We start from the raw sequence: 288,358 nt of genomic DNA, 5'->3' as shown, positions 1-288,358 counted from the left end.
AACAGATTTTTAAAATGACTACACACAGGATTTAAGAAATAAATTATTCAAACAAATTAATCAAATAAAAATTAAATCTGCTGAGTTTGTCCATAATTAACAAGGCCATAAGAACCGGGTTTCTAGTGTCCAACACAAACTTTCATTTTCAGATTAATGTCAATCCAGCCAGACAGACAGACCACCCTTGGGTCTGCCTGGTAATGAGGGAGTTACTGGACAGGAATAACATATGAAACCAGGATAGGAAGAGTTAATGATTTCCCAAGTTTCCTGTAATATAACAAAGTCATATCTAGTAATTAAATGTACCCAGGATGTATCATTAACCTTAGCCTTTAATCCAGCAATATTCCAGCTCAGCAATCTGAAGGAGCCCCCCGAGCTGGCGACCTGAGGACTCTTTGGGAGTAATCTTTCATCCGAGGAGTTCACAGTGCTGTAGGATGTATGCACAAATATATGATCAGCAGCTTGGGTATCCTTTGGGAGCCAATCCACATTTGAGAGAACAGAAAAGGAGTATAGGACCAGGATCCATCAAAGGGAACTGGGGGACAGATGTCCGCACGGTTGAGGATACTGCATTAAGAGGCGCACAAAGGCCCCCCTGCACACCCTCATTTTTCTTATTAAACATGTTAGCGAGTAGATGGTTGCTGGGGCAGTGCAGAGGGTCTGTAGAACAAAAACCTAGCAGTACCATATTGATGTTGCTCCCCATAGTCTCATTGCTGAAACAACCAACCAGAAGGCTCTGAACTAGGGATGGAGAGTTAAAGTTTATAATAACGTATTCCTCCCTGAAACAGCAGTACCAGGTCCAATCCATCCAACTCGGTCTCATCAAAATATCCTTCGCTCGCGTGAAAGTGAATCCTCTGTTGCTGCAAGCCTGTCTAGAACTTTAATGCAGAGCTCTTCACTAGTCTCTACCTGTCCACTTTGCACATGAAGGGACTCCAATGAGAATGGCTACATATGGGCATGCAGCAGGGGGGGGGATTAATTGTAGGCTGAGTCAGACGCGACTCACAGCGGAATAGCCTCTCCACGCGATGATTTATTAATAGTCCGCCCTTATTAGCGTATGAGTTGGCCAGAGGAAGGCTCCTCAGTCACTCCTACAGTATCTAAAGTTGAAGCAAGGCAAAGGGAGAGTTAGAGGTTTGACCCAGAGCTAACCGAGTCAACTTGGCAAAGTTGCCCGGAGAATGTCTCAATCAACCGTTCCATATTAGTGAGCTGCTCCATAAGCAAGAAAAGTTCAGCACAAAGCTATTCCCTAATTTTGCCGCATTAAATTTCCAAGAAATGATCTATTCTGAGTTGATCCAGTGATGTGGTCCCTGGGGCCCCTACTAAAAGAGTAGTAAGTGGGGAGAAGCCGAAGTAGCAGAAGAAACTGTTTCCTGCAGGCAAAATGTGAGTTGCCTAAGTTTTCTTCTTTGATAGGGCTTTATATCTGTTACGTGAGCCTCGCTTTGGCTTCGTGGAAACCGGAGACAGTTCATGCACCAGACTGGGCTCGGTGATGGATACACCAGGAATTTCAGTGGTCTCCCAAGCGGCATTTTGAAAAGGACTATGTGCCAGGGACGGAATTTGCAAATTTCTCATGATTCAGAAGTGGAGCAGCCGTGCCCACACTCAACCAAAGCCTCCTCTCAGTGAGGGTGATTTCTGTGTTGACCTGAAGCCTGCTGGTTAGGGCCATGTAACCAGCAGGCTTCAACAGAACTGCTTTTTGTTTGGTGGGTTGGGGGGGGAGAGGGGGGTGACAGAACTACCCCCAAGCAATTTTCTTCTTCCCCGTAATAGCTTATGAAGGGCGACATTGGGAGAGCAGATCAAAGCACCTGCTCTAAGTTAGAGCGATTTAATTGAAAGTACAAAAGTAACAGGGGTCTAACAAAACGAACACACAGAGTACCTTGATGACAGTGGTGGCGGGTGACATTTTAAAGTATTGGGGCGTAAAAGTTTGGGATGAGTGCCCTATAGCGAGCAAGCCTGACTGCTGTAAGAGGATCAAGAGGATTCTCTCCTCGGGAACTTTTTTGGGGAAAAGTGAGCAAATGGTGCATTTTCAAGCAAATTTGTCACCAGGCACGCCCTGTGTTTGGAGTTTATGTCCTGACAAATAGCTTGAATTTTACTGCTTGCATTAGACAGGGCCTGCTTCGAGCAAACCAGTGAGTGTTATAAAGGCTGCATCCAAGCCATTTGTCAGGCCATAAAGACAGCACACAGGGCTGAGGCCAGGGCTCAGGAGGAGTCACACAGAATGATACAACAGCCCAAGTCCATTGTGAAAAAACTGTGAAACAGCTTGCAGTGTCCCCTCTCGCCCGCATGTAAATCAAAATTTCACAATAATGGTACTAAGCTAGGAGGTCAGAGTACTGAGCAATGAGTGCAAACGAGTGGAAACATCAGCCAAAGTGTAACCCTCATGCCGCATAACTATTGGTTTCCCAATCACAGGCACAGCAAGTTTATGAAGTTGCACACAAGAAAGATTTCAGTGCTCACAATGACAAACTATGAAAATGTTTTGTTTCGATCAGTGTTATATAGCGCCAATTCGCACCGAAGGCATCGAAGCGCTTTACATGAGCCCCAGTTACCTTACAAAAAGGAAAGGTCATATTTTTGTTTTTGTGAGCCTCAGAATCACAGGATGTTGTGGTGACATCGAACCTCGAACCAGGCACCCCAGTTCTCAAGTCGGGACCTCTGCTTCGTAACATTTTGGACCCCCGGCTAGGGGGCCCCCGGCTCTACTGTAAGATGGACGCTCCCCACCGCTTCTCATGAATCCCACCTTTCTGCCGAGTTGTTATAGTCACCATCTGTCATTTCGCATCAAACCTCAATGCTAGTTTTCATTGAAAGAAAGGCATCTTTGTTCTGAGGTCGATTTAATCAGCACGATGGTCTGTGCACCCTCAGCCCCGGAATTTGTTTTACTATCACCCTCCAACTTAATGGTAGCGTATGCCCCGACCCCTCAGGGTTGGAAGGCTGACATGGCCTTGCGGAACCGACTTCGTGATCTGAGAGTGACGGTGGGTGTCAGTGGCGAGCGGTAAACTCCGCAAGCCATCTTGCCCGCTTGTTAGGTGGCAGTGGGGGGTATTTTTGAGCCCCCTACCCTTTGCCCGTCCATCTGACAGTGGACTACGAACGCTAACAAGCAGAGCTTTAATCTGGTCTTGCTAATCCGCGCTTCCTGTGTAGGGGCCTGTACTGTGTTTGAGACATTCTGCAATGATTTTTTCAATCAAACTGCCCCACTGGGTGTTGTATATACCGTGTTGCCTGTCAATATCCGTTAGTTTTACTAGTATCGAAGCACAGCCACACAGGGAGCAAGGTTGCCATATCTTGCTTCGCCCAGTTGAGTGAAATGCACCTGTTTGTTTCAGAATAGCGACAGAGCTATTAACTTGTCTCAACTGAAGGGAACAACTCTTCTAAAGCCATAGACACACTTTTAAGTTGTCATACACGTGGTTTGTAAAGCATTATTAATGGGGCATGGGAAGGAAAAACTACATATAGCCGAATGTAACAAGGAAACTGGGCACTATAGCTTTGCCACGATATAACACTTGGTTTGTATTTCCTTTTGCACTCTTTATAATGTGACTGCCTGAGTTGCATACAAAAGGACTCTTTTGCATTTAACAGACAGAATCAGAGTTGGGCTGGCAGTTGTCCGAGTTGTAGCCGTGAGAGGCAGGCAATCAGACCCGAAGATAAGACCACTGTCCATTTCCCTGAACTCATCCCGACCGGCGGGGTTTTAAATCAGCCCCTGCGGTGTATGAGGAGCTCATACTTCATTGCTTTAATGTGCACATTGATATATTCTGACTGAGCCGGGCCCCAGTCGTGGCCGGCATGAATTGGGGGAGGTGGTCCCGGTCCCGCACTCCTGCGTCACGTCTCCTGCTTTCTCTGCTCACAGAAAGCAGAAGCAGGCAGCCTCCCTCTCCTAAGCCAATCACAACGCTTCAATGGACAGGCGTTTATGGGGAGGCCGTTTTCTCCATGTAGGCTGCACATCAGCCTACATGGAGAAAATGGAGAGTGCTACGACTGGTTTGGTCGGCCCTGAGGCGACCAAACAGTCAGCGCCCATAACATTGGGCTGGCCACTCCTCCCAGACTCTCCCGCCCGCCCCCAACCAAGCATACCCTTCTGCTGCTTTCTCGCAGAGCGAGAAGCAGAAATGTAAAATGGTATTGATGCCATTTTACGTTCTGATTATTTCACTGCGAGAAGGCAGCGGGCAGACACTCCGACGCCAATGTGGAGGAGCCACCCCTGCGTTGATGGGGCCAAGAGGGGTGGACCAGCCCAGCCTCCTCGGCGCTCTGATGGGCATGGACAGGCCCACCCTTGGCCCGTGGGCAGCCTGCACTGCGGTCATTAAAGTCACGTGTTATAGCGACAAGGGGCTTCTCTGGTCACAGAGATAGCAGTCTCCTGGGACAGGTAGTCCCTTTAAAGTGGTGTGAGTCCCACACAGCAATGGTGAAAGTTGTGCTTTATAGGTGCCAAGGGACTTCTCTGGCCACACCCCTCCTCTACTAGCAGTCTCCTGGGACAGGTAGTCCCTTCAAAGTGGTGTGCATGTCACACACAACAATGGTGAAAGTTGTGCTTTATAGGTGCCAAGGGACTTCTCTGGCCACACCCCTCCTCTACTAGCAGTCTCCTGGGACAGGTAGTCCGTTCAAAGTGGTGTGCATGTCACACACAACAATGGTGAAAGTTGTGCTTTATAGGTGCCAAGGGACTTCTCTGGCCACACCCCTCCTCTACTAGCAGTCTCCTGGGACAGGTAGTCCGTTCAAAGTGGTGTGCATGTCACACACAACAATGGTGCAAGTTGTGCTTTATAGGTGCCAAAGGGCTTCTCACGCCACATCCCCTCCCAGGCTGTGACACAGTTTCTGAAATTACTAGTACCATAGATAAAATCAAATGATTTTTTAGGTCTCGGGACCATCCGGTCTGCCGAAGGCAGAACCGGAAGTCGAGAGATTTAATGACTTGGAGAAGAGGGGCTTGAACCAGCCCCTCTTCTCCTCTGTTCTCCATTGGCTGGCCTCTTGAATGCTGGCCAGCCACTGGAGAAGAGGTCAGTCACTCAGATCAGGCCCCGTCCTTTTCGGATCGGGGGGCGTGTTTTTTGCAAGAAGTCTCATTCTCTCCTCCAGCCAATGGCTGGAGGAGAGAATAGACAAACACGCCCCCGAATCGGAAAAGGACACTGCGTTTCTCCGAGGCATTTCTGCTCTGCCTCGGAGAAAGGCGGTGGTGTCTTTCGGTGCCCTCGGCTCGTTTTTGGAGGGGGGGTTAGTATATACAAATGCGCGGAGTCTCTATAGTCGCAATAGCTCGTTTTTCTAGCAAAAGGTGTAAAATGGTTAAAATGCAAATGACCTGCTTAGTTAAACTCAATTGCGATGTTCTAAGATGCCGACTTCTGCTTTCTCATTTGATTTGAATCTGCCGGCTCTCCGCCAGCCTTGGCTGCTTCTCTTGAGTCGGCGGTCTCGGGGCGCTTCGCAGTCAGGGTATGCGAGCCTGTAAAATATGAAGTGCTGGAGTCCTATGGAAGGGATCTTGCGCGCACTGTTTCTGTCTATAAACCCATAAGCTCTGGTTGCATGCAGCCGTTGTGTGGGGCAGGGTGGGCGTGAGGGAGAGTGCTTGTTGTGTTGTCAGAACTAATGCTGCCCTCAGTCCCACTATCCCTCGCCCTCACGCACCTGTGCACTGAGGTTGGCCTCAAAAGCGACCGGCTTCCCTGGGGCTGCAGTAGAACACGTGCACCGGAATGGTAAAATTCACAACGTACTTGTGAAAAAGAGGGGAGGGGATGTGGCCTCACGGCCAGAGATGCCGACTTTGGAGTTGGGGACCTCCGTTCGAGCCTCGGCCCAACATGCGGTGATTCTGGGAAATAATCTCCCAGCGCCTACCAAAATATGAATGTGTCCTTGTGTAACGTAACGGGTGCTCGGGTGAGGCGCCCCGATACCTTCGGGTCGAGTTCGCGCTATATAAATCGGCAAAAAAAGAACCATCTGTTGAGAGAGCTCAGAAAGTTACAGAGTGTCGTAATTCAAATATATCGAGAAGATTTTACATATTAGCAACAAAAACCGTCATAAAAGAAGTCAGCCTTGTGTGAGTGGCAGCTATGTTCCTCATTCAAAACAGATACTTGCTGCGTCTGTGTGGAACAGCGGGGTGCCGTCCCCCGTCTCCGGTCCTGTAAAACCCTTCTCGGGGTTTTCGTCATTCCAGAGACAACTGTGAACCAATGAAAACCTTACAAATCCACTTCTACGTGCAATACACCAAACCAGGAAGCGGTGCCCTCGCCTTCCAAGGCAGTTCTGACAGTCTACGGCGCGGGCGAAGCGAGAGGCCAAACAGTGCCTTGGAAACGTTACTAGAACCGCCAGATAGCATTAACGTGTGCCATGTATGTATCATCGGTACTACATTGTCCATATTGTAATCAAGGTTCGCTTTACCATGACGAATAAATAGTAATTTCTATTTGAATAGCGCCCACTCTGCCCTTTGCAGGTCCTCGTGGCGCTGGGCGGTGCTCCAGGGATCAGATATCGCTTTCTGTTCATGTCCATCCCAGACCAGAGTCAGGTTGGTGTTTGTGGAGACAAGGGTCAGAGCAGTGTATTTGTCAGTTTTAATGAGGTGTGAGGTGTTTTCTGTGGATCATGCTAGCACAATTATTTATTTGGCAGTAGTGAAAGGAAATTCGCTAATATGATTCAGCGCAGCGTGTAGATTTTTAAAATGAAATCTCACTGACCGGCGTGCACTGGTTACACAGAGTGAACTCTGCAAAATAATCACAGAAATACTGTGCCTTTCGGCCCTCTGCTCCTGTCGTTTTTGGTGCCCTTCTGCCCTCTGCCACTTGTTTTTGTGTCCTGCCCTCTGTCCCTCTCGTTTTTTGTGCCTCTCTGCGCCACTCGTTTTTCTCTCTGTCTGTGCCTTTCTGCCCTCTGCTCCTGTCGTTTTTGGTGCCCTTCTGTGCCATTCGTTTCTGTGCCTTTCTGCCCTCTGTGCCTTTGACCGGCATTAATCTCCAATCATTTTCAAAGCTGCTAGTTGCCGTTCGCTTTGGTCTGAACTTTTTTTCCCCCTGCATGCATGCCTTGTTTTTCTCAGATCAGTTTGCCGGTGGGCTGGGCCTCGAACCAGGTCCAGGAGATTTGTCTGTCTTTTTGTTACATTCTCCGATCTAATAAAGATTGTTGTTGTATAATGGACACCGGCTCCCCTTCAACCAACCTTGTGACATCTGCCCTCCTCCAGGTCGTTTAGGCCAATCAGCAAATGGATTGTTGTGGTCAATCCTGCAGGCAGGTTACGCGCCCTCTGGTCTTTGTTCCACTTCCAGGTCATGTTGTTCAATCCGAGGGACATGCAGAGGCTTCGAGCAGAGCGTTTTGGTGTTATCCTTAGGGAATAAATATATCTCTAGCTGTATCTGTTTTTGCTGCGATTAAATTGGCAAAGGTGTAGGATGTTAAACCGGCAGGAAGGGATTGCGTGTAGTGAGATAAGTAGGGAGAAACCTAGACTAACGAGGCACCCTCCCCATCCCCCAAGGTGAGAGCTTTGAAACGTTTCCTATTTTTTAAACAAGAGGGCACAGGGATACCTTTCGCTCTGAGCCATATTCGAATACATTTGGTATTTTTCTATCCACATCTACAATCTACCCTGTTCTTTTCCTTCCACGCTTTTTTAAAACTAAACAGTGCAAATTCGACCCGAAGGTTTTGGAGCGCCTTATCACAGCATCATTTATATTACACAGGATCGGTTCATTTTTTAGACACAAAGCAATTACGTGATTTACCAAGAATCACAGGATATTGAGCGATGCTGGGACTCGAACATGGCTCCTCAGTTCTAAACTGCATTCATAAAGCCACATCCTCCCCCCATACGCTACAGGTAATGTATCCGCTTTCTGCCCTAATCCACACATTTCTCCACGATTTCCATCAGTTCTCTGCATCCTCACTTAACCTCTCCGCATTTGATCTTGACTCTCCTCATGTTGCCTTTCCAACTTCTATGCATGCTCTATCATCTGCACCCTGCACTCTACATGCTCAGTACCTACGCTATCACATTTATTCTAAAAACGGTAATTCTGCTGTTTACTTGGGCTTATCCTTCTTAAGGGCTGTCCACTCACCACATGCAGTCCTGACGCTTCATATGTGTTCTCGACTCTCCACTTACACACTCTACACTCTGAACATTCATTCACCACTGTGTAAATTCACCCTCTGTCCTACACAGCTGCTTTTCACCCCCACATGGACTTTTCATACAGTCTCACACATTCTCTCTACTATCCACATACTCTTACATTTTTTCTCCATGATCAACACCACTGTGCCCACACTGTTAATATTTACATCACTTTCCAGTGAACTTCCACTGTTTACCATGTACATCAATTGCCACCCAGGTGTATGCTCTACACTCCACTTTTGTACCCCATCCTGCACTTGTACACTACACCCTGTTCATCTGCTCTTAAGACTGCACATTTTCTTTATCCAGCATTTGCTCTCTCCATACTGTGCAGTAGCCATTCTCTACACCACTTCACCACATCTACGGTGTAGAATGTATATCTTTTCTCTCACCATGAACATCAGCCCTCCATGGTCCACACCCACTCTCCATTTTTGCTGTCACACTGGGAATTTGGTATTCATTCTGTTCATCCCCTTTCCATTGTCTCCACTGCACAATAGTCTCCCCCCCCCCCCATCTAGATGCATTGTCCACCCATGCTCTCCACTATGTACATCGGCTGTCCACCCTCCACTCGAGATCCTTCCTCAAGTCTACACACATGCTCCTTCAACCTTCATGTACACTCTCCACACAACAGATCGAACCATCAATAATGCAGCAGGTGCAGTGGCAAGGGAGTCCAGACGGGGTGAGGGGCATCTGCACCCTAATCATGGCACTGTTTCACTGCCTAAACAGGGCAGTAGGCCTTTTTCCGTTTCTGCATTGGGAGCCATGGTACTCTAGCACATGCTCTGTCTGTTGCGAGACATTTTGGTAGCTTACAGTAGGCTTAGAGTCCACCTATTGCTTACCCTGGTTGCCTTCATTATGCCTCTTATTTATTTTCTCATTAGTCAGCTTATGTAGGCTTTCTTTAAACTTTTTATGTTTTTTCCTACCCTGGAGCATGGACGTGTTACTCACGTTTCAGACAATACTTTTTTTTGGTTTTGTTGAAGCACCCTGAGAGTACCTGTGCTTTCCAGCTGTCTCTTTTGTACGTCTCTCCCTGCTGTATTCCTCTTTTTCACCATCTCTAAGTTGCTGTTGTTGGTTCCTCCTCACCCACCTTACCTTGCTCTTCTTGCTCCCCACCACCCCTTTGTCCATGTACTTCCCCCATTCACTCCCTCCATTGTCCATTTGCTAGCCAGAGCTGATTCCCCACCTTGAGTTGTCAGCTTACGGCCCCATCTCCTCCTTGCTTCTCTAGCCATGTCTGTCTACCCTCTGGGTGGGAGGGGCAGGGACAGCAAGCTGACAATGGAGAGTGGGCGAAAGGGACTGTGGCTCGGCATTGTTAAAGTTAGAGCTATTGGCATTGCTCATGACAATGCCGTTTCTTTAAATGTTTTAAAAACAAAAACATAAACAAAAATAATGTCATTAGCAATGCCAATAGCTCTAACTTTACCAATGCCGAGACCATTGCATTGTAAATGCTTGTCTATCTTTGCTGGGATCCAGACAGCAGTGAACGGATTATCCAAGTTTAACTAAAGTGGTCACTGAGCGGTCTAATTTTCCCCCTGAGATTCACAAACCCAATTATATTCTTTATGGACTCTCCTTTCCCCTTGGGTTTGGTATGACACTCCTTTACCGTGTGTCCCTTTTTACTACAATATAGGCATAAACCAATAGACCGTTTAGTTCTATTTCTTCCTTAGAAACCAGAGTTCTTATGCTACTAGTCAATTGGGTCCACTGTGGAATCTAAACTCACTGCATTTGTAGGCTTAGAAGGGGCGACCAGAAAAAGACAGACAAGACTCCAGGTAGATTACACTGAGATTGGACTTTTATCACTCCGTGATCTAGTCTTAAATTAAGGATAATCAGGTTTTGCAATCCGTGAGTTGTGGCCATCTCTGAGGCCACAGAAGAAAAACGCTCTTTTTCCTCCAACCAAGCTGTTACAGCTTTCAACCAGTAGAACTGTGATAAATATACATGGAGCTTGCAATTGCCCCATTTTAATTCTTGAAGTTCTTATCTGCCAATAAGATGGCTGCTCTTCTGTCAAAACGTTAATAAAATTCTGCTTGAAGGGTGGACCAGCTGTGACGCTGCGAGGTTTGTAGCCGTGGCGGACACCGGGACCCGCATCCGGACACGGACGACAAAAGAGGTGCCGAGCAGACTGACGGGCGGCCTGGGGGAAGTCCTCATGCAAGTCCGAGGATGCGTCCCCGCCCAGTAGGTCAAGCAACATGGCGATGGGTGGCGCAAGACTAAATTAAACCCCTGCTGGCGGCTGACGAGGCTTGGAAGAGAATAAAGATGGCGGTCCCATCACTACGAAAGCATTGGCACACGACATCAATGTGCATGTGAGAAACCCACGGAGACCACTACCATCCCGTAGCCCAAAAGGACTTCAAACTTTTTTGCTCTGAGCCCCCCTAAGCAAAATGTTTTAATGTCAAGCCCCCCTCCAAAACTTTACGGCAAGGAATGGGTGAGCGGGAGGGAAAGGGCTAAGCGTTGGGGGCATGGATTATGAGATCATTTCAGGAGTTCTTTCTTCTATAGCTCATAATCCACACTAAATATGAGACTTTTAAAACAGCAAATGAATCAAACAAAAACAGTTACTGACCCCAAAATATTGCCCCCTATAATTGAGGTGTTGTGAGCCCCTCACACTACTGGTCCTCAACGCAACTACACTTACTGCACAAATGATACCTTCAGTCCTGAGTATCAGGCTAGCTCCTCTGTCTCTTATACCCCTTCGACACCATGCTGGACCCTCACTCTAATCTTAAAACAGGCCCTTTCACAAAAAAGGGCTCCCACATGTTGTCTTCCTTTATCTGCGATGGTGTCCTTGGTCCTAATGTTAGAAAATAAGCTCCCATGCACCTTTTTTAAAGTGAGACTGTCATAATTTTGATGCAATGGGTCCCTCTGACCCCTGGGCCCCAGTGCTGCTGAACCTGTTTCACTAATGTTAGCTACTGCCTTGAAAAGGGGGCAGTCTCCTCTGCCCCTTGTTAAAAACATGGACTCCCATCTACACAAAAACCCTTCTCTGCTATCTCTCTGAGGCCAAACAAAGGGGTCTCCACTGCATACATTTTTCCCCTCCCATGGGCTATTGCTCTAAGGCCCAAATCAACACTGGCAAGTGCACAGTGGGCCCGAATGCTAAGAAGGAAAGATAGTAAACAGCCATAATTAAGGTTTAACGGGCTCCTCATACCTCTGGCTCCTGGTGCCACTGTACCTGCAGCGCCAATGATTCTTTCTTCCCCTTTATGTTAAAAAGCAGTAGGGGTAACCTGAGCTCTAAGGCTAGCAAGGAAAATGGGCACCCACTCCACTTCATGGTAAGATGGCCATAATTGAGCACCCGTGGCCACTTACACACTTTACAGTGTTACCTGCGGCACCAATGGATGCCCTTTTTTATATATAAAAAAGGCTCCCTTATATCATCCTCTTCCTTGGGGTATCTCTCGGAGGAAGCAGTCTCTGGCCATTTGTAACCATAAAAATTAAGCAAGCCCCCATACAGTGCTTTCTCTTCTGTGCCATCTCGTTGACTATATTTATGAATCTCACTCTTTTCCTCTTTTTCCTGGACCAATACGCTGAGGTCCTCGGGGTCAAGAGGACCAGAGCTCTGCATCTGAATGGAACCCTGCTGACTTCCTCCCTGCTACCCCCTGGACTCACCTTTTACAAAAACAACAGCCCCTGAATGGTTAGTGCTGACTTTGAGGTGCCTCTGCTTGAAAGCAAGGGTGGGGTGGTAGTGCAAACAGTTAAAGAGGAAACAAGGCTTTTCTTTTTTTTGTTGCATTTTTATCTAGTGCATACTCGACCCAAAGGTATCAGAGCACTTTACATGAGCACCAGTTCCATTACAGATGGACACATTAAGTTTTTTCAGGTGCAGGGACATTAAGTGATTTGCCCAGAATCACAGGATGCTTGAGCCTTCCGTCAAGACTCGAACCTAGTTCCCCTGCTTAAAGGTCAGTCACTATGGCCCTTACACTACATCCTCTTACCAGCCATTAATTGATTAGTCACTTAAAGCCAGGGCCACTGGAATTATGTGTTCCGGAGGCAGAAGCATTTTCTGCATGGTTATGGATTTACCACATTTGCGACATAATCCATCATCTGTTGCATAATCTGCAGATTTTGGTAAAAATTGTCATTCTAGTTACTTAAAACGTGGCTGGTGACGTGTTCCAGAGCAGGTAAAGGCCCTTCATAAAGGTTGATTGGTCATCTTGGATTGCTTATTGATGTAGTTGGGTGTTAAATTGGTACTAATGAGGTATAATAGTTCACCTGACTGTTACCATGACTAAAAATTAAAAGAAACTGAAATAAAGCTAACCACAAAATGTCAGATTATGCTGCATAATTTACCTTTTCTTCTTGCATAATTTAATCAACCTTGTTGCATATTTTGATCCTCTCTTACCACATAATTCCAGTGGCCCTGCTTTTGCGTCAAAGTGACAAAGATTTTATTTAGTGGTCATATAGGGGTGTTATCTTGTACTTAAAAAAAAAGCTTACAATAGGTACAGTCTGATCACTTATAACTAAAGGCTATATTTTGTAGGAATGTGTTTTTTATTTCAAACACTGCATCATTTTCAGCAGGCTATGTTAGACTGTGTGTAATGCAACTTGATTTAATTTTTCAGTGAATCTGTTTGCTTATTATTTTATAAGCAGTTGGCTGACAGTGAAAACAAAATACTCAGACTAGTTAGTTCTTTTCTTTTAGCCAACGTCCTGACACTCCGGGCTGCGCGTAAATGAAGACAGCCAGGAAATGCAGCAAATAAATAAGGCCGCATTTCCAGGCCATCGTCATTTAAATGTAATTAGAGAGGCATCTGCGCCCCCCTTGGAAACCATCCACGGACCCCCAGGGGGGCATGCCCCCACAGTTTGAAGACCTCTGCCGTAGCCTGATGCATTTCTACTATGGGAGTCCTGGACCCAGTAGCGCCTGGGAGGCAGCGCCGGAAATAAATTGAAATCGGGCATGTACAGTGACACTGGCAACTGCAGAGACCACTGGTGACCATGTCCAGACTTGAGCAGCGGCAGTATCCCCGGATGGGAACATAGAAGGCTTAGGCAGTGCCTACATGTAAGGCTGTGGACAGACGCCACCCAATACATTGAGGCACAGAGTGGCAAGTGGCGCAGGACTATTTTAAACCCCAGCGGACTACTACTGAGGCCAGAGAAGAGCCGGGAACCACCAGGGCGTGGCAGCACAGATGCGAAAACCCCACACCACATACCATGGCCAGCATAGACCACAGCGCTCCCCCTCTGAGGATAGAGCAGAGATAGAGGAGCGCAGGCGGTAGTATCGGGGGCAAACCCGGTCCAGACGAAAGCCTGAAAACGGGTGAGCGGCGCTGGGCACGTATTAGCAGCTGTTCACTGGCAAGTAACTGGGGGGCTTGTCAGATACTGAACAGCTGGAACGAAACCTGGGGTCCGGTGAAGATATTCCAAACACGCCCAGGCCGCTGTAGCATGCGGGACTATTACTTGGTAGTAGCAGCTGGATGGGCTTGGATATAACTTGGGGGCCACAGCTGAACTGAAGCCCTTCGTAGGGAACTACAGTGTGCACAGAATATAAACAGATGGGCATAACTGAGCTCGCTGCCGCCGCCTTGATGTGTATTTGAACGCTAATTCTGGCTTCTGGGCGCTTTGGGGCGTGTCGCACCCCTGTGGCAAATCGAGTACCTGCGTGGGCCATTGACTCACTCTGGGTGGCCATACTGTGGAAACCATCCCTACCCACCCTACTTTGGATCCATGTTGCATGGCGGCAGAACGAGAACCAGTGCTCCACTGACCCAACACCCCTCGACCAGCACCCAGTCCGACAAGATGCCCGAAGAGGGGGACAACCGACCCGATGTCTAGTAAATTGGATGCTGTATTGGCAGCGGTGGAAAATTTGGGCGAAGCCATGAATCAAACCCACACCTCTCTAGGCTCCTCCCTCTTTATCTCTCTGATTAATATAAGATCTTGGCTCTCTGGTAATCATAAGCGCGGAGATACCCTCTCGGGGGTTGAGTTCCTGCGCTATACAAGAATATAAAATAAATAAATAAATAAATAAATAAATAAATAAATAGAGGGCAAGATAGATAAAGTGGCCATCGACTTAAACCTTTCACATGCGGACCACTGCAAACTTAGAACATCCGCAATATGGCCACCATCACAGAGATCTCTCCACAGATTAGGGCAGAGAAGCACCAGACCCCCAGGATATAGCGGCATAGATTAGCAAATTTAGCGGCACAAATATGGAAATTTAGCGGCAATTTTGCGGCGTTTTATTTGGCAGTTTATCCTACAACAAACACAGATCTCTTTGTTTTTTGAGTTATTTAACACCATGAAGCTATGCATACATAACTGCATAAGCACATAAATATATAAACATGTTTTATTATGAATATAGGAAAGAGCAAAACTATTCATCATTTGAAATGTTCTAAAAAGAGGTTGCATCTCATCTCACCTACGGCCCAAATTACACTATCCCCTCCACCCACAACCAAACTGCTATTTTTCCCATAAACTAGACATTCCCATCATTGCTCCCAAACCCCTAAACCCATTCCCAAAACCCTAGAACACCCCAAATTACCATACCAAAAACGTGCATTACCGCGACCTCGCACAAGGCCTAAAGTCGCTTCAAAAATGCACTTTGAAACTAGGCCCAAAACACCCCTTCCCCTCCATAGATTTCCTTCAAAACACTTGCAAACAAAATTAGACATTCCCACCTCTGATCCAAGCTAAGTACATCCACTCGGAACCACCTGGAACACCCTGCAATCGAACCCCAAAAACATGTAAACACTCACATTTAACATGGGCTCCTATGGCAGCTCCTTTCTTCCTCGACTTTGACTAAAAACACCCTTCCCATCGATCGATTCCTCCCAATCTTCCTGCACACCCATGAATTCCCCCTCCCTACCACCCACAGCAGCCCCGTTCCTCTCGAGCAAGTGGAACACCCTTAAAACCACTTCTCCACCATCCCAAAAACGCCCGTTGGATAACATGGCATTTCGACCCTTTAAAAAAAGAAATTCTTTTTGCACTTCCCCTACTTCGATACTCTTGAAACTCACTGGGACAGTAGTTCCAGCGATTACGAAGAATCTCAGCAAAAATTACACAAATCCATTCAGTGGAAGGGGTACGACTTTTGCGTCAAACACGCGCCCCCCGCAAACACGCAAAATCGCCCCAAAATCAGCCAAATCTGGATCGATTTTTGCCAAACCACTGGCAAACCTTCCCAACACCAAACCACACAAATCCAAACCAAATCCAGCCAGCTCACAGCAGCTTACCTGGGCCTCTGGGCCTCCTGAGACGACGATCCACCACCAGCACCAGCCACAACGATACGATGTCGATCCAGACCGCCGCTCCAGACCAGGTGAGTCGAGTCGTCAGCACTGCCTGCTGTGAGGACCCCCCCTACCCCCCTTCTATTGGTCTATTGGACCCGTGGCAAGAGCCACTGGCCCAATAGAACAATAGAAGAGGAAGAGGGGCGGGTGGTCTGCTGTCTGCTGCTGGATGGGGGTGGGATGCCGCCAGGATTTCGCGGGCACTTTTGTAAAAATCGCGGCATTTTTACAAAAGTACCGATTTCGCGATTTTTTTGCAAATCGCGAAATCCTGGAGGGTCTGATTAAAGATCTCATGAACAGAGTGGAGTTCCTGGAGAGCAAGGCAGAGGATGCCGAAGGGAGAGCGAGGCGCAACAATGTACGCGTAATGGGCCTCCTGTAAGGTACAGAAGACAGAGACCCTGTAACTTAAGCTGAATCCTGGCTTCGTGCATTGCTGCCTGGGGAGGCGCACTCCCCCCACTTTGCCATTGAAAGAGCACAAGGAACTGCCTCAGCGACAGGAGCCACACTGACAAACCTCTTAGATGCCGGTGGAGGGGGAAGAAGCGCGTGAAAATCCAAACATCTCAAAACCTCAGACCCGATCCAGAACAGATGCAACAAGACCAACGCAAGGCCCTCCAAGCAGCAGCAGACATTGGAGGGGCGCACTGAGAGACCGCCTCGGTATCCAGCCTCCAGGGATAGGACAGTGAGGAGGAGCTATCGGATGAAATCTTAAACTCACAGGACTCGTGTGAACTGCCAGAGGTCACCCCTCAGGCTGCAGATCTTGCCTAGTTCACGTTGTAGAATCCCAGGCAGACATCAACCGAAACATGTTACTGTATACGCAAGTATAATAAGTCACTATTATTGCTTTCTCATAATACTGATTTGCTGCATTTACGTGTATATTGACATGGAGTAGAGTCTATGGGTGGGAACTGATGATGGAGCTTAGGAAACGAATAGACTCACGCAGTATGCTATGAGGCACACACCCCGGTGACACAGGCCTGTAACCTTTATTATGAGGCCCTGGCCTGCACTTTCTTGTTCGGGGAGCCACCGCGGTACCACATCTACTGCCTTGTAAAACACACACTGCTTGCGTAGAGAACCCCCCCTCCCCGTCATTGCCTGAATGTAGTTTTCATTTCCTGTTTGGACGATTGCTTGTTGCATTCTCGCCCTTTTGGTATTTTTAGTTTTAGTTTGTAATAGTTATGCCATCACTCACACACTGGTCGAAACATTCTGGGAAGTAGACATGTAACGATACAGCAACAGTGCCCAATCCCGACACACGTCTTCCTGATTAATATAGCCACTAGACTACTAATGGCTCACATGCAATTATTCACTCGATGTTATGGCGCCGATTAAAATATGCACATGGAATGAGAGGGGCTTTCATAGCCCGTCCCGCAGATACCTCATACACTCATATCTTAAGAGACATGTTCAGATTGCACTCCTACAAGAGACGCACTTGCCAAGACCTGAAGTGACAACTACAGAGGAGATGTAGGGGGCAGGTACATGCTACGGGCTACTCCGCATACGCTAGGGGAGCCCTAATCTGGGTTAGACCAGGGACCCCATTTCGTATAGAAGAATAACTCATTAACGTAGAGGGCTGTTATGTTATAGTGAAGGGGACACTAGATGGTAGACCCGTAGTCATTGCGTCCATATATGCACTGAACTCCAACCAAGCTACTTTCCTAGAAGTTTTGTCGAGCAAATTGGTCACCTTGCATGGGGTTCCGATCATATTGGGAGGAGTTTATAATAGTGTTCTTGATGTTTCCCTAGACCACTCCATCCCCTCCCCCCCTTCCCGGTACACCTATACACACTGCCATGAAGACGTTGACTAGCTGGGCTGCACAATGGTGTCTAAAAGACGCGTGGCGACATAGAAACCCACACGATAGGATGTATTCATTCTACTCAGGGCGCATGGCCTGCATGTTCGCCTAGACCTCATAATGGTATCAGATGACCTTCTAACAGCTGTCTCCGAACCACAATACCTTGGTAGGACACATTCGGACCATAACCCACGTACGTTAAACCTAGAATGGATATGTAACACCACCAGTTCTGAGATGGAGCTTACAACCAGACACATTGTTAGATGCTACATTTAAGGAGTCATTGGAAGCAACTGTAACAGTATTTCGAGGACAATGAAGGCACTGCCTCGTAACCATTGATAGAATGGGATGTCTTTAAGGTGGTTGCTAGAGGACATTGCCTGGACACACAAGCTGGCATGCGGAAACAGGTGGAGACAGAACTCACAGATATAGAAAGAAAGCTAGCGTCTAATGAAAGGGAGGCGGTTGAGGGCTCCAACAGACGGTTAACTCAACAGGAAGGATCATGCTTGCTTGCAAAAAAGACTTAAATGCCTTAACTATGCAGCGCATTCAGCTCGTACACACCACACAGTTGATAAGGCCGGCAGATTACTAACCTGGCTGATACGTCAAGATGAAGCAACATCGCCCGCCGTACCTATACGCTCCACACAGGGCACTACAGTGTATTCACAACAGAAAATACACTGAGTATACAACACACTATACCTATACGCACTATATAATGTGGGGAGCGAGGGACAGGTCAGAGCTCTAGTCATTAGTCAAACGCCTACTTATGGCGCACGCAGCGCGGACACACTAAGGAGAAACTGACACAGGTCAGCCACACGGTACCAGAGAGTACCAACGGAGAAACTGCGTGTTTGCAAGCCAAAGAGTTTTGAACTAATGAATTGTATTGATTTTAAAACTACTCGGAACGCTTTTAAGACAATCGCTTATTAAATACAAAGCTTTTAAAAACAACTGTTTAAAAAATTGAATTGAATTTGAATGTTTACTCACTGTGGGGAATCCTGATTTACGCCGAACAGTAGAACGGTTAGCTGGGCGGGGCAGGACTAGTGAGCACAGCTGAGAGGACCCGCCCTCGTGGGGAGCGAGGGACAGGGCAGCGCTCTAGTCGTTAGTCAAATGCCTACTTATGGCACCCGCAGTGCAGATGTGCATCGGGCGCGCCTAAGGCAAGTCAGTCTGCGCCCGTCCACGTCCGGACACGGCCAATGGCCAGGAACTATGCCGTAATTGTCCCAGAAAACTATAAACCCATTACATATGATCGAGCAGAACTACTCTCATTGAGATACTCTGGTGGAGCCCATTGTGAGATGACTATCTCCAACAAGCTTGATAGGTAAGGATGTGTCATGTCCACTTTCCCTGACTAAGTTTAACTCGGGAAAGGTTGAAGGGCCTCTACAACCAGACAGACCACAAAGAGTAAGCAGTGGAAAATAGGACTTATTAACAGTAGATCCTTGCCAGCACACACCACAGAAATCTTCATTTTCTATTAAGATTCTGAACTCGACATTCTCTTCGTGATTGAAACATGGTTGAAAGACTGTTCATCCCCTGACATAGTCCAAACACTATCCCCAGACTTCCTCATCCGAAGACAAGATAGGAAGGAAAAAACTGGAGGCGGTGTAGCAATCATACAAAAACGATTTTGAATGCATGATCTCTCCCGTTACTACCACCAACAGTGAGGCAGTACAATTCAGCCTTAAACTTTCTTCTAAGAACTCTTTTTCAGGCACACTGCTCTATAGACCGCCAGGACCCTCCACCCCATTCCTAGAGGAACTTCCTGGTTTAATAGTAGACATGGTGGCCAGCAAGAGCTCCATTACGCTACTGGGGGAATGTAACTTCCATATGGATAAACCAGATAATACCACAGCGATAAGATTAATTCATGACATGGAGGCCATGCAATTGAAACAATTGATAAAAATAAGCACCCATGTAAAGGGTCACATAATGGATGCCATTTCCTTGAACAACCGTAATCTAAAGGTAGGGACTCCAATACCAATGCCATGGTCGGATCACTACTTCATCCCGATTACACTTTTAAATCCACAGGCATGTCACACTAGTCACAAATTAACCGGGATTAGGAATAAATGGCCAAAATCTCTACCTGACAACATGAGGAATGAATTGGAGGCCCAGGCCCCAGGCCCCAGGCCCCAGGCCTGACAGATGATGTAGAAGAGGCCGATAAGATCTGGGCCAACTGGCTCAACAAAGTAGCAGCTCAACACCCACAGAAAAACAGACAAAGTAAGCTCCATGTGAGGAATAAAGCCCCATGGTTCAATGAGCAATTAATTCTGATAAAAACATCTTGTAAAAAAAAAAGGAAAGGCTGTGGAGAAAAAACTACGATCCCACCATCAAAAGCCAGTATAAGGTGGCTATCAGACAATATCATAGGGAGATGATTCAGGCTCAGGCCAAATTCTTTTAAGAAAAAATCAATACGGCGCATAATTGCTCAAAAGAACTATTCAAAGTAGTGCGCTCCTTAACTCCACCAATCAAGAAACAAACCTCCAATGCTCTTCCAAAAAAAGGTGTAATCAGATGGCGAAATGTTTTAAAAACAAGGTGGAAATACTGTATGAGAACCTGCAACAAAGCAGAAACATCATGAAAGTTCATTCCTACCCCCACACTTACAAAAATCTGAGAATTAAAACAGGAGGGGTACTAGATCATTTTGCGAATTTGCAGGGTTGAGGTCAGGTCCTCTACCTGTAAAGGATTAAATCTGGCTCGCCTCAAGATCCAATTACACCAGACATTTTGCTACATGCTGGCACAAGAAAAAAATCAACCACTGCAGCCTTGGTGTCGCTCTCTCTGTCCTAAGGCCTGATCCTAAAATCATGGAAACATGCAATCATACGGCCATTGTTGAAGAAACCACAGCTGGATACAGCTGAACCTGAAAACTACCGACCCATTTCACTCTTACCATTGCCAGGCAAAATTGCCCAGAAAAATGTGAATCAGACCCGGTCCCAATATATAGAAGAAAATCAAAAGTTACACAATACACAAATGGGATTCTGTCCCCAACATAGCACAGAGTCAGCTCTGTTGATGGTAAGCGAGGAATTAAAGAGTGCTAGGCCATGGGTGCACAGCGGCTATCCTGCTCCTAGATCCGAGTGCCGCATTTGACACGGTGGACCATTGCACATTGATCAATAGGTAAAGGAAGCAGGTATCACAGGTACAGCGATAAAGTGGCTGACTTCATTTTTGAAAGACAGGTCCTTCCAACTGTTGGAGGGGGATTATCTATCTGATACCCTCCAACTATCGTGCGGAGTCCCACAGGGTTTGTACTAAGCCTCACACTTTTTAATTTTTGCATGCAACAATTGGCAAGGATAGTACAAGAATTCGGTCTATCCATAGTATCATACGCTGACGATACACAACTTGTATTATCAGTGATGAACGACCCCCACTCCTTGCACAACAACCTGGGTACACGAATAGCTGATTGGATGTGTAAGTGCTCCCTGAAACTGAATGGGGATAATGGGGAACTTATGTTCCTGGGCAACAAAACAGTCCCTAGGAATCTTATCAGCTGGCCTACTCAGTTGGGAGAACCCCCAACTCCCAAGACTGCCATCAAAAACCTGGGAATCTGGCTAGATGAAAATTTAAGTATGGAGACCCAAGCAAAGAATCTCTCAGGCAAATGTTTTGGTTTACTCCATATGCTTCGAAAAATTCTCCCTATCTTACCTGAACATTCTTGCAGAACTGTGGTCCAAGCATTTATTATGTCACAGCTGGATTACGGGAATTCTTTGTATCTGGGCGCACCCAAATATGTCATTAACCGGCTGCAGGTAGTACAGAATGCCGCAGCAAGGACCTTGCTCCAAATCCCGAGACAGCAGTCAACCAGGGCAGCCCTGAAGACACTTCACTGACTTCCAGTTCAGGCTAGGATCAAATTTAAGGCAGTCTGTATCGCCCACAGAGCCATGAATGATAGAGGACCTACCTGTTAAATGGTAGCGGCAATTTCAGTCGATAACCCTTCAAGTATTGCCCGGCGGTAATCGCCTCTTATACCATTCGATGTTAAACCAATAAAGAGGCAGGCGCCGGACACTGGAAGGCAGGAAACAAAAGTTTTATTCCGTCGGAGCAGAACACATCAGATCAGACAGCAAGGTATCGTCACGAGGTGCTCTAACTGCATCTCTGAGGCCTGGCCTCTTATACACAGGTTTATGACTTTATTGCAGGGTTATCGTACATGGCACATTCTTGAGATTGTCTTGGAACATGAAAGAACATCCTCGGAATCCCCACTTCGAGCTCGTTCCCAAACATATCTACAGTAGGAGATGGCTATCACACAGCTGGACATTCCGCCAATTCCCGGGGGTGTGTGCGACCGGCCGGGTCTCAGGGGGTAGGGGCTTTGATCTACTGTAATCCCTTTGATGTGGGGTGTTTCCCTTACAGTAGGGGCAATAAACTGCATCCGCAGGGCTAGGTGATGGCCTGGGATCGATTCGGACAATGGGGCGCAGAGGAAGGGGGTTATCAAAAGAGATGCATCACCATGTATGGGATGTCGGTCAGGCGTGGGATGTGGTTCCATGGCAGGGTCGCGCAGAAGGAGAGGGTTTATGGCCCGTGAATGAGAGAGCGGGGGTGGCCGGCGCGCGGGGGATGCTTGCAGCGCCAGGGGAACGCGCTGGCGATCGACAATGAGCAGGGGAGAGAGTGGGATGCCTAAAATGGCGGCCGTGCGTTCGCTGTGCGTGGCGCTGGGGAGAGGCAAGATGGCGCAGATAATGTTCAGTTACAAGCTAAATTTCCACAGTCCTCCCTTTTAACATATCTCGCCAGCTTGCCTGGCCGACATTCACCTTCGTTAACCCTTCAGCTATAATATCGTTAATGTTTTTCATACATTCCTTAAAGATACAGAGTTTTTAGGGCAGGCAGGAGTAATCTGACACATTTGTACATAGTTACATACAGTTGATAAAGTAGGCGAGGAGGTAGTACATACAAAATGACATCAGCTGCGCCGCATTGTCAGGCCCAGGGATAGGAGGAGGGGAGCTTGTTTGAGCACAAATAGGATACTGTAAAGCAAAAAAAATGTTTCTGGCAAAACAAGGGATATTTCGTACATTACTTAAGGCCCAGACTTCGTGTGGATCAAAAATAGTCAGCATAGACGTGTGCATGGCTGGTGTTGTATGAATGTCATTATACAAAGTTAGATTTTCTTAACTTCTCAGTGTACAGTCGGAAGTGACTGATGCAACATCATGAAAACTCGATAGGAAGATAGTTAATATAAAAGGGTGGTTGGGAGAGGATTTCAACTTAACATGGGTTCTTCTTTCCAGTGTCCTATTATAAAGAGCCATCACTGGTAAGCTCTTATTGTTGTTCTTCTTTTGTTGGCGCTGTTGAGCACCGGCGGTGGAGCTAAGGTCCAGCTCAAATCCAATTTCTCACGTGGCAGGGTGTGACCATTCGCTGTTCTCCGATCACAGTCCTGTTCCCTTAGCACAGTTCATCATAGGTACTTTGAGACAGGGTACCCGCTTTTTGTTCTTCTGTAGTTAAGTCAAATTCATAATCCATAAAAAAAGAGAGAGAGAGAGAGAGAGAAGGGGTGTGGCGTGCTTCGGGATGCCGGGGGAAGAGGGGGTGGAGTGGGATCGGATCAAAATGCGGACCAAGGAGAGCAGAATCTTCCAGCACTGGGCCCATCAATCGGGCCCGACGGGTTGGGACTTCAGGCACGCTGGTCAGTGAGCAGGGGGCCTCGATATAGCCCTTCGTTCTATCGCTTATCATCCTGATAATGGTGCCTTGTCCTACGCCCTTTTTGCTTCGTCGCTTCCCCCTTGGTCGATGCCATAGATGTTCCATGGTCCGCAGCCAGGCTGTGCGTCACGTCCGACCCCTCTCTTCCGATGGCAGCACGTTATCTTTAAATGAGTACAAGAAACAAAATCTTAGAGAGTTGGCAGGGAAGACATTTACACACTTCATCCTCTCTCCCAACCACCGAGTAGTTGCGGAAATGCTTTTATCGGTTGCTGTATGATTGATGTCTATTAACTCTGATGTTAGTGTGCGTGTTACTAATCTATTAATCATTGCTGTGGTGCAGGTTTCTGTGGGTGTCCCTGTCCATCGTCTGGCCTTCTAGGTGTCGATTCCTGTGCCCTATAATCATTGCAGGAAGCCTGACATCTGTCAACCTTCTGGTCTATTAAAGAAATTCGAACCGGCTTCTCCGGTAGAGATTCGTTCATCTCAACACAAGTTCTGTTAATACACATTTTCCTCCGAGGACTGCTAAGTTTATGAAAAAGTGCGAGGTGCTACTGTCATGGGTTCACGAGTATCCATTTCGGGGAGGAACATAAGCTAAACATTATTCTTGCTGGAGACAATAGGTAACCCTTATCAGTTTAGGCGATGTATTTTTCAGAGAATAAGGTCATCAGCTGTTTCGTTCGAAATACTCTGAGACGGCTAGTATAGGGCTGGGGTTATTTTGGGAGAACGGGGTGCTTTGGACATTCTATTTCGGGGTAATTGGGCGGGGGCAATTCTGGGCGGTGGAGATGGTGTTGTTAAAGCTCTAAAAACGAAAACCACTGACATATAGTCCCCGTGATGAGGGCCAAATTGGGAGACATCAGTCGTCTTACCTGTCCTTTCTTTCTCAGCCAATTAAGCTCAACATTTGCAGAAAGGAGAGGTAGTAACGTGGTAAAGTATGGTCGTTTTGTTTCTGTCAATTTGTTCGAACACCACCGTGTTTCAGGCCAATTATACACTTACCGAAGAGGTATGTGTCGTTAATTTACTCAAAAAGAAAGAGGGCAAGAAAGCCTTTAGTGAGGGAGGGAGAGTGAGAGAGAGTGAGAGAGATTGAGAGAGAGTGAGAGAGTGAGTGAGTGAGTGAGAGAGAGAGAGAGTGAGAGAGAGAGAGAGTGAGAGAGAGAGTGAGAGAGTGAGAGAGTGAGAGAGTGAGAGAGAGTGAGAGAGAGTGAGAGAGAGAGAGAGAGAGAGAGAGAGAGAGAGAGAGAGAGAGCGAGAGAGACAGACGTGTGCATCAAGTAGGCTATTTGGCATATGTACGACATAAAACGAGAGAGAGAGACATGTGTACGATAATAGGCCACTTGGTGCACACACAACATGGAGTAGCATGGGTCTGTTCTATGTAAGAAAACACAAGTGGGGGAAAGACATAAATTCGGTGATCACGTACACACAAATACCGGATAGGGTGTGACAGTACATGCATCAAGCGCAGAAACTTAAGACGGAGACTCAGGGCTACGTTGAGTATGGGGACCTCTCCTTTCCTGTCCTCTTTCCTATGCATGCTGCGTATTTTCAGTATTTTGTAGTTTATCTTGGGGGGGGGGGGGTGTCGGACCTTTTACTCTCCTCCCTTTGATCGATGGACGAGCACTTCAATCATACGGTGACGCTCTCTTCAAGTGACCCAAGCATGAAATGCATACACATTCATACCGTATAATCGTAGCACACACGCACAATCATACCATACAGTTTTTCATGTTCCCAATGGTGGTCTGCACTTTACGCACTATCCCACAACGTTTGTCTATGTTTTTCCTGATATTGAACACGGTGCAGTCCATGTCCACTCCATTCTTCAGTCGGAACTTCGTCGTGACCTATAGAGGGGAAAAAGAGGGGAGGGGATGTGCAGTATTCAAAGTACCTTAGCGCGCGTAGACACGAAAAAGTTCTACTTACCACGTACCAGGCTAGCCGCAGGAGTGGGTAATACCACAGACCTATTATTCTTTTTGTCCGAGACAAAGATGCTCTATTTCATTCATCTCCTAAATTCGGGTTCCCTGGTCGTACATGCATTTCTCAATCGGTCGTGTATTATGGTGCAAGATACCATACCTTGCGTTCGGCATATACCTTAAGCTATAGTTGACCATTGTTTGACAACTCTTGGAAAAAGACAGGTGTGATGGGTACAAATTCCGTTAATCAAAAAGATTCAGGCAAATGGGGTCTGCATTATCTGTTTTCTATTGCTTGGGAGTAACAATCATTTATTCAAAAGGAAAAAAAGAAAAAAACCTTTACCAACCTAGATGATTTGTCATGACACTGATTCCGTAATTCCTTTTAAGAAGCCCTTTATTTAAAACAATGTCAGTATACAAATACGGGCCTACAACCGCTATAGGCCGGCCACGGCGTGAGAGGCGTCGAGTATCATGAGCAACACTACTTTAGCATAAAATCGGTTCCCTCCCCCCCCCCCCCCGACCATCATGTGTGGAAACATCGCATACATATCTCTTTTTAACACAAATGCCACGTGACTGGAACGCCACAAGGAGTTGTAGGCCTCTCCTACATCGGCGCCATTTTGGGGCGAGGTCGGGCCAGTGTACAGTCTAAGTCTTTCCATGAATTAGCTGTTGGACCAGAATTCCTTTCGGTAGTTCGAGAACTTTCGTTAGCGTCAGCATGGCGTCACCGCGATCTTGTAGCAATGCCGTGGTCCGTTCTTGGGGCGGGGCAGCAGGCGGGTTCTTCCGCCGACGCCTTGAATCAGTCTTTCTCACTGCACCAAGCGGAGGCAAGGTGGCTGCCGCCCGGGGCAAAGAACAATGGCGGCGGTTTGTCCTTACCGGAAGTCCGCGGGAGTCGAGTGCCAATGACTCTCGCAGACTCTGCAAAGCTGAGGGGGCGTTTTGTCAAGGGTGGGGCCCACGCCCAAGCAGACAAGCTTTCGAGTCCAGAATCGTCTCACGGTGGGCTAGGCCTGGATCCGAAGAACCGACCGCCGGAGTCAAAAGGCAGCAGCAGCAGCAGCTCTTCGGTACAGCCACCGGGGTGGGTCCAGTAGCAGCGACAGCAGCAGTTCGGATGGTATCGCCACCGGGGTGGGTCCAGTAGCAGCGACAGCAGCAGTTCGGATGGTATCGCCACCGGGGTGGGTCCCCGATTACTCGGCTGCGGGGGCCCACTCCTCGCGTCGGGCGCTAGTGGCAATCCTGGTGAACCCGTGCTTGGGTGGTTGTCCGGCGGTCGAGTGCAGGGGCGCCAACTCAGCTGAACGGCGAATGAAGTGGCAGGGCGCAACTCGGTTGGCCGGTGAAAGACGGTTGGGGTGCCCTCGTCTGCTGGCGAGCCTCCACCTGGGGAGGTGGGGGAGGTCCGTCCGCGTCGCTTCCCTCCGCCAGGGCACCCTCCGTTATTGAAGGAAGAAGAAGAGAATGGGAAGATCCGCACGTCGTGGCAGACCCACCTCGGCGTTGCCAGGGTCTTGGCGCCGCGTGTGGCTTCCGGACTATTCGCACAGTTGTCCGCCACTGATGTCAATGGATTTTTGCATGGCTTTTATAGCCCAAGGCCGACTAAGAGGACCGCCCAAAACAGGCCAATGTTGCAACTTCAAGGAAGGAGAGGCGAGGACGGTGTCACGTGGACGTAAATGCTTTGGGATGCAGGCCGCAGCAGACTGTCATGTAAATAGTTGTTTAAAACGTGTTTTAACCTGTTCACCTTGTCGGAATGTTGTTATACCTATAAGTTATTAAAATGTTTAATCATACTACTTTGTTGGAGTGTTGTACATATTTGCAATCTAGTTAGTGTAATCGGAAAATGGCATTGTCCAATTGCGCGTGATCCTAGTCAAGTTCGGTGACGTTGATGGTGGGTATCAACAGACTTCCGGTTGTGTCTACTGGGCGGGGTGGGTGGTAGGGCAGACATGTTTAGGCAGCGAGAGCGATGGAGCCGGGCTACCTCGTGGCCGTCTTGACCGTGAGCTTGGTTCCTTCCCCTAGTTCCATATATCCCACAAAGGGCTATTTCCTAGCGTTTCTTTAGTTTTGTAGGGTCAAAAAGGATCCTACCAGTGGCCACTGACTCTCGGGGTCCCCCTTTGTATATTTTATGCCATAGCTTGCTATAAACTACGGCGATTAGTTCGTATTTTAGTGAACATGTCCTTATTAGGGGTGCCTTCCAGAGGAGCCGGATGGTTCACCTCTAATAAGCGGTCCGGGCAGAACCAACTACCAATCAGTGGGGAGAAGATAGGCATGACGGGTTTCAACGGGGAAAAAAGTCAGCACTACCTATCTTTTCACTGCTTGCAAAGACTAGACAGAATATCTCTATTCCTCGTTATTTGTAAGCAGAGAATACCTCCAAAGAACCAATATCGAACAACTAGTGTTCGGACAATCAATCAATCAATCAATGGGGAGATAAAGATAGGCACGACGGGTTACAACGGGGACAAAAGTCTGCGTTACCTACCCTTCACTATTTGCAAAGACTAGACAGAATATTTCTATTCTACGTTATTTGCAAACAGAGAATATCTCAAAGAGCACTATTCTTCAAAACAATCAATGTTCGGACAATCAATCAGTGGGGAGATAAAGATAGGCACGACGGGTTACAACGGGGACAAAAGTCTGCGTTACCTACCCTTCACTATCTGCAAAGGGAGAGAGAGAGAGAGTATTTCTACTCTTCCCCGTTTGTAGACAGCGAATATCTCAAAGAGAACAATCAATGAGCAATACTAGTATTTCAAACAATCAATAAATCAATTATTTCGCAATTTGTCGTGTTTCACGACCTTACCCGGACCGCGTGACCAGTTTCTCGTCTTCCGCCTCCAGCGCCCGATCGTCCTCTACTCTCCGTATTTGCTGCAGCACTCCTGATGGTTCCCAGTCAAGACCGTAGATCACTCGAGAGAGGTCTGCTCGGAACCAGTGAAGTTCGGATGATCGGCTGCCAGACGAGGGTCTATCGGGCAGGAGCTCTCCCGATCGTTGCAGTCGTTCACTCTGTCGTCAGGACCTCTCCCACTGGATCTACGTGTCGCTGATGGGCCCCACGCTTGGGACGCCAATTGTTAAATGGTAGCGGCAATTTCAGTCGATAACCCTTCAAGTATTGCCCGGCGGTAATCGCCTCTTATACCATTCGATGTTAAACCAATAAAGAGGCAGGCGCCGGAGACTGGAAGGCAGGAAACAAAAGTTTTATTCCGTCGGAGCAGAACACATCAGATCAGACAGCAAGGTATCGTCACGAGGTGCTCTAACTGCATCTCTGAGGCCTGGCCTCTTATACACAGGTTTATGACTTTATTGCAGGGTTATCGTACATGGCACATTCTTGAGATTGTCTTGGAACATGAAAGAACATCCTCGGAATCCTCACTTCGAGCTCGTTCCCACACATATCTACAGTAGGAGATGGCTATCACACAGCTGGACATTCCGCCAATTCCCGGGGGTGTGTGCGACCGGCCGGGTCTCAGGGGGTAGGGGCTTTGATCTACTGTAATCCCTTTGATGTGGGGTGTTTCCCTTACAGTAGGGGCAATAAACTGCATCCGCAGGGCTAGGTGATGGCCTGGGATCGATTCGGACAATGGGGCGCAGAGGATGGGGGTTATCAAAAGAGATGCATGACCATGTATGGGATGTCGGTCAGGCGTGGGATGTGGTTCCATGGCAGGGTCGCGCAGAAGGAGAGGGTTTATGGCCCGTGTATGAGAGAGCGGGGGTGGCCGGCGCGCGGGGGATGCTTGCAGCGCCAGGGGAACGCGCTGGCGATCGACAATGAGCAGGGGAGAGAGTGGGGTGCCTAAAATGGCGGCCGTGCGTTCGCTGTGCGTGGCGCTGGGGAGAGGCAAGATGGCGCAGATAATGTTCAGTTACAAGCTAAATTTCCACATACCTTAATAATAAAAAAAACTGGTCGCTCACTATACCCCAAGCAGGGCCCTACGACCTACGATCCTCAGCGGATCTTCTTATGCAACAGGGCAGAATACAAAGAGCAAGATGGGGAGGAAGATCTTTCATGCACCTGGTTCCCAAAATGTGGAACTCACTACCCAAGGATATGTGCATGTTAACCAACGAATTAGCTTTCAGGAAGAGACTCAAAACATTGCTCTTTCCCTAAAACTCCCGCCTTCAGGCGGCCTGACCTAGTCCACCGTTGGTATGTTTTCTCCTAGCGCTTTACAAATCCATAAACAAACATACCTCATTATACAAATCCCACACTTTAGCTACTCTAACAGATATTTGCAGGTAAAAAACACTGCGTCTTGGCACTCTAAATGTCCATATTCCAGTCTTTGATAATAAACAAAACACTCTTAGCACTATTCATAACGATACTTTTCACCTTTCCTGGACCGGACTGGAGGCAGGAGCGCTCGGCGGAAAAGCAGAAGATTAGGGGCATATCATTGCCCTGGTGCACTCAACCCTTATTGCAAAGTCGACGTGTATCACGGAAACTTATCTATTTTTGGGACTGGTTTTATTAAGAACAACATTCAGTGGATTCACCAAACATCGGGGTCTTATTGTAACCCTGGCCCTTGTCGACACTGTTCTAGGGTGAATTTCTATTCTTATTGTTTCCAAATGTTCTAATTGTCTGAAATACGCGATACACTTATCTACGTAAAAACGGGACCGATTATCACGCACGGCAGAGATTGTCCTATACGAAATTACGTATTGGTCTGGACGTATTTTCCCAGGAATTGCGGGGAGAACCACTGAACAAGGACTCCGCTTAGATACATAGCCCCTTGGAATATTATTTGATACTTCCAAAATAAGGAACTTCTTGAACATTTTCACGTGCTTTAAATTTGATACTACTCTTTTCTTAGAGTAGCAGAAGGACCCAGTGTTTTAAGCCTTGAAAAAGTTACAATGTGTAACGAAACACGTGTCGGCTGCCATCATCTCAAAACATCGAGGAAATATCCGGAATACGCTTAAAATCGATTCAAACATCACTTTTTTCTTACTATGCTCTATGAAACATGATCTTTGTTTTGTCTAGTGAAGCACTATCATTAGATAACTAAAATTAAAACTTTTGCAAATGCTCTAAGAAAATTACTTGCAATGATTTATTGAAAGTATTACTTGGTTGTGGGCAGTCTCATGAATAGTGCTAGCCTGTTTTGTTTATTATCAAAGACTGGAATATGGACATTTAGAGTGCCGATGCGCAGTGTTTTTTGCTTTAGGAACACTGAAGCTCTTAGGAATTACCGTGCAGTGGCATCTTTGGGTAGTGGGATGTCTGTGTTCTCGAGAGGCACCAAAAGCTGGTTATGAATAGAAACTTATTTGTCTATTGATAGGACTGATGTGCTACTGTACATGCCACCACAGCCTTCTTGTTGTGTTTATAGAAGATATTTGCTGGTATCTGGAAGACATCTTGCCACAAATCACACCTGAGCAAAAACCTTAACTGAACGACCCCATTCTATTAGATGAAATCAGGGCAAGTATACACTCACTGGCAAACAGCAAGACTCCGTGCCCAGATGGCTTGACGGCAGAGTTTTACAAGGCTAATGTGGAGTTGCTGGCACCCCAACTCCAGACAGTCTATGAGACCGCATTAGACAAATCCACCCTCTCCGATACACAGAATGAAGCGTTACTGATTTGTCTCCCTAAGCCTGGCAGAGATCCGGAATCTTTGGGTTCATACAGACCACTGGCGCTTCTTAAAACTGACTATAAGGTCCTTGTATCCATTGTAGCTGCACGCTTGGCCCCGCTGGTGCGGAACCTAGTGAATGACCAGAACGGGTTTGTCCCCAATAGAAATACATCGCTCAATATACATAGACTCTTCAGGTTGCAATATTATGCAATAGGCAGATGGCTCCCGTTCAGGATGCTTGGTCTTCGACTTGGAGAAGGCCTTTGATTCCCTGGAGTGGCCATACCTCATCGAAGTATTGCGGGGATATGGGTTGGGCGACTACTATTTGCGAATGGTTCAGTTATTGTACCGACGCCCCTCCGTCGGAGTCCGGACGTGCCGGCTTGTATCAGATACTATACAGGTAAACAGAGGAACCAGACAAGGTTGGCCCTTATCCCCACTTCTCTTCTCTCTCGCCATGGAACCACTAGCGATGCGACTCTGTAGAGGAAGGGAGGACTGGGGAATTCGCCTGGGAGACGGAATGCATGCTGTTTCACTGTATGCAGACGATTTACTATTGTACCTGCAGGACCTGCATGATATCCCTATCACAATAGCGAATACACTCCAAGACTTTTAACAGGTATCGGGTCTCTGAGTGAACTGGACAAAATCAAGTCTGTACCTATTTAGCAACAAAACTACAGAAATAAATGTGCTTATGAACAACTCTACTCTTAGATGGTACCCCTCTACGTTCCAATATCGTGGCATTTTCATATACTGGAATCCCACTGATGTGTTGGAAGGAAACCTAATTAGGGCTGTACCTGCTGTCAGAGCTCAAATTCAGTTCTGAAGTCATTTCCACTGAGCGGAATGGGCAGAATCACACTGACAAAGATGATAATTCTACCAAAACTGCTCCGAGACCTAGTTTGGAACAATCTGGCGGCACAGTTGCAGTGGGTGATGAGATGGCTAGTAGGCATACGATTGGAAGATACAGCCACTATGCAGTCACCATGATCCCAATCTCAGATGTATAATCTATTCCACCCTATTGCACGACTGCCACGTCCATCACAGACCTATCTGGCTCTGGTACACCGGTGCTACAAGAGGAGTCTATACCTTACCAAAAGCACAATTCCTCATGCCCCGTCACTGCCACTTGTAGGGACACCTAGATGTAGGACGGGCACCCCTGATGGGGCACTCGCATCCTGGCATGAAGTGGAATTAGATACATTGGGCGATCTTTTTGCAGAGGGTGCCCGGATACCATTTGACCCTAGAGAAACAGGGATAGAGACACATAGATGAATATAGACCCAATAAGTACTATATTGCTTGGTCTAATATTTAATTTTAACAGCTCATAGAAATTAGCACAAACGAGAATACAAGGAGTGGGACACAAGCCTGCATCTTACTACAAGAAAAGGAACAAAACAATTAGGAAACATACATAAAGGCTCAGGCAAAGCTTACGGTTTGTTACAGAAAATAATTCGCAATGTGTTAATTTAACACGTAAAGGTGTTCCTTGCGATTTGTTTGAGTGAACTTTTAGTAATGCTTAAGGTGTTTTAAGGTGTCAACGGCATTTCGATCCATGTGGAAAATGCGTGAATTGTAATTAAACCTGCAGACAAGGGCGGGGGCATAGTGCTCCAGGAGATCAACACATACAGAAATGAAAACAACAGACAACCGGCCAATACAGACCATTATTGTAAATTACCTACTAATCCCACCAAAGAATTACAGACATTGATTCTACAAATTACCAATGAGGGTCTCGAACAAGGCTTCCTCAGTAAACCCGAGCACCAATTTCTAAACACCAAATCTCCATGGACACCAGTTATTTACACCTTCCCAATGTGCACAAAAATCAGGAAAATCCTCCTGGCCGTCCAATCATCCCTGGCTCAATTTTAGAACCACTGGGACAGTATGTGGACTACGTTATCAGAGACTTTGTCCCGCTTACCAAATGCTATATTCGTGACAGCATGTCCATGATTAACATCATTGAAAACCATCCCTTTAACCCTGGATCTGACACTTTATGTACTTTGGACGTGGAGTCCTTGTACACAAATATCCCACAAAGAGACTCCCTGCTGGTGATGGAAAATATTCTCAATACAAGACCACAACCCCACTCTGTCCCCACCAATTTCATACTCCAACTCCTTGAGATTTGTTTGACTAGGAACTTCTTTCTATTCGAAGATCAGTTCTATCAACAAGTGAAGGGTACTTCTATGGGGGCCGTTTTTGCCCCCAACTTGGCCATATTGTAAATGGACTCGCTTGAGATGAACCATATTTTGTCCCCGACCAATCCCTTCCATACTGGCATTAACAAATGAAAGCGGTACATAAATGACATTTTTATGATCTGGCAGGACTCAGACACCGCCTTAGAGTCATTTCTCCACTGGTTAAACGACAACTGTGGTGGACTTAGATTCACACTGACACATGACAAGATGTCCATCCCATTTCTTGATCTTAATATCATTCACAAAGACAGGATACTTTTCACCAGTTTATTCCGCAAACCAACTGAGCGCAACACACTACTTAGTTATGACAGCCACCACCCCCGCGCGCTCCGAGATGCTCTACCATACTCCCAGTTCCTCCGTATTAGGAGGAACTGTTCCCTGAAGGAGAATTATTTTCATGAGGCCAAAATATTGCGCAACAAACTGACCAGCAGAGGATACCCCCGCAGACTTGTTCGCAATGCCATGAAAAGAGCATAGTACTGCTCTCGAGAGGTCCTTTTGGAACCCAAAATTAAACCCTACCAGAACAGCCTGGTATGCGTGACCACTTTGTCCCCAGTCTCCAATGCTATACGCAAAACCATCTTAAAGAACTGGGACGTCCTGAATGCCGGCACCCTCAATCTTGAGTGGCCGATGTTCGCTTTCAAAAAGAATAAAAATATCAAAGACCATCTTGTACGGGCAGCCTTACCCAGTCATAAACCACCAAGTACTTTGAACGACCACTGGGAGCTATCATCTCTCACTGGGCATGCAAAGTGAGCAAATTGTATTGTATGTGATCTCACCATAGAATGAAAATAATTCAGCTTTGATAACAAAAATTGAATGCAAATCATTCACGAACTGGAATACATGCAATGTTTATGCCATTTTTTGTCCTTGCAATAGAATATATATTGGACACACCACTCAAAAAATGTGCATTCGCATTTGCCAACACCGGAGCAGGATAAGATGCAAGCCACCCAATGCTCCTTTGGTGGAACATTTTCTAGAGAACGGACATTCTGAGAACAACATCGGTTGGCCTGTCATAAGTGTGGTCAAACTCCCTCCGAGAAGGGGTGACATTTCAAAATTATTGAACAAGGAAGAACTCAAGTGGATTTTGAAAACCAACAGTCTACATACAGGATTAAATCGTCTAGAGGACTGGACCACTCATCTAGAGTCCATTCTCTTTCTGCATTCTAATGTATCCTTATTTCTTTATTAATAGTCAGCCCTATGGTGGTACCCCTGTCAGGTTATTACCATATGTCACCTATTTCTGAACTCTGAATACATGGTTGATTTTAACCTCTTAAATTGGATGGTTCCATCCCTTGTCACTCGTTACTCTATCAGTCACCTGCCATGAGCACTCACTCACCTACCGTCGCAATACGTTTTAATTCCCTTTACTCTATTCTGACCTACCTAGTATGGCTGCCACTCTTTCTATACTCTTGCACCTGCTATTGTATTTTCCGAACCCACTCAAGTATGGCCGCCAACTTCACTTCCTGGTCCCCTTTCTCTTTCCACTCCCAATCACGTGACTGGCCAGACTACACTTAGATTGAGCCACCACTCAGCTCTTCCTCCCGCATTGACGGAAGTCGACCTCCTGCGTAGTTCCCCGGAGACTCCGTACTCAGGTTAAAACTCCCCCAGGTTACTTACATCCGTGGCTGTACCTTAGTACCTATCCATTGTAGTGACCCCTGATTCTCTTTTAGGTGACCCAGCCGACCGATCCTTTTGAGCACACGTCGGTGGCTCCAAACCCGCCCTTTATTCCCGCATTTAACTTAATAACTGGGAACCCTTACTCAACAGTGTCCTCGCACGAAGGTGAGTATTATCAGCTTTAAGCCGATACATCTCCCATGCTGTCAGAGTCTTCATGCGCATTCGACCCACATATCTATTCCTTACAGGTGTTCCTGCGAGCACACGCCTGTTGCTCCTACAGTGCCAGCCTTCCACTCTCCAAAACCACCGGTGCCACCATTTGGGTACATCCGTGCCCTTCGGTAAACACACTTGATTTCTTGCCATGGGCCAATTCAATACCTCCATACAGTGACCACTGGTTCTTAGCTTCTCCTCTTTCATTCTAGGACCTTAATATGAACAAGCGCTGCCCGTACTTCGGACCCGACATTTCACGTTGGTAGTCTATACTGTACTACTTAAGTATGTGTCTTTTTCACTACCATAGTCACACCTATTTTACTCGCACTATAATTTTTTATAAACACGCCACCTAGCTACACCGGTCACATCTACGTCAGCACAAGCTACCGTGCATACGACCTTAATATCGATATTTACTCTACAGTATGTACCACATCTATCATGCGCCACCTTTTATCATTTTCCTCTAGGAGCCCTGATTGCTCTTCATTCTTGATCACCAATTTGCATGCGGCAAATCAATCCATTGTTCCTCTTATGCAGCAACATGCCACTCCACACTTGGATCTTCTCCTTCACACGCTTAGAGATTTAAATTATGCATGGTGCGTCAAAAAGTTTTTATGACTAGCTTGAGTTTGTTGTGAAGGTTGTACAATCCTTATGATAATTCTTTTAATCCTATATTTCTGCATCCCCCCCCCCGTTTTTCCTCTGCCCAATTGTGACTTACTTTTCAAGTTAATTAAGGCAAAATTCATACAGGCATGCTTATTTAAGTCCTGATGATGATCCACGCATTTACCACATGGATCGAAACGCCATCGACACCTTAAAATACCTTATGCATTACTAGAAGTTCACTCAATTTAACATGTAAAGGCTTGTGTCCCACTCCTTGTATTCTCGTTTGTGCTTATTTCTATGAACTGTTAAAATTAAATATTAGACCTCTATCCGGCTGGACGAGTCCAAGCAATATAGCACTGATTGGGTCTATATTCATCTATGTGTCTCTATCCCTATTTCTCTAGGGGCCACTGTTTACAATAATTGAATCCCGAGGTCCCTGGTTGACTGTATTTTGGTACCCTTGTTGCTTTAAAATCTGATACCATTTGAGACATCGGGGACGGACTATGACCTGCCCACAGGATAATTCCTATTAGATAATTCAATGACGCGGTCCCCGTCAGCGGCATGGGAAGACATCACCAGAGATGCATCTCTTAATCAATACCTACATTTTATGGGTAGAGGATCACAAATTGTACATTGGTTAGTTGAGACATTACTTATTGACACAATGAAACCCATGACGGGCCACCGAGCAAGGTGGGAAGCAGATAGGGGACAGCCATGGATGGATGGATCAAGAATGGGACGCATTGCTAGCTAGCTCCACATATATACCGAGAAGCTTGACATTTAAACTTATACAAACATATATAAACGCAGAGGGCATACCTTTCACCGGACAAAACAAAAATACTTTCATATTACCACTTTGGCATGTCCACGCTGCCTACAGGTAGATGCAGACCTCTTGCATTTGCTGTGGTCTTGCGCCTCCCTACACACATATTGGCAGTCGCCACAACACTTGCAACATGTACTGACAAGTCGCTAACACACACGGGATGTCTGGATATTAGGTCTTTATCCCAGATCTAAGAAAAATAAGGTCATCTCCAAGTTTATTGATTAAGGATGAATTGTAGCTAAGCGGCTAATAACCAAGAGATGGAAGCACACTGACCCCCCTGTTGTCAGTTGGAAAAAGTCACTTATAATGTGGGCACAAGCAGAAAGTACATCACAACACAGAAAGGAAATTGCTGGGCCACGCAAATATCCAATAGCACAGTACTGGGACACCATACTCACGGGATTAACGCATATGGACAGGGAAGAAAGGAACAATCCCTCACAGGGAAATGATATGGGAGTTAAGGATACAGATACATAATACTCCGAACTCAGGATAAGATCGATGTCTAACACTGGAGCACAACACGCATCTACAGAATGAGAGGAATGCCACGGGAGATGCCAAATTATCTGTCAAGATGAGTCTCTTATGGCATGGAAGGAATAGCAAATCTGCAAGGGAGGCACTGGGAACTTAACACGTATGCTGTACACACATTGATCCAGGCGTGGTGGGTTGATGATGGCACATTTAGTTAGTTTGTTTAGAAATTATATCTTGTTTTGCGTTCTCCCTTGGCACCAATGACATGTTCAGAAGTAGACATTCAGGAGTACCCCTCATAGGGTGCAATGGTAAAGGATAACACAGAAGCAAACGAGATAAGCATCATGATATGCTAAAAGACACAGATGCAATCATTTGGACATTGATTTGCGACAGAGCACAGTGGACATTTTGTATTGCTGTTTCTCCTGATATATAAAACCAACATCGGATTCAATATGACATGTGTATGCTGTGTAAAATATAAATCATTCTCATGTAGTGTGAAGTGAAATGTCCCCCAACATATGTACATGCAGTTCACAATGACACTGGGAAAAGTTTGAAAAACGCAATAAAGATATTTAAAAAAATAAAAATAATAAAAAGGGTGGATCAGCTGTGGGAGTAGCATAGCGGCGGGCTGATGCCGGATATGGGAGCTCGGAATTCGAGGGGAGGAGGTGCACGCGGTCGGAGCGTTATGGCAAGGTTTTCCCCCCATTATACGCACACTGAGTGGAAGGAACAGCTTCTTTGCTGTTGCGGAGACATCGGGATCGACAGATGGGTCGGAACATCAGGTGGGTGGAGAGTTTCGGCGGTGCGCAGTGTCAGCTTTGTTGCGGGGCACTTGTGCTGCTGCGGCTCGGGCAGGCTTCCGGGTTAGCCCCGGCAGAGTCAGCACAGTTATGGGTAAAGCTGGGAAAAGTCAGCTCTGTGGAAGACTGGGAGCTGGGAACGGCAGCGCAAGAGAGAAGGATCCCAGGATCCAGTTGGCAGAAACTGGTTTCCAAAAGAAGGTTAAGAGTGTGGGCTGTGAGGGGACGCAGCAAATGTCGGTTGAACAATTAATAGGTACCCTTACGTTTTTTGGGGGGGCAGTTAGGACTGAGGGGGAGGGGGGAAATGGTAACTGCATAGGTGCTACTCTGCAAATCTCGGCAAGCACTTCAGAAAGGGTTTCACTTTCAGGGGAGCGCCCTCAACTACCAGTAAAAAACATAACAGCGGAGGTCGGGCCACATAAAAAGGTAAGGAGCCCAAAAGCCAAAAATCTGCCTTGGGAGATAAAGGGGGGGGGGGGGGGGGGCAAGCCGACACGAGACCAACTTATTGTGTGTGAAAAAGGCCGCTTTATTGAAACAGGTGCATATCACAATTTCATCCCTTGGCCACTGCCTTACAAAACTAAAACCTCACTATACAAGAATTTCCTGACCCCTTATTCCTCCCCCCACCCCTACGATCCCCACATCAGATCCCCCACCCCACAAAATACAACATAACATTCCATAACCATAATATAACCCGCTCCTACACAATCTAGCCTTTCCAAATCCTAACCTTCCCTGACCCTAATCCCTACCTGCCTTTGTGCTACTGTAACTAACCAACCTCTAATCTAAACTTATCCTACCTGGTTACCCTTGCCCTGCTCCTGCTCACAAACTACCAACATATAACAAAAAACTACAGCCAATCCCAGCCAACTGTCAACCACCCTGCTTCCACCTGTTCCAAGCGACAGATACAACATAAGCCACCCCTATGTACCTGTTCCAACAAATGCCGCCACAAAAAACCCCCAAACAAAAAAATGTAACGCCAGCAAAAAACGCCCCCCCAAAAAACCTAAAACTAGGGAGGGAGGGGACAAAAAACCTGCCCGACACTGCGCTCCCAGCCACCAGGTCACCAAACCTAAAATGGTGGCTGGGAGAGCGCGAAAAACAGTTAAATAACCCTTGGGCTACATCCTGAACATTGGGCTACAATTGGGCTAGTCCCAATGTAGCCCAAAATATACAAAATGGCCGCACGCCGGCCAATTCATCCCCCCTCCCAATCTGCCCGGGGGGCAGACCTCGCTGTGCTTGGCTGCCCCCCAAGCCTCCATTGGGAGATAAAGGGGTGGGGGGGGGGCAAGCCGACACGATACCAACTTATTGTGGGTGAAAAAGGCGCTTTATTGAAACAGGTGCATATCACAATTTCATCCCTTGGCCACTGCCTTACAAAACTAAAACCACACTATACAAGAATTTCCTGACCCCTTGTTCCTCCCCCCACCCCTACGATCCCCACATCAGATCCCCCACCCCACAAAATACAACATAACATTCCATAACCATTATATAATCCGCTCCTACACAATCTATCCTTTCCAAATCCTAACCTCCCCAGACCCTAATCCCTACCTGCCTTTGTGCTACTGTAACTAACCAACCTCTAATCTAAACTGATCCTACCTGGTTACCCTTTCCCTGCTCCTGCTCACAAACTACCAACATATAACAAAAAACTACAGCCAATCCCGGTCAACTGTCATCCACCCCGCCACCCAGAAAAAGGCGGGAGTGTAGGCGGAGACGCCGCCTCCCCCTTTTTCTGCCCCCCCCCCCCCAACCCAACAGCCCCACCCCCACTCCCCTCTCAATGCCGGTATATGCCCAACAACCGGGCCAATTCCAAAAGATACAAATCTATACCGAGCCGGGACAAGTGGACCCCATCATCTCTGTAAAAATCTGGCGTGTCATACCGAATATCCTTATGCGCAATCCTGCAAATCCCCGACTGCCGACAAAATCTCACCATCTCAGTGTTCAACTTACACCTGGCCTTGTCCACCGCACCAGGATTGACCGCCCCTCTCCAAACCCTGCGAGGAACAAACTCAGTCTATACAATGGAACACCCTGCCCACTGAGCTTTGATCAAAGACAAGTCCCTTTTCATGGAACGCATAAGTGCCAAGCCCGTCTCCCTGACGATGTCGTTCTCCCCCAAGTGTAGTACCAAAACATCCGGGCACCTACCAGCCACAAAAAGCCCGTTGAGAACCTGTAATAGCTCGTTCCACCGCATACAGCCCCTACCCCGCCAACCAACCGAGAATAAATCTTTATTAAACCCCAATCTTTCCTCAAAGTAGCTTGAGCGGGCCTGTAATTTCGCACGTTTCACAAAAGAATGGCCAACAATCCAAATGGACATCTCCCTGGTGAGGGGAGCCATCACCTAACCTGCAACAAGAAACCGGAATGAACAACAGGAATTTTTTTTTTTTTTTTAAACAAACGCGCTATAACCCCCCAGGAACGCTGCGCACATTACGCTGATAGCTATCCGAAGACCACCTGCCCAACCTCATAATGTCCCCTTGGTCCCAGCCTCTAGAGTGAGCCTCTGAAGCTGCCCCAATCCGAAAAGAATGCGTCCCAAAATCCCTCCCGTCGATCCCCAGCCTCCCCAGCACTTTCCGCAGTACCGCTAAAAGCTGTGAAGCCTTGACGCACCGCCAGTCCCCATGTCCAAAGACTAAACCTCCCAAAGCCCCCGAAAAAGACGTCCACCGCAAACCCCACTGAAAAGGACAAACTTGCTAAGTTAGCCCCTTTTGCAAAGATACCCATTTTCCCCTGTCCCTCTGATCTGTTTTTGCCTTCCTCAGCCATATTGTGAAGCAGATTAATCTCTAACCTGCTGGTGCAGGGCTCACCACTTCGCCACAGGTTCTTTATCAAATAAGGAGGAATCAACAGTGGAGCGAAGTACAAACCATATGTAATTTATTAAGCATTCAGAATGGGTCCCCATCCAATGAGCACCATGGAGTTACTCAAGAAAAGGAGCACACTGAACAATGGTTACATGGGTTTATATAGGGAAAATCACAGACTAGGAACGCCCAGAGGTAAATCGAGCTTTGGGAAGAATACACAAATGAGACCATCGGTAAGAATCAAAAATATTGGTGTCTTGTGTAACGGTCGCTTCTTGAAGCTGCATAACAAGATAGGCTTATCTGAACAAACTTTGTCTAAGGCTTTATCATTGTTTAAAATACACACAAAACCCACAGTGTAGACATCAGCTGTTCTTTTGTGCCGACTTTACATGTTTACGCAGCCTACAATGTCTCAACTTAGATTCGTGACAATGTTTATGCAAGTGTGGTGTCAAGGATAGAGTCAGGCTGAAAACAGGTCAAAGGTGGGCATGAATGAAGCACAGCTAAATTAGAAAACGAGAGATTCAGATTTTAAGGTTTCACACTGAAGCGAACACACACACACACACACACACACACACACACACACACACACACACACACACACACACACACACACACACACACACACACACACACACACACCACCCCCCCCCCCCCCCCCCCACCACCCACCCATCCATCTAGCTGGGTGAACCATTAAGAGCATATGGTACTAGGAGTTTGTCATTAAGAACTCCACAGCACCATAATGGCTTTACTGGGAAGTTTGGTATCAAACTCCTCAGCACATTAAACCCACACTGATGCCAGTGTGGGGTTTAATGCAAAATGCACTCAGAGGACATCTTAGAGATGCCCCTGAAAAACGACCTAACTAGTATCCAGGCTGAGTGGATGCTTGTCAGCTGCCATCACCAGAGATGTGTCTGGATCACTGGGCCGAGAGCCTGCTGCACACGGGGGTCTGAAACAATCATATCATGGGAGGAGGTGCCAAGCCTCCTACCCATGATGGGCAGGGTCCACAAAGGGGAAGCTTCAAAGGCTTGCCGCCCTTGTGAGCTATCCCACCCCTTTGCTGCTTCTAGCAACTGCCCAACCAGATCTGCCTCCCACTTTGGGCAGGAGGATCGGCGGGAAAGCCAAGTGAGGAAAGGTGTGCCCACTTTTGCCAACCCCCATCCCTCAGGTGGGGGAGGCGAGGTGAAGCACAACTCTCAGTCCCCGCCATCTTGCGGATGGGGGCGGGGACTCAGCCAAGCAGAGAGGCAGATGCCCCCCTTCCACTGGAGGGTGGCATAATAGGGGGTGTACCCACCCCAAGGAAGGGACCCATTGATCCCGACCTGTACCTACCTGTAACGTCCCTAAATCTAGAAATTTAGGGGCAACCCGAATCTTGCCGCCTCAGACAAGAAGAGAGAAGGACCGATGAAGCTATGCTGAAAGATGAAGGAGGACACCAACTGACTTGGCACCAGCCCTACCGGCCTGTCCAACCACAAACCTGCTCCAGTGCAACCTCAGTCTGTCCTGCAGACAACAGCTCCCAAGAACCCGGAGGACCAGCCCTGCCTTCCCAAACCAAGACTGTCTCCCATGAGCACCAGATTTGCTTACCCACAGACTCTGGTTCCAGCCAAATCCATGAGTCTGCACCACTCTTCACCCAACACCCACGGCCCATGTGGCCCAACATCACAAGGTCTCACCGGTTATCCTGACCTTGGATCTGGTGATCCCTGACCTGCCTCAATTCTCCAACCAACGCCTGCAGCCCCTTTCTGGAAGATCCCTCAACCGGAGCTGTTAAGAAAAACCTGATGTCAAGACACCACTGCACCCAACGTCCCAATGCCTTGGGTGGTCCAACCGATGGGGTCCCAGCATCCCCAGGCATCCCAACATACCTCTCCAACTGGTCGTCCCCGAGCCTGCAGTGTTTGTTACAACCAGAGAATCCCCATTGAAATAAACAGGGCACCCAATGCCAAAACAGCACCCTGCACCCAGCAGCCCCTGTGCCACAGCGGGTGCACTTTGTTTGCTAACTCAGATCCTCCTTTGCCCACAACCAGGAGCTTTGCTCCCACAACCTTGTGGCCTGCTCTCGTGAGCAGCCACCAACCGGAGCCCCCCTATCCCCTATTAGATAACAGCACTCTGCACCCAGCCACCCTAGTGACGCTGGAGGTGCTTTGAGAGTACATCCTCGACCCTGGGGGAACCCTGGTTTTAACCCCAGAAAAACAACTCCCACGACCAAGTTCTTACCTGTAAACCAATAACTTCATTTCTTCCCATAGGATTGCACTGACTGCTTTTCTTTGAAAATTGTTCCAAGTGTATTGTTGGTTTGTATGGAACTCTAATAAACTGCAAGTATACAAAAACTGCTTTACTTACATTTTCTCTAGGAAATGTACCAGTGTGATATCCAGGCATATCACACTAAGTAGAAAAAGTAATCCATAAAATAATTTAACCGTAATTTCAACTGTATTCAAAGTATTTACAAACCTGTAACAAAGTAATTTTCATTCAGCGTGCTTGTATTGGTCAACCTGCCTTGAAAAGTACCATTTACACTTACCTGTGCCAGGCTTGCTTGGTTCTAGACAATAAATATAACTAATCTTTGTATACAAACAAATTGGTCTGAGTTCAGTCTTTGAATGTGTGATATCATTTCTTACCTGAGAGTGTACAATAAATGCTTAGCTACCCTCTGATAAAGCCTTATTGCTCGCCCACACTACCACAAGTATAGAGTAAGGTATTATCTACTTTTACCTCTGCCTACCTTTGGGGATCCACTGGACTCTGTGCACACTATACCTTACTTTGTATAGTATAGACAGAGCCAGCTTCCTATAACCTGTGATTCCCCATTTCCCCAGTGGAAATACTATATTGATTGGCAAATACAAAGGCTGTCCGAAGATTAAGCCACGCCTGCTGCGTTTGTGAGCCTGGGAACAGCGATAATCTTTTGTGGGTGGAACCTGTGCTAGCAAGACCGAGGTAGCTCAATGAGGACAAAAAAAAAAGAAAAAGAAAAAAAAAGAAAAAGTGTGGACCAGCTGTAAAGAATTGGGACGGCCCATTGGGCGGCATCACCTGCTAGAAGGATATTAAAAAGGCTACTCTAGACTGGGCATCAGGGAATTCTGTGGCCCACATATGAAATGCAACTGCACCTGGGTAAGTAACTTTTTTATTTTACTGGGATCTCCTTTAAACCTCTCTGGGGTTGGCAACAGAACCGGGGTAGGAATTGTTACTGAGATGTTTGGCGAAGCAGGTGAAGATTTTAAAGGTAAGGGATTCACATCTCCTCTTGGGGTTTGAAATTGAATAGGTGTGGAGGAGAGAGTTTGCATCTGTGCAACATTATTGGCTAAAGCTGCAGGTTCAGAATGAGTGGCGGTAACATCCTGTTGCAGGCCAGGCAGCACTTTTAATGCTTCATCTAGTGAGGTCATATTGAGCTTGCACTGTTAATCATAATAGTAAACTTGTTCTCTCAAGTTTTTCAAGATGTCTGCTGTAATTTCTTAGGAGTAGCACGATGCTCAATGGGGTGCCATCTCGAAGCAACAGCAATGCCCCGAGTTTTATCAAGAAGGAACAGGGCATTGGAGAGGGGCCAGGTGAGGGATAGCAGTTTTGGGGATAGGGAAAAGACAGGATGGAGATCTACAAAGACAAAAGTATATTCTGATTAGTGATATATTCTGTCCTTACTAGCATGAGTTCTATTAGTTTTTGCAAGTGTTTACCTTTTCACGTGACCACTATAGAACCCTCTGTGCAAACGTGCTACCTTTTTCTTCAAAACCACGTTCTGTTATACATGAAAATAAACAATATTGTATAACATTCCCCATAGTTATGTAAATACAGTTTGGTCTCAAGTATTTTCGTATTCATGTGTTTACTTGAGTTCAGTTTCTTTGCTTTTCAATATAGTTTGTTGTAAACATGTTTTTCTACAGGTCTTCTTACTTTTGTTTATAATTGTTCACTCTTTCTTTTGACCATAAATTCTTTGTTTACACCAGCTCCGGTCCGAGGGTATGAGTAAATGGGCCCCTGGTCGAACGTGATCATCAGCCAAAAGTTATACCCTGTGCCACGCATGGGTCACTGCTGCGTGCTGTGAGGGCCGCACACGTACCTGTCCCAGCACGTTACACTGGCAACGAGGGGGGAAGGGCTCTCGCGTGTCCCCCATCGACGAGCGCTGCACCGGTGAGCTGCTTATCACCGTGCTGGCTCCATGTCATCCAATCCTGCCTGGGATGTCTATGGCTGCTTGTCACCCTCGTGACCGCAACAACAAGGGCGGTGCACGTCACGTGTTTGCCTGCTGGTGCCCCCGGCTGCGTGTCTGAGAGCTGTGTAAGAGCTCTCAGAGGCGATCCTGTCTGCTCGACGGCCCGCCTGCATGTGCGTTTCAGCGCAGGGGTAGGGGGCTTGTGGGGGGGGGGGGGGGTGTTCTTGGGAAGCCTGAAGGCCTGCACATTGGCCCGTAAAACGACAGGCGATCACCCAGGAGGGGTGGCGGAGCCCCAGGAGCTGGTGAGAAGTCTGCCAGACAGCGTTAAAGAAAGATAAGTTAAGAAAAAAAGAAAGAAAACGAAAAGTAACGGTAAAGGAGAGGCATTTCCTTGCACACAGTGGAAAGGAAAATAAAATAGACAGCAAGGAAGCACAAGGGTTGACCAGCAAAGGACAATCCCCAGCCCAGGACTGGTGCTGGAGAGGGAAAGGCACGACAGGCCCCCAAGGGACACTCCGGGCACATGGGAGGTAGAGCGGCGAGTCACCACACGCTCCAAGAACGCCAGCGCAGGCTTCCAAGGAGAAGACCAATCCCCACACACCATGGGAGACCCACTGCCGCCACAGGTCCCAGCGCCAACTGCGCCAAACTCGTATGCCTCTGTGACGCCCATCACCCTGTTCAGCCAGCTCGCGGACCCTGCCACAGCGGCGCCCAGATGGAAGCTCTGGGTGGGTCGACACAATCATTTCACAGGGACCCGAGAAACGGATGAAACGGTGAAGCACTCCCTGCTGATGCACTTCGGAGAGGACAAGCTCTACAAGCTGTTCAAAACTCTGCCCAACACGGGAGCAGCCCACGAGTACGATGCCGCCATCGCTCCCCTCGATAGGTACTTTGACCCACAGATGAACCCGGACTAGGAGCGTATCAAGCTACGCCAAGCCCGGGTAAACAGAGGCAGAGAGTGTGGACATGTTCTACTTACGGCTCCGGAAGTTGGCACGTTCATGCACAAGCATCGACCAAAATGAAGAGATCAGGGCGCAAATCATCCAGGGATGCAAGTCTGTCGCGCTGCGGCGCCAAGTGCTCCGACAACCAGGGATATCCCTGGACGAAATCCTGGGCCTTGCCTGTTCACACGAGCTGTCAGACAAGCAGGACAATGAGATGGAGGCTGTCCGAGTGAGGAACACGCCGGCCGCGACAACGCAGAAGGTAGTCCAGGAGAAGGAAGAGACGGTAGAGGTCATGCAGAGGCGACCCGGCCCATGCCAGAGGCAAGGTACCTGAAATCGGCAAGTGTGGGCAGTGTGGGTACGACCACAAGGAGCAAGACAGGTGTCCGGCGAGAGGGCAAACCTGTTCAAAGTGTGGCAAGGCCAATGACCATGCCAGTGTCTGCCGGAGTAGAGCAGGGCGTACAGGCTGAGGTGCGTCCAGAGAGCACTAGACAACCCTAAGGAACCTCACGTTGGAAGACCACAGCAACCCAGGGGCACCCCCAGGACAAGGCGTGACAGCCTACTACGAAGACTATGGTGACTCATTCGTCATATCGTTTGCAGGAAGGCCAGGACAGAGGAGACGTCCAAAGGAGAGGCTTTTCCTTGCGCACAGTGGAAAGGAAAATAAAATGAACAGACAGCAAGGAAGCACAAGGGTTGACCAGCAAAGGACAATCCCCAGCCCAGGACTGGTGCTGTAGAGGGAAAGGCACGACAGGTCAGTCATCTGGCCCCCAAGGGACACTCAGGGCACAAGGGAGGTAGAACGGCGAGTCACCACATGCTCCAAGAACGCCAGCGCAGGCTTCCAAGGAGAAGACCAATCCCCACACACCATGGGAGACCCACTGTCGCCCAAAATGAAGAGATCAGGGCGCAAATCATCCAGGGATGCAAGTCTGTCGCGCTGCGGCGCTAGATGCTCCGACAACCAGGGATATCCCTGGACGAAATCCTGGTCCTTGCCGGCTCACATTAGCTGTCAGACAAGTGGGCAGATGAGATGGAGGCTGTCCGAGTGAGGAACACGCCGGCCGCGACGACGCAGAAGGTAGTCCAGGTGAAGGAAGAGACTGTAGAGGTCATGCAGAGGCGACCCGGCCCAGGCCAGAGGCGAGGTACCTGAAATCGGCAAGTGTGGGTACGACCACAAGGAGAAAGACAGGTGTCTGGCGAGAGGGCAAACCTGTTTGAAGTGTGGCAAGGCCAATGACAATGCCAGTGTCTGCCGGAGCAGGGAAGGACTCCAGGGTCCAGGAGTCTGTATTTTGGGGAGGGGGCGCATTTAGCCCCAGCGCCTAAAGCACGTATTTTCTTCCTGCAGTGCTGGAGCTCCTGGGCAAAGACCAGGCAAGAGCAGCCTGTCTGTCCTGGAGAAAGCTTTGCCCACTCTAACATCTAATACTAGGTACCGGGTTCCTTAGAAAGTGCTTCTTCACTTGTGGTGGTTTGCCTTCTAATAGTACGGGGTACAGAAAAACGACAAGCAGTGACCCTTGCAAAGGAATAACGATTGACAAAATGTTGGAGAGGGCTGTGGGGATCATTACAAATGAAACTGCGCTGAACGAGCGGAAATGCTCACTTGAACCGAGATCAGGGAGGCAAACACTGGGAGGGGGCTTTTTGAGGGTAGCCAACCAGAGGGAGGTCTCCCCTTCCCCGCCCACCCCCCGGGTCATTTGGGAGGGGCGGGGGCAGGCTTCATGCCCTCCTTTTTGTTTTGGGCTATGTTTGTTTGTAGCCCAAACATAGCCCAATTATAAATTCTTTGAGCCCTTGCTCCCAGCCACCATTTTAGGTTTGGTGACCTTGTGGCTGGGAGCGTTTGACATAGAATAGTTTTTGAGGTAGCCTGGGTTTGTGGTCAGGAGCTATTATATAGGCTTTGTCAGTGTTGGTTTGTTACTTTTTGGGCTTACCGGAACGATGGAGGACCACCGCGGGCTTGAAGCTCTGAGGCTGCTCAGCGAGGCTGGCAGGATGGACCTAGTCATGGGTGAGGCAGCGCGCCCGGCCTCCGTGTGGGTAGCGGCGGCTGTGGCTGCCTGTACGTCACCCAAACGTCGGATGTCCCCGGTGAGTGAGAGGGGCCGCCCGCATGGCAAAAGGGCGGCCCACCGGGTCGAGTGCGTGGCGCACGGGGCCGTGAGTGTGTCTGCCAGGACCCCTGGCGGGCCCCAGCACATGGACGCAAAGCCCATTGGGAGGAGGGTGACTATCTCTGAAGAGCCCCGGAAGCTGTTTTCGGCCTCGGGACTGACAAAGGGCGGGCTCAGCACCTGCAGTTTGTAAGAGGAGTGGCGGGGGGGGGGGGGGGGTGCGGGGCGGCCGAGCAGGCAAGCGGCAGAAGGCCTGCGTGATTGCAGGGCCTGGGTCCCAGAGTGTCGAGGTGGGCTGCCAGTGTTAACTCCCACAGATAGCTTGTTTGGGATGTATCAGCAGGGCCATTGTGCCAGGCGAGGCAGCTCTCTGGGCTGGTGGAAACTGGTTCTTTGGAGGAGAGTTCGAAGGCAGACTGCAAGTGGGTCCAATTAGGAGGGAGGGAGGGTACCCCGGGGGTGCCTATTATCTGGGGGGACTCTGAGGCACCCTCCAGCACTGACCCTCCAGTCAGGTGGTCTGGGGCAGGGGGCTCTAGAGCGGGAGGTGTGGGAGATGGACTGGGATGACGTGGAAGGGCCGGGGCAGCAGGTTAGAATCCGAGAATTATATGCAGGGCGCGCTAGATCCGGCTGGGGGTAAAGAGGGGGCGGTGGGGGCAGGCCTGTGAGGGTTTGGACATTTTTCCAGTTTGGTTGGAGGAGGGGAGGGGTCTTGGCAGGGTGGGTCAATTAGATGCGTGTTTGGCACGGGGGACAGCCTGGGAACAGGCTGGAGGGGATTCACAGGAGTGGAGCTGGGGGAGGGCTCAGAGGTAGGGGGGCAGGTGGGGGAGTGGGTCGGGGTGGGCCCCTGCTTTGGCCAAGGTGTCTGCCATGCTGGAGCGGAGAGGAGGAAGGGGGATATTCCCCCCCAGGGGCGGGTAGAGGGGTCAGGGCAGGTTAGTCAGATCAGGTGGAGCGGTGGGGGGGGTCTGGCCAGGGCATCTTCGCAGGGGATGCAGGGTAGGGGTGCAGAGGTCAGAGGGGAGGAACCCAGCACATCAGTTCAAACGTTTTTGTTACAGGGCAAGGAGCATCGCAGCTCAGCTGACTCGGCAGGGCTGGGAGCGGCCCACAGGCTCAGAGGCAAAGGGAGGGTGGAGCCTTGTTGTGAGAAGTTGGCCTGGTATATGCTGTTCACTAGTTCTAGTGACCACCTTGTACCATGCCAAGCAACCCTTATGGTGTGGTTGTAAGTCAACCTTTTCGGACTAGCTGCCCTAGTGGTAGCGTAGGCTAAGCAGTCTTTGAGGCTAAACTCGTGAAGCGTGTTAAGCAAGCTGTTTTACCAAATGCAACCCCCTTTTATACCAATGAAAGGACACCACACAGATATATATTCAAAATATATATGTATTTATTTCTCAAAGTATCCCCTAGTCTCTTTATGAGCACAGGAGCACAAATCGTCAAACAAGATTACAGTAGAATACACAGAAGTTGCACTTTATATGGATAGGCCCTGGTGGCCGCTCAAACCATATACTAAAATAGTGGTATAAGTACCACGAACAGAAAAGGGAAAAGGCCTAGGGCCTCTAGAATCGCTGGGCCTACAAGGAGCTAACTTCAGTTAGTGACCAGGAGGTCCACGGGTTGCGTGTGCAGAGCAAATAGTCACACGCGAGCTCCCATAGGTTTTCAATGGGTGCGTAAAAAGTACAAAGTTACTGCAAAGAGGATCTTCCGGATGGACTAGGAACTCAAGATTTGGAACACAGGCCCTAGAGATGTAATACTACACTTGGGCACAGGAGTGCCAGCTTTACCTCACCCACAGGAAGCGGGTGCATAGGCCTCGAAGTGCGTCGGGTTTCTTCTATCTGTTCCGTGGAGCCTGAAGACAAAGATGCTGCAGGAGACCGGTCCGGAGGAGATGCAGTGGATCCAAGGGTGGATCGGAGATGTTGAAGACCTGTAAGCAGAGGGGACAGTGTTCACAGTCACTAGCCAGTGACCAGCGTGGCACCAGGTGGGTACCAGGCGATGTCAGGTGCAAACAGGAAGAAAGGTGTAGCTTGTCTCTGCAGCCACGTGGTCCCTGAAGGTCGACGACGTCCAGGAGTCGAGTCACGAGCTGTCCCACGCAGGCTCTCGCTGTCGGCGACTTGATCGAAGCAAACAAGCCTTGGCAAAAGCAATTGTTGTAGGAGATGAAATAAGCTGATGGTTCTGACCAGCAAGGTCAGAGGGATTGCTCCTTTGGAGGGGAGCAAGGGCCAGTCTGGAGCAACCAGACCAGCGGTGTATTTCGTGAAGTTCGTCGCCAAGATGGCCACTAGCCAGCGGGCCAGCAACCGGTTAGGCGCGTCGAGTGGCAAAATGCAGAAGGGCCCCACGCAGATCGTGGAGATGCTGGAGGGCTCACCTTTGGTGCAGATGCTGCTCGGGTGTTGGGCTTCTCAGATCCCAAAGCACAACTTGGAGGGAGCCTCGGTTGTTGCACTTGTCAGCTTGTCGTGGTCGTTTCAAGATGGCTGGCTCCACGTGTCTCGGTGCCTCCACGGGTCTCCTCTTTTCAGGGACTGTGGATCGGGCGGTGAGAGGTCTGGAGGTCCAGGTCTTTTCAGTCTCTGGGCTCGGGCTCCTGCGGGAGGCGGCGGCAAAGCAGACGTTGATTCGCTGGATGGTGCTTGCGTTAGCAAGGTGGTCACTCCCTGACCACAGGGGAGATTGGCTTCAGTCCTCTGTGCGGCAGAGCGTCGAAGTTCCCGTCTTCTTCTTAGTTTCAAGTTGATTCCAGGATGTCTGAAGTCTTAGGACACAGCTCCTACCTTTAAGCGGATTCTAGGGGCCGGACTACCTGCTAGGTCCCTCCCTAAGGGTGGGACCAGAAAGGGGGGTGGTTACACCCCCAATCCTTTGTCCAGCTCGCCCCAGGCCCGGGACTGGTGTGCCCCAGGACCGGTTTGAACTGGCATATGCACCGAGGCTCCTTGTGAGCCTCAGGCATGTCTGGTTTCTTTCAAGCCCTACCTGACCAATACACAAAATCCTGTCTGGGGTGGTGCATGCACCTCCCCTGGCAGGAAACCCTTTGTCCACACCTCCCAAGCTGGAAGGACTCCCAGCAGCAGGAGGGAAGACTTGTGTCTGTGGTGGCAGCATCCATTTTGTGGAGCTGAGGCTATGTCTGATTTTACCCGGGTTTCAGGTACTGTACATGTCGTGTCCCTCTAGAAGGGTGGAATGCTAACCCCGTCGCCAGAATTGGCGAGGGGTTAGTATTCCAATTCGTATGACACCTTACTCGACATGTTTTGATAAAGCCAAACCAAAGTTAGCATTTAACCGCGAGGTTCATAATGCACTTAAGAGTATATGGTATGACGATATCTGGAAACAGTAGAAGGAAGTTGTTCCGACCACTGCAGACAGGCTCAGCTCATGCCAGAGCACCATCTCACATGGAACCAAGCACTCTGCCTTCAGGATTGTTAAGGCCTGCCATAGGAGTGACTTATAGGTTACCAGGTGTCCCATTTAAGGTTAGGTATAGGTATACTACACCTAAGTAAGAGGTGGTTACACCAACTTACCCCATCTGAGTGATCAGCCAGTTGTGTCAAATTTGTTAGGCCAAGCCTGGGGTGGCATAATACATGCTTCAGCCCCTGGCAGGCCTTAGATACACCAATGCCCTGGGTACCTAGTGTACACTGGTACAGGGGCTGACAGGGTGATCCACTTCCAATTGGTTATGCACCTAGGGTGTATAGTTTTAATTTAGTAGAGAGAACAGCAGGCTGGGGGTCTGATTGGCAGGCCCACAGCCTCAATATGTCAAAAACCAGTGAAGCAAAAAGCAAAAATTTGGGGTGACCATAGGATAGCAGACCCTACTCTCCTACACTTGTGCAGCGCACCCGATACAGGCGGGGGAAAACCGATGCGGCCAGCACACGAAGGCCCAGAACGACCTCGCTGGCCCCAACAAAAGGCAGGTCACAGTGGACCGCCGCACCGTCGAGGAACGTCTTGGAGAGGGCAGAATGCTCAGGGGAGTACCGGCGTGTACAGTCGGCTCCCCCGCAAGGAGTGCATGCTGGGTCCAGAAGGGCCGCCAGGGAAGAGTGGTCTCACGACTGGCTCCAGGTGGAGGAGCCAATAGTTTTGGATTACGATGAGGAGTCTTGAGGAAGGGGAATTGCTGGAAGATGTGGGTGAGGGGGGGCAATCTCACGTGTTACCTAGTGTTTTACACGCACCGCCGGTGAAACCATAAAGAGAGCACAGTCACCCGGTGAGGGCTCTGCGGGTTGCAGAAGGGAGAGAGCCAGTGACAAGGCGGACCACAACTGTACGTGCACCCTCCTTAGAGCTAGGTAAGGCTGTTCGAGCGCAGGACAGGCCTATAATGGAGTCTGTGGGGACAGGGGAGGAGGGGGACGGGTCAGGGTGAGGGCAAAGGGCACTTACAGAAACGTAAATACGTGGTGGATATTGGGGTAGGAACCCGGTATTGGGTGGGGGGGGGGTCACAAGTGGTACCAAGGTTGAAAGCGGGACTAACACAGACAGCTGCGGGAGATGGCAAAGAGGTCCTTCAAAGTAAGGAATTGAAAGTTAAAAAAACTTCCTTATATGGGAGTGACAAAACCCCTGGGGGCTCGTTTAATGTTGACAACCACAGGGCGCATTTGAAAAGGGGAATATGTTGACATGTTAAAGCTTTTACACAGGGAGGTAAGGTCAAAGGAGGGCTCCAAAGAAGAGCAATTCGAGCTGGCCAAGAGGCCTAAGGTGCCATTGACCATAGAGAATTGGACAGCGGCATTTTTGATTTACACCAGCGTTTACTGTGAAACGTTCACGGAGCGCTGCGTAGCACTATTTAAGTACATGGATGTGATCAGAAAGGCCCGGACTGGACAAGGATCTGTGGCAACATACTATGGCGGGCAGCGAAATGGGGTAAAACTATATTTACGGCTAGTGGCTTTCCTATAGCGTACCGGCCCTTTCAGGGGAAGCCCACCCGGGGAGTGGTGGGGGCACAGCCACAATGCAGTCTGGGGCAGGAGGTGCATGCTGGGACTTTAATAACTTGCTGTGTACGCGAGAGTATTGCAGGTTCTGACACGAGTGTTCTAAGTGTGGCAGCCGCCATGCCTTGGTTAACTGCTGGGGCAGACGGCCTCGGGGAGGCCAGCAGTGGCAGCAGTCAGGCAATAGCGTGGCAGGACAATCACAGCAATTCCAGAACAGCAGAGGGGGCAAGGGGCCACAGGGTCCTGGGTCCAAAGGCTCATATGCCAGTTAAGTCAGAGAAGTTGGAAGAGGGCCTGCGAGGGTATGAGGATTTGAGGGCGAAGCAGGTCCTATGGGAAGGGTTGCGATGGGGGTTTTGTTTGGGTTACCTGGGACCATGACCGAGGCGGTGGGCAGATAATCTAGATTCAGTGGCAGAACACAGACAAGTTGTGCAAGACAAATTGAATGAGGTGCTTGAAGGGAGGATGGCAGGCCCTTTTGATGAACAGAGAACTGAATTGTCTCATCAATCTGGGTCGTGCTCAAAAAAGAAGAGGGGCAATACAGATTGATTCAACATTTGTCATGGCCGGAAGGGGCTTCGGTCAATGATTTTATTGATGAGGAGGCGGCCTCAGTGTCATACTCTTCAGTTGACGTGGCCATGTCACTGGTAGTGACCGCGAGCGCAACTGCAGCAATGGCAAATTATGTCAAAGTTGGCATTCCGGTTGCTTCCAGTCCATCCGGATGATTGGGATCTTCTGGGTATCCATTTCGAAAGGCAGTGGTACGTGGACAAAGCTTTACTGATGGGTTGCTCTATGTTGTGCGCATTGTTTGAATGTTTTAGCACTTTTTTTGAGGTGGTTATTCACGCAGCGCATGGGTCACAATTTGGTGACACACTACTTGGATGACTTTCTTTGTCGATTCACCGGGCTCCAGGAAATGCCAGGCAGCACTGGACACTTTCCATGAGCTCATGGATAAACTTGGGGTGCCGTTGGCACGAGAAAAGACAATGGGACCCAGTACAGCTCTGTCTTTTGAGTATAGAAATTGACTCTGTGGCTTTGTGGGCTCGCTTGCCAGCAGACAAAAAGGTGAAAATGTTGGAACTATTGGAGAGCATGCTGTCAAAACAGAAAGTGACGATGAAGGACATTCAGGTGCTCCTGGGTCATCTCAATTTTGCGTGCAGGGTGGTCAGGGCTGGGAGGACCTTTTGTAGGAGGATGGGGCAGGCACTGGCAGGACATCATCTACCTCACCACCATGTATGCCTTTCGGCAGGTGTGAAGGAGGATTTACGCACGTGGACTGTTTTTCTGCAATCTTTTAACTAAGTGCCATTGACAAGGGAGGAGGACTTCAATTGGGACGTCCACATTTTTTCTGGTGCGGCAGGCAGCAAAGGCTTTGGCCTGTTTTGACGGGGTAGATGGTGTGCTGAGCAGTGGCCGCAACAGTGGAAAGATGAGGGAAGGAGCATAGCCTTTTTGGAGCTCTTCCCGTTAGTGGTGGCATTAACACTTTGGGGAGAGGAGCTGGTACACAAGAAAGTTTTGTTTCGAGTTAATGGCAGTGGTTGAGATTGTGAATAGACAGTCAGTGAGGGATTAACAAAACCTGAAGTTGTTGCGAGATTTTGTATTGGGGTGCCTCAGGCACGACATTGCTTTCAGGGCATTACACGTACCTTCTGTGGACAAAATATAGCCGATGCTTTGTCTCGTTCACAGTGGGGGTAGGATTCCGTGGGCTGGCAAAGGAGGCGGACAGTACACCGATGCCAATGCCCACTCATCTGCGGTACGTAGGATACTACAATTGGTAGTAGGCTCATTGTCGGCAGCCATGGGGTCAGTATATAAACTGGCTTGGAAGGATTTCTTGCATTAGGTGCTCGGCGGCGCGCGGAGGTCTGAAAATGTAATTAATTTTATTATAGACCTCATTGATCGGGGTCTTTCTAGGGTTACCATCGCCGGGAAGTTGGCGGGCATTGCCTTCATGGGAAAACTTATGTGGGGTTACCCCCGTCGGCCGGTGAATTGGGGAGGAGGATTCTGGAGGGGTGGGCCAGGGAGAGAATGGGGGAGCGGATGGTGCAGAGTCCTCTGTCCTGGCAGACGTTAGCCCAAGTACTTGAGGCTTTACCGGCGGTCTGCAGAGATGGGTTTGAGACCAGTTTGTTCTCTACACTTATGGTGTGGATGATTTTTGGGGCTTCTCGTGTCGCGGAACTTCTGGGCAAAAAGGAAGGGGTGGGGTGTTCTGTGGCAGGATGTGACTTTATTGGAGTCGGGTATAAAAATTTGGCTGGCCAGATCTAAAACAGACCAGAGGGGGTGAGGAAAAGAGGTCAAGTTAGAAGCGGCAATGCCACTGGCGACGTGCCCGTTGCAATGGGCTCGACAATGGCGATCTTTGTCAGGAGGTTCCCGGGAGGAGGCAGTGTTTAACCCCTTCAGCGCGGCGCGGATTTTCGCGCTTTGCTGTGGGTTCTATTGAGCAGGCGGGGCCATGAAGGAGCGGTTCCGTCATGCGCACAGCCCAACCGACGCTCATGACAGAACCACTCCGTCATGAGCGAAGGGGTTAAACACGAAAATGGGCAGAGAGTGACGGAATATCAGTTACGCATGGTTTTGAGGAAGGCCTTACACAGCCTTGGTTTGGATGGGGCTAGTCACAGGACTCATTCTTTCCGGATTGGGGCGGCAACTGAAGCAAGCAACAGGGGATGGACCCGGAACGACTACATGCGGATGGGGCGCTGGTCAGCAAAACGTTTTTGGCGCTATGTTAGATGGGATGCGGGGGAGGTGCATGCATCATCCCCCAGTTTGTGAATCTCATTCTATTTTTCTCATTTCAGGTTCGGTGGCCGGCCCCCCAAGCGGAAGAATTTACCATCTGGATATTGGGGCACTTGTTTGTCAAATGGACTTATGTCCAGGCGTGCTGGAGTTATTTTGGTGCACATTTGGGTTTTAATGACCGTATGTTCGAAATTGCATGAAAGGGGAAAGGAGGCATGCTTTGGAAGGAATGAATACCTTGTTTGAACAGGTGGAAGGTAAGGGGCCGGTGTCTGTATGTTTCGTTGACTCACTTAGGTCCCCCCCCACCCAGCAGTTTGGGAGGGGCGGGCTCCATGCCCTCCATTTTGTTTTGGGCTATGTTTGCTTGTAGCTCAAACAGAGCCCAATTATAAATTCTTTGGGCCCCTGCTCCCAGCCACCATTTTAGGTTTGGTGACCTGGTAGCTGGGAGCGTTTGGCGTAGAATAGTTTTTGCCCTCCCCCACCCTAATTTTCAGTTTTTTTGGGGTGTAGGATTTTTCTTCCCCTTTTTTGTTTGGCGGCTTTTTGTTGGGACAAGTGAGCAGGGGTTTTGGTTATGTATTGTCACTTGAAACAGGTGCAGTGCGGGGGTTATTGGAAGTTTGCCAGGGTTGGCAGAAGTTTTTTGGTCATTGTTGAAGTTGGGTTATCGACAGGGAAAGGGTAGGCGGGTTATTTTTAAGTTTGGTTAGACATGTTGGGTGATTTACAGTTGCAAAGAGGCAGGCAGGGGAGGTTTGCGAAGTGTAACATTAAAGGGGTTATAGTTCAATGCAATGCTTTGTATTGTCTTGTAATATTGTAATGTCTGGGTGGGGGCAGGTTCAAGGAAATCGTAGGAGCGGGGTCAGGTTTGTGGTTGTATTAGTGAGGTTTTTAGTATTGTAAGGCAGTTGCCCGGGAATGTTGCATGTTATGTGCACCTCTCAATAAAACAGCCTTTTATACACAATCCTTTGGTTTGTGGTCTGCTCCCCCCCTCCCTCCATGGCAGAGGAAACAGGGCCACAGCAGGCTGTGGCTGGTATTACGTCTAACACTGCAGTTACTATTGAGCAGGAGACACATGGGGAAATCTCTGCCCCCTCTCCCCGCAATCTCCATTCGCCCCTGTGTCTAGAAGGAATAGAGGGGGTGGTCAGGGGTTTGATAGGGACCCCCCTCCCCAATATACTGAAGGAGGGAGGGATGGTTTTTGGTGTGAACCTTTTGCAAAAGTCCTCTATGAACTCACTGGAAGCCATCCAGCGAGTTCATAGAGGACTTTAGCAAAGTGTTCACAAGTATCCTTCAGATGGAATTGCAACCCAGAGTGCGCCTTACCCGGACAGCATCACAGCTCTGGCCATGCACCAGCTTCAGTTCCTCGTGCTTCTGCCTACACCTGTGCAAGAACCACCACTACCTGTGAGCCCCTCAATTAACCAGACTCGGTAGTCGCTGCCTATTTGTTGCTCATCTGTTGTTTTGGACGTAACTTTGCCGTATACCCACTCTGAAGTAAAACAAACAGATTTGAGTGATGGATAACCCGTTTTCAGGTCACTGGATTGAACAGATCAAACAAAACAAAAAATAAGGGTCTACTGTAAATATTACAGTATTTAAGCAGTGTCATCCTAGCTTAAGAGGATTTTTAATGGTCTTTCCTGTTTTAAGAGAATCTTTGTCATATGACCCTTGCAGCGCTATTCTACAGTAATGATAAAAAGTGTAGATTCAAAAAAAAAAAAAATTATATGCCTTGTTTATATTTATTAAACAAAATGTTGTGAAAAAGAATGTTCATTAGATATTAAAAACAGATGTACATTTCACTTTTCCTCAACAGGAGTACAGTAAGTATAATTTGCTTAATTGCTGGAAAAACAAAGTATTTTTTTCTTTTATTTCAAATCTTAATTAAGGGAAATATATAAAAGGACACATCAAAACCCAATTTAGGACAGAAAAGGAATTTACAAAGAAAAACAGACAGTAAATTGAATCCAGAAGTATTAGTGGTTTCATCATAGGAGACCGCCTGCCATCATGAGAGGTTTCTGTGGATTTTATCAAGCCTATTTGAAACGCACAGCCAACACAATTAACGTTGTTCATGTAAGTAAATAGCTGAGAGGGGACGTGGGCAGCAGCTCAACATGGCAGTCGCACCTTAGGGGAGCTCCGGGCCCGCACTACCTTCCTCATGAAAATCCCTCATCATCCGTTCAACGCTAGAGTGGGGGTGCATCTCTATGCCCTGTGGTGGCTAGACAGTCGTGGCGGGGCTCCTCCTCCAGCCTGAGGCGCGATCGCAGAGGCCACCCTGGTGAGGCTGAGGAGCCGGGGCTGCACACGTGCGACAGCTTTCCCCTGAAGGGCCGAAACTTTCATAGGGACAGCTGGACTAGGAGGCGAATTGCATGGTGGCCTGTTTCACCTCCTCCCCATCTCCAGTTTGGTGGAGTGACCTGCCTGATTAGGGTGTGGTGGCTGGAGGGTGAGAGGGGAGGGGGTAGTGTAGTGTTCACATTGTAGAATGTTATGAGTCTTCTGGGTAATCTCTGTGAACCGTCTGGAAGTGGTTGTTTAAGCTGTTCTCTCCAGACCCAATAAATATACATGACACCTGCAACTTGTTCTTCTACATGTTTACTTCATGTTGGCGACGAGCGGGAGTCAAGGAGAGGACAGCGCTCACTTTGATGAAATAGTCTGAAGGTATTTCTGCTCTAATTTATGTGTCTAAGTGCGTGAATGCACCGGCGGCTGCATGAAAGATTGTGTTTTGATTGCACCCGTGGCTGAGCCAAGTGTTTGTTCTGTGTAGCTGCACACCAGTGGCGGAGCCCGAGGAAGCAGCGTGGCGGTGGGCAGAAGAAATAGTGAATGCGGGTTTGTAATTTTGGATTGCGATAAGGATCGCCCCTTTCGCCGTTTTTGAGGTGCCGCGCCCACGGCAACTTTAACAACTTGCTTTTTGATCCGAGTGATTACTGCATTCTTTGCTGTCGGATCGTGTATTGCAGTACTTTGACAAAATATTTGAAAGGAAACAAGAATTTACTTTACCCGCATCAGAATTCGATCTCAACGTTCGCGCACCCTCACACAAGTGGAAGACGGGAATTGGAATGTTATAGTGCATGCTGGGAGCGTGATGACATCACCCGCTCCCGGCGGCCATCTTAGGTGTTAGTGAAACTTTATCGGTGGCATTATCTCCTTCGTTATTTTAGGAGCATTTTCTCGTTTTTTTTTTATTGCTTCCCTTGCATTTAAAAAAAAAAAAAAAGTGCGAACATTATTTCGGTGATTCGCACACCTCTCAAGTAAGGAAAAATTATTTTTTCTTCTCTTTCTTCAAGGAACTATTTACTAGTTGTATTATTTCTGTAAATAGGATTCTGTTATATGTAATTTACATCAGAAATGTAATGTAACCTATACACCACATGTACTAAATAGGGCAAGGAAAGTTGTGGGTATTTAAAACCTTAGATTACATATGAACAGTATAGTATATAGATAATTCTGATATTGCTGTTGAATTGGTCTTATTTGTATATTCACAATGTCCAACATTTCAGCACCCCCACATTTTTTACCCTCTGCTGGTGAACCTAAGATGGAATGGGATTTGTGGTACCCCATGTTTCTAGCTTACGTGGAAGTTTTAGAGGAGGATGGTTGTTCTCCCAAAAGAAAATTGGATCTTTTGAGATATTGTTTAAGTGGTCAAGGCATTAAGAAATTCGATAATTTACCTCCCCTTGAGAGTACAGAAGGAGTAAATGTTTTTGATGTCGCTGTCAAGAAAATGAGTATCAGATTTGGGAAGAGAATAAATGTGGTAATGGAAGGATTCAAATTCTACTCTCGTGCTCAGAGAGAAGATGAATCAATCGAGAATTATGTATCTGCTCTACTTTCTTTAGCGGGTTCATGTGCATTTGATACCATTAATTATGAGCAGGTACTAAGAGACCAAATAATGATGAAGACAAAGAGTAAGAAGATACAAGAAAGGTTGTGGTTAGGCACGGAATCGTCATTAAGCGCTGTAGTTCATATTGCCTATCAGATCACCAATGGTTTGGGGGACACTGTTTCAGACCCAGAGGGTATAGCTGATTTATTTGGGGGTCTATTATGAACACCTCTACTCCAACAAAAAGCACTGTACCCGCTCAGACATGCAGCCCAGTATAAGGTGTGCATGTTTTATGGTAAGGAAGGGAGAGAATGTATATGGGGAAATTATATCCTTGAGCCAGCGTTCAAGAAAGGCCACTGCGTCCTGGCCTTCCACACCTTCTGGCAGCCCAATCAGATGGATGTTGATCCTCTGGAGCAGCCCTCTGCACCCTCCACTCATTCCTCCGATTGAAGTCTTCCGGTCAAATCCTTCATTTGACAGACATTTTGCATTTGGCTCGGCTGAGTGATTACTACGCTTGGCTTGACAAGTATAAACACGAGCACTGTGGACGTCTTATCGGTTATATTCATGCATCCTTGATTATCAACAAAAACCTCGTTTATTCTTTCCGCTTGAACAATCATTACCTGTTTTCCATCTTTATTCTAAGTGAGCGACTCCATACCAGACGATACAATATTTTTCAATTTGCCTGTCATTTATATGCGGTGTTGTTGCTCTTCCCTCAGCAACCAGTAGAATCTATTTCTGCCTTTGAGGTCTCACCCAGGAATTTAAGATTTAACTAGTTGCCTGGTCATAATGTTTTTTCACGATTTCCTGACTAAGGCGGCACGTTTGCGAACCACGTGTCGATATTCTGAAGACTCAGCGCCACATTTATGCATTTGTTTATATATTTCATTCTTTTTAGAAGAGGCTTCTCTTCTGACTATGTATGTATCATATTAAACAACCTTTTCTGTGTACAGTGTGCAATGACAAGTTTTGCTTTAAAACAAGACACCTCACATGCACCTATGCACTCACCCTTCATGTCCCAAGACACAGCTCAGTTTTTGGTCCATCCGCAGCGCCCCGGAGCCCATAAGCTTGTGTGTGTGCTCTCTTTATGGTTCAAGCTTCTATACCTCCATAACGACGGGAGACTAGCCCCACTTGTAGCTTCCAGTATCTCCTTTGGTCTGCCCGTGGCTATGCCAGGTCACCCGCACGTCTACTCGAGCAACCCTTTGAGGTTCCTTTAGGGACGTGTTGTGTCCCAGGATCTCTCCCTGGACACTTCTCCTCGCCACTTCTGCTCTATTTCCAGTACTGGTACGCCACCAGCGCATCGCAGCTGCAACTGAGGGCAGTCTCAGCCCCTGGCTCCCAGACTGTGCGGCTCTGCTATTACAGCAATCAGGCAATGCAGGACCCAACTGACTCCATTCCACGCCTCTCCCAGAGCAAGTCCTTATGCAGTCACCACCACCTCGCCACAGTTGATCTCTCCTGCAATGTAGTTTCTCTCCTCAGCCTGTCTCAGGGCAACTCCGCAGCCTTTCTTCTCTCTCCAGTCTGCTCCAGGGGAAGAAAGGGCTCCACCACTATCCCCAATCATGTGCGGCAGCAGAGTCCCGGCGCAGCAGCCTCAGAGTCCCGGCGCAGTGTTCAGTTGAAGTTCAGCTTGCCACATATACTCCTCCCAAAACTGATGCGAGGGGTGTACGACAGAGGGATCGGCCTCCCAGATTTTAGAAAATACTACAGGGCTACACAACTAATGGTGGCCAGCAATTGGGACGATACCACGTTCAGACTCAAGAGGTTCTCAATGGGAGACTGGCTACCCAGGGGCGCACTATGGCTCAGTCAACACTAAAAGGCTTCTGCCCCAGACGCTCCTAGTGGCACAAGTGTGGAAGACAGCACTCCATGCAGATCCCCAGGCATACCCGGGATCAGGAGTCCTCACCATTGGAGGACAGAGTCCTCCTTTCTGAAGCACTGCCTAAAAAAACTGTCTCCCTCATATATAAGAAACTAATCAGCAATTCACCAGACATCTTTGCCACTCTGAAGGCTACGTGTGAGTGAGATGTCAGAGAGGTGAGGGTGGGAAGAAGCTTTGGGGGCTTTTCAAGAGGTGGCAATCAATGGAGGGTTACGCTTGATCCAATCGCACATCCTGCACCGTTCACACCACTCCCGCACCGCCGTCCGGGCAATGCGTCGATGCCCCACAGACCTCTGCCTCTGGGGTTGCGGTTAAAAGGGTACATTCTTTCACATCCTGTGGTCCAGCCCTGTCATACGGTCCTACTGGTTGGCACTACATAAGCTTACTGGGGAGGTCATGAGGGTAAAAATCCCAGACTCAGCAAAAACGGGTCTTTTGCATATAAAGGGGGGGGGGGGGGGGGGAGGAGGAGGAGGAGGATCAACCTCTGAGATATGAAAAAATATGGCTATCTTTGGGGCTTGAAGAGGTCACATGCAATATAGCATGCTTGTGGGGCGCAAGAGCAGTTCAAATTGTGGTGGGATGGCAACGAGACATGGACTGGTAAATGTCAAATGAAAACAACCTGTCTGGGCAGGGAGTGTCCACGCATAGGAGGAAAAATATGGTTGGGGTGGCGCTCCAACAGCGGAATGGGTGAGGAGTAAAGTGAAGGTCCTGATGGTGATAAAGGGGTGGGGGGGCGGGAAGAGAGGTTCTCTGATACTGTGATAACTGGTTTCCATGTAGTGCTAGTTGTATTGGGTTTAGAGTCAAAGGGTTGTACATGTGTTAAGCAACTGGACCCCAACCCAGTAATGACACATGAAAATAAATACACATGGTCTACATGCGGTTTATTTATAAAACTCAATAAAAAGATTTTGAAAAAAAAAGTAAATAGTCAGGTGAGTAGTTCTAGGCATCAAGCTCAATATTTACGAGCACCTAGATAGATCATTTTGTTTTCCCTATTCATATCCTCAGCCAGAAACCTTGGGGCATCCCCGCAGCATGCGATTAACGAGATCCCACCAATTGTTGGGACCTAATACATTGAATACTGTAGCCACTGGATATATCTTGTAGAAGTGCTCTGGCCTAAAAATAGACTAATGTATTTGAGATACAAGTTGGCAGCAAGGTGATACATAACCAAATGTAATTCCTTCCACACCTCAGTGATGGGATTCAGTTTTTAGTATGATTAGGAATGATAAATGAGATTAAGGTTTTTATAATAAATGGGAGCCTGCAATCCCTGTATAAAAGCCCATCTAATTACAGTTGAGTTTCGATGTCACTAGTTACTTCTAATAAAGACATGGTTTAGCTGTTCATTAGTAATACGTTATTACAGTTGACTTCTGACATCACAATACTCGCTGGCAGCAGCCGCGATGAAAGGCACGTTACAGATCATAATTGCAGCTGCAGTTTAAACAAGGAAAGTAGGAATTGGCTTTTCCTTCTTAAGTGATTTTCTAAAAAGAAAACGAGACCAGCAGCACGATGTTTATGGAAACGTTCATTTTTTTCCACACTATGTCATTACAGGAAAGAGACTGCATGTTTCTACACAATCTGAGCCACAACATTCTGTAACCTAAATTACATTAACTACTTCTAACATTTTTTTGCAAAAAATTACTAATAACTTTTTGGTGCGTTTAATTTCAAAGTACGGACTCTGGTGTTTATTGCAGATCAGAAGAATAAAAACAGAGCGCAACATCAAGGCTTTAAGGGGTTTGCTGGGAGGGGGATGGTGTGGTCATAGAGCCTTGGCTTGGACTTCCATGACCTTATAAAGGAACTTACTGGCACATGCATCAACAAAGACTTTTGCGATTCCTTAATTGCGATTTTTAAGGAATCGCAATTAAGGAATTGCAAAAGCCTATGCATGTAGGAATCGCTATAAAAATAGCGATTCCTACAAATTCCTTAATTGCGACTCACAAATTGCAAGTCGCAATTAAGGAATGCCGTCCCATTCATTCCTATGGGCCTCCAGGCCCATAGGAATGAATTGGAGATTGCATGAGCAAATTGAGAGTACCAGTAGGTACTCGCAAATTGCTCATGCAATTTCAAGGGTGTCAAAATGACACCCTATTGCACCCCTGAAATTGATCTGTGCACATATGTTGCACACACACACATGCTCTAAGGGCATGTGTGTGCGCAACATGAAACTTTGAAAAATGCACAAAAGTGCATTTTTCAAAGTTTTTGCAAATTACCATGAAGTTCAACTTGGTAATTTGCTCCCCCCTTTTTTTTTTTAACTTTAATGCATTGCATTTAAGGAATCTCAATTTGGGATTCCTTAAATGCAATCTCAATTTAAGGAATCGCAATTTAGAGGTTCCTTAAATTGCGATTTTTGCATTTGCGATGATGCATCCCAAATACAAAAATGCTGGTCGCAAAGGGGCAGATTCTGCCCTTTTGCGACCGGTTTTTGGTTTGATGCATAGGGCCCTTAGCCTTCACAGCCTCATTCCTCTTTGTAAAGATCTTTTTAGCCACTGAAGAGTTCTGTGATCAAACAATGACACACACACACACACACACACACACACACACGTACGTACGTACTCCCTTTATTTCTTTATTTGCAACAGCCTTTTTCAAAGTGTACACTACTGAGCCGATCATTAACCACGTTTGAAAATTAATAAATTATACTGAATTAAATTGCTGATTTTGTTATGCTGGAGCTAAGAAAAGGGCCATCTCGCGTTCATATATATTTTTTAGCTCCATTTACATTGCGCTATTTACTTGCTCACCGTTTGAGGGAAATCTCACCAGGAATTCAATAAAATGGCAAATAGTAAAGGTGATAAAAGATATCCCTGGAGAGTAAATCTTCCTAATGGGATATTTTACCAGCTTTACTCCTTCCCAATATTAAACCTGCCATTGCGTCTCAGCAAAAGTTCTTATGTACTTTAATGAACTGGATAAAGTGTATTCATTTTTTCTAATATCTTAAATAGGAAACTCAAGGCCACCAGTTCAAGGCTTCTCTGTATCTAAAAACATAGTGCCATGGTGATCTTTATGCATTTCAGCAAAGCCTGCAGGCTCCCAGAAATAGTGAATGCTTGCAGTTAAAAAGTTTACTTTAATAATTCTCATCCGACTGGACCTTACCAGCAGATCAATCCGAGATACCTATATAGAAAACAAGGCAGGACTCATGCAGCAGGGAAGCCCTCTGGTATGCACGGCACTCCATCGGAAGTCTTCTGCAGGTCCAGGAGTGAACTGAAGCGTTGGTCTTAAGGTCCTCTATTTATACTTGGTGCTAGCTTTGAGGTGGAAGAACCTTCTGGAATTCCCCCCTCCCAGCCCCGATGGTTCTGGAATTTCCTTCCTCCCTGTCCAGGGTCCAAGATATCCGAGGAGTCAAAAGCCTGGTGTCAAGTTCTTGGAGTGTGCGGAGGCAGCTCTTTTGAAATGTAAGTGGGGTAGCAACAGCTCGGCTCCTCCCATGCTGGCAGGTTAGCCCTTCCCTGGTTACACCCAGGTCCTATTATTCACTCTCTGGGCCCAATACACATTCCTGATGGGGGAGCAATTAACAGGCCCAGGCAGGTGGACTCCTAGAAGGTCTCAGAAAGTTTACAACAGGGAAATGCCAACTTTCTAAAAGTGGCCTTTTCAACATTGTAATCTGAAATCAGACTTTACCATTAAAGGAGATTATAAAATTTCAATTCATTTGAGTCCAAACAGGACACTATCACCTTCAACCAATTAAACGTTTGTGTAATAGGGAGCCCAATGTTATCCTGTGGAGGGGAAGGCCTCACAGTAGTGAAAAAACAGTTTAGGAGTTGTTCACTACCAGGACATGTAAAACTTAAAACTTTAGGGGTAACTTGCAGGTATTAAAAAGGTAGTGATAGGCCTGGCAAAATATTTATTTTGCCAATTCGTATCGCACTACCGGCTGCAATGACATGTCTGACATAGTGTAACAAGATGCTTTAGTAGGTGCAACAGACCCTCTAGTAGCATTTAATATACAGGCTCTGGATACATGTAGTACAATATACTAGAGACTTAGAATTAAATTAAATGAGCCAAATCAGGTGGAAGACCATTTTACCATGTTTTGGGAAGAGAGCACAAGCACTTTACCACTCCTAATCAGTGCAATTACAAAATTCAGAAAACAGGAGTGAAGGCAAAAGGTTTGAAGAAAGACCACACCACGGATGTCAGGACCTACAGTTTACTTTACAACTCTGCTCGTTTCTGAAAGCTGGGAAGATGGTAGGTAATCTCATTTCAGCAAACATGTTGATATACGTTTTAGGGCAAAAGAAATGCCTTCTACTCTTTTTCCCTATGTTTGTCAATAGGCACTAGAAGTTTGCTATATCTTGGCTATTTTCTTGGTTCTATTTAAGGGAACCTTTATAATCCCCAAAATGTGGAGGGGAAAAAGAGCACATTTGACCTAAATACCTTTTTCGAAAAGTGTATGAAGGTGTAAGAATGAAACCGCTTAAACATCAAAAAGGACATCGCTCCTGAGGCTTCTTCAGCCCTAGTACTAAAGAGTTACGATTGATGACATGGAACCTTAAAAGAGATGCAATATATTTGTGGTTACTCTACCATCCAAATTGTCATTGGAAATAAGTGAAAGTTTGAAAAGTATATGATGTGAACACAAAAAACAAAAACCCCACAAAGGAATCATTCCATCCAGTGTGTTTGAAGTACTTTCAAACACACTTGGCTTTCTTTCTCGCTACAGACAAACCCCTCGGAGAAAGGCTTGTAGTTTAAGAGGGTCCTCTCTGTGCTCTACCATCTTTAAATAAAGCAGTCTCTGCCTTTGGAACAAGAATATTGAAGTGTAGCTTGGCATAAATAGCCTCCACAGCCTTCATGTGATGCATCATAAATGATGGTTATGTTAATTGGAGGGCTTTACTTCATATTGTTGATCCTTTACAGAGTCTTGGACCTCCTCAATTTTTTTATTTTTAAACAGACTTTATTAGGGCACAGAACAAAATGCAGTCAATCCCCTTCCCCAGTACTCCGCCCTCCAGTCAAATCAGGACGTAGTGCAGTGATCACCCCACCAAACTTATCACAACTGTACAACAGTCACCCCAACAGTATCAGTGCTAAGAGGTAGTTCATCCACAGGAGTAATCCACAGTGGGCGTGCGATAAAACCAATATACCCCCCGCCCCATCCCCCAGCAACCCCCCCCAACAAACCCCCCTACCCTACCCACCCACCCAAGCATGTCGCCAGTATCCATCAGAATTACATGTACATCAAAGCCTCACCCACCACTCGTCGGATCCACCTCCCAGCTATCCCAACAGAGTGCCTCAGGAGCATAGGGGAAGCCTGTCACAGGGAGCTCAAGGAACCGGGGTCCCATCATCCCCCACCGGATCTCCACCATCTCCCACAACCGAGCGTTTGAACAAGTCCAGGAGTGCCAACCAGGCCCGGGCCCATTCGTGCGATCTTTCATTTTCACTACGTCGAGCCAGACACAATCTATAAGTCCCCTCACTTCCCGCCCATTTCTCCATTTCCCTCGCCCACCGTAAAAAATTAGGTCCCTGCCGCGCCTTCCAATGGGAAGTAATCTCCCGCTTGGCCAGGACCAGCCCCAAGTCAATAAACCTACTGGTGACCTTAGTCTTTGCAGTATGGAGAAACCCATGTAGCAAACAGACCCCCGGGCCTACCTCCAAGTCCCTCTCTGTCACCGTCAGGAGTAACGTCACCACTTCCTCCCAAAATCCTGTCACCTGTGGACAGTCCCAGAGCATGTGAAGAAAAGTCACCCCACCATGACCACAGCGGGGGCAAGCATCCGGCCCCCAAAGTACTCAGCTATTTTGCTAGGGGTAAGGTATGCCCTATGAAAAACATAAAACGGTATGTGCTGGAGTGTGCATTTCGTGTACACTTCCAAGAGCGCTCCATGATTTCCTCCCAGTTTTTGTCCGCAATAGGCGCTCCCAGGTCCGCTTCCCACTTGACGCGCAGGGCAGCCAGGGGTTGCCACATATCCCCAGTAATCCGCCTGTAGAGACAAGTCACCGCCTTAAAGTTACCCGCCGCCATCACTACATACTGACAGGCAAGAGAGGTGTCCGGCTCTACCATCCCCTTCCGCCAGTGCCTCCGGACAGCCGCAGTCAAGGCTGCATGTAATAGGAAGTCCCCCCCGCGGGAGATCATGCCGCTCCCTAAAGTCGTCAAAGGGGAGCAGATTACCATCTTGGACCTCCTCAATGATCTGCCTCAACTCCCACAGGCTCAAGGATACGGACCATTGAAGCATTCTTGCAGAGATTTCATGTTACGTCTGGCATTGGTGGGCAGGGGAGGGGACCGGACCGACGAAGCAAGCGAATGTACTCAATGACTGCACTGATCTCGCTTCGCAAGCCTTGGAGAAAATGTCTCAACTGAAAAATAGAAACATCAGAAAGAACGTTTTTTCCTGCCTCTGTGTTTTGAATCACTGAGTTGAGAAAAGTAATTGCTAAATCGATTCGACAAAGAAAAGCTTAGCTAATTTTAAGTGTCAAGCACCTATAAAGGAGCACAGACTTATAACAATCAGTTGTCCAGCAAAAGATGCCTCTTTTATTGACATAGCTACAATTTTAATACACTTGGAAAATCGTCTTCGGTTAGACTTTAGGCTGAACAGAATGGCATGCAATTGTCCTAGCATGCCATAGTCTGGACTTAGAATTTTAAATACACATGATGGTCGCTTTGAAGCATCTGTAATTGATAATAGCGATGTAGAGGGTCTTGTGATGGTACAGTTTTATGTTGTAGCGCGTATGTTTGGCTTGAAATTGTAGAGTATTTTAGTTTTGATTAACAGTTGGCACGCAACAACATACAAGGAAAGCCTCCTATCTCCCCAATCCGTTGAGCTCTAGCGGCGGAGACAGCCAATGGAATCAGAATGGGCATGTCTTCTCACAGGTGCAACTTTTCCGCTTACTGATGCGCATCTAGCTCTCAGATAATAGTTCTATTACTGGTTACCATAATCCTCTGATAGAAGCTCTTTTGTGTTGGGATCCTGATTCGAAGCAAAGTTTAGAGTGAGATTTTCTTTTATTTTGATAGCGCCAGAAACTAGAATTGTAACAGTTTTAAGCCGTAGGATTTCTTTACTTGTGAACTAAAGTATTTTTGTCTGTTCCAGTCTGTGAAGTCTCATTAGATGGAACAGAAAGAAACGATAAGCAAAGCCTGTCTGATCAGAACACCAGCTTGGTATGCTGAATTGAAGAGGATTGTAGACAACGTATCCCTCTGTAAATTGCTCTGCTATTTTTATTCAGTTGATAGAATATATTTTAATCAGTAGTGAGATTTCAGAAAGAAAAGTGGACTCCTTTTCTAGAAGTTTTATCTGGTTTAAAAATGGTTTTGTTTTAAACTTTAAAAAATGTATCAATCAGAAACTATAACTTGGATAGTGAGGTAGGCAAATGAGAGGTGGAGGACTTAGTGCTTTGTTTAGTCTGTTTATGCAAGCGCTTTAAAAATTATTTCCAAGTTTTTTTTTCTTCACACAATTTTAATTAAACACAATTTTAAAATGTTAGGACCCACCGTTTAAGAATATTAAGATGTAATAAACTAAGTTTACCGCAATCCTGCCAACAGCTTTCAAGCACCAGCCTACAAACGGTCCCTACGGTCCAGAAACATTGTTAAAAAAAAAACTAAACATTCAATTTTTGATACAAAATATTTTATTCATAAATATTCAATCACAAAAAGTATAGATTAACAAACAAATATAGATCTTAATGTGCCCACCATCTTTAGGATTGAATCTGTATGTGGCTTTACAAACCGGTCGTATCAGGTATCTAATAAATTCACCTCTGGGAAAACCCAGGTAGTCACTTACTGACCAGGGTTCCTCAGGATGGATTCACTGAGCATGATCAGGGGTGGTGCCTCTAATGGGAGCTGCACAACGGCAGAGAATAAATGAAGGGGGAAGTTTGAAAGATTCCAGCCTTCAACGTCTTATCTGTGGCTCGAACTGTGGGCAGGAAGGTTGAAGTTTCAAAGGCGGCATTGATGCCCTCAGAACACCACAACAGCCTCCCGGGTCGAAGACAATGAGTGTAAGAGGTGGAAAGAGAAACTGCCCTCACCACATGTATAGGAGTCAACATGCACAGCAGGGAAATACCTCCACAGTGTAGCCAACATGGAGAAAAATAGCAGTAGTGAAGTTCCACTATGGGATTTGCTAGTGTCATTAGAACACACTAGGGAAATCAGTAAATCTGGGTATGTGAATGGGAAAGTAAAGCCACTCTGAAACACCTATTTTCCTTTATTTATGTGGTAGCTGCGCTAAGATTTGTACCTTTTCTGAACAAATGTTCTAGGCAATTCTGCTAAATCAAAAGGTGCAGTTTCAAGATAGCTATCTAAAGCTTTCACATTAATGCCCATCTATCCAACATATTGCATCGACTGTATTAGCTAGGTACATTTGAGGGCTATTAACTACATTATTCTGCCAACGTGAGGGGAAACTGTAGTATGACAAATCTGGATACAAATGAGGTATAAATCTGTTATGTAAACATGAAATGAAATACCTACTTATTCTAGGGTGAGGAACTTGCCCTCATAAGGTACCAGCAGCTATTGCTGAGCAACCATTGGATCTAAATGTTCTTGACCATATAATCTCCTAACCATTAGGTGATAGTTAAACAATGCAATTAGGGCAAGTATAACCACCTTGTCCCCTTCAGAGGCAAGGGTAATCAGGGCACATCACATTCTGATCCGACTCCAAAGGGTAGGAAACCTAGAAGGCCAGAGTCTGGGATTTCCAGTAATCACTTCCCTTCTATAAAAAAACAGCAATAAATGGAGACTCATCGCATGTCCCAACCCTCAAGAAACACACAGGCACATGTGAATCTGGAAGTAAGAAATGATCGTCCTAGACCACAAGCACCATCATTGTCCACAAGACCTAGAACCTTCTTCTTTGACTGTGACCAGGCAGGTCGCTCCCCCCATCCGCCATGCAGCCCCCTGTGGGTTGAACCTCCGTTGCCGATTTTGCTGCCTGACTGCTTTTTTATTCTGTACTCCTGCGCTTGGCTTTCTGTGCCACTTTGTTTTTTCATTCTGTGCCCCTGTGTTTTGCTTTCTGTACCCCTGTGCTCTGTTGTCCCTCTCCCGCCGTCTTTTCCCGCCGTTTTTTTCCCGGGTTTTCCCCGCTGCTGAGCAACTGCGGCCCGCCCCCTTCACTCCCATTGGTCGCCCCGCTCCCACCTCCCAGCTGCTCCTCCCCCCACAACGCCAGGCTGCACTACAACGCAAGCACCCTCCACGCACTCAAAACCAGACGAGACCACCCCTGCTACCGGGCCACCCCGAAACGCACCCAGGGGCCTTTCACCTGCCGGAACTGCAGATTCACCAGCATCCAACCCTCCACACCACCAGCCAGAGAACCCAACCACCTCCGCTGCATCCTCCTCAACACCCGCTCCGCTCGCAAGCACGCCATCAAACACTGGGACCTCCAAGACTCCACTGCCCCCGACGTCGCCTTCCTGACCGAGACCTGGCTGAACGCCACCTCAGCACCAGACATCGCCATAGCCATCCCACAGGGCTACAAGATCTCCCGCAGAGACCGCACCAACGGAGTGGGAGGAGGAATCGCCATCATCCACAAGGACTCCATCAAAATCTCAACGAACACCGATGACATCCTCACCACCGCCGAGCACATGCACTTCCAGATCCACACCGACCCCAACACCACCCTCAGAGGAACTCTCATCTACAGACCTCCCGGACCCCACCCACAGTTCAGTGACACCATCGCCGACCTCATCAGCACCCACGCCCTCGCTTCCACGGACTACATCCTCCTCAGGGACCTGAAATTCCACCTCGAGAACAACAACAACGCCAACTCCACCGCCCTGATCGACAACCTCGCCAACCTCGGACTCAAACAGCTCGTAACGACACCTACTCATGCCGCTGGACACACGCTCGACCCCATCTTCTCCGCAAGCCCCCACGTCTCCTTCAACCACACCACCGAACCACACTGGACCGACCACAGATGCGTCCACTTCACCTTCAGAAAACCCACCACACACCACCGCACCCAACAGCTACCACGCCGCTGCTGGGGCAAGGTCACCGAGGACCAACTGACTACCGCCCTCGTCCTGAGACCACCCACCGACCCAGACACCACCGCGACCAACCTCACACAGTGGATCAACAACTGCGCCAACACCCTCGCCCCTCTCAAGACCTCTACAACCAACCACACCAACAAGAAAGCCGCCTGGTTCACAGAGGACCTCCGGATCTCCAAGCACACCTGTCGGAAGCTGGAGATGAAATGGCTCCACGACCGAACACCAGACAACCACACAGCCCTCAAGAGCGCCACCCGCAGACACCACCAACTCATCAGGACCGCCAAGAAGACCGCCTTCAAGGACCGCCTAGACAACAACGCACACAACACCAAAGAGCTCTTCAGCATCGTGAAAGAACTCTCCAACCCCAGCTCCAACACCAACGACATCCCGCCATCTCAAGACCTGTGCGACTCCCTGGCCACCTTCTTCCACCGCAAGATCACAGACATCTACGACAGCTTCAACCCCGACCCCCCCGCACCCACCACTGAGTCCACCACCCCTGCGACTACCACTCGCACCAGTCGCCTGACCGTCTGGTCCAGCGTCAGTGACGAAGACCCAATCAAAACCATGAACTCCATCCACTCCGGATTCCCATCGGACCCCTGCCCTCACCACGTCTTCAACAAAGCCAGCGCAACCATCGCGCCCCACCTTCGGAAAACAATCAACTGTTCCTTCGAGACAGCAACCTTCCCAGAAAGCTGGAAGCACGCCGAGATAAACGCCCTTCTGAAGAAGCCCAAGGCGGACCCCAAGGACCTCAAGAACATCCGGCCCATCTCCCTGCTCCCTTTCCCGGCAAAAGTGACCGAGAAGATTGTCAACAAACAGCTGACCCGCTACCTCGAAGTTAACAACATCCTGGACCCTTCCCAATCCGGTTTTCGCAGCAACCACAGCACCGAGACACTGCCCTCATCGCCGCCACTGACGACATCCGGACCCTGATGGACAAAGGAGTAACAGCCGCCCTCATCCTCCTGGACCTATCAGCAGCCTTTGACGCGGTCTGCCACCGCACCCTATCAGCACGCCTCCATGACGCCGGTATCCAAGAGAAGGCCCTGGCCTGGACCACATCCTTCCTCTCTGGCAGAACCCAGAGCGTCCGCCTCCCACCCTTCCGCTCCAAAACCACCGAGATAATCTGCGGCGACCGACAGGGATCCTCCCTCAGCCCAACGCTGTTCAATATCTACATAGCCCTCCTCGCCCACATCGCACGACAACACAACCTCATCATCATCATCATCTCCTACGCCGACGACACCCAGCTAATCATATCCCTCACCAAAGATCCCCACACCGCCAAAGCTAACCTCCACAGAGGAATGAAGGCCGTAGCTGACTGGATGAAGGACAGCAGACTGAAGCTGAACTCAGACAAGACGGAGGTCCTCATTCTCGGACCCACCCCATCAGCCTGGGATGACTCTTGGTGGCCCACGTCACGAGGCACAGCCCCGGAACCCACGGACCACGCACGCAACCTGGGGGGTCATCCTCGACTCCACTGTCTCCATGACCAGGTAAGTCAACGCCGTCTCCGCGTCCTGCTTCAACACCCTCCGTATGCTCCGCAAATGGATCCCCCTCGACACGAGAAAAAACATTACCCAGGCCCTCATCACCAACAGACTCGACTACGGGAACGCCCTCTACTCAGGAACTACAAACAAGCTTCTGAGACGACTCCAACGCATCCAGAATGCCTCGGCCCGACTCATCCTTGACGTCCCCCGCCGCAGCCACATCACACTCCACCTGAGAGGCCCGCACTGGCTCCCCGTCAACAAAAGGATCACCTTCAAGCTCCTGATCCACGCACACAAAGCACTGCACAACACCGGACACCTACCTCAACAACCGACTCAGCTTCCACACCCCCACCCGAAGCCTCCGCTCAGCCAACCTCGCCCTCGCCACAGTTCCCCGCTATCCGAAAAACCACCGCCGGCGGCAGATCCTTCTACCTCGCCGCCAAGACCTGGAACACTCTCCCCACCATCCTACGACAGACCCAGGACCTGCTGGCCTTCAGAAGACTCAAGACCTGGCTCTTCGACTAGTAGTACCCCCCTCCCCCCCCCCCTCCCTCGAGACCCTCGCGGGTATGTAGCGCGCTTTACAAATGCAGTGATTGATTGATTCTAGGTTGAGGTCTTTCAGTATGGCAAAAGCTGAAGCACGAACCGTTCAGAACTGGTTTCTTTTTTTCTGTGCATCAATTCTCGGAGGTTTTTTGATTTAGTGGTCTCCATGTACAGAAAGACAGAACTGCTGAAAAAAACAAAAAAAAAAACAAAGAAACTGGCAGGAAAAGAGAACTCATTTTCACAGTCTAGTTTGTCAACAAGAACATGTTTACACTGCATTTGAAAGACAGCATTATCACTAGTCGGTCCTTTCTTCAGAGTGCCTCTCCTGTTGGGGTGAGTACCAGAACAGCATCACCTACATTCTAGCTCCGGTGATGTTAGTACACTCTTGACTTGGAGTGGTCCCAACGGAGTGGTCAATCAACATCTTCTAAGTCCATGACCGAAAAGGCCTTTTCCTGAAAGGGTGAGAATATGGCAGAGATTAATAGACAGAAGAAACCGAGGCACAGCTATCATCCGCTTACTCACATTCCGCTGGAAAAGTCCTGGCACGAGACATCCTCCTCCAATTTATTTTTTAATTGACTGTTCATCAGTCTTGGCAGGAGAAAGAGGGCTCTAACTAGATAAATGTATAAATGCTAAGATGCCTACTGCTGAGGCTCCTCAAGGGACATAGAGACTTGCATCCATGACACCTTGAAATCTACCATGGAGGATTAGAGTAAGTTACTAAGAGGAACAATAAAACATGCCACCTGTGGTCTCTACAGATCTCTGCTCTTTGTAAGGATTGAAATAATAAATCTACATATATAAATAAAGGAACCTGCTCAACATTCAGTAAAGTAAGTGGTATGACGCCAGTTAAATGTCAGCATAACCCTTTCAACAGTTTCCAGTTTCAGTTCTTCCAAATGTCTTCTACAAGAGGATCAGAACTAGGAGACAATTCAGGTCTCCCAAAGGTGCTCAGAGAAGGAGAGAATTCGTGGGGAAGTGGGAAACACAGGAGTTATCAGGAACAGAGCATAAAGTACCGTAAGTCAGGATTAAGGGAGGTAGTCGGAGCCCAAATACAAGAAGCAAGCATTTGGGTAATTTATAAACTAAAAGCTGTCCAATCAAAAGGGGGTGGGAGGGACAATAGAGTATTATTTTAGTTTTTTTCAATATTGAGGGGAGAGCCATCATTTTACCGATGGACATTTAGACCAATGTCTCTCAATTCTTTAATTAGCTTTCACTTTGTTTTTTATTAGAGGTTTTGTAGTGTTATAAACATGCAACTTTTCGGCAGACATTCCCACCTTTTACCACATCCTGTAACCTCCTCTTAACAATATGAATTCTTCAACCCGGCAGCCAGTGAAAACATCACACCCTCACAGGAGCTGTGCAACAGCCAAACTGACCTCTTCCATGTCAAGATCGCAACCATATACAGTAACTTTGAACCCCAACCCACACCTATGACTTCAACAGATAGCCACAACAGACACGAACCACAGATTGACCACCTGGAACCTCTTCACCCCGGACACCACCTCCACCATGAAATCCATCCAGTTGCGAGCTCCCACAGACCCATGCACGCACCACGTTCAGCCTCAGAAATCAAAGGATCGGCCAGGAACTCACCACCCTGCTCCACACCTATCACCACTGCAACATTTCCTGATGCCTGTTAACACTCCTAGTAAGACCACTACTCAAAAATCCCTCCGCTGACCCCATTGAACTCAACCTACCAGTCAATCTCCCTACTCCCATTCCCAGAGAAGTTACTGGAAAAGATAATCAACAAGCAACTCAGGACACCTAGAACAGAACCAGCTACTTCATGCCTCCCAATTTGGCTTCTGTAGTAATCACAGCAGCAAAACTGCCCTGTTCGCAGCTACTGACGGCATTCGAACATTCCTTGACTGAGGATAAACAGCAGCTCTGAGCTTTCGACCTCTTGGTAGCCTTCGACACCATATCCCATCACACACTGATTGAAAGACACCACCACGTTGGCATCCAAGGGGACACGCTCAGATGGATCACCTCTTTCCACACCAGAAGAACCCAGAGGATCCATTGCCCACCTTTTACCTCTGGACCAAAGGAGATCACCTGCGGTGTCCCCCAGGGCTGATCCCTCAGCCCCAACTCTTCAACGCATACGACCCCACTGGCCAACATCATCAGATCGCACGGTCTCAACATAATTTCCTATGCAGACGACACCAAACTCATCCTCTCACTCATCTACGACCCCACCAACAGAACCAGCTTCCAGACACATAGCAAGTGTTGCCGACTGGATGGGAAATAACTGCCTGCAGGGGAACACAGTTAAAACTGAAGTACTGATTTTCAGCAACACATGGAATGACTCCTGGTGGCCATCAGACCTAGGACCCGCACCCACTCCCTCCGACCATGCCAGAAAACTCTGAATAATCATGGACAACAAGCTCACCATAAAATCATAGATCAACGCCATCTCCTCTGCCTACTATCTTACTCTGCACATGCCACGCAAGATGGATTAGTTACTTACCTGTAATCCTAGTTCTCTTCCAGGGGTATCTTCATCAAAGTCATAAGCATTAGAATATTCCCGCCCATGCACGGGACCCCGGAAACACTATATTATGTGCCCCACATATATATAACACTATCTATATATCTAGTATCTATATCTATATATCTAGTATCTATATCTATATATCTAGTATCTATATCTTTATATCTAGTATCTATATCTATATCTATATCTGCAATATCCCAGAGACCAACGGAAGTAACGGTCGAGATGCAGTCTTCTGGTGAAGAGTCTCGAAAATTACTGTCGTCGTGACTTGAGGGACAGACATCTCAATATTCAGGCTAATAAACACCAAAGCTGAATCTTCTTTTTCTTCGTCGACGGAGTGGGCGTCGACGAGCTCGACGACGTCTTCGTCGACGACACAATCTTCGTCGACGGAACCTTTACCTTCTTCGTCGATGATGAAGTAATGGGCAAAATAGAAGTCACCGCCCTCGAGGTACTGATGGTAATCGTCGACGAGGATAACGTCGACAGAACGCTCGTCGACGACGAAGCAGCTGATGTCGTCGTCAGAGTCACCGTCGACGAGCTAGAAACAGCAGATCTCGTCGTCGGGAGGATCGTCGACGAGGCGGACAATCTTTTCCCAGAGGAGTGGGAAGTAGACGCCTCAGCAGCCTGAGAACAGTGTCCCTTAGGCGACAAAGCAGTAGGTGAGACAGCAGAAGTGGCAGCTGTCAGAGTCAAAGATAGTTTCTTTTTCTTGAGGAAAGGAGATAGTAACTCCTGCACACTACTGCGCTTAGAGGCTGGTTGAGAACGGCCAGAAAAAAGACTTTCAACATCAGAGAGTGGGTTATCCTTATCCTTCAGTCTCTGTAGCCATAATAACAGGCGGCCTTCTCTGTCCTTTAAAGTTTTTGTAGAAAAGATTCTACAAAATTTACATTTTGCCACTTCATGGTCTGGGTATAAACAGTAAATACACTTACTGTGTGGGTCCTCAGAAAATAAACGCAGCTTTCCACACGAAGAACATGGTCTAAACAAAGATTTCTTACTAGAAGACATCCTGACTGACAAAAACTGAGCAGAGCTCAGGGAGACTCCCTGTCACACGACGTGCGGTAGAAAATCTGAGGTGAGAAGCTCTGAGGAGAAGGTTCTAGAGAGGGGCTGACGCCTGATTGGCTGGAGTTCGGACTTACATAATGACAGAGATAGACTACAAAAGTCTTTTGTCTCTCTCCATTGTATTCCTATGGAGTTTCTCATATAAGTACACTATGGGTGTTTTTTTACACCTGTATAAGCTAATTATGTGATTTATGTATATATTTTGCTATATATATTGCTATTTTATTTACCGTGGGACTCCCACTCCGACGACGGGGAATATTCAAGCATGTGAATCTATGAAAGACACCCTAATACTGGAGAACATGCATTAGAAACAGGAGAAACAATAAAAATTGTTTGGAAAACTGTTTTAATGCTCAGCAAACAGTAGAAATTCTCATAAACTACTGAAAGCATAGGAAGCTCCCAGGCTGCATTGCAAATACCCAGTCCAACAAGACTGAAAAGCTAACCTGTAGCTGCATAGCAATAAACTGACACCGTGCCTTTAAGGCACACCTGACCCCCCCAGCTTCCCATCATGCCTCAGGGGTGACAGTTAGGTCAGTTCTTTGTGGAGACTGAAAAAGCCATGGTACAAAGAGTTAACAATATGTTCAAAATATAACAATCCTTTGCCCGGGGAGGCGGGAGGGTTGCTTATGACTTTGATGAGGATACCCCTGGAAGAGAACTAGGATTACAGGCAAGTAACTAATCCTTCTCTTCCAGGGGATCCTCATCAATAGTCATAAGCATTAGAATAGAATAGCGAGCCTCACCTCATCTCCCTGCAGGCAAAGGGGAAAACAGAAAAGTGATCAGTAAGCTTAAAGAAACCAAGTTCGGATAGAGCAAAAACTATCCAAACAGATTCCTCAAGGAGGCTTGGCCTACTTGAGCATCAGCCCTGGAATCAGATTCTAGGCAGTAGTGCCTCGTAAAGGTATGAACCGATTTCCAGACTTGCAGATCTCTGACATTGGGACGTCATGTAAGAAAGCAACTGTGGCCGCTTCCCCCCCTAGTGGAATGAGACTTAGGAGGCAACGGTAAGGGTCTTTTCGCCAGCTGGTAAGCTAAGGTAATGCAGGATACAATCCATCTGGAAATGGATCTCTTAGCGGCTGGGAAGCCTGTTCTCATAGCGCCATAGTTGACAAATAACTGATCTGTCTTCCTTATACCCTTGGTACTTTCTAAGTAGATTTTAAGCACCCTCTTGAGGTCTAAGGAGTGAAGAGACCACTCGGCTGGGGTCGCTGGATTTGGGAAAAAAGATGGAAGGGAAATGGACTGATTGATGTGAAAATCAGACACCACTTTAGGGAGAAAAGAAGGATGCGCCCTTAACACTACTCTGTTATGGTGGAAAACAGTGTAAGGCTCATTGGAACACAGCGCTTGGATCTCGCTTACTCTGCGCGCTGATGTAATGGCTACCAGAAAAGCGGCCTTCCAAGACAAATGCTGCAAGGAAGCTCTGTGGATTGGCTCAAAAGGTGGGCCCATCAATTTAGATAACACCAGGTTCAACTCCCACGGAGGAGAAGGGTTTCGAACAGGGGGGTACACTTTCTTCAACCCCTGTAAGAAGTCCTTGACCACCTGCATCTGGAAAAAGGAGGGCTGACTAGGAGACTTCCTGTACGCCGTAATGGCAGATAAATGCACCCTGATAGAAGCATACTTTAAACCTGATCTTGCTAAGTACAGAACGCATACGACGCTCTTGTGGAGGGTCTTTTCGCCGATTTCAAAATATGCATACAATCCGGAGGCAGATTTAAATGTCCGTATTGCAGGACCTCAGGAGCCATGCTGCCAAGTTCAGTGAGGGAAGGTTGGGATGAAGAATCCTCCGGCCCATCTTGGTCAGCAGGTCCTGCCTGCAAGGTAGTCTCCTGTGTGGAAGTACCGACAGATGAAGAAGGTCCGGGTACCAGCACTGCCGTGGCCAGTCTGGAGCTATCAGAATCATCGTCATGCTGGATCTGAGTAGCTTGGACACCACCTTCGGGATCAGGGGCAGAGGAGGAAAGGCGTAGGCAAATGTCCCTGACCAGTCCATCAAAAGCGCATTCCCTGGTCCCTGGACGGTGGAATCTGGACGCGAAGGTGTGGCATTTTGCGTTTGTCGTCTGCGAATAGATCTATCTCCGGACGACTCCAACGATGGAAAAGGTCCGCCACCACCTCGTCGTGTAGCACCCAGCCTGGCTGACCTTCGAAATGCCTGCTGAGTGCATCTGCCTTGACATTTAGTTCCCCTGGAAGGTGTACTGCCACCACCGAGAGGTTCCGGGCGAGAAGCCAGTGCCAGATTGCCTGTGACTCCAGGGAAAGAGGACGCGACTGTGTTCCACCCTGTTTGTTTAGGTAGAACATGGTCGTCGTGTTGTCGGTCTGAACCAGGACCGAATCGGACTCGATTGCTGGTAGGAAGGCTTTCAGAGCAAGGTGGACTGCTCGCAGCTCCAGCATATTGATGTGGAAGTCTGTTCCTTCGCCGACCAACGTCCTTGTATCTGAAGGCACCCCATGTGTGCCCCCCAGCCTTGCAGAGACGCATCTGTCACCACGGATTGCATTGGAAGTGGTTGGTGAAAAGGGACTCCAACCATCAGATTCCGCTGCTGAGTCCACCATGTGAGAGGATCTCGCCTCCTGGGAGAGACATAGCCGATCTTCCCAGCGACCTGTTGCCTGATCCCACTGATCCTTCAGAGTCTGCTGCAAAGGCCGCATCCTCAAGCTGGCGTTGGGGATGAGAAAAATGCAGGACGCCATGGATCCTAGCAGGGATGCCACCTGTCTGACTGTCGGATTCCGCACCTGGAGCAGAAGCCTGCACTTCTGTATCATCGAAGACAGTCTCTCCGCCGAAGGATACGCTCTTCCCACGCTTGTGTCCAGAACGGAGCCAAGGTAGTAGATGGACTGAGTGGGATGCTGCACTGACTTCTCCATGTTGACATGAAGGCCGAGATTGTGCAACTGTTGCAGGCAGATCTGGAAGTTCTGTCTCACCTGCAGCGGAGATGGACCTTTCAGCAGCCAGTCGTCTAGGTATGGATAGACGAAGAGACCTTTTCTGTGAAGAAAAGCTGCCACCACTGCCATGCATTTGGTGAAGACTTGAGGAGCCGACTTGATTCCGAAGGTCATGACCTTGTATTGATAATGTTTGTGGCCGACCACAAACCGCAGGTACTTGCGATGACGTTTTGTAATGGAAATGTGGAAGTACGCATCTTGGAGGTCCACCGAACACATCCAATCCCCCACTTGCAGATGTGGACATATTTGGTGAAGGGCCAACATGCAAAACTTTTCCTTGACTATGACCTTGTTCAGAAGTCGCAGGTCCAGGATCGGTCGAAATTTGTGCTCCTGATCTTTTTTGGGGACAAGAAAGTACCTGGAGTACACTCCTTTTCCTCTTTGAGAAGGTGAAACCTCTTCTATAGCTTGCTTTTGAAGAAGAGACCTCACCTCCTTTCGAAGCAGCTTTAACTGGTGCGGACGAGACTTTTTCGGGGGCATGTCCTTTGGAAGCGCACGGAAACATAGCGCATATCCATTGCGCAGTATATTCAGCACCCAGCGATCTTTTGTGATGCTGTCCCACTCTGCCAGATGTTGTGAAGCACTTCCTCCCACTGGAGTGGGCAACGGCGGCAGAGGAAGCCACTGCTCATGACTTCCCTCCTGCTCTCGCCGTGGTAGAGGACTGCTGCTGGTGACCCCCTCTACCTCTGTTGGACTTTCCTCCCAGAAACTGTGACTTTCCCTGGGTCTTATTCTGGGACCACTGAGGGGTTTGAACCCTCTGTTGAGGCCCCTTGCGCTGGTTGGGTCTGTAGCGGCGTCTGAATTCCTTCTTTTTCTCCAACCCAACCGCCTTGAGGGAGTCCAACTCGGTCTTCATCCTATTCATCTCTTCATCTGCGTGTGTGCCGAAGAGAGAAGAGCCAGAGAATGGAAGGTTCAAGATTCTCTGCTGCGCATCTGGCTTTAGTCCTGTTAGTCTTAACCAGGACGATCTTCTGGCGCATACTCCATGCGCGTAAGAGTGCGCTGATGGCACCGCTCCATCTGCCGCTGTGCTAATCGTTTGATTTGCCACCAAAGATCCCTCAGTGACTATCTCCTCAAAATCCTTTTGTCCTCCTTTGGGAGCTTGGATTTGAACCACTCCAACGAGTCCCAGAGCGCTCGGTCATAACGGCCTAGCAACGCAGCCGCGCTGGAGTCCTTAAGGGATGCAGCCGCAGAAGTGCAGGCTTTGCGACCCCACGAGTCCTGAGATCTCTCTTTATCTGGTGGGACAGAAGAAGAAGACGATACAGCATGAGTCTTTCTTGCTGCCGCTACGATGACCGAGTCTGCAGGAGGGTCCATCTTAACGAAGACCGGATCAGAGGTAGCCGGCTTATATTTCTTTAGGATGCGAGCCGGCACCGCTTTGATGGTTGCTGGAGTTAAGGTGTCCACGACAGGGTCAAGGATCCCAGAGACCAACGGAAGTAACGGTCGAGATGCAGTCTTCTGGTGAAGAGTCTCGAAAATTACTGTCGTCGTGACTTGAGGGACAGACATCTCAATATTCAGTTTCTGAGCACCCCTCTGCAGAACCTCATAGTATGTGTTGTCGTCGTCTATGAGCGAGACCCTGGAGACCGGCCTGTCCGATAGTGTGGGGGGGGGGGGGGGCACGCTCTCCTCGCCTGGGGGAGCGCGATCTAGAGCACTGTCTCGCAGGTGACTTCTCGTGTGCATGTCTGGGGGGACTCACTCTGTCCACTTCGTCCACCAATCTTTGAAGAGGAGATCTATGCACCAGACTGGTATACACTTGCAATCTCCTTGTCGCCCCTGAGTCCCGCCATTGACGCTCAGGCAGCAGCCATCTCGGTGACAACTGAACCGCAGAAGGGGTCTCGCGTTGTCTTGATGGAGACCTGCGGACATGGCTAGCAGCTTCTCCATGTGAGACCCTGCGGGGTGGCTGACCTTGAAGAAGCCCCTTTGGAAGAGTGATAGGACGAATGGCGCGAAGCTGACTCAGTCACTAGGACCACAGATCCATCCCCAGACCTCACCGAGGCCTGTCTCGACGTCGAGCGTGCCCTCAACGTCGTTCGTGGCTCCTGCCCTTCCACTTGTTGGGCCTCCCGTCTGCTCGACGACGAACGTAGTCTCGACGGCGACAGGTGCCGATGAGAAGCAGGCGAAGAATGCTGCCTCGACGTCGAAGTGAAGCCGACGACGGAGGGACTCTCGACGCTGAACGTAGTCTAGATGACGGCGGAGCTGTGTCCAATCTCGACGTCGACTGCCTGCGCGACGACGGCTGAGGGGTATCTCTCGCCCTCGAACCCGAACGTTGTCGAGACGACGACGGAGACCTCATTCTCTACGCCGATCGTCGCCTGGTTGACGACGGCGGAGGGTCTCTGTTCCTCGATGCCGATCGTCGCCGGGTTGACGACGGCGGAGAGGTCTTGTCTCTAGACGCCGAGTTGACGACGGCTGAGGGGTCTTGTTCCTCGACGCCGATCGTCGCCGGGTTGACGACGGCGGAGGATCTCGAGTCTTCGATGACGTACCTTTTCTCGACGGCAAGCCCGCTGTCGAAGGTAGTTTCTTAGAAATATGACCCACCTGAAGATTTTTTCAGCGCCGAGCCCGACGCTGAAGTAGAAGGACGCGAGGACTTTCTTCTAGAAGGCGTTCTAGACCTCCTGGAGCCCTTCCTTACCGGAGATCTTCCTCTAGATGATTTATCTGCCGGGCCATACAGGCGAATTCTTTCACTGTCCTTCGAAGTTCCTCTGGACAGGTTCTGGCAGTGAGTGCAGCTCTTAGGATCATGATCCTCCGGTAGACAAAGAATACAGACCCTGTGAGAGTCAGTCTTGGCCTTTTTGCCACAAGAAGGGCAAGAGTCAAAAAGAGATGGCATTTTAAGAAATTAAAAACTGCCCAAACCTGTCAGAAAAGACAGCTTCTTACTTCAAAAGGTGAAACACGTCGAAGTAAGGAATAAAAGTTGTAAAAAGTGAAAAGATTTTCTGACAAAAATCAGAAAAGAGTGGAGCTGTGTTGCCAGGATCCTTCCTGTAGGAGCCGGAAAGAACAACTGACCTGTCACCCCTGAGGCATGATGGGAAGCTGGGGGTCAGGTGTGCCTTAAAGGCACGGTGTCAGTTTATTGCTATGCAGCTACAGGTTAGCTTTTCAGTCTTGTTAGACTGGGTATGTGCAATGCAGCCTGAGAGTTTCCTATGCTTTCAGTGGTTTATGCGAATTTCTACTGTTTGCGGAGCATTAAAACAATTCCTTACAGCAGGATTCAGCTCCGGTGTTCATTAGGCTGCAAAATATATATATATATATATATATATATATATATATATATATATATATATATGGCACATATAATGTAGTGTTTCCGGGGTCCCGCGCATGGGTGAAAATAGATTAATGCTTATGACTATTGATGAGGATCCCCTGGAAGAGAACTTCAAGTGGCTACCCCTACACACACGACACAGGCCCTTATCACCAGTCACCTGGACTACGGCAGTGCCCTCTGTTTGAATTGCCACACACCACCTACAGTGACTTCAGACCATACAGAACACCGCAGCCAGACTCTTCCTCGGCCTTCTCCGACAAACCATTATCACACCCCAACTCAGACAACTCCACTGGCTCCGTGTACAGAAGAAATATCAATTGAAGTCGCTGACCCAATCACACAAGGCTCTACACAATCAAGGACCCACCCATGTTAACCACCGCCTGAACTGCCACCAACCGTCGAGAAGACTAGGCGCCACCTCCCTTTCACTTGCCCATACTCCCCACATCTACCAAAGAAGCAGTGGAGGATGCTTCTCCCATAGCGCAGCATAGTCTTTGAACACCCTCTCCACACAACTCCAGACCATAACCTCACTTCCAGAATGCTGCATGGCACTCGAGCTGCCTGTTCAAATAAACCTTGCGGACCTGCAAAGTGCCTGGATACCCTACCGGGTGACTAGCCGTGCTTTATAAATCCTGATTGACTTCACCGAAGATGGCCATAAACTGTAATTCTAAATTAAGACATTCCACGTAAAGGTTGTAAAGTGTGTGGGGGCTAGAATAAAACCTTGCAGAACACCAAAGGGAGAGATGAAAGGTTCGCGATCTTAACTATATTATACCCACTCTATAAGTAGGATTGAAACCAGTTTAAGACAGTGCTGTCAATCCGCATTCTGTTGCGTAGAGTTTTAATAAAGGTAGCAAGGAAGATCACATGGCCCGGAAGGACTAGGATGCAGTGGCTTCCTTTGTACATGGTTTTCAGGGCACTGGGGGTGAGGGGTGTATGGCGAGTGGTGAGCGTGGGGGGGCATGTTTAGTCAATGTGATCCTGTAATTGCAGAGCTCTAGCCGGAGCTGGTAATTTGCACTCACCCAGTAAATACACAATCCGAGTGGCATGAGTGACATGCAGTGAGAGGAAGGACTGAGACGGAGTAGTACACGGAGAATTGTGAAGCACAGGTGTATTGTGGGCTGTCTTCCACTCCCAATGCTACATGTAGTTCAGCCGTGGTGGCGACGGGCCAGTAGTGAGTCGGAGGCTGTACTTCACCCACTATTATGGTTAAGAGCAGTGGGTGGCTGTGACTGGTGGGGAGTGCTCATGGCCACCACCCCTTTGATTACCATAGCTGCCTGTGGAGTTGAGGGGGGGCCAAAGGCCATGCAGAAGTCCATGAGGCCCCACAGCTTACTTCACTTCTTGCTCTACATAACCACTCATGCAAATGATGGTATAGGCCTGTGCAGGTTTCTGTTTAACAATAGCCAGGTACAGTGGCAGCTTCGGCTTGGTGAGTAAGAAACTGTCAGTGCTTGTGAACACCACCCCAGTAATGAGATAATGCACAATACAGAGAATGGGTGAAGCTGAACCAAAACAGAACCAGCTAACTTCTGACCAGTGGAAGACCAATTAGCACTGAGCCATGGCTAAACGCTAACCCAACGGTGCAGTTGGTGGAGAGTTAAACCTGATAGCAATCCACCACAATCCTGCAGAACCTCAATGCAGATCAAGACAATCAATGTTGCAGACTCGACCATACTTTATCATCTCACTGAGCAGTTGAGAGCCAAAACAAAGGACTAGATGGAGTGGAGCAGCAAATCTCTGATCCAACAAGAAGTTGCTAAAAATGTAGAAACCTTTTATTGTCATCGCCGCCAAAAATGAAGACCTGGAGGCAAGGTCATGTCGCATTGCAGGCCTGTGTCCACCAATTTTGGTTTGCTAAAAACCTTTTGTTTGGGTCCTTTAAATTGCTCAAATTTCAAACCTTGAAAGTGGAGCAGATGAATCAATATCTTGCTCTTAGACACCCCCTCACCCCCTCCTGGGTACTATTCTGCACCCACTAATTGCACACTCAGTTTTCAAGATTGGGACACCACATTATGCATGTCCAGAGAAAAGGCACACTACAATATCAAGGGTCAACCACTTTCATATACTCAGGCTTTATCCTCAAAGTCCTGGCCCAAATCTAATGGCATGAAAGAACTGCTTTGTTCAAACAGTATCATTTACCCAATGCAATGCCTGGCCAAGCTAGGGGTCAAAATCAATAGCATGATGCACTCATTGATTCTGGCAAGCTTGCAAAATTCAGCAATACCCATGTCCGTTTGCAGAGTGTTGGCCAGCATCCCCCACACCATTGATGGATAGCCAATTGACCTGAACCAAAGTTTTCTGAAGAGGGAACAAGTGACATTGACAAAGTATTTGTATTCCTAGTCCTGCTGTGGATTGGGGAATGGGGCCAGAGGGCCACACACAATTGAAATGGAGGTGGGATTGGTTTAAAGATGCTTTTGAGTGCAGCGTATCAAGGCTTCCAATTTGAGAATATGCATGGTAGGGTAAACAGTCACAGCTAGTTATTCGTTTGACTGAATAAAGCGATGGACTACTTTTGCTCTTTGTCTCTAGGTCTGGATCCAGACGAGCTGCCCACACCCACACATTCTCATCACTAGTTATGGTAGAACCTTATAGTTACATGGCACTCAGGAAGGGTCACTGATAGTTGGAGGTATCGGTATATGTCTATGCTACGTGAAACAGGAAATTGGTGGAGCGTCAGATGGCTGGATTTTAGAAGCCCACTTCCCACAGTAGAGACATGAATTGGAGAGAGTTAATCAGGTTGATACTTATGCTTCACTGTAACCAGTTACTTTTAAAATTTAGGATTTTAGGGGCTCATTAAGATCTTGACAAGATAAGTCCATAGTAATCTCAGGAACATAGTAGCCGGGAGGAGGTGCAGTTCAGTCTTGTGCCCCAATGGGCCCACACACCTCACAGACAATTGCCCATCGTTTATTGCCCAGAGACTGGTTGTCATCAGGCGGAAGCAGAGGTGCTTTTATGCTCTGTATCCTGCAAGGGTGACCAGACCAGGAATGGCTAGCTAATCTATACCAGGTTTGTTTAGAGCATTTCTCTCTTTAAAAAAAAAAAAAACCTCTATATACAAACATGTCCACAAGCATTTGGAGACTGTTTTAATTGCTTTCCTTTTTGCTTTTGTTTGTTTTCCGTTATGTACCAAAGGGCAAATTCACTGCTGTTTGTTCATTGTTCAGGACATGTGTCTATTCACACATCGTGAAGCTTCACTGTAGGTATCAAATGGCTTGATAGAGCCCTTGGTTTAAGTAAATAAAAAAACATTTCCAGGGCATCCCCCAGCACAGTTCGTGCAGCAGTTTCCTTACCCAAGGTCTGATTTAACTCTAAAAGGTCTTTGTTTGGATATGCTCCTTCAGGTGAATGTGTTTTATATTAGTATTTAGCTTATTCATGGTAGCATGGTCAATGGTTTGCAGTTATTTAATCTATGTAAGAAGACCGTTTCTTTAACAAGGCTTGACCTGTCCTTTTTCCTCCAGACACTCTGGGAATGATCCGGTCTGAAGAGAACAATCAATGACCTATTGCCAAAATAGATTGAGAGTCACTAAAGGTTGGATTAGGGAGGAAGAAATGGGCTATTCAGAATGTGAGTACAGGCACAGCTTTCTCATGGTTTTCTTTAGAGAGAACCAAGATATGCGGTCAAATGTTTACGATTTGTTAGAGAATTTCCCTAGTAATTCTTTGTTAGAATACAGGACCTTTTCAATCGCTCCTTCGCCGTTAGTATTTTATGATAAAAGAACTTGCCAAAAACTTCACACTTCTCATTTGAGATCTCATAATCTGTGGTGTTTTAGGTATTTTGTGGAATTGCTTCTTTGGCATATTCTTTTCCTTCCTTAAGACATTAAGGATATTTTTTGTGATTTAATTTAAATAAAATTGTAAAGCGCACTGTGTCGTGGCGCTAGAACTAGGGTTAACCTGAGGGATTGCTATCAACAGGGGCATACTAGAGTATGCAGCCAGAGCGTAAGGCTCTTTTCTCAATTCCATGAAGTCAGGAAAAGCCTTTAAAGCAACCAAGAGTGAATTTCAAAGCTTTGTAACCTAAACAGAGAAGGAACAACCTCCTCGTTTTGAACGACAAAACATGGCTACCACCAACAAGAGAGCATATCCAGACCTCCAGGACTGTCGTGGGACATAATGAACTATAATGCAGAGTGACTTAAACATAATCAGTTTCTTAATGGAGAGCCAGTTAAGAGCGCCCAATGCTGCTGAGGCAGATGCACTACACGGCCAGTGCAGTGCCAATTAAGCGGACGCGGTCTGATCACGTTCCAACATCCTTAGCGTAGTAGCTGCGCAAAGGAAAACTTCACAATAATCCAGGTGCTTAAGAATTGTAGCATGGATAACTCTTGGGTGAAAAGTCTTGGGGTACCAGGGCCAGTAATTTCAGCAACATCAAGGCAAAACAGGTCAAGGAAAGACGATTAACTTGGCCAAACAGTGAAGGAAAGGAATCAAACTGAAAGCCTGTGTTCTTCACAGAAGAGACTGGGTTTGGCATTGATACCAGAGCGGCAGGTCAGAGGTCTAGCAGAGATGCCAGAGCTAAATATAATCTTGATATGACTATAATCTGTTTTTAGCACTGAATTTGGGAGAGTTATCTGAGAGCCAAGGGCCAATGCTAGTTTACAGTCCTGAAACTTCGTGGCTGTGAAGTTGTAGAGTGTTCAATAGACATGACCAATTATGTATCGTCCATGTAACACATGAAAGAAAAATCAAATTGGTCACTGGGTGTACACACACATTACAGCAATCAAATGATGGACGGAAGGCTGACCATGCAAACATTCTCCCCCAGTCAAAAGATCTGGGTTAAATCCATTGTTCTTTTGCCCACTACACCACCCCAGTTTGGACCCAGCCATATGCAAATCAGTCTTGACCCTGTGCCCCATGGGAACAGTCCAGACTGAACTGCCAGGCCAGGTCCTCCCTGGACCGGAAACAAGCATCCTGGGACCGGTTTCAGGGTATGTCACCCTTCTTCAGCCAGGCTAGCTTGAATCCAGTGACACAGTAAGCAAGGGACCCATGCCTGGGCACAGGGTCAAGACTGATTTGCATATGGCTGGGTCCAAACTGGAATAGTGAGCAATAAAAACGATGGATTTAGGCCCATATCGGTGTACTGGGGTGAATGTATGACATTGTTCTGCATTCTGTCCATCAATGGTTCTTTTTGCATTTGTCACCCCGAGTGGGACGGGTATGTTCAGACACGAGTCCCGTGCTCTCCATGCCACTGGAGTCAAGCTATCCTGGCTAAAGAACGGTGAAGGGATTAGTTACTTACCTGTAATCCTAGTTCTCATCCAGGGGTATACTCAAAGTCATAATCTATGAATAATCCCCGCCCACGTAAGGGATCCCGGAGCATATAGAAAATACATATATATGCATATGTGAAAACATATACATGCAGCCTAGAATGTCTCAAACATGGCAAAATGCTGAAAATTACTTATGTTTGCATTGTAGTACCCCTAACCCATAAGGAAAAAAGGAAGCACTAAGCCAATTGTCAAACAATGCTTTATTGCCATAAAGCAAACTTGTAATTGCAGGCGTTTGCCTGTAGGCTGCAGTAGAGTATCAAGAAAACAAAGAAAACTGACACCTTGCCTTTAAGGCATTAGAGTAGGGGTACCGTGCCTTTAAGACCTGCAGGAGACCCCTTGCTCCCATGATGCACCACAGGTGACAGTTAGGTCAGTTCTTTTTGACGGTGCACACGCACCTGAGTAGATCTGCAATCAATAAACAGTAACTTGAGGAGAATGCTCATCCGGGGAGGTGGGTGGGTCGCTTATGACTTTGATGAGTATACCCCTGGATGAGAACTAGGATTACAGGTAAGTAACTAATCCTTCTCATCCAGGGAATACTCATCAATAGTCAATCTATGAATAGATTAGCAAGCCCATACCCAAAACCTCGCGGATGAGCAATAAAGCATCTAGAACATGCAGTAACATCACATTCACATAGCAGTTATGCATACAAATTCCTTAAAGAGGCCTGTCCCACCTGGGCGTCGGCCTGTGCGTCTGAATCTAGGCAATAATGGCGTGTAAAGGTATGTATAGAGCGCCATGTAGCTGCTTTGCAAATTTCAGAAATGGGAACGTTGCGAAGGAGAGCTACAGTAGAAGCTTACCCTCTAGTAGAGTGTGCTCTTGGTGTAACCTGTAGAACCTTGTGGGCCAGTTGATAAGACAAGGCTATGCAGGAAACAATCCATCTAGAAATAGACCTTTTGGAAGCAGCCAGCCCAGTATTTGTTGGACCGTAATTGACGAAGAGCCTGTCAGACTTTCTAAGCGAAAGGGTTTTAGCAAGATAAAATGTCACCACCCTCCGGAGGTCTAGAGAATGTAAAGCTCTCTCCGGGGGGGGGGCTTGGGGAGTGGTTGGCTGAGGAAAGAAAGTGGGCAGCGTGATAACCTGATTAATGTGGCAATCCGAGACCACCTTGGGCAGGAAGCTCAGATGAGTACGTAGTACCACTCTATTGGCGTGGAAAACAATGTAAGGTTCCTTGCAGCACAGTGCCTGAATCTCACTTACCCTGCGGGCAGAAGTGATGGCTACTAAGAAGGCAGCCTTCCAGGTCAGATGCTGCAAGGACGCCTTATGAATAGGTTCGAAAGGAGCCCCAATCAACTTAGAGAGAACTATGTTGAGCTCCCAGGGAGAAGGAGACCTCACTGGTGGAAATACTTTAAGCCCTTCTAGGAAATCTTTGACTACCGGCATCTGGAAGAATGAGGCCTGGGTAGGAGATTTTCTATAAACTGTGATAGCAGCTAAGTGGACTGATAGAAGTCTACTTTAAACCAGACTTTGCCAAGTGCAATAAGTAGGGGAGAATAACCTGTTCTGGACCCTGGATTGGATCAAGAGCGTTCTCTACACCAAATGTAGCACCTCTTCCACTTGAAGGCATAAGACTTCCTAGAGGAGGGCCTTTTTGCTTATCGAAGAATGTTCATACAGTCCGCCGGAAGATCTAAATGTCCGTACTGGATGGCTTCAGGAGCCATGCCGTCAAGCGAAGGGAGGGGAGGTTGGGATGGAACACTCTCCCCTGGTTCTTGGTTAGTAAGTACGGCAGGCAAGGCAATCTCCGGTGTGGCACCTCTGACAGCTGGAGGAGATCCGGATACCACCACTGGCGGGGCCACTCCGGAGCTATTAGGATCATCCTTGCTCTGGTCCTGTAGAATGTCTGTATGACCGCTGGGATGAGAGGGAGAGGAGGAAAAGCGTACAGCAATGTCTGCGACCAGTTGATCAAAAGTGCTTTCCTTTGTGATCCCTTTTGGGGAAACCTGGAGGCGAAGACGGGGCATTTTTTGTTTGCTGCGTCTGCGAAAAGGTCGATGTCCGGTACTCCCCATTGCCGGAAGATCTCTTGGGCGACGTCTTTGTCTACGAAGTCTCTGCTGAGACAGTCTGTCTGCACGTTCAGGGTTCCTGGCAGGTGTACTGCGATGAATGAAAGACCTTTCGCCAGTAGCCACCGCCAAACGGACTGAGCTTCCAGAGACAGGACTCGTGACTTAGTGCCTCCATGCTTGTTCAGATAGAACATAGTTGTGTTGTCTGTCTGAATCTGAACGTGGCTGGTCTGGATCGAAGGATACAGGGATTGGAGAGCCAGATGGACTGCTCGTAGCTCCAAAAAATGTGTGTTAACTTCTTTCGGTATTGGACCAGAGACCTTGTACCTGAAGCTGGTCCATATGAGCACCCCAGCCCTGCATTGGGGCATCTGTGACCACTGTCTGTTTCGGAGGCGTCTGATGGAAGGGGACGCCTTGAAGCAGATGGGAGCGTTTCCTCCACCATCTGATGGAGTCTCGGACGTCTTGATGGAGAAAAACAAGATCTTCCCAGGGACCTGACCTCTGCGACCACTGATCTTCTAGCGCTTGTTGTACAGGTCGCATGTGAAGGTGTGCATTGGGTACAATTTAAATGCACGAAGCCATCGACCCCAGAAGTGAAGACACTTGCCTGGCTGTGGGAAATGGTGTCGAGAAGTGTGTGGCATTTCTGAAGCATGGATAATAACCTCTCCTCCGAAGGACACACGCTTGCCTTTGCAGAGTCCAGAGAGGCGCCCAGATAGTGTATCCGCTGAGTGGGATTGAGGACCGACTTTTTGTAGTTGACTTGTAATCCCAACGACTGTAGTAGACTGAGGCAGAACGAGAGATGGCTCTGGAGTAGAAGAGGAGTGGAACTCTTCAGGAGCCAGTCGTCTAGATGGGGATAGACCAAGATCTTCCGCTTGTGGAGGAAGGCAGCTACCACCGCCATACACTTGGAGAATGTCCGTGGGGCAGATTTGAGGCCAAACGGCAGAACTCTGTACTGGTAGTGCTGGCGAGAGATCTGACACCTGAGGAATTTGAGGTTTCACTGAGACAGGAATATGAAAATAGGCGTCCTGCAGGTCGATGGCACACATCCAGTCTCCCTGGTGGAGGTGCGGGAAGATTTGATGCAGGGCTAGCATTCTGAAGTTTTCCTTCTTCACAACTCCGTTGAGGAGACGCAGGTCGAGGATGGGTCTGTACTCTTTGACTACTCCTCGCTTTTGAACTAGAAAATAGCAGGAGTATACTCCTTTATTTCTTTGGAGAAGAGGTACTTCCTCTATGGCGTTCTTGGAGCGGAGCGTAGCTACTTCGTCCACGACCCCTTTGTTGGAATTGGTCTCTGTTGGTTCTGAGAGGACCATTAAGGTGTTTGAACACGCTGATGAAAGGAACGCTTGTCGCCCTGACGAAAGCGCTTCCGATACTCCTTGCGCTTCTCCAGCCCAACAGCCTTGACGGTGTCCATCTCTGCTTTCATTTTGTTCATCTGGTCATCAGCGTGAGCACCAAATAAGGATGAACCGTTAAAATGCAAGTTAAGAATTTTCTTTTGAGCATCGGGCTGGGAGTATCCATGGGCGACGAGGTCTGAAGCATCTGCAGCCGCACTTATGATCTGATTGGCTACAAGCCCACCCTCAAGGAGAATTTTGTTGAAATCCTGTCTGTCTTCCCTTGGAAGCTTTTCAGCGAATCTGGAGAGTGAATTCCAAAGTGAACGATCATAACGCCCCAGAAGGGCTGAAGCACTCGCCACTTTCATGTATGAAGCAGATGTGTTGCATATCTTCCCGCCATAGGAATCCATCTGCTTACTGTCTTTCTCTGGGGGGGCGGAAGAGGAAACAGACACAGAGTGCGACTTCATGCCAGCCGCCACAATAACTGAGTCCGCTGGCGGGTCCGCTCTTAGAAATAAGGGATCCTCGGCTCAAGCCTTATACTTTTGGCTATCCTTGAAGGCACAGAGCCCACCGTAGCAGGAGTGAGAAATGTGGCCATAGCTGGCTCCAACAGTCCTGGCACCAACGGAAGCAAAGGTCTGGGCGCTGATCGATGATGTAAAGTATCAAATATAATCGATGTGGGAACCACAGGGGTGTGCAACATGATGTTCAATTTCTGCGCACCTCTACCCAGGGCCTCAGAGAAAGTAGCAATGTCATCAATAGGAGATACTCGTGGAGGAGGAGTGGAGGAAAAGGTCGGAGAATAGTCCCAGACCGAGGACCTCGTGGAGAAAGACCATGTGGGTGATCTTGTGCGTTGCCTCTTGTGGGAGCGGTCACTGATGAGCCCTGGACCGTGACCTGTGTCTAGGAGATCTTGGCCTTCTGTGATGAGAAGAATGATCCCTGGATTGTGACCGGCGTGTAGAAGTTGACCTTGGCCTACCAGGAGGAGACTTGCTCCTACGCGGAGAAAACCTTGAGGGTGAATACGTGCGTGAATAGTCCGAGCCTGGACTTCGGCAGCCACCTGTACCCACATTCTCCAACCAGCGAGGTGAAAGTCTAAACTTCTGTCACCTTGGGTGATTTCTTCGGAGAAATGGATTAGTTACTTACCTGTAATCCTAGTTCTCTTCCAGGGGTATCCTCATCAAAGTCATAAGCATTAGAATATTCCCGCCCATGTGCGGGATCCCGGAAACAGTATATTATATGTGCCCCACATATATATATCCATACATATATACCTATATGTATACACAAGCAATTGCAGCCCCTAACACCCTAGAGCTGAACCATGCTGTAAGGAATTTCCACTACATATAAGAAAATAGCATTATAAACATGAGAAACAACATTATAACTTGTTTGGAAACTGTTTTAATGCTTAGAAAACAGCAGAAATTCTTAGAAAACACTGAAAGCATAGGAAGCTCCCAGGCTGCATTGCAAATACCCAGTCTAAAAAGACTGAAAAGCTAACTCATAGCTACATAGCAAAAACTGACACCGTGCCTTTAAGGCACACCTGACCCCCACCTTCCCATCATGCCTCAGGGGTGGCAGTTAGGTCAGTTGTTCTTTGCGGAGACTGAAAAGTCATGGCACAAAGAAAAATAACAACCTCTGAAAATTATTACACCTTTGCCCGGGGAGGCGGGAGGGTTGCTTATGACTTTGATGAGGATACCCCTGGAAGAGAACTAGGATTACAGGTAAGTAACTAATCCTTCTCTTCCAGGGGATCCTCATCAATAGTCATAAGCATTAGAATAGAATAGCGAGCCTCACCTCATCCCCCTGCGGGCAAAGGAAAGAGAATAAACAGAGAAGGAACAGTATGCTCAGATAGCTCAGCTACCCAAACAGGTTCCTCAAGGAGGCTTGGCCTACTTGGGCATCCGCCCTGGAATCGGATTCGAGGCAGTAGTGCCTGGTAAAGGTATGGACCGATTTCCAAGTGGCCGCCTTGCAGATCTCTGCCATTGGAACGTCATGCAAGAAAGCTACTGTGGCCGCTTTCCCCCTAGTAGAATGAGCCTTAGGGGCCAAAGGTAAGGGCCTTTTCGCCAGCTGGTAGGCTAGGGTAATGCAGGAAACAATCCATCTGGAAATGGATCGTTTAGCCGCTGGGAAGCCTGTTCTCATGGAGCCATAGTTGACAAACAGCTGGTCCGTCTTCCTAATGCCTCTGGTACTTGCCAGGTAGAATTTAAGTACCCTCCTGAGGTCTAAGGAGTGGAGCGACCGCTCAGCCGGGGTCGCTGGATTCGGGAAGAAGGATGGCAGAGAAATGGACTGATTAATATGAAAATCAGACACTACCTTAGGGAGAAAGGATGGATGTGCCCTTAAGACCACTTTGTGCTGGTGAAAAACTGTGTACGGTTCTTTAGTACACAGAGCCTGGATTTCGCTTACTCTGCGTGCCGATGTAATGGCTACCAGAAAAGCGGCCTTCCACGACAGATGCTGTAAAGAAGCTTTGTGGATCGGCTCAAAAGGTGGGCCCATCAACTTGGATAACACTAAGTTCAACTCCCACGGAGGCGAAGGGTTTCGAACAGGGGGGTAAACTTTTTTCAACCCCTGCAAGAAGTCCTTGACCACCTGCATCTGGAAAAAAGAAGGTTGACTGGGAGACCTCCTGTAAGCTGTAATGGCAGACAAATGGACCCTGATGGATGCATACTTCAAGCCTGATCTAGCTAAGTGAAGGAGGTACGGAAGGATGACGTCCTCCTGCCCCTTTGTAGGATCATGGTGATTCTCCCTACACCAAATGAAGAACCTCTTCCACTTAAACGCATAAGACGCTCTTGTGGAGGGTCGCTTCGCTTCCTTGAGAATATGCATGCAGTCAGGTGGTAGACCTAAATGTCCGTATTGCAGGACCTCAGGAGCCATGCTGTTAAGTTCAGTGAGGGAAGGTTGGGATGCAGAATCCTCCCGCCCATCTTGGACAGCAAGTCCGGCCTGCAAGGCAGCCGCCTGTGAGGTTGAACTGAGAGATGAAGAAGGTCCGGGTACCACCACTGGCGCGGCCAGTCCGGAGCTATGAGGATCATCTTCATGTCGGATCTGAGCAGCTTGGATACCACCTTCGGAATCAGAGGCAGGGGCGGAAAGGCGTAGGCAAATGTCCCTGACCAGTCCATCAAAAGAGCATTCCCCCTGGTCCCTGGACGGTGGAATCTGGACGCGAAGGCGTGGCATTTTGAATTTTCGTCGTCTGCAAACAGACCGATGTCTGGATGACCCCACCAACGGAACAGGTCCGCCACCACGTCGTCGTGCAGCACCCAGTCGGGCTGATCTTCGAAGTGCCTGCTGAGTGCGTCTGCCTTGATATTCAACTCCCCTGGAAGGTGTACTGCCACCACCGAGAGGTTCCGGGCGAGCAGCCAATGCCAGATCGCCTGCGCCTCCAGGGAGAGGGGGCGTGACCGAGTCCCGCCCTGTTTGTTCAGGTAAAACATGGTCGTGGTGTTGTCGGTCTGCACCAGGACTGAGTCGGTCTCGATTGCTGGGAGGAACGCCTTTAGAGCAAGATGGACTGCTCGAAGCTCTAGCATATTTATGTGGTAGCCCTGTTCTTTTGCAGACCACTGACCTTGTATCTGGAGGCACCCCATGTGGGCCCCCCATCCTTGTAGCGACGCGTCTGTTACCACTGTTTGCACCGGAAGTGGCTGGTGAAACGGGACTCCCACCAACAGATTGTTCTGACGAGTCCACCATGCTAGGGAAGATTTCGCTACCTGGGAGAGAGAGATTCGATCTCCCCAACGGCCTGTGGACTGATCCCATTGGTCCTCCAGAGCTTGCTGCAAAGGTCTCATTCGCAGCCTGGCGTGGGGAATTAGAAAAATGCAGGACGCCATGGAACCCAGCAGAGATGCTACCTGCCGAACTGACGGCCTCCGCATCTGCTGCATAAGCCTGCATTTTCTCTTCATTGAAGACAGTCTCTCCTCCGAAGGATACGCTCTTCCCACGCTTGTGTCCAGAACGGAGCCAAGATAGTGGATGGACTGAGTGGGCTGCTGCACGGACTTCGCCATGTTGACGTGAAGGCCGAGAGCGTGCAACTGTCTCAGACAGATTTGGAAGTCTTTCTTCACCTGCTGCTGGGTTGGAGCCTTCAGTAACCAGTCGTCCAGGTACGGGTAGATGAAGAGACCCTGCTTGTGTAGGCAGGCCGCCACCACTGTCATACATTTGGTGAAGACTCGCGGGGCCGACTTGAGTCCGAATGGGAGCACTTTGTACTGGTAGTGCTTGCCTCCAACCACAAACCGTAGGTACCTGCGGTGATGTTTCGCTATTGGAATGTGAAAGTACGCATCTTGGAGGTCCACCGAACACATCCAATCTCCGACTTGTAGATGTGGACATATTTGGTGAAGCGCCAACATACGGAACTTCTCCTTGACGATGACTTTGTTTAGGAGACGAAGGTCCAGAATCGGCCGAAACTTGTGCTCTTGATCTTTCTTGGGCACCAGGAAGTACCGGGAGTACACTCCTTTTCCGACCTGCGAAGGAGGAACCCTTTCTATGGCTTGCTTTTTCAGAAGGGACCTCACCTCCTGCTTGAGCAGGTTGAGGTGGTGAGGACGGGACCTCTTTGGCGGGATGTCTCTGGGACGCGCTCGAAAACGTAGCGCATATCCATGACGCAGTATATTCAGCACCCAGCGATCTTTTGTGATGCTGTCCCACTCTGCTAGATGTTGTGATGCACTTCCTCCCACTGGAGTGGGCAACGGCCGTAGAGGAAGCCACAGCTCATGACTTTCCTCCTCTTGTGGTAGTGGAGGACTGTTGCTGGTGTCCACCTCTGCCCCTGCCAGACTTTCCGCCTCGAAACTGGGTTTTCCCTTGGGGTTTGCTCTGAGACCACTGAGGGGTTTGAACCCTCTGTTGAGGCCCCTTGCGTTGGGTGGGTCGAAAACGGCGCTTGAATTCCTTTTTCTTCTCCAAGCCCACGGCTTTGAGGGTGTCCAGCTCCGTTTTCATGCGCCCCATCTCCTCAGCCGTGTGAGTGCCGAAGAGGGAGTTGCCAGAGAACGGGAGGTTTAAAATCCGTTGCTGTGCGTCTGGCTTGAGCCCTGTCAGACGTAACCAGGACGACCTCCTGGCGCAGACGCCGTGTGTGTAAGAGTGGGCTGAGATTAGCGCACCATCCGCCGCTGTGCTAATCGACTGATTAGCCACCAGTGCCCCTTCCGTAACAATCTCCTCAAAGTCCTTTTGGTCCTCCTTGGGGAGCTTGGATTTAAAACGCTCCATCGAGTCCCAGAGGGCCCTGTCGTACCTGCCCAGAAGCGCCGCCGCGCTGGAGATCTTGAGGGCCGCTGCCGCAGAAGAGCAGGCCCTGCGTCCCCATGAGTCCTGGGTTCTGCTCTCCTTATCTGGAGGGACGGAAGATGAGGCCGACGCCGTCTGACCCTTCCTTGCCGCTGCCACTATGACAGAGTCCGCAGGTGGGTCTATCTTCACAAAGACGGGGTCAGAGGTAGCTGGCTTGTATTTTTTCAGGATACGAGCCGGAACGGCTTTGACAGTCGCCGGGGTGAGAAAAGTGTCCATGACTGGTTCCATGATTCCTGGGACCAAAGGCAGCAGCGGATGAGAGGCAGACTTTTGGTGAAGTGTTTCAAAAATCACCGAGGTGGTGACTTGGGGGACTGACATCTCAATCCCCAGCTTCTGTGCTCCCCGCTGCAACACCTCCTGGTAGGTGTTGATGTCGTCTACGGGCGAGACCCTGGACACTGGGCTGCCCGAGAGCGTGGGAGAATAGTCCCTGATGGAGGACCTGGAGGACGAGGAAGAGGACGATGATGGAGTCCTTCTGCGCTTCCGGCGCTGATCACGAGCCCGTGAACCAGGTGAACGCTCCTCCCGTCTGGGGGAGCGCGATCTGCGTCGCCTGTCGTCCGGAGACCTCTGACGTGCTGGCCTGGGGGGACTAGCTCTGTCCACAGCCGCCACCAGCCGTTGCAGCGGAGAATCATGCACTGGACTGATGTATTCCCGCATCCTCTTTGTAGGCCCTGAGTCCTGCCAATGATGTGCTGGCAGTAGCCATCTGGGCGACAGATTAATGGTCTGAGTCTGAGGAGAAGACCTACGGGGTTGAACCGCAGGTTCTCGTGGATTTGCCGGTCGTGGAGAGGCCCCTGAGTGGGAGGAGGAATGGCGAGACGCCGACTCTGTCACCAGGACCACCGACCTGTCCGAGGCCTGTCTCGACGTCGAGCGCGGTCTTGACGTCGATCCGTGGTGTCGTCTCTTTTCTCGCCGGGACTCTCTCGACGTCGAACGCCGTCTCGATGTAGACCGGCGGCCATGTTCGGTGGGCGAAGCCTGCCGCCTCGACGTCGAGCGGCGATGTGAAGCCGACGACGGAGGCCTTCTCTCCCTCGACGCCGAACGCCGCGGGGACGCCGGCGGAGATGCTGCCACTCTCGACGTCGAGACGGATGCCAACCTCGACGCCGAACGTCGCTTGGATGACGACGGCGGAGGATCCTGTTGCCTCGACGTCGAACGCCGATGGAGCCTCGACGACGGAGGGGATGGAGCCCTCGACGACGGAGGGGTGACACTCCTCGACGCCGGTCGTCGCCTGGTTGACGACGGCGGAGGGTCCATGCTCCTCGACGCCGATCGACGTTGAGATGTCGACGGCGGAGGGTCCCTGCTCCTCGACGCCGAACGCCGCTGGGTTGGCGACGGCGGAGGCTCTCTGCTCCTCGACGCCGATCGTCGCCTGGTTGACAACGGCGGAGGTTCCCTGCTCCTCGACGCCGATCGCCGCCGGGTTGACGACGGCGGAGGGGTGGTGTCTCTCGACGCCGAACGTCGCCGGGTTGACGACGGCGGAGAGGCTCTGGATCTCGACGCCGATCGTCGCCGAGTTGACGATGGCGGTCTGGACTTCGACGTCGTACCTGCTCTCGACGGCGAGCCCGCTGTCGAGAACCTCTTTTTCGAAACACGACCTACCGGAACATCTTTTCTCAGCGCCGAGCCCGACGCTGAGGCGGAAGGACGAGAGGACTTGCTTCTAGATGAATCTTTATGCCTCTTGGAGCCCTTCCTCACCGGAGATCGGCCTCTGGATGGTTGTGCCAGGCCATAAGCGCGACTTCGCTCTCTGTCCTTCAAAGTTCTTTTGGACAGTCCCTGGCAGTGAGGACATGTGCTGGAATCATGATCCTCCGGTAGACACAGGATACAGACCCTATGAGAGTCAGTCCTGGCCTTTTTCTTGCCACATGCAGGGCAAGAATCGAAAAGAGAGGGCATTTTAAGATGGAAAAAATGCCCAAAAATGCCTAAAAAAGGCAGCCTCTTACTGACTTAGATGAAAAACGTCGAAGTAAGGGAAAAAACAGTTGAAAAACAGATAATATTTTCTGAGAAACTCAGAAAAAAGTGGAGCTCTGTTGCCAGGATCCTTCCAGAAGGAGCCGGAAAGAACAACTGACCTAACTGCCACCCCTGAGGCATGATGGGAAGGTGGGGGTCAGGTGTGCCTTAAAGGCACGGTGTCAGTTTTTGCTATGTAGCTATGAGTTAGCTTTTCAGTCTTTTTAGACTGGGTATTTGCAATGCAGCCTGGGAGCTTCCTATGCTTTCAGTGTTTTCTAAGAATTTCTGCTGTTTTCTAAGCATTAAAACAGTTTCCAAACAAGTTATAATGTTGTTTCTCATGTTTATAATGCTATTTTCTTATATGTAGTGGAAATTCCTTACAGCATGGTTCAGCTCTAGGGTGTTAGGGGCTGCAATTGCTTGTGTATACATATAGGTATATATGTATGGATATATATATATGTGGGGCACATATAATATACTGTTTCCGGGATCCCGCACATGGGCGGGAATATTCTAATGCTTATGACTATTGATGAGGATCCCCTGGAAGAGAACTGTACGATATGCAGACCTGGAGATGATGATCGATCCCCTGATGATTATCTAGATCTGATACTAATCTCCTTCGTGGCCGCTGCAGTCCTATCCCGCGACGTCGAAAGTCGATGATGTTTGCGTCACCATCGGTGCCGATTGCTGGGAATGCCGCTCCGCTTTCGACGGTGGTCTTGACGCCGATCGCCTATGGCGATGCGGAGACCTAGACGTCGACCTTCGCCGGCGGTCTGGTGACTTTGACGTCGACCTTCCATGACGTCGAGTTGAGGCAGACAACCTTGACGTCGAATGATGGGCCTTTGACGAGGACCTTGACGTCGATAAGACGCACTTGCGGCGAGATATATGTCGTCGCAGCTCTCGACGCGGACCCCTTCCAGATGGTCGGCGGAGAGTGTCTCGACATCGGCGGAAGCCTCGACGTCGACGGAGACTGTCCGGATCTCATCGGACTAACAGCCTTCGAGCCTGAAGTGCCGTGCCTCGACGCCGACTTACTTGTATGCAGCGGAGAATCTCGACGTCGAGATGGATGTCTTGAAGCAGAAGCAGCACTGGGTCTTTTAGACGGTGACTTTGACGGCGATCTCCTGGAACCTTGGTCTTCCTGGGATCAGGAGAGGTGGTATGTCGCCGTTTCTGAAGTAGTCTAGCTGAAGGTGGTTTGAAGGATGTATGGTCGCCTTCATGACGGCTTCTTTCCTTCTCCAGCTGGGCATGCAGCTTTATGCGCTATCGCGCAGAGTGCGCCTGGAAAATTTCTGGCAATGGGGCACTGGTCAGGATTGTGTGAAGTTGGAAGACACACAATACACATGTGGATCTGCCAGTGCCATCTTATTGCCACAGGAAGGGCATTTCCTGAATAAAGCAGGCATTCTGACTGGAAAAAAAATAGAATATACTAAGGAAACCGATACCAAAGGGGATGATGGACGGAGCGTTAGAGCAAATCAAACACTCACCAGATCAGTTGACTGGGGGCGAGTATTAGCTCAAACGCTCCGTCCATCATCCCCTTTGGTATCGCTTTGTTCGCCCTAAGTTGGCAGGGTATGTCCAGACGTGGGTCCCTTGCTCACTTTGCCACTGGAATCAAGATAGCCTGGCTGACTACGGTTATGAACCCGAAACCGGTCCCAGGATGCTTGTTTCCGGTCCAGGGAAGACATGGCTTGGCAGTTCGGGCTGGACTGTTTCCATGAGGCATAGGGTCAGACTGATTTGCATATGGCCATGTCTGAACTGGGGTGGTGGAGTGAGCTAAAGAATGATGATGGATTAAACCCAGATCAGTTGACTTAGGGGGAGGGGAGGAGGGGGTTTGGGGGAGTGTTTGATTAGCTCAAACGCTCCGTCCATCATCCCCTTTGGTATCGCTTTATACTAAGAAAACCAGCAGAATAAGCTTTCAGGAGCCAGAAAACGTCGAATTTTCTGAGAAAATCTGAAGAGAAAAACTTTCAGACAAAAAACTGAAGAGCTCAAGCTCCAGGATCCTCAGAAGGAGCCGGAAAAAAGAACTGACCTGTCACCTGTGGTGCATCATGGGAGCAAGGGGTCACCTTCAGGTCTTAAAGGCACGGTACCCCTACTCTAATGCCTTAAAGGCAAGGTGTCAGTTTTCTTGATACTCTACTGCAGCCTACAGGCAAATGCCTGCAATTACAAGTTTGCTTTATGCCAAAGCATTGTTGTGCGACAATTGGCTTAGTGCTTCCTTTTTTCCTTATGGGTTAGGGGTACTACAATGCAAACATATGTAATTCAGCATTTTTGAAATGTTTGAGACATTCTAGGCTGCATGTATATGTTTTCACATATGCATATATATGTATTTTCTATATGCTCCAGGATCCCGCACGTGGGCGGGTATTATTCATAGATTATGACTATTGATGAGTATCCCCTGGATGAGAACCCCGAAACCAGTCCTAGGATGCTTGTTTCCAGTCCAGGGAGGACCTTGCCTGGCAGTTCCAGCTGGACTGTTCCCATTGGGCACAGGGTCAAGACTGATATATGGCTGGGTCCAAACTGGAATGGCATGGTGAGCAAAAAAAACGATGGATTTAGGCCCAGATCTCTGTACTGGGGTGAATGTATGACATTGTTCTGCATTCTGTCCATCAATGGTACTTTTTGCATTTGTACACACACTAAACAGGGATGAGCGATAAGGAACTCCCTGCAGAGTGGCTGGACAAAACAGAAGGCAAATCGACTGCTTGCTGCCTTGATTGGAGAGATCACTGAATCCAATTTAGAGCAGGCCCAATGTCCCCCCACTTCTTGTAAACTCACAATTAGGCAGTCACGAGATGGTTTTCAATGCTGCAAAGAGGTCTGAAAGAAGCAGTCAGAGGAACTGCCTTGGTTGACAAACGCAGTTTATCCAGAATGGCCACCAATGTGGTCTTTATCAAGCCCACGGGGGAAACCTTATTGAGCAGTGTCAAACAGCTTCCTTCTCTTGAGAAAACAGAGGAGTTTAGTGCTTTCTCCAGAAGTTTGACTGGAAAAGGCAACAGAGATAGGCAGATAGTGTCTAGTGGCCAGCTAAGGGCTTCATAAGCACAGGTATCCAAAGTAGGTTACTTCAATGCCCAAGGGACTGTCTTCAGTTTGAGTGATAAATTGCAGACCTCCAGCAATGATGGAAGAAGGGACATAGAGGCCAATTTCCAAATTGCTACGGGTGCAGGATCCATCAGAGAACCAGAATCCGTACTTCTTCAAGTTTTCTAGCCTTTTGTATTCCTGCATTCAATTAAATGTCACTTGGGGTGTGTGTCCTCGTAAAACTGTTTTGGCGACGTCTTCAAAGGAAGCCATTGATGGACAGAATAATCCACAATTAAAAGCTCCTTAACAATTACTTGGCTCCATTTTGTTCTAATGAGGTTCCTCTATTATGTGGGAATCTAAAAATCAGACTGCTGTCATGAAGAAATGTTGCCAGGGATTTTGAGACTGTGTTGGAGTGGTCACCATAGAGGATGCTGAAATCTCCAAGTGCAATATACCATTTAAGTCTCCCAGATTCCTAGAGAGGAACATTCTAAGAGTTCTCCTAAAAAGAGAAGAACAGTGAAAATTGTACACATTGCCTTTAATGTGTAGTCCCAACCATCACCTTTGGAGTATTTTGCGACCAGCCAATGAATGAAAGGCTGCATAGAGCATGACCGCCTGTAGTCAAGGAAGACTATACACCTCTGGAGGGGTTACTTCAACGGAGTCTGTTTCTCCGGATAGGAGGGTCACGTTTGAATCTAGGATAGCTCTGCTGTACAACTAAAAGTAAAGGCAAGTTGTCATGGATTCACATGCTCTTTCTGAATAGACTAAAGAGGACCTTAGCCATTAGTTACTAAAGAAGATAGGAAACTAAGCTGACCTTTCATGTGATCAGGATACAGAGCTGCTTGGGCCACCTCTTCCTCATCATGCACAATTGTCCATGCTAGGAGGATGATTGTATTTTCAGAAAGCTACCTTGCAAATGTCTTGCCAGGACAGCAACAGTTGTTGTAGCCATAAGGAAATTCGCTTTAACCCTGCACTTCTGGTAGACTTCAACAATCAACTTGCTTTCGAATGTCATCTTGAGTGACGAGTTGAATGCTCGACCAGATTTTGTTCAATTGCCTTAACTGTTGGACCTGTCCTAAACAGATGGCTAACTGAATCTTTATCAACCTTCCATTTCTATCAACTGTCATTTGAAATCAGGTTTAATATATACATTAAGACAGTGCACCAATTTGATCTAAAGTATACTTGATATATTAAACTCTGTTTCAGGGAGACCACAGCAGCTGCATCCGAGGACCTCCCCTTGTGAATAATAAATTCGCAAATGTAAGAGTTAGTTCTCTGTTAGTCTATTAAACCAATCATGCAAAGTTCAGTTGGATTCACCTTAAACGCCGAGGGAGAGGAAAAAAAAAAAAAAAAAAAAAGTACAGGAGAGGTTGTGAAAGGAGTCAGTAATTTAGTCCCCCGAGCGAAGGCAAACAAAATCTACCCTAACAGCCCAAATTAAAGAAGTAAGAAACTGATTCGGCGGAGACTCCCCCCACCCCCCACCCCCTTTCTTCAAACCATAAAGGCATACCTCGCCATGCACTGCGTATGACCTCAAAAATTACATCTCTTGACATGTTCCGTAACATCATTGATAACATTTGAAAATAACATCATTGATGAGAACACTGTGCATGGCAAGGGAGCAAGCAATAGTTACTTCAGTTAAAACGGAAATTCACCAGTTATAGTCAACTGATGTTTTACGCCACTAAAACCTTTGGTTATTTCAGTGAAAATGTTTTTTAGAATATGCAGGGTGCAGATGAGTCTTACTGGAATAACCAAACACTCAACAATACCAGATTAACATCCTTTGTGCCAAACCAAAATTATAAGGTGTCTTAATTGGGCTGGTACAAGAATTGTCCATGGCAGATATGTATGCAGTTGCCTAAAAATGTATCTGGATCCTTGCACTCAACACTGAAGCTAGAATAGACTAGAATAGAATGACCCTTAAAAGGACAGACAGACAATTACTTTTCTGAGCATTTATCACATCATCTTCTGGTCAATTTATATTCTGCCTTACCCATCCTCCATGCTCTTTGATCCAGGGGCTGAACTTCTCCTTAAGGTACTTAACCCCAAATCCCAGTACTTTGTTCATGGGGTGGTGGTCAATGGCAGTGAGCTTGGTAGTGATGTCCATAGCAAACGCAATTTTCACACTCTGCTGCTGGATTTCCACCTCTTCCTCGATCACCTGATCTCCCACATACAGGTCAGACACTTTCTTGAAGTAACTATAAGATGTAAAGAGTTCGCAGATGCCCTGGTACAAGATTTTGTCCGATTTAATCTGCAAAAATTGACAGAAATTGTTCAGTCCCCAGTAGCAAACCCACCTTCTTTGAACCAAAATAAATGGGCCAATGTCAGTTATTAGAACATTGGAATGTTGAGCACTCCATTGAAGACAACTGGCTGGTAGAAGCCCGGAAAGCAACATTCCAATGTTTTTTTCATTTCACAGCTGTTGTGAACAAAGGCCTCACGAAGCCAGAGGAGAGTTGAACCCTTTCGGGCTTCCAGAGGCCTTTGTTTTTAATAGTTAGTAGAGGGCAGAAAGTTCTAATAGCCTTAGAGTCCCCCGTAGCGGGCTAAACCGGTTATTAAAGGCCCAAGTCGAAGGCGAGGCCCTTTAACAAAGGAGTAGGACTTGAATGGCGGTATAGCCCTGTTACGGCTAGATATAAGGCTAATAGAACATTCCGCCACTAGAGGGCACAATGGTCCAACAAATAAAAAAGGCCTCATGGAGCCAGAGGGGATTGGAATTCCCCTCGGGCTCCGTGAGGTCTTTGTTCACAGAAACAGCTATGAAGGACAACATTGGAATGTTGGAGCTCCCGGCTTCTACCAGCCATTAGAAGCGTGGAGCACTCTGCTGATTTTTAAAGGTCCTCGCCTTCGGCTTGGGCCTTGAACGCTGGGGCCTCGCCTTCGGCTTGGGCCTTGAACGCTGGGGCGGGGCTTTAATGGCTGGTATAGCCCGCTAGGTTGGGCTATAAGGCTATATTAAACTACCATATGTGAAACCACCAGGCATATCAAACATTCATGTGGGTATCATGGTTCCATGTATCCATTACACCCATAGCTAAACAAGAAACATTGGGGGCAACAGATTTTTAAGCACCGGAGGTAAATGATCCATTGAGAGCATATTATATACATTTTTAGTTTAAGTAATTCATAAAAACTCACTACAAAGTACATTATATCTAGTATATATGTATTCAAATTTATTTTACTGCTTAGAGGTGCAATCCTATCCGAAAATGCCATTTATACAAATGTCTTACACTTAAATATTTTACAAGTAATTTTAATATCACGATTAGAACACGGACAACTAAAGCAACTTTTTTCTTACAAAATGCCTTGCGATATCAAAAACACTGAATGTGGACAAGGTATTGGCGGAGCGGCTGGCCCCAACGGTATCGGCGTTGGTGCATAAAGACCAAAACGGTTTTGTGCCGAAGCGCAGCACCTCTCTTAATCTGCGGCGGTTTTTTCGGGTGGCTACTGACGGGGCGCAGCACTGGCCTAGGGCGGGCTGTTTGGTCTTCGAGCTCGAAAAGGCCTTCGACTATCTTGAGTGGGGGTACCTGGTGGCGACGCCGTCACATTATGGGCTGGGCCTTGCGTTCCTCCAGATGGCGGCACTACTCTATAAGAACCCTGTGGTGAGGGTGAGAACTGGGCCATACATCTCGGCCGCCATCCCGGTCGGCCGCGGTACAAGGCAGGGGTGTCCTCTCACCCCATCCTTTTCACGCTTGCAATAGAGCCTTCGGCTGCTACGCTTCGTAGAGTACTGACGGACGGCATCCCCCTGGGCGAAGCGACCCACCGGGTATCACTATACGCGGACGACCTTCTGGTCTTTGTCAGAGATGTGACGCCCATCCCGGGGGAATTGGAGCGCGCCCTGTCCGACTTCGCCGAGCTTTCAGGTCTCCGGGTGAATGCCGCCAAGTCGTGTCTCTATGCGTTCCGAGCAGAGACTCGGTGTAGGAGAGTAGGGTCTGCTTTCTATGTTCACCCCCACTTTTTGCTTTTGCTTTACTGGTTTTCGACTTAGATGTGGCTGTGGGCCTGCTAATCAGACCCACAGCCCTGCTGTTCTCTCTCTAAATTAATACTATGTACTTTAGGTGCATAACCCAATTGGATAGGATCACCTTATTGGCCCCTGTACAGTGTACCCTAGGTACCCAGGGCATAGGTGTACCCTAGGCCTACCAGGGGCTGCAGCATGTATTATGCAAACCCTGGCCTTCCATTATGACACAACTGGCTGATCACTCAGCTGGGGCAAGGTCGTGTAATCACCCCTTGCTTAGGTGTAGTATTCCTATACCTACCTTATATATAGACACATGTGTACCTATCAGCCACTCCTATGGCAGGCCTTAACAATCCTGGAGGCAGAGTGCTTGGTAACATGTGAGATAGTGCTCTAGCATGAGCTGAGCCTGTCTGCAGCTTTCGGAACCATGTCCTTATAGCTGTTCTATGATATAGCCTACCATATACTCTTAAAGTGCCTTATAATCTTAGACGATTATGGTAACTATGGTTTGGCTTTATCAAAACATGTCGTGTAAGGTGTCTAACACTTTGGAATAATACCCCCATCCCATTTCTGGTGATGAGGATATTATCCCTCCCTTCTAGAGGGAGAAGACATGTTGAAACCTACTTACCCGGTTAAAGTTAACCAGAGCCCCAGCATCACAAAATGGATGCTGCTGCCACGACACAAGTCTGACCTCCTGCTGCTGGGAGTGATCCCGGCACAGAAGGCTTGGACAATAGGTTTCCTGCCTTGGGAGGTGCGAGCACCACCCCAGACAGGCCTTAGTGTATTGGGGCAGGGAGGGATGAAAGAAACTAGACACTGCCTGGGGCACACAAGGTGTCCCATGCATAGTCCAGTTCAAACCGGTGCTGGGGCACTCCAGCCCCAGTCCTGGCGCGAAACTGGACAAAGGGAAGGGGGTGTAACCACCCCCCTCCCAGGTCCCACCCATAAGGCGTGACCTAGCAGGAAACCCAGCTCCCCAAATTAGTATAAGTGTGGTAGCTGGGCCCCAGGAAATTAGATTATCCTGAACCTGCAACTTGAACAGAAACTCTGGACCTTCGACATAAGAAGAAGACTGAAGAATCTCCCTAGTGGCCAAGGAGTGGCTACCCTGTGCGAACAGGCACCATCAAGACTTACCCTTTGCTTTGCTGAAGTTCTACGAGGGACCGACTGCAGAGCCTGACCAGAGTCTTGACTTCCAGACTTCTCCGACCCTGATCCACATGCACAGCCGAGCTGAGATCCGTGGAGGCGACGAGAGACGTGGGACCGGCTACCTGGGAAAAGTGGAGAGTATCTTCCAGCGCAGCTTCAGAGGCACCCTCGAAGTTGTGCACCGGGGATTGAGAAGCCCCAACCCCAAGCACCATCTGCACCGAAGATCAGCCCCCCACACTCCACGAGCCCTGCGTGGGGCCCTTCTGCATTTTCTTGCTTGCCGCGTCTGTCCGGTTGCTTTCCCGTTGGCTAGCAACCTTTGCGACGACACACCTTTGATTTTCCACTGCTGGTTTGGCTCCTCCAGACTGGCTCATGCTCCTCTGCAAAAGAGAAGCACCCCAGACCTTCCTGGTCTGCACCAGAAGCTTGTCCTCCATTCTTCGTGGGTTCCGCTTGCCAAGGCTTGGTGAGTCCTAGTTCGACTTCGACGCCGCCAGCAAGAGCCTTCGTGGGACAGCTCGCCTCCCGGTCCTGGTCGTCCGACGTCTCCTGGTACCCGTGGCTGCTGCGACAAGCTTCACCTCTTCACCTGCATCTTCACGGCATCGCCTGGTTCCTTCCTGGTTCCTTGTGGTCACTGGCCAGTGACCCAGACTCTGTCCCTTCTGCTTGCAGGTATCCTTCCTTCTTGATCCCGGCCTTGGGATCCACCGGACACTCTTCACTGACTGCCTGTCAGCAACTTTCCTTCAGGCATCCATAGAAGTCCATGACGAAACCCGACGCAAGTTCACACCTATGCACCCGCAGCCCGTGGGCTAGGTAACTTGGGTACTTCGGTGCTCACAAGGGTATTGACTATCCTAGGGTCTAGTTTCCGAGTCTCGACTTTCTAGCTATACCAGAAGTGTCCTAAAACTGCTTATTTCTATCGATTATACGCATTACGCGTGAGTGTTTCCACTCTGCACCTGAATCCCGTGGGCCTCCCACTTCCAAACCTTGGGTAGTATAGTGTAGCCCCAGCGATTCCCTAGGCCTAGGCCTATCCTATTTCCGTGACAGTGGTCCTTATACCACTTACTTAGTATATGGTTTGCGTGGCCCCTAGGGCCTAAGGAGTAGTTTCTTACCTGTAACTCCAGTTCTGTAGTAGGGGTATCTCTGTTATAGTCATAATCTATGAATAGTCCCGCCCATGTGCGGGGACCCCGGAGCAATCAAAATATCTCAAGCTGTCCTGCATTTGCAAACCTGCAAAGACACTTAAGAGACAGACAAAAATAATACAGCCTAATAACAACACGGCTGCACTGGCCAGCACTTCCTCTGAAGTGAACACAAAAGCCAAAATAAAGTTTAAATGTCATTTTAATTCACATCTGACATGTTCCTTTATTGTATCACACTCCCTTCACCAAAATCCCTTTAAACAATAGAGAGGAAGGGGTGGACAGACAAGCCCTATAGGCTGTCATTATGTGTCTGCTAAAGGGATACCGTGCCTTTAAGAAACTCTCCAGAGACCCCCGGTATCCCAGGATACACAGCCCAAGCAAGTTACTTTCAGTTCTTTTTGAAGGTGTATAACATGCCTGATACTGTCAGAATTACTCCACCGGGGAGGAGGGAGGGTCGCTTATGACTAACAGATACCCCTACTACAGAACTGGAGTTACAGGTAAGAAACTACTCCTTCTGTAGTAGGGGATCTCTGTGTATAGTCATAATCTATGAATAGAATGGCAAGCCCATCCCCAACCAACAAACAGCGGTGGAGTAAGAACCAAACACCAACAAATCACTGTGCAAACAAATTCCTCAGCGAAGCCTGTCCAACCTGCGCATCTGCCCTAGCATCAGAGTCCAGGCAGTAATGCTTTGTAAACGTATGGACCGACTTCCAGGTGGCAGCCTTACAAATGTCAGCAATTGGAACATTCCTAAGCAAAGCTGTAGTAGCTGCTTTGCCCCTAGTCGAATGCGCTGTAGGCTTACCCCCTAACGTCTTATTAGCTTTCTGATAACAAAGCTGAATACAGGACACAATCCATCTAGAGATGGACTGTTTCGAGGTAGCTAGACCAGTTCTTACTGAACCATAATTTACTAACAGTTGATCCGACCTGCGGATGTCTTTTGTCTTATCTAGATAGAATTTCAACACCCTACGCACATCTAGTGAATGCAGAGACCTCTCCGCCGGAGAGGAGGGATGCTGAAAAAATGTAGGCAAAGTTATCATTTGATTTACATGGAAATCAGATATCACCTTAGGCAAAAATTTAGGATGAGTACGCATCACTACTTTAGAGGCATGGAACACAGTATACGGCTCTTGACAACACAGAGCCTGAATCTCACTTACCCTCCTGGCCGATGTAATGGCCACAAGGAAGGCAGCCTTCCAGGACAAATGCTGCAAAGAAGCCTTATGAATAGGCTCAAAAGGCTCCCTCATCAATCTGGACAACACCACGTTCAATTCCCATGGTGGAGAAGGTTGTCTAACAGGGGGAAACACCTTACGCAAACCCTCCAAAAAATCTTTAATCACAGGTGTAGGAGAGTAGGGTCTGCTTTCTATGTTCACCCCCACTTTTTGCTTTTGCTTTACTGGTTTTCGACTTAGATGTGGCTGTGGGCCTGCTAATCAGACCCACAGCCCTGCTGTTCTCTCTAAATTACTACTATGTACTTTAGGTGCATAACCCATTTGGATAGGATCACCTTATTGGCCCCTGTACAGTGTACCCTAGGTACCCAGGGCATAGGTGTACCCTAGGCCTACCAGGGGCTGCAGCATGTATTGTGCCACCCCTGGCCTGGCCTTCCATTTTGACACAACTGGCTGATCACTCAGCTGGGGCAAGGTCGTGTAATCACCCCTTGCTTAGGTGTAGTATTCCTATGCCTAACTTACATATAGACACATGTGTACCTATCAGTCACTCCTATGGCAGGCCTTGACAATCCTGGAGGCAGAGTGCTTGGTAACATGTGAGATGGTGCTCTAGCATGAGCTGAGCCTGTCTGCAGCTTTCGGAACCATGTCCTTATAGCTGTTCTATGATATAGCCTACCATATACTCTTAAAGTGCCTTATAATCTTAGACGGTTATGGTAACTATGGTTTGGCTTTATCAAAACATGTCGTGTAAGGTGTCTAACACTCGGGAATAATACCCCCATGCCATTTCTGGACATGAGAATATTATTCCCCCCTTCTAGAGGGAAAGACATGTTAAAATCATACTTCAACTGTTAGCCTCTGACCAAAGCCTCAGCATCACAAAATGGATGCTGCTGCCACGACACAAGTCTGACCTCCTGCAGCTGGGAGTGATCCCAGCCAGGGAGGCCTGGACAATAGGTTTCCTGCTTGGGGAGGTGCTAGCACCTCCCCAGACAGCCTTTAGTGTATTGGGGCAGGGTGGGCTGAAAGGAATGAGACATGCCTGGGGCACACAAGGTGTTCCTTGCATAGTCCAGTTCAAACCGGCGCTGGGGCACTCCAGCCCCAGCTCTGGCGCGAAACTGGACAAAGGGAAGTGGGTGTAACCACCCCCTCCCAGGTCCCACCCATAAGGCGTGACCTAGCAGGTATCCCAGCCCCCCAGATTAGTATAAGAGTGGGAGTTGGGCCTCAAGACTTTAGATTATCCTGAACCTGCAAAACTGAACAGAAACTCTGGACCTTCGACATTCGACGAAAGAAGAAGACTGAAGAATCTCCCTTGTAGCCAAGGAGTGGCTACCCTGTGCAAACAGGCACCATCAAGTGACTACCCTTTGCTTTGTGAAACGTTCGACGAGGAACCGACTGCAGAGCCCGACCAGAGCCTTGATTTCCAGACTTCTCCGACCCTCATCCACATCTGCAGCAGAGCTGAGATCCGTGGAGGCGACGAGCGACGTGGGACCGGCTACCTGGGAAAAGTGGCTAGTAACTTACAGCGCAGCTTCTGAGGTACCCTCGAAGTTGTGCACCGGGGATTGAGAAGCCCCAACCCCAAGCACCATCTGCACCGAAGACCAGCCCCCCACACTCCACGAGTCCTGCGTGGGGCCCTTCAGCATTTTCCTGCTTGCCGCGTCTGTCCGGTTGCTTGCCCGCTGGCTAGTGGCCTCTGTGACGACGCTCCCTGAAATCTTCTGCGCTGGTTTGGCTCCTCCAGACTGGCTCCCGCTTCTCTGCAAAGGAGAAGCACCCCAGACCTTCCTGGTCTGCACCAGAAGCAAGTCCCTTGTTCTTCGTGGGTTCCGCTTGCCAAGGCTTGGTGAGTCCTAGTCCAACTTCGACGCCGCCGACAGCAAGAGCCTTCGTGGGACAGCTCGCCTCCTGGTCCTGGTCGTCCTCGACGCTTCCTGGTCCTCCTGGCTGCAGCGACAAGCTTCACCTTCACCTGCAACTCTTCACGACATCGCCTGGTTCCTTCCTGGTTCCACGTGGTCACTGGCTAGTGACCTTGACTCTGTCCCCTCTGCTTGCAGGTTTCTCCTCTTCTTGATCCCAGGCTTGGGATCCACCGGACACTCTCTCCTGACTGCCTGTCAGCATCTTTCTTCAGGCATCCATAGGAGTCGACGACGAAAACAACGCATCTTCACCCCTATGCACCCGCAGCCTGTGGGCTAGGTAACTTGGGTACTCCGGTGCTCATCAGGATAGTGACTATCCTAGTGTCTAGTTTTCAAGTCTCAACTTCCTAGCTACTCCGGAAGTGTCCTAAATCTATCTAATTCTAAACTATAACATTGCTATTGACTTTTACGCATTACGCGTGAGTGTTTCCACTCTGCACACGAATCCCGTGGGCCTCCCACTTCCTAACTAACGCTAGTGTAGTGTAGCCCCAGCGATTCCCTAGGCCTAGGCCTATTCTATTTCCGTGACAGTGGTTCTTATACCACTTACTTAGTATATGGTTTGCGTGGCCCCTAGGGCCTAACTGTATTACTTACCTGTGTGACTTACTGTATGCATTAATAAGACTGTGTTGTACTTACCTCTAAACTCATAAAGAGTGCTGAGGGTTTGCTTAGAATAAATACACTTTATTTTATATATATATCTGTTGTGGTGTCCTTTCATTTGGTATTCAAGGGATTATATATGGTATCACAGCTGGCTTCACATGCCATTCAGAGTTTAGCCTAAGACTGCTCTTGTCCATGCTACCACTAGGATAGCTGGTCTATAAGGTTGACTTTACAACCAATCACCATAAGGGTATTTGGACTGATATAAGGTGTACACTATAACTAGTGACATCATACATCAGGCCAACTTCTCACATTGGTGAGCAGCGGTTGGGATCTGAGCTTGCTGTTGTAATACCATTGTAATCTTGAGATACTAAATTGAAAGATCACACAGATATTGTCTAGGTACATATAACATAGATTATTATACTTAAGTCCTACTGGACTTTGTAGTTGTAGGTTGAAGGGAATAACACACCCTGACTACAACTACTAGAAAGGTTTAGTAGATACAACTAGTGTAGGTAGGTGCACACACCACACCCTCACTAGATCATGCCTCTGGGAGGAGATCAAGTAGATGCTCTCTCAGGAGGGGCAGGTCTGCAGAAGACCCCCTCTAGGTATGATACCTTAACATTCCAGGAGATGAGACAATTGTGTACCTCCAGAGGAATAAAACAGGGTGCAAACCCTACCCTCCTTCAGTTAAGACAACTCCTAGAGGAGTATGATGCTCAGAGGGCATCACAGGAAGGTGCCCTAGGCACAGAGGAGGGTCTACCCACCACAGAGGAGTCAGATGGGGCTTCAGATGGGGAGGTAGACAGCCAGAGCCAAGTAAGGAGACTTAGCCAGGCTAACTTAAGTTTACATGGGAGTTTGCATGGGGTCCCCCCATACAGACCCACAAGTAGACATTCACAGAGAAACAGGAAGGACAGATCCCCTTCAGGGGAATCCATCCACTCCCATGTCTCTAACATCTCTAATGCTTCCTCTCACAGGGGAATGACTTCACCTGAGAGAAAGGAGCATGCAGCCAGAATGAGGGAGGCTAATCTGAGGATTCAGAGGGAAGAACTTGCCCTTGCCAAAGAAAAGCTTGCTCTGGCTAGAGAACAAAAGTTAAGTGGGTTAGAACCCACTGGTGGCAGCAACATTCCTAGAGATAGAGACAGGCACTATGATAATAGAAACCTGAGCAAGATTGTCCCTCCCTACAAGTGTGGGGATGACATCCACAAATGGATAACTGCTTTGGAGAGAGCTTGCAAAGTACAGCAGGTACCCCAAAGTCAGTGGGCAGCTATCTTGTGGCTCTCCTTCTCTGAGAAAGGAAGAGACAAGCTCCTCACAGTTAGTGATGAGGATGCAGATAATTACACTGTCCTGAAGAGTGCTCTGATTGATGGGTTTGGCATAACCACTGAACAATACAGGTTGTTGTTCAGGGATACCCAGAAGACACAGACTCAGGACTGGACTGACTTTGTAGATTGTGCCACTAAGGCTCTGGAAGGCTGGCTATTGGGAAGTAAGGTTAAGGACTATACAGGATTGTATAATTTGATCATGAGAGAACAAATACTTAACAACTGTCAAAACCAGCTATTGCATCAACACCTGATTGATTCCGATCTGACTTCTCCCCAAGAATTGGGAAAGAAGGCAGATAGATGGGTCAGGACTAGAGTTAAGCAGAAAAACCAGAACCAGGGCGGTGATCAGAAAAAGGCAGACCAGAAGGGTAATGAGCAGAAACAAGACCAGAAGTCTTCACCAGGCCCCCAAAAGGCTCAGGGGGAGGGTGGTTCCAAAAAGGATAAGAAGAAAGAAGGCCAAAAGAAACCATGGTGCAACTATTGTAAGTCTACCTCACATTGGTTTAGTGAGTGCACCAAAAAGGATAAGCCCCCAGCCACCATTGCCCCTAAGGCAACTGTACCCCCTAGTTCAGCTGTAAGTGGTGGTTCCCAGCAAAAGGGTGTAGTAGGGTTAACCCTGGGAACTGAGGAGGATTCTGGCCTAGTCAGAGTACCTACTCAGGCTGTCCTGATCTGTGATGGGGACTTAGCTTTGTCCTCTACTGTAGGCCCCAGTAACCTGGGCAAGTACAGACAGACACCTTTTATCAACCAAAGAATGGCTCAGGCCTACAGGGACACTGGGGCTAGTGTCACAATGGTGACACCTGCTTTTGTGGACCCTGGACAGATCATACTAGGTGAGAATTACCTAGTGACCAACGCTAGCAATGCCACTACCTCCCATAGTGTGGCTATTGTTAACTTCTCCTGGGGAGGGGTAACTGGCCTCAAGAAAGTTGTTGTTAGTTCAGACCTTCCTGTAGAGTGTTTACTGGGCAATGATCTTGAAACTGCAGTTTGGTCTGAAGTGGAGTATAGGACCCATGCAGAAATGCTGGGGATAGGTGCACATGTCCTTGCTGTGACCAGGTCACAGGCCAAAAAGTGCAACACTGAACAAGTGCTGGATCCTGAAACTATGGACCAGTCACAATCCAAGAGAAAGAGCAGTAGGGTTAAGGCTGTGCCTTCCCCCCTGCCTCAGGTGGTGGATCAGCCCTCCCAGGAGGATGATTCTGAGAGCCCTGAAGGAACTGTCCTAGAAGAACTTGAACCTGATCAGGTTGAGTTTCTTGGGACAGGGGGACCTTCAAGGGCAGATCTGAGGCAGGCTCAAGTAGACTGCCCCTCTCTTGAACCCCTCAGACAGCTGGCTGCTGCTGAGGCTGCAGGGAATGCTCAAGGTACCCATAGAGTGTATTGGGATGAAGGGCTACTGTACTCAGAGGCTAGAGACCCCAAGCCTGGTGCATCCAGGAGGTTGGTCATAACACTGAAGTTCAGAGGCTTCCTTCTAACCTTGGCCCATGATATTCCCCTTGCAGGACATTTAGGCCAGAACAAGACTTGGGACAGGCTTGTCCCTCACTTTCACTGGCCCCATATGTCAGAAGATACTAAGGAGTTTTGTCGCTCCTGTGTCACCTGCCAAGCCAGTGGCAAATCAGGTGGCACTACAAAGGCCCCCCTCATACCACTACCTGTGGTGGGGGTCCCCTTTGAAAGAGTGGGCATAGATATTGTAGGACCAATGGACCCACAAACAGCATCTGGGCACAGATTCATACTGGTGATAGTGGACCATGCCACCAGGTACCCAGAAGCAATTCCCCTGAGGACCACAACAGCTCCTGTTGTGGCAAGGGCCCTGCTTGGAGTATTCTCCAGAGTGGGCTTTCCAAAGGAGGTCATTTCTGACAGAGGTGCCAACTTTATGTCAGGATACTTGACTGCAATGTGGAAGGAGTGTGGTGTTAACTATAAGTTCACCACACCCTATCACCCACAGTGCAATGGGCTTGTTGAGAGATTCAACAAGACCCTAAAGGGAATGATAAAAGGATTACCAGACAAGCTTAGGCGAAGATGGGACATCCTTTTACCCTGCCTTCTGTTTGCTTACAGAGAGGTCCCACAAAAGGGGGTTGGCTACAGCCCTTTTGAGCTTTTGTTTGGGCATCCTGTAAGAGGACCCCTGTGTTTGGTGAAGGAAGGATGGGAGAGACCTCTCAGACAACCCAAACTAGACATAGTGGATTATGTACTTGGTCTCCGCTCCAGGATGGCAGAGTATATGAAGAAGGCTTCTAAAAACCTTGAGGCAAGCCAAGAACTCCAAAAAGCTTGGCATGACCAAAAGGCTGTGCTGACTGTTTACCAGCCAGGGCAGAAAGTGTGGGTGTTGGAGCCAGTGGCCCCAGCAGCACTCCAAGACAAATGGTCTGGACCCCACACTATTGTTGAGAAAAAGGGAGAAGTCACCTACTTGGTGGACCTTGGGACTCCCAGAAGCCCCCACAGGGTGCTTCATGTCAACAGATTGAAGGCATATGTTGACAGGGCAGACATGGGGCTACTCATGGCTACAGATGAGGGGCAGGAGGAAGAGAGTGACCCTCTCCCAGACCTGTTGACTCAGAACCCTGATGATGGCTCAGTTGATGGTGTGGTCTTTTCTGACAGCCTCACTGTCCATCAGCAACAGGACTGCAGACAAGTTCTGCAGGCCTACAGACATATGTTCTCTCTGACCCCAAGTCAGACAAACTGGTGCACCCATGAGGTGGACACTGGGGACAGTCTGCCTGTGAAGAGTAAGATCTACAGGCAACCTGACCATGCCAGGGACTGCATAAAAGTTGAGGTACAAAAGATGTTGGAGCTGGGAGTCATTGAACCTTCAGAGAGCCCTTGGGCTAGTCCTGTAGTCCTTGTGCCAAAACCTCACACCCAAGATGGTAAGAGAGAGATGAGGTTTTGCGTGGATTACAGAGGTCTCAATGCTGTCACTAGGACAGATGCCCACCCAATACCTAGGGCAGATGAGCTCATTGACAGACTGGCAGCTGCTAAGTTTTTGAGCACATTTGACCTAACAGCAGGCTACTGGCAAATCAGACTAGCTGAGAGTGCAAAGGCCAAAACTGCTTTCTCGACCCCAGGAGGACATTATCAATTTGTGGTAATGCCCTTTGGTTTGAAGAATGCACCTGCCACTTTCCAAAGGCTGGTGAATCAAGTCCTTACTGGGTTGGATGATTATTGTGCAGCTTATCTTGATGATATTGCTGTCTTTAGCTCCACCTGGGAGGATCACCTGGTCCACCTGAGGAATGTTTTAGAGGCCCTGCAAAAGGCAGGCCTCACTATCAAGGCCACTAAGTGCCAGATAGGGCAGAGCAAGGTTGTATACCTGGGCCACCTAGTTGGTGGGGGTCAGGTTCAACCACTGGAGAGCAAGATCCAGACCATAAAGGACTGGGCTCCTCCAACTACCCAGACTCAGGTCAGAGCTTTCTTGGGCCTGTCTGGGTACTACAGAAAGTTTGTTAAGAACTATGGGTCCATAGTGACACCACTTAATGACTTGACCTCCAAGAAGATGCCAAAGAAAGTTCAGTGGACAGCAAGCTGTCAAAAAGCATTTGATGACCTGAAGCAGGCCATGTGCAGTGCACCTATTCTGAAAAGTCCAGACTACTCCAAAGAGTTCATTGTCCAGACAGATGCTTCTGAGTTAGGTGTGGGAGCTGTTCTTTCACAACTGAATGTAGATGGTCAAGACCAGCCCATTGCTTTTATAAGTAGAAGGCTGACCCCTAGAGAGAAACGTTGGTCAGCTATTGAGAGGGAGGCCTTTGCTGTGGTTTGGGCCCTGAAGAAGCTGAGGCCATACTTGTTTGGCACTCACTTCAAGATTCAGACAGACCATAAGCCCCTCTTGTGGCTAAATCAGATGAAGGGTGAAAATCCCAAACTTCTTAGGTGGTCCATTTCCCTACAGGGGATGGACTTCACAGTGGAACATAGACCTGGGACTGACCATGCCAATGCAGATGGACTCTCCAGATATTTCCACTTAGAACATGAAGACTCAACTGGTCAAGGTTAGTTTAATGTCCCTAAGTTTGGGGGGGGGTTGTGTAGGAGAGTAGGGTCTGCTTTCTATGTTCACCCCCACTTTTTGCTTTTGCTTTACTGGTTTTCGACTTAGATGTGGCTGTGGGCCTGCTAATCAGACCCACAGCCCTGCTGTTCTCTCTCTAAATTACTACTATGTACTTTAGGTGCATAACCCATTTGGATAGGATCACCTTATTGGCCCCTGTACAGTGTACCCTAGGTACCCAGGGCATAGGTGTACCCTAGGCCTACCAGGGGCTGCAGCATGTATTGTGCCACCCCTGGCCTGGCCTTCCATTTTGACACAACTGGCTGATCACTCAGCTGGGGCAAGGTCGTGTAATCACCCCTTGCTTAGGTGTAGTATTCCTATGCCTAACTTACATATAGACACATGTGTACCTATCAGTCACTCCTATGGCAGGCCTTGACAATCCTGGAGGCAGAGTGCTTGGTAACATGTGAGATAGTGCTCTAGCATGAGCTGAGCCTGTCTGCAGCTTTCGGAACCATGTCCTTATAGCTGTTCTATGATATAGCCTACCATATACTCTTAAAGTGCCTTATAATCTTAGACGGTTATGGTAACTATGGTTTGGCTTTATCAAAACATGTCGTGTAAGGTGTCTAACACTCGGGAATAATACCCCCATGCCATTTCTGGACATGAGAATATTATTCCCCCCTTCTAGAGGGAAAGACATGTTAAAATCATACTTCAACTGTTAGCCTCTGACCAAAGCCTCAGCATCACAAAATGGATGCTGCTGCCACGACACAAGTCTGACCTCCTGCAGCTGGGAGTGATCCCAGCCAGGGAGGCCTGGACAATAGGTTTCCTGCTTGGGGAGGTGCTAGCACCTCCCCAGACAGCCTTTAGTGTATTGGGGCAGGGTGGGCTGAAAGGAATGAGACATTCCTGGGGCACACAAGGTGTTCCTTGCATAGTCCAGTTCAAACCGGCGCTGGGGCACTCCAGCCCCAGCTCTGGCGCGAAACTGGACAAAGGGAAGTGGGTGTAACCACCCCCTCCCAGGTCCCACCCATAAGGCGTGACCTAGCAGGTATCCCAGCCCCCCAGATTAGTATAAGAGTGGGAGTTGGGCCTCAAGACTTTAGATTATCCTGAACCTGCAAAACTGAACAGAAACTCTGGACCTTCGACATTCGACGAAAGAAGAAGACTGAAGAATCTCCCTTGTAGCCAAGGAGTAGCTACCCTGTGCAAACAGGCACCATCAAGTGACTACCCTTTGCTTTGTGAAACGTTCGACGAGGAACCGACTGCAGAGCCCGACCAGAGCCTTGATTTCCAGACTTCTCCGACCCTCATTCACATCTGCAGCAGAGCTGAGATCCGTGGAGGCGACGAGCGACGTGGGACCGGCTACCTGGGAAAAGTGGCTAGTAACTTACAGCGCAGCTTCTGAGGTACCCTCGAAGTTGTGCACCGGGGATTGAGAAGCCCCAACCCCAAGCACCATCTGCACCGAAGACCAGCCCCCCACACTCCACGAGTCCTGCGTGGGGCCCTTCAGCATTTTCCTGCTTGCCGCGTCTGTCCGGTTGCTTGCCCGCTGGCTAGTGGCCTCTGTGACGACGCTCCCTGAAATCTTCTGCGCTGGTTTGGCTCCTCCAGACTGGCTCCCGCTTCTCTGCAAAGAAGAAGCACCCCAGACCTTCCTGGTCTGCACCAGAAGCAAGTCCCTTGTTCTTCGTGGGTTCCGCTTGCCAAGGCTTGGTGAGTCCTAGTCCAACTTCGACGCCGCCGACAGCAAGAGCCTTCGTGGGACAGCTCGCCTCCTGGTCCTGGTCGTCCTCGACGCTTCCTGGTCCTCCTGGCTGCAGCGACAAGCTTCACCTTCACCTGCAACTCTTCACGACATCGCCTGGTTCCTTCCTGGTTCCACGTGGTCACTGGCTAGTGACCTTGACTCTGTCCCCTCTGCTTGCAGGTTTCTTCTCTTCTTGATCCCAGGCTTGGGATCCACCGGACACTCTCTCCTGACTGCCTGTCAGCATCTTTCTTCAGGCATCCATAGGCGTCGACGACGAAAACGACGCATCTTCACCCCTATGCACCCGCAGCCTGTGGGCTAGGTAACTTGGGTACTCCGGTGCTCATCAGGATAGTGACTATCCTAGTGTCTAGTTTTCAAGTCTCAACTTCCTAGCTACTCCGGAAGTGTCCTAAATCTATCTAATTCTAAACTATAACATTGCTATTGACTTTTACGCATTACGCGTGAGTGTTTCCACTCTGCACACGAATCCCGTGGGCCTCCCACTTCCTAACTAACGCTAGTGTAGTGTAGCCCCAGCGATTCCCTAGGCCTAGGCCTATTCTATTTCCGTGACAGTGGTTCTTATACCACTTACTTAGTATATGGTTTGCGTGGCCCCTAGGGCCTAACTGTATTACTTACCTGTGTGACTTACTGTATGCATTAATAAGACTGTGTTGTACTTACCTCTAAACTCATAAAGAGTGCTGAGGGTTTGCTTAGAATAAATACACTTTATTTTATATATATATCTGTTGTGGTGTCCTTTCATTTGGTATTCAAGGGATTATATATGGTATCACAGCTGGCTTCACATGCCATTCAGAGTTTAGCCTAAGACTGCTCTTGTCCATGCTACCACTAGGATAGCTGGTCTAGAAGGTTGACTTTACAACCAATCACCATAAGGGTATTTGGACTGATATAAGGTGTACACTATAACTAGTGACATCATACATCAGGCCAACTTCTCACAACAGGGATTTGAAAAAATGAGGTTTGGGAAGGGCCCTTACTGTACGCAGTCAAAGCTGCGAGATGAACTTTAATAGACTGAAAATTAAGCCCAGATTGAGCTAACTGCAGCAGATAAGGCAAAATAACATCTTCTTTACAGGATGTAGGGTCAATGTCCTTTACCTTGCACCACAAGCAGAACCTCTTCCACTTATAGGCGTAAGAAGTCCTCGTAGACGGTCTCTTCGCCTCTTTCAAGATCTCCATACAGTCCTGAGGTAGGTTCAAGTGTCCATACTGTACTAGCTCAGGAGCCATGCTGCCAAACTCAAGGACGAGAGATTGGGGTGGACCATCTGTCCTCCGAACTTTGTGAGAAGGCCCGGCCGACACGGCAGGCGCCGGTGTGGCAGAACAGACCGGTGAAGAAGGTCGGTGAACCACCATTGCCTCGGCCACTCCGGAGCAATCAGGATCATCCTGGCTCTGGATTGCGACAGCTTGATCAGCACCGCCGGAATCAGGGGAATGGGTGGAAAGGCGTAGAGAAAGCTGTTGGACCAGCTGATCCATAGGGCATTCCCCAGTGTCCCTGGTTGGTAGTACCTGGACGCGAAGTCGCGGCATTTGCTGTTTTCTGCCGTAGCGAACAGATCGATATCCCGAGTGCCCCACTCTGCGAAGACGTCTCTGAGCACGTCGTCGTTTAGCACCCACTCGTGATTTTCTTGAACGAGCCTGCTGAGTGCATCGGCTTGGGCATTCTGCACTCCCGGCAGATGGGTTGCCGTGATCGTCAGGTTCCTGGCACCAGCCAATTCCAGATCGTCTGTGCCTCCCGAGACAGCATGCGTGACCGGGAGCCCCCCTGCTTGTTGAGGTAGTACATGGTAGTAGTATTGTCCGTCTGAACAAGCAGGGAGTTCGTCGTGAAGGCGGGATGGAACGCCTTCAGGGCCAAGTGTACTGCTCTGAGTTCCAAAAAGTTGATGTGGTAAGTCATCTCCGTCTGCGACCATATCCCCTGAATCTGAAGAGGGCCCGAATGCGCTCCCCAGCCCTGGAGAGACGCATCGGTCACTATGGTCTGGACCGGAATATCCTTGTGGAAAGGAGTCCCCTTGCAAACATTCTCTGAGGAGCACCACCATGTCAGAGATTGGAGAGCGTGTTGGGACAGATGAATCTTGTCCTCCCAACGCCCCCGCCTCTGGTCCCATTGATCCTCCAGACATTCCTGCAGAGGCCTCATATGCAGACGTACATTGGGGGTGAGAAAGATGCAGGAAGCCATCGACCCCAGTAAGGAAGACACCGTCCTCACTGTAGGAGAGTGGGCTGAGAGGAGGTGCAGGGCCTTCCCACGGATCGATAAGCGTCTCTCCTCCGAAGGACACACGCTTGCGTTCAAGGTATTGACTGAGGCCCCCCCAAGTACTGGAGACACTGCACAGGAACCGGCACTGACTTTGACATGTTGATGTGCAGCCCAGACGATGCAGCAAGGCAGCCGTCCTGTTGAAGTGACACTGGGCTTCCTGGTACGTGGAAGCTTTGATCAGCCAATCGTCCAGGTATGGATACACAAACACTTTGGTCTTCCGCAAGTGTGCTGCCACCACTGCCATGCACTTGGAGAACGTCCGTGGGGGAAAGTTCAGACCAAACGGGAGTACTGTATACTGGTAATGGTTGTTGCCTACCAGAAACCTCAGGAACTTGCGATGCTTTGGTGCGATCGGCACATGAAAGTAAGCATCCTGCAGATCTATGGCGCACAGCAAATCTCCTCGATGCAACTGAGGGTAAATCTGATGCAGGGACAACATACGGAACTTTTCTCTGCGGATCCACTTGTTTGCTTGACGCAGATCTAGAATAGGCCTCTACTCGTTTTTGTCCTTTTTTCTGACGAGAAAGAACCGGGAGTAAAGGCCTGTTCCTCTTTGCCTCAAAGGAACAGCTTCTATCGCCTTCTTCCTTAACAGGACGTCCGCCTACCCCTGGAGCTCCCGTACCATGAAGGGAGAGCGCACTGGTGGAATCTGTGGAGGCGGGCTGGTGAAACGAAGACTGTATCCATTGCAAACAATATTCAGCACCCACTTGTCCTGAGTTATTGTCCTCCACTCTGCCAGGTAGTGTTGAATACTTCCCCCCCCCCCACCGGAGCGGGTAACGGATGAGGGGGAAGTGATCCTTCAGGGCTTCGACCCGGCCGGGCCTTTGTTCCCCGACGAGGATTGATGCTGTCCTCTGCCCCTCTGGCGCTTTTGAAAGGACTGCCTGGGGAACTGTTGTTGCGGTTGCTGGTGCTGTTGCTGGTGACCAGACTTGACGCCCTTGACCTCGTTGTTTCGAATAGCGCCTGCCATAGGAGCGGAACGACCTCTTCTGCTCCTTGGGTCTTTCCAACTCCACGGCTTTCAGGGTTTCCGCTTCGGCCTTCATGCGGGCCATCTCGTCATCCGCATGAGACCCGAACAGCGTAGTGCCGGAGAAAGGCAAATTGGCAATCTTCTGCTGCGCCTCAGGCTTCAGAGAGGTGAGCCTCAGCCAGGAATGCCTCCTCATGTGTACCCCGTGACAGTACCCATGGGCTGCCAGCAACGACACATCCCCCGCCGCACTGATGATCGGGTTGGAGACCATCATGCCCTCGTTCAGAACCTCCTGGAAGTCCTCCCTTTTATCCCTAGGCAGGGAGGCAGCAAACTGTTGCAAGGAGTCCCAGAGTGACCGGTCATATCGACCCAACAGAGCGGAGGCGCTAGCAGCCTTCATCGTGGTGGCCGACGTGGAGCACACTCTCCTCCCCAAAGAGTCCATCTTGCGACTCTCCTTATCCGGAGGAGCCGTGGAAGAGGGCGTCGTGGAGTGCTGTTTACGAGCCGCAAACACAATGACAGAGTCCGGGGGAGGGTCCACCCTGAGGAACGCCGGGTCAGAATCAGGGGCCCTATACTTTTTCTGCAACCTTGAGGGAGCAGACTTCACCACGGCTGGCGTCAAGAAGACCTCCATGGCTGGCTCCTCCAACCCAGGGACCAAAGGAAGGAGGGGGCGTGACAGATGAGCCTTGTGCAAGGTCTCAAAGATCACCGAGGTAGTGGGAACCGGGACTGCTACCGAGATCCCCAATTTCGCTGCCCCTCTCATTAACACCTCCTGGAACGTGGCAACATCATCCACCGGCGAGATTCGGGTAGGCGGTGTCTCCGACAGCGAGGGAGAGAAACGTCCAGTGCCAGAAGAGCCCGTTCTCGTGCCTCTGGAACGAGATCTATATCTCCGCCGTCCGTGTCTGGTGCGAGTGGACGATCTGCGCCTACTCCGTGACCTCCGTCGAGAGCGAGACCTCGGTCTTCGTGGAGCCTTAGGAGTCGCCGGTCGCCGAGGAGACGGCGGGAGCTGCGGCATCGGCGGCGTAGGTCTCTTAGGAGGAGGAGGCGGCGGAGGAGGAGGAGGAGGAGGCGGTGGAGGAGGCGGCGGTGGTGGTGTAGGAGGACGCTGAGGCAGCGGCTTAGAGAGAGGCTGCGGAGCTTCATCACTCCGTGCAGGAGAACCCGGGCCAGCACTGTCCGGACTCTCGTCCACCCTTCTCCTCTTGGCGGGCCTGTCCCGTGGCGAAACCCACGAGGGGGAGCGCCGTCTTCTCCTAGATCCACGACTGGAGATCATGATCACCGAAGACGTGTTACCAGTTGTCCGCGACGTGGAACTGAACGTCGACCTCGTACGGTGTCTCTTCGCCGATCGCCGTCCCCCCCCTCGACGAACGGCCTCTCGACGTCGACCGCCTTCGCCTCGACGTCGACCGCCTTCGCCTCGACGTCGACCGCCTTCGCCTCGACGTCGACCGCCTTCGCCTCGACCGCCTTCGCCTCCACGTCGACCGCCTTCGCCTCCACGTCGACCTCCTTCGCCTCCACGTCGACCTCCTTCGCCTCCACGTCGACCTCCTTCGCCTCCACGTCGACCTCCTTCGCCTCCACGTCGACCTCCTTCGCCTCCACGTCGATCTCCTTCGCCTCCACGTCGATCTCCTTCGCCTCCACGTCGATCTCCTTCGCCTCGACAGCGATCTGTGCCTCGACAGCGATCTGTGCCTCGACAGCGATCTGTGCCTCGACAGCGATCTGTGCCTCGACAGCGATCTGTGCCTCGACAGCGATCTGTGCCTCGACAGCGATCTGTGCCTCGACGGCAGTCGCCGATGTCTCGGCGTCGATGTCGTCAGCGTCGAGCCAAGAGTCGATGGCTGGCCAGGGGGCTCGGTACGACGTCGATGGTGTGTCGAAGTCGACTGCGGAATCTTCGACGGCGACCCGGTCCCAGGTCCCGCCGGCCCCTCTCTCGACGTCGAACGCCGAGAATGCCGAGATCCAGAGCCCTGGATCGACGGCGAACATACCGTAGCTTTATCCCTCGCCGTCGACGAACGCGACCTACCAGCCGGTAGGCGCCGTTTCTGCCCCTTTTTCTGCCCGGAGGTCCCTCCAGTGGCTGAAGCATGGGAAGAGAAAGGGGGGGGGGGATATCCTCCGTGCCCCGAAGCCCCACCTGTCCTCCGCTCCTCTTGTCCCTGGAGGCGAATCTTCTCCCTGTCCCTCAGGGTCCTCCTGGAGAAGGTCTTGCAGATGGCACACGCAGCAGGGACATGAGAGGATGACAAGCAGAGGATGCAGACATCATGTGGGTCCGTCTTGGCCTTCTTCCTCCCACATTCAGGGCACTTATCAAATAAAGCCATGTTAAAAATGGCCAAACTGCCCCAAATTGCAGGATGCAGTAGAGGAAGGCACTAGACGTCGAGTGAGTAAAGTATTTATCCAAAAATATCAAATTTTAACCAACTATCCACCCAAAAGGGTAGAGCTCAAGCTCCAGGGTCCTGCAAGCAGGAGCCGGAAAAAAGAACTGAAAGTAAATTGCTTGGGCTGTGCATCCTGGGATACCGGGGGTCTCTGGAGGGTTTCTTAAAGGCACGGTATCCCTTTAGCAGACACATAATGACAGCCTATAGGGCTTGTCTGTCCACCCCTTCCTCTCTATTGTTTAAAGGGATTTTGGTGAAGGGAGTGTGATACAATAAAGGAACATGTCAGATGTGAATAAAATTGACATTTAAACTTTATTTTGGCTTTTGTGTTCACTTCAGAGGAAGTGCTGGCCAGTGCAGCCGTGTTGTTATTAGGCTGTATTATTTTTGTCTGTCTCTTAAGTGTCTTTGCAGGTTTGCAAATGCAGGACAGCTTAAGAGATATTTTGATTGCTCCGGGGTCCCCGCACATGGGCGGGACTATTCATAGATTATGACTATACACAGAGATCCCCTACTACAGAACTGTATTACTTACCTGTGTGACTTAATGTATGCTTAAATAAGACTGTGTTGTACTTACCTCGAATCTCATAAAGAGTGCTGATTGCTGGTCTATAAGGTTGACTTTACAACCAATCACCATAAGGGTTGTTTGGACTGATACAAGGTGTACACTAGAACTAGTGACATCATATATCAGGCCAACTTCTCACACTCGGGACCCGCAATACCATCTCGGTGGCGTGCTGGTCAAGTGGCAGCCGGACACCTTCCATTATTTGGGTATCCAAATATATCGGCAACCGGCGGATCTTGTGGAGGGCAATCTGGGCAAGGCGGTAACAACGATCAGGGCTCAGATGCGGTTCTGGGGCACCCTCCCCCTCACGGTTACGGGGCGAATCGCCTTAATCAAAATGAGGATTCTACCCAGGCTTCTATACTATTTCGCTAATTTGCCCGTTTACATACCAGCATCCTTCTTTGCAGCCCTAGAGCGATCACTTCGAGACTTTGTATGGGGTAATGCACGCCAGAGTTGCGTTACCCAAGCTATACCTCCCCTCTGGCCAGGGGGGACTCGCGATGCCGTGCTTTGCACATTACTATCTAGCGGCACAGCTACAGTGGGTGGCTCGGTGGTTGGCGGACAGAGAGCGAGACGACACGGCGACCATAGCGCCCCCTATCTCCTTGGCTGATATCACCGAGTCGTTCCATCCGGCCGCAAAGGTGTTAAATCCGGTACCCCTCCTCGCAAGGTGGCCTACCAATGTTATCGTCGTGCTCGCTACCCAACTCGGAATTGTACCCCATATGCCCCAGCCATACCGATAGAGGGTTCTCCTAGTGCACGGAAGGTGCTGTGTTCTGCTGCGCTCACAGACTGGCATACGGCGAACATCCACACATTGGGGGACCTTTACCGGGACGATGTTCTCCTTTCATTTGCCTCGTTGGTGGAGGAGACAGGGTTACCGCCTGGCCACTTTCTTCGTCACTGCTCATTGATAGCGACGCTGACGAGCCGGTGGGGTGATCTCAGAGAGGAACCAGAGCAGCACCTCACGTTGCAATACCTCAATGTCATGGGGCGTGGGAGGCACATGATCCGGTGGTTCGCAGCCTCTCTGCGTACACACGCAGCAATTAGTCTGGCCCCACTGCGCCATAAGTGGGAAATGGACTTGGCCCGGCCCATGGCTGACAAGGAGTGGGACAGAGCGCTGCAGGGCCTGACGAAGATCCCCAGGAACATGCGATTTTGCCAAATACAATACTTTATTCTACATAGGGCGTATCTCACACCCGACTCAGTCAATCGGTATTTCCATTGTGCGGATGCGAGCTGTCCTCGCTGCGGGGAGCTGGATGCTGGGCCACATGTTGTGGAGCCGCCCCGCGCTGGATTCGTACTGGCGGACGATTCATGGAGCGCTCAGTGCATGTACGGGCCGTCGACTCCCGTTTGAATGGCCGGTCTACTTGTTGCACCTTTTTCACAGAACCCCCTCCACGAGGGTCGCCTCCAGGTTTCTCGACCTGGGACTGGTGGTGGCGAAGCAACTGCTCACCAAGCATTGGAAGGCGGCGGAACCGCCCCATGCGCGAGCATGGCGGGGTTCGCTGCTGGTGTGGGCAATGGCGGAGGGCACGGCCCTTTTGCGGGAGGAAACACTAGGCCTCAGGCAGACACCAACAGCGAGTCAATGGGAGGCAGTCTTACAAGCCATGATGCGACTCGACGGGGACACCATGGGGTTCTGCGGGGAGCGAGATGGGTGCGCCCTTCGTGTGGGGCGGGGCAACAGTCAGTCTGGGGATGAGGCATGAAGTGTTGTACTAGGGGCCTGGTTGCTCAGGTGGGGCACAAGGGAAAGGCAATGATGTTGATCAAACAGCCTGTATAAAGGGCGCGGGGATGGTCGGAGGGGTCGGAGCAGGGGACAGAATAAGGGGTTGCTAGAGCGAAGGCCGGAATCTGCTGTTGTTTTACTTGGGCATGTTGTTCTGCCCCATTTCCTCATGGTTAGTTAACCGTTTATGGGAGCGCGAAGGGGGTGAGCGGGCGAAATACTAGCGGCTTGCCTTGGTGAGGCCCCTCAGCGACGCGATTTCGAAGGGGACGTTGTGTTAGTAATTTCAGTTGAGAGGCCCGCAATGTTCTGCTTTTTTAGAGATTAGGTGACGAGCCCGCTCCCATTAATTGATGTACACATGGCTAGAGATGTACCAGTGAGTCTATTTTAAATGTCAGTCATCCGGATCTTAAAATGTACTGTGTATTTTGTTTAAAACTAAGAAATGCCAATAAACAGATTTCATAATAAAAAAAGACACTGAATGTGGACGCCACCTTTTTCCATTACAAGATTTCCTTTTCGAAATTCGTTTTCAATCAATAAACGTAGGGGATATGCTATGTAGTTTCATATGCATGGGAGAAGAGAAAATAAATAATTTGTATGAAGTGACTTCGAGCACCAATTCTACCTTAACATGTCATGTATTAAGAACACCAAATTCATAATGTTGCTGAGGGCCCTGACTATATTAATGGCAACATTTTCTTTAACAGTGCTTACCAAAATAATTCCCAGGGATTTTATTACTCAAACCACTTCATGAAATTAACTGCACAAAATGCACCACTGACAAAGAATTTCCGAGAACTGTGCTGCAGTGATTAATTTATAATCTAGTTACCAATAAGCAATAAATAGTTAAAATATCTTTCGAACTAGTTTTCGGATGATAGCTGGATTAGTTTTGATTTGTTAGGTAGGTGCCACTTAATACATTTGTGAAATTTCTGAATAAGTTTATTAAAATAGCAATTCTAAGCAGCAGCCTCTGTACTCTGTTCTGGGCCTGCAATCTACATTCTTCGTCTTAATTTGACTTTTAAGCATTCAAATCCACATATTTGATTTATGATGCAAGGTCAAATTACCAACTTTTTTTTAAAACTTAGAATATATAGGGTCTGGTGGTGCAGAGAGGGTTGAGAGCTGGCCCGGAAGAAGAGTGGATTGTTTTTTGCTGAGGTTTAGAAAAGGTAATAGTGAACGATATGACAAGTGTAAGAAAAAGTCTCCAGTAACCTGCACATACAAATCAATAGAAATAGTTTCCACTTCAATCATAAAATCGTTGCCCTTTCTACCAAAGCCCAAACACACTAGAATCTGGGGTTTTCGTTTCCTCTCAATGAACTACAGTAATGCCATAATTTCTGCTTCCCCATACATGTTGACTGATGCAACACCTGCAAAATGTGGCAGGGCGAATAGCCGCAAACACAAAGGCCAATCCATTAACCACCTGATGGGTTACTCATCCTTCAGCGCAATAACTTCAAAACATTTTGCTTAGTTCACAAGGCTCTTGCAGACATTGGCCTAATCCGATAGACGAGGGTTCTCCCAAGTCATTCTAGAGGGCCGGATCCATGCCAGAATTTTTTGCATATCCCATTTAGATAAATGTTGGCCTGAACTGGTTACTTTGTCACCCCGATCCAGCATGACCAGATAACCGCAGCGGTCACTTTGTGATTCTAGGTTTGTGGAAACAATGGTTCATTTTTTATTCCCTACATTTTTATTGGCATTTCAAGGTCACATTGACAAAGTACACTTGAATACAGAAAATTGGATTGTACTATTCTCAGTTTACCAAATATTACAACTTTAGTCGTACTCTGAGTAGTCCATTGTTAAGGCAACCGTGGGGCGCCAAGATCCGTGATTGCCATCTAAAACTAGTGTACCGAACTGGGAAGGTGGGTGTGGAATTCTGGGTACTGTTGTCAGATAATGGTTCGGGGCGAGGCATACACATTGATCAGAGCAGCTGTACATTATTCGGGAGCATGGGAGACAGCTAGACTGAGGCAGTCTGACTTCTGCCCGACCGGTGTGGGGAATGGTGCCATGCTCTAGCGATTCTGCGGAGACGCCATGTGGGGAGATCTGGAGTGTGTACTGGGAGGCTGGTCTGACGGTTGCAGGATTATGGATACGTCTGAGCCTTGATCCGAGTCGTCGGGGGCGGGGACTGTTTAAATTGGTGCAATAATAGGGCCCATTCCATGGAGATAGGAAGTTTGCGTAACCCTTTCACTTCCTCCTCACGCAGTGTTTCCTCCTCCGCTGCCGCCCATTTAAGTCCTCTTTCCACCCATGCCGCAAGCGGGAGGCCGGTGGGGGAAATCGCCAGTGCACAGCTATACCACGTTTGGCTAATACGGCCAATGAGGCAAACCTAGTGGGCACTTTGTGTTGCTTTTGTTTACGGAAAATACCCAGTGCACAGGATTCCCAGGTGGTCAAATGTGCAAGCCCGGTGAGCTCCGAGTGATTTGTGAATATAGTGCCAGTATGCTCGTATAAGAGGACAGCTCCAAAACATATGATAAAAGTCTGCTTCCGGTGAGTGACATCTGGGGCATGGAAATTGAGTATCAGGATAGAATCTATAGAGGCGGGCCGGCGTCAGGTATGCCCTGTATAAGATATAGAATTGTATATTTTTAAAGCGTGCGTTTCGGGATACTTTATTGGGGAATTCTAGAGCCCTCCCATTCTTTTTCCATGTAGGGGGCGGCCTATTTCCAACTCCCAAGTGGTCCGTAGAGACTCGGATCTAGATGTAAGCTCCCTTATGGCTTTATACAGCCATGTGGTTAGGTGTCGTCTTGCCCCCATATATAGGACTGGGTGGATGACCGGATGTGTGGGTGGTTCCCCCGTCGATAAATCAGGATATCGACGATAACTCAAGTAGTTGGCGAAGAAGTAAAAACTGGCCGGGAGGGGAAGGGGGGGGCGAGATCGTGATAGTCTATGAGGCTTTGGAAGGGCCTTAGTTGTCCATCCTCGAACAGCAACTCTGCTTCGGTAATACCGCAGGCCCGTCCATGTGTGTAGCATGTTGGGTGTGTAATAGTGTTCGTGTTTGGGCCACCCAATCAGTGGTTATATCGTAGATTTATCCCAATTCACTCGCAGCCCTGAGACGTCAGCAAATTCTGTGAGCGTCGCCCAAATGGGGGTGAGGTCTGCAGTGATGTCACAAACGTATAAAAGGTCGTCGGCGTACATAGATACGCTGTACGGCGTCCGCTATGGGAATGCCCCAGTGTTGTCCCTCCTGACGCAGCCGTACAGCCAAAGGTTCTACCACGAGGGCAAAGAGCAGAGGCGAATGTAAGCAGCCCTGCTTCGTGCCTCTGTGCACCTCGAATGCCGGCGAGATGTACCGCCCGATGCGAAGGCACGAGGTGAGTTTGGTGCAGAGGAGTCGTGTGTACGCCAGAAGGGTGGGACCCAGTCCCATTTGTTGTAGGACCGAGAACAGAAACTGCCATGTGAGGGTATCTAAGGCCTTCTCCAGGTCAAGGATGAGGCAGGCCGCTCGAGGATATGAGTCACCGACTTGATCCTGAACATGGAACAGCTGGCGTATATTTTGGGATGTGTTCCTGCCCGGGCGAAACCGCATTGGTCCGGATGCACCAGCGAATGTATAATTTGTGAGTACCTGTCCGCCAGTATCTTTCCCAGAATCTTACAGTCGGCAGACAGAAGCGTGATGGGACGATAGGAGGCAATTTGCTGAGGGTCGCGGTGTGGTTTCAGGAAGGTCACAATAACCGACTCCCGAAGGGATCTTGGCAATTCTCCCGCCTCCAGTGCAGCCGCGAACATTGCCGACAATCGGGGGACCAATAAAAGGGGAGAAGGTGGCACAATATTCTAGGGGGAATCCATCGAGTCCCGGAGCCTTGTTATGGGCTAGGGCGTGTAGGGCTTGGACAACGTCGGTAGAGTGTATCGGCGCGTCCAGTGTTGTCCTGTCCGCCTCTGTAATTTTGGGGAGTGTCGGGAGGGGGGGGGTCAAGGAACTGGTCAAGTATGCCCTGCTCGGTCGGTTCCGGATTATGATAAACCGTCGAGTAATATTGGTGAAAGACCGCAAGGATCTCATCCTGGGACCACACAAGATTTCCGAGGGGGTCCATTATTTCCGTTATGGGCCGCACGTCGGTAACCTGTTTGGCTAACCATGCCAGCAGTGTACCGGCTTTATCCCGTTCTTTATGCATCCGGGCCACGTACGTTCTAAAGTTAGAACGCCGGAGGTCAGCGCAGGCTGCTTGGCATTCTGTCTTGGCGTTCGCCACCAACGTCACCGTTTCAAAAGAGGTATCATCCCGTTTAGTGGCAGTAGCGAGCTGTTCAGATTTAATGAGAGCCTGTTCTAGCGTCCGTTTCACCCCGGCCCGTTGTTTAATACATTCTCCCCGGGCCACTACTTTGAAAGCGTCCCACTCCACTAATGTCGGGGACGCCGTCCCTGTGTTATTGGCGAAGTAGTCCTGAATACTTTGCCCCTGTTCGTGCTTGAAGGCTTGATCTGCGAGGCAGTCCTGTGGTAGGCGCCAGGTAGGGACTGGGGGGTGTGGGGGCCGCCAATTGAGACACAGTATATGGGCGTCATGGTCTGAAATAATCCTACACAGGTAATCCGAGTGGCAGATTTTGGATAATATCGAACATAGGAATCTATCTAAACGGACCCGCAGGTTATGTGGGATAGAGTGAAATGAGTTTGCCTATATGAGGAGGAATTCGTGGGTGGGGGGTGGGACTGGTCCAAAATGGGGTCCAATATGCAGTTGTAATCCCCTCCCAGGATCCATGGAATGGAGGCGAATTGGGCCCGAACCTTTGTAAGGCGGTCCCAGAATTTGTCCTGCTCGATGTTCGGGGCGTATATGCTACCCAGTAATACTGACTGCCCATCCAAGAGTCCCTCCAACAGGGCGTATCTACCTTCCTTGTCTACCACCCGCTGGATTTCCTGAAATGGAGTCCCGGGACGGATCCAGATTAGTGCCCCGCAAGCGTATGCCGAATAGGACGTGGCGCAAATGGTACCGCACCATTTAGCCTGTAGTTTGCCTATCTCAGCTGGGATAAGGTGCGTCTCCCGTAGAAACACGATCCGAGCATTCTGGCGCTTTGCATACGAATATATAGCATAACGTTTGCTCGGCGTGTGAAGGCCCCTGGCGTGGAGCGTGAGGTTTATGGATGTCAGTGTTCTGCATTGTCATAGCCATGTATGGATGGTATTGTGCGCTTATGTGGCCAGTGTCTGCCAGAGCGTAGTGACCAGTGACTCCAGAGTAGCATGAAGCCCCTACTTGATGCATATTGTGGCCTATGCGGACAGTTTGGGTACCCTGTTATGTAAAATTCCATGGGGGGGATGGGGCGCTTCTGAACAGGGGTGATAAACAGTGGGGTCGGGAAACAGTCCCAATATGTAGGACCCATCGTTGGTGGCGATGCGTCCAAACTGGCTCCCTCGAGAGGAAAAAGGGAGGGAGTACAACATTATATAATGCAATGAGGGTGGTCGTGCATACGTGCCGGGCTAGGCACTGATCGGGCCTTAGTAGGATTATTGGACGTCGCCTGAGGTGTGTCAGGACATGTCAATGTGGTATGAGCTCAACGGCCGAGCCTGGGTGAAGCAAGTCCATGCTGTGTTCTCCGTAGGACCACCTCATGACGAAAGGATTGGCGATTGACCGTCTAGCATGGCATCCGCTGTCTGGGGGGTGACTAGGGGAGGCGTGATTGAGTCCGCTACGGACAGTGTTCCGTCACTGTCTTAACCGTCCGATGAGAATAAGTGCGGGGGCCGATCTATGTCTTCCGTGAGAGGAGAGGCCTGCAGGTCAATCACCGCCTGCAATGCCTCCCGTCATTCCTTCATTATTTGTTCTAGGTCCGGAGAGTCCTGTGTGCCAGCAGATGTGTTCGTCCCGCCACGTTTCTGCTTCGGGGTGTGTCTTCTGGAGCGTGGCGCTTTGAAAGAGGATCCTCGTGCTGCCTCTGTTTTGGGCTGCTGCGCACAGTGTTGTTCCGCCCATTCGTGCGCTTCTTCGGCATTTGCGAAAAAAATAGCGGAGCCATTATGGAGAACCCTGAGGCGGGCTGGGAAGAGCAGAGAGTATTGGATGTTGTTCGCTCGTAAGTGCCTCTTTACCTCCAGAAACCAAGATCTTTTCTGCTGCACCGCTCGCACATAATCAGGGAAAACCATTATCTGTTTGTTTGTTCACCCGTAGGGGGGCCGCTTGTCTGGCTGCTCGTAGCACCGCATCCCGGTCTCTGAAGTGTAGGAACTTCGCCAGCAGCAGTCTGGGAGCTGATCCCGGTGGCGGTTTGCGGGCTGGTATTCTGTGGGCGCGTTCAATGGAAAATAATGCTGTGCGGTCGGCCGCGGGGGTGAAGGTTTTCACCCAGGCTTCTAGGTATACTCCAGCGGGTGTGCTCCTTCAATTCCCTCCAGGAGACCCAGCACGCGGATGTTGCAGCACCTCAAGCGTCCTTCTAAAATCATCCGCGCTTTCCTCCACGGCGGCTAGGCAACCCAGGACTTCCTGCAGAGTCTTCTGATGCGCCTTAACAGTGGGCTGCATGTCGGCCAGTGTCTTCTCGCCGTCACTCACTTTGTCTGCCAGTTTGCGCTGGTCATCTCGGATAAGGCTGATATCCGTCGCAAGGGTGCCAAGTCGTTCTTCCATGGATAACCGAGAAAGTCCAATGGGCGTTAAGACCTTGTCCGGTTTGGCAGAGATCGACATGTCGGGCGGGGGGCGCCGTAGTTGTGACCCATGCCTGGGTCTTTGGCATGTTCTCCGGGGCAGTCTCAGGGACCGTGGTGTGCTTTGTCGCTCTTGTTTTCCCCATTGTGGTGGCCGAGAAGGCGGTGCCCCCTGCGTGTATGCGCCAATGTTGGGTTGAGTAGACCTGCCAGGGAAAGGGCGGGGGGTGGAAAGAGGTGGGCACCACAGGGACCGGTGTGGCGCAGCCCGCATGTCGTTGCAGAGAAGAGGTCCCAGCGGGCGCTCCCCAGGGGCTGAAGGTTGGGACGGGCAGAAGTGTAGGGTTGCTTCTTCAGGGCCCGGCGGCCGCCATCACGGGTGCTTTATGTTCTGGCTGTCGAGGGATGGATGAATCCTCCTGCAGTGCCCCCGGTGGCCTAGTTGCCTGGTCATGTGCCTCACTAATGTTCCAGTGGGGAGGTCAAGGTTGACAGAGTCAGGACCGTGAGGCCGCCATTTTAAGATCAGACAACCACTATCGTGAGCGCAGGGGGGGTGGGGGAGCCGCTGATGTGGTTCTGTCTGTTCCCCACCTCAGGCGCCATGTTGAGGTCAGGCGGCGATTACCGAATTAGGGCTATTTCGTGCTTCACAGCGGCCACCGATCTCCCTCTTGCCTGGCAGCGCCGCCACCTCGCTCGAGTCCCAGAGCTGTGAAGCGGCGGAGCAGCAGGTGTGGCGGCCCCAGTGGCAGCCGACAATCGCCGCCGTCGCAACTCGCCTGTGTGTGGGGTGTCCGGAGGCTCGCAGGAAGCAGCTGTGGTGTCGGAGGGTCCCCGCACCACTATTGTGGCTGTGGTCGTGTGGTCATGTGCCCCTCTTGATGCAGGGCACGGGGCTCCGGTCCAGGCTCATGGGGCCCACGCTCACGCTCTGGCGGGCGCCATCTTGCCGCCTGAAAAACACACCGGCCGCTTCTCGACGTTCCGCCGTCAGGAGCGCACCCAGGTGTAGCTTCGTCGCACCGCTTTGCTTGGCCACGCCCCCCGTGGAAACAATGGTTCATATGTGGCATTCTTCATTCAGCCCGTCCTTCGTGGAAGTCAGGGACACAGCCCGCTCCTCCCTTGGCATACTGACTCCTGCGGTCTGATAACCAAGTAACCAAGTAACGATACGATGGAAGGAATGATCTTCCGCAGGCAACACAGTCGTGTTGCACATTGTATTACCCTACTAATCATAACTCGATTGGAATTAATTTGAGCGCCCTCCTCGTTACATGTACTGGCATCAAGTATTGTACGCTAGTCCTGCTCTGATTTAATAACGCCCAACCTGGGTCCATACAACCCTTCGGGCAGATGCAAGCCCCAGAGCTAGCTGATTATTGGCCTCTCCTCACCCTAATTGCGGTTACCCTTCAATTCCATTTCGACTATTTCACCGGCACAGCTTGGTTCATACTTCGGATTGCTCACATATGCTATGTCCTGAAGATGATCTCTAATAACCGATCGAAATGCCGTCGACCCCCAACAACCTGAACTCCATGCATTCTACATAAATTCGTTCATATGGAGTTCTTGTGTGTTGTCAATGCGATGTACATATTTTAAAGTCCCCCTTACTGAGCACCTCACGCTTGTCACTTTTATGTGAGCACCTTAACTATTATTACCATTTCTTGCATACTATTGAAAATAAATAACTTATCCTAATTGAAAATGGTCCCTGGTCAGTCATTCCCTTGCTCCCTCTAGCATTAATTGCATCTCCAGACTCAGTTTCCATGTTCCCGATTCGGATGCAACTTCTGCGTCTTTCTTGGACCATTTTCTGGCCACATATGAACCATTGTTTCCACAAACATTACTCCACTCCAGGTTCTAATATTGGGGTACCCTTGTTTTCCTTTCTAAGCTTTGTGATCCTAAGCACTGTTTTCACTCAAATATTTAAAACTGCAAATCTTGGGCTCTACTGATTGGATTTTTGGTCTCAAATAACTTAATACGTTTTACGCTATTTTTCTTAATTGGTGTGGTATTTTTCTTGTGTTGAACTTTCACTTTATTTCCATTTGAAGTGCCACATAAGTACTCTACACATGGTCTCCAAATTAAGCCTGACTGCTTTTGTGCCAAGCTACCAAGGGTTGAGCACCGGTTAGTTTGTGGTTTGCTTGCGTTTTACCCTGACCAGACTTGTGGTTGCTGCTTGAATAGGGTTTCACCCCCCTCAACCAGTAACCCAATTTCCTACACTATATTACCCAATTTTTCCATTTACATTAAAATCATGTTTTACTACTTTGAAGCTACAAAGCAGTTCCCCGATTTTTCTTTCAGATATCCATCCATCTGGAATTTGACAACTGCACAATATGTTTTCTGCTATCTTGAGTAAGCCTAAATAAAATGGACTGGAGGTATGGTCTGTACAAAAGCAAATCTTGCAGAGTATTCCTGAGCATCAGAGGAACGATTTGAGGACAATACACTTACCTCCTCTTGCAAGCGGTCCCCAGACTCTCTCAACACGGCGGCGATTCGTTGGATTAGTGCTTCGTCATCTGAAATGCAAACAATATAAATGATGCAAGGTAGGATCTTACCTTTATCCTGGCTGACCCAGCTACCCTATGACAAGTCAAAAATTCTCACAAACAACTCCATTGAGATACCATCATTCACAACCAACGATGAATCTGATCAAATTTAAGTGGAACCTTTTGCACACCACCACTGTAGATTTTAGGGCACACCTAAAGTACCCACAGTTGTAAGGGACTTGAGAGATTTGAAATGCTCAAGTTACTCTAGGACATCTTCCGTAAACATCCCTGTTTACTTGCAGAGTAAGTGGCCTAAATTTATCTTGGCATCTATAGGACATAAGAAGCGAGCTTGCGTGCTCCAAACCGAGACTCATTTCTTTTTCCTGCGCCCCTCCCTTTCGAATCCAGATAATATATCTTTTTCCTGCTGGCCATTCCAGTTTTCATATAAGCAGCTGTTTACTGCTCATTCTAAAATTCTCTTAGTAGCCCATGTCCTGCCGTAGTGGGATCAGATTGTCTCGCATCCTCCTTTATCACTCACCTCTTTCACAGGCCCTTCTCACCCTCATGTACAGATCTTCACTATGTTTCTCTCACCCTCTTGTATCAGTTTATTCTTGCAAATACGTGCACTTTAACAAAAAAAAAAAATGTCTTATATCCATGAAATAAGCAAAAATAAAGAAAATTACAGTTAAGGGTGACATGCGCCAATGTTCCGGAAATACAAATGAGTGCACAACTATGCCCACCATTATGCCTATAATATAGAAGCCATCCATACTGGAGATAAGAAAGCTTGATACTCAAATTACATCCTGTGAAACCCGGGTGTATGAGTACCAATCAGGCCTCCTGACTTCAGGCGAGAGTCCAGGACTGCCATCCAGATATCGGATGCAACCCCTGTGAGAAACTGGCTATATATATATATATATATATATATATATATATATATATATATATATATATATATATATACACACACACACACACACACACATACACACACACACACTGCACCAAAGTGAGGTACAGTGTGTATAGAGTCCAAGAATCCCCAAAGGTAGGCAGAGGTTAAAGTTAGAGAGAACCTTACTCTCTTAAGTGGTAGCTTGGTCGATCAGTGAGGCAGTATCAGAGGACAGTGTTAAGCATTTGATGTACACACTCCATCAGCAAATGAACTCACACACAACATAACACGCTTATATTCACGGTTTGAGAGCAAGTGGGAACACGCTAGTCCCTCCCTTTAATTTAGTCCAAAGGAGAGCCTCCAAACCACACAATCTTTTTAATCTACCTCAAGGACTCTTTATTAAACTTATTTAGGTACCAAGAGCTAATCTTAACATCACCTTCACTCCCCACCTTGGCCCACACCTACATGCACATGTATGGCACCTCCTTAAAAGATCTCCAACAAAGAGCTCTCTCGTAGGGCCAGTGAGGGACTGCAGCGCCACCCCCACGAGGAGTACCGCCCAATGATGCTTTACACTCGCAAGTGTGTGTGAGGGCACAAAAGATAGGTCTACCCCCCACTTCTAGCACACTCAACCGTCTCTTGGAGACATTGACAATTGACTCAACCATAGTTCGGTTGTTGAACAATGGTCCCTCCTTTTAGGAACGGTTCCCACTATGTTATAACTAGTTGTCTTAGGAGTGTTGGTACAGGACCTTCCCACATTCTTTAAACTAGCTCCTAGTCCCCCCCTCTCATGTTAGTGTTTAATTAGTGAACGGCGGCCAGCCGTGGGGCACCTATTCTATCCTTTCAACACACCCTGCTCATACGTGACAGGTCTATCATGGATTGCTCAAGGAGGCACAATATACACACATAGGCAGATACACACATCAGGAACATGGACAATCAAGGCCTTAGATTTGATGACGAAACAATTGCAGAAATTCTCAGGGCACCCTCCCGTCTAGCAGGAGAAGGGAGTGCAGCCACAGGCAGCAAAAATGACGACTGGAAGTCTCTTCAGACATTAAGAAAACTTCAGATTAAGACAGCCTTGCATGGGAGTGTCATGACAGAATACCTAAGGGCGTACATTGCCCCAAATGGCCTCCTTGTTACACTGGCACCCAGGATATTCCTAGAAGATCTCACCTTTCGCCCTGAATGGTATAAAATAGCCTGGTATTGCACCCGCGACTGGCTGGTGTTAATCATCAACACGGCCAAATGCCTTTCTGACGAACTCCTCATAAAAATCACTATTGCAGAGAATGGGTTAAAAACAGGAATATACATCACTGCTTGGAAATCCCGACTCGCAGAAATAAATGAGGAAATGAATGATCACAAAGAATACCTCACGAAACAAAGTAAACAAACTTAAAGATTTGAAACGCTTTGACAAAGAAAAGATCTATCCCTATACCAAAGGCAACTGTTTTTCAACATAATGAGACTAAGTCGGATGAAGGAAGCAGCATAGATTCAGGAAGATCAGACTCCACCAGCAGTGATTCAAGTTATGAAAATAACCAACGGAGACAAAGGGGAGGATACAGACAACAACCCCCGATACTTCAAGGCTTCCCATCCCTTCCTTTCCAACCACCGATGTACCAAGGATCATGGATGGGACATCCTCCAATGTGGAATTGACCACCAGGACACCATCCTCAAATGCCCCAAAATCAACAGTTCCCAAACCCCCCCTTTTTTCCAACAGAGAAGAGACAGAAGAGGAGGGACAAAGAATGTCCATTGGCAAGACAAAGAACAGAGGGTACTGAGGAGCAAGAGCACCAGACCTTAGTGGTGAATCTTTCATCCAAACCCCTAATGGAGGGCGAATACAGGCTCTTGGAGAACGGCCTCGGCTAAGGAGGACACTTTCAAACTTCATCAAGAACTACACCAGTTCTTCCGGAAAGTGCTGCCAAGGCAGGGCCTCGGAGGGTGGCACAAAAAGTGCTGCAGCCCTTAAAGGCCTTCTCTGGTCACAGTGCCCTGAGTACCTGTGGTACAATTTACCAGGGGCTGACATGTGGCCAGAGATGTCAATTGGGTTTGTTTTTGGGGAAAGAACACAGGCCGTGGGAACCAGATTGGCAGGGACCCAGGGCATACCAAGAAAAAGTGCATCAGTAGTCTGGCAAGAAGGGGGTGGTAATGTAACAGAAGAACAAATGTTACTTACCTGTAAACTGTGGTTCTCCAGTATTGGTGTCTTTCATAGATTCACATGCTTGAATATTCCCCGTCGTCGAAGTGGGAGTCCCACGGTATATATAAAAAGCAATAAGTATTATGTATATATACGTATACACATACCTAACCACATAAGAGTATATACATACCCAAATAAACATCTATATATAGTTCAAATAACATATCAAGTTAAAAATACCATAGGATAGCATTGAGACATAGGAAAGCATTGAGAAAAAGAATCACTTTGCTAACATATCACTGTCACTTTATAGTCCAAACTCCAGCCAATCAGGCGCTAGCACCCTCTAGAACCTTCTCCTCAGAGGCTCAGGCCCTCAGATTTTCGAGCACGAGAGTGACCATAGAGCCGAAAGAGGAGAAGAGAGCCTCTGAGGGGAGGAGGGTGGGTCGCATGTGAATCTATGAAAGACACCAATACTGGAGAACCACAGTTTACAGGTAAGTAACATTTGTTCTTCTCCAGTATTTGGGGTGTCTTTCATAGATTCACATGCTTGAATAGAATAGTAAGCAGTAAACAGTATTCGGCTGACCAAGCCGTATTGATATTGCATGTAATACAAACAATGTATTTAAAACGCAATAATAATAATAATACCCCAGGAGGAGGGAAGTAGCAGAGGCTCACCTTATTTAAACAGATTTCGTAGAACTGCCTGTCCCACAGCCGTGTCTGCTTCGTTAATGGATTCCAGACAGTAGTGCTTCGTAAACGTGTGCCTGCTGGACCACGTAGCTGCCCGGCATATTTGATGGATGGGCACACCAGCGAACAGGGCAGTGGAAGATGACATAGCCCTCGTTGAATGGGCTCTCACTCCCGAAGACAGAGGCTTACCAGCCTTTTGATGGCAAAAAGAGATTGCTGATGAAACCCAACGGGCAATAGTAGGTTTGGTGACAGACTGTCCTTTGCAAGCACGCCCGTAGGCCACAAACAACTGGTCAGATTTGCGAAAGGATTGAGTCCTGCTAATGTAGAATTTTAGACATCTCTTCAAGTCCAGAGAATGTAAGCTTTGCTCCGCCGGGGTTTGTGGATGCGGGAAAAAAGTCTTTAAGAGCACTGGTTCGTTAAGATGGAAATCGGATGGCACTTTAGGTATAAAAACCGGATTAGTGCGGAGGATGACACAATCCGATCTGAATTGAAGGAACGGAGGCTTTATTGTAAAAGCGTGAATGTCACTGACTCTGCGGGAAGAGGTCAGAGCAAGGAGGAGGGCCACTTTCCAAGTTAAAAATTTGACATCCGCTGAGTGGATAGGTTCGAAGGGCGCCTTCATAAGCTGAGCCAGCACGATGTTCAGGCGCCACGTGGGTGGAGGACGCCGAATGGGCGGGAACATGCGGAAGAGACCCTTGAAAAATTGTTGTATGACTCTGGATGAATAGAGAGAGGACGAGCCATCTTGTCGGTAGCGAGATATTGCCGCTAGAAATACCTTTAAGGTAGAGTGTGATAATCCAGACTGCGCTAGTTGTAGGAAGAACGGCAGAATGTGTTCTGGAGGAGCGTGCACAGGATGAATGTGGGCGGAAGCACACCAATGACAAAATCGCTTCCATTTGAGCTTATACGTTTTCACTGTGGATGGAGCTCTTGCCTTAGCTAACACCTCCCTGCAGGCTGGAGGAAAGTTCAAATGAGCAAATTCAAGGTGCTCAGGTTCCAAGCCGACAAGCTGAGAGATCTGGGATTCGGATGGCATATCCGACCATCGTTCATTGTGAGCAGATCCGGCTTCAGGTGGAGAAGGATGGGCTCGCGTTGGGATAGGAGAAGCAACTCCGAAAACCATGCCTGCCGAGGCCACCGTGGAGCTATTAGAAGTACATGGCACGGTTGTTGTCTCATCTTCCGCAGCACTCGTGGAATCAACGGAATCGGCGGAAAAGCGTACGCAAATATCCCGTACCAATTGATCGAAAGGGCATTTCCGCACGACCCTTCGTGGGGAAACCAGCTTGCGTAGGACTGGCATTTTGCATTCTGCGGGGTTGCGAAGAGGTCGATTGTCGGGTGACCCCAAAGGTCGAAGACGAATTCCAGCGTCGGTTGATGTAACTCCCACTCGTGGGTAGATGATGCTGACCGACTGAGTGCATCCGCCAGAGTATTGGAAATGCCGGGCAGATGAATTGCTTGTATCGTCATCTGATGGAGTATGGCCCAACTCCAAATCCTCTGCGCCAGACGGGAGAGCAGTGGAGATCTCGTCCCGCCCTGTTTGTTCAGGTAGTGCATGCACGTGGTGTTGTCCGTCTGAATGAGGACTGACTTCCCTTGGAACTGCAGGCGGAAGGATTTCAACGCCAAGAAAATGGCCATCAGTTCCAGTCTGTTGATGTGCCAGCAACGCTGAGCCGCTGACCATAGGCCCTTGACGGATAGATCTTGAAAATGTGCGCCCCAACCCTCCATGGATGCGTCCGTGGTAAGGACGAGTTCTGGGGTTGACGACAGAAAGGATGTTCCTGCTGCGATGTTGGCAGGACAAGTCCACCAATGCAGCGCTTGAGCCATGCGGGGTGACACCACGACCTGATCGTTGAAGGAACCGGAAACCTGGCGCCACTGCTTGTCTAACTCCTCTTGGATGATGCGACTTTTTAGTCTGCAGAGAGGGATCAAAGCGATGCAGGAGGACGCCATTCCCAGAAAGGATTTTAATATGCGGACTGAAACTGACTGCTTTGCTGCGATGGAGCTCGCAAGCTGTTGAATCCGTTCCTGACGTTCTGCTGAAGCGAAGGCCATGGTTGTGCTCGTATTGATACAAGCGCCGAGAAAAGTCTTGCACGTAGTCGGCGTGAGTTGAGATTTTTGCACATTGATCGACAACCCCAGGGACTGAAACAGATCGAGACAGCGCTGGGTATCGAGGGCCGCCTGGTGAGAGGATTGAGCTTTGATGAGGCAATCGTCCAGGTAGGGGTATATCTGAATACCCTCTTGTCGTAAGTGAGCCACCACCGGGGCTAGGAATTTTGTAAAGACCCGCGGGGCTGAGCAGAGTCCGAAGGGTAGGACTTTGAATTGGTAGTCCCTGTGGCCCACTCGAAACCGTAGGTATTTCCTGTGGCGTGGTAGAATGGGCACATGGAAATATGCGTCCTGCAGATCGATCGTTGTCATGTAATCCTCCTGAGAAAAGAATTGGAGGATGTCCTTCAATGTGAGCATCCGAAAGGACTGAGTCTTGAGAAATTTGTTGAGCAATCTGAGATCGAGGATCGGACGCCATTCCCCTGATTTCTTTAGTATGAGGAAAAAACGGGAATAGAATCCCAACCCTCTTTGATATTTCGGAACCACTTCGATGGCACCCTTGTTTAACATTATTTGGATTTGTTTGAAAAGTTCTCTGAGATGGGCGGGTGGTGGCCCGGATGGCGGTGTGCGTGGAGGAACCTTCACAAACTCTAGGGCGTGGCCCCTTGAAATTATATCCAGGACCCAGCGGTCCGAAGTGATTAAGGACCAGGTTGAAAAGAACTGGGAGATTTTTCCTCCAACAAGAACTAGAGGACAACTGGGAAAAGGAAGTACTTTCCGTACAGAGTCACTGCTTCTTGGTTGAATTTCCTCTGTAATTCGACTTTCCTCTGTATGACTTGCTATTTTGCTGTCTGTAGGACTGCTGCAGTTGTGAATAGTACCGCTGTTGCCCCTGATTGTACGAGCGGTATTGGGACGAGGAGCCACGAAAGGATGATGATGAGGAGGTGCCGCGGCCGCGCGCACCTCGAAAGGGCTGCTTCTTAAACTGTAGAGTGCCGAGGGAACGAGCCGTATCCGTATCCTTTTTAATGGTTTGCAAGGCATCTTCTACATGCTGGCCGAATAATGACTCCCCGTCATATGGCATGTCCAAAATCTTAGCCTGGACCTCTTGCCGAAAAGAGGTTGACCGAAGCCAGCCCTGTCTTCTTAGGACGGCTGCTCCCGCCAATTGGCGAAAACCGGTGGATGCGATGTCAACAGAGCAGTCAATGATCTCGGATGACGCCCTTTCTCCCTCTTGCAGGATTTTCTGAGCTTCCGCTCTTGAATCCTCCGGTATAAGTTTGACCAATGCAGCCATGTCCGACCACATCTGTCTATCATAACGGCCGAGGATAGCCAAGGAATTCGCAGCCCGGACCGTTGTTGACGCCATGGTTGAAAACTTCTTGCCTATAGCATCCAGGCGACGGCCGTCGCGGTCCGGAGGCGCCGACATTGGAGATGATGGATTCTTGGAGCGGCGCTGTGCCGCTTGTGTGATCACTGAGTCCGGCTTAGGTTGAGACACTAAGCAGGCTGGGGAAGAATCCGGAGCTTTATATTTTTTCTCCAGGCGTGGGAGCACCGCCGGAATAGAATTAGGTGTCTTCATTAATTTTAGGCCTTCATTCCATATGAAGTCTATGATTGGCACAGCTCGTACTTGTTTCTGAGGTTGGGACTTGAAGTCATATAAGAAACAGTCCTCTTCCCTGACCACCATGGGAAGGTGAAAGCGTTGTGCTGCTCTCTCCATCAGCTGATGGAACCCTGTTATGTCGACAGGTGGCGAGTTGACTGGTGACCTTGGCGGTGATGCGGGCGAATTGATTTGGTAATCATCCCAGTCCGCCATAGTGTCGTCTTCTGGGAGCTCGCCCTCTTCCGTATCCGGATTGTCCATATTATCATCCTCTGCATTGAAAGGCAGTGCAGGTGTGGAGGGCGTGGGTATCGTTGGCAATATAGGAGGTGGAACCTCAGATGGCGCTTCACGTGGAGTATTTTGAGGGGATGCTGGAAAACGACGATTATAGTCCTCCAACATATATTGGAGGTTGGAAACAAGCTGCACAGGAAGCTGCATCATAGGAACCGGAGCAGAGGTATTTTGCTCTTCTTCCTGTTCATAAAATTCATCCTCCTCAGACTCTTGGCATTTTATATGGAGCTCCGAAGGACTATGAGCATCCCGAAAAAGAGACTGATCGCCTTCATCCGAATCGTCCTCATCCCCTGAGGGAAATAGTTGACGAGGTGGCCGTGGTCCAGGTGGTAACATCACTGGGTCTAGCATGGCCTTACGACGAAGCATTAAGGAGCTGTCCACAGACCCCGGTGCTGGTGTTGACATTGGCACCAATGACATTGTCGCAAAATTTGACCCTACCGTCGTCGAGGCGACCGTCGACGAAGCAATCGTCGACGGAGCTGCCGTCGACGAGGTTGTTGCCGTCGACGGGACTGTCGTCGACGGGGTGGCTGCCGTCGACGGGGTGGCTGCCGTCGACGGGGTGGCTGCCGTCGACGGAATGGCTGTCGTCGACGGTGTGGCTGTCGTCGACGAGGCTGTCGTCGACGAGGAAGATTTCCTCTTCTTCTTTTTACCCATCGTCGACGGAGTTGTGGACGTCGACGGAAGCGCCAGCTTCCCAGTCGTCGACGAAGAAGTGAGTGGTATCGTCGACGAGACAGTTCTAAGTGATACACATACTATCGTCGACGGAGAAGACGTCGACGAAGTCAGTGTCGTCGACGAAGGATATCTACTCGATACCGTCGTCACCGTCGTCGACGAGGCTGATGAAGTAGCCGATCTCGTCGACGGAGGGGCCGTCGACGGGCCCGTCGACGGTTTTGAAAGTTTCTGACTGGAAACATGTGCTGACGGAGTCACAGGCGCCTGAGAGCTACGTCTCGGGGGCGCAGACGTGGAGACAGAGACCTTGCCTGTAGACACTTCCTCAAGGTGAAGTCTCTTCTTTTTCAGAAAAGGAGATGGCAAGTCCTGGACACTTCCACGCTTTGAGGAGACTCCTGTTTTGACAGAGGCTACACTTTCCACCTCAGAAAGTGGGTTGTCTGTGTCCTTTAGTTTTTGAAGCCATATCAAAAGGCGACCTTCTCTATCTTTCAAAGTTTTGTGAGAGAAAGTTCTGCAGATCTTACAATTAGCCACCTTGTGATCAGGATACAGACAATAAATACATTTCTCATGGGGATCCTCAGAGAAAAGTCTTGACTTTCCGCAAGATGAACAAGGACGGAAAAGAGATTTCTTACTTGCAGACATGATGAGAGATAAAAAACCTCAAACCAGAAGAAGAACTGAGCAGAGCTCAGGGAGACTCCCTTCACACGACGTGCGGTAGAAAATCTGAGGGCCTGAGCCTCTGAGGAGAAGGTTCTAGAGGGTGCTAGCGCCTGATTGGCTGGAGTTTGGACTATAAAGTGACAGTGATATGTTAGCAAAGTGATTCTTTTTCTCAATGCTTTCCTATGTCTCAATGCTATCCTATGGTATTTTTAACTTGATATGTTATTTGAACTATATATAGATGTTTATTTGGGTATGTATATACTCTTATGTGGTTAGGTATGTGTATACGTATATATACATAATACTTATTGCTTTTTATATATACCGTGGGACTCCCACTTCGACGACGGGGAATATTCAAGCATGTGAATCTATGAAAGACACCCCAAATACTGGAGAAACCCACTTTCCTAAACCCCCTCCTTCTCCAGCTTCAAAAGGGACCTGAAAATCCTTCTCAACAAATACTTGCATGATACGCAACTTTGTTTCAAAAGCTCACTTGCCTTATGACTTGTCACTTTTTGACAGTTGGTTGTTTCATTGCTTCAGCTGTCAAATATGTGATTTACTTCCTGAACTCTTGCTGTTCTAATTGACCGTATACTGTAACTTCCCATCTGCTTAACAATTCTTTGTAACCATTTATGCTGGTTTCTGAACCTATGTGTCTCACATTTTATGTAAACCTTTGTTATTTTATTATTATTTTTTCTTTATGTAAAACGCTCCAATACCCTCAGGTCTAGCTAGTGCTATTTAAAACCTATAAATATCCCATCCAGCTCTCCCACACCTTGTGAAATCTATGGGGACACCAATCTACTGCAGTAGGTGACCACCTCTGCTGCCATGTAAAAATCCTTTTCTCGCCTCCACTTGTGAATACTCCGTACTTCCGGAGCCACCTCCCTTCCCCCCATCCACCCCTAATAGCCTGGCCACTTCTTAGCCACCACTAGAATCTAGGTACTAAAGAGGAGTTTAAAGCATGGGTGTCTACATCATTGGGGATTATCAGCAGAACAAATTCCAGATCAAGCGAAAGAAACCTGAAGTATAGCACAGAGCTCCTGGATAATAACTGTTCAGTAGACCTGTATGAGAGAACATTCCCATCAAGTTAGTATTAAAGACCCAATGGCTAAAACACAGTGCATACATATCAGCAGGGCTGCCTTTCCCATTGCGTGCAATCTGCGCTGATCACAATAAACCCGGTGGAATATTAAACTGTATTAACAGCAGGCAAACATTTTATAGCCACCTCTCTAGGATACATCAGGACCACCTCCCAGTCAACGTCCTCCAGTACTCTCAAATCTTGCATCCATCTCCCCAGAGTGGATCTAGATTGTCTGGCATGTTATTATTGAACGTCTCATAAGTTGGGGGAGATTGTTACTTTCCCCATCACCTCCATGAGTATTCGCCCTTCCAGTGGGGCGTATTTCAGGATCTCCAGCTCCCCAGTCTTTCCGCCTGCCAAGCGTGTCGTAACCAAGTATCTCAGGAACTGGGTTGGGTGTAGGCTACATTCCATCTGAACAGAGAAGAAGAACATTGGATTCCCATTCTCCAGGAGGTCTCCAACAGTGGTATCCTAGGATCCAAATCCCTGAAGTTTAGCCAGTTCACACTGCCATGCTCCCCTCCACAGGAACGTTTACCAAGTAATTTTGGGTGCCCAACCAATTGCCTTCTCCACTAGAGTTGCCGGTGGTAGCCGCTGAGCGCTTCCACCTCCCCCGCCCACCTTAAAGGTGGTGTGAAAGTAATCTGGGCTCCAACAGAGCCATTCCAACCTGAAGGTGGAATGATCTTGGGGCATAAAGACCTAGTCCTGGAAAATTATCAATTGTCCTACCCAATACTACGCATCCACATCAGGGAGTGCGATCCCACTGCTGTATGGGTTGCACCGCAGTGTTCAGTGTCACTCCAGAGTGGTCCCCATCCCAGATCAAAGCCCTTGCTTCCTGGTTTCTTCTGGTGAACACAGCCTGAGGGATCTGATGTGTTCTGGAGCACATAGAGCAACTGGGGAGCATGATAATTTTAAAGAGGGCCGCCCATCCCATCAAAAAATAAATAAATAATAATAATAAAAAAAGAAGCCTCACAAATGCACCACATCTGCTTGGAAATTCCGTATCACCCTCAAGATTGTGGCAAAAATAGGGCTCTTTCTGCGGTGTTACTTAAATCCCCAGGTACTTAAAGCCATCTAAGACCACAGTCAACCCCTGAAGGAGGGATGATTGATCTGCCTGACCCCCATGGGGAGTAAAGCAACAACTTGTCCCAATAAAACCTATATCCCAAGTGCACCCCATATTACAAAATAAACCTGGAGCCAAAATAGTGGTGTCCGGATCAGTGATGTATACAAGGATGTCGTCTGCATAGAGAGATATCTTTTCCGCAGACTTGTCTAGGTCAGATAGACTGAATCCCTGGACATTTATATGTGGTCTCACCGTACTTGCAAGGGACTCCACCATAAGGGCAAATAAGAGCAGTGACAGGGGGCATCCCCGTCAAGTACCCCACTCAAATTGGGAGCACAGAGAGCAACACCCCATTCACTCTAACTGCTGCTACTGGCTAGGGATACAGCACCGCCATCCACTTTCAATAGTTTGGGCCAAAACTCTAAAGCATCCGTTCAAGAATGGGCCAATGTACTGCATCAAAAGCCTTTTCTGAGTCTAGGGAGAGAAAAATATTGGAAGCCCGACTGCATTGCACCATCAACAACCAATTGTGCGTGCGCCTTCGGTTGAGCCGCGTGGACAAGAAGCTGGATTGATCCCTATATGCCCAGGGTGTGAAACTGCAGAAGCAGAGTTGTTAAATCGTGGCTAGAATTTTGAGTTCTACATTTAGTAGCAAAATCGGTCGATTAGAATTGCACCGCTCCCATAGCTCACCTTCCTTCTGGATCACTGATAATGGCAATCCCCAGGCCTAGAGGCAACATCCCCTCTCCTCCCACCTCCCTGCACAGGTTCAGCAAATGGGGACCCAGCTGTCTGGGGTGATGTTTGAAAATCTCTGGGAAATGCAGTTTGTCCCAGCATCTTGTCTGGCAGCAATTTAGCATTAGCTGCCTGTACCTCACTTAATATTAACTCCCCTTCTAGGGCCTCTAGGACTCTGCAATCAGCACAGGGTTGGGATTGTAGCCCAATATCAAGAAATGCTATTGGGATCATGAAGAGGCGCAATCTCATAAAACAATGTATGTTGGACAAACTCCACTATACTCGCCTCTGTGATACAGGAATCTCCTGATTGACCTACCAGGGGGTACATCGAACAGGTCTCCATCTCACATCTACTCAGCCATGCAAGGAACTTACCCACCTGATCCCTCAGTCTCTTTGAGGTGGTCTGCATAGCCATCATTTGTTTATTGGCCCTCGCCTGTGCAAAAGCTTGATATTCAATCGGTTTGGTGGCTATCTGTTTAAGACTAAGGGGAATCTGTCATAGACCCCAGCTTCCCCTTCAAGCACAGGATCTGCACCTCCAGATCCTAAAGTTGAACAAATTTTACTTACCTGTAAACTGTGGTTCTCCAGTATTGGTGTCTTTCATAGATTCACATGCTTGAATATTCCCCGTCGTCGAAGTGGGAGTCCCACGGTATATAAAAAGCAATAAGTATCATGTATATATCCAGGGAAACGAAGGTCACTTAGACACAGGTAGGTTTATTAGCATCATAAACCTGCTGCAACGCGTTTCACCCGCGAACGGGCTTGTTCACACAGCGTGTTCAAAACAATTGCCACAATACATACTGTTTCGTAAAGTAGTCATAGAAAGAGGACTTCGAAAAGTCTACTCATAGTACATGTATCAACAGAAACGGTTAATAACACACAGCGCCATATTGTACTCTGTTTCGTGTCGATAATCAGTGTAGAATAATAAACCAAACATGTCCTTTAGTCATCGCACATCATGATTTTTCAGTCGAAAACAAACATTTGACACGATAGTGTAAATAACGATTGGGCACAGTGATAACATTAAAAATTAAAAAATGGCCACAAAACATGTAAGTTCCCGGCAAGGTGGCGCATAATGGCTCTAGATTGACAATATCAGTTGGACCTGTGCTCTATCCAGAATGGGATCTCTATTATCTCTGTGCAATCAAACAAGTTTACATGTTTGTACAAATGAAACTTTATGCGATCACGTGATCGCACAACATACGCTGTACATCTAGGCAAGGGTACTTGCAGTTAGTGCAAATAAAACTTTATGCGAACACATGATCGCATAACGAACATTGTTCGTCTAATAGTGACTGGGAATAGCCTATAATAGGCTCAGACAATGAAACTCATGTGAGTGGAGGGACAAAGCCACAGTGAGTAGGTCGATACACGAATAACATGTAGATTTAAGTGAATGTTATATTTGCCCAATAGTGGCACAGAACCGACTCTACTACACTAAGAAAAGTGCGTAAAACATGCGGAGATGTTTGTATGTATCTAATTGGTGTATCGACGAGTGTCCGTCTAGAGTGATCACCTTGTGGTAAAGGTGGTCTGGACCTCTATCTAGGGTCCCACACTGAAGTTAATTAAAGTATGTAAGTGGCAAATTGAGTTGCCCTGTTTAATCTTAGTTCCTATAAACACCCATATGTGTAAATCAAAATTAAATGTGAGAACGGAATCAAATCACAAAGAGAGAGAGAGACTAGAGTGCAACGTGGTCCTGTTGGCAATCAATAATAAACATAGAAATTATAATTTAATCATAGCTAGTTAGTGCATCGTAATATAGAATTCATGGTTATCAAGCCAAAATCTCAACTACTATAAAAAGTACTTGATAATAATCAGAATACTTGATAGTTGTCAAAGGCCCAGTGGCTGGAAGTAAAAACGAAGAAAAGGATAGGGGCCCCCTCGTTCCTCTCGGTCCACACACGCGCTTCCTCACGCATGCGCTCCCTTCCCAAACTGTTCTTATCTCCCATTGACGAACGCACACACAGCACGCTCCGGACTGCTGCCAGCGCGCTCTTGAAGTGATTCATTCTTCTTGCCAAGTAGGTCTGCCCCTTCATGCTGCCAATTAGCCGCCCCCCCCCCTTTACCCTTAATAGACCTTTAACTACAATATTCACGGTTTAACTTGCAGAAATTCCCGGGTCAATCACACGCCTTGGGTCTAATTTAACGCCGAAGAACACGGACTGTCAACGGCTTTACTCCGTTTTTTACTTCCGTCCATACAAGTAAGTCTCTCCACTCACGCCGTCACCTGGGTTATTCGCGCTTCCCGCCCCATTCCTCTTAATTCAATTATTTTCCGCCCTTCCTGCTCCCGCTTCTAGCGACTTGGGAATTCTCCCCTTCGTGCCCTTACCAACACGGACGTTCTCCTGAACCTTGGGCTCATCGACCATCTGTGCAGGTCTTGGATTCTATCACTACGGTTCCGCGTAGTAAGTTCAATCTCCTTCGTGAGTTTTCACCAATTGTGCACATCACTTTTCTTCTTCTGGACACCCGATCAAGTTCCCTGCATTGAGTGATTCCTAACCAGGGGTCTTCACCCCACTGGCGCTGCTCACCATGCGCCTTTTACTCAATTTTCCCTCCTCAAGCGCCCCCAGTAATTCTCTTGCGTTCCTTCTACCAGCTACGCTCTCACGCCTGCTATCGGACACTTCATGTTTTAGTAACGACGGCACCACCACCTCCTTGTACATATTAACCATTCCAATTGACATTCATTCATTTGCTTTAACTCAACATCACATTAACTGCCTTGATGTTGCCTCCTCCATACACGCCTTCGTTGCGCTATTATTAACACGCACCTCCTTGGTGCTTATTAATGCATAATTAGGACACTTCAGTAATTAACCCTTTCTCCCCCAATTAGATCATACGTGCTCGCACTTACCTCGTCCTGATGATGATCTTGACTCATTAAGATCGAAACGCCGTCGACCTCAATTTCAAAGTTCCCTTTAAATTGCTTAAACCAATTGGGTTCTTTTGATCTGCTTGTCAATGCGATGAAATGTTTTTATTGTCACAAAGCACTTCACTTCACGCACCCTCACTTTTGTATGTGTGAGCACTGTATATACAAAATACACTGTCGCAAAATGAGAAAATGGTAGGAATGGAAGCGACTCCATTTTATGATGTTGAATAAAATGTGATGCCTTCCTCTACTCTCTTGTGTCCTTGCATACGTCTTTAAATTGAGTTCTACGTATTAGTAATACCATTGAATTGTTTTTCCAAATCATTAACTGTAGCTCCGCTACATGAGGATCTCTGACCTCACCAGACCATTGTCCTTGTGAACTATCTTCTACCCCAGGTCACATTTGTGAGGGGTTCCCTTGTTCTCCATACGCAACCACACACTAAGGCAGCAAGCCTTGCCCAGGTCTCCAAGAAGGTCGTTAATGCTTCCATTGCCCCGCCCCTCCCTCACCCCCCCCCCCCCCCCCCACCCCCTCGGCAAGGAGAGGGCATGGTGAAGCTATGACTAATGGATGGCAGGATAGTAGTTGGATTAACGTCGGGCCGCCAGAGCTAACAGAGCACTGCTAGTCTGCCTTCTTGCCGGCCACACCCCCTCCATATGTGTATTCTTAATATACCCGATTACCCTTCGTCCTACATCCCAACCCTCATGTCATCTGAAGTCTGTTTTTCAAGCCACCTATGCATAGTACTTCAATCTATAGGGGACACCCTGCAGTGCTCTGTTTTTACACATCTACTTAGGATCTACATCTTTCCTGCCAACTCTGCAATTTTAAAAATATCCGGAAATTGACTGTTCCTAACCCAACCATATTTCGATCAATAGCATCATGCTCTTCAGGCACTAGAAGTTCTTCTACAAGTCAACACCACCACAAATACCTTCCAACCCAGGGTGGAATATCTTTAACATTTTGGTGGGGAGGTCGAGAAGAGATCATATTGCTTGTGCTTCCTACAAGGCTGCACAAACATATTATTCTCCTCTTAGTTATGTTACGTCCATTTTTCGCCACCATATGAAGAGCCGAGACAATCCAAAAAAGAAACTTTTCATAGACTGGAATCAGCCTTGAACGTCAGTAGGAATAATTTCATTTTGAGGCGGAATGGTTTCTCCGTTATGTTCACATGCAAATAACACACAGGACTCACTAGCAGAACTTTCTCAACTAGATCCTGTAATTATGCGTTTGGAGGTCAACCATTCACAAAGCTCACCAATGAAGGCTTCAGGTGCACTTGGTGATTGAGTTTATTTTTCAATTGGAAACAGTTTAAAGGAAATGCTTTGGTTACTCCTATATATTTTGATGCCATGTTTATCAACATCTGTGTTTGTCAAAGAAACAGTTGTATCTGCACGTGCAATTTTGTTTGCAGAGGTTATGATAATTACTAATGGTTCCAAAATAGGGTTGGGCAGAACGGAGTTTCACTCCACATTGTTACATAAGAAGTCCGTGAGTTTCTGCGGAGTTCTGTGAGCGGGCTGAAATTAGCACATTGCGCTGCTCATGTGGATTTTTAGGACCGGGAGCTTGTCATGCAGTTTGTGCTGATTTTGCCACAGGGTGGTGCTTCTATGCTGCTGCTAGATTCGATTTTCTACACGAGTGGCACCTTTCTCACGGAGAAGGGTCGCAACATACATCATTGAGAAAAATCACACTTGGTGCCCTCCTATCACCCGATAATGGCATTGGGGCACATCAATACTCGTTGGGAGTCTCGCATGAGGAAGAAAAATAAAAGACCACACAGAGGTTGGGGGAGTTAGCCCGAAACTCTCCATTACGAGAGGAACTCAGTGGCCAAAACTCTGAACTCCACAGTGTGAGAAGTTGGCCTGATGTATGATGTCACTAGCTCTAGTGTACACCTTATATCAGTCCAAACAACCCTTATGGTGATTGGTTGTAAAGTCAACCTTATAGACCAGCTATCCTAGTGGTAGCATGGACAAGAGCAGTCTTAGGCTAAACTCTGAATGGCATGTGAAGCCAGCTGTGATACCATATATAATCCCTTGAATACCAAATGAAAGGACACCACAACAGATATATATATATATATATAAAATAAAGTGTATTTATTCTAGTCAAACCCTCCGCACTCTTTATGAGATTCGAGGTAAGTACAACACAGTCTTATTAAGCATACATTAAGTCACACAGGTAAGTAATACAGTTAGGCCCTAGGGGCCACGCAAACCATATACTAAAGAAGTGGTATAAGGACCACTGTCACGGAAATAGGATAGGCCTAGGCCTAGGCCATCGCTGGGGCTACACTACACTAGCAACAGTTAGGAAGTGGGAGGCCCACGGGATTCAGGTGCAGAGTGGAAACACTCACGCGTAATGCGTATAGTCGATAAAAACAGTACAGTTCTGAAATAAACAGTTTAAGGACACTTCTGAAGCAGCTAGAAGGTCGAGACTCGGAAACTAGACCCTAGGATAGTCACTACCCTTGTGAGTACCGGAGTACCCAAGTTACCTAGCCCACGGGCTGCGGGTGCATAGGTGTGAACTTGCGTCGGGTTTCGTCGTGGACTTCTATGGATGCCTGAAGGAAAGTTGCTGACAGGCAGTCAGTGAAGAGTGTCCGGTGGATCCCAAGGCTGGGATCAAGAAGGGAGGATACCTGCAAGCAGAAGGGACAGAGTCAAGGTCACTAGCCAGTGACCACGTGGAACCAGGAAGGAACCAGGCGATGTCGTGAAGATTGCAGTTGAAGGTGAAGCTTGTCGCTGCAGCCACGGGGACCAGGAAACGTCGAGGACGACCAGGACCAGGAGGCGAGCTGTCCCACGAAGGCTCTTGCTGTCGGCGGCGGCGAAGTCGAACTAGGACTCACCAAGCCTTGGCAAGCGGAACCCACGAAGAACGGAGGACTTGCTTCTGGTGCAGACCAGGAAGGTCTGGGGTGCTTCTCTTTTGCAAAGAAGCGGGAGCCAGTCTGGAGGAGCCAAACCAGCGGTGAAGATTTCAGGATGCGTCGTCACAAAGGCCACTAGCCAACGGGCAAGCAACCGGACAGACGCGGCAAGCAGGAAAATGCAGAAGGGCCCCACGCAGGACTCGTGGAGTGTGGGGGGCTGATCTTCGGTGCAGATGGTGCTTGGGGTTGGGGCTTCTCAATCCCCGGTGCACAACTTTGAGGGTGCCTCAGAAGCTGCGCTGGAAGATACTCGCCACTTTTCCCAGGTAGCCGGTCCCACGTCTCTCGTCGCCTCCACGGATCTCAGCTCGGCTGTGGATGTGGATCAGGGTCGGAGAAGTCTGTAAGTCAAGGCTCCGGTCGGGCTCTGCAGTCGGTCCCTCGTAGAACTTCAGCAAAGCAAAGGGTAGTCTCTTGATGGTGCCTGTTTGCACAGGGTAGCCACTCCTTGGCCACAAGGGAGATTCTTCAGTCTTCTTCTTTCGTCGAATGTCGAAGGTCCAGAGTTTCTGTTCACGTTGCAGGTTCAGGATAATCTAATCTCCTGGGGCCCAGCTACCACACTTCTACTAATCTGGGGGGCTGGGTTACCTGCTAGGCCACGCCTTATGGGTGGGACCTGGGTGGTTACACCCCCTTCTCTTTGTCCAGTTTCGCGCCAGGACTGGGGCTGGAGTGCCCCAGCACCGGTTTGAACTGGACTATGCATGGGACACCTTGTGTGCCCCAGGCATGTCTCATTCCTTTCAGCCCTCCCTGCCCCAATACACTAAAGTCTGTCTGGGGAGGTGCTAGCACCTCCCCAAGCAGGAAACCTATTGTCCAAGCCTCCCTTGCCGGGATCACTCCCAGCAGCAGGAGGTCAGATTCGTGTCTGTGGCAGCAGCATCCATTTTGTGATGCCGAGGCTTTGGTTAGAGTTAAACAGCAAAGTAGGATTTTAACATGTCTTTCCCTCTAGAAGGGGGGAATAATATTCTCATGTCCAGAAATGGCATGGGGGTATTATTCCCGAGTGTTAGACACCTTACACGACATGTTTTGATAAAGCCAAACCATAGTTACCATAACCGTCTAAGATTATAAGGCAGTTTAAGAGTATATGGTAGGCTATATCATAGAACAGCTATAAGGACATGGTTCCGAAAGCTGCAGACAGGCTCAGCTCATGCTAGAGCACCATCTCACATGTTACCAAGCACTCTGCCTCCAGGATTGTCAAGGCCTGCCATAGGAGTGACTGATAGGTACACATGTGTCTATATGTAAGTTAGGTATAGGAATACTACACCTAAGCAAGGGGTGATTACACGACCTTGCCCCAGCTGAGTGATCAGCCAGTTGTGTCAAAATGGAAGGCCAGGCCAGGGGTGGCACAATACATGCTGCAGCCCCTGGTAGGCCTAGGGTACACCTATGCCCTGGGTACCTAGGGTACACTGTACAGGGGCCAATAAGGTGATCCTATCCAAATGGGTTATGCACCTAAAGTACATAGTATTAATTTAGAGAGAGAACAGCAGGGCTGTGGGTCTGATTAGCAGGCCCACAGCCACATCTAAGTCGAAAACCAGTAAAGCAAAAGCAAAAAGTGGGGGTGAACATAGAAAGCAGACCCTACTCTCCTACACAACCCCCCCCAAACTTAGGGACATTAAACTAACCTTGACCAGTTGAGTCTTCATGTTCTAAGTGGAAATATCTGGAGAGTCCATCTGCATTGGCATGGTCAGTCCCAGGTCTATGTTCCACTGTGAAGTCCATCCCCTGTAGGGAAATGGACCACCTAAGAAGTTTGGGATTTTCACCCTTCATCTGATTTAGCCACAAGAGGGGCTTATGGTTTGTCTGAATCTTGAAGTGAGTGCCAAACAAGTATGGCCTCAGCTTCTTCAGGGCCCAAACCACAGCAAAGGCCTCCCTCTCAATAGCTGACCAACGTTTCTCTCTAGGGGTCAGCCTTCTACTTATAAAAGCAATGGGCTGGTCTTGACCATCTACATTCAGTTGTGAAAGAACAGCTCCCACACCTAACTCAGCAGCATCTGTCTGGACAATGAACTCTTTGGAGTAGTCTGGACTTTTCAGAATAGGTGCACTGCACATGGCCTGCTTCAGGTCATCAAATGCTTTTTGACAGCTTACTGTCCACTGAACTTTCTTTGGCATCTTCTTGGAGGTCAAGTCATTAAGTGGTGTCACTATGGACCCATAGTTCTTAACAAACTTTCTGTAGTACCCAGTCAGGCCCAAGAAAGCTCTGACCTGAGTCTGGGTAGTTGGAGGAGCCCAGTCCTTTATGGTCTGGATCTTGCTCTCCAGTGGTTGAACCTGACCCCCACCAACTAGGTGGCCCAGGTATACAACCTTGCTCTGCCCTATCTGGCACTTAGTGGCCTTGATAGTGAGGCCTGCCTTTTGCAGGGCCTCTAAAACATTCCTCAGGTGGACCAGGTGATCCTCCCAGGTGGAGCTAAAGACAGCAATATCATCAAGATAAGCTGCACAATAATCATCCAACCCAGTAAGGACTTGATTCACCAGCCTTTGGAAAGTGGCAGGTGCATTCTTCAAACCAAAGGGCATTACCACAAATTGATAATGTCCTCCTGGGGTCGAGAAAGCAGTTTTGGCCTTTGCACTCTCAGCTAGTCTGATTTGCCAGTAGCCTGCTGTTAGGTCAAATGTGCTCAAAAACTTAGCAGCTGCCAGTCTGTCAATGAGCTCATCTGCCCTAGGTATTGGGTGGGCATCCGTCCTAGTGACAGCATTGAGACCTCTGTAATCCACGCAAAACCTCATCTCTCTCTTACCATCTTGGGTGTGAGGTTTTGGCACAAGGACTACAGGACTAGCCCAAGGGCTCTCTGAAGGTTCAATGACTCCCAGCTCCAACATCTTTTGTACCTCAACTTTTATGCAGTCCCTGACATGGTCAGGTTGCCTGTAGATTTTACTCTTCACAGGCAGACTGTCACCAGTGTCCACCTCATGGGTGCACCAGTTTGTCTGACTTGGGGTCAGAGAGAACATATGTCTGTAGGCCTGCAGAACTTGTCTGCAGTCCTGTTGCTGATGGACAGTGAGGCTGTCAGAAAAGACCACACCATCAACTGAGCCATCATCAGGGTTCTGAGTCAACAGGTCTGGGAGAGGGTCACTCTCTTCCTCCTGCCCCTCATCTGTAGCCATGAGTAGCCCCATGTCTGCCCTGTCAACATATGCCTTCAATCTGTTGACATGAAGCACCCTGTGGGGGCTTCTGGGAGTCCCAAGGTCCACCAAGTAGGTGACATCTCCCTTCTTCTCAACAATAGTGTGGGGTCCAGACCATTTGTCTTGGAGTGCTGCTGGGGCCACTGGCTCCAACACCCACACTTTCTGTCCTGGCTGGTAAACAGTCAGTACAGCCTTTTGGTCATGCCAAGCTTTTTGGAGTTCTTGGCTTGCCTCAAGGTTTTTAGAAGCCTTCTTCATATACTCTGCCATCCTGGAGCGGAGACCAAGTACATAATCCACTATGTCTAGTTTGGGTTGTCTGAGAGGTCTCTCCCATCCTTCCTTCACCAAACACAGGGGTCCTCTTACAGGATGCCCAAACAAAAGCTCAAAAGGGCTGTAGCCAACCCCCTTTTGTGGGACCTCTCTGTAAGCAAACAGAAGGCAGGGTAAAAGGATGTCCCATCTTCGCCTAAGCTTGTCTGGTAATCCTTTTATCATTCCCTTTAGGTTCTTGTTGAATCTCTCAACAAGCCCATTGCACTGTGGGTGATAGGGTGTGGTGAACTTATAGTTAACACCACACTCCTTCCACATTGCAGTCAAGTATCCTGACATAAAGTTGGCACCTCTGTCAGAAATGACCTCCTTTGGAAAGCCCACTCTGGAGAATACTCCAAGCAGGGCCCTTGCCACAACAGGAGCTGTTGTGGTCCTCAGGGGAATTGCTTCTGGGTACCTGGTGGCATGGTCCACTATCACCAGTATGAATCTGTGCCCAGATGCTGTTTGTGGGTCCATTGGTCCTACAATATCTATGCCCACTCTTTCAAAGGGGACCCCCACCACAGGTAGTGGTATGAGGGGGCCTTTGTGGTGCCACCTGATTTGCCACTGGCTTGGCAGGTGACACAGGAGCGACAAAACTCCTTAGTATCTTCTGACATATGGGGCCAGTAAAAGTGAGGGACAAGCCTGTCCCAAGTCTTGTTCTGGCCTAAATGTCCTGCAAGGGGAATATCATGGGCCAAGGTTAGAAGGAAGCCTCTGAACTTCAGTGGTATGACCAACCTCCTGGATGCACCAGGCTTGGGGTCTCTAGCCTCTGAGTACAGTAGCCCTTCATCCCAATACACTCTATGGGTACCTTGAGCATTCCCTGCAGCCTCAGCAGCAGCCAGCTGTCTGAGGGGTTCAAGAGAGGGGCAGTCTAATTGAGCCTGCCTCAGATCTGCCCTGGAAGGTCCCCCTGTCCCAAGAAACTCAACCTGATCAGGTTCAAGCTCTTCTAGGACAGTTCCTTCAGGGCTCTCAGAATCATCCTCCTGGGAGGGCTGATCCACCACCTGAGGCAGGGGGGAAGGCACAGCCTTAACCCTACTGCTCTTTCTCTTGGATTGTGACTGGTCCATAGTTTCAGGATCCAGCACTTGTTCAGTGTTGCACTTTTTGGCCTGGTCACAGCAAGGACATGTGCATCTATCCCCAGCATTTCTGCATGGGTCCTATACTCCACTTCAGACCAAACTGAAGTTTCAAGATCATTGCCCAGTAAACACTCTACAGGAAGGTCTGAACTAACAACAACTTTCTTGAGGCCAGTTACCCCTCCCCAGGAGAAGTTAACAATAGCCACACTATGGGAGGTAGTGGCATTGCTAGCGTTGGTCACTAGGTAATTCTCACCTAGTATGATCTGTCCAGGGTCCACAAAAGCAGGTGTCACCATTGTGACACTAGCCCCAGTGTCCCTGTAGGCCTGAGCCATTCTTTGGTTGATAAAAGGTGTCTGTCTGTACTTGCCCAGGTTACTGGGGCCTACAGTAGAGGACAAAGCTAAGTCCCCATCACAGATCAGGACAGCCTGAGTAGGTACTCTGACTAGGCCAGAATCCTCCTCAGTTCCCAGGGTTAACCCTACTACACCCTTTTGCTGGGAACCACCACTTACAGCTGAACTAGGGGGTACAGTTGCCTTCGGGGCAATGGTGGCTGGGGGCTTATCCTTTTTGGTGCACTCACTAAACCAATGTGAGGTAGACTTACAATAGTTGCACCATGGTTTCTTTTGGCCTTCTTTCTTCTTATCCTTTTTGGAACCACCCTCCCCCTGAGCCTTTTGGGGGCCTGGTGAAGACTTCTGGTCTTTTTGTTTCTGCTCATTACCCTTCTGGTCTGCCTTTTTCTGATCACCGCCCTGGTTCTGGTTTTTCTGCTTAACTCTAGTCCTGACCCATCTATCTGCCTTCTTTCCCAATTCTTGGGGAGAAGTCAGATCAGAGTCAATCAGGTGTTGATGCAATAGCTGGTTTTGACAGTTGTTAAGTATTTGTTCTCTCATGATCAAATTATACAATCCTGTATAGTCCTTAACCTTACTTCCCATTAGCCAGCCTTCCAGAGCCTTAGTGGCACAATCTACAAAGTCAGTCCAGTCCTGAGTCTGTGTCTTCTGGGTATCCCTGAACAACAACCTGTATTGTTCAGTGGTTAGGCCAAACCCATCAATCAGAGCACTCTTCAGGACAGTGTAATTATCTGCATCCTCATCACTAACTGTGAGGAGCTTGTCTCTTCCTTTCTCAGAGAAGGAGAGCCACAAGATAGCTGCCCACTGACTTTGGGGTACCTGCTGTACTTTGCAAGCTCTCTCCAAAGCAGTTATCCATTTGTGGATGTCATCCCCACACTTGTAGGGAGGGACAATCTTGCTCAGGTTTCTATTATCATAGTGCCTGTCTCTATCTCTAGGAATGTTGCTGCCACCAGTGGGTTCTAACCCACTTAACTTTTGTTCTCTAGCCAGAGCAAGCTTCTCTTTGGCAAGGGCAAGTTCTTCCCTCTGAATCCTCAGATTAGCCTCCCTCATTCTGGCTGCATGCTCCTTTCTCTCAGGTGAAGTCATTCCCCTGTGAGAGGAAGCATTAGAGATGTTAGAGACATGGGAGTGGATGGATTCCCCTGAAGGGGATCTGTCCTTCCTGTTTCTCTGTGAATGTCTACTTGTGGGTCTGTATGGGGGGGACCCCATGCAAACTCCCATGTAAACTTAAGTTAGCCTGGCTAAGTCTCCTTACTTGGCTCTGGCTGTCTACCTCCCCATCTGAAGCCCCATCTGACTCCTCTGTGGTGGGTAGACCCTCCTCTGTGCCTAGGGCACCTTCCTGAGATGCCCTCTGAGCATCATACTCCTCTAGGAGTTGTCTTAACTGAAGGAGGGTAGGGTTTGCACCCTGTTTTATTCCTCTGGAGGTACACAATTGTCTCATCTCCTGGAATGTTAAGGTATCATACCTAGAGGGGGTCTTCTGCAGACCTGCCCCTCCTGAGAGAGCATCTACTTGATCTCCTCCCAGAGGCATGATCTAGTGAGGGTGTGGTGTGTGCACCTACCTACACTAGTTGTATCTACTAAACCTTTCTAGTAGTTGTAGTCAGGGTGTGTTATTCCCTTCAACCTACAACTACAAAGTCCAGTAGGACTTAAGTATAATAATCTATGTTATATGTACCTAGACAATATCTGTGTGATCTTTCAATTTAGTATCTCAAGATTACAATGGAATTACAACAGCAAGCTCAGATCCCACCGCTGCCACCAATGTGAGAATTTGGCCTGATGTATGATGTCACTAGTTATAGTGTACACCTTATATCAGTCCAAATACCCTTATGGTGATTGGTTGTAAAGTCAACCTTATAGACCAGCTATCCTAGTGGTAGCATGGACAAGAGCAGTCTTAGGCTAAACTCTGAATGGCATGTGAAGCCAGCTGTGATACCATATATAATCCCTTGAATACCAAATGAAAGGACACCGCAACAGATATATATATAAAATAAAGTGTATTTATTCTAAGCAAACCCTCAGCACTCTTTATGAGTTTAGAGGTAAGTACAACACAGTCTTATTAATGCATACAGTAAGTCACACAGGTAAGTAATACAGTTAGGCCCTAGGGGCCACGCAAACCATATACTAAATAAGTGGTATAAGAACCACTGTCACGGAAATAGAATAGGCCTAGGGAATCGCTGGGGCTACACTACACTAGCGTTAGTTAGGAAGTGGGAGGCCCACGGGATTCGTGTGCAGAGTGGAAACACTCACGCGTAATGCGTAAAAGTCAATAGCAATGTTATAGTTTAGAAATAGATAGATTTAGGACACTTCCGGAGTAGCTAGGAAGTTGAGACTTGAAAACTAGACACTAGGATAGTCACTATCCTGATGAGCACCGGAGTACCCAAGTTACCTAGCCCCCAGGCTGCGGGTGCATAGGGGTGAAGATGCGTCGTTTTCGTCGTCGACTCCTATGGATGCCTGAAGAAAGATGCTGACAGGCAGTCAGGGAAGAGTGTCCGGTGGATCCCAAGGCTGGGATCAAGAAGAGAAGAAACCTGCAAGCAGAAGGGACAGAGTCAAGGTCACTAGCCAGTGACCACGTGGGACCAGGAAGGAACCAGGCGATGTCGTGAAGAGTTGCAGGTGAAGGTGAAGCTTGTCGCTGCAGCCAGGAGGACCAGGAAGCGTCGAGGACGACCAGGACCAGGAGGCGAGCTGTCCCACGAAGGCTCTTGCTGTCGGCGGCGTCGAAGTTGGACTAGGACTCACCAAGCCTTGGCAAGCGGAACCCACGAAGAACAAGGGACTTGCTTCTGGTGCAGACCAGGAAGGTCTGGGGTGCTTCTTCTTTGCAGAGAAGCGGGAGCCAGTCTGGAGGAGCCAAACCAGCGCAGAAGATTTCAGGGAGCGTCGTCACAGAGGCCACTAGCCAGCGGGCAAGCAACCGGACAGACGCGGCAAGCAGGAAAATGCTGAAGGGCCCCACGCAGGACTCGTGGAGTGTGGGGGGCTGGTCTTCGGTGCAGATGGTGCTTGGGGTTGGGGCTTCTCAATCCCCGGTGCACAACTTCGAGGGTACCTCAGAAGCTGCGCTGTAAGTTACTAGCCACTTTTCCCAGGTAGCCGGTCCCACGTCACTCGTCGCCTCCACGGATCTCAGCTCTGCTGCAGATGTGGATGAGGGTCGGAGAAGTCTGGAAATCAAGGCTCTGGTCGGGCTCTGCAGTCGGTTCCTCGTCGAACGTTTCACAAAGCAAAGGGTAGTCTCTTGATGGTGCCTGTTTGCACAGGGTAGCCACTCCTTGGCTACAAGGGAGATTCTTCAGTCTTCTTCTTTCGTCGAATGTCGAAGGTCCAGAGTTTCTGTTCAGTTTTGCAGGTTCAGGATAATCTAAAGTCTTGAGGCCCAACTCCCACTCTTATACTAATCTGGGGGGCTGGGATACCTGCTAGGTCACGCCTTATGGGTGGGACCTGGGAGGGGGTGGTTACACCCACTTCCCTTTGTCCAGTTTCGCGCCAGAGCTGGGGCTGGAGTGCCCCAGCGCCGGTTTGAACTGGACTATGCAAGGAACACCTTGTGTGCCCCAGGCATGTCTCATTCCTTTCAGCCCACCCTGCCCCAATACACTAAAGGCTGTCTGGGGAGGTGCTAGCACCTCCCCAAGCAGGAAACCTATTGTCCAGGCCTCCCTGGCTGGGATCACTCCCAGCTGCAGGAGGTCAGACTTGTGTCGTGGCAGCAGCATCCAGTTTGTGATGCTGAGGCTTTGGTCAGAGGCTAACAGTTGAAGTATGATTTTAACATGTCTTTCCCTCTAGAAGGGGGGAATAATATTCTCATGTCCAGAAATGGCATGGGGGTATTATTCCCGAGTGTTAGACACCTTACACGACATGTTTTGATAAAGCCAAACCATAGTTACCATAACCGTCTAAGATTATAAGGCACTTTAAGAGTATATGGTAGGCTATATCATAGAACAGCTATAGGGACATGGTTCCGAAAGCTGCAGACAGGCTCAGCTCATGCTAGAGCACCATCTCACATGTTACCAAGCACTCTGCCTCCAGGATTGTCAAGGCCTGCCATAGGAGTGACTGATCGGTACACATGTGTCTATATGTAAGTTAGGTATAGGAATACTACACCTAAGCAAGGGGTGATTACACGACCTTGCCCCAGCTGAGTGATCAGCCAGTTGTGTCAAAATGGAAGGCCAGGCCAGGGGTGGCACAATACATGCTGCAGCCCCTGGTAGGCCTAGGGTACACCTATGCCCTGGGTACCTAGGGTACACTGTACAGGGGCCAATAAGGTGATCCTATCCAAATGGGTTATGCACCTAAAGTACATAGTATTAATTTAGAGAGAGAACAGCAGGGCTGTGGGTCTGATTAGCAGGCCCACAGCCACATCTAAGTTGAAAACCAGTAAAGCAAAAGCAAAAAGTGGGGGTGAACATAGAAAGCAGACCCTACTCTCCTACAGAAACCACATTCTGCGAGTTTAAAAACAATTACAGCCCAAGATACTACCATTAAACTGCTTGACTACAGATCGTACCCTGCCCTTTCTATACAGGTATTCCTTTCACAGGTTGGCTGTGTTGTCTCTGCATGTGTTTGCTGCAACAAGCAGTGTTTTTTACCCTATCAGGATTCACTCTTTCGTACTGTTTGGGTGGGATACTTGCTAAGGGGCATCCATTTTGGGCACAAACTACTCCTTCCACATTATGGCATGGTTAACTAATGGAGATGAATTTCTAGTCCCAATTCTCTGTGACATTTGGACATACAAGGTTGTGCGCAGAATATCAGACAGGTCAGTTAACAACAGAAAGGAAATGACAAAATCAGAGGGCCTGGATGTATCATTTGTTCAACTGGCCCAAAAGAACACAATATTGAGAATGAAACTTCAAAGAGGTAAGCATACATGCAGCGTAGCACACAGCTGAGGCGACCTTCAGCTTGTTCCCACCTGTGGCAGAGTTAGGATGGGACCCAATAGCAGATTGTTTATAGAAGATAATAACTAAAGGGCTCCTGTGCCAGGGAGCAGAGAGCTGACAGAGGAGCTGGGTGACACTGCATTTATCTGTTAGAACAAGCTTTGGCATGCAAGTAGCAAAGCAGGGTAGATCCATCGGAGAAGGACATTATTTAGCCCTATTGCCCACCATGCATCTTGCACTCTCGGTGTTCTGTGGGTTATGCTCCTGCTCTATGCTAGGAGTCAATAGGTCCTATAGGCTGCAGCTGGCCGTAATTGGAACATTGGCTTATGTGAGTCTTTCAGCAATTTGTCTTCAGGAAGAGGTGTACAGCCAAACATCCATTGTATTGGGTGATCAGGAGAAGCCAACGTCAGAGACTAAATGCTTAGTTAAAAGGTAAACAAGTGCTTCGTATTAACACTTTCCATTTTTGAATTATATGACACCAGATACTTTTACCTATTTCCACCCTTTGTAACTTCAGCTTCCCAACCATAGGAGCAGCGTCTTGGCTAGTTTAGCACATGCAGTTCAGTCTGTTTTCAGCAAATTGACAAGACTGTCAAATGCCTCAATTCAGTCATAATGCAAAAGTACAAAACGTTGAGCCGCAGATTTCCACAGAAACTTCTCATGGCATATTGCTTAGTGCAAACAGCACAAAGTAAGACAACTCAAAACCAGGAACAAGCTACATTTACTGCACCTACTTCAAGAATGGAACCTTTAAAAGACACAATCATCACTCTTCCTACAGGATAGTGTTCATGACAGCTCATGGAACAGAGAAGTGCAGCCTAATATGTTCACAGTGGTAGCTGAAGCCCCTGCACAAAATCCAGAAAGGAAGGAGAAAAGGACTTAGACTTATTTGGGCAAAATAGGATACCAAACCCAGGGAACCAACAGGAGCAACGCTAAATAAGGAAAGCACTATACTCCGCAGCACTTATATATACACACACACACACACACACACACACACAACACAGGTAGTGTCCAACACTCCCTCACTGCTTTCAGATAGTACTGAACAATGTATTCGTTTCTAAGAGCAGAATAGATGCAGATGGTTGGGGTACTAAATTACCAGAATTGATACTACATTGTTTCTTAAAGTTTGGGAGATAGGAGACACCTGGCAAAAATAGGCGATGTCCTGTTCATTCTTTTTAAGTATATAGCTATGTATTCGATCTCATGTTAGGGAGGGTGAAGTGGAATAGGCTTTTCCCCAATGTACAATTCTAGGAAGCAAGAAGGAAAAAAAATCCACTAAACACAAATGCCCAAAAAAGAAACTAGGATAGCTATAGTCTTTCCAAGATGCACAGCCAGGAGTAACGGGACAAGACAAAAAACCCACAAACCATGGTAACAAGCCCTATCTTTTTTTTAATCAAAGTGCAGCTTAATTACCTTCGGTAACGCCCTTTTCTGTTGCATACTCTAACTACAGTTTCCTCACCTTTAGAATATACCTATGCGCCAGATTGGATTCAGAATTTTACAGCAACGCTCACCGATAGGTGGTGCCATGTGGCACTGCCGTGACTCCATACCACCCCAGAAGATACTGAGTGAAGCTGTATATAAGCACCAACCAAGGATGCCGATAACAGTGGAGTCATTCTTCTCCTTGTGTCCTTATGCACGGAGCACTACAAACATATTACAAGTGACAGTGGGGACACATCTAAGTTGGAACGTTATGATGATGTTCAGGAGTCCAATTCAAAGAAGGGGGCAGGTGGTAGGGCAGTGAGCAATCTGTGGTTAGAAACCGCATCAACCAGAAAGTGCGTTATCAAAGTTAAGTAAATTGTTCTTAAGATGGCTACTTCTAACTGCAGATACCTCAACCTAAGAATATATACAACAGAAGTACCTTCCAAGCTGTAGGGTCTGAGAAGTAGGCTTAAAATTAGGTAGGATTTAGCAGGCAAAATGGCCCACCCATTGGACATGGCTGTTAAGGCAGCAGCATTTCGTGAACATGCAGACGCCTACGTTACAGCCTGTAAAATGTTCAGAACGGTCACCCCAACCCCCTTGTCAATGCCATTAGAGTTGCCAAAGCCCTGGTGTAATGAGCCAGCAGGCCTTCCGGTGGTTGCTGCTTTGTTAACACAAAGTAGATTTGACACAAGGGACTATCCATCTTGACAATGTCCTTTTCTGCAACACCGTCCCTTTCTTTACACCAGAGAATCCCACAAAGACTGTAGGAAGCTGGGTTTCTGTTGCAGTAACCCCCAACCCCCACACTTTTTTCCCCAGACTACTGATGCACTTTGACTTTATGTGCCCTGGGTCCCTGCCAATCAGGTTCCCAGGGCCTGTGATCTTTCAAAACTGTACCTTGTACACCCAATTGGCACCTCTCAGATCCAGGACCCTTTCATGTTGGAGACAGGCTGTCCTCCAGAAGTGGTACCTGGATTGGAGAGCAAATAATCTAGGGGCTCTGGGTACCATTCTTTCCTAACCAAGTCTGGGGCTATTAAGATGCCTCTGGCCTGGTCTGTCTGGACTTTCCCCAGAAGTACAGGCAGGGGCAGAAAAGTGTACAAGAACCCCCGGTCCGCATGTAGTTGGAATGAGTCTTCCAATGACTTTGCTGGAGGAAACAGTAGTTTTGACGCCTCAGGATGGAGACGACACTTGTGATCCACTTGTCCACATCCGCTAAGCTCATCTGTTCTCGCATTCAGAGATCCTACTGGATGGTTGGCTGTCAGAAAGATGTTCTACTGGTCCAGTTGCCTCTAGGAGGTGTAGGGCCTCGTCACAGGAGGCAACTCCGTCCTGAGGTCAGGTTGTCCATGACGACTTGCACCAGCCTCACCTTGATGGACATCAAGGAGGATTTCAGGACCAGACGGAAAACCTAAAGCTTCAGAATACTGACAGCGCTGGTTGTCCACCAGAGACCATAAGACTATAATTTCCACTTCCTCCATGCCCAGTCAACCCAGCAGTGATGCTGGGAATCTGGGTGGGGAAAGGAAAGGGGCCTGCCACTGGTCAGTTTCGCATTGGTCTGCTACCACAGAAGATCCTGACCTGTCTCCTCTGAGATCTGGTTGGAGACAGAGTGGCAGCCCTGATGCTGGGCACACAACCTTGAAATTCCAGTGCATACCCCACATATGCAACCTAGAATTCAGAGCAAGGAGTATGCATGTAGCGGAGTCCAAGAAGCTTCAGAGACACACTCACCGAGGCCTAGGATTGAGCCCACAACATCTGTATCATATCCTTAATGTCTTGGAATTAATGTCCTGGACCTGCTGGAGTGGTGGAAATTCCTTGAATGCCACTGTGTCTAGAGCAGTCCCAATGAAAGGAATCCTCTGCTTCGGTCACAGGTGGGACTTCGGCTCATTGATGGAAAGCCATAAAACTGCCAGGAGTTCTGGCTGTCATCCAGACTTAGTCTACGATTAACTGTGGCGAGCCCTACTCGAGCACCCAGTTGTCAAGGTACAGAAACACATCTCCTTATCAGTCAGTCAATCCACTTTATTCAATTAATTAAAATCATAAAAAGTACAATACACAGACACAGACCATAGTAAAAACATGAGCAAAATGTATAAGAAAAAAATACAATATCACTTATGAGAATCATCGTATCCAAGTTATTTAAAAATTCCATCGATATTACCAATAGGGTTTACACAAAATTCATCATCAGGTTTCTATTTTTCCTGAGTCTCCTAGCAGCAACCAGAAAACACGCAATAGTAAAAAAACATCCCATGTATTATTCAGCATCTCCTAATCAATCAGGCCTGTGTGAAGCATGGCAAATTTAAAGTGATCCGAAAACAACAACTGTGGGGCTGCACGATGGGTATTGAATATGCTACTTACCAGTATGCATCTGTTCTTGGCATGTAGGGCTGCTGACATTCATATCTGTGCATAGATCGCCGCCTAGTGTTGGGTCCAGATGATTGCACATTGTTGTCCTGGAAGAGTCTTCGAAGTATCACGAGATAGGGGACTCCTCCCCTGGACCACAGTGCGCATGGGCATCCTCTCCATCCTTAGATTGTTTTTCGCCATTGTGGCAGTGATGGAGTAGATACAGTAAGTGATGACCATGCTGTACAGTAATTCTGAGTGCTGCAGCCGCTACAGGCGCCGGGGAGGAGGGTGGGCGATATGAATGTCAGCAGCCCTACATGCCAAGAACAGATGCATACTGGTAAGTAGCATATTCAGTTCGAGGCATGTGGGCTGCTGAATTCATATCTGTGCATAGAATACATAGCAGTACCTCCATTAGCGGCGGCTACCCGTGCCAGCTGCAGCAGTCTGAAAAAGAGTTTTGAGAACAGCCTGTCCTACAGCTGCCTGCTGTTTTGAGTGTACATCTACACAGTAGTGTTTGGTAAATGTATGTAAAGTGGACCATGTGGCTGCTCTACATATTTCCTGTAAAGGAATGTTTCCTAGGAAAGCCATGGACTCCCCTAACTTTCGTGTTGAGTGGGCTCGTGGGGGAATCGTTAATGTGCGTTTAGCTTTTTGATAGCAAATTTGAATACATTTAACGATCCATCTGGCTATACCTGCTTTGGAAATGGCATTGCCCTTGTGTTGTGGAGAAAAGGCAACGAAAAGTTGTTTTGTTTTCCTAAAGTCCTTAGTTCTGTCTATATAGTACATGAGGGCCCTCTTTACATCTAGTGTATGGAGCATTCTCTCTGCGACATTCTGTGGATTTTGAAAGAAAACAGGCAGTTCAATAGTTTGATTCATGTGGAACTGCGATATCACTTTGGGCATGAATTTGGGGTTGGTACGTAGTACAACCCTGTTTGCGTGAACCTGTATGAATGGCTCTTGAATGGTTAGTGCCTGGAGTTCACTAACTCTTCTTAACGAAGTGATTGCCACTAGGAAAGCTACTTTCCAGGTGAGGAATTGAATCTCACATGAATGGAGAGGTTCAAAGGGTGGACCCATTAATCTGGTGAGGACCAAATTGAGGTTCCACACCGGTGCCGGTGGGCGTCTTGGGGGAATTACTCGTTTGAGTCCCTCCAAGAAGGCTTTGATGGCAGGCACTCTGAATAAAGAGAGGTGCTGCCTGTTTTGGAGATAGGCTCCTATCGCGGTTAAATGGATACGTATTGAGTTGTATGCCAGATTGCATCGGTATAGGTGTAAGAGGTAACAGATGATGTTTTGAATGGATGCGTCCAGCGGGTTAATGTCATGGTTGTTGCAGTAAATGACAAACCTCTTCCATTTAGCCGCATAGCAAGCTCCTCTGGTTGTGGGTCTCCTGGCCTCCTTGATGATATTCATACATTCTGGAGGCAGGTTCAGGTAGCCAAACTCTAAGACCTCAGGAGCCAGATTGCCAGGTTCAGCTGTTGCGGATCTGGGTGCTGAATTTTGCCATGGTTCTGTGTTAAAAGTGCGGGTTTGATCCGCAGCCTTTGATGCGGCACCACGGAAAGTTCTAGAAAGGTGGTGTACCATGGTTGGCGCGCCCATGTGGGAGCAACTATGATGAGCGTTAGTGAGTGCTGTCGCATTTGCGTGCCACTAGCGGTATCAATGGCGCTGGGGGAAAAGCGTACGCAAATCTGCCGGACCAGTTCATCCATATCGCATTGCCCTGAGACTGCGGGTGTGGGAACCTGGCGGCAAAGCTTTGGCATTTTGAGTTTTCGTTTGTGGCGAATAGGTCTATCTCTGGCTGACCCCACTGTTGGAAGTACGGTTGGAGAACTGACGGATGTAGCTCCCACTCGTGCATCTGGTGGCTGTGTCTGCTGAGCAGATCCGCCATCTGGTTGTCCTTACCGGGGAGGTGTTCCGCCATGAGGAATATGTTCCTTTGAATGGCCCACTTCCACATGCTCTGAGGCAGATGAGACAACTGTGGAGAGTGTGTTCCTCCCTGTTTCTGTATGTAGTACATGGCAGTCATGTTGTCCGTCCGGATCAACACGACTTTGTTGCACAAGTGTACTTTGAATGCCTTCATGGCTAGGAAGATTGCCATCAGTTCCAGAACGTTGATGTGCATCTTCTTTTGTTGCGTCATCCATAGTCCCTGCACTGTGTAAGTGAGTACATGAGCTCCCCAACCCTGGAGAGAGGCGTCCGTCAGTATTATTTGTGGAACAGGCTCGTGGAACGGTCGGCCCTTGCAAAGGTTTTGTGGATTCTACCAATGCAGAGTTGTATGCCCGACCGCTCACCAACACTAGGTCTTTTAATTGTCCGTGAGCCTGATTCCATTGACGTGCTAAGCACTCCTGAAGCGGACGCATATGTAGTCTCGCGTGCGGGACTATGAAAATGCAGGAGGCCATCATGCCTATCAACTGCATGAACACTAGCGCAGGAAGGGAGTGTTGAGGTTTGAACTTTGAGATCAGCAGTTGCATGCTGTTGATCCTCACTAAATTTGGCTGAGCTGTGGCTGCCAGAGTGTTTATGGTCGCGCCCAGGTACTGTCATACGTGTGCGGGTTGGAGATGTGATTTTGGGTAATTTAGTGAGAATCCCAGACTGTGAAGAAGGTGAATGGTGAGGGACATGTGGCTGGCAAATTGCTGGGCTGACTTTGCCTGAACAAGCCAGTCGTCCAGGTAAGGGAAGACATGAATGTGTTGTCTCCGTAGATGTGCAGCCACTGTTGCTAGGCACTTGGTAAAGACCCTGGGTGCTGTTGTTACTCCGAAGGGGAGAACTTTGAACTGATAGTGATGCCCCTGAATAGTGAACCTGAGATATTTCCTGTGTGATGGGTGTATGGGTATGTGGAAATACGCATCTTTTAGGTCCAGTGTGGCTAGGAAGTCTCCCTGACTGAGTAGCGGGAGAACCTGCTGTAGGGTGAGCATATGGAAATGCTGACAGAATGTAGTGGTTGAGGGGTCTCAGGTCTAGTATAGGTCTGAGCGACCCGTCCTTTTTTGGGATTAAGAAGTACAGAGAGTACACCCCTGTCCCCTGTTGGTTGACGGGCACGACCTCTATTGCACCTTTTTGCAGCATACTTAGCACTGCCTGCTGCAATAATGCCAAGTGCTCTACGGACATAGGACGGTGCTTTGGCGGTATGTTGGGTGGAGTGGGCGTTAATTCGAGACCGTAACCGTGCTGGATAATGTCCCTGACCCACCTGTCTGTGGTGATGGTTTTCCATGCTGACAGGAACTGTTGGAGTCTCCCCCCGACAGGTGTTATGTGGTCGGGGGGCAGGGAGAGGGCGTCACGGTTTGTTTTTGGGGGAGGACCTGGTGTTGCCGTAACCACGTCCTCTGCCCTTTGTGCTGGAGCCACGATATCCACCTCTGTTGGTTTTAATCATAGGTACTTTGTGTGCCCCCTTTAGTGTACTGCTGCTGTGACCCCTGACCTCTAGCTGCTCCTCTATTCCCGGGGCGACGAAAGGAGCCACTACGAAACTGCTGCGTCTGCAGAGCCCCAATGGATTTCGCAGTGTCAGTCTTTTTTAATTTTCTCGAGGGTAGTGTCAACTTCAGGGCCAAATAAGTAGTCTGGGTTGACCGGTTGATTGAAGATATTGTTCTGAATCTCCGGCTTGAAGCCTGAGATTCTCAACCATGCGTGCCTCCTCAACATGACGCTTGTGTTGATTGCCCTCGCCGCTGTGTCGGCTGCATCCAGTGCGCACTTGATGGATCCATTGGTAAGGAGTTGTCCCTCTCTGATGAGGAGCTCCGCTGCCTCTTCATATTCATCTGGCAAATGTTGGAGTAGTGATTCTAGTGTGTCGTAGTGGGACCCAGCATAACGGGCCAGGAGTGCCTGTGTGTTGGCAATGCGCCAGATGTTTGCTGCTTGCGCTGCAATCCGTTTGCCTGATGTCTCCAGCACTTTGGACTCCTTGTCTGGGGAGGAGCATCACCAGTTGTTTGCGAGTGGGCTCTTTTGCGAGCATTAGCAACAACCATGGAGTCCAAAGGTAACTGACCCCGAATGTACATAGGGTCTCCGGGTGCAGGCTTGTATTTTTTTTTCAATCCTGGGGTTTAGCACCCGTGCCCTGGTTGTTTCTTTAAAAATGTCTTTTGCAGGTTTTAGAACTCCTTTTAACATGGGCAGAGTCTTGACAGTTTTTTCGGAAGAGGCGAAAGTGGCCACCAAGAAGTCTTCTTCGACAGTGTCAGAATGGAGTTCTACTCCATGATTGGCAGCAGCCCGTTCTATGAGGGCATTAAAGGCAGCAGTGTCCTCTGTGGGAGATGTCTTTATGTTATAAAGCTGCGTGTCATGGGTATCTGGTGCGGTACCCTGGTCTGTGGGGTCATCCCATGCCTGATCTGGGTCTTGCAAGTGATCATCAGGATCGATATCCCCAGGGTAGGTGGTATCATCCCCTACATAGTCCTCTCCTGAGTCTGCCTCTGAAGCCGTAGGAGAAAAGGACGGTGGATCCTGATGGAAGGGTTGAAAGTGTTCATGAAGCACTGACTCTGACCCTGCCAGCAATTTGTGTGTGAGAGGAATTTTGTAGGAGTTCAATCCCCTCTCTGGCGTGATTTTCCGCTTGCGGAGCATCAGCCTACCAGTGTTGGCGTCGATAAATTGTAGTTGTGAAGGCTCAAAATCTGTTTGTCCAATGGATGGGGACTGTGTCTGGCGGACACGTGTCCGAATCTCGAACAGTTTCGGCGCCGTGGGCGGCGGCAACCCAAACGTGATGTTGGTCGGCGCAGAGGGTGCTTTCGAAGCCTTGTGCGTGTCGGGACCCGACGTAGAGTGGAGGGCTGCCCGTTCTCTGATGAGTTGCAACGATGCGGAGACCTGTTGCACGGTGAACGCAGATGGCTCCTTGGAACCGATCGGCACCTTGGAGGTAGGCGTCGAAGCGGCATCCGACTTCTTTGCAGTCATGGGGTCATCGATCCGAAGGGAGGTATCGACGCTCGTCGGAGTCGATGACTTGGCAGGCGCCGCCGTCTTAGACGTCGACGCAGACTAGGTGGCCACCTTGACTTTGGTGGTTTGGGCCGATGTCTTCGGTGGCAGAGGCCGAGGCGCCTTGTGGGGACCGAGGGCCTTCTTCTTTGGCTCGGCACCCATATCCGCTGCGGTGAGCTCGGCACCGAAATCCTTTTTGCGCGGTCGGAGCCGATGACCTTTGCCGGCGTCGAAGGAGTGGAGGGCTTCGAGCCGATCACAACCAGTTTCACTTTCGGTTTCGACGGAACTGGTGCGATGGATGGTTTCGCTGAAGGGAATCCAGTCGTCTTCGATAATAACGGCTCTTGCGAAATGTTCGAGGCCGGGCCTGGAGGCGGGGCCGAAGAACTGTGAGATTGATCTTGGGTAAGGCCCGAAGGCGATCCCTCGACCTGAGCCTTATGACGACGTATTTTTTCGGCCTCCGTATCGACGGGTTGGCCTAGCTCCTCGCTGGAGCTATCTTCCTCGGCCCCAAGAGCCTCATCGTAGTCTCCTACCTCTTCGACGACTTCTTCTCCCTGAAAGATCACCTCATCGTCGTCTTCCGATCGGGAGTCGTGTTCGGAAGCGGGGCTGGAGTCTACGTCTTCCACGCTCTCGGCGTCCTCGGTGCTAAAGATGTTGGCCGGGGCAGGCGCCGATTGCTGCGCCTCCAATCTCGCTGCCCGTCGATTCCGGAGAGTCTTCTTCGAGCGGAATCGGGCACAGGCCATACATTTCGACTCATCGTGATCCGGTGAGAGACATTTGTTGCATACCGGGTGGACGTCGATGTGTGGGTATTTCGCGTGGCATAAAGGACACTTTTTGAAGGGAGTCCTTGATTCCATCGTCGATCGAAGTTCGATGTTCGGACCAAGCGGATCCGAAAAGCTTGAAGAAGGTGCTAAAGCACTAAAGAAACTAGTCGATACCGAACGGGAACAGTACCGACGATAACTAAAGGCCTTTTGGCCTTAAACTGAATTTTCCTAACTTGAGCCAAGATAAGCACATCCGAACCCAATGGCGGAAAAAACAATCTAAGGATGGAGAGGATGCCCATGCGCACTGTGGTTCAGGGGAGGAGTCACCTATCTCGTGATACTTCGAAGACTCTTCCAGGACAACAATGTGCAATCATCCGGACCCAACACTAGGCGGCGATCTATGCACAGATATGAATTCAGCAGCCCACATGCCTCGAACATGAAAATATGCATCCTACAAGTCCAAGGACACTATCCAGGCTCCTGAAACCAGAGGAGAACGAGTCCATGGAGAGCATATTGAAATTCTTTTTCTGCACAACAGTCAGTCAGTGCTCAGAGGCCCAGTATATGCCAGAGGCCTCTGTCCTCAGTTCGAGGTAGTGCAAATGGCACCCCTCACTTCTGCCACTTGAGGCCACCTTTGGCCAACAGTAGGTGGATTTGTTACAACAAATTGCAGAATGGTTTCCTGACAGCCACTCGTGTGAAAACAGACATGGAGGAAATGAAAGGCAAGGCTAAGACCATTTGAAAGATTTGCAAGACCACCATGTCTGACAGGATTGATTTCCAACCGGGGAGGAAAAATATCCTGCCTGAGTATAGGCCTGTGAGTCTGACTCCACACTAGCACCCATTAGGGGCATCCTACATTCAGCAGCAGGTCTCATCTATGGACTGAAGTAGGATCACTTCATTTCCATCTTTACGGAAATCCATTGGGTCCCCTTGCCAGCCCGCACCATCCCCAAAGCCATCATAACCAGTACCCCCGTTTAGCTTGCTGAGAAGTTCACCCTTCTGGTGGTTCTCAGCACACCCATGGCCAGGACACCATCAGACTGCAGACTAAGTGTAAAAAAGTACAAATAAGACAGTCACTTTCCATCTATGACCCCCATGATCTGGGACCTCATCCCAGTATCCATCAGGACTGCCCCACACTTTTCAAATTTAGGAAATAGTTGAAGACTGAAAAAAATACATCATAATGCATTAATCATCCACAACTTAGCTTCCTCTCCCTTTGTCGACTTTATGGTGGTCATCGACCATGTACTTTGCTCTGCTCCCTTCCGGCTAGGTTTGCAGTTTAGGAATACAATACACATAAATACATACATAGAAGCTGGGAGGGCTAGGGTGGTCTGTAAGGTAGGCACCTGGAATAATCACTAAACCTCTTGCACTTTGGTGGACCTGCTTGTCAGGAGACATGGTTTACAGGGATTGTGCTGTGGCTTGGTTGTCTTTAAATCTTTTGAATGCCACATCAGCCATCTCTCCAAACAATACAGATCGATGAAAAGGTATGTTCAAAGATACTTGGATATCTCCTGTAAACCCGGTTGATCTCATCCAGCCATGCCTTCTAAGCACTAGACTGGTACCAGTAGCTCTGCCAACAGAGTCTTCATTGTCCAGTCTAGCATATACGATATTCTTTGCTGCATACTGCTCATCATGACAGCAAGGCTCTGAAGTCTTCCAGGACAGCCAGCAAGAACTTATTGGCAAAGGCCCTGCCTCTACAGAAAGTACACTGTTGTTGGCATAAACTGGCCCAAGGGAACATGCTCTTTTCTAAGACATTAACATGTTTAGACTTTCTTTCCTGGAGGACTGTTCTGAAAGACATTAGAAGTGACTTTACTTCTGGACTCCTCTACCACCAGGCTTTCAGGCATGAGTTAACCAGGGGCAGGGTATGTCATCTGGCACAGTATAAACCAGGAAGACATAGGTTTGTCCAGGAGAGTCTAGCTGAACAACAATAGTGGTAGGACATGATTAAGGATCTCAGTTAACAAGTCTACTTTTGTTTCAACAGTAACAAACTAAACCTAGCACTTCTGCTGCCCTTCACACAGATACTTCCATTGGTTGCCAGGTTCTGAGTCCAGAGCAGTCTCTCGCTATGCATCTAGCCAACTGGAATTTTCAATCCAGGTATAGCCAGTTATGGGTCTAAAAGGGTGGAAGTAGGTTGCCTGCCGTGTCAACAGTATTGTGGGGAACATCTGGAATTCCTTGACCCGTCTCAGTTTAAGTCCTCTCCGCCAAATGTACTGGTGTAGATACAAAACCCAAGTATTAGTCTGGTTGCACTTTTGTAACCTCATAGTGAGACATTGACCTGAAGCAGGCATAATATGGCTCAGGTTTTGAGACCAGTGCTCGAGTCACATCCGGGGCCGCAGAAGTCTGGGTAAGCACATGAATTAAATGGACTGGTGTAGATCCAGGGGCTGGGGCGTGATTGGAAAGGGATTCAGGAATAGGTCCTACATGGTTTGTTAGCATGAGGGTGTGCCTGCTGGGAGAAGTCCAACTAGAGCCTCCTGTAATCCATGGTGCCCTGAAGGCACACCAGAGGGACCAGAAGCATTTATTTGAAGAAGCTGCAGCACGCCCTTTACATCAGGGTTGACAACAGCCTAGAGAATTGGGGTGCACAGAGTCATTGCAGGACTGGGTCCAAGTCAAAAGGTGCTTATAATCCCTTATGAATTTTCCATCTGATGTTAAGTAGCCGGATGGGGGCAGTGCTTAATTTGTAAAAACGCAAGTGTCTGGACCCGTCACAGGAGGCCACTGCAACTTGCACCACCCATTGTCCCTGGCAGTGCTGCCAATATCTGTGCCAACACAGCTACTAATCAGCACACTCCTAGAAATGTGACATTTCAGACTATTCTAGGCCACCCAAAGCTATAGAATTAGTATAACAAGTATTATTTATTTTTTAATCTATAATTATAAAACAGTTATTGTGCTAATCATTAAATAATGCAATGGGACGGTCATTAATGCTGGTATGGAGAATCAAGCACCGGAAACCACTGCCTCAAATTAAGCACTGGGATAGGGGTTTGTTCTTGCTTATAGAACATTGTTGACTTACCGGAAGTCTGTGTGGGAACAGGACTGCCTATAGAACTGGCTACTTGAACGTTATTGCGAGTGGCCCTGCAACTTGGAACAGTACTGCTGTGTCAACAGCAACCTCTTATGCTCAGCAAAAGCAGAGCAGTGAGTCACCTCCTGTATAGCCTAGGTGCAGGAAGACATTTATAGCACAGCTTTTGGTTGTGACAAGTCCAAGCACCAAAGACACAAATTGTATGGGTCCGTGACCAACATCTTCTACCTGCATTCACGCATGTATTAAATTCTATTTCTGTGGGAGACTACTTTCTTGGTACACATTCTGAAATAAACTTTGAAGTGGTCAGAAGACAGACAAAGTAGGAAGTGGCGCACCAAGGTGGTGCAGAATGAAAGGAGCAGATGTCAGTGCAAGGGGTAGCGCTTATAGGAGTAGTCTCTTCTCGGTCACTTCCAGGGTGGTGCGTAGTTATCACGGAGCCATCTATCTGGGTAAGGTATCTGCACTTCAGGTATTCATCAGAAAAAGAAACTAGTGACCAACATTTTTTGACATGATTAGGAGAATCTGGAGACAACACAAAACCATTTCAAACTCATTGGCAGGACTAAAACGTGTATGAATGAGTAAAGTAACTCAGACAGTTCAAAAAGAAGATGAGAGAATTAACTTTGAAAGTTTAAGTTGCTACAACCATTTTTCATTCAAAGGCTGGCACATCTATCTCAAAGAAAAGATTTATAAAGGGAAATTCTGAAATAAAGATTGCAATGAGCTACACAATCACTTCCAAATCCTGTGCCCATTACAAGCCGAAAAAACAATTGACAATTAAAATATGCTGTGCCAACAATTCAAGCACAGCTCCGTCTACTGTGCTTGCCTTGTTTGTCAAAAATCCCAGACCCCAAAATGTACCACTCTTTTCCTTTGCTTTACATGCTTGACTCGCCACTGGCATCTCTGCGTACCACTCCAACCCCCTAACATTTCTCTTTTGTCATTTTAATTTAAAAAAAATAAATAAAAAAAAAAAAAATTAATTATCTCCATAACAAATTTCAGATTCTCAATGAACCAGCTTTTCTGACCCCACACCCTCCACTAGGAATTTCTGTCTGCTCACCTGACACTCCGTCAGCTTCCACACTGAAGGACCTTCTCATAGGCCTCGGAGTTGGGAATTCCGGAGTTCGGAATACCGGTTCTGAAGAGTAATCAGGTGCATCACGGAGGATCTCCACCAAGTGGTCTGCAATATGTGCCACCGTCTCTGAATCTGATGCTGCATTATCTGAAAGATATATCAGAATTTGCTCTAATAAAAATGTAAAAAGATTTGGAAAATTCTAGCTGTGTGAAAGGATGTTACAGAGGGTCAGTAACAAAATTGCTCCTAAGGCTGATGGGACCATGTGGTCACCAAGATTCTTTTGAGAGTGGATTGCACTTAACACAGTAGTCATTTAAGAACCTATTGATGTTTTTAAGTTTGCTAAAACCCCTAAAGCATTTGGGCTGGTGGTTCGATGGGGTGTGGGGTGGTGGGGGGGGGGGGGGGGGGGGGGGGGAGGGAGTTTGTTCAATTGGGTCGTATTTTTTATGCATGGCCCTTCTGTATTCTTCTTTTGTTATTATATGGAAAACCGATCAATGTCAAGATGTGATTCATTGATGCTACGGATGTCTCTGGGGTACAGAGCTGCGCTGATTGTACGTTTGACTAATAAAATTTGTTCACAAAAAAAAAAAACCCTCAAGCATACACCAAATGGGTTTGGCTCAAACAAAACCACTGGGTAGTTAGTCACTCTGCCTCTTAGGCCAGCAAAATTATACCCATCTGAAACAGTTTGGTGCCAAACAGACGGGCCAGTCCACCTACAGCAGGAAAGGTCACATGGACCATAACTCACCTTTCTTCAATTCTTCCAGGTTCATCATACCATCGTTGGCAGGTGGCACTCTTCTTCATTGGAAAGAACTGGGAGTTTAAGGAGCTGCGATCACACAAATTTGCTGGCAAAAAAGAGTGGAAAGGGCACAAAATTTTGACGAAGTACGACCATCCATGGAGTTTCTTGGTATCCAATATAAATCATGTTGTAGCTGTATTCACCAGTATCCACTATTCTGAGTGGCCATCTTCTGTTGCATGTGCTCGTACAGAGTGTAATACATGGTTTGTATTTGCGATGTTCTTCCATTTTCTTAGGATTGTATTCTGTGGAATGTTACCTGCTCTTGTTCTTTGGAACAGTAGCAGCTCTTCTGCTGGATGGCAAGTGTATGGGTATGGTGACCTCCTGTTTGATAGATACAGAATGGAATTACAGCATAGGTTGTATACTTTAAATTCTTCTTTCAGGCCGCTCCATGTTGCCTTTCAGAGATGGAAGGGACATCGAACTCAGTGAGATGGAGCACAGCCAAGGAACATTTCTATCTTTTAGAACTAAAGAGCTTACTTTCCTTGCTGGGCATGATCCTTTTTTTCTTATTATTAATTCTATGGGTTATAACCCCCCCCCCGGTATAGGCTTGAGAATCATGGGTGGAGGTAAGTGGGAAACAGCATAATTCTCACAGCACTTTCTGCTCTGGGCACTTATACCTTACAAATTTAGTTTGTGGCATCGTTAGCTTCCATTGGATAGGATGCCACTATTTTGCTTTCATAGACATTTAGGATTTTTGAATGAAATAGATTATGAAATATTGCAGTGGTAAAAACTCTGCGAGAACATACTTTTTACTGATTATTGCTGATTATTGCTCTTTTGTAACCTTTTAGTGCACCATTGGCCTGAAACAGTCCAATGACAGTTTAGGATTGGAGACCAACATTAGAGTTACATCTGGGGCCGGCGCAGGTTGAGTCAGCATAGGCATCAGTATCAACCCTGGTCTGTCCAGAGACTTCATCTGGACATCCTATGTGTGACTGCTCAACATATGTATCTAGGAGGTTAATGCTTGGTGTGAAGTCGGCTGTCTCACTGGACTAAGTCTGCACCTTACAATAACGTGAAGCACAGAAGAGACGGCTTCCAGAATGAAGACAAACCCTCTCAGAGGACCAAAGTATCCAGCTCAAGTTTAAGAAGAGTGTCAAAGCTACACAAGGCAAATGTTAAAGCGCCGTCACTCCTGTGCACAAATAACAGTTTTATATACATGTTAAGGACAACCCTTTAACACCCATCTATGTCTGTCTCGAAATCTAGGCCATATGGTTGAGACACTACAATCCTATTAGGAAATTAAACCAATCTGCAAGAGTGTAGAAGTTTATTCTAAGAGTCTGTTCTTTTTATGCTCTTTTCATGTCCGAGAGATGTTGTCTTCATGTCCGAGAGATGTTGTCTTCCTAAGGATAGACATCTAAACAGTGAAAATGGAAAGTGTTGCAAGCTGGATTGTTTATAGGGCACCTTGCCTTTACACATTTTGGAATACATTTCTACTTCCATCCACAACTAGCATGGAATGAACTGGTGGTGTGGACCCAGGGGCTGGAGTGAAGTGTGACTCCGTGTCAGAAAGCGCTTTGTAACAGGTCCCACAGGATATGTTGGCACCGAGATGTCCAATTAGAGCACCTTCAGGCCCGAAAGCACACCAGAGGGCCAAGGAAGAGTCTGAAGGAGCTGCAGCATTGCCTCCTTGAATGTGGCTTTTTGCTGCAGCATAAAGATCGGCCAAGGGAATAAGGACGCGTCACGTCAGTCGCAGGATCAGCTCCAAGTCAGAAGGGGCTTGTGACATCCTTGTGCCTTACTCGGATTTCGAGAAGTGGGATGCGGCCAGGTTCCGCTCATCTTTCTTGTGCTTACTGCCAGTCATCAACTTGTAGGAAGATATTGAGGCGCAACAGGATTTTACATGGGCCAAGCTACAGGACAGCATCGTGAGAGGCACTGACTTGGAGCAGGATTTCCGTTTCGAAATCAAACTCTTTCTATGCTTGGTGATGAATAGATTGACCTCCTGCATTGCTTACAGGAACATAAGGGCACATTTATTGCAAAGTCTGAGTTGTGACTGAAGCCCAAACACCAAAGACATGTTCTACAAGTCTGTGGCCAACATCTGCTTCCTATAGTCACTGCATAGATTGAACACTATTGTTTTTGTGGGAGACATCTGTCCTGGCACATTGTCGGAGGTAAATTTTGAAGCAATTGGAAGACTAACATAGATGGGGTTAGAACTCCAGATCCATACTGCAGGGCGCAGAATGAAAGGAACAGATGCGAGTGCACGAAGTGGTGCTTACGAGTCTATTTGCGTCACTTTCAGGGTGGTAAAGAGTCATTGTGGAGCCACGTGGCATCATCTAATCGGAGTGCAGGAGCATTGCTGCAGAATTATCCAGATCCAGTCTAGCAATCAGGGATATTCTAAAGAGGAGGTATCTGGACTTAGAAGTATCCATCACAAAGAACAAAAAAAATAAAAAATAAAAATAAATAAATATATGACAACATTTTTTACATAAGTAAGAGAATCATGGTGTTTAAGATTCTCCTACAGTCTAAAACAAAGATAGGACGAAGTAATTCTGAAGGAACATTTGTTTCAGCAATTTAAACGTTTAAGAGCTGGCACATCCAGTCAAACCAAGAGAAGAGATTTAGAAAGGGAAACTCTGAAATAAAGATTGCCTTGAGCCACACAATTGCTTCAGACTCTGGTGCTTGTCATGAGCAGAAAACCAAAATCGACAGTTAACATATGTTGTGCCGACGAGGCATTCACAGCTCGGTCTGCTGCAGTAGCAGCCACGGACATAAAACGGTAGGGTGAAATTTGTTAACCACTTACAGACACTGAGAAACCAGCACAGCTCTCAATTGTGGTCCATTATAAACAGTGTTTATAATGGGCTATGACTGAGACCGGTAGAGTTTAAGCTGAACCATGGCAGTGCAAGTTTCTCACACTGCCTACAAGTGGGTTTGAAAGCAGTTTTAAAAAGAAGAAAAAAAAAAAAAAAAAATAGACTACTTACACACTACTTCGTCCTGGTTTGTTCGATACTGTTGTAATCCGAGGCTCCACGGCAGCAATGAGTCTGAACCACTCCCCAAACTAATCCCCATGCTGCTAATAATGTTAAAGACACACAATTGATGGACGGAATGCAGAACAAATCAAAACATTCACCCCCCCCCCCCCTCAAGAGATCTGGGGTAAATCCATCATTCTTTTGCTCTCCATGCCACCCCAGTTTAGACCGGGCCATATGCAAATCAGTCTTGACCCTGTGCCTCATGGGAACAGTCCAGCCCAAACTGCCAAGCCAGGTCCCCGAAACCGGTCCTAGGATGCTTGTTTCCAGTCCAGGGAAGACCTGGCTTGGCAGTTCGGGCTGGACTGTTCCCATGAGGCACAGGGTCAAGATCGATTTGCATATGGCCATGTCTAAAACTGAGGTGGCATGGTGAGCAAAAGAATGATGGATTTAACCCAGATCTCCTGAGTGTCTAACACAGCTGACTGGAGAGGTGTAAAATGTGCATGTCAGGCAGGCTGTTGCAAGACATCTGGCCAAAGGGACATTCACAGTTTAAACTAGAGCAGCAACAATGCTCCCTGCTGCCAATCAGCAGCGATGGCCCCAGCCAGTACTGCCACTCAGCTAGGCTGAACTGAAAAATAAAATGGTAATCAAATCTCTTAACTACCATTTTATTTTTCTGATGCTTGCTGCACTGTCAGCGAGGAGAGGTGGGGTTTGGTGACGCTCCAACGGTCTGCTGCACTTGCCTCGTCGGTCAAAAATCCCACACTCCCAGATTTACCTCTCTTGCTTTACCAGATTGACGAGTTACAGGCATTTCTGCATCCTAGCCCCGCCTCTTAATATTCTTCCTTTGTCATTTTACTAATTTTTTTTATCTACATAACAAGTTTCAAATCTCAAAAGAACCAGATTTTCTGATCCTACACCCTCCTGTAGAAATTCTGTCTGCTCACCTGACACTATGTCGTCTTCCACACTGTCAGGAAGGCTCAGACTTTGGAATTCCGGGTCCGATGAGTGATTGGTATCATTCCACCTGCATTGCGGCCCACTGTCAAAACGATCCAACATCTTCTTTGGATCTGCATCACCTGAAAGATTTTCGGAATGTGATTTAAAAAAATCCAGAAAATTTAAAGAATTTCTAACTGTATGAAAATAAACAGAGGTTAGGTAAGATCATTCCACATCAGGCTGATTATACCATGTGGTCCCCAAGATTACTTTGGGAGAGTTAGCACTTTATAGTGTCCCACATTCATGAATACAGCAGTCATTTTTTCTAATTTGCTAAAACCCTGAAAACATACAGTAAATTGGTTTGGCGCCAACAGTTCATTGCCCATTCTCCCAGGCCAACAAAACTACCATTCTATTTGAATCACAGTAATTTTAATGCCCATTTCACATCTTTCCACAAGTCTCTCATGTACATCATACTGCGATGTATACTCGAACACACGGCACTATTAAATTATTGTTCATGGGCTGTGGTCACATACATTTGTCCGCAGCAAATATTGGAAAAGACATTTGCAGCTGACAATCAGTGGTTGGTAAGAAATTTGATTTCTACAGTATTTATGAACCTAAAGTATTAAAAAAGAAAAAGAAAAAAAAGAAGCATAACCGTGATTCTTTTGACATGGTAAAAGGTCTATTGATTTCCTTTTCTAGATTGTGAATAAGTTGCTTGCAGACACTGGAACTAGTTTGGGTTAATATGTAGTGCAATGAACTTTCATCTGCCATTACATATGAACAAATGGTTCCCTGAGTATACAGTCAGTCTGTAAATAGAGGTTTTGTGCCTTTTAGCATTACAGAACCCCAGGACGTCTACAAGCTGCACTGCATATATTAGAAGCTGTAATGATTTCTTAATATAAAGTTATGTTCATGTACGTCCGAAGGACATACCATGCACAAGAAATATTTAACCACAGAAGGGGCTAAAGAGGTCTGAAACAGGGGGCAACAAGTGATTTTTTGCAGGACTGGTAGAACGGGTGTCTCTGTTCTGTATGGTAAAGCCATTGTGACCTGGCCTGTCTGTACTAGGCCAGCCCATTTAGGGGTCCATGGAGTTTATTGGTATCCAGTATAAACCATATGTTGTAGCTGTAATCCACAGTATTCACTATTCTGAGTAGCCATCTTCTGTTGCATGTGCTCATGCAGAGAACAAATTAACTTGTAGTAAATAATAAAATAGTTTGTATTTGCAATGTTCTTCCATTTTCTTTGGATTGTAGTCTGTGGGATGTTACTTTCTCTTTGGAACAGTAGCCGCTCTTCTTCTGGATGGCAAGGTGTATAGTTATGGTAACTTCCTGTTTAATGGTAAAAACTGTAGCTGTACTACCACTATCCATATGTTCTTGTACAGAAAACATTAACATGGAACCAGTCCATTCCTATATTGTGGATAATCTAGATTTGTGGGAGTTCTCCCATTTTCTTTGGATTGCATTCTGTGGGATGTTAGTTGAGCTTGTTCTTTGCAACAGGAGCTGCTCATCTGCTAGATAGCAAGGTTTGTAGGTATGTTGACTTCCTTTTGATGGATACAAAATGGACGTACAGCAAAGACTACATACTTGGAATACTTTCTTCAAGATCTTCCATTGTGTGGCCTGTCCATGCCACTTTAATTAGCCACTGAGAAAAGGAAGGGATGTTATGTTGATTAGTCTTCTAACGCGCACAGCTACTCCAAGGAGTGTCCCGGCGCAAGCATAGAGAAACAGAGCATAACCAGACTTAAACAAAAAGATGTTTTAAGCAGTTCTTTAAAAACCACCGGATCTTCAACACTGCGAAGCACCAACGGTAGGGCATTCCAAGCCTGGGCCGCCAAAACGGCAAGGGAACCACCACCTAGTCTATGTCGACGAAAACAGGGAACCTTTGCAAAGCGGATAGCGGAGGAGCGTAGTAGTCTCCCTGGAACATAAAAGGAGAACAGTTTCTGCAGATAGATTGGCCCCAGGCCATGTAGAACACGATGGGCAATGGTGATCGATTTAAATTTCACCCGAGCCACCATTGGGAGCCAGTGAAGAGAGCGTAGATAACCTCGCACGCTACTTAAGGGAATCTCTCCCAAAAGGCGAGCCACCCCATTTTGCACCACTTGAAGTTTATTAAGGGAGTATGCCGGAATACCCACATACAGCGCATTAGCATAATGCAGGCAGGAGTGAATGAGCGCACGAACCACTGACTTTTGCCGCCTGAGGAAGGAGTGGGAGAAATCTTCAAGATTTTAAGGAGGCCAAAGCAGCACCCTGATAGTCTTTACTTGAGTTGCAAAAGAGATTATCCTCGAACCACACTCCTTGGTTCTTAGCAATACAGCTGTTAGACGATGGTGGCAGGAACTGGGATGGCTATATCATATCTCTAAAACCAGGGGAGAAATTACCGAACAAAAGTATCTCAGACTTATCTTCATTGCATTTTAATTGGGCGCTCGCAAGCCACTTAAATACAGAAGACAGGAAGAATTGAACAGACGTCACGGCTTCCTCATTTTTATTCCAGGTAAAAAGTAACTAGATACATGAGCTCCATGAGATAAGACACAGCCAAGGAACATTTTTTAGGACTGCCTTCCCTTGCTGGGCATTAAACATTGTATATGCTATTAATTCTCCGGGCTTCATACACCTATATCAACTTTGCAAATCACTGTGGAGGGGAAATTAGGTATCCGCATTATTTTCTCACAGCAATTTCTGCCACGGGCTTTAATACTTTGCAGCTTTAGTTTGTGGCATCAGAGTTAGCCTCTACAGGGTAGGATGCTACCATTTTGCATGATTAGAGGTTATGCATTTTTGGATGAAAAAGGTTATCAAATATCCTAGAAACCAGTGGTTGAACACTGAGGGAACATCCCTTAAGGGCAACTAAAACACTAGACATGACAAATTTAATAAGCTGTTCACAAATTCTCGATCAATCAGCTTAGTTATGAATTTACAGTTAGGCTAGGTGGTGATAAACAGGTTGACTACAACAAAAGGTAACAAATCCCTGAAAGGCCCATAAAAGCGAGGCAACAATCCGATTGGTCTCAACCAAATACACACCCATTGGCTACCTCCATTTCACAGGCCTTTTGTGAGAGACCACAACATAGGACCATCATGTGGCCCTTAATGTTAGTGTGTTCATGCTCACCGTACACGGTCCCATGTTTAGGATTCCTCAGCAACACATCTATTAGGGTATAATCATGGCCACTGGAATAATGCAGCAGGGAGAAGGGCCAAATTATGGGGCAGGGTTGAGTAAATTATGCAGCAAAAAAGGCAAATTCTGCAGTGTAATGTGGCACATTTTTGGCTGGAAATACTTTGATTTGTAATTTGTACACTTGTTAACACTGTCTGGGCACTGGTTGCACCTCACTAGTACTGGCTTATCACCCAAATATTGCAATACACAACAGAAAGGTGATCAGTCAATCTTTGCAAAGGGCCTTCCACTGCGCAGCAACATATGTTGCTGCACGTTTAGTGACTTTTGAAGCATTTGAGCTACAAACATTTTTAGTTAAAACCTGCAGATTATGCATCAGATGGCTTATGTGACAAGCGTGGCAAATCTATATGAAAAATGCCGCTGCATCACATTTACAGTGGCCCTGGGTATAATTTAACATGTAAACAAGGGTTGAAGTGATTTGCTGGAAGAGTGATGGTGTTGCTATGTATTATGAGCAAAATATCCACTTCTGCACATTTTGTGGATATTGCACTTTACTTTGGAGTTCCATGACCTTGTAAGGGAACCTGGCTTGAAGTAATTAGCCTATAGGTCCCAGGTTCCAGTCCTATTGATGTTGCCTAGAGGATGCACTTTCCAGAATCGAAAATGCCTCCACCCAGTGCAAAAGAAAGGTCAGCTTCTGACCAGGGAGTCCCATCAAGCAGTCTACCACTGCTGACCAGTGCATGAAGGGTCCTAGTCGTACGAGGCACAGTTCAGCAGCACAAAATTTGCTGCCCGAATCAAACAGGAGCCTCAAGCAAAATGTACACCGTTTCATTTACGTGACTTTCCAGCTATAAAGAAACATAAAATAACCATGGTCATAAAATTAAACAAATTATTCATTCTTTTTACCCACTTACAAATACTCCGACCAGGAATTAAAAATTACATTATTATTCCCTAAAACGCCTTGTTACCATTAACTTATCAAAATATTGATTTAAAAAGTCCAACTTCTAACCCTTATCTGAAGTCTTGGTTAACAGCAACATTACATTTCCAGTGTTCTGGGCCTGCCTTCAAAAGAGGAGACCAAAGTTGCAGCCGTAGCCTTTGCAACTATTTGCTTCTAGTGGAATAGAAAGAAACCAGAAAGCACTTTTATAAACTCTGCTTCTGCTAGGCTCCCTTGAGGTGTGTTTGAATCTCTTCACTGGTAGGAAGAGGATGGTCTCTATCAAGGCGAAGACTTATTGTACATGTGTAGGCTCAAGTGCTCGTCGGCAGAATCTAGCAAAAGTCAATCAAAAACCTTCATGAACCTCAAAAGGGAAGTCACTCTAGACTCCAAAGCACCACCAAGAGGAGCAAAGACCCTAACCACCTTGTCACCCTTGGTAGTATGCCTGTTCTGGTCGTCTCCTCCCCACATCGTCCTTCCTGGTTCCGTCTTAATATTTAACAGCTGGCCCAACATTCACCTGGTAGGCAAAAATGGGGCACCAGACCAAGTCAGTCTCAAAATTAACCCAAAGTAGTAAGCACTGGATTGGCATAGATCAACCTGTCCTTCTGGAGACCTCGCGACAGGTAGGATTTTAAGAATAGCCCCATTTTGAACCTTCTAGATGTAAAAAAAATAATTTTAAAAAAATCCCAGTAATCTGGCTCCTTACAGTGATCGAATTGTGAATTTCTCAGCCTGTTCATACAGAAGAGTGGAATACTTTTTAGAGTCACATTTCCGTTTTTTTTCTTTTTTGCTTATCCTTACCAGTGGACTGAGAAATTCCATTGCAAGAGAGAAAAAAAAAAAAAAAGAAAAAAAGCGCTATAAGTGAATAAAAATATTGTATTTAAAGTCAACCTAACAAACAAGTGGCTTCTTCTTCTGCGGTGATACAAAGCAAGGTTATGACTTCAATGCAGCCGAAAGATATTTCAAAATACAGAGATAAAGAAAATTAAAAAGATACCAAAAAAAACCAACAAAAAACATTACTATTCTGATCCTTTTTCTTTGACAAGAGAGCGAGAGAGACAGAAAGAGAGATCAGGAGGGACCCTCGTAGAGTTTGCAGGGGTGGGCAGTGGTGTCCTTTCTGTTCACATTTTGTTTTTGCTATTTTTAAACAATTAAAATAAAATATCCAAAATGAATGTGAAATTAAGAACAGACAAAAAAATACCTACTTAAACGTCTTCTGCCTACTAAACACGCCAATGAAATTCAATTGCTCATTGACACCTATCACCTTGACGTACTGTTCCTCACCGAGACATGGACCACTGCCGACTGCAATATCGACCTCGATCTGGCGTGCCCTCAAGATTATAAAATACTATATCTCCCCAGGCCAAAGGGCCGTGGTGGAGGAGTGGGCGCCATTTTCCGAGCATCCTGGTCGGTTGGCACCCTAGACATAGACCCAGTTGCCGGGACGGAACTCCTTGGCCTCTCTATAAAATGTCATCTTGGAGTCACCGTCACGGCCATTATCTGCTATCGCCCTCCGGGTGCCTTCAATACCCAACAGCAACACTCGCTGCTCACCACTTTTACCAACATGGCCACTTCCCACCACAAATTGATCATTTTAGGAGATTTTAATCTCTGGCCCAATGGAAGCCTGGACAGTGCACTAAACAACCTATTACTATCCTGTGATGGTGTAGGACTCTCGCAATTGGTTAACAAACCCACCCACACAGCTGGGCACCAATTGGATTTAATCTTTGCCTCCCCTCAGCTAGTATATCTGTGCGACATCCTGCCCATGTGCTGGACCGACCATGCACTTATTAAATTTCACATTTTCTGTGATAGAGCTAAAAGGCCTCCACACAGTACAACCTCCGACTTTCTGTATAGGGATTGGAAAGCCCTTGACAAACTCAGAGCGGCTGGCACTGTATTTAATGTGGATAACAGTTTCACCCCCACTGACTCGGTTGAAAACAATTTTAAAGCCTTCTGTTCAATAATTTCTTCTACCTCAGACTCCCTCGCCCCCCAGAAAAAATGTAAGGATAAGAGCAGAGCTCCAGCTCCTTGGTTTAACGACTCTCTGAAAACTCTCAAACTAGCCTGCAGACAATCAGAGAGAAAATGGAGACAAGGCTACTCCGACACTAATAAAGCACTCTGGAAACACCACCTCCAGGTATATAAAGCTGCAATTGCCCAGAGTAAAGCTAACCACTTCTGTACCACAATCACCAACGCTAACAACAGCTCAAAAAGTATCTTTCAGATTCTCAAAAACCTCACCCACCCTGAATGTGCCACAAAAACCACTCTTCCCACACAAGCCCTCTGTGATAACCTTGCGTCATTTTTCAAAAACAAAATTGAAACCATTATCCACAACCTGAACTCCTCCCCTCCATCTTGCGACCCTAACATAGCAAGGGCCTGTACCAGTGACCAGATCCTCGTACACTCCGGTCAGCCCCCCAAGGAAAAGCTATGGGAGTTCCCCCCCCATTTCTGAAACTGAATTTGAAAGGCTGACGCTCGGGATCACCTCAGGCTCCCCTCTTGACCCGTTGCCCCCAAAAATCTGGAAGAGTTTTGGCTCTGACCTTTTTGTTACTCTCCGTAAGATCTGCAACCATTCCTTACATTGCGGATCAGTGCCATCTACTTGGAAGCAGGCTCTAATCTCCCCGCTATTAAAAAAAACCGTCCTTGAACCCCGAGTGTTTATCCAATTATCGGCCTATCTCTGTCTCTCGCCATTCCCGGCAAATATTGCCGAACGTTGGGTTAGCGCCTGTCTCTCCGCCCATCTGGAGCAAAATCAAATCTTGGACGATTTCCAATTTGGTTTTCGCCCTGCCCACGGGACTGAAACAGCTGTCCTGACAGCCATGGAGGACCTCCGTATGCGGGCAGACAGGGGCCAGGCAGTAGCCTTGATCCTACTGGACCTGTCTGCCGCATTTGATACGGTTAACCATAGGATACTGTTGGAGAGACTCTGTGAGGCTGGGGTGGAAGGCACAGCCTTGCTATGGTTCCACTCCTATCTACGGGACAGGAGGCAGGCTGTGTCCCTCCCCCCTTTTCAATCCACCTTCTCCCATGTCCCCCACGGGGTCCCTCAGGGCTCCTCCATCAGCCCCATCCTTTTTAACGTGTACCTAAAACCCCTGATCACGTTAATAAAGGCCCATGGACTCAAAACAATTAATTATGCGGACGACACCCAGCTCATCTTCTCCTGGGAGGGAGAAGACTCTACCCCCCTTGCAGCCTTTCATGACTGCCTAAGGGAGACGGCTGGGTGGTTGCACAAGAACTCCTTGCAGTTCAACTCTTCTAAAACGGAGGTGCTGTATTGCGCGGGAAGTCGAATACCTCGCCAGTTCCCCTGCGATTTCTGGCCTCCGGAAACACCAGATAAACCTCTGCCAGTCACGTCAGTCCGCAACCTTGGGGCCACACTGAATAATAAACTGAGCACAGAAACACAAGTTGCAAAAACTGTGGGAACCTGCTCAGCTCTCCTGCGCTCCCTGCGCAAAATTATGCCACTCCTCCCAGTACAAGCCCGAGAGCAGATAGTCAGGTGCACCATTCTCAGCCGCCTGGACTACTGCAACGCGCTGCTACTCGAGTCCCCAGTTGCTCTACTGGACCGACTCCAAAGAGTTCAGTCGGCCGCAGCCAAGTTAGTTCTTGGTTGGACCAGAAGATCCTCAGCCACAGCGGCCTTAGCCGAGCTACATTGGCTCCCACTCAGGCAACGAGTGGCGTTCAAGACTCTTTGCCTCGTCTTTAAAGCGCTCCACGGAGTTGGACCCAAACCTCTGCAGGCCATGTTTACTTGGTATACCCCCACCAGAACCCTACGCTCTGCCTCTGCCTGCCTGGTAACTGTTCCCAGATACAACAAGGTCAGGACGGGGGGCAGATCTTTCCGAGTCGCAGCGGCTAAGCTGTGGAACAGTATGCCTCTCGAAATCCGTCAAATCCCACAACTCCTCCCCTTTCGGAAACATATCAAAACCTGGTTATTCCCTTAAAATACCTAACCCTTAGTTGCTCTCTTCCGCCAGTTCCCCTTAGTCTAGAGTATTTGCTAAGCGCCAGGAAACCTGCAAGGTGTCAGCCGCGCTATACAAATGTTTTAAATAAATAAATAAATTCTGTATACGAACACTTCATGCATATTATATATAATTAGTGAGCAAAAATAGTAGAGATCAAGGGGTCTGCTAGAACCTACATAAGACCTAAAAATACTTTGAATAGAACTCCTCAGTTATTACCCTAACTCCTACCCCAGCCATCACCGCTTTACATTATATCATCCAGATCATTAACGTTTACAGATAGGCTATTTAATACATACCGTAGGGTGCACATTTGTTTGCACAGAGTATGTTAATGCCTTGTGTCCTGCTTTAGTAAGTAGCATATGTCCTTTTTGGGATCCCCAGGATAACTATGCCACCGTTTGACCAAACTATACTAATATGCCAGTAATCAAGTCCGTGCTCTTTACTCTTTTTTCTTACAAGTGTAAATTGTTCAAAGAAGGGCAAATATACCAATAGGGAAACTAATTTCCCAATGCGATATAGGAAGAAGGAGTTTATTTCCCAGAAATTTTATGCAAATATGAGTGAACTCCAAGTAAGTTTATAAAATAACTTCAACAGCGGTGACTGTACTTTTCACAGGAATTACTTTGTTTGGGTAATTTAAAAGCATATTTGTCACGGTTGGCCTGGGATGTCATTTTGAACATCCTGCACAGGCCTCGGATCAAATCACTAAAACAAAAAGGCATTGATCCCAACTCACCTTCTTGCTTGAAAGCACTCTCTACAGATGTCTCCGACTCCACTGTGCCCCTTTCCTTTTTCATCCCCCGTCGCTCCCCTTCCTGAATAAAGCCAGACTCCAACTTTTCTCCTCGAATACACTGAGGGATCAACCTTTTCCAACCAGCTTTATTCTTCTTTTTTCCCTCTACTTTGGTATGCTTGGAATCGGAAGTCAATCTCATTGTCGGACTAATAGCTCTTGTGGCTTTTCCACCATGTCCATTCAACGGTTCTACGATTTTCCCATTCTTTTCATCCTTTACCCGGGTGTGGCGGTTTTTGATAAGCTCCTGGAATTTGCTGTCAGATAAATTTCTTTGGGCAAATGCCATAAGGAGCCTAAATTCCACACAGTCTTCGTCAGCATCGTCCAAGAGTATCTCCTGCATGCCGGTCTCCATCTCAGAATCCATGTTGGATGCCCCTGTGAAAACAAGCAACATGATAGCTTAACAACCAATCGCTGTAGGAGTGTTTTGTTTAAAGCCAGAAACGGTCTTCTAAGATGTGGATGACACACAGCTGTAGCGGAGCAGTCCCTCTACCTCGGTCTTAGATATCGAGTGACAGGTCAGAAACCACCTGATGTATTGTTTGTTCCTGAAGCTTGACCCTTTTAAACATCTAGCAGTAACTAGCCAGCCCAAACTTCACATTATCCTGACAAAGTCATGTAAAAGTTAAGCCTATCAAAACCAGTCATCTTCAAGGACAAGCTGCAAATACTTCGACTGAGCCCTCTGCTTTCAACCAATGAGCTCCTTAAGCCTGAAGTGTTTTGCCTGAAAAGGATGTAAAAAATGGATTTATCCAGTCTCCCATTACTGAACGTCATACAAGCCATATTGTAGGTCTCTTGAACTACGTACAAAGCCCAACGATTGTGGCGTCCCTACAGTGTATCAAAGACTCCCCACTTCTGCTTGTTAATGGTACTAGACGCTTTACCTATTAAAGGCCACTTAGGTCTACTCCCCCTGCTGGAAGCCAGTGCATGGGATGAGATAGCATACTTTACCTACAAATCTGATCTATCTAGGACTGCACAGTAACAGTTGTTTCTTAGCTTCAGAGACCCACCTCCTGCCCATACGAGATATAGCAGTTCAAAATCTATCACACACTTTCAAAGTAAATGGGACCAACTACACCAATTGGTTAACTGTTTATGCTAGAAAAAAGTAATTGGTCCTCTTTCCTTCGCATCTTCTTGCGTTCACCAGAGAACTGATCCTGCTGACACTGGGCTACTGCAGGCCCACAAGCTCAGAAATTGCAAAGGATACAAAATCAAGCAGTGAGAATCACCTCAACCTCAGGAAATCTGACCCCACCTCACCTGCCCAGCAGAATCTGTACTAGCTCCCGGTAGAGCACAGGCTCAAATGTAATATTCTATGTATCATGCACAACGTTCTTCACAAATGTGGCCCAAACTGCCTTCATAGGCTGGCTTCACCAAACCAACCAAGATGGAATCTAAGGTCAGTCAACACATGCCACAGGGACTAAGGTAAGACAAATCACTACATTTTCTGGGTGCATGCTTTTGAACGGACCTGATCCTCACCTAGAGAAATCAAGAGGGGTATTGCCAATTCCGGAAAGACTGCAACACCTTTCTGTTCACTTATGCAGTCTATTGGTGTCCTAGCTCCTAAACCACTTGTTAAAATGAAGTAACTCCATCACACACCTGGGTTCTCACACAGTTTAAACAGCCTGCGAGTTCTTCTTTATTTCTTAGACCATTTATTCATCCCTACCCGGATGTATTCTTCCCGTTTAACTTACCTTATTGTTCCGGTCATTTCCTCTCCTCTTATAGTGCTCTGAAATGGCTGTTCAGTAACATGCAAGTGCTTCATAAAACTCCTTAAAGAAATACTACAACAGGTTTTCGTTACTTTACGTTAAACTAAGTCACCAAACCTTAATAATTTGTCACTTGCACAAGACTGATCTCCTGTGCCTCGGTGTAGTGTCTATCTACCCTCACTAATGGTCTACAAAGGAATCTCACAAAGACTAGTCTAAACTCACCGCTTCATTTTACGGCGCGTGCACAGCAATTGGAGTCATAGCCCAAAATATTTATTGGACAGTTTGATTAAGACAGATCAGTGGAGCCTCATGCACATATATCCTTAACCACTGGAGTTTTATGAATACACTTCAAAGTAAGGACACGTATAAATGTTACCTTCAGCACAAAGCATCATTCAAGTATTTCAAAATTTTTAACGACTGTATCCACAATAAATCATATCGACAAAACAGTCTTAAAAATGTGTGCAAAGAAGTGTGGCAAACTGATTCTCAAGTGATCTATAATGAACACCACTAAATCAATTTTACATTATCTTCAGTATTCCTCAGCGTAGTGATCATGCTCAACATACATGGTCCAGTGTTTTAGATGCCCAAGCCACACACACCTCTTAGATCAAATTTAAAATGCACTCTTTCACTCCACTAAACCGCATGGAGTTTAGTGTCTCGATCATTGGAAGTACACAATTACTGAACGAAACCCAAAGGGTCAAATGAACAAAAGTGAGGCTGGAAAGTCAGACATGCTAATCTATGCGGAGTTATAGAGTGCATGGCTACACGAAGGCTTACCAGCACTTACTGAGAGCCAGCTAGCATGCAACTGCAAGGACAGACCTGGTTATACCCTAGCAAATAACCAGGTTAACATTTTTCTGAACCATAGCTCAGTTTCGATTCTCAGCTAGAAATCTATACACACGAGTTCTTTCGTTTGCAGAAGACAGGGGTTCACAAAGAGTTTTAAAACCATACCAAGAATCTAATTGAGCAGAGCGTTCCTCCACAACTAACATTAATAGCATGAGGCACTTTGCAACAAATTTGAGCCTATCGCAGTTTCTTGTTCGTCGCATACTTTTGGGTTGTTTTTTTCGTTTAACTGTCTCCATCACTTTGCGCGTTCACTTGTTATAGGAGCACCGCTGCAGAATATTTTAATCATTCACTGATATGTTTGATAAAATTGATCTCCTTTTACAAGATACAGAGTGCTTTCTTTTACTCATTGATTGGGGTGTACATCAATCTATATCAGCAAGGCATTTAAACAACTATTTAACTTATACTTCTGTAGAACACACTGGATTTAAAATATTGACTGACCCAGTTCCACAAGGGGTTCATGGGTCTGCTCCTCTAGATTCAGTATATTTGTATAGCGTCCAAGGTAGCAGGCTTTGTGAAAGGCATATCACGGAGCAGAATTACAAGCCCTGGAAAAATCATGATTAAAACATCTGTATTTGCAGTTTTTATGTCTGAGCCATATGTCACTGAAATGTTCAGTTATTAGCTTACATCGACGTTTATTGCACCATACTATTGCTTTGCTGGAGAGCAAGACTTTGAAGTCTTTTTTTTTTTTTTTTTTTTTTTTTTTTATATAAAACACGGGACTTACAAAGTGCTAGAATATATTAAATTAGATAACCTACATATTGACAGGCTTATTTTCACAGTATAAATTTCACATTAATTCCAAGATTCTGCAATAATAGTATGTTTCATAAAAGAAGCAAGAGATCAATGCAACTGACAGGGTTGTGGGAAGGTGATCAAGTTTTCTCATTTACATAGTGCTACGTTATGCACATCTGTTTATAAATGTAAGAAATTAGAATACTCCATTTAGTCACTTTGGAAGCAAAGAAAGCAGAAATGCCTTTGCTGCGATTTAAACTACATTCACAGCAGAAGTCATTGGCAAGCGTTTACCTGAGGAAGCCACCTTACGTTCGTTATCTAGATGTCCATCGCAGACAAGTGTACGTACAACTTTTGTAATGCATAAGATTCTGAAATCCCTGTATAAAAAACGGTCTGAGACTTGTGACGCACCCAGTCGGTTATAAAGAAATGATGCCAGGACAAGAGTTCTGATATCACAATGCCTACTGCCAGAACCACCAACCTACGGGAAAAGGCAGGTTATGACACGGAGCACAATTAAAGAAGCCATATAAGGAACAAAACAAACCTAGTTTTTCTTCTGCTCTAGTTTTCTAGCTGTATAGTGACAAGCAGAAAGGAGATAGTCATAGCAACAGGTTTATTTCTTGCACTCCTCAGGTAATTATAGAAAGGTTAGAACATCTCTTTATACATTTCTACATACTACTGTTTTTTTAAAAAATAAATAAACTGACTTGTATTAAACTGATTCTAAAACAAATGTTGTAACAAATATCCAACCATAGTTGGGTACATTACTGGCGCCCGTAAATATTATAGCTGCTCAAATGTAATAAGGTAATACTGATGTCACAATGTCTACTGCCAGAGCCAGCACCAACGTGAAAGGTAGGTCAGGGCGTATTTTTACAGCTGCAGTTTAAACAGAGCACAAAAACGAAAACTGACTTTTCATTCTTATGATCTGTTTTTTATAAAAACGAACAGCGATAAGCAGAAAGGAGCCATTCACGGCAATGTTGATATTTTTCCACACCAAAGGTCGTTGAATGAAAAATAAAATGACGCTGCTTTGTTCTACACATTGAGTCACAGCACTTTCATTATTCGGACTTCGACTGATTCGAATATATTTTTGTAACAAGTTACTAACCATACTACCACTTTCATATGAAGGAGCAAGACACCAAGGATGTAAGAGGCTTGCAAGAAGAGTGATCGTGTGGCCATGTATTTTAAGCAATAAAATACCCCTTTCACACTAAGTATATTGCAAGTCACCTTGGAGTTCCATGACCCAATAATGGAACTTGGCCTTCAGCCTCATTCCACAGGTAACAAACTCCACAGTAACTTCCAATATCCTTGTGTGGCAGGGGGTACTTCATCCCACATATGATGGCCAGAGGACGAAGTTGGAACCTGCTACTGTTAGGAGCGACGCTACTCCTCCCAGATAAGTTGAGACTGTTCGATTGTACCCACATTTAGTTATTCAAATGTACCCACAATGATGGGCGTCTCATCTCAGAAAACGTTCCTCCTAATGTACAACCTTTTGAATGACCAATGGACAATACTACACATCTTGATAAGGTACAGCACTCGGACCCACAATTAATTATATATGAATAAACCAACCTTTGCAAGCAGGGCTCCGAGCAGCAGCAACACTGGTCGCCTATCCGATATCCCTGCCGGGTCTCAAAATCATCTTCATACCCTCCCATCCCCCCTCCCCCATGAGCTTACTCCACTGGTTTAGTCTTGTGTATCCGTTGCTGCTTGAACCACTGGACAACTTGGGGCCTAGAACACTGGAACCCCTAGAGTGAGAGCGATCATAAAATATTCCAGGTTTCACAATACTTAAATCACTCCAGAGAAGTGTAGCATGGACCATAAGACAATGCATGGGTTTCTACAGACGCTTAAGGGGGGTGTGTGGGGGCGGGGGCAGAAGCAGGATATGCCATGCTTGTTCAGCGGCCAGGTATGGGGGGGGGGGTGTCAGCCCCTACAGGTACTTAAAGTTTAGTCAGGATACCTAAGAGAAGACCCTGTCCAACGCCAACCAGTGCCGCAATCAGGCACTGGAGAAACATCACTCAATCCATAGAGCTCCAATTTGGCCACATGTAGAGACCATAGCCATGGTCCAGTTGGGAATGTATTGCTTCCACTATTACTGCTATAGGATGGAAATATGACTAGGGTAATAAAAAAAAATTAAAAAAAAAAAAAAGGACTGGCCGAAACAAAAAGTTGCCAACCCTATGGTGGACTTAGGTTAGAAAGGTCCCGTCTGCATCAATAATTAGACCAAGTAACTCCCCTCCTTTCATTCTGCAGATAGGGTCAGCTAAGATTAAGGAGGAATACGTAAGCAAACGATTTGATTATCAAACGTACGTTTCGGCCTAAGAGAATGACACCTGTATAAGCTTCCTTCAATTGCAGGAAATTCCTCTCCTGGATCCAAGACGCATGGTCTCCCTTCGTCCTGCCCGTTCAGCAACCTTCCTCCTTCGCCACGCCCACATGCTTCATTTTCACCAGGATGGAGTAGCAGTAGAATAATATTCTCGAACTAGCTTCTTAATTCTGTAATAAGAAAAATGGGTTTGTGTTTTCATAGTGTTGTAAATATCAGGTGATCCTGTTACATGTCAATTGTACTCCATTAATTGATCTGGGACAAAATAGGCCAACTGTATAGATCTCATATTCCCCTCCCCCTTTAACAGCACCCCCCCCCCACCGGCAAGTGCTCAACCCATTGAGCTACCTTACAGGTTTAATAGCTAGGTAGTGCACATCGCTATCCACAGCGCAATGTTCAATTATCTCCAAATTATTTTCACCACTGTACGTTGAAAGACCATTTCCTACTGCACTCACTGTTAGTATTTTTTTTATAGCTCATATTTTGTTAAACTTCAATGTCCTGCTAACCCCATACACAGTTCCATGCTTCAAAAGAGAACATGTCAGGTATGTGTCCATTTACTAGCTTCCTTAGAGTTTACACATCAGTACCAGGATGAAGGCTGGGTTTCGAAGCATCTGGCGTTCAGAGCCACAGATGTAAAACAAGCGGAGCATTGAGTTAACCCAAATATTTCATAGGGTCATGGTGAATAGTCCGATCTCTATAGGTCTGCCTTCCACTTCTAGGCTGAGCCTATTAGACCGCAAACAAGCCTCTTGTTGCGCAACACATTGTGGGCTTACCAAGAACTTTCAGGGGCTTTCAGCCCACCCATTTCTTGCTCACCATTGGCTGGCTTTCCTGTCAATCATTTGTCTGATGCTTACTCATGTCCCAACTCGTCAATCTTGTATTTCACTCCCATGAAGCAAATACTCTTTACCACCTCTTTTGATTGGCTAACCTCGATGCTGCCACTGCTTGCTTTTCAGGCACTATGTTTTTACTTTAGGTGAAGCACTTCACGATGGTGCATCTGCTGTCCTACTGTTTCCCTTGTGCATTTCTCTCCTCCTACACTGTGTTATGGTTTGTCACGTGTGCTTCTCCCCACACCCTCCATGTTGTGCTCTCCCTCTTTTAGTACTCCATTCCCTTCTTGCCCATGGGCTTCCCCACCTGCCCCAGGTTCCTCTCACCCACTGCGTCTCCTTCAAACTCCTGAGAGCTTCAGGTTCTCCTCCTCTTCCGCCCCATCGCAGACCCCCCCTCCCCCCCTTCTATTTCTTTTTTAAATAGAACTTGAATTTGTAGGCATGCACGCCTACAAAATGCCACAATCCCCCGTCATATACCACTTTTTCAGTTTTCTTTAGCCATGCTGCACATCAGGGAGACTGTTGTACAGCAAGACTAAGAAACATTGGCAAAACCAAAATCGGTCCAAAAAGGCAAGTAATTTTGGCTTTGCCAGGGCTCGTTTGTATTGACAGTACAGCTCCTGGTTTGTTTCAGGTGCACTGTACTAGAATTTCTAGTGAGGTGGGGGAAGGACACGGACTATTCTGTACGTTGAGGACAAAAAAAACAAACCAAAAAAAAAGATATATATAGATAGATATTATATATATATATATATATATATATATATATATATATATATATATATATATATATATATATATATATATATAAATAAATAAATAAATAAATATCTTTGGTTCTTTTCTGGGAGCACGAAAAGATAACGGCAGCCTCTGGGTACCATCATCTGAACATCTGACAGCCCAATTATCCCATAGACAAAGCCTCGGTTTGGTCAGTTGACAGCGTCGGTAACTATACCCAATTGGTTTTCGGGTACCCACTTTACCCTGGTACTATTGAATAATTCACACCAATGAACACTGAAATCCTGGAGACCAGAATTAAACCGATTTCAAGAACCATATTCCTAGTAATTTTAGAAATACGATTAGTTTACCCTATATTTCATCGGGCCTACAGGAAGTCCAAACATGGAGAGAGATCACAGTTATTAGATCTTTTGCTGCTTTTCTTCGAAAAAATGCCATTTCTGCTGTAAGAGCGAAAAATACTCATCTGCGCTCCTTCCATGACCTGTGCTTAAGTGATAATGGAATAACTTCTGCTGGCTTGACTAAATCCGTTTCCCTAGACGGTTTTATTTCATTAGGAGAAGTTCTCAAAGTGACAGGGACGCCCCTTTGCTGGGGCAGCTGTGCGCTATACAAATCCGGCTAACATAACGTAACAGCGAAGGACCGGAAGTGCCCTGTGAATTTCTATTGCAGAAGTAAAGGCGACAATTGAAAAGGTTTCATTTGGATGTCTTTTTCAAGAAACAAAACAAACACACAACCTTTCATATGCTCTTTTCTTGCTTGTAATAGATCAGCATTATGCACTCCTCGGATGTCACTTCCTATTTATGAGGTTGGAGGCAGTTAACAGCCCTATTACGAAAAATACAAATTAAAAAAGGGAATGGAAAGAGTCCCCGATTGGCAACCATGACCGAAGCACAATAGATTTGAAAACATTAAGGCAAAACAAATTGTAAGTAGGTTACCCTCCCAAGTTTTTTTCTTGGAGTACAACATTTGAGGCTACTTCTACATCTGAGAAAACAAACATTTTATCGCGATTGCGATGTCCAGTTTAGGCCTAAAAGTGTGCTGACCTTCCACAGACACGAGCCGAGAGAAAGTGGACCTTTTGCACTCTGGCCAGGATTCCACCCACAAGAAAGGTTTCTGTGTCACAGGTTCTCTACTTTCTCAAGTAGGTCATCATCACCATATATATATGGGCAAGCAATGTCTCAATGCACAGCCTACTGCAGCATAAGGGCTTACAGATTGTAGCAGGAACAAAGGAAGTATTTTCAGCACTGTAGCCAAAACCGAGTTTTGAAAAGGGGCATTTTCCGACCTTTTCACAATGATGTATTCACCACTACAGGCGAAGAGGCTGGGAGTTGTACAGTGAACACCGAGGGATATAAATACCTAGCTTTCTACTCGCTACAGCGCAACATGTGATCCTAGCATAGGGCTACTACGAAATGGACTAGTTCTTTCAAAAATGAACCAGTTCATGCACTAAGCTTGTAAGAATATACATTAATATTTTTTCAGTGCCGCTTCATGTACTTGTGTTTCTGCGACATGACTGCTGATCATTTCTTCTTAGTCATGGACAGATAGCCATGGATGTGATAAGGAGTTACCAAATTCAATTCACCAAAATGGTCCCTAGGGTAGTTTCCTTCCAGCTCCATTACCAATTCCAATTCCAAAAATTCTTTATTTCGGTCATATAGACCATAAAAGATGCAATGAAAGCATTACAGACATTAAAACATTATTAAAATACATTTGAATAAAAACGGCTCTCCCAGCGAGGAATAGGTTAAAATCGTATTTGGAAAGTTCTTTAAAAAGTTCAAGGAGCTTCAGACGATTTTTTTTCTTCTAATCAGCCATATGGCCATAAGAAATTTGGAAACAGCAAACACAATGTGGCCCAAGGTACTAGTTTTCAAAATCCTGTATGCTTGTGCATACTCTCTGAACCCCAGGTTCTTACAGAGTGGCGCTATCCAATATTTTCTGGGCCTTTGGTATGCAGGGCACACAAACAAGATATGGGGGTCGTTTTCCACATGGTTGTTGCAACAGGGACATATTTTGTCGCCCCCATTTGTCCACTTCGAGGTGTATGAATTGATAGGTAGTGTGCTATACCTCCATTGAACATACAATTTCCTTGCCAGGATGGGAAAGATAAAATCCATAAAAGGTTCAAAAACATAAGAATTTTTGGATTCTAAAAATTGCAAGGTTAAGGTGCCACTATTTTGAGCAGCCGTCAAATGTGCAAGGGACCTGGCTTTGTAGATTTGAGCCAGAGCCTTGCGCGAGATTGCACGGCAGCCTCGTGCAGGATCCTCCCACAAGACACGGAGATTAATGGCAGACAGTTCGTTTTCCACAAAGGTGAGCCAGGGGATTTTGCCGCTAGAGTTTAAGCTCATGACATGGGTGAGATCCTCCCTATAATGATGGAGTTTGTCCGTAGACCAGAGCCTGTGCCAGAACTTCACTGGCTTTGACACAAGCTCCTCTGCAATAGGGGGGAGACCCATGTCCATTCTCAGAGGCTGGAGTGGCGTGGCACTTGGAAGGGCTAGAAGGCGCCTTAGAAAGCTATTTTCCACTATTGATAGGCCCTTCACCGTTTTATGTCCCCATAGCTCACTGCCATACATGGCCGCAGCCTTGGCCTGGGTCTTGTAGGTTTCAAGGGCCGGGCTTATGGGCTTGAAGGAAGAAGTGTTAGCCACTTTCAGGATTGCACCCGAGAGTTGGGATAGTTTGGCCTTGGATCGTACTATCTGTCGATCCCATGCCAAGTTTTCCTGCAGTGTAACCCCCAGATATATGAAGGTGGACACCCTCTCAAGGCTCGCGGTCCCCAGGGTAGGATTGGGCCTAGTTTTAGTTGGTGGGTTGAAGATCATAAACTTGGTCTTTTCTGTATTCACCTCCAATCCATGCTGACTGCAGAAAAGACCAAAACCATCCAGGATCCTCTGGATCCCCATTGGGGATTTTGAAAGGAGGAGGGTATCGTCGGCGAACATGATTGCCGGTACCCTCCTACCTGCCAAACAGGGGGCGTCGTTATCCTTGACGTTTTCCAGGTGTGAGATGACATTGTTGATGAATAATCAAAACAGGGTCGGTGCCAAGACACAACCCTGCCTCACACCTCGGCGCACAGGAAACCTGGATGAAAGTCTACCGTCCCTCCCACACCTAACTTGCGCATAGTTGTTCTCATGCAGCCGGGCCAGGATGTTTAGTAGCTGGGGGGGGAATTCCCAACTTTTCCAATACCTCCCAAAGTTTCCTGCGCGGGACTAGGTCAAAGGCTGACCTCAGATCCACGAAGACCATGTACAATCTCCCGCCCTCAATCCTCACCGTCTTCCAGTAGAGGAGAACTAGGCGGAAGATCTGGTCCATGGTCGATGCGTTTCTCCTGAAGCCAGCCTGAAGGGGACTCAAGAGGTCATTTTCCTCCACCCAGTCTAATAGATGGTTCAGAATAAGGCGCGCAAAAAACTTTTGGGGAACATCTATCAGGCTGATAGGCCTATAATTTGCAGGACTCAAAGGGGACCCTTTCTTATAGATCGGAACTATTTCAGCCCCTAACCAAGAGGAAGGAATCGCCATACCTCCCAAAATGGCATTGAAAAGGACAAGAAAGTACGGGGCCCAAATGTCAGGGTGATATCTGAACAAATCACCGGGTAGCTTGTCCAGCCCCGGTGCCTTCCCCAGCGCTAAGCCCTCCAGTGCCAGCTTCACCTCCCCCAAAGAAAATTCCAAGGCCACCTCTGGCAGGCAGGGGGATTCTACCACCCTCCCTTCCGGCCAGAGAGTGGATTCTTGATATAGTGACCCAAAGTGAGCCTCCCAAACAGAGGGGGCAATATTGGGTTCTACTGCAGACAACAGATCCCCTGTTCCATTGTTTACCAGAGCCCAAAATTTTCTGAAGTCTTTAGATTTAAGGGCTCCAGACAGGTCATGCCAGTGGTTCCAATCCCACTCTGCCCTTGCGTTGGCCAGTGCTACCTTATACCCCCTCCTAAGGGCAGCGATCTTCACCTTATCACTACCCTCTTTAATTGCAGAGAGAAGCTCAGACTTAGTTTTCCTACAAGTGGAGGTGTACCAAGTCGGAGCACGAATCTTTTTCCTTCTAATAGGCAGGGCCGGATTGAAGACATCTGCAAGGTCCCTTACTAGGGCCTGGTGAATACCAGATAGTCTCTCATTGTAATCTGAGGGTCTAGATTGGTTGATGAGGGCATCCACCTCCTGGAACCTAGGGAGTGCTATACCATAGAGGTTTTTTAAAGCTTCTTCTTTCTCAACTAGCTTCCCCCATTTCACTCGGCGCCTGCTTGTGGTGAGTAAAATGTCTCCCTGGTCGGTTACAAAATCGGTAGTTGGCGTCCCTAAGGCAGGGGCTGGGTGCTGGATCACCAAGGAAAGGGCATTGTGGTCACTGTCTATCCTCGGGATCACTCTAAAATCTAGAACTTAGGGCCACAGGGAAATATCTATAAAAATGTAGTCCAGCCTTGACTCATGGTCCTTCTTGTTGAAGGTGCACACCGAAGGAGTGTCAGAAGGGGTGCGCCCATTGCACGCCCTCAGAGCAAAATTCAGGGTGAGAGAAGTAAGTTGTATTGCCAACGGGGACCAAGCTTTGGGGTGAGGTGATGAAGAAGGAGGGACTCCCCAATGGTCATCCTCGGCAGTAAAAGCACCCTCCATTAGGCCCTCCAGGGGTTCAAAGTGGCAGTTAAAATCTCCTCCCATCACTATTTTCAGGTTACCTGTCAATTGCCCTAGAAAAGATGAGAGATCAGCTAGGGTGGGAGATTCTTTACCCGAAGCGACTGGTCGAGAGTAGACATTAACAATAGCCCACGTACTTTTGTCAGGCCATCTGAGGAGCACACACTGAATGTCCGGTGAAAGTGTATCCATACCAACCGCCTGACACCCAATATGACTTGCCACCCAGATTGCCAAACCTCCCGAAGGTCTCCCTCTCCCATTCGACTTTGCCGGGATTTCAAAAATGTCATATCCCCTCCTGGCCAGTGGTGCCCTAGCCCATGTCTCTTGAAAGAGGAGTATGTCACTTTTGCTAACCAAAGTTTCCCACTCTGGGGTATCCACCTTGCTTGCGATGCCAGCTACATTCCAGGACAGGATGGTCATACCTGGACCTTGGAATTGGGGACCAACTTCACTTAGTGCAGACGGGATGTCATATGCAGAATTACCCAAGTCACCCAAGCCAGTGGTGATGGGCGACCGAGTGGGTAATTCAACAAGCTCCACCAATTGCGTTGCAGCACCAGTTAATGTATTTGGTGGATCCTCATCTAACACTTGAGTGCTTCCCATTGTAGACCCTCCGTCTTTTGCAGGGGCCAGGGACCTTTTTTTTATTTACGGGAACGGATGTACCTTCCCCCCTAGATGTAGACCCATAGGCAGAATTTATCAGGTGTTGCGGAATGACCCCCCTTATTGGTCAATCTACTAAGTCCAGACAGGAAAATCTATTCTGAAGGACAAAATTACCATGGACAGGCAATGAATTATACTTGGGTCTGTACCGTGAACCGTCTACAGCAAAGCCCACTCTAGTCCAACTCTGTTCCCTCCCCACTCCTAAATTGGGAACATTTGGATAGAAATGCGAGAGAGACACTACGTCTATGTTGGATTTATCCGGCCTTACCAGCCAGTTGCAAATGTAAGGGGCAACTAGTGGGCTTTTAAAACGGATTATGATACAGTCCCCTGCCCTATTTTTGGGGGTAGTTCCAATCCATGGGATCCTTCTGACCATCAGCACATCACCTTTGATGTTAGAAGGGAGGGGCCTATTAATATTAAGCCAACTAATTACTTTATTACGAAGTGAGTCCTGTGGCTCTCTGATGTCATTAGTGAGCTCAGGGACTCCCACCATAATCGCTGTATAAGGCACAGCCTCAGGGGGCAAATTAACCACCCTACGCCTACTGTTAGGACTCATGGGGCGATCAGTATATTCATTGTTGGCTCGCCCCCCACTCATTGGGAGAGGTGGTGTTGGTTGTTTAGATCTTCTGGGTGCCGGGACAGGGGGCCTAAGCATTTGTAAAGGGGGCAATGGGGGAGCATGGCTACCTGTAACACTATCTTGTGCCCCAACCGGGACCTGTGTACTTGTTCCAGCAGTAGACGGTCTAAACCCTGCGGAATCCCGGGGAACCGTCTGTGCACCTGAACCCAACCCCCTACTAGGACTATTCCTATTCTGTGCATCTTCTATAGCCTTAAGTCTAGCAGCTATGGAATCCAATTTTGCAGACAGTGGCTCCAACAGGCTCCTAAGGGTATCCCTAAAAGAGCCAATCAGAGCCTCGGTTGCATTTAGAGGATTTCCACCGAATACAAACGGGCCAGAACACCCAGGTACCACTTTTGCTAATGGCAAGTCTGGATGATCAGAGCCAATTCCCGGGGAGCTAACCACGGGAGAAGCCGGAATGCCAGAGCTAGCAACTATTGTTGGGTTGATTTTATCCACTTTGGCCCTTTTTGCCCCTCTTAGTTTCCTTAACCTTTTCCTTTTCGAAGGGTGGCAGACTCTCCTGCCTACGGGATCTGTTGGCGCTACAACCTGCCCTTCATCCTGCACTTTAGACATTTCCGCACAATTAATATACGGAGTGGTCTCCACCACCCCCGAGGGGCACAGAGACTCACTATCCCTCAATAAATTTGACGGGGTCCTAAGTTGTTGGAGGACTGTCTCGATTGTCTGATCGATACTATCCATGAGAGATAGATGAGTGACGTCAAATGGTGTTGGAGTACTGATATCAATAGATGAAGAGTCCGAGGGGACCATTGAGACTGACACATTTTCGAAATTTACCTCAAGGAGAGTGTCTGATGCTGTGCGACCTTTACTAGCCGCGGCACTAGTCTTAGGAAAGAATTTGTCCAGTGTGCTGGAGCACTGTTGGGCAGCCTTACTCCTGGATACTCTAGTGGCCATAGCGGGCGGGACAGTGAAAGCCACAGGCTGTTGGAATAGAGAAATGAGCCTTGGGACAAAGACGACGTTGGAGAGGGGGCCCGGTCCGGTCTCTGCCGGCCTCTAACGGCCTAAAACGGCCCGCTCTTTGCCCGGTCTTCGCCCCGGGCTATGTCCCGCGCGCGTCCCGCTTGCGCGTGGAACTGGTTCGCAGCTTTATGGGCGGAGAGCGTTGAGGGGGAGGAGCCGGGAAGAGGAGACAGCTGGTGCGGCCGCCAAGCAGCCTGGTCCTCGCAGTCCCGGAGTAGAAGTTCCAAGGTTAAAAGCACCCCCACTCAGCACAGCGTCTTAAGTTTCCGTAGAATCCTTGCACTTCAGAGCCCAGGTAACGTGAAGTTGATTGCCAGCCTCCGTGCGGCACCTGCGAAGCGGGGGCCGCGAGGCGTTATGTACCTGCAGGGGGAGGGGCCGGGAAGAGGAGACAGCTGGTGCGGCCGCCAAGCAGCCTGGTCCTCGCAGTCCCGGAGTAGAAGTTCCAAGGTTAAAAGCACCCCCACTCAGCACAGCGTCTTAAGTTTCCGTAGAATCCTTGCACTTCAGAGCCCAGGTAACGTGAAGTTGATTGCCAGCCTCCGTGCGGCACCTGCGAAGCGGGGGCCGCGAGGCGTTATGTACCTGCAGGGGGAGGGGCCGGGAAGAGGAGACAGCTGGTGCGGCCGCCAAGCAGCCTGGTCCTCGCAGTCCCGGAGTAGAAGTTCCAAGGTTAAAAGCACCCCCACTCAGCACAGCGTCTTAAGTTTCCGTAGAATCCTTGCACTTCAGAGCCCAGGTAACGTGAAGTTGATTGCCAGCCTCCGTGCGGCACCTGCGAAGCGGGGGCCGCGAGGCGTTATGTACCTGCAGGGGGAGGGGCCGGGAAGAGGAGACAGCTGGTGCGGCCGCCAAGCAGCCTGGTCCTCGCAGTCCCGGAGTAGAAGTTCCAAGGTTAAAAGCACCCCCACTCAGCACAGCGTCTTAAGTTTCCGTAGAATCCTTGCACTTCAGAGCCCAGGTAACGTGAAGTTGATTGCCAGCCTCCGTGCGGCACCTGCGAAGCGGGGGCCGCGAGGCGTTATGTACCTGCAGGGGGAGGGGCCGGGAAGAGGAGACAGCTGGTGCGGCCGCCAAGCAGCCTGGTCCTCGCAGTCCCGGAGTAGAAGTTCCAAGGTTAAAAGCACCCCCACTCAGCACAGCGTCTTAAGTTTCCGTAGAATCCTTGCACTTCAGAGCCCAGGTAACGTGAAGTTGATTGCCAGCCTCCGTGCGGCACCTGCGAAGCGGGGGCCGCGAGGCGTTATGTACCTGCAGGGGGAGGGGCCGGGAAGAGGAGACAGCTGGTGCGGCCGCCAAGCAGCCTGGTCCTCGCAGTCCCGGAGTAGAAGTTCCAAGGTTAAAAGCACCCCCACTCAGCACAGCGTCTTAAGTTTCCGTAGAATCCTTGCACTTCAGAGCCCAGGTAACGTGAAGTTGATTGCCAGCCTCCGAGCGGCTCCCGCGAAGCGGGGGCCGCGAGGCGTTATGTACCTGCAGGGGGAGGGGCCGGGAAGAGGAGACAGCTGGTGCGGCCGCCAAGCAGCCTGGTCCTCGCAGTCCCGGAGTAGAAGTTCCAAGGTTAAAAGCACCCCCACTCAGCACAGCGTCTTAAGTTTCCGTAGAATCCTTGCACTTCAGAGCCCAGGTAACGTGAAGTTGATTGCCAGCCTCCGAGCGGCTCCCGCGAAGCGGGGGCCGCGAGGCGTTATGTACCTGCAGGGGGAGGGGCCGGGAAGAGGAGACAGCTGGTGCGGCCGCCAAGCAGCCTGGTCCTCGCAGTCCCGGAGTAGAAGTTCCAAGGTTAAAAGCACCCCCACTCAGCACAGCGTCTTAAGTTTCCGTAGAATCCTTGCACTTCAGAGCCCAGGTAACGTGAAGTTGATTGCCAGCCTCCGTGCGGCACCTGCGAAGCGGGGGCCGCGAGGCGTTATGTACCTGCAGGGGGAGGGGCCGGGAAGAGGAGACAGCTGGTGCGGCCGCCAAGCAGCCTGGTCCTCGCAGTCCCGGAGTAGAAGTTCCAAGGTTAAAAGCACCCCCACTCAGCACAGCGTCTTAAGTTTCCGTAGAATCCTTGCACTTCAGAGCCCAGGTAACGTGAAGTTGATTGCCAGCCTCCGAGCGGCTCCCGCGAAGCGGGGGCCGCGAGGCGTTATGTACCTGCAGGGGGAGGGGCCGGGAAGAGGAGACAGCTGGTGCGGCCGCCAAGCAGCCTGGTCCTCGCAGTCCCGGAGTAGAAGTTCCAAGGTTAAAAGCACCCCCACTCAGCACAGCGTCTTAAGTTTCCGTAGAATCCTTGCACTTCAGAGCCCAGGTAACGTGAAGTTGATTGCCAGCCTCCGAGCGGCTCCCGCGAAGCGGGGGCCGCGAGGCGTTATGTACCTGCAGGGGGAGGGGCCGGGAAGAGGAGACAGCTGGTGCGGCCGCCAAGCAGCCTGGTCCTCGCAGTCCCGGAGTAGAAGTTCCAAGGTTAAAAGCACCCCCACTCAGCACAGCGTCTTAAGTTTCCGTAGAATCCTTGCACTTCAGAGCCCAGGTAACGTGAAGTTGATTGCCAGCCTCCGTGCGGCACCTGCGAAGCGGGGGCCGCGAGGCGTTATGTACCTGCAGGGGGAGGGGCCGGGAAGAGGAGACAGCTGGTGCGGCCGCCAAGCAGCCTGGTCCTCGCAGTCCCGGAGTAGAAGTTCCAAGGTTAAAAGCACCCCCACTCAGCACAGCGTCTTAAGTTTCCGTAGAATCCTTGCACTTCAGAGCCCAGGTAACGTGAAGTTGATTGCCAGCCTCCGAGCGGCTCCCGCGAAGCGGGGGCCGCGAGGCGTTATGTACCTGCAGGGGGAGGGGCCGGGAAGAGGAGACAGCTGGTGCGGCCGCCAAGCAGCCTGGTCCTCGCAGTCCCGGAGTAGAAGTTCCAAGGTTAAAAGCACCCCCACTCAGCACAGCGTCTTAAGTTTCCGTAGAATCCTTGCACTTCAGAGCCCAGGTAACGTGAAGTTGATTACCAGCCTCCGTGCGGCACCTGCGAAGCGGGGGCCGCGAGGCGTTATGTACCTGCAGGGGGAGGGGCCGGGAAGAGGAGACAGCTGGTGCGGCCGCCAAGCAGCCTGGTCCTCGCAGTCCCGGAGTAGAAGTTCCAAGGTTAAAAGCACCCCCACTCAGCACAGCGTCTTAAGTTTCCGTAGAATCCTTGCACTTCAGAGCCCAGGTAACGTGAAGTTGATTGCCAGCCTCCGTGCGGCACCTGCGAAGCGGGGGCCGCGAGGCGTTATGTACCTGCAGGGGGAGGGGCCGGGAAGAGGAGACAGCTGGTGCGGCCGCCAAGCAGCCTGGTCCTCGCAGTCCCGGAGTAGAAGTTCCAAGGTTAAAAGCACCCCCACTCAGCACAGCGTCTTAAGTTTCCGTAGAATCCTTGCACTTCAGAGCCCAGGTAACGTGAAGTTGATTGCCAGCCTCCGTGCGGCACCTGCGAAGCGGGGGCCGCGAGGCGTTATGTACCTGCAGGGGGAGGGGCCGGGAAGAGGAGACAGCTGGTGCGGCCGCCAAGCAGCCTGGTCCTCGCAGTCCCGGAGTAGAAGTTCCAAGGTTAAAAGCACCCCCACTCAGCACAGCGTCTTAAGTTTCCGTAGAATCCTTGCACTTCAGAGCCCAGGTAACGTGAAGTTGATTGCCAGCCTCCGAGCGGCTCCCGCGAAGCGGGGGCCGCGAGGCGTTATGTACCTGCAGGGGGAGGGGCCGGGAAGAGGAGACAGCTGGTGCGGCCGCCAAGCAGCCTGGTCCTCGCAGTCCCGGAGTAGAAGTTCCAAGGTTAAAAGCACCCCCACTCAGCACAGCGTCTTAAGTTTCCGTAGAATCCTTGCACTTCAGAGCCCAGGTAACGTGAAGTTGATTGCCAGCCTCCGTGCGGCACCTGCGAAGCGGGGGCCGCGAGGCGTTATGTACCTGCAGGGGGAGGGGCCGGGAAGAGGAGACAGCTGGTGCGGCCGCCAAGCAGCCTGGTCCTCGCAGTCCCGGAGTAGAAGTTCCAAGGTTAAAAGCACCCCCACTCAGCACAGCGTCTTAAGTTTCCGTAGAATCCTTGCACTTCAGAGCCCAGGTAACGTGAAGTTGATTGCCAGCCTCCGTGCGGCACCTGCGAAGCGGGGGCCGCGAGGCGTTATGTACCTGCAGGGGGAGGGGCCGGGAAGAGGAGACAGCTGGTGCGGCCGCCAAGCAGCCTGGTCCTCGCAGTCCCGGAGTAGAAGTTCCAAGGTTAAAAGCACCCCCACTCAGCACAGCGTCTTAAGTTTCCGTAGAATCCTTGCACTTCAGAGCCCAGGTAACGTGAAGTTGATTGCCAGCCTCCGTGCGGCACCTGCGAAGCGGGGGCCGCGAGGCGTTATGTACCTGCAGGGGGAGGGGCCGGGAAGAGGAGACAGCTGGTGCGGCCGCCAAGCAGCCTGGTCCTCGCAGTCCCGGAGTAGAAGTTCCAAGGTTAAAAGCACCCCCACTCAGCACAGCGTCTTAAGTTTCCGTAGAATCCTTGCACTTCAGAGCCCAGGTAACGTGAAGTTGATTGCCAGCCTCCGTGCGGCACCTGCGAAGCGGGGGCCGCGAGGCGTTATGTACCTGCAGGGGGAGGGGCCGGGAAGAGGAGACAGCTGGTGCGGCCGCCAAGCAGCCTGGTCCTCGCAGTCCCGGAGTAGAAGTTCCAAGGTTAAAAGCACCCCCACTCAGCACAGCGTCTTAAGTTTCCGTAGAATCCTTGCACTTCAGAGCCCAGGTAACGTGAAGTTGATTGCCAGCCTCCGTGCGGCACCTGCGAAGCGGGGGCCGCGAGGCGTTATGTACCTGCAGGGGGAGGGGCCGGGAAGAGGAGACAGCTGGTGCGGCCGCCAAGCAGCCTGGTCCTCGCAGTCCCGGAGTAGAAGTTCCAAGGTTAAAAGCACCCCCACTCAGCACAGCGTCTTAAGTTTCCGTAGAATCCTTGCACTTCAGAGCCCAGGTAACGTGAAGTTGATTGCCAGCCTCCGAGCGGCTCCATTACCAAAGGACGAATCCCATCATCGAGCTCTGCTGCAAAATTTTAGACTTTGTTGGAGAATGGGGCAGAGCTGCCAGTTCCACGGGAGGAATCAAGGACCGGTTTTTATTCCATTCAGTTGCTTGTTCCCAAACATTATAGCAAGCTTCATACAGTCTTGGATTTGAAAACCCTGAATAGATAAGTGCAGGTGGATCACTTCAATACTCCTTTACTGGCAAAGAAGGATTTTCTGGTCCCGTTGGATTTACAAGACCATATTTTCATATCCCTGTGCATCCGTCGAGCCAGAAATTCCTATGATTTGCTGTTGGAGATTAACACTTTCAGTTCAGGCCTTGCCTTTCGGATTGGCCACTTTTCTAAGAGTATTCACTAAGGTACTGTCTCCAGTTGTTGCTTTTCTACAGTTAAGATATGGAAATATAGAGATGTCTTAATGGTTGGCTTTTTCCAGATTACTCTTTTTTTTCTAAAGCTCAAGACAAGGTCCAGCTCGTGATCACAACTCTCAGAACTTAGGGTTCATCAACTTCCTGAAGTTGTAACTTCAGTCACCTCAAGAGACGCGGTTTATAGGAGTCTAGTTCAATAGCCGTCTAGGCAGAGTATTTCTTCTTCTACAGCAGGTACTGACAAATCAAAAAGCCATCAACAATCTTCAGGTTTAAGACTTCGTCAGCAAGAACATCGTTGAAGGTGCAGGGTCTTGTGGTCGCAGCCATGACAGTCGTGCCATGGGCAAAGTAACCTCTCAAGCCATTAGTGAACCATCTACTACGCTATTGATCACCAGCCTCTCAGGATTACAAGTTTCCAGTTACTCCTCTCCTTTGCTTGGTGGCAAATAACAGATAATTTGACAAAAAGTGTCTCTTTCAGTCGGTCTCCCAGCTCCAACGTATCTTGTGACAGACGCCAGCCAGAGGGGTTTGAGTGTGGTGCTGGGAGATCAGGAAAGAAAGGGACCATGGTCAGAATGGGAAGCATGATACCAGTCCACGACTTGGAAAACATTAACTGCTCTATGGGGGGCACTTCAGGGGTTTTCTCCTCTGTTAGAGGACCTGAATGCAGTTGTTTGGAAAGACAACCAGGTGACTCAATTCCATCAGAATCAATAGGGCGGCACAAGGGGCAAGATGCTGAAACTAATAGCACTGAACAATTTTACTTGGGGAGAAATTCGCCTTTTAGCCTTATCAGCATTGTACCTCCAGGACACACTGAATTTCAGAGCGGAGTGTCTCAGTCAGAAGATACCATCCTCTGAAATCTGGACTTGCTGGTAGGTAATCGGGTGTACCGAATTCGAAATTCCATGGCTAGACCAGTTTGTGCAAAACAGAGGAAGCATTGCATTGTGTGGTGACACACAGGCATTCCATGCTCAGGATTCGGAGATAGATGCTCTCGCCATCCCTTGGCCACAGGGAGTTCTCTACGAGTTCCCTCCGATTCCCCTCCAAGGGTGCTTCAGTTTCCTCCGATTCCCCTCCTCCAAGGGTGCTTCAGAAGATTCAGGAGGAGAGGAAACTAGTGATTTCCATAGCTCCTTGTTGGCCACGTCACTCCTAGTTCAAGTGTCTCAAGACTATCAAAAGGAGAGTTTCTCCAGATCTCCCTTTGTCCCTCACCGCTCCTGTATCCTCTTCTACCGCCAATTCACTTAGAGCACCTGAAACTGAAGGCAAGGAATGTAAAAGGGTAGTTTTGCAACAGTTGGGATGCTCACCTCAAGTGGCCTTAGATATCCAAACTTCACACAAGCCATCTAACCTGAAATCTTCGAAAAACATTGGGGTTCCTTTCTCAAGTAGTGTTCTGCTAAAAATGTTGATCCTTTAACAGTGAATCTCTTACAGGTTCTGGAATTTGAGGTAATCAATATTGAGGGTCTGGCTCCATCTACTATTGACTCTGTGGGCTGTCGTAAAGGCACTTAAGGCCAGATGTATTAAAAACGTTTTGCGATTCCCTAATTGCGAATCATTGTGATTTCCTAATTGTGAATTGCAAAACGGCATGTATGAAAGTGTGTTGAACAATTTGAAATTCCCAGTGGGTCACAAATGACCTACCTCACGACTTCATGAGGTTGGTCTCAATTTGCAACATTAGGAATCGCAAAAATGACAGGATGGTGGCCTGCTGCGGTCAGCAGACCATCATGTCATGTGGGACCACTGCCTGCGCCTATAAAAAGTTCTTTAATACATTCAGAGGGGAAGGAGTCCCTTTAGGACCTCTTCCTGTTTGCGAATGGGTTACCACCAACTTGAAGTTGGTGGTAACTGAATGTTTCGCGACCTCTTACACAGTCAAAAACCATTTCATACATACCGCTGCAATTCACTATTTGAAGGGACGCCCTAAACGTGCCTCTTCCAAATACCGAATCGCAAACTCATTTTGCGATTCGGGAATAGGATACCGAATCACAAAATAGGGTTCGATACATGTAAGCAGCCTTTTTTGCATGCTCAAAACGAGCAGTTTCTGCAAATCAGCCCATTTGCGAAGGCAAAATTGGTTGATACATGTGGCACTCAATGTCCAGAGAAAGTTCGCTCCAGTTTCAACACTGGTTTCAAGACTTTTGAGAAATTTGATTGCAGAAGCCCATTTCTTTAGTTACAGTTCCTTCTTGGGATCTTGCCATAATTCTCAGGAGGTTTACAATTGTTCACTTCGAGCTAGTAGATATTTCCTGGGTGACTGCAAAAACCACCTTAATGGTTGAGATTACTTTGGCGCAGAGATAGGGGAATTTGCCATCATGTTTTCCTCACTTCGGTTTCTGTCTGGACATGGTGTTCTGAGGCTGGAATCTACATTTGTTCCGAAGGTTCCTCCTTCCCTCCATATCTTCAGTGGTTTTGCCAGAGTTTACAGAGGAGGATCAAGTTCCCTCAACAGTTGATGTCAAACAAGCATTGTCCATCCAGCTGAACTGTACAAAGGATTTTAGAGTGTCCAAGTCTTTCTATTTTTCTCATGAGCCTTCCACCAAGGGTCATAAAAGGGTCCAGCCTGACTAAGTAGATGGCTCCACCAAGCAATCAAACAAATCGGTGGAAGAAACTGTTCCTCCACATGTTCCAGGTACATCGACTACAGCAGTGGTTGCTTTTATTCACGAATCTTTGAGCGGTCACTTGTTCATCACACCTTTGTGAAGTCTAGACTGGACAGACGCAGTGGGTTCAACAGTATTGAAATCTACAATATCTTAATTGTTGTTCTAATGCAATTTTCAGTGATTCAACAATGATGTAATTGTTGTCCAAATATATTTTTGAAGCATCATGGTCGTCAGTGCTTTTTTTGCTTGGTATTTCCCCATTGTTCAGGACTGGGGCAAGGAGGACATAAGATAAGGGGTTATGACGCAGTTACTTACCGGTAAGCTTCATTAGCCAGATTTGTGGTCTTCCACGTACCAGTTCACATCCCTTCTTCCCACCCAGTTTGCACCGCCAACCTTGTATTATATTTGGTAATACAGGACGATAGCCAGTGTTAAGAGGAGAGACATATAGCAAACAGGGTTACTTGTTTAAGCTAGGTAAAGTGTGTCAGAAGTGGGATTTCCTCATTCTTCTGGACTGGGACGAGGAGGACAACAAATCGGAGTAATGAAGATTACTGGTAGGTATCCGAGTCATTACCATGTCCCTGTGGTGTTTAATTTATAAAGGTTAATTATTTGGATGCTGAAGAATGCCAAAAATATAAGCTTGACAACTGCATTAGAAGATCTAGAATGTTAAACACAGATTATGTACTTGTCAATGTCAAAAATGTAAATAAGTTAACAAAAAGGAGGAGGCCAAGATAATGGTAGTTTTTGGGGAAAACAGAACCTAAACATCACCAAGAGTGAGCCTAGACAAAGTTGTAGTAAAGTGGGCAGGTGTCCCGCATAAAATAAAGTTCATTGTGCAAGAAGCCAACTTTGGGGCAGGTTGGTGCAAGGAGAAAGGTTGATGTACGTCTGCAGGAGTTCCTCCATGTATTTCAGTGAATGCACGTCTGAGATACAATGGCACGAGTGGAGGGGGCTGCTTTAGGGGTGATGCTGCAGAGGTGGTAGTGAGTTGTAAGGAGGCTACAGCAGGTTATTCAAAATTAGCAGAGATGGCCGCTGTGTATTTGGGAAGATAGTAAATGACAGAGTTGGGGGTGACATTACACTTTTCATGTGGGAGTTCTAGTGGATGCCACAGGCGGTACAGGGGTGGCAGATGATGGGTGGAAAATGAGTAGGCTGAAGAGGAACAAGTGGATTATAGGTTGGGGTGAACTAGATAGGTAGACATCTGAATAAGGTCTAAAGCCTCTGCAAAGACCGTTCCTCTGATCACAGTGGTGTGGTTGGCTTTTGGCAGGAGAATACAAAATTGGATGAGAATAGTGATTTGATCAAAGAAGTCTCAGCCAGGTCCAGATCGGAATGTGGAGAGAGCAGTTGAATACTGACACCATGTCAGTGTGCTCTATGAGAGTGGATGAAGGTATATAAAAACCAAATCCAAAAGAGATTGCCAAGTCATTGGCAGAAGCACTTGCGTACAGAGAAAAAGTGCTTAACCGTAGTAACTCTACTACTCAATGTTTTGAATTGCACTTTGCTTCTCAGGCATGAAATACAGGTCGCCAAAATGTAAATACCACCCTGCAAGGCAATTTAATAGTCTTTTCTCATCTTCCTCAGGGAGGGAGAAGATGACCTGGTTGGAGTGGAGGGGCAGCTGAGGTGACTATCACTTGGGTTACTGATCAAAGTCTCAGATCACGACAAGGAAAGAGGAGGCCAGCATCAACGTATTCCAAGGTGCTTGTATGTTCACTACCATTACATCAGGAGCTCTATAAGCATTTAGACGGCATCCAGAAACTCTGACATGCTGGCTCTTTATGAAATAGATAGTTTGTTGAGTGTTAATTCGGGGAGGAGTGAAGAGGTAAGTAGTGGGTGGGGAGGAGTAAGCAGTGTAGCAGTCAATGTGGACCATAAGGAGCAGCATGGTAAAGTGTGGGAACTTGGAAGTGGTTATGTGTGCCATTTACCCAGGTCTGGGAGAAGGGACTACATAGCTGCTGCTGGCACTTAGGACAGTCTTGACACCATTTTTTTTTTTAAGCTAGGTAATCCAAATAAACTCCAGTCTGCAGAGTGACATGTAGCTGGGCAGGGGTGGAGAGGTGCGGGGGTAGGGGGAACAGGTCTTGGTGCTTAGTGGCAAAGTAAGAAGGGGTAAGTAACATTTTATTTCATTCTTTGGAACAGTTTGCCAATATAATTATTTTTGTTATTTTTAATATTGTTTACCTTCTTATGGCCAATTAGGGGACACAGACCAAAGACGCAAAGATGACTTAGATAAACGTATTCTGTAGTCGCAAAAGCAAGTCCCGCTGAAACGTTTAAGCTGGTGGCACAAAGAGCACAAGAGAGCTTTCCATATTGAGGTCTACTGAAAGTAAAATGGTTCCGAAGTAGGTACAACCAATGCTCGTTTAATCATAGCATCAAATTTAATATAAAAATGCCCACTCAACCACTGCTTCTAGATACCGGAAGTAGTTAGATTTGCATTTAGACAGTTTCCATTTTAGCATCATCAGGGTTCAAAGAGTTGGAATGCACCCAGGTCTGAATAAGGGCCAGCTCTTGGGCGGAGAGACCAATGCAGGCACACTTGGGACTGACCTCACGGGGGCTGCCTCATTTAGAAGTACCTTATTGGTTGAAAAGCACCTGTTCCAATGTTCCTTGTGTGTCTAGAGGTATCTTGACATTTTTACTGTTTACTGAAAACTCACTGACTAACGTTCCTGCTGGAGAGAAAGTAGTTTTGTCTAGAGGTAGCTCGGACTCATCAAGTATGGCAGAAGGTTAATATGCCTACTGCAAAGAACTAGTACCATGCAGACCACAGAACTGTATTTTATGTGGATAGCTCAGTGGGTTACTGCTTGTGTCACAGAGATCCTTTTGTTACTTGAAGTTCATAAATTACAAACCTAGTATAGCACAGTAACCTATGGACTGTCAAAGAGCTGCATGCAAACTGCAAGGCATAGGGTAAGAACCTTTTGTTTTTCCAGTGTTTCATGTTGCTAAAAATAAAAAAAATTAAGTTTGTTTGGGTAGAAATATATTCTTATTAGTACAGCCAACCAAAGCTTCTGTGATACGTTTTGAATCCAGAGTTTGTGCTTCTCCAGATCAAACACTCTTAAAATATACTGCCTACTCAGGATGAGTCGACTTGTACATCAGTCAATAGGAAGTGTTGCATAGGACCATGAGGGTTACATCAGTATGTTTCATGGACTCTGTATAATGTGTGTGTGATGAAAGGTGCTCTGACACCCTATACTGGTAGGAGTAGCACTATAAAACAAATGAAATGAATGTGAGAGAGGGGCTATTGAGAGGTGGTGGTGGGTAAGGCGGTAGGGAGGAAATACATGGAAAAAGAAGCGGGGGCCAAGAAAGATTGCTGCTTCAGGACTCACCAGTGCCAACAGCCAGCCCTGGTCGAAATGACTGAAATTAAAAAGATGGGCACAAAAGGTTGCCCCTACCCCGAAGGTAGCCATACAGGCGAGTGTTCTTCATATGTATCTGGCGCTCCACGCAATATACGCAGATATCGTCCAGGTTTTAGAGGAACTATGCAAGAATGGACCAAAGAATCATTCAATCATAGAAAGCAAAAGGGCTAATCAGACTTTATCAATATGAACTGATAAAAAAAGATTCACCTAATTGGGACAAGAGCGCCCACACCAAAATTTAATTTATACTCCCTATAACAATATAAGGACTTTAAATCAAAGTCCCCATGGAGCTGGATATTGAAGAAATTTAGGTTTTTGTTAATTCTTTAAGAATCTGAATGTTACAATGACTTGAAATTCTCAAGTCTACATATGAAGCAAAGTTCTCTCAAGCTGTTCATGCAGTATATTATATATTTTCTTTATTGTCCGATTAATTTAAATCATTACAATAACAGTTCGTAAAACAAGGCAATATTACATTCCTTAAAGATTATAACAGAAATACATATCATAAAAAGGTATTTTGTTCATAAACATTTCATTATTATTCACCATACATATTAGTAAACCCATCAATACAGAATCTTTAGGTCCACTCTTTTTATGTTTTTAAATCAGCCGCTAAAAAGAAGCAGAGCATACAGTAACACATGTTTGGTCCAGTTGTGATATTAGTTAAAATATAAAGTGTATCCACGCTTTTTAAAATTAGCCCGAACATCAGATACTTTCTAAAATGTATCAAGTTGCATTGCCAGTATAGGGGAAAACAGTTCAATTGGAATTAGAGCCGCTTTCTATTCTTATTAAAATGACCACATCGTCCTGACGCAGTTTCTTCTGAGCTAGAAGGATAAATTTGACAAAGTTAACTGTTAAATTGATATGCCCTTTAAGGCACAGTATCGCTTGGCGACACGTTCTCACCCCTTGTTTGTTGAATATAGGTTTTAAAAGTGTTAATCTTTCTTGACACAATTTGGGGCAAATGCATACAATGTACAATATCGTTTCATTAATATAACCACATAGTCTACACTTTTGTGATTGCCAAACTTGTACCCATCTAGGTGTACCATCTTTTGTTGGGTAATGTCCAAACCTAAGCTTGAGCAATATATCCCTTACTGCCGGTTTCAAAACAAGTTAAATAGAACTGGGGTTCAATTTTATTATATGATTAACTGACCAGGCATGCTTTATTTTTTTTATATAGTCTGCTCCTAATCCAATATTAATGATACCAATTTAGTTGATGGATTTAAAATCCGTTTTAAAATGGTTTTATTTCTAATCATTATTAAAAGGTTGGAGCTTAAAAGTATTCAAACTTTCCGTTAAGTATGACCTCTGTGGTCTAGTATACTTCTTATTCATTTCTTGCCAACACATATATGCAAGGGACTCGGGGTCCGATAAATAAAGTGAAAATAGACATTTTAAAAATGCAGCTGGTCTTACCAATGTTTGGTTTAGCAGACCAAATTCCAGTCTAACTGTAGCATGTCCAACATTTTTTGAAATTCTAAAACTGGCCTTAGCCAACTGCTGGATAAATTAGAAATAATTTTTTTCATCTTTTCCTCTGAAAACTGACCCATATGTAAGCGCAGGGATAAGTTTTGCCTTCATTACTTTTAGTAAATGATTGTGACTAGAGCATGAAAGTTTCACGCAATGATCTAAAGGTAAAAGACAATGAAGTTGCCTTGGCCTTTAAATTATCACAGTGTGGTTTAAAAGTCAATAATCCAGCATAACTCTCAAGTATTTATACTGCCTTACAGTTTCTATAGATAAATCCTTCATTTTCCATAATGATTGTTGATCCGATCATCATTTTTTTGGGCATTTAAATGTAAACCATTCGTATATATATATATATATATATATATATATATATATATATATATATATATATATATATATATATATATATATATATCTCTCAAATGCCTCTATCAATCTTTGCAGCCCTATTTGCATGTGACTCAGCAGAATAGTATCGTCTGCATATTGCAAATATTTTACACTTGGCCTGCAAGAATTGGCGGGTGTGCATTGACACTATGTAAATGATGGGACAAATCAGCCATAAAAAGATTAAAAAGACAGGGGGCAAGTACGCAGCCCTGTTTAAGGCCACTAAATGTGTCAAGGCGACGAGTGGTACTACTTCCATCCCACACTTTGACCTGTACCCACATATTTGTATACAATAGCACAATCATATCTAAAAGGTTTTTTTTGGTACGCCCCATGCTAATAACTTTGCCCAAAGACAGTTACGTGGAACAGAATCAAAAGCTGCCTTTAGATCTACATAACAAATACAAAGTTTTTGCTTTTTGTATTTAGTTTTCTCTGCCAGCAAGGTAAGTATCAGCAAATTTGTTATTGTACATTGTCCCCTACGGAATCCAGTTTGAAAAATTGGGATAACTTTCCTTGTAGTTGCCCATTCCTCTAGATCTTTGAGTAATAATGTTGCAAACGTTTTTGCCTCTACATCAGTCAGGGCAATTAGCCTATAGTTTGCTGGGTTTTCAGGGGGGCCACTTTTATAAAATCAGATTTATTATGCTGCCTTGCCAAGATTCTGGGACCTGCTTGTTTTTTACAATGTCTTCGAACATTTGGGTAAGAAATTTTGACCGCATGTCTATTCTTGCTTTAAAAACAGCATTCTGGATCCCATTTGGTCCAGGCCCACCATTTCTTTTCATCCTGCTTATCAATGACTTTACCATGTCCACCTGCGGTGTCTCAAATATTAATAATTGATTGTCACAATTTTCGGGCCTTCTATTCTCATTACATATATTATCGACAACGGGTTACAGTATATGTAATGCTCTGTGTTCCGTTTTTACTGATTTCTACAGATAAATACAGACAGACATGTTTCCGGTTAGTATTTATGTTTAAAAGTTGAAAAATACAGAACATTGGGTTTCTTCCGAGACTCTCACCAAGCGGTCTTTCATGAATTACAGGCCAAAAGTGGAGCACATAGCATAGGGAGTGTATAAAATAAAAAATAAATTAAAAAAAACAGACCACCACACAAGAATTAAAAATAAAAACACCAGGTGGTTTCCTTAAATATGGGCATATGTTGACATATTTGTAGTATAATGCTAATATTTACCTGTGGGTCTAGTGTTTTGTTTTATCTGGCTGATTAATTTGCTAAAACACGTCAGGCATCAAAATGTGAGGGCATGTTATCAGTTAACTAAACTTAGACATACCGTTTCAGGACTTCATTTATGCCTAATAAATAAATATGGCTAAATATCAATAAGATGTCCCCCCAAAAAATGTGGATGAATACAGACTAAACTATTAAATAAAAAAATAACTAAATTAACAACAAAAAAATACCCTGAAACTAAGAGCTCTAAGTACATGTGAATATTTGGCAATGATGCATCCCTTGATGCATGGTGAAAATTGTTCCAGGTCTGTAAAAACCAATAGCAGAAAAAAGGAGGTATTGTTAAAAACAGTCTAGGTGGTTTTGAACCCTTTTTTCCCCTGGTGGAGTGTCGTTTACCCTCCACTCCACCTCCCCCGCAAAATTACAAAGTATCATGCAGTCTTTGCCAGAAAGGTGGCTCAGTGACTTAAGTACTGGTCGCTGGCTTCTGCAGTTTTTTTAAAAAAAATTGTATTTCTTACAGTGATGCTGCATCAAAATACTGCTTTTTTTTGTCATGCCGCTTACGTTCTTCCACTTTTGGGGAAACATTACCGCACAGGAAAAACGGGAGCAGATTTTGCTTTTACTATTAAACCACACATTTCGCCTTCTACTGCCCGCTCTTTACCATTCAGTAACCTAATCGCCTACTCTATTCCTCTCCTCCTAGTCTATCCCACTCCTTTCTTCATCCTACCACCTTGGACCCGTTATCTCCCATTCTGTACTTTTTTCGTGTTTTCATTGGCCTAATTCCCAGGTACCCCTTCTCCAATAATGCAATATATTTTAGCTATTACCAGTTCTAGGATTGTTGCATAGACCATCTAATGTGTGTTACTGTGTCAACTGTAAGACCAATGGTTCACTGCTATCCATGGTAAAGCGCTCTCAAACCCTTCGGCGTTACACAAAACTGTTAAATTAAAAAAAAACTACATTTAGCATGAAGACTTTGGTTTGAGCAATTTGAAGTGCCATCACATGCTCTACTCTCCATTAGAGTGCGATTATAACACCAGTAAGGTACACCCCAGTACAGATAATTTCACTCAACCAACAAAAAGCTGAGTGCTTACTACTTTTCAACACTCCTTAGTTTGGAATCCCTATAAAATTCTAACAAGTCAATTTTATTTGTTCCTTTAGGATGTTCGGTGTCCCTTGACATTCTGGGCACAGTCGCCACATGTTCAGAGGCCACTAGTGACTCACTACAGATCAAAGAGATCACTTTGGGGCCTTTATTCAGGTCACTTAACCAACCATGCCTTGCCTGCTTGCTGAACCCATTCCACAGCCAGATTGTTAAAGGGCATTAAGCGGAGTCAACCTTCAGCTCAGTGCTGTGGAACGCTGAAGGGATGTAAGAATCCTAACTACACACGCTAGCTTACTGTGTAACACCCCACCAACAAGTGCAAATGCCAAACCTGCCTTTCTTCCACGTCACTCAACTAATGCTTCCGCCAAGCATTCGGCCATCTTCCTCATCGTTTCCTTGGTATCACTCCAAGCCAATCACTGCAGTTATGGTTCCTAGAACCATCTACTCCTGAGCTACCATGTCCTGAAGGCTAAGCTGGTGATCTAACCCTCCTAAGCAAGCAACATCAGAAGGTGGAGTCTCATCAGCGCAGTGATGGGAATCAAGCCAATTTAACACCCCCTACCATACTCTACGGCGGAACGTAGAAGTAGAAAAAAGAACAAATTAAGGTAAAGGACTATGTTTGGGGCAGAGAAAGGCGCATTGGTAAGCTTTTACCTGCTTCACTCCAACAGAAACGCAGCGGGCCATTTCAAGGCATCACCAAACGCTCAACAGCCTCGGCGCCTTCCAAAAAGAAGCAGAGGATCTGAGGAATTGGACCCCACAGAGGGGGATCAGTGCAGTTGCATGTCACATCTATTATCTAATGGAGGGTAAACTAAACCCGAACAGCTGCCTGTGTGCTGTGGCCAAACCTGAAGCCAGACTAAGATGTAGCAAAGTGTCCTGGGAAATATGGCAGTGCCATTGTGATGCAATACATTTTTCTGACTTTTGACAGGAAGGGGTTGAGAGGATGTAACTGCAGGGTAAGCTGCGCTCTAGGTCGGCTACCTAGGGAAGTGGACACCCAAGCTTCAAGCCAACCATTAGAAGGAGTCGAGACTCTAAATTCTGTAGCAAACTATTATAGGCAGATGTATGGCTAAGCATCAGGCCAGCCACTAGAGGCAGGTGGCCTGCCAAACTCTACACCAACCTAAACACAGTTGGACTGCTAATCTCTAGTCCACACGGTAGAAGCAGGTAACCAGCTAAGAGAGAAGCCAACAAATAGAAGCAAATGGGCCCCTAAGCTTCAGGGAAGCCATGAAACACAGGCGGGCTATAAAGCTTCAGGAAATCCAGGTAGAAGCAGGTAAACTGCTAAACTACAGATTTGCCGTTATAGGCAGGTGGTGTGTGAACTGTCCACCTGTTCATTAGAAGCAGGTGTTCTGCCAAGCTATATGCCACCCTAGAATCAGGTAAACCAACAAGCTGCAGTCCATTCATTGGAAAGAAATGGACCACCAAGCTGTGTGCCAGCCTGGAAGCAGATGGACCAACAAGCACCTAGTGAGCCATTATAGGCAGACTGCCATCTTGAGCTCCAACATTATCCATTAGAAGCAGTTGCACTGTCATGATCCAATTAAGATGATGGACTGCCACGTCCCAGGACAGAAACTAGAAAGCCGGGTAGACTACCACACACCAGACCAGTCAATAGAATTGTGGCCTGACCACACACCAGCCCGGCAAAAGGAAGCAAGTTGTCTGCCACACACCAGACCAGCCAAAAGATGCAACTGCACCGACACCGGTCCAGCCACTAGAAGATGGACTCCCAAGCATCAATTGAACAAGGACTGCCAAGATCGAGGTCAGCCAATGGAAGCAGGGATGCAGCTAGGCTTCAAGCCAGCCCATGGAAGCAGGGAGGCAGCTAAGCTTCAAGCCAGCCCATGGAAGCAGGGAGGCAGCTAGGCTTCAAGCCAGCCTGTGGAAGCAGGCGGGTTGTGGAGGTTCAGGTCAGCCACAAGAAAAATTCTACTGATTTAACATTTTCTAGGAGGAACAAAAGATGGTTTTCAGCCTGCGCTTTGGAAGTGACCAAGTTGTGCAAGTGCATATTTCAACTGACAGTTCAAATAAACGCAGAAGTGCCTCTAGGGACAGAAGCAACTAAGAAACGAGTTGAAGGCGAGGGGTCTTAAGCATTCCTTACGTGTGTGCTGAAGGCTGCACAGTACTCTAGTTTAACGTGAAATATTCCTATAGAGCTGCTATGGTGTATCTTTTTGGTCGGAGCCGGGTCCTCTGGTACCTGCAGAGACTCGTGAGCAGGGCCCTGCCTGGTCTGTGCTGTGGTAGCGACGGCCATTCCCAAGAGATCTGAGTGTCGGTAAAACAGAGCATTAGAACCATCTTACAGGGGGTCATGAAGGATGGTTTATAACGTTACTGAGTAGGGACATCTTGAGGATTTTCTGGGGCCCTGAACAAAACGTATTTTGGCAGGCCCTGTTCTGAACACCTTTGTATTATGATCCAGTCTCAGTTCTTTCATGCCTACTGTTGTATTTTATATTCAGATCACTTTAAGTGTTACTCCATGATGTTAGTGGCATGCGCTGTGTTATTCCTTATAGTGCGTTCCAGGTTCTAGAATGGAACTGTATGTTTAGCTTTCCAGTAAAAGACTCAGTTGTTCAGGAGTTCGCTGCTGGAAGGTTGTACTGCCGTGCTATTACAAATAAAAGAAGTCATGACAAAATAACTATCTTTGATTGCAATATTGGCGACGAGCTACTAATCTCTCCTGTCAGAACAAGCACGGGAACGGAGAGAAGAAGAATCCACGAAGAAGAAAAGAAGCGAGGAGTTGCAGTTCTTTTGGGTAAAATTAAAAAAAAAAAAAAAAAGATAGAAAAGCAACAATGGCATTCTGAAGTTGGAAGAGCTTTTCAAGGAAACGAGAAATCAGCAAGTTTTTTGGGAAGGAAGTACGATTTAAGGAGAGAGAGGGGTAAATTCTGAAAGAAAATAAAGTTTACCGTCTGTGAAGAGAACGTCTAAGAGGAACGATCGACGTACCATAGCTCCGCTGGGAACGCGGAAGAGGAAGGTACGTCATCGAGAGAATATAGTCACGACGCAGAACGCATACGAACTTGGAGCGTTGTGGAAGTCGCGTTGCTAAGTGATGCGTGTTTTGATTGCCAATGCTTAGGCGTCAGTGCGTAACACGCAAGCGAGCATGAGGTGTGTTCTGGGATTAATTACAAGTTGCTAAGGCGACCGATTTACGGAGCAAGCAACACGGAGCGAAGAAAGAGGAAAGTGGTGCGCATTTAGAGGGAACGGCGAGCATTTTAAAAAGGAAATATATGGGATTTAATGACATCACATTTATAATTATCAGTTAATACTGGTTTTGTGAGGAAAGACAAGGAATTTATCAGGAAATTTATGGGAAGCATCAAATATTTTCTAAAGGATTTCTGGAGGAAACTTAGTTGGTACAAATAAAATATATATATATTTCACGCAAACGCAGTGAAGGAAAGTTTGTCAGTGAAGGGTATTTTAAAGAAAAGCAGAAATTAAATTCATACGTACATATATAGAAGGACATACATTTTCTTCGTCAAATTTACACAGATACATACAAAAAGGGAAAATATGCAATTTGATTCTCCTGGAAAGTTCCTACAGAATAAGGGAGATCCTCCTCTACAATGGACAAGGTGGAAAGAAGAGTTTCTAACATACATGAAGGCGATTGATGGAGAAAGCATGGGGGCAGAAAGGAAGAAAAGTATTTTATTGCATTGTTTGGGTTCAGAAGGACAAGACATTTTCAGAGCATTACCGCAAATAACATCTCAAGTTGGAGAAGTGAACTTGAATGTGTATAGTGAAGCATTACAGAGACTAGAAAAACGGTTTAAACCAACTACAAGCATTGCATTGTACAGATTGAAGTTCTTTCTGCGCTCTCGTGTAGAAGATGAATCGTTTGATGACTTTTTAACTGGATTAAGATCATTATGTGTGCATTGTAAATTTGGTATGATGGCTGATGAGATGATAAGGGATCAGATAATTGTGCATGTGAGGAATAAAAAGGTACAAGAAAACTTATGGGTTATGGGTGATCCAAGTTTGTCAGAAGCAATAGCTAATGCAAAAGCGGTAGAACAGTCTGAAAGTTGGATGCAAACAGGCAAAGTACAAAGAAAAATGAAAGTGTGGAGGAGGTATGTACTATAAAGAACATTACGAGAAGCAGTACTCCGGGTCAAAACAACAAGCCGGATGTCGTACAAAGGAGATCTATAAGCAGTAGGTACAACAGTGGAAATACTTTTATAAGTTATGGGAACCAAGGGGGGCAAAACGTGCTTTAGATGTGGAAGTAAAACGCATTTGGCAAATTTTACAGGCTGTCGTATAAACAGAGAATGCAGGAAGTGTGGTAGATGTGGTCATTTTAGTATGGTTTGCAGAGAAAATAGAAGAATTAATTCTTCCACATCTACCTCTGGTTCTATTTCCACAGTTAGTGGTAGTGAAGTGATTCAAAAAGAGATGGAAAGGGAAGATACTTGCCCAAATATCGAGTGTGAGAGAGGTTTCGTTGTTTCTATTGTTAATAGAGGTTGAAGTGAGGGAAAGGAAAATTTACTGGAGTCTCCCAAATGTAGGGTTGAAGTCTTTGGTGTGGAATTACAACTCATGGCTGATTCAGGTTCGCCATGGACAATAATTTCAAAAGAATATTTTGAAGAGAAATTGCAGAAGGTATGTAAAGGAAACAAATTACACGCCAGCAATGTTATTGCTGAGAGTTTTGATGGCACTAGAATTGATTTGGAAGGATATTTTAATGTAACTTTGTGTTTCAAAGGCAGAAGTGCAGAGATTAAATTGTATATTGCTGTAAAAGGTGTAAATGTACTAGGATGGCGTGATCAATGGAAGATGGGTATTATGTTAAATTCACGAGCTGCAGAACCGGTCATGTTAGGAGAACAATTTTTAAAAGGAAATGTTGCAGTTGTTGATTCAAATGACAAAGTGAAGTTTTTGGTAAACAGGTATAAAAATGTTTTCAGTGATAAGTTGGGAAAGCTTAAGGAGTTTGAACACAAAATTGTTCTAAAACCCAATGCACGTCTGGTTGTACAAAAATTGAGAGGGGTACCCATTAATGTGAGAGAAGAGCTTAGAGAGATGTTGCAATAACTTACTAATGAAGGTATCATTGAGGAGATTGAGTCGTCAGAATGGGTTTCTCCCATAGTCTTGGTACGCAAGGCTGATAAGAATTTGAGGGTGTGTGTTGATCTCAGATCTTTAAATTCCAACATTGTTATTGATTGTCACCCTCTTCCAAATATAAACGAAGTGGTATCCCTGTTGGAAGGAGCAATGGTATTTTTCAACGTTAGATCTGAGGTCTGCATATCACCAGATCTGTCTGTCTGATGAGTCAAAAAAATCTAACAGCATTTATTACCCCACAAGGTTTGTATCGCTACACCAGGATGCCGTTTGGTTTGGCTTCAGCTGCATCGGTTTTTCAAAGAGTCATGTTTAGAATTTTCAGAGATATGGATCTCTTCGTGAAGTGTTTTCAAGATGACATTAGTTTTTTCAAAAAATGAGGATGAACACAATGTTCATCTTAAAGAGGTTTGCAGTAGGTTGGAGAAGAATGGTCTTACGCTCAAGGAAAGCAAATGTAAGTTGTGCAGGAAATCAGTAGAGCACCTGGGTCATACTCTCTCAGGTGATGGTGTAGTCACGAAGAAATCCAATGTAGATGCTATCATCAATGCTCCATCCCCTGTAAACAAAGAACAGTTGTTGAGTTTTGCGGGGATGTGTGAATATTATAGCAAATTTGTGAGTAATTTTGCAAGCAAAATGGAACCTTTGAGAGAATTACGTAGGAAAAATGCAGATTATATCTGGGGTTGTAGCCAACAAAAGGCATTTGATAACAAAGCAAGAAATAGTGCGTGCACCCACTTTGAAACCATTTTGTTTTTAAAAAGAGTATTATCACGGTTGATGCTAGCCTGTATAGCAGTGTTTCCCAAACTGGGGTCCGAGGACCCCCAGGGGTCCGTGGCACATTCTCAGGGGGTCTGCAGGCAGCAGTTTTAAAAGCACTACAAAGTTCCTTGTAAAATTAGCAGTTTTCGAGCAACTATAAAAGTGTCCAGAAAATGCCAGTGATTAATGTACCTGCTGGAGAGAGATGAGAGTTTTGTCTAGTGGCAGCTTTGATTTATCTAATGTGACACAGAGGGTTAATATGCCTACTGCATACTGTATTTTATGTGCATAGGTCAGTGGGCTACTGATTTTGTCACAGAGATTCTTTTGTCACTGTGCAATTCATAAGGGAGAATCATAATCTAGCACAGTGTCCTATAAACTGTCAAACAGCTGCTTGCAAACTGCATGGTAAAAGTTAGCAACATATGTTTATTCCCAGTCTATCATTATCCTGATGCTGCTATGTTCGCACTTCCTGCACATGAACAATTTTGTAATGCCTTTTTGTCACTTCTATGTGTGCTGCCTAATGCAGCACACATGGAAGTTACAAAACGTAATTTTTTATTAAAGATTGTTTATGTGCAGGAAGGGTCACCATCCTGAACATATCAAAGGTATTTTGCTTTGCGTTGGAAAAAGCAAAAACGAGGAGAAATAAGGCATTTCTCCTCATTTCGCCAAGTTACGACCAGGTTTTTCATGGTCTTAATTCTGGTACTGTCTCCTATTTAAGCTGACCTTGTAAATCGAGGGCAGCGTCAAAATCAATGGGTGTTGGAGTGAAACGCCCACTGCAACTCCCCACTGCCCACCTTTTTCACGCCAAGCATTGCATGAAAGGGGTCCTTATTTACAAGGCAGCGTTAAGCCACAATAAGTGGCTTAACGCTGCCTTGTAAATAAGGCAAAGCCCCTATTGCCACAGGAACATCGCAAAAAGAGACATTCCCATGGCGATAGGGACTTGTAAATATGCCCCTAAAATCCTTAGTAATTTGAGTATTTGTTTTGTGTGCACACGTTTGTTTATTTTTTTCGAATTACTGTTTTAATGTTTGAAATTTAAATCCTGCAAATTGCTTGGGGGTCCCCGGCTTCCAGTGGTGACTCAATGGGGGTCCTCAGGAGTCAAAAGTTTGGGAACCACTGCTGTATAGTATTGGAGGTGTACTTTCGCAAATGTCTGGTAGAGAAGAATGGAATGTGGCCTGTGCTTCAAGAACTCTCAATGAGTAGGAGAGGAAGTATGCAGTTATTGAAAGAGAATTATTTGCGTGTGTATGGGCCATTGAGCATTTCAAGTTGCATGTTTGGGGTGGAAAATTCACGCTAAGAACAGACCACATACCCTTAGTCAACATTCTCTCATCTGGTGGGGGGTGGAATGCTACCGCTAGAATTGCCAGGCTTTCGTCTAGGCTTCAAGAGTATAAATTTTAAGACAGAATACGTACCTGGGAAGAAGAATGTCACAGCTGATTTTCTTTCAAGGTTACCATGTGTTCAAGGTGGTGTTAATGTTGTAAAAGAGATTGATTTTGTTCTTAACATTAGTGACATTATGACTGCACAGTTCCAGGATATTAGTGAGAATTTGTGGGAAGAGTGTGTTAACAAGGATAAGGATTGGTTGGACATTAAAAAATATGCCATGGAAGGATGGCCTAACAAATATCAAATCAGACCAGAGTTATTACCTTGGTTCAAGGTCGCAGGCGATCTGGAAGTAGAAGGAGATTTTCTTTAAGAATTGTAAGTGTATTCCCCCAAAAGGAAAGCAAGAGGTCATGCTTAAAATTGCTCACAAGACTCATCCTGGCATTTCATCAATGAAACGTCTCATAAGGAATTTCTTTTGGTGCCCAGGCATTGACAAGTTTATTGATCGGGTAGTCAGGGAGTGTGAGCCATGTTCTTCTAGTGAAAGGATGCTCAGTGTTAAAACTCCTTTAAGAATGGTTGAGTGGCCAAAGGAACGTTGGCAAAAGTTAGCTTTCGACATTTCAGGTCCTTTTAACATTCTTCCGGAAAAATTTAAATTTGCATTCGTTTTAGTAGATTACCATTCTAAGTGGCCGGAGGTAAAATTTGTGAACAAAATTACAACAGATGTTGTTTTAAATTTTCTAAGAGAAATTTTTGCACGTGAAGGTTGTCCATCTTATCTTGTCACCGACAACGGCGTGCAATTTACTTCATTAGAGATGAAAAATTTCGTAAAAGAATGTGGAATAGAACATATTCTCACAGGAGTGTGGAATTTAATAAAATATCTACTTGTCCATGGGGCAGGTTGCTTCATAAATCTACTTGCCCTGTAACAAAATCCACTTGTCCCTTTGGTGCCATGTAGCGTGGAGACACATTTTGGCAGCGATTTCCTTATATAAGACCTCTGATATAGCCTCTCGGATTATGCCAGGGCATATACCATAGTAGTGTTTGAATACTTGCAATCCCCTTATGTTGCCACGTTTCCGCTGCTCTACATACTGGGACCGAAGGTAGTGGCAAGCAATGGTTCCAGGTTTAGAATGCCCTTTTGAGTCTGTGCAAACCGACTAACTTCCATGTTTTAAGGGTTTTCAACAACTCTTCACTAATCTCTTCCCATACTGAGAAATGTTGGAAATTTACTCCCGACAATGGCAGACCTAAATCTTCTTCCAGAGTTGGGGAAAAAAAGTGGTTGGAGGGAAAGTGAGCTTGCAAACACTCCGATGTTGGCATGAGCAAATCTATACATGCATATTTGCTCATGCTAAAATAGAGGTGTAAAATATTTTCTAGGAGTAGTATTTCTGGTCCTACTTCTGTAAATTCTTGGGAATTCACAAAAGCCATATAGCTGCATTTAATTCAAGGACCTATACCATGGTTGCACTTTTGAGACTTTCTTTAATAATTGGGCCCCTAATTTGGTCTGACATCGACCATGACCTTTTGTGTTTATTAAATTTCTGTCTCTCTGCATTGGAAGGCTTCACTGTGAGTGACAGCATTCTGCCCTTTCACAAGGAGTATATCGGCACACAGAGTAGCTTTGTTCAGTACCAGTAACTTCTGTGGCAGGGTGTGCATTGAGACCAAAAACAATGTTTTCTTTTGTCAATGTTGAGACGGTTCTATTGTTTCTTGTATGCTTATTTCTTGTTCTTTGAGAATTGCTTAGTTGCATACATTTGGGAATTTGTTTTTTATTTATTTACTCTTGCAGGTTTTTCATTGTTAGTTATTAAGCCACATACTAGTGCTTGTTCTAGGGTCCCTTGAAATTGAGGCCCCGATTACGACGTTGGTCAGAAAGGCTTTCCCATCGACATGGTAGGTTTAAAGTCCGACCGTCATATTAGGATGACAGTGATCGAAGTTTAAACCGGTCAAGGACTCAGACTGGTTCAAGGAGCCCATCGGCCAGTCAGAAAGCCCTCAATCCCTTACAGAAGGGGTTTCTGCTGTCGGAATTGTGATGTTGGTTTTCGAAAGCCAATCAGTCGGCCTTTCCAAAATGGATTGGCTGTTGGAAACCGACTTTGGGGGCCCCTAGCAGGGCCCCCTTCACCCCAGCCCTCTGCATATGGCCCTGGGGCACAGACTGTGCCCCCCTTAACATCCCTGCACCGTTTGCAGGCACTGTGAGGTGCCTGCCACACAGATCAGGGATGTTTAAAAACTTCAATTTTTCAATAGGAGCTTTTACTGCGTGCGGTTTCAGCCCGCCGCAAAAGCTCCCATTGAAAAATTGATGTTTGCGACCACACCATGTGCTGTCCCCTCCTAATTGTGCAGTCAGAACTGCTGACCCATGGTCGAGCGGTTCCTTCCACAAAATGGTGTCGGTCAGAGTTGCATCTGCCAGACATCGTAATGAGTGCGTAAGTTATATGGGGCACTGTCTCTCAATATACGCTTGTTCGTTTAATAACTGTTGCTGTCAAAATGCAAAATGTTACAGCACCTCAATTTTTCCTCATGTCACCTTGTGGACCTTCTACATAAATGTCAAAAATGGCATAAAGTTTAGTCACTATGCAAGGCTACTTGGCACGTCTTAGTGCAGAACGAAAGAGGTCTCTGCTGATGCACTGCCTCGGACCCGAAGGTCAAGAGGTAGATGAGCATCTGCTCAGTTTATCTGACAGTGACGCTGCTACCTGAAATGAATATGAGATCCGATAAACACACACACACAAAAAAACCAAAAAAAAAAAAAAAAAAAAAAAAAAAAAAAAACACACACCTGACTTCCACTATTTACGCAAGATGAGCATGTGATTGTTAGGCAAAGACAGATAAAGCATGTGGCAGAAAGACAACCCTTCTTTGCAAGAGGTGTTGAGGCGATTCATGAAGAGGCCTCTGACAAAGGTGAATCTTCAGTGGTGAAACTAGTCCAATAGAAATCTCTTTGAGAAGTTTCCGATGAAGTAAATCCTAGTAATGGAAAAATATCTCGATAGGTGCTATAGGTGTGGTATTCCGGGTCACATAGCTAACAACAAAAGTTGCCCTGCCTGGAACGTTATGTTTAATAAGTGTGGTCATAAGGGTGACTTTTCCTAGTCGAACAAAGATGGAAAAATGATAAGGGAAGGAGACAGACTATGAAAATGAATCTGATGGAAATAATTATTTTTCAAGTAAAAGAACATTCCTCGAAAGGTCGCTTAGAGGTGGTTTCAGTTAATGATGAACCAGAGAAAATCTTATTTGACTCATGTGCCAATGTAACACTTATTCCCAAGATCTTTTATGACCAGCATTTGAAGGGAAAGGTAAAATTGTGGAGGCCTGGCATAAAATCCAAGGGTTATGGTGGTGAACCCTTAGAGTTACTTGGTTATTTTTGGGGCGCCATTGAGTTAAAGGACAGAATCATTCCAGGGAAAATGTATGTCTCCATGAAGGGTGATTCTCTCATCAGTTAGTTTCACCAGTGTGACTTGTAGGTCTATTTGGACCCAAATGAGAATCCCGCCGTTTGTGTTAAGGATATGCCCTATGTCAAAGCTGTATCTGGAGGCGGGGGGTGCGAGTGGGTGAAGGAATTTCCATAAGTATTTTTTGACAAATTGGGGTGTCCGAAAAATTATATGCATTTAATATAGTTGAAATCAGATGCACAACCTAAAATGGCCAAAGTAAGAAATGTTCCTTTGCTTGTGTGAGCCAACATGAAAGCTAAATTGGATAACTTGGTCAGTCAAATATGGCATTATAGAAGAGGTGGAGGCCAATAGTGAAGCCAGGCTTTGCATGGACTCGAGAGAGCTCAGCAAAGCGGTGGTTGTTGATAATTATTCCCTACCCAACATCAGGGAGATGTGTTCTCCCAATAGAGCTAAACACGTTTCTTCTCTTGACCTGGATGTCAGCCTATCAGGTAAAACTCCATCCCTCTTCCCAAAAGTTTACAACTTTCATTACACCCTTGGGCAACTTAAACTTTAAGGATGCCTTTTAGGTTAATCTCGTCTGCTGCGGTTTTCAAAAGGACAATGAAGAAAGTTTGAGGGCATTGGTGGAATTAAATTATACCAGGATGAGGTTTTAATTCATGAGTCTAATCTGGATGAATATAACGTCAGGTTGCATGAGGTTTTGACTAGACTACAAAAGAGTGGTCTCACGCTGAAATTAGAAACGTGTAAATTCATTGTCTTTGAAATTGAATATTTGGGCCACATGATAACTGGTACTGGCATTAAAGCAAAGAAAGGTTTAGTGGGGACAATCAATAATCTGCACTTACAAAGAACAAGGAAGTGTTGGTGAAGTTGCTTGGCTGAGTTTTATAAGAAATGTGTACCACAATTTGCTAAAAAGTCAGCAAGTATGCACAGCCTACTAAAGAAAGGGAAGGAGTTTACATGGTGTGATATCTGTGTTAAAAAAAATAAAAAAAAGTTTCAAGGTATTAAAACGAATCGTGATAAAGCTGCGTATTTGAGCAGTTTTAAACCTAGTGATAAGACGTGTGCGATGACTGCCGCAAGTTCCAAAGGTCTTGGTGCGGTTTTGATGCAGAAGTCAAAAGGGGAAGACAGGACAATATTGTTCATCTCTAGAGGTCTGAGAGGAGTGGAAATCAATTACCCTGTTATTGAGAAAGAAGCCTTTGCCGTTTTCTGGTCTGTAAAGAAGTTGAGAAAGTTTCAACGGGGTCAAAAGTTTATAATCAAAACTCATCACAAACCCCTCAAGAAAGTATTTGGTTTTAAAAAAGCGGTAGACTGAATTTCTCATAGAGTACATAAATGGGTGCTAGCTCCCCAGGAGTTTGAATTTGACATGACTTGCGTTCCCGGTGCCAGCAACGTTTTGGCAAATTGTTTTTCTAGGTTAGTTGGCAATGTTGAGATAAGTTCTGATGATACACTACAGATTTCGGTATGTAAGGATTTCTTAGATGGCGAAGAATTTGTTGAGGAAGTAAAGTGTGTTTCATTACAGACAGTATCATACACGAAGAGGGATGGGGAAAGGGGTTGTAAGATGATTCTGTTCTTCAGGCAGTCATTAAGATGATTAGAGAGGGTTAGCATGATTAGAGCAAGTGCGATGCTAATATTAAAGGGTATTGGTAGGTTAAAGAATTGTCTGTTAGTGGCTTGTTGATGGGGAGGGGGTATACTACTACCCACCTACGGATTAAGAAAAAGGTTGGTGAAGAATGCTGGCAATGGACTTGATTGAAAGTGAGAAATTGGGTACAGCATACATGCAGTGATAAGGTATTGAAATGCAGAACACAACCCATGGTTGTAAGAACAGGCCACCGGTCCTTGGGTAGACATAGCGGTTGATATTTTGGGACCTGTAAAGATCAAAACGTGCAACAGATATGCTGTCTGTATTGACATGTTTTCTCGGTCGCAAGAGACCAAAATAGTGAATTGGGTTAGTCTAGTGTAATTATCCAATTTTTAGAAGAACTGTTTGAGAGGGAAGGCTTCCCTGCGACTCTTCTTACGAACAATGGGGTGCAGTTCACAGAGCGTGGTGGAATCTTTAAGGCACAGGATGTAAGACATAAAAAAGCTGCACTCTATCATCCCGAAAGTAACAGTGTTGTGGAGCGCTTCATAAAAGTGCTAAAGGAATGCTTGCAGCAAGCAGTTGTAAGTGGTATGAACTGGGAGTGTGAACTGAGGAAAAATGCAGGAGAGTATCGCTTAACTCTGCACTCATCAAAAGGGATCACTTTCAGCTCCTCAGACGCAGGATTCCCAACAATAAAGTGATTCCGGTATGGGTAAATGAGAAGAGTATGGTGGTAGATGAACAGTTGGACATGGTAGAAGGCTAGAGTGAAAGAGAAAATGAGGAAGTGCCTGTATGATGCACGCAAAGCGGTGAAGAACAATGCTGTCTACGTTGGTGACCGGGTAAAAATTAATTCTCCCAGAAAGGGCAATGGAATTTGTAAGTGGAGTCATCCCTTGAAAATAATCAAGGTGTTAAAAAATGCTGTAAGGACAAGTGGCCATAAGAGCTGGAATCTGAACAGGGGCCAAATTTCACCCCGTGAAAGATGCCCCGGCGACCACAGGTCCTAGTAGTGCTGGGTTGAGCAATATGCAATCTAAGGCACCATTCGGAAGTGAGACCGCACTGCAACAAAAGGGCTTCCTTACACCTCAAAAACTATATTTAAAGATTGGGGTGCAAGTACATTTTTTCCTTTCATAGGTCTCGTTTCCTTTTAGATTTTAGCGAAGTTTTGTGTCATGTCGCGGTGGGTCTCTTGTTTGCTACCATAGGGAAGAGAGGTGTGTGTGGTATTCTTTATTTACCTGTACATCTTTGTGCCTTAACATCCCTGTGTTCCTGCAGTGACAGGTGTTGGAATGTATGGTTTGTTGCTAGGATGGGGATGGGATTGAGATTGTTCAAGGTTCCAGGTCAGTTACCAGCTGGTGTGCTGTGGCTGGCTGGGGTCTAATGTCTTCAACATAATACATCTCTTACCTCAACTGATGAGTCTCTGAAACCTTCAAGTGGAACTTGAGACGTGTCACTGCACTTCTTGCTTGCAAAAGTGGAATATTTGACTGCTCTGTCCGATTATTTGAATTTAAACAATAGATGTCAATGGGATAAGGAGTGCAGTGTCTTTACAGGTAGCTTCAGTGCTCCGACGGGACGTGGATTGGTTACCAGAGCGTCATTAAGGTGGTTGTTGTTTACAGCAGTGATAAACGGCAGGCATGCGGTACAAAGTTTATCATTTTTACTGGGGGAATCGCAACAATATGTGGGTAGAGATGATGGACTGGCTGTCTGCAGTGGTTAGGAACTGCAGTAATGATGTTTAAAGGGCTATATAAAAATGTATCTATGTTATTATTGGAGCTTTAGACACGGTGAGAGCTATACTGTAGTGTCCTGTTATTTACAGCGCTTAGAGCACAACAAATGGCAGTTTGACGTGCTGTATAAAATAGGTTATCGTTACTACTGCTGAAGACTCCTGTGTGGGACTGTTGTATTTACAAATGTTCATTAAAATGCTATGTGCACACGTCACAGTGTGCTGCCTTTTGTCCCATTTCCCTTCCCGTACCCCCTCTATCCGTCATCAGCTGAGCGTTCTGGAATGTTGACAGACACCAGCTGATGACTCCTGTGACAAGACGTCTCCCCGTGCTCCCTTCCTGACCTCAGCTGTGTTGGCAATATAAGCTACAATAAATCTTTCAACTTTAACCGCTTGAGTGTCTACTTTACAAATTGGCGACGAGGGCCAACACAGCGGGAACCCACAATTAGACAACGGAGAAATAAAAAAAGAGGCAAGGAATACTCCTGAAGTTCACAGTATATTCTCCAATCCAAATGTAAGAAATATCAAAATATGGGAGGTCAGTGTATAAGTGGAGATAAATAGAAAATTAATGCCGGATTGATGGAAGCAGAACGCTATCTGCATGACTAATGATTTGAAAGACTCGTATTTCAGCTTTTAGCGCGTACTATATATTGAATGATATGGCATCATAAAACTAAAAAGTGCAATGTATTGTGCTTGAGGATTAACTTCACAGTAAAACTGCCTGATTTTGACTAACTAAAGTCTTGTCTGGGGCACATTGCGGTACTGACAGAAATAGCCCAACTGACAAATTCTGTCAGCTGTTAACTGTCAACCGCAGACTCCCCACAGAAGCACCCGACAGACGAATGTGACGCAGCATGTCAGCTACGCACAGTGGCCATTTTGAGAGCATTCCTCTCGGCAAACAATGACGTATCCAAGGCAATTAAAGAATGGAACCACACACGCGCATGAAAAAAATAAGCTGAAATTGTGATTTAAGGGAAAATTACACAGGGCAAAACCAAAACCAGGAAACTTAAAGGCACAGTTCTAAATATAAAATTAAATACACGCGTAAAGAGTGCAAGCTTTGAATTCAAGCATTCCAGCCAGCCCTGCTCAAGTTATAGCAGCAAATTACCACAGTTAAGCAGTGCAGCATTAATGAACTTTCTGAATTTAATGCCATAATAAACCAGCACATCATCACCTTCTATAGAAATCTCTCCTCAACCTTCAGAATATGGCAACAGGTTACCTTCTAAATGTATCACCACATTCCTCATTTTTAGCTGGTGGAGGAGATCTCTCCCCCCCCCCGCCCCCATCAAGTGGAAAGAATGGAGAGAACATTTTACAAACGTTATAGAAACAATAGAAGATGACGATATGAAAGCTGAAATGAAGTATAAGGTCTTAAATGCACTGTCTAGGAGCTGGAGGTATAAAAGTGTTCAAACGCATCAATAAAAAAAGTGAGCTGCGGATGAGGGCGAGGTTTATGTTAATGCCATAGATGATCTGAATAACTATTACAAACCCACAGTATGCGTAGGTGTGGACAGATACAGATTCTTCCATAGAAAGCAAGGTCAAAATGAATCTATTGGCGATTACGTGGCAGCATGAACAAAAATGTAGCCATCACATGTAGATTCGGAGACCTTCACGATAAATTCTTACGTGATCAAATTGTCATGCAAGTGTCCAATGCGGACATACAAGACAATCTGTGGACAAAAGGAGAATCCACTACAAAATGTGATTGATATTGTAAGAAGAAGAGCAGAGCTAACGGGCAGATGCGCGAAAGCAGTAATACCAGAAAGTAAAGAAAGGAAAAAATCCTACAAAGAACAAGTGTGAAAATCCAGGCAATGCCATAAGAAAGTGTTACAGATGCGGAAGTACTAATCATTTAGCAAATGAATGATACTACCCAGCAAGGAAAAGCAGATGTTCCTTTTGTGGGGTTGTGGGTCACTTTCAGAAAGTATGCCACAAGAAGTCCCCAAAATATGTTGAGAATGAGAATGACTGATTCTAACTTTTCAAATGAAAACATGAACAGGTTCGTACTAAATATTGATGATGATTGTATTTGTGGTGTTGACGAAGGTAAGGAACAAACTACAAAGAAGAAGACAATTTGTGAAATGTGTATTGGGGGTGCCAACATATCAATTGTAGCGGATTCAGGCTCTCCATACACAATTCTTAATACAACAGTATGGAAAGAGAAGTTTTTACCCAAACTTGGTGAACAATTAAAACACCCAGATATTAGCATGAAAACTTTTACAGGAGAACCAATTGATTTAGAGGAACATAGGAGGCTGAAGTTCGTGTTCAAAGGAAGTGATGCGTTGTGTAAACTATATGTATCCAAGTCTGGTCCCTCAGTGCTTGGATGGTTAGATCAAGCCAAGTTAGGAATTATTTTTAACCACAACAGTGAGGAACCTGTACTCCTTATAGAAAGCGAGGACGAAATTGGTAAATAAGTAAAACTGAGATTCCCCAAGGTGTTTGCAGACTCCATAGGAGAATATAAAGGGTTTGAACATGAAATTTGTGTGAAAAAAGATGCCATTCCTGTAATACACAAAGTTAGAAACGTTCTGTTCTCCATCAGGGAAGGATTAGAGGAAGAGTTGGAAAAATTACTCCAAGAGGACATCACAGAGTTTAATCCTCGGAATGGGTTGCCACCATGGTGGTGGTTAAACGCACCAATGGGCGATAAAAGATTATGTATTGTTTTCCGCAATCTCAATGAGAATATACTAGTAGATGAATATCCACTACCAAGAATTAATGACATTCTAGCATGTACCAAGAAAGTTAATTATTTTTCAACAATTGATTTAAGGGCGGCTTACCACCAGATTCCTTTACACCCAGAAAGGAAAAGCCTAACTACTTCTGCTTTAAAAGAATCCCTTTTGGTTTGGCATCCGCTGCTGCCATGTTTCAGAGGTTGATGCAAGAGATTTTCAATGGTGTGGAAGGCATTCTGTTATTCCAAGATGACATATTAGTCATGGGAAAAAAGTAAAGAAGAACACAATGAAAAACTCATGCAAAATACTCGGAATCCTAAGAAGAAAAAAAAAAGGCTCACAGCTGAATATAGTAAATGCAAGTTTTCATGCACTGAGGTCAGCAGAAGGAATAAAACCTAAGAAAGAGCTCTTAGATGCTATTTTAGGTGCTCCAGAACCAAGAAACAAGAGATGAACTTCGCTCCTTCTTAGGTCTCATTGAATTCTATTCCAAATTCATAGAGAAATTTAGGACTAAAATGTTTGTTCTGAGACAATTACTAAAAAACAAGAACAAATTAGTATGGTAAGAAGATTTCACAAAAACATTTTGCATGCTAAAAAAAGGAAATATGTAATGCACCACCATTGCAAGGTTTTGATCCATTGTTGAAACGCATAGTAACAACCGATGCAAGTGGTAGAGGTCTAGGTGCTGTCCTGACACCAAAGGTACAGAATGCACCGTAGCATTTGCCTCACGCTCGCTGACTCCGACGGAAGAAAAGTATTCCGTCATCGAGCGTGAGGCATTGGCTTGTGTGTGGGGATTAGAACATTTCCGACAATTTGTATGGGGTAACAAAGTTATTTTAAGGAGTGATCACAAACCCCTCACTAAAGTCTTATCCACCAAGGGAATGTACACAGCTTCTCCCAGGCTTGCTAAATTGTCAGGCTTTTTGAATATGACGTTCAATATTTACCAGGTGTAAAAAATATTGTAGCAGATTTCCTGAGCAGAATGCCGGTTTTGGTGTAGGAAAACAAATGTGAACTGAATGAGGAATTCTGGGTGGCAAGTATCCATGAGGAGAAACATGGAATTTCAATTGAAGAGTGGTTAAATGAACAAAGTAAAGACCAAACATTATGCACTGTGCGAGCCATGATAATGAATGGGTGGCCGTTAAAGAAAAATGTGAAAAAAGAAATATTACCTTACTGGGAAGTGAAGGATGAGCGATCAGTTGAAGAGGGAATGAATTTAAGAAGTGGCAAAGTAATCACTCCCATAAAACTTAGACCGACAATTCTAGAATTATGCCACGAAGGACATTTAGGAATCTGCAAAACTAAGAGCAGGATCAGAAACTCATACTGGTGGCCTGGACTGGACATGGCAACAGAGAGATTAGTGAAGGATTGCATACAATGCACGAACTCAGACAAGACCAAGGTCACGTACAGACCCCCTCTCCACCCCATTTCATGCACCAAAATGTCATGGGAAAGAGTAGGAGTAGATATCATGGGCCCAATAAAAGAACAGTGGGAACAGGTATACGCCATTGTATGGATACATCACTTGTCCGAATGGCCTGAAGTAGGTTTTGTCAACAAGACAGATACCCAGTGTGCTACAATTTATTGACAATGTATTCATAAGGGAAGGGCTACCCAAAAGCATTGTAAGTGATAATGGCCCACAGTTCACGTCAGAATGGTTTACTAATTATTTAAAAAGAAACAGGATCACATACAAAACTACATCAGTGTACCACCCAGCTGGAAATGGCGCTGTAGAAAGATTTAAAAGGGTCATTAAAGGTATAATACAACTAGCCAATAACAATGAGCTAGTGTGGAGAAATGAAATTGACAAAACATTGTGGACATACCGCATAACTCCATACAACAGCACTGGTCATAGCCCATTCGAGCTTATGAGAGGGAGGACACCCATGTTCATGGACCATGTTGGTTGGCAGACTGCAGCAGAAAGAGCTGAGTGGTCACCAGACACAGTCAGGCGCAGATTACAGAAAGCACAGTTAGAAAGTAAAACACGCTATGACAAGAAACACGGATGCAAGCCAGTACAGTTATCAGTGGGAGAAATGGTCAGTGTTAAAACCAGTGGGTTCCTAACCAAAGGAAGAAGCAAATTCACACAACCCCTTAGGGTAGAAAAAGTATTTTGTAACTCAGCCCTGATGAGTGATGGCAAGGTGTGGCATTTCTCAAGGTAAGCCCCATCCGAACACAGGGTATCAGAAGGAGAAGAAAGGGGTGCACACAGATCTGTTTACTGTGGCAGGGGTGATTTCTGGGAAGAGGATGACTATGGGGGATGTTCCACAAACCACCCAGAGTTCAGCATCAACAGAACCAAAAGATTTTATTCCTATCAGTGAAGAAAAAGATTGTAAAAAACAGATGTGGACGCAGGGTGGTTCCCCCGAGCAAACTAGATTACTTTGTGAGTAAGGATACATTGCAAGTTATGCTCCCAAGTAGGGAGATGCGTTGTATTTACAAATGTTAATTAAACGCTATGTGCACACGTCAGTGTGCTGCCTTTTGTCCCCTTTCCCTTCCCGTACCCACTCTCTACCCGTCATCAGCTGAGCGCTCTGGAATGTTGACAGACGCCAGTTGATGACTCCTGTGACAAGACGTCTCCCCGCGCTCCCTTCCTGACATCAGCTGTGTTGGAGATATAAGCTACAATAAAGCCTTCAACTTAAACCGCTTCAGTGTCTACTTTACAGGGACGTGTGGGTAGTGAGAAAAGGCTGCACTTTGATGTGGCTTTTCAGTGAGTTTATGGTTTCCAGCTGGGCTATTACAAGGTGCAGTCTGTTGTCTTGTGCTGTCGCTGCTTCTTCCAAGAGCTCTGCACTAAGGTTGAATCTGCAGCCTTGGGCACAGTGTGAGGTAGGTCTGCTGAGAAGGCGAGCTTCTCTCTGGAGCCAGGAGGAGTCCTGCAAGGGCAGCAGGGGAACGTGACATGGAGGTTGTGCGAGTCACGTCGGGGAAATGAGTGTCTACTGCGACAAACTTCACTGTTGGGGGTTGGATAACAGGCAGTTGTAATGGTAGCAATACTGTAATGTTGATGACTACGTACATCGCGCGCGGATGGTGTTATTCACACGGACAGCGCGCGATGCTTATTTTATAATGTTGTATTCTTTTGAATGTTATTCTATGCGCTCATGCATGGAGCGCCCGCTGGAATGAGGTTCGAGTGGCATCAGGCAGTTGCTATTCGATCATCCGACCGGGAGGATGCTCCTTGTGTCGAGTGGAGTAATTACTTTAAATAAATGCTTCTACTTCTAGAAGACGCTGCCTGCGACTTGTTTCAGCAGTGCAGAGGACGACGGATGGGTAATGAGGTGCGGGAACCAAGTCGATAACCATTTACTCCAAGTCTTAACCTATAAAGCAATCCATTATTCAATGGCAGACAATGAGCTATGGTTTGGGGCAAATAATATACATTTATTTTCACTGAAAAAAAATAATGGTTAAAGTAACATTATAGTTGGGTGATAATTTCACACACAACATAACGTTTTAAACATCGAAAACCACTGAAATTCACCAGTTAATGTTGTTATCTCAAATAACTAACTCCTGTCCAGTTTATTTCTCAATAACTTCATTGCAAAACATTGCAGTGGTATTATCAGTGATGTCATAAGGGTAAATAGTGCAAAGTGAGGGTGTGAGCTATAGTTAACTTAGGGTTCCTTCAGATAACTATAACTGATGAATCAGTGGTTTTGTATATTTAAAATGTTACGTTGTCACTGAAACTTTAATCCAACTATAATGCTACATTAACCTTCGTTTTTTCTCCTGAATTTCTAGTTGTTTTTTTAACGCAATGTTTTATTACCATACATAAAGCCAACCTTCCCCTTCCCAGACGCGCACAGCCAAAGGCCAGGCCCTGTGTTCAACTCCACGCAGGCAGCCAATCGCACGCTGCGCAAGGCCTTTGGCCATGTGCAGGGTAGAATTGGCCACAGGGCCTGGCCTGTGGCAAGACACTGCGTCCAACCTATTAGCACAGACTACCTCCCCAAACCACTTTATGCTCCTGGGACCCCTTCTCTGAGCCAAATGTGGTCACAAGAATGGGGGGGGGGGGGGGGGGAATGCTCAGCCACTATGGGCCCCAGGGACCGTACTCCCTAGGAACTTTTTTTTTCTCTTTTAATAAAGGGTAGGGTAGCAAAAGTAAAGAAATAGATGTTTTTTTTATTTCTTTACTTTTGCGAAAGTAAAAGTCATCACGGTGCTAATGACCTCTGAAAGACAGATGGTGGCCGGCTGCGCGCGTGCATACACGCTCGTGAACGCAAGCGCTAGGCCAGCCAGTAGCAGTTTGAAAACTCATCTACTAAATGTCTCGCAGACTCAGCGAGCCCTAAAAAAAGAGAAACACGCATGCACACCCTTACCTGTGTGGTAAAGTCCAGTGTTGTACAGCGACAGAAAATGCTATTATGGACCTTACCTGCGTGGTAATAAGCATGGATTACAAACCGGGCTTCAAGTGAAATGAAAAAGTAAAAAGGGGGGGGGGGGGGGTGGAGGCCTATAAAAGGGCCATGGCCTATATACTTAAGGATGTGGCTTAAACACAGACTACATTTTTGTGATTTTCATAGGGTGCCACCTCTGGTAGTGTGCCTTTCTATTATTTATCTAGATATATAGCAAAAAACAGACATACACCTAAAGCCATCCAGGACTACTGGCTTTGTCAATGGTTGTTAGCTTATTTAGATAAATGACTAAACAATGGATTTTGTTGTAAATAATGAATATTGAAAAAAGTTTCGATTCTGAAATTATGTAACTAAATTACACATTACTAAGTGCTGTTTAAGGGGTAGTGGTCTACAGAGAGTCTCAAGTACTCCAGTTATGTTCGCACTATGACAGACATGTATGCCCTTTTTCTCTTTACATCTCTTCCATCTGCATATCTTGCACCTCATATCTTTTCTCTTCAGCACCCTTTTTTTAATCTCGCACTTGAATGCACTTCCTTGTATCTCTTTCACTTTTACCACCCTCCAAGCACATGCACTGCATTTTTTTTACCCCCACTTTCACCTTGTCAATATTCCGACAACTGTGAACCGCCTTCATACACATTTCAGAATTACAATTGCGGCTGAAAACCTGTCCGTTGGTCAGTGCGCTCTACAGAGTGGCCAAGGACTGAATGACCATACATTCTGAACACAATTCTGACCATCTGACAACCAGTGTGAGAAACTTGCCCTGCTTTCAGACTCGGGGCATATTATCAAGAAACGGCATTAAAATTATCACCGGTTTAGCGGCAGAAAACTGCCGCTAAGGCGATAAATGCCCGTGAGAATTTCCATAGAAGCTAATGTTCTGGTGTCAACATGGGCTTCCTCTGGAATTCTCTGTGGCATATTATCAAGCTCATTCATTTTAACGCCGTGCTTGATAATATGCCCCCCCCAATTCGGTAGCTCCCAAATGTGGCCAATTATAAACTTCTAAAGGCGACTCCGTTAAAAGTATGCGCTATAAAAGAGGAATATACTAAAGTGAAAAACTACAGAAACACCACCCGGGATATAGGTAACACTTTGAGAACGCAAGTTTAAGACAAGAGTGAACTACAAACAGAAACTAACTCGCCAACATGGATCCCTTTAACTAACGTTTTACATTAATTGCTCAGAAATTGGATCATGGTGGAAAGTTGAGTTAAGGACGTGAATATCGGGCCCGAAAGGGACCCGTTCCGATGTCCGTTTTAATTACCAGATCCTGCGAACCAATCTACCCAAAACCCCAATTACACGTTCCAGCGTGCAAATAAAACGCCAGGCCAGGGCTCACACATGGACTTTGAAACTTGGCAGGTATGCTTGCGTCAAACTAAAGTCTCGGATATAAAGGGAATAACTAATGTATATGTGCTTCGAAGCTTGAAAATGATTGATGCAACTTTGGATCAGGCAAATCAGCGAGTCTAAAGTCCACAACGGTCTGCGCGGCTGGCGCCAGCAAGCTTTACTGAAATACTTTCAGATTCGCAGCCCCCAATATTGTACGCGGAACTACAATTACTTAAAGAATTTAAGTAAAAAAAAAAAAATAATTAAAAAAAATTATTATAACATTCAGGTGAACTACATCTAAAATACCACCACGCTTTAAGTCTCCTGCGTCGTAGCACTACGCACCGTAATGTGAAAAGTTGCAAGTGCTTTTTAGATACACAAAGGGGCAGATTTGGAAACCCCTAGCGCCACTTTTGCGTCACTTTTAACATAGGAAAAGTGACGCAAAAGGGGTGCAAGGGGCTTGTAAATCTGTCCCAAAGTATTTGTTTAATGCGAGAAAATCGGTCAGAAGGGCACGTAAAACACCTGCGTTGGCAAACTCAAAACATTTTCATTCGGAACAGAAAAAAAATCCCTATTCGCCTAACACGGTCGAATATCTCGAAGTCCAACGACGCTCCTTGAAAAATAGAATGTAGAAAAAGAAGCAGTTTTTAACCCATTTTCAGCGTCTTACCTGCAGGATATACAAGTGACGGCTCCTCCAACTTCCTGGAAACTGTCAGTGAGGAGAGACTCCGAAATATGCGACTGATCCATGAGGGAGGAGGAGTCATCGGTGGGCGGGGCTTCTCAACCGCCACAAGGGGTGGGACAGGATTTAGGAAACTTTGGCGCATGACGTTTCACAATATTTTCTGGTGGGTGTGAAGCGGAGGAGACTGTCTGCTCTCGTATTTCCACTTTTTTGTGCGGTTAGTTTGGGGGGAGAGCCGCCGGGATCCGTGGGAATTTCCCTCGTTGTAAGAGGAGACACCGCCCAGATGGTGAATGCATAAATGGGGTTGTGGTGGCTGAGCACCTCTGTTTCAGGGACGCAGCTATCACGCGTACGTGTGTGTGGGGGGGGGGGGGGGGGGTCAGAGCAACCAAAGTAGGCGGGTCTAACATTACATCCTTCAAAGACACTTCCAAATTTAATTCGCGCCCTCTATTTTCCGAAGGAAGTCCTTCCATTATAGGAATTTCTGTTCTCCATGCCTATAGAAGTGCCTTCCCAGTGTGTTTTTGTGTTTTGAGTGTCTGCCACTTAGTGCAGCATTAGACCTCTACTTGTACTTTGTACTCTTTTGTAACATGCACACGTCACCCTTCCTTTTGTAATGTATCATTTGCTACCTCTTGTATTTTGTTTGCTTTTGATACACGCACAACGGCCACCACTGCCTCATGTAACGTAACTTTTGTTTTAGTGTTTTGAGTGTCTGCCATTTATTGCAATTTTTTTACCTCTGTGTACTTTGTATGCTCTTGTAACCTGCACACATCACTTTTTCCTTTTGTAACGTATCGTTTGCTAACTCTTGTGTTTTGTTTGCTCTTGATACTTGCACAATTGTCACTATTGCCTCATGTAACGTAACGTTTGATTGTGTAACATGCTCACTTGTAAATTGTCTCCTTATGTATCATTACTGTTCCTATTGTGAAGCGCTCTGACACCTTCGGGTAAACTCCGCGCTACATAAAAGCGCAATAATAAACAAACAATGGACTATCTGTAGAGTCAATACGAGAGTGATAATTGCTCACCTGCCAATTCAGACGGTGCCACCGTGTGACGCGAGGTGGGGTTCAAAAGTGCCTGGTAAGTACTTCTCCGCATGAAGCCCCGCCCTCTCCACACAAGGTGAGAGTTGTTCTTCAAGTTGGCGGGTATGAAATTGTGCATTTTAACCACAGGGTAGGGTGACCGGACGTTCCGGGTTTTCCCAGACAGTCCCATTTGTTTTTTGAAGACTGTCCCAGCACTTTCTGGTAAAGCAAAGGCACCTCCTGGTTTTTGAGAGAGGGTCGGATGAACCTGTACATTAATCACAGAGGGGCATATTATCAAGCACGCATTAAAATTTGCGGCGATAATGGGCTTCATAATACGTTGCAGAGAATTCCCATAGAAGCCCATGTTGACACTGGAACATTGGCTTCTATGGGAATTCTCTGCTGCATATTATCAAGCCCATTATCGCCGCTTTAGCAGCAGTTTTCTGCCGATAAAGCGGCAATAATTTTAACGCTGGACCTTGATAATATGCTCCAGAGTTGTGCAGGCTCATTTATTTTATTTTATTTATATGTTTTCATATAGCGTGGACTCTACCAGAAGGTGTTGGAGCGCTTAACAATAAGAACAGTAATGATACATGAGGAGAAAATTACAAGTGAGCATGTTACAAAAGCAAACGTTGCCTTACATGAGGCAATAGTGACAAATGAGTTAAAAAAGACATGGAAAAGTCCACTTCCCTTATGCAACGCAAAGTTTTTTTGAGTCCCTAAGGTTTCAAACAATCTTAAGTAAGAATAAACATATAAACAGGTTTTTTTGTCTTTATATCAATTTCTTTAGCACAATTAATTCTATGAGTTAGAGAAATTATAAATGTCTGTGTCATTCAAAAAAGAATTCCATATAAACAGAAACATATTACATCATATGCTGTATCTGCTTCGCCAAGAACATTTGTTCAGAAGTTACAGACAAATCACAAATCAGAAACTGAAAAACGCCCAATGCATTTTGAGACGGGTCCCTTCTTCAGGGGCTTGTGATTAAACTGCACAGTATGGTCTGCTGTTCAGGCTTATCTTCCCAACCAGTTGCTGGAAGAGTAAATGTCAGAAATAACATGTACGTCGACTATACAAACTGTGCTACTTCCATATACACAATGCATGTGCATATTAACATATCAGCATCATGTGTTAGTACTTGCTGCCATTTTGTGTAATAAAGGCGAACGAATGATAGAGTGCCTGTAAAGTTGAGAATAAGAGTTAAAGTGAAGAAATGCAGGTGAAGCATCAGTGCGTAGATCACCCTTGTGCAATTGCTCAATATCGAAGGCTCGAGTGAACAATAAAGTGAACACAAGACCCCAAAGTTTGAAAAACGTAACTGAGTGTATTAATGCCGAAGTCAATTAGTGCTAAGATCCAAGGATGGCAGGTGAAACCTGTGGTGTTACATGGTAAGCTGGAAAAAGAAAATGCATACCTTCTCACATTGACGACCGGGAGAGGATAATCCCGGATAAAATAGTGAGTGCCGTTCTAATGATTAAGCATTTATGTCATCATCAACTGGCTCCTCTATTAGTTGACTGAATATGTAATACGAGAGAGTGTTGTATCAGCTGTATCAGAGGATCAAATGAATATATAAGTGCTAAAAGCCGTCACAGGATGGTATTCGCTTACCGAGGTGACTCGGACCGTTGATTTCCCAAAGCGGTGAAAAATTAAGGGTATTCCGTGAGTCAAAACAATATGCTTGATTGTGAAACCTATCGGAATAAAAAGTAACAATCTGCTTCTTGTTTTAGTCTCCAGTGCACTTACCGAAAAGTGAACAAGCAAACGATGCTACACGGCTTCAGCAGACTAATCCGTTGAGTGTTTGAGTTTCAAACTGAAAACCGTAAACCAGCGTACGTAAGAACTACGGTCTGGGTCACGTGTACGTGACGTTTTTTGGTCACATGACCAACCAAAAAAGAGCTATAATATAACTTTATCAATACTAACTGAGTCAGACACAAGTGAATTGAACGCAGCTTGAGATGTCACCCAGATAGTCTGAATGAAGAGCAAGTGACTGGGACTGAGGAAAGGTTAAGAAAGCCAATAGAGCGTGCGTAATGCACTGATGATTTATACTGGTAGGACTACTTGTTGGAAATTCACAAGTTCCATACCATTAAAAATAAATGACAATATGCAACTGAATATTAACAAAACGATAGATGCATACAGAAATTGGGGGCAAGTACAAACTTACAAGTGTATATGCAAAAGTGACAGATTTACAATGTGCACAACAACAGTAAACTTGGCCACAAAGTACCAGAGGGAGTATCACAAAAAAAAGTCATTTGACCATGAGAGAATTATAAAAAACAGAGCATTTCATAATGATCATTCAGCCCTTTTGGAATGATGGTGTTCAGGTATTTAATCCAGAATGTCTCCCTCTGAGCTAACTTAGTGGTTATATCTAAACTTACTGTTTGCGTGATGTGTTCTAAAATAGTGAATCTAAGTTGTGGAATGCTATGTTTGGCATCCGCCCAATGTGTAGCTAAACATGAGTGTTGATTGAGATTGCGTACCCTACTTTTATGTTCAATAATTCGTGTCTTGATTTTACATGCTGTCCTTCCTACGTAACTAATCCCCATGGACATTGAATTGTGTATATTACACATACAGTATTGTAATCTCTGTTGTATTTTAGTTTTACGGGCTTGGCTGTGTGCGGGTGATGAAAGATTTTACCCACTATAACATTGCCACACTGTCCACAGTAGAAGCATTTTTTCATGCCTTTCAGTGTTTGGAACAATTGTTTTTCTCTAGCTTTCAGTATTTCCCTTAAGTTTTGCGATCGAGTGTGTGCAAAAAGTGGTTGCCCCATGAATACGTTCTTGAAATCTGGTTCCTGTTCAGTAATCTCCCACCTTTTCTTTATAATGATTTAGATTTCTACGGCTTGCGCTGAATGTTTTAAAACGAATAATTCAAGCTTGTTTTCTGTCCTCGGTTGATTATTCAACAGGTCTCCCCGGCTCTTATTGTGTTCTGACATTTTTGCATCATCAAGAATTTTAGATGGGTAACCACGTTGGTGATCTTTTTCCACTTGATCTTGAATCAGTATTTCAGATTCTTCCACATTAGAGGCAATCCTTTTAATGCGAATAAATTGGGAAACCGGTAGATGTTTTTTCAACGTGAGCGGGTGGAAGCTAGAGAAATGTAAGGCATTGTTTTTGTCTGTAGGTTTGCGGTATACTGAAGTTTCCAATCCTTTGTCAGTGTTCCTAATCTCTATATCCAGAAATTGAATTTTGTTTGCGTTGATGTTGAATGTGAATTGTATGCGTGGATTGCATAGGTTGAGTTTAGCAATGTTATTTTCCAATTGTACTTGGTTACCGTGTCAGATAATCAAAATATCATCAATGTATCTCATGTACATGATGAGATAATGTTTCCAAAGCTCATTGTGTAGAATGTATTTGTCTTCAAATGCTGCCATGAAAGTATTTGCATACGAGGGGGCCCCGGGAAAGCGCATTGATGTTCCGGTGCGTTGTTGGTAAAATTTGCCTTCCCATGAGAAATAACTGTGTTATAAACTAAATGATAACAATTCCAACAAGAAGACTCCGAAATCCTGTTCCAAGTCACGATTGAAAAACCCATTCTACTGCTTCTAATCCCTCTCCATGTGGGATTGAAGTATATAAAGATACCACATCAATGGTGCATAACAGGACATCTCTATTGAATTGATGTTGGATGCTCTGTAATTTGATTAAACAGTCCGTGGTGTCTTTCACATACGAACTCCAAGTTTGGACCAAAGGTTGTAGATAAGTCAATGAATTGACCAATGGGTTCATGAATAGAGCTGCACCCTGCAACAATGGGGCGGAAAGGAGGGTCTGTTGCATCTTTGTGCATCTTAGGTAGCAAGTAAAGGTGAGGTACGTGAGGGTTTGAGGCTGTTAAGTATTGTTTGATGTTGTCTGTGATCACCCCCCCGCCCCATGTCTAATGCATGGTTTAAGATACATTCCAATGTTTTTTCAAATTCTTTGGTGGGATCTGATGTCAATAGAATATAAGTGTTAGTATCTTGTACATGTTCCTCCACCTTGCGATCATAGAATGATTTATCCATGACAACTAGGGCTCCTCCCTTGTCCGCCGGTGACAGATGGGCTGAATGATCATTATGAAATGCTCTGTTTTTTATATTTCTCTCATGGTCAAATGACTTCTTTTTGTGATACTCTCTCTGGTACTTTGTGGCCATGTTTACTGTTGTCGTGCACATTGTAAATCTGTCACTTTTGCATATACACTTGTAAGTGTGTACTTGCACCCAATTTCTGTATGCATCTATCGTTCTGTTAATATTCAGTTGCTCCTTCTCATTTATTTTTAATGGTATGGAACTTGTGAATTTCCAACAAGTAGTCCTTCGAGTATAAATCATCAGCGCATTACGCGCGCTCTATTGGCTTTCTTAACCGTTCCTCAGTCACAGTCACTTGCTCTTCATTCAGACTATCTGGGTGACATCTTAAGCTCCGTTCAATTCACTTGTGTCTGACTCAGTTAGTATCGATAAAGTTATACTATAGCTCTTTTTGGATTGGTCATGTGACCAGAAAACGTCACATACACGTGACCCAGACCGTAGTTCTTACGTACGTTGGTTTACGGTTTTCACTTTGAAACTCAAACACTCAACGGATTAGTCCGCTGAAGCCGTGTCACACCGTTTGCTCGTTCACTTTTCGGTAAGTGCACTGGAGACTAAAACAAGAAGCAGGTTGTTACTTTTTATTCCGATAGGTTTCACAATCAAGCATATTGTTTTTACTCACAGAATACCCTTAACGTTTTACCGCTTTGGGAAATCAAGGGTCCGAGTCATCTCGGTAAGCGAATACCATCCGGTGACTACTTTTGGCACTTATATATTCATTTGATCCTCTGAGACAGCTGATACAACACTCTCTCGTATTACAGATTCAGTCAACTAATAGAGGAGTCAGTTGATGATGGCACAAATGCTTATTCATTAGAACGGCACTCACTATTTTATCCGGGGATTATCCTCTCCCGGTCGTCAATGTGAGAAGGTATGCATTTTCTTTTTCCAGCATACCATGTAACACCACGGGTTTCACCTGCCACCCTTGGATCTTAGCACTAATTGACTTCGGCATTAATACACTCAATTACGTTTTTCAAACTTTGGGGTCTTGTGTTCACTTTATTGTTCACTCGAGCCTTCAGTACTGAGCAATTGCACATGGGTGATCTACGCACTGATGCTTCACCTGCATTTCTTCACTTTAACTCTTATTCTCAACTTTACGGGCACTCTATCATTCGTTCTCCTTTATTACACAAAATGGCAGCAAGTACAAACACATGCACACGCATTGTATATATGGAAGTAGCACAGTTTGTATAGTCGACTTGCATGTTATTTCTGACAATTACTGTTCCAGCAACTGGTTGGGAAGATGAGCCTGAACAGCAGAACATACTGTGCAATTTAATCACAATCCCCTGAAGAAGGGACCTGTCCCGAAATGCATTGGGCGTTTTTCAGTTTGATTTGTGATTTGTCTGTAACTTCTGAAAAAATGTTCTTGACGAAGCACATACAGCATATGATGTAATATGTTTCTGTTTATATGGAATTCTTTTTTGAATGACATTTATTTATAATTTCTCTAACTCGCAGAATAAATTGTGCTAAAGAAATTGATATAAAGACAAAAAACTTGTTTATATGTTCTTACTTAAGATTGTTTGAAACCTTAGGGCCTCAAAAAACTTTGCGTGAGGAAGGTAAGTGGACTTTTTCAACGTCATTTTTTAACTCAGTTAACAAAGGTCTATAGGCTGGACCGCAAGTACTCAATAGCACACACATTTACTTTACTCACACCACAAACTTTCATATTCAATTGTGCATGTATCAAGAGCAAACAAAATACAAGAGGTAGCAAACGATACATTACAAGAGGAAAAAGTGACTTGTGTGCATGTTACAATAGCGTACAAAGTACAAGTAGAGGTATAATACTGCAATAAATGGCAGACACTCAAAACACAAGAACAAACGTTAAGTTACATGCGGCAATGGTGACAATTGTGCATGTATCAAAAGCAAACAAAATACAAGAGGTAGCAAATGATACGTTACAAGAGGAAAAGTGATGTGTGCATGTTACCAAAGAGTACAAAATACAAGTAGAAGTATAATACTGCAATAAATTGCAGACACTCAAACCACAAGAATACACTGGGAAGGCACTTCTATAGTCATGGAGAACAGAATTTCCTATAATGGAAGGACTTCCTTCAGATAATGGAGAGGTCGTGAATTCAATTTGGAAGTGTCTTTGAAGGAGGAGAACTTTGATGTCAGTTTTGAAGGCCTGGGAAGAGGTGGTGGTCCGGAGCTGAGGCGAAAGTGTTTCATCCGGCCCTCTAATCACACCAGAGACACAAAGTCACCTGCTGTACCCCCTTGCCTTATACAAGCAGCACTGCAGGATTTAATTGAGGGGTAAATGCATCTGGAGAGCCCAGGCCCAGGTCATCAACAGTCTGACCCTGGAACTTTTGCCAGCAATGGAGAAGGGGTTGGAGGAGGGAGATATATATATATATATATCTCCAAAGCACTCCTACGCCTTGGAAAGCGCCTGCACGTCAACAGAAAGGAGCACGGACCACAATTCGGTGCATACGATAGTTGGTTTTATTTACTCAAGGTATGCCAGCCATGATGTGTTTCGACTCCGTGGAGCCTTGATCACATGACACGCCATGAAGTCACCTGATCGTATAAATACATTTTTTTCCACTTTGAATTATTTCACCTTCCGGTCTGTGTTAAAGTGACAGTGCTCTCAGTGTTCATTTACATATTTCATTGGGGGTTTGTTGTCTATTCTTACATCTCGGTAAAATACCGCGGCCACAAGTTGGAGAACATGGGTACAACACAGTATATATATATGCATGTAGAAATTGATTACATGTTTGTTGAGCATCCGACTATTGGTAAATATTGATCTCTTATTTGATGAATCCGAATAAATATATAAATACACAAATAAATAAGTAGATATGTATAAATAACATTTATCACACATGTAAGTACTTATAAAACCTGTAATTTCAGTTTAAAAAAAAATATAAAGATAAAAGTAGATAAAAACTTCCAGATTTTGTTTGCAAAAAAGTTTTTAAATCCAAATATTACTGAATTCACAATACTGATTTAAATATCATGTCTGTGTCTTTTTATCTCTGCATGTGTTGATTTTATGATAATAAGTGATGCTACTGTGTTGTAACTTTGTGACGTGATATCTAACCCCTAGTACACAATGAAAGTGATTAAAAAACAGTGCAAAAGTTATGTGCAAATTGGTGCAAATTATTGAAAAAAGCCTTTGACAATTTTATGATTTTAAAGGACACCTAAAAAACAGACCATAAAAATAGTATGTGTAAGATAAAAAAAAGGGGATTTGTGTGGTTAATATCCTTGTTAAAAGGAGACTTCTTTGGACAGTGAGGCTGCTTATTGTTATCTTGTCTTGGTTGGACTCGTCAAGTATGGAATCTGTGTTTGGCAAGACTAAGATAGACTAGAAATCCAACAGGAAGTGTCTGTTGTGAGCTGATGATACTTTATCATAGGAAGATTACTGAAAGGCGGTAAAGTCATGTGGTATTGGGGTACTGACATATGATTTCGATTGTTTGCAACTGATTCACAAATAAGTGTACATATCTTCCGTTGCGTTTAGGCCATTGGGGCTTTTGGAGTCTAGTTCTAAAATAAAACGAGTCTCCAATTGTCTAAGAATCTTCTCTCTATTGCCACCACGTTTTTTAAATGGCACACCATCAATTATGTAGTATTTGAGAAGTTTAGGATCTGATTGGTGATGCTCAGCAAAGTGGCGAGCCACTGGATACGTGGGGTCTTTGTTTGATATTGCTCGGATGTGTTGTAGTATCCATTTGTGCCCTTGCAGCTTAGTACTTCCCACGTATCTAAGCCTGCAAGGGCACTCGAGAATATACACTACATATTCAGTTTTGCAGGAAAGGGCTTTATTAATAATTTGATCCCGGTCACTAAATGCAGTCTTGTATGTCAATGTGTTGATACCACATTGGCAAGCTTTACAACTACTGCATTTGAAAAAGCCCTTTCTCTGACTAAGCCAGTTGCCTTTGGGTTTTGCAATTGGATTGTTCTGCACTAGTTTGTCGCGCATGTTGGGTGCCCTTCTGTTAGTTATGGACAATTTTGCAGGTAAAGTAGGGCCTAGGATGGGGTCATTTCTTATTAGAGGCCAACTTCTCTGTACAATCCTGTTTATTTCAAGGCTTTGCTTACTGAAACCTAATACCATCCGGAATTCATCTTTTTTGGGACTGGATGTTATGTTGGGTGTTTGGTTAAGCGATTCTTTGGTATGCATTTTTAGAAGAGTTTCTCTATCTAACATGGCACATTTGGAGATGGCTCCTTCAATGCATTTTTTGGAATACCCTCGTTGGAGGAATCTTGTCCGGCTATTGTGTTGGGCTTTTAGTAGTTCCTCCTTTGTACTACAAATTCTCTTTAGCCGGATCATTTCTCCATATGGGATACTCTGTACCAAATGCTTGGGATGTAAACTAGTTGCGTGAAGTACTGAGTTGACTGCCGTGGGTTTTCGGTGGATTTTGGTTTCAATACTCTCATTGTGTATATAAACTTCAACATCTAAAAAAGTGACTGTTAAAGCACTAATTTCGTATGTGAAATTCAAATTGATGTCGTTTGTATTGAGCTTAACAACAAATGTTTTGGCCTCCAACTCAGTTCCATCCCATATTAAAAACAGATCGTCTATGTAACGCCACCAACATTTTACATTGTTGTCTAGAATGTCCATAAAATTTCTGTGTAGGACCAGTTCTTCCCACCACCCCATGTGGAGGCCGGCGTAGCTTGGTGAAAAGCTTGCGCCCATCGCCACGCCTCGTAGTTGCTGATAGACAGTATTCTGAAATAAAAATAAATTGTTATGAAGACAAAAATCAATCATGTCAACGAGCATCTTGTTGTGGGCTTGGTGGATCACTGCCCATTTGCCAAGGTAGTATTGTACTGCTTTAAGACCATCCATGTGGTTGATGCTTGTGTACAATGCTGTGATGTCCATAGTTATTAATAGGTATCCTTTTTTCCACTCAAAGTTGTGGATTTTGGTTAAAAAAATCACCAGTATCTCTAAGATATGAAGGAAGTGCCTGTACAAACTCCTGAAGGAAATAGTCAATGTATAGAGACGTGATTTCAGTCAGACTATTTCTCGCCGAAATAATGGGGCGCCCAGGTGGTTTGGTAGGGTTTTTATGCAATTTTGGTATGAAATAAATTTCTGGAGTTGTAGGAGTGTTGTTTCGAAGGAAACCATATTCATCTTTGTTTAGAAGCCCCAAACTTCTCCATGCCATAAGTTTGCTGTAATAGCTCTCATATGTCGATTTTAGTCTTAGAGGATCACTTCTCCGATAACATTGTGTATCCGTGAGTTGGCTAAGGGCTTCTGCATTGTAATCTACTTTAGACCAGATTACTAGATTTCCGCCCTTATCGGCATTTCTTATAACAATATCTTGATTGCTAGACAACTTTTTCATAAGCTGATTGTATTTGTTATTGTGTTTTTTCATCTTGGTTTTACTGGTCTCTTTGTTTGGTTTATTGATCTTTAGGTTCAGATTTTTTAATCCCATGATTATTTGTTCGTGGTATACATCTATGGCATCCTTTGGCATGATGGGTACAAAAACTGAACGTGGTTTGAACTTCGATGTTGATCTTGATTGTTCAGTAACCGATGTCGTTGATGTTACTGCTTCAACCTGGGCATGTGTGGATAATGCCAGTGATTGTAAGTCTTTTAGTAGTGGCATGTCCTCATTTGTTAGGCCATAGATTGAGGGGGACCCACTGGGAGGAGGTGATAATGCTGCTGTGTCTTTGGGATTTGTCCCTTTCATCAAATGGTATTTTCGAAGTTTTAGTTTTCGGATGGTTTTGTATACATCGACTCTGGTTGCTGCATAGTTGAATGAACTTTCTGGGCAGAAAGATAGTCCTAGTGACAACAGTTGTAATTCAGCAGTATTGAGGGCCAAAGATGTTAAGTTGATCACCGTGATGCTATTACTGTGTGTTTGTTCATCATCTATTTTCGGTTCCACCGGCGAGTTTGATACCGCCTGGTTGAATCTCCTTTGCTGTGCCCTTCTCCTTTCTCTTCGTGTGACTGTTTCTTTGTTGTTGCGATTTTTTTGGTCGAAGTATTTGCTTTCTCTCTTCGACTAAAAAATCCAGTTCTTCCGCGAGAGATATTGCCACTGGAACTCTTTTGTCTCGAATGTCTGCCTCCGTTTCACTTTCGATTGCTGAACTCAGGTCTGAGGTGGATGAGTTAGCTTGTTGTAATTCCTTATTGTTTGTGGGTCTTATATGGGAACTTGCGCTTAATTTGGATATTTTCATATTTTTTTGCGAAAGTGAAGATGCGGCCACATTCATAATCCGCTTTGTCACAGTGATATTTGTATGTTTTGCGTTCTCTGATTTTATCCTCCTCTTTTTTTTAACCGTAGTTGCATTTCCTCTTTTAATTTTTTGGATTCCTCTTTCTGGTCCATATCTTCTATTTCAGCATTCAGGATGTCTATTTGTGCTTGTAACTTGAGGCGGTCTGACTCTGCATATTTAACTAGCAACATCACCAATCTTTTGGAAGATTCCAAATTGGTTTCTGCCCACTCTTTAAGCATCTGGCAATTAGTATGCGTAGCCCCCGGGGGATTCTTCCAACATCCAGCTATCGCTGAAGAGAGCAGCCCTCCCACCACTTGCTTTGTTCGCCTTTCATGAGCTTCTCTATGCTCCGGTATTTGTCATAAAGACTTGCATTTCTTGTTGTTGCTGGTGCATTATGGGCTATGTAGTTTATATCTGGCGTGTTTGAATCGTCAAACATCGCCGAAGCGGCAGCCTCGTGATCTCTGAGCGTGTCGGCTGACATGTCCTTGAGTTTGATAAAGTATATTATATGTATTGACTTTGGAATCCGTGGGACTATTAGTTGATACTTAGTGGTCTCACTGTCCAAGTCATAAGCACACCCCTCTACCCAGTGTGAATACGTTGTGGGATACAGCTCCTACCTCCCGGCTGCTGTCGGCACTCCTCGGGCTCGAGTTAGTGCTGTCCTGCTTCACCTTGCTTCGTAGGTTATGCTGTCCACTGGTTGTCCGTTACTGGGGGGCTGAACCGACGATAATCCTCCCGGATTCACTTCTTGTTGTCCGTTGCCAGACGACGTCTTCTTTGTGTGCTGTCAGCCCAAAAGCGAGGGGGGGTCCGTGTGAAACCGGAGAAGGCAAAAACCGGTTTGAAATATCCAATGCACTCCTTCGCCTACGCCTTGGAAAGCGCCTGCACGTCAACAGAAAGGAGCACGGACCACAATTCGGTGCATACGATAGTTGGTTTTATTCACTCAAGGTATGCCAGCCATGACTCGTTTCGACTCCGTGGAGCCTTGATCACATGACACGCCATGAAGTCACCTGATCGTATAAATACATTTTTTTCCACTTTGAATTATTTCACCTTCCGGTCTGTGTTAAAGTGACAGTGCTCTCAGTGTTCATTTACATATTTCATTGGGGGTTTGTTGTCTATTCTTACATCTCGGTAAAATACCGCGGCCACAAGTTGGAGATCATGGGTACAACACAGTATATATATATGCATGTAGAGATTGATTACATGTTTGTTGAGCATCCGACTATTGGTAAATATTGATCTCTTATTTGATGAATCCGAATAAATATATAAATACACAAATAAATAAATAGATATGTATAAATAACATTTATCACACATGTAAGTACTTATAAAACCTGTAATTTCAGTTTTAAAAAATATATAAAGATAAAAGTAGATAAAAACTTCCAGATTTTGTTTGCAAAAAAGTTTTTAAATCCAAATATTACTGAATTCACAATACTGATTTTGGGTAAATGCATCTGGAGAGCCCAGGCCCAGCTCATCAACAGTCTGACCCTGAAACTTTTGCCAGCAATGGAGAAGGGGTTGGAGGAGGGAGATATATATATATATATATATATATAATCTCCCCTACTGGCGGTCGCCAGTAGGTAGATATAGTTAGGATCTATTTTCCACAGGAAATCCGCAACATTCTATTTGGAATAACGTTGGCGCCAATTGACGAATCTTCGCAAAATTTTGCAAACTTTTGGCCAGCTCCGGTCCGCTCCTATCCTGAAAATTTCACGGTGATTCGTCAAGCGGGGGCCGAGCAAAAAGGGGGGTCCCAAAACGCGTTTTCCCCATTCATTCTCCCATAGGACCTGTTGACACAGCTACAGCCCGAACTGCTGAACGGAATTACACCAAATTTGGCAAAGAGGTAGCCCTCAGTTCAGATTCGTGCCTTTTGCTTAAATTGTGTAAATCCGTTCAGTAGTTCCTGAGAAAATGAAAGTTAAAAAGATAGATATATCTATGGCCTCGCACGCGCATGGATCCGCGCACCCTCCCCGCACCCAGTGCGCACCCTGCCGTGCACGAGCTGTATTCTGATTGGCTGTCAACACTCCAGATGAGGAAGTGTTGGCAGCCATCTTGTGCCTCGGTAGAACCGAGGCACAAGAAACCTAAAAAACAAACGCGAAAAACGCGACAAGAGGGCAGGGTAGAAACACCCTGACCCCCTAGGCCTGCTCAGGGGGTCCCACAAGGACCCTCAGGGCCACAAAAAGATTAAAAAAAAAAAAAAAAAAATCGGCGAGATTCGCGCATCCAGCGCGAATTTTGGCCGAAAATAAAAATATAATTCAGCGCGGGCTACCGCGCTGAATATTCTATTTTGCCCCTGGGGGCCAAATCCCGGGGGCATAATTAAAAGAAAAAAGTGTGGGGGGTCCCAATCCCCCCCACACTGCCCCGGGGACCGCCACCCCCGGGGCTTCATTATTGATGGGTGGGGGGGCTCAAAGGCCCCCCCAAGGCTCTATGTCAATGTATGCGGGGGGCTCATGGCCCCCCCGCATCCCCGGGGACCCCCTCCCCCCCGGGGCTTGTTTGGTTTTTTTTAAATAAAAAAAAACCCTGAGTGGGGGGGGGCTCGAGCCTCCCACACGCCCCAGGGACCGCCACCTCCCCGGGGACTAATTATTTAATATCTGGGGCTTTAAATTAAGTGGGAGTGGGACCGCGCGGCCCCCCTCCTGGAGCCAATGATGGCCCTGGGGACCGCCACCCCCCAGGGCCGGCTCCTGCAGTGTCCCGGGGTGCTCACCCCCGGGACACTGCTGTTTGCAATGGCAGGGCGGGAGCCTCGCGGCTCCCACCCTGCCATTACAAACTGCCCTGCTCTTGCTTCAATGAAGCAAAGCAGATTGTTTTTCCACATGGGGAGCAGCATGTTAGCTGCTCCCCATGTGGAAAAGCAATGCGGGCTCCCGCAGGAAGCGGAAGCCGGTTGGGACCGTGGGGGGATTGGGACCCCCCCCCCCACGGTCCCCAACGAGGTGGCCTGACCCCGGGAGATGGGTTCCTCATTCTTCAATGCAAATTGCTATAAATATATATATATATATATATATTATATATATAATGAACCAAACCACATTTACTGGATGATGTCATCAGTGATGTCATTTGAGATGTCATCAGTGATGTCACTGACCATGTCATGAATGATGTAATATGTGTCATCATCAGCAGTGGATTGCGGGCGCGCAAGATGTAGTTGGTACAACTAACTATATCGGAGGAATTTCAATGGTTTTGTTCGAGTGAAATGTCCAGCTAACTATAACACCCCTAAAACCTATTGTTTTTTCAGTGAATTTCTAAGGTTTTTTCAATTCTAATTTCAAACTATATCAGGCCTGAAACCTATGGTTTTTTCAGTGAATATATATGTATGTATGTTACCTACTGGTGGTTGCCAGTAGGTAGTTATAGTTAGAACCTAGTTTTCATAGGAAAAGCGTTTTTTGATTTGCCAATATCTTTGGCGCCGTTTGTCGAATCTTCGCCAAATTTTCAAAAATGATGGGGCGGACCGGTCAGCTCTTGTGTTTCATGGTGATTCGTCAAGCGGGGGCAGAGAAAAAAGGGGGTCCCAAAACGTGTTTCCCCATGTTAATTTCCATAGGAATTTTGAAACTGGTTACAGCCCGAACTGCTGAACGGTATTACACAAAATTTGGCAAAAAGGTAGGTCTTATTCTAGAAAGCGTGCTTTTTTTTAAAAATGGTGTAAATCTATTCAGTAGTTTAAGAAATAAAAATAATCAATCTGGGCGGAGCCTAACTACACATTTCATCGTGAGATCTGATTGGCTGTCAGCACTCCAAAGCAGAAAGTGTTGGCAGCCATCTTGTGACTCCGTAACAGAGTCACAAGAAAACAGTAGAAAAAAGATAAAAAACATGAAAAGGGGGCAAGGTAAAAACACCCTGACCCCCTAAGCCTGCTCAGGACCCCCAGGCCCAAAAAAGCTTTTTAAAAAAAACAGCCGAATTCGCGCTGGGTGTGCGAATCCGGCTGACAAAAAAAACAAAGCGCGGGCTCCCGCGCTTTATCTGTAAGCCCCCCGGGTGGGCCAGGTCCCGGGGGCTATGCCTAGTAAATTAGCAGGGGCCTGTGGGGGCCCCTGCATCCCCGGGGACCGCCACCTCCCCTGGGCTTTCTTTAATTATATGCAGGGGTACACGACTCCCCCGGGGACCACCACCTCCCCAGTGCTTAATTAAAAAATTAAGGTGGGGGCTCCTGCCCCCCACACTGCCCCAGGGTCCACCACCTTCCCGGGGCACTAATTATTTGAATGCGGGATCCGTTGTGGACCCCCGGGGATCACCACCTCCCTGGGGCTCTGTAAATGTTGGGTGGGAGGGCAGCGCAATCGATCGTGCGGCAGGAATGCCCACTAGCGCCAGGGATTTTTTTTTTGTTGTTGAATTGTCTAGTGATTTTGTTGTTTGGGGGAGCGGCCCTTATCGGCACAATAATTTTGGAGGGGGGCAGATTTTTTATCATTTTTATTAAAAACGCCCCACTAGACCACCAGGGTTTTATTTAGTGGGGAGAGGCCCCTTGGGTAAGGGTCACTCCCCTTTGTGAGCCATCTTTTTTAGTTTTTGATAGTCAGTTTTGTTTGGGGGAGTGGCCTCTTAGGCAAGGATCGCTCCCCTTATGGGCACATTAATTTTGGATGTGTCTGCCCTCGTGGGGGGGGGGGGCAGATTTTCAATAAATTGTATTATGATGCATGTCAGCAGCTCCCCTTGTGCAGAAAAAATGCCAGCTCCCGCAGGAGGTGAGGAGCTGGTGTGAGAAGTTGGCCTGGTATATGCTGTCCACTAATTAAAGTGGGCACCTTGTACCAGCCCAAACAACACTTATTGATGATTAGGTTAAAGACAAGCTTTATTAAAAGCTATCCTAGTGGTAGCTATGGAGAGCAGCCTTCAGACTGTCTCGCAGGAATGTAAAGCAGCTTGTTTTTACCAGATCAGAACCTCCTGAATGACCAAATGAAAGGAGAACCGCACAAGAGATATATAAAATATATGTATTTATTATTAAACACTCTCTACTAACCTCTTTATGAGATTAGAGCACAAAGCACACAATATTAAATCACTAGAATGCCAGTAAATAGCACAATACACAGCGGCCTCCAGGGGGAGACCGAACCATATACTAAGAAAGTGGTATAACAACCACGACTTAACTAGACACAGTGCCTAGAGCATGTAGAATCGCTGGGAACCCAAGGAACCACCCAAAGTAGTGTGACAGGGGACCCAGGGAGGACAGGTGCAGTGTGGGAACACAGGCAAATGCTCCGTACAATCCTATGGGAAAGTCGCATTTGGAATTTTAACCCTTTGGGTGCTCATAATGAGCTGGACTCGTCATGGCACATAGTGGGCGTGTGCTCATGACGAGTCCAGCTCGTCTTGACACCCACCCACGGGGGAAGCACTAGTGCTCCCCCCGTGGGACTTCGATCCTGGTATTTTTACAGGGGAATGCAGGGGAAGCCCTTCCCACTGCCTCTCCCCCGTAAACATCATCAATGGCGTCAGCACGCGAGGCGTGAGATGTCTTCGGAGGTTCCTCTTTGTTGTCCGACGCGCAGGAAGCCATTTGCTTCCTGCGCATCGGAGAACAAACAGGTACGTTTTGGGGCTGGGAATGGGGTGATTTAACTAAAAGAGGTATCGGGGGGAAGGAAAGGCTTTTCCTTTCCCCCGATGCCTCTTTTGTGCATTCCTGCTGCACGATCATGCGATCGTGCATCAGGAATGCCCACTAGCGCCAGGGATTTCGTTTTTGTTGTTGAATTGTCTAGTGATTTTGTTGTTTGGGGGAGCGGCCCCTTTGGCAAGGGTCGCTCCCCTTGTGGGCACAATTTTGGAGGGGGGCAGATTTTTTATCAATTTTATAAAAAACGCCCCACTAGACCACCAGGGTTTTATTTAGTGGGGAGTGGCCCCTTGGGCAAGGGTCACTTCCCTTTGGGAGCCATCTTTTTTAGTTTTTGATAGTCAGTTTTGTTTGGGGGAGCGGCCCCTTAGGAAAGGGCCGCTCCCCTTATGGGCACATTATTTTGGATGTGTCTGCCCCCGGGGGGGGGGGGGGGGGGGGGGCAGATTTTCAATAAATTGTATTATAAACGGCCCACTAGACCACCAGGGTTTTATTTAGTGGGGAGTGCCTGCTTGGGCAAGGGTCACTCCCCTTTGGGGGATATGTTTTTGGCTGTCTGCCCCCATGGGGGGGCAGATTTCACACTTTTTTTAATTTAGGGCCCACTAGGGAGTTATTTGTGGAGAGTGACCCCTTGGGCCAGCTCGCCATGTTTTAAAAAAAATATTAGGCCCACTAGACCACCAGGGATTTGTTTTTGGGGAGTGGCCCCATGGTCAAGGGTTGGGAGCATTCATTTGCCCATTTCTGTCACCCTGAGGGGCAGATCGGCTGATTTATGTTTTTGTAGGCCCACTAGGGTTTTATTTTTATGCTGGGGAGCGGCCCCTTGGACATGGGTGCTCCCCTTTATGGGAGGATGATTGTGGCCATTTCTGCCCTCTTTGGGTGGCAGAATAGCAGTATGTTTTTAGGCCCATCTGCCCCCAAGGTGGGCAGAAGCCACTAGAAACCAGGTTTTTATAACTTTTGTGTTGGGGAGTGGCTGCAAGGGTTGCTCCCCTTTTACGGGGATGAATATTTAATTTGTACTCTTAGGTCCACCTACCCATTATCTTGGCTGGTGGATTGTGTGTGGACTGGTGCATTATTTGCATGTGTGATTGTAATGCTTTTTTCTCCTTTTTATTCTAGTGTAAAGCTTTTGATTCCTGTTTGCGGTTTCGAGAGTGGTTGTTCTGCAGTTTTGCGTAGTTGCATTATTTTACTCCAAATGAGTAATATTGTAATGTATGAATTTTTTTGTAAGTGGTGTCATAATGGCAGCATATTTAGTTAGTGTTTTGAGCATGAAATTCTTTGGGATGTGTTTTGCATGGTCTTATGTGTAATTTCTTTTCTCTTTCTTTTTTAGTGGGATATTGTTGATCCATACTGTGTCTGTGCAGAGTAGGTGGTGGTGAGTTTAGCTGCCTCTGGCAAGTGAGTGGTATCGTTTTGGAGTATATATCTGTTTTTGATAAAGGTGCTTTTTGTTTATTACTTATTTTTCAAAGTGTTTGTTGTTGTTGACTTGTTTGACAAGTTACCTTTATTAGTAAACATTATGGCTAGCCGTAGAATGACTGCTCAACAGGTGGTTGGCATGCTTCTTGAATCTTCCTCTTAGCAGGATTATGAGACTGACAGTCCGTCTGAGGGAGAGGAGGGAGGGCAAGATTCTGGCAGTGAGTTTTCTCTCCACATGGAATCATCGGATGATGAAGGTTCTCTCAGTGCAGATGAAGGTACTCTTGGTGTAGATGAAGCAACTCTCAGTGCGGATGAAGTGCCTGTTTTAGAGGAGGGTACTGCTGTGCCGATGGTGCAAGAGGCATCTGGATTGCAGCCTGAGGCTGCTAGGCTTCCTACTCGAAGTGCTGCACTCTGGGTTGATCCAAACATGGTGCAGCCGATGTTGCCTGCCTTTAGCGTGATGCAGGGTGTAGAGTGGATTGTGAACATTTTTTGCCTATACAGTTTTTTCAGTTGATGATGTATTTTTGGGTGAGATTGTTGAGCAGACTAATTTGTATACTGAACAGTTTTTGAGGGACAACAGTGACACACTTAGGCCCCACTCTAGAGCTACCCGGTGGACTCCCACAAATCTGGAAGAGATTAAGAAGTTTTTGGGTTTGACTTTATTGATGGGTTTAATAAGGAAGCCGTCCCTGGCTTCATATTGGTCTACCAGTCCCTTGATGGCAACAGCCATATTTCCTGCAGTTATGACTCGTGATCGGTATCTACTTTAGCTACGTATGCTGCATTTTTTATTTGGGGTTTTTTCCTCATCTCACCATTTAGCACCTGAAATAAAGAGCAGTAAGCCTTCCTTTGGACCTGAACTCCCCCAGGCCTCTGCATTTTGCATTAGCTATAGGCCTACCCAGGCCAACTTCTTTGTGAAGCTAGGTGTAATCATAGGACCTGGGGGCACTAGATCAATCTCAAGTCTCTACCCCAAATTACGAGTGGTGACCAAATGCTGAGTTCCGTACCCTCCAAGTGTCCAAGATCTAATCGGGCCGCACTGAATGAGGCACTCAACCATTTCTCGTATCGTGGGGGTAATGGACCCTTCCACAGTTTACAAATCTCCCTTCTGGCGATAAGAATTAAATACATAATCAAGCCTTTTTGTGTTACTGACATCCAGTTCAACAAATCATTATTAATGCCAAAAATTACTAGAGAGAGGTTCAAATTGATCTTAACTTTGAAGATGGTATTAAGTGCGCGTTCCACTTTCTGCCAGAAGGCCCTTAATTTCCCACAATCGAAAAAAATATGCAAATCATCAGCCGGGGAGAATTCACATCTTGGTCATTTTGAGGATGCAAGGGGAGCAAACTTAGCTATTTTCTTGGGAGTGTAGTATAATCTGTTAATAACATAAAAATGGTTCTTTTTTAATGAAGCTGGTTTAACACACTTATATAGTATAAGGAGTGAAGGTTCATATAGCTCTATAGCAGCATTGTCCAGAGCTAACAGATTCCAAACCGTCTGTTGTGGGGGAAGCTCAGCCACATCAATTTCCAGAAGCCTTTTATACCAAAGACCTGCCTCATTTTTTATAAGATTTGTATTTTGAAGAAGGAGCTCTATTTCCCAATTTCCACCTATATGTACTCTCTCTGCGGTGAACCAGGAAACCAATTGGAGATATTTAAACTTTGAAAATGAGCTACCTATCCGGGACCTTAACACCTCCCATGGATGGATACCTTCTAAGGAGATGAGATCAGTCCAGATCAAAATACCGGCGTCTTTTATAGGCTTCACAAGGCTGTCTTCCAAACAAGTGGGCAAACCGGGGGAATCCCAAATAGGAGCAAACTCTGAATAATAACAGATCCCCCACATCCCCCTGATTTTATACCACCCATTCAGGGCTGTTTTTAATACCTTCAAGCGGACCTTTTTAAAAAACCTTGGGGCTCCGAACTTATATAAAAAAAAAACCTCTCCTCCACCTTCGAAAATAGCCATTTCCTTCAAAATCATCCCCCAGTTGGAATCCCCCGGGGAGATAAGTAGCGCCCAGACATTGTTAAATTGAAACGAAAGGGAATACCATAGCAGGTCCGGAAGAGCAAGGCCACCCTTCAGAAGTTTTCGTCTTAACTTCTTCCAGGAGAGCCTTGTGGTTTTATTGGACCAGATGAAACTGCCTATCTTGCCTTGGATTTTACTAATGTCTCTACCCAAAAAGCCAAGGGGGATGGTGCTAAATAAGTAGGTTAATTTTGGCAAAATTACCATTTTTACCAAGTTAACCCTTCCGTATATAGTTAAGGGTAAGTTCTTCCATCTTAGAAATAAATGATCAATCTCTTTAGACACCTTCATCAGATTAATCTTCGGAATATCATCTAGATTGTTAACTATAGTAATCCAGAGGTATCTAAATTCCTTACTTATAGAACCAGTCCAGTTATCGATGTTCCAGCACATCACCTCCGTTTTGGAGGAATTGGCAAGATAGCTTGAAAATACGCCAAATTCCTCCAAGAGTATTTCTACTCTAGGGAGTGCCTCTCTGGGGTTATTGGTATATATCAACAAGTCGTCCGCATAGAGGGCTACCTTGCTACTATATAGATTAACACTAAAGGGAGTGATTGAGTCATCCAATCTGATAGCTTGGGCTAAAGGCTCTATATACAGATCGAATAGCAGGGGCGAGATGGGACAGCCCTGCCTTGTCCCCCTAGTTATTGCAAAGCTAGATGTTAGTAGGCCATTTAACAGAATTGTAGCAGAGGCACCCTGGTAGCAGTTGGTCAGAGTCTGAATAAAGATTAAACCCAAACCCATTGTTCTCAGAAGTTCCCATAGAAAGATCCAACAAACGCGGTCAAAGGCCTTAGCCGCGTCAAATGCTGCGACGGCTAAGGGCTCCGCCCTTGCTACTGCTAGATCAATGCTGCCAATTAACTGCAGAGTCTACTCCTGGATAAATCTGCCAGGGATAAAGCCCTTTTGATCCCCATTTATCAAATAGGGAACTTCCTTGACCAATCTCCCTGCCAATATACTCATAAAGATCTTATAATCAGCATTTAGCAGGGAGATTGGTCTATATGAATCAGCTTTACGGAGATCTTTCCCTGGTTTTAAAACAAGAACAATCGTAGCTTCCTTCCAGGAGTTCGGAACTCTACCTCCTGGACTATATATAGAATTAAATAGTTCACACATCCCTGGGACTAACTTGTTCTGAAGCATTTTATATACTTCACCCGGGAGGGCATCGGTCCCTGCAGCTTTATTGTTCTTAACCTTGCTAATATATAATTTTATTTCTGACTCTGTTATATGGGCATCTAGAGAGAGTCTGCTGCTTTCAGTTAAGACAGGTAGTTTTTTAAGCTGCAACCACTTTTGGATATTCTCCGAGTTTGGTATAGACTCCTCTCTATATAGATCTGAAAACAGGGAAACAGGACATCTCTGCATGTCCCCCCATTTCCCTGAGCTCCCACCACTCTCATCTATTATTAATTCACTGATGTTATTTTTAACTCGGTCTTCCCTTGCGCCTTCCAGGCTAAAATAGCCCCTGCCTTTTCGCCATATTCAAAGTGTTGCATGTTTTGGACCGACCACTGTGCCTTAGTTTTTTTTCCTAATTTTCCTCTATAAACCTGCCGCAGGTAGTCAAGATCTTTATGGACTTGTGTCATTTTTTCGTTAGAATACTGGGGATTATTTGTCCTTTCGTCCTCCAATTTGCTTATGTTATTTTCCAAGTTTTTAAAAAGACTAATGTCTCTTCTCTATTTTTTGAGCAAATCAGACTGTGAAGCTGACCTCGTAGGTTTGCTTTAAAAGTGTCCCAGATAAAATCTAAGGAAGTGGAGCATAAATTAAGAAGGAAATAATCCACTGTGGAGGCTTTGAGAGCATTAATTATATCGACGTTGGAAAGCATTGCCCTTTTTAAGGTCCATCTGGGACTAGGGGTACACCTTCCCCCTGCATATGAAAGAAAAATAAGAGCATGATCCGAGAGAATGGTGGGTAAAATCAAAATATCAAGAACATTCTCAAAGACAGTCCTATCAATTAATAAATAGTCGATTCTTGAGGAATGACCATATTTCTTGCTGAAAAAGGTGAAACCCATCTTAACTCCTTGCTTTGCCCTCCACACATCGGCCAATCCCAGCTCAAGCATCATATTAATCATCCCACGGTGGCTATTGGGGTTTCCAACATAGTGGCTATTATTGGATCTATCCCGAGTGGGGTTAAGAAGAACATTGAAATCACCTCCAATGATGATTGGGGAGGTAGTTTCTGTTAACTTAGCCTGTAGTTTATAAATGAACCCTGGGTCATCAAGATTTGGGCCGTAGAATGATGCTATAGTTAGCTCCCTCCCTTCTATTTCAATCTGTGCAGTGATCCATCTACCAGACTGGTCTGAATAGACTGATTTAATATTCACTCCAGTACCCGTTCTAATTAGAATTGCCACCCCTTTAGTATGGCCTACTTGTTCAGATGAACAGAACGACTCAACCCACCGGAATTTACTAAAGGAAGCCCTACTTTCCGAGAGACTCAAGTGTGACTCTTGGAGGAGAAAGACCTGAGCTACAGTTTGTTTAAGATATTTCATAACCAATCTTAGCCTACGTGGGCATCTAAGTCCATTAACATTCCACGAATTGAAGTTAATACTTCTATTCATTGTAATTGCCCCTTATCAGAGCTTTATTCAAATGTTCCGAACACTGCTTACTTATTACCAAATTTCTTTGAGAGTGAGGATATTTTTTTACATTTTTCCCCTTTGCAACCCCACCCGTGCTCCCCTTCCCACCACTTCCCCCCCTTCCACCCATGCTGCATTTTGTTGACAATTCTTTGGCATTGCCATGTATTCACCCTGACTGTGACAGTCTTTTTTTTTTTTTAAAACTCTTTATTTATTATTTATTCATCCAAATACAATAGTGCAACACACTTGTCCATATACGGAATCATCTTAATGTCAACATTCCACTTGACAACGTACACTTGAGACTATTACATGTTCATAGTAACCCTTCCCCCTGATGGGCCCCCCAGGTCATCGAACAGCCCATTATTAAGCCCGGGCCCTCTGGCCAGATCCCTTCCACGATTCCAGTCAGTATGCGGCATGCCTCTAGACCTGTCTAGCTGTACAACTCTCCGAAGGCCAGTATTAGTCATGTGCATCCCCTCCTTCCATCCCCCCCCACACCACACCCCCCCCTTCGGGAGGAAACCGCACCCCATCTGTCACCAGGGGTGCCGGTGCTGGGGTGTTGTGTTAGTGCAGGGGAGTGGTGTGAAAGGGAAACGCCACAGGCCACGAGCAGTTACCCCCCAGGAACGACTCTATCCTGGCAGCATCACTATAGGAATGGACAGATAGCATGTGATTCTATCCCCGAAAAGACGCCCACGAGGCACATCCCTCCCAGTGAAAGCAGACAGTAGGGGAGATATTCCTCAGCGGCAGCAGAGGGCGATTGCCGATCGCCGTGCACAGCGAGGTACCGTGTCAGGGGTCCCCAAATGTCAGGGGGCGGGACGTGGGCGGGAGCAGCTCAGAGTACAAAAGGACATTTTCCTGACAGGTGAGCAAATCCCGCAGCCATTCCTTGAACATGGAGCTTCTTCCCCTTCCCCATCGACACGCTATACGGTGCTTGGCAAGCAACAATGCACTAGTAACGAAGCGACGATCTGGTTTAGGTATGTCTCGGGTGTACCCTAGTAGTGCCTGTAAAGGAGAGGGCTGTAGTGGGGACCCCAACATTTCCCCCAGGGCCGTATAGACCTGGCTCCAATATTCATCTATGCTCGGGCAGGTCCAGGCCAGGTGTAGGAAATCCGATCTGGGAGAGTGGCACCTGTCACAACGGCCATTATCGCGAAGATTAAACCGGTACATCTGAGCCGGAGTGCAATAGAGGCGATGCAGGAACTTGTAATGGATAACGCAGAACCTACTACTAGAAGAGATCATTTCAGTCTGCAAACAGCAGAACTCTCACTGATCGTCCGTGAAAGCAATGCCGATCTCAGCCTCCCAGCAGGCACGGGACCTCAACACCTCCCCCTCCCAATACGGTTATAGAGGCGTCGATAGAGAGAGGAAACCATGTGCGATGGGGAAGAGGAATTAAGCAAGTAATGGAATGGTTCCAGAATAGTAGGCTCATCCGGATAAGCCGGCAATATCTTCTGTAGCCCGCTACGGAGCCGGATAAAAGCGAAAATCTCCAGAGGAGTTGGGACAGCGTCCCCATAGAGGAGCGGGAGGTCACGAAACCTACCCTCATGGAATAGGTCACCCCAGCACGTAATCCCCATTCTCTGTTTTATTCTCTGGAACAGCCCTTCACCTAAGAGTGGGAGGGTCGGGTGGCACACCAGGGGCATTAGTGGGGAGTAAAGGAGCGTCACGCCCATGTGACCAGCAAGAACACTCCAAGCATGTGCCGTGGCATGCACGGGGATGCGATCCGCGCGAGACGAAGGCACTTCAGCAAGGGCCGCTCCCTCAAGCGGGACCGGGTCCGCCAGCCAGTGTTCAACCGCCGTCTGTGGCATGAAAGGGGAAGGCCGGTACCAATAATACGCATAATGAGCCTGCGCGCAGTTATAGTAAAGTTCAAAATCAGGTATATCGAACCCGCCTTGTATGTACGGGCGTGTGAGCACACTCCATTTAAGCCGTGGCCTTTTCCCTCCCCACACCAGACGGATAAGTTCTGATCGTAATGCTCTGAAGAAATAGCCACCCGGATGAAACGGTATGTTGAGAAAGAGGTAGAGCAGCTTGGGGAGTATAATCATCGTTATCAGGGAGATCCGACCAGCCATTGTCAACGGCAGGGTCTGCCACCTGACCACGTTCCAGCATATAGCCTCAAGGGCCCCACCATAGTTCATGCGCATCACATCCTGCCAATCCCTGGAAACCCACACTCCCAGGTACTTCACGTCAGTATCGCACCGCTCTAGTGGAAAGTCAAGCGAGATTCTGTCAATACCGTCCGTAAGAGGAAAAATAGCGGATTTGACCCAATTTATGTGTATCCCGAGTACAGCGCAGATCTAACGAATTCTCTGAGTATGGGGTTTAAATTATCCCGGGGATGTTTGATATATAATGTGAGGTCATCCGCATACAGTGACAATAGGATTTGCCGCCGTTGGCATCTCAGGGATGCCGCAAGGTAATTCTGCCTAAGGAGGGACGCTAGCGGTTCTATCGCCAAGGCGAAAAGGAGTGGCGACAGTGGGCACCCCTGCCTAGTACCCCTGGTGACGAGAAAGGGATCCGAGACACGACCCTTAATAAGGACTCTTGCCATGGGGCGGCGGTACAGGATTTGAATCCACCTGGAAAATGCCAACGGCATGCCCATGTTTTTTAGAAACAAATGAAGATAGTCCCACTCGACCGAGTCAAAGGCCTTGGTGGCATCTAGAAACACCGCCACCAGGGCGAGAGAGGGATCAGCGTTGTTCAAGATCGAGAAAAGCGTCCGTAAGTTGTGGCAGGTAGATCTGCCGGGGATAAACCCCGCCTGGTCCGGCAGAATCAAGTCTCCGATCAAGAGATTAACGCGGTTCGCTAGGACTTTGGCCAGGATCTTCACATCGCTATTAATGAGAGAGAGGGGCCTGTAGGAATCACAGTAGTCCGGGGGCTTCCCTGGCTTGAGAAGAGAGACTATGAGGGTCTCAGACATACTGGGTGGCAAGGATCCAGTCTCATTCGCCTCCTCAAACACTTCCTGTGGAACTGCCTCTAATGAGTCAATGAAGGTTTTGTAGTACTCGATAGGGAAGCCATCCAGACCCGACGCCTTACCCGATGCCGTTTGCATTATGGCTTCTTTAATTTCGGCTAGCCCTATGGGAGCCGCCAGGAGTTCCCGCTAGGCGTCAGATATCCATCCAAGGGTAAGCTCCGACAGGTACTCAGACATCTCCAATGGCGACTCACGCTTGGATGTGTACAGGGCTGTATAGTGAGATACGAAGGTGGAGAGTATAGAATGTGTATCGTGCTGCATGGCGCCATCAGGGGCCCTGACCTCCAGTATGTGGTTGGCGCAGCACGGGGGGGCGGACCACTCCCACTAGAAATCTGCCGGGCCGCTCCCCCTCCCCATATGCTCATGCAGCGAAATGCTTACCGCGAAAGTGGACTTCCCTCTCAGCAGTGACCTTGAACTCGGTAAGTTTGGTGTGGTAGTCAAGTTGTGCCACAGGATCATCCAAAAAATTAGGGGCAGTCTCTAATACGTGCAGGGCACGTTCCAGGGAGGTCAGCGTGGTGCGAAGCGAACGCAGGACCCCCGAGCCCTTAAAAAAACACACCCCGTATGGTGGCCTTGAAGGCCTCCCACACAGTCGCCACGCAGTCCACCGACCCCTTATTTCGATCTATAAATTCTGTGATCTCTTGGGCCATTTCCGTCTTAAAAAGTTTGTCTAGGAGAATATTAGGCTGCATGCGCCATGGAAGAGGAGCGCCGACCAATCCAGCTCTAGCCAGGGTGATCAGCACGGGCGTGTGATCCGAATAGGTACGAGGCAAGTGTCGTGCACTTAGCAGTGAGGGTCCCAGGCCTCTGGATAGTAGCATATAATCCAACCTAGCCCAGGTGGAATGCGGCGCCGACCAGTGTGTGCCTTCCTGCGCATCTGGGTGAATGCGGCGCCAGGCGTCAAGCAGCGAGTGATGATACATAAATCAGAAATGTAGGCCTGCCTGAGAGCGAGGGTGCTGCGTAGTGCCTGCATTAGATCGATCCAGAGCAGGGTTCAGAGTGACGTTAAAATCCCCTCCCCAGATCAGGTGAGTGGATCCTATACCCAGTATGACTTCCCACAGGGAGATAAAGTGTGTGGGTTCGTCAATGTTGGGCCCAAAGGAGGATGCAATGGTGATGGTGGCGGCTCCAACCCGTCCCCACACAACACAGAATCTACCCTCCACATCAGTTTTTTCCCCTAGAGGCACAAATGGAGTGTGTTTCTTAACTAATATGGCTGTTCCCCTGGAATATGTTGAATATGAAGAAAAAAGGCTGTAGGCCTCCCATCTGGATGTGAATGTAGGTAAGCGACAGGGATCTGTGTGGGTCTCCTGCAGCAGTGCGATGTGTACCTGATGGCGATCGAGGTAGCCCAGGACCTGTCGACGCTTACGCGGGTCCCCCAACCCCGTATGTTCCACGTCAAGACATTGACCCTACTATGCGGGTCTCGCTGTGCAAGCTTCTCTCCTTGTGCCATCACACGGGGGGGCACCAGATACTAGGTCTAAGCATATCTCGCAGCCGAGCCCCAGAACCCCGCTGCCCATCCCCTCCCACGCCAGCAATATGTCGTACCGCTGCCTCCAGGACCCAGCACGGGGATTGCAAGACGTCAATTCCAAGTGTGTAAGAGTGTGTGTTCCGATGTCCAAGTGTGATGTTGCATTTACATATCCCTCCCCCTCCCATTCCAGCCGACTTCCCCAACTCGTCAGAGGAGTCCCTCCCTACAAACTGTTCCCCTGTCAGTGGTTCCACATCATATCCCTCCCCCTCCCACCGCGACAGCCCAAACCTGTCGGGATCCAGACCCTTCCCATTCCCTATAACAAACATACCCAGTGTTGTGGGGTATTCCCTCTCCGGGAGACACCAGTGAGCTGGACCTACCCTCCCCTATCCCAATATTGCACCCACTGCGCCGCCACCATATTGGGCAAGGGGCATAAGTGGGGCGGGGGGGGAGTGCCAAGGCGAATAGTAGCATCGATGTCCTTGCCAGGACGGCATGAATATTGGGTAGAATTACAAATGGGGCCCTTGGTTTCTATGCCCTCCTGCCCCCTTCAAGTTCAAAGAAAATCCAAAAGACTGGAATAGCACCCACCACAGTCAAGGCAATAGTCTTGTGAGGTCAGCCATTCTATATCTTCAACTGGAAGAAGGCATGAGCAAAGGAGAAAGAAGAGAGCAAGGAGGATCAACATGGCAACGTCACTCATTAGTCAGGAGCAGAAGTCGGAGACCGGGATCCAGACCGCGCTATGGGGCTGCGCCGATGCGAAGCCGCAGGCTGCTGTTCTTTCAGGAAGTCCTCCACCTGCTGTGGATTGCCGAAAAAGAAGGATTTGCCCTGGTGCGTGATTTTGAGCTTGGCAGGATATAGCATGGAATAGGGAATTTCTCGCTGTATGAGCTTCTTCTTCACTCCCGTGAACTTGCGACGGGCCTCTTGCACTTCCTGGGTAAAGTCCGGATAAAATGAAATGGTGGTGTTTTCGTGTAATATCGGCTGTTTCTCCCGGGCCAGGCGCAGTAGGGTATCACGGTCCCTATAATTTAAGAACCTGATAATGACGCGGCCCCAGTGACCGGTGGGCGCGTTCCACCACCAGCTGCGGAGAGAAGTAGTCCCGTCCAAAGGTGACGGTCAGCAGGCGCTCAATGAATTCCTCCATGCGTCCCCCACCACTGGACTCAGCAAGGCCAATCAGGCGGACATTATTCCTTCGAGAACGCGCCTCCAAGTCTTCATTCTTCTCCGCAATTACCTTAAGCAGGCGATCCATCTAAGACATTTTGGCCGCTCCGATCCCTGCCCCATCCTCCAGTTCAGAGATGCGCCCCTCCGCCTCCGTCAGGCGTTCCCCGTGTTGGTCCAGCCGGTGTACCACCGCATCCAGACGATTGTTCATACCGTCAATCTTGGCATCGATGGAGGTTAGGCTCTTCCGCACGTCCACAAGAAGGGCTTTCCAGTCCACCTCGGGCTCGTCCCCAGGTTCCATGGTCACCTCATCCGCAGATTGTGCGCGTGTTTGGGGGCATTGAAGTGTAGTGTGGACTGTTTAGTGTCTGTTTTCCCCATGTCGCCGGAGTGCGCTAGACCGGTCCCCCAGGCAGACACTCGTATGAGCTGCGGCCCCCGGCTGGCACAGTATGTCCCGGACACAAGGGCCCAACAACAGTCCGTAGATATCCCAGCGCCACCCGGCTCACCCCGTCGCTAGTCTCCGATGGGGAAACCCGGAGCCAGCTCACCCAGTGTCGGGAGCGCAGGTCGCCCAGACAGTAAGCCAAGGTGCCACGCCACTGTCAGGCGCGATCAGGGTCCGCAGCGCCCCCAACGACCTCCGCCATGCAGCCACCTCCAGACGGAGCGCCCACCGCTGCGAATGTCTCCGATCACCAGGCAAGGCCGAGGGCCAGGGTCTCCTCGCAGCCCCCGCCCCAGCACCCTCCGGTAGAGGGAAGCAAGACGGCAGTGCTCCTCTCCGCGATCCGGTAGTATTACTCCACGGTGTTCCTACCAGTTCTCCAGAAGCGTCCTTCTTGCACAGCACCCGGATCTTAGTTCAGGGGTTCGAGCTGACTAATATGGCCACATCGCCAGCTCAGCGACCCGAAATGGCGCCAATGCTAGACAGTTCAACGGCGCTCCACTCGTGAGTCTCAGGTGCTCGTCCCCGGGGCGATCGCCAGTCCCAGTATCCACACTCCAGGCCCCGGGAAGGGGGGGGGGGGGGAGGGGGCACCTCACCAGCAGGCGGTCGAGAACAGGATCAGCAGCGGACCCAGGCAGGTGCCCGAGCAGGGCCCAGCAGGCCTCGCGGATCCCCGGTGTAGGGTGATAGAGGTAGCCGCCTCAGTGCTCGGCCACGCTCCCGGCACTCTCCCCGGCCAACTCAAGCTCCGATATCTTCCCCGCTGCACCTCTGATCCCTGTCAGAATTTCACCGAGTGGTCTCTGCATGCTCCGCTACCCTCTCGCGGCATTTGTTCATCTGTGCCTGGCATGAGGATGGTACTGAAGGGTATATTTTCACCTGGCTGGCTGGAGCCTCACGATAGTGCGGCCATGTCGGTCCAGCGCCACCTAGCGCCCCCCGACTGTGACCGTCTTTTTAATATTCGGGCTGTTCTTGATCACTTATAACAAATCCAGTTGGCCGCACACTGCTCGTCACACCAGCATGTTGCCCCAAGGAACTCTGGTAGATGTAGTGGCGACGGCGAGTACGCCTATGCCACAGTGTTGAAAAAAAGTATGTGTCGCCTACGCAGCAACACGCTGATAGGACTAGCAGAGTGCGGCCAATCGGATTTTTGTTTATATTCAGGCTCCCTTGAGCCGGTGGGGCTGACGAGCCCATGGCTACGCACCTGCGCGCCTTGAGTGGTACTTAACCTGAGAATATTTTTTGGCAGCCTACGCAGCAACCCCACACACACACACCTACTCCCTGCTGACGAGAGGCAACTACCTCGAAACACGTGTCCAGGGATGGCTAACGCGACACTCATTTTCATTTTAAACTTTTGGCATAGGCGTACCCGCCGACGCTACTTCATGGACCACAATTCTTTGGGGCAACACGCTGATAGGACTAGCAGAGTGTGGCCAATCGGATTTTTGTTCTTGATCACTTAGTAGATCGATTTTTAGAGATATATACTCCAGGGAATGAAATATCTATTGTCTTGTTCAAGGGCCGTTTGGTTTTTAGGCAGTACATCCCCAGCCAGAGGGCACGCTATGGAATTAAGCTGTATATGTTGTCTGAGAGTAGGACAAGATATGTTTTTAATTTCCGTGTGTACACTGGTAGAGATTCCACTATTGAACCCCCTGGTTGTCCTTCCACTTTTGGAGTTTCAGAGAAAATTGTGTGGGATCTTGCTAGAAGACTGTTTAACAGAGGCCACCAGTTGTACCTGGATAACTTCTACACTGCTGTGCAATTGTTTAAAGTGGACACTTTTGCATGTGGCACAATCCGCTCTAACCGTAAAGGTTATCCAAAAGAGCTTGTTTGCAAAAAACTTCAGAGGGGACAGTGCAGTTCCTTGCGTAGTGATTAACTACTAGCTGTGAAATTTGTAGACCGGAGGGATGTGTACAGGCTGACTACCATCCATGATGAAAGCACTGCACCCGTGACTGTTTGGGGTCAGGTTGCTAAAGTACGCAAACCTGTGTGCATTGTAGACTACAATAAGCACATGGGTGGTGTTGACAGAGTAGATCAGATGTTGGAACCTTACACTGCTATTCGTAAGGCTTCTATTTGGTATAAGAAGTTAGCCATTCATCTCTTCAACTTAGCAACTTGTAATGCTTTTGTAGTGTTCAAGGAGTGTTCTCCTGGATCAAAGTTGACATTTGGTCAATATCAGCACTCTGTGATAGGCAACCTTGTTGTTGTGAAACAGGCAAGTGTTCTTAGAGTTGGAGTGGTGGAGGATGTGGCTCGATTGAAAGATCGCCACTTTCCTGATTACATTCCTCCCACATCTTCAAAAGACTTTCCCACTAGGAGATGTAGAGTCTGTTGGTGAAGAGGTGTGCGGAAGGAGACTCGTCTTTTCTGCCCCGAGTGTCCTTCTAACCCTGGGCTGTGTGTGCCTGCTTGTTTTAGAGCGAACCACACGCAAAATAATTTTTGGGAGCATCCATGAGTGGTAAAGTTAACTGCCTGGTCTGTATTGTTTACATTCTTTTATTCTGTTTCAAGGTTGGTATTAGTGCAATGTATTTAGTTTCAGATTTTGTGTTAGTAGATTTGTATCTATTTGTTAGCGGGTTTTTTTTGTATATAAAAAAATCCTAAATGTGATGGTGTGTGCGTGGACTGGCGCCTTGCTGGCGTTGTGGGTGGACTGGCGCTTTGCTGGTGTTGTGGGTGGACTGGCGCTTTGCTGGTGTTGTGGGTGGACTGGCGCTTTGCTGGCGTTGTGCGTGGACTGGCGCTTGCTGGCGTGGTGCGTGGACTGGCGCTTGCTGGCGTTGTGCGTGGACTGGCGCTTGGCTGGCGGTGTGCGTGGACTGGCGCTTGGCTGGCGGTGTGTGAGTAGTGACTTGCTGCTGGTCACTACACGCACTGCTAGCTGAGCGCCACTCCACGCAATTCATCAGCTTGTGTGGTTGCTGTGTCAGGAATGTGGGCATGTGAAAGTGATGGGCCCTTGAATGGCGCTGTCTGCTGGTGTGAGTGTTGTAATGTGATAGGCCTGCGGCTGGCAGTGTGAATGGTTTTGTATGTGTCACATGTATGAAAGGTGTATGAATGGCCTGTAAAGAGGTTGGTGCCTTGTCGTGGCTTTAGAGCTTACAAGCTTGAGTCAATGGTTCAGTTTCTCATCCTTTCAATTATTAACACTGCATTTCATTTTTGTGAAATCACTTGCTAATACAATTGTACATACTAAACCATCACTCACCCTCGTGCCGAATCCAACCAGTCTGTGTGTGCTTTAGGATTAGATGGCTGTGCAATAATATTAGTCTTTTTTGTCTTTCTGAAGCAGGGTATACCTTGTCCCTTTTTGTGAATGTTGTAATATGTTGGTTTCGTGCCTGGTGGTGTGAATGGTCTTGTGTGTATGACATATGAAAGGTGTGTGAATGGCCTGTAAAGCGGTTGGTGCCTTGCCGTGGCTTTACAGATCACGAGCTGCGAGTCACTGGTTCATTTTTTTGTCCATTTCGTTTTTGTGAAATCTCTTGTTGATAAAATGTTATATACTGAACTATCACTCGCCCTCATGCCAAATCCAACCAGTATGTGTGTGTGTTTTTAGGAATAGATGGCCGTGCAGGAACCTTTCTCTTTTTAGTCTCTCTGCCAAGGTGCACATTCCATCCAAGATTAACCTACTAACTGTAGATATTGTCGTAAACCCATGGGAGTACACGGTGATGTCTTTCTTGTGAATTCCAAAAAGTTATTTTACCCTCAATGTCCTGCAAACCTCCAAATGTCTGTCACATTTTCCTTGCAATATTGTGCCAAAATTCTCACGCTGCAGAAATAAACAACTAATTATGTCAAAACGATTTGGTTTTGCAAGGGGGGGGTCACCTGTGTTTTTGGTCCTGTGCTCGGCGGCCTTCTAAGGAAACCTACCAAAACCATACATTTCTGAAAACTAGACACCCGGGGGCTTCAAGGGAGGTATGGCTTGCGTTAATTCCCCCGTTTCCTTACCCAGAATCCCTTGCAAACCTCAATTTTAGCTGAACAAATCACTTTTTTCACACATTTTTGTGTGGGAAAGTTGTGGCATCACCGGGCTTACACAAATTTTCCACCACCCAGCATTCCCCCAGGTCTCCCTATAAAAATGGTGCCTCACTTGTGTGGGAGGCCCAAATACCCGCGACAGGGAAGGGCCCAAAACATTTTTTGATAGGCAATGCTGATGTTGAGTCAAAACGTTTTGTACTTCTCTTGCTTCTTTCTACACCTCTGTTGCTTCTTTCAGCAATTCTCTTGCCTCTTTCTGCACTTCTCTTCCTTCTTTCTGCACCCCTCCTTCCTCTTTCTGTACCTCTTGCCTCTTTGTGCACCTCTCCTACCTCTTTCTGCACCCCTCTTACCTCTTTCTGCACCTCTGTCTGCTGGGATATTCCAAAAAGATCCCTAGAGGGGGTGTAGACTTATAGACATGGTACTTCTCAAGCAAAACGTAAAGTAGCAATTAATTGGCTACACGGCCCTACCCCCACTATGGCGCAGTGGTCACATGACATGCTTTTTTGCATTACGCAGACGGAAAACTTCAGTGACACCGCCCCCCGCCCCAGGAGTCGCCCGAAAAGCTTTGGGAGCTTTACACGACTCGCGGGAAGGCATCATCACTACACCAGTTAATTGATTCCCCTTGAGACGTTATTAGGCAGACACAAGGACTGTTGAGTCGAGTCATTCCTGTATATATGTTTCTAATGTAACACCTTGGAGGGGCCGAAAGTGCAGATATCACAGTCACCAGTATGGAATAAGGTATTTGCTCACAATGACATGTTAATTTGCAATTGATCTGTATGTATTGTGTCTCATTGTACTCAGCTATGCACCATGTGCACAATTCATAGCTGTCAGATGTAGCATCTTGCATGTTATGTTTAAGTTTCACAAATAAACTAATTAAAAAAAAAACTGCATTGTGGCGCGATCTACGTTATTAAAAGAAAGACTTTCTATGTGCACCTCTAAAAACAATTAGATATGTTTATGAATGCAGAAGAATTTCCTGTTTAATAAATATAAGTTATACTTAATTCATGGATGTAGTGGTGTTAAAAACATTTGATTTCCAAATTCATAGCACATAACCTCACATTAAATGGGGCAATAAGAAAAAAATGTCTAACTGCTTAAATGCATTGATGTTAATATACTACCATATACCTTATATCCACCAGTCCTTATGTTAGCAAATCTAACAATTATCTAGAGAGTCTTCAATTATTGTCTCAGCGCATTCATCAGGTGCAAAATGAGCCTGATTGTCAAATATCAAAGTGCAAATGTGCTAAATTACTATTTCATAAGTCCATAAAAAGTGCTTGGTGCATAATAGTGCAAATAAACAATTGTGTCACAAACTTACTGATAAAATATTTGTTTTTTTTTTTGTTTTGTTATAGTTCAAAAAGTGTTTGGCTGGCTGTTACGCTGTTGTGCTCTATTTTGTGTATCGAATTTAAAATTCTAATGTTTAAACTAGAAGTCTGGCTCTGCTATAATAGCAAGATGTTTGGGAACCAAATGTTTGCACTTAATATTTGGACTTGTGCTGTTCATTGTCCCATATCAATGGATTTCATCATAAAAACAGGTTTAACAGAAAAAGTGCAGGGGTGATTATAAAAAATTATGAAGGTCTTCATTGTTGTTCAGACCTGTTGGTGCTTTGCAGTCTAGTTCTAATATTATCTGGGACTCGAGCTGCCTGAGCATACGCTCCCTATTGCCTCCACGACAGAGAATTGGGATGGCATCAATGACATAATATTTCAGGCAATTAAGATCGTTCTTATGAACAGCTCCAAAGTGGCATGCCACTGGATATGAGACATCATTGTTTACTATGGCTCGTAGGTGCCGGAGGATTCTTACATGTACCTGCAGCTTAGTACTCCCAACGTATCTCAAGCCACAGGTACATTCCTGCACTGTGGTTTTTTTCTGTGAATTTCTAACGTTTTTTTAAATGTTAATTTCTAATTATAACGTCCCTGAAATCTATGTTTTTTTGTAGTGAATTTCCAGGGTTTTTTCAATGCTAATTTCTAACTATGCCTACAGAGGTAGGACATGTGCAGAAAGAGGAAGAAAGGCACGGAAAGAAGCAAGAGAAATGAAGAAAGAGGCAACAGAAGTGCAGAAAGAAGCAAGAGATACGCAGAAAGAACCAACAGAGGTGCAGAAAGAGGTCTTGTTGCAAAGTCATCCTGTGCCCCCAACTTTTTGCTGACTGGTACTGTGGTAACTGACTCTGACTAACCAGGCCCGGGGCCAGTGATCTGCTGAAAGACACTTAGAATACAGTGAAAACACCTACATACACTAGGGTGCACTATGGGTTGGGGTACCCCTGTGATTGGCATGACCTCCCCTGTAAGGCCCTAGTACATATTAGGGCCGGGGTATTAAATCTACCTCTAACTCAGAGATGCAGAAAGAGGCAAGTGGAGTGCAGAAAGAGGCAAGTGAAGTGCAGAAAGAAGCAACAGAGATGCCGAAAGGGGCAAGAGCGGTGCAGAAAGAAGCAAGTAAAGTCCAGAAAGTGGCAAGAGAGGTGCAGAAAGAGGTAAGAGAGGTGCAGAAAGAGGCAAGAGAGGTGCATAAATACGCAAGAGAAGTGCAGCAACGAGCAAGAGAAGTGCAGAAAGAGGCCAGAGAATTGCTGAAAGAAGCAACAGAGGTGTAGAAAGAAGCAAGAGAAGTACATAAAGGGGCAAGTGAGGTGCAGAAAGAAGCAAGAGCAGTGCAGAAAGAATAATCAGAGGTGCAGAAAGAGGCAAGAGAGAAGAGCAGTGCAGAAAGAACCAACGGAGGTGCAAAAATAGGCAAGAGGGGTGCAGACAAAGGTGGAAGTGGTGCATAAAGAGGCACGAGGGGTACAGAAAGAAGCAGGAGGGGTGCAGAAAGAAGGAAGAGAAGTGCAGAAAGAAGTAACAGAGGTGCTGAAAGAGGCGCGAGAAGTGCTGAAAGAGGCAAGAGATGTACAGAAAGATGCAAGAGAGGTGCAGAAACAGGCAGGAAAGGTGCAGAAAGAGGGAACAGGGGTGCAGATATAGGCAAGATAGGTGCAGAAAGAGAAAAGAGGGGTGCAGAAAGAGGCAAGAGATCTGCAGAAAAAAAGCAATAGAGGTGCTGAAAGAGGCAAGTGAGGTGCAGAAAGGGGCAAGAGATCTGCAGAAAAAAGCAACAGAGGTGCGGAAAGAGGCAATAGAAGTGCAGGAAGAAGCAACAGTTGCAGAAAGAGGCAAAAGGTGTGCAGAAAGAGACAACAAAAGTGCAGAAAAGGCCAACAGAGGTACAGAAAGAGGTAAGAGAGGTGCAGAAACGGGCAGGAAAGGTACAGAAAGAGGGAACAGTGGTGCAGAAAGAGACGAGAGGTGCAGTAAGAAAAAAGAGGGGCGCAGAAAGAGGCAAGTGAGGTGCAGAAAGATGCAAGAGATCTGTAGAAAAAAGCAACAGAGGTGCTGAAAGAGGCACGTGAGGTGCAGAAAGAAGCAAGAGAGGTGCAGAAAGAAGGAAGAGAAATGCAGAAAGAAGTAACAGGTACTGAAAGAGTCAAGAGGTATAGAAAGAGAAAAGAGATCTGCAGAAAAAAAGCAACAGGTGCTGAAAGAGGCACGTGAGGTGCAGAAAGAAGCAAGAGAGGTGCAGAAAGAAGGAAGAGAAATGCAGAAAGAAGTAACAGGTACTGAAAGAGTCAAGAGGTATAGAAAGAGAAAAGAGATCTGCAGAAAAAAAGCAACATGTGCTGAAAGAGGCAAGTCAGCTGCAGAAAGAAGTGAGAGAGGTGCAGAAAGAAGCATCAGAGGTGACAGAGGCAGGAGGGGTGCAGAAAGGTACAGAAAGAAGCAAAAGAGGTGCTGAAAGAGGCAAGAGGGATGCAGAAAGAGGCAAGAGCAGTGCAGGAAGAACCAAGTGAAGTGAAAGAAGCAACAGAGGTGCTGAAAGAGGCACGAAGGGTGCACTAAGAGTCAAGAGAAGTGCAGAAAGAATTAACAGGGGTGCTGAAAGAGGCACAAAGGGTGCAGAAAGAGCAAAAGAAGTACAGAAAGAGGCAACAGAGGTTCAGAAAGAGGCAAGAGAAGTGCAGAAACAGGCAGGAAAGGTGCAGATAGAAGGTACAGGGGTGCAGATAGAGGCAAGAGAGGTGCAGAAAGAGGCAAGAGATCTGCAGAAACAGGCAGGAAAGGTGCAGATAGAAGGTACAGGGGTGCAGATAGAGGCAAGAGAGGTGCAGAAAGAGGCAAGAGATCTGCAGAAAAAAAGCAATAGAGGTGCAGAAAGAGGCAAATGAGGTGCAAAAAGAAGCAAGAGAGGTGCAGAAAGAGGCAATAGAAGTGCAGAAAGAAGCAGCAGAGGTACAGAAAGAGGCAAAAGGGGTGCAGAAACAGGCAAAAAAAGTGCAGAAAGAGGCAACAGAGGTATAGAAAGAGGCAGGAAAGGTGCAGAAAAAGGGAACAGTGGTGCAGAAAGAGGCAAGAGGTGCAGAAAGAGAAAAGAGGGGTGCAGAAAAAGAAAAGAGGGGTGCAGAAAAAGCAA

General features: G+C 47.0%; 1 protein-coding gene and 1 long non-coding RNA gene across 14 annotated transcripts in view; both read right to left on the bottom strand.

Annotated features, from left to right (window-relative positions):
* Positions 1–16,483, bottom strand: part of LOC146854298 (uncharacterized) — a 208,390-nt gene extending 191,907 nt beyond the window's left edge. For all 4 annotated transcript variants that reach the window (XR_014981204.1, XR_014981207.1, XR_014981206.1 and 1 more), the window contains exon 1: positions 15,778–16,483. This is a non-coding gene — a long non-coding RNA (uncharacterized LOC146854298). The remainder of the gene's footprint in view (positions 1–15,777) is intronic.
* Positions 16,484–74,981: 58,498 nt separating this feature from the next.
* LOC146854297 (uncharacterized) lies at positions 74,982–250,914 on the bottom strand. 10 transcript variants are annotated; one of them, XM_085652088.1, is made up of 9 exons: positions 249,819–249,906; positions 231,846–231,921; positions 201,517–201,685; positions 195,591–196,037; positions 186,505–186,642; positions 181,649–181,816; positions 139,284–139,351; positions 106,375–106,644; positions 74,982–75,196 (listed from the first exon to the last, which is right to left on the bottom strand). In XM_085652088.1, exons 4-9 carry the CDS (start codon positions 196,024–196,026, stop codon positions 75,155–75,157), a joined length of 1,122 nt encoding a protein of 373 aa, XP_085508214.1. In that variant the 5' UTR covers positions 196,027–196,037; positions 201,517–201,685; positions 231,846–231,921; positions 249,819–249,906; the 3' UTR covers positions 74,982–75,154. The 10 variants fall into 10 exon arrangements, with proteins under 10 accessions (XP_085508214.1, XP_085508209.1, XP_085508211.1 ...); XM_085652083.1 differs by having other exon boundaries at positions 201,494–201,685; positions 249,819–249,904; XM_085652085.1 differs by lacking the exons at positions 231,846–231,921; positions 249,819–249,906 and adding an exon at positions 250,895–250,914 and having other exon boundaries at positions 201,494–201,685.
* Between the last annotated feature and the right edge of the window lie 37,444 nt (positions 250,915–288,358).

This window comes from Triturus cristatus, chromosome 4_1 (genome assembly GCF_964204655.1).
Source record: "Triturus cristatus chromosome 4_1, aTriCri1.1, whole genome shotgun sequence".
Lineage (NCBI taxonomy): Eukaryota > Metazoa > Chordata > Amphibia > Caudata > Salamandridae > Triturus > Triturus cristatus.
This window is presented reverse-complemented; position numbering and strand designations above follow the sequence as displayed.

Excerpts from the sequence above, each read along its gene's own strand:
- LOC146854297 (XM_085652085.1), bottom strand. The coding sequence starts at position 196,026 with ATGGATTCTGAGATGGAGACCGGCATGCAGGAGATACTCTTGGACGAT. Across the intron at positions 181,817-186,504 it reads GGAAGACGACATAGTGTCAG|ATAATGCAGCATCAGATTCA; the intron begins GTGAGCAGACAG and ends TATATCTTTCAG. Across the intron at positions 75,197-106,374 it reads TCAAAGAGCATGGAGGATGG|GAAAAGGCCTTTTCGGTCAT; the intron begins GTAAGGCAGAAT and ends TCACCCTTTCAG.